The sequence below is a fragment of the Poecile atricapillus genome, chromosome Z (genome assembly GCF_030490865.1).
Source record: "Poecile atricapillus isolate bPoeAtr1 chromosome Z, bPoeAtr1.hap1, whole genome shotgun sequence".
In the NCBI taxonomy this organism is placed as follows: Eukaryota; Metazoa; Chordata; class Aves; order Passeriformes; family Paridae; genus Poecile; species Poecile atricapillus.
The window spans coordinates 52,581,694-52,870,051 of NC_081289.1; positions in this window are offsets into that span (position 1 = coordinate 52,581,694).

The following is a 288,358-nucleotide window of genomic DNA, read 5'->3' on the forward strand; positions in this document are numbered from 1 at the left end:
CTATATGAAAGAAGTAGATGGGATGCAAATAATGTTTAACCCACTGCACTTGTTATCGCCCTACATTACTTCCCACAATCACTTAGAATGAAAAAGACTTTTCTCAAAGGTTTATTTTTGCGTAAGAGAGAGGAAGAAAAAGAAGCAGTACAAAAATGTCAATATTAAAATAAGTTTTTAAACACTGCTTAGCTATTTTATTTACTGTAACAGGCAAGAAGCAGCCAGTTCACAGCAGGGAGTTGACTCTCTTTTACACATAAACAGAGCTTCTTCAACTACTTTGCTGTACTTCAGGAAAAGATGAATGCAGGTTCTATAAGGCAGAAACTCCAGGAAATTGGTAGTTACACATCTAGCAACTAGACTGGTGGAGCATTAATGATTAGTTACTTTTTAGTGTGTATTACTCTGACAAAAAAAAACATTTTCTCCAGGATTAGTGGGTAAGGTAAGCACATGCCTTTTTTTTTTTTTTTTTTTTCTTTTGAAAGTGTTATTGAAATAATAAAACTGAACTCCAGAAGAACTGCAAATTAAGTAGCTTTTTGCTGTTGTAATTACATGTTGCATTTCTCTAGCAAATGCTTGTAGATAATAGATGCATTTGTAATTTTACAGGTGTGCTGAAGATGAAATATAGAGTGCTATATCTGAAGAAGCTATAACAAAAGATGTGAGCAATAAATGTGTTTGCTTCCAGCATGCAAAAGGTAACATTTTTTCCAATGGCTTTGTTCGTTCAGCAGTTTTCCTGTGGACAAAAGACATTTTTACACAGCCAAAAGAATAGCCATCGATCAGTTAGATAAAGAGTCTGTGGTTATGTGCTATCATGACCCTTATCTCCAATAGAGTAGAAGTGTTCCTCTTATGTAGGAAAGAGGATTTTTTATTTTCTTATTTATTTTTGCACATTATATGTTGTAGTTTTTGAATCTCCAGTTCAGTGCCAGACTCCTGTTTGGGGAATGAGGGATGGCTTGCCATTTCTGCAGCTCCAACTTGCTTCCTCAGCAGATTCACAAGCATCCACCAGCAGAATCATATTACCAGAGGTCACTGAAGAGGCTGCTCCTGACAGTATGTATTATAACAGAGAGTCATCACTGTTGCAGCTGTAATTTTTATTAACATTACTCACAACCTGTAAATGCCAAGAGTAATTCAGGTCCAAAACCTTTTCTCACTACCTTCCCCACAACTGTTATCCTCATTTTCTGCCAGCTTGCTTATCTCTAGGGTTTCTTTGAAATACTGACCTACTAAATTAGAACAAACAAGTAGATTTATTTAACTTAGAAAGCCTTGTTGGCAGAGTCCTTTCATCTGTTGTGAAGTAATTACTTTTGCATTTGAAGAGCACCTTAATATAATACTATTCTATTTATCCCTTTTTATCAAAATTACAGTTTTCTTCTCTATAAGATGCAGAGCTTTATTTCATTAATTGCCATTGTGTTTAATTACAGCATAACAAATGTTTTTTGAAGAGTTCAGTGTGTTGCTGTGCCTGGTGCTCAAAATATATTCCTGTAAGCACACAAAAAAAAAGAAAAAAAAAGGTTTATTGTATGTTCGTATTTTCTTCCTAGTTGTATGAAAAGTCTTGCTTTGTTAAGTGTTTTTTCACTAGTCAGGAATGGTGAGGAGAAGGCTCTTACCTTTAAATAAAGGTAATCAAAGGTAATAAAGATAAAGCACTTTGACCCTTGTCAGCTGCTAGTTCTGGCACCCTACTCCCAGTTCATTGCTGTGTGATACTCCCAGTGGCCACTGGGCACATCTACATGGGTGCACTGTCTGCGCTTCCCCTCCAGAGCATCTCTGTCCTTCTGGAATCCAGGGCAGAAGGCAGGATGGCAGAGAAGAGTAGGGCTATGGAAGCACAGTGATAGAGAGTGTTTGTTTGCATAGGTAAAGAAAGGACAAACGCAAGGCACTGTATGAACTGTGAATTCACTGAAGAAAATTGGGGAAGACATGTAGGTGCACTAATGCAGACCCCTCTAAAGAATTCGGTAGCTTCATTGTGGTACTGTGAGAATGTTAATAAACTGGATAGTTTTGGTTCGATCAATGCAAGAGAAAGAGCAATCATACACATTTCTTCCTGCTGCCTATGTAGAAATACTGAATCACATTAGTGAGCTTTAAAGCAGTGACAGATTAAAGGTAAACCCCACAGGTGAGACAGCAAACTATTCAGGATTAGTGGGCACTCAATGCCTCTTACCAATGGTGAATGACCAAATCCTAATTCAAAATGGAAAGTGTAAATAGCTAATCCAAGTTAAAGAAAAAAAGTGCTGTCTGTTGGATACCAAAGTATCTTTTACTGATAACCTCTTAACTTTACATGACATGGTGTGAATTTCAGTATTTCCTTCATGACAGTAGATTTACATTACAGGAGCACTACAGCACTAGAAAACCCAACTCTTGAGACAAGAGCAGACTTCTGGACTCAGTTCTGATAGCTGGTTGCTAACTGAAAGCTTCTACTGTGAATGCTTTATATTTGAAAATGATGAGATTTTTCCTAATTCCTTTACTGCTACTCCTATGGACACCTTACTACTTGTTTTTGGACACAAATGATTCCAGCCTTCATGATGGCACAACTTCAGCCTTTTTCAAGTAAAATTAAGCTTTTGATGACAGGTTTTTGAAATTACAACAAAATGTCAATTTTGACAGAAACTAATTAAAGCCTGATGTTTTGACTGCATTAGAGCATTAAATTTCCTATGGCACAAAAATATTTATGGAAGGCATAAAAAACAAGAGTAAACATGCAGCCTTTTGTCATTATTATTTAACTACTCTAGTTACTGAACCTGTCTGGTTCAATATCTGTAAATACTACACTATATGACCTACCTTGACCAATACATTTTACAAGCTGGAGTCATCTATTAAACATGTGAAATGACTTTGCCAATACAGCTTGCACGAAAAGCCAATAAGTAAAAGAAGGGTTCTCCCATGGGCTGCCTTAGCATTTCTTGCCATGATTAATAAAAGCAGTTTTTCCAGTTTGAATCTTCAAGGAACTGCCAACTAAACAGAAATAATGATGCTAATTGAAGGCAAAGATAAACTTGTATTTTATGCTTTCTAGAATTTATATGCAAAATATGTTCAATATGTGCCAGATTGAGTCTGTTACTAAAAGACATAAGATGATGATGGGGATACAGATATTAATGAAACAACTGAAAATGCAAATATAGAATAATGTGGCATACTCTGTATGATACGGCAATAATGAATTTTCTTTGCCAAACAGGAAAAATTATGGTAGCCTCATCTTCTAAGTTTTCTATTTCAGCAGTTATGCCTCTACAGATGAGAAGTAGCTCAGACTAATAAAAAAAGCGTGTCTTCAGAATTAACTTAACCAATAAAATAGTTATTAATTATTCATAGCAAATCAATATAAATATCACAAAATTGTTTCCCTAAAATTGCCCAAGCAATTGTATTTTGTGTTACTCTCCATTTTGAGAAATCTCCCATTAGTCTTTTTCAGCCTCAAAACTTTTTGAAAGGAGACATTTCATTAGTATTCAGTTGATGCAGTATATGTAGGATACTGCTGGCCAGTATCTAGCTTCATTTAGACCTGTTGTAAGAGAAAGATTAGTTCTTTTTAAAAAATTGAGGATCATGGGGGAGAAAAGAAGTCTAATGTTTGGAACAGTCTCCTTCTAACCCAAAACATTCTATTATTCTATGATCATGCTTACTCTCTACTAAAAATGGTCTTTCTATTATTAAATATAAATTATTCTGTCCTAATCTAGAATTAATTTGTGCAATGTTTCCATTATTTATAATTTTCATCAGCTCCTCACCAGATTAACAAGACTTCTTTTCTTTCTGAGAGTAATTATAATGTGAGAACTTTTGTATTCATCAGAATTTTAAATGAGGTTATTAATACTTATATCTCATTACATCCGTTAATTATAATTTAATTTTTAGTTACTACACACATTTGTGCATTTTATATATTTGTATATGTAAATGCTGGTTATTGGAATTGTTTACATGACAGAGGTTAAGAATAATTCATTTTAGACAAGTAAGCAGTTATTTTGCCATTGTTTTCAGTAGAATTAATACACAGACATTCTAAACTTTTTTGCTGTTGATGAGAGAACTCTTTAATTGTTCTTTCCTAAATTTAATCTTTTAGAATTCAGTTCAAAACTTGTTGAAATCAATGGAGAAATTCTTACTGATTTAAAAGGCTGTTATAGCAGGTTCTTAACAAGTATTATTACTATATCTCTGTATTTCTTAGGAAATAGGAAATGCCTTTTAGCACTGTAGTAAATGAAGGATGAAAAGGAACAGGCGGTAAGAAAGATATATATCTGCTTCAAGTGAAATAGTCTCAGAAGATGCAGAATTTGGTTTTGGTAAAGAGAAATTAAATGTGAATTTATTTTTTTTTTTCTTTTATCCAAACCTAAAAGTCCATTCAGCAAGGCAGGGGCAAGGATAATGAAACTCAGGAAACCTGGAGAATGATTTGACCATGATTCAGCACATGTACTTACCTTAAAACATCTGAATAATCCTATCTGAGCCAATGGACTACTTCAGTCGAGATATTTGGCTGTTTTCTACCTGGGTGGATGAAGGCAGTAGGAATTTCATAGTGTGTTCATGATTACAGTCATGAGTAGAGCCAATCTCTGGTAACAGGTACAGCCTAAAAATTTCTAAATAATAATTTATAAATTCTACATTTTTACTTTCCAAATTTGAAGATTTTTTCTGACACTTCACTTCTTACAACAGTGTTGAGCTACTGAAATACCAAAACTGTGTGTTTTGAAACTGAAGAGATGACTTCAGTCTTCAGACTTCAGACGGGATTAATTTTCAGTAACATAAGCCTTCTGACATCTAGTCTAAGTTAGCAATGAAAGAGAAGCTTTACTGGGGGAATTAGTATCACCTATAATTATTTTACTTTTAATGGAATGAGTTATCCTTTCAGATTTACTAAATAATTTCAAATGTTATAAAGGGGACCTAGAGAACCAGCTTACTATGGTGTCATTGTTTTTTCAGTCTCTGAAATTAGTGCAGATGATAAAGCTGAACATAAATTTATATCTTTGATAATGGTTCCACTACCCCAGCTGATTCTGTAGTGAACTAAAAGTACATTAACCAATGAATTACCTTCTATGAGTATTTAATGAATCCCATTCATCCTTATTTACATGCATATAACCCCAAATGACTGTTTAATTAAGTGCCTACATTTGCATTACACGTACAGAATTCCTCTGTCTTCTCCTCACTAAACCCAAAAATCAATGAATTCATATATATCCAGTTAATCTATGTGCAATAATGGTATTCAGCTAATGTGTAAATTGATATTATTTAAAACATGGATCTAGATAATGAATCCATTCTTCAATTGCAGAAAAAACAAATTGAAGTTGATGATTATAGACCTGTGATAACAGAAATGACCATGAATGAACAGAGCCTGAAGGCAGACAAAATCTTTTTTTTTAAATCACTGCCATAAGAAAATATGAAGAACCAAAAGAATAAATGAGATAAAATAGAATAAAAATTCACCAGTTGTAAATTTTTGGTAAGTTCCTTGATAAATAATGGAATTATGCAATCATAGTGCCTCTATTCAAAATATTTAGTTTACAGTATATTCCAGATATCAAACTCAAATCATAAGTATTTGTAGTAATTTAATTAAAATACTATAAATTACAAAATTTTCTTTTTATAAACAGTTCCCTTGGTTTAAAATAGGTTATACACCTGTTTTTAAGGTTATGTTCTCTTACTCAGGTTTCTATCATAAATGAAATTATGATGAAATCAATAATGAGTCAGCTGTTTTGCCTGTGTTCTCTCCTAACCTCTTGCCCACCCACAGCCCACTCTGGTGGAGCAAAGTGAGAAACAAGAAAGATACTGATGTCATGCAAGCACTGTTCAGGCACAGATAGAATGCTGCTCTGTTGTCAACACCATTTTAGTCACACATTCAAAACACTGTATGGGCTGCTGTGAAGAAAATTCTTCCCAACCAGACCCAGAACAGTTTGCACCCTTAAAATAAAGTTGCTCTTGACAGGTGGGCGTCCTGTTTTTGTCCTGTTCTCTTGGTGAGTCTTATTAAAAGATAAAAAATAAACATTTAAAATTAGAAAAAAGAAAAAGAAAAATATTTACCAGGAGAGATAATCTCAGCTTCTAAGGAATTTCTAAAATTACAGTGTAGTAGGTTAGCTGTGTGAGAAGACAAACTCATAGAATCGAAGACAAACTCATAGAATCATAGACTCATAGAATGTTTTGGTTTGGAAGGCAGCTTAAAGGTCATCTGATTCCAACCATCCTCTGTTGTGGGCAGGGACACCTTCCACTAGACCAGGTTTCTCAGGGCCCCATCCTGGCCTTGAACACCTTAGGATGGAGAGTCCACAACATCAATCAATACTTACAACAGTACAGAAATAAGAAATTAAGTAAAAGGTGTGACATCTACAGCTGGTCTCTAAGCTGCACAGATAAAATTGGACATAACAGACTCCAAGTCAACTAGCTTAGTTTGTTAAAGAGTAGAAGTAAACAAGTGCCCAGGTAAGAGATTGATATTTTCGATTCAAACTCAAACAAACTCAATCCCATTCAAGACTAAAGGCAGGCACCTACTTGGCTGGGAGCTGGGTGGTGTTCAGACCTCAACCAATCAAATATTCAAATATTTGAAGCCCCTGTAAAAGAGGAGGTCAGTTAACAAGCTCTAGCTGTTGTTACATGAATTCGGTGTGTTCAGTTGTGTAACTGTCACCAAAACTGTGAAAAAAACCATAAAGCCCAGAGCTCCAGGCACACTGCATCTGCAAGAGGCCTGCCAAGGGGAACACAGGACTGCCACAACATGGCTCCCTTCAAACCTTTCTGCTTGGTTGTAGCCTCACTCCCATGCAGCTTAAAATGCTCTGTCTAGGGCTAGGGTTATGCCTAGGTTTAGGGTTACGCCTGTGGTTAGGGTTCTGAAAACCATAGAGCTCCAGGCACACTGCAGCTGCAAATGGAATGGCACCAGGAGCACAGGACTGCCACAACATGGCTCACTCATATCCTGGTTTTGCGTTAATTGATTTTTGGTGGGAATTGAATAAGGCAGCCAGGCAAGTGATTTTCTAAGCAAGGGTCCTGGGATCTTCTTGCAAGTCTGGCAAAACCAACTGCTGTCTGGCTCTGTAAATAGTCATTCTGATAAGCCTATTAAACTTAAAGGGTTGAACATGCCTCTGTCAGATTCACATTTTAAAACAATCAAGCCCTGGAAAAGCTCTCTTGCTTTCATTATTTTATGATAATATTGATAATAAAACCAAAATAAAATTTCGCTTCCTTGGGAAAGTTTAAAAAAAACGGATTTTGAAGAAAATGAGGTAACAAATATGGTGTTCAGGATGTTTAGCTAATACTTTCCCACTGATAACTCAACTCAGACTTCAGCTGCCTATGGGGTCTTGATCCTCTCACATCCTTGCTTGAGCACCTTTTTTCCTAAAACTGAGCTTGCTAGTGACAGCCATCCTTCTCCAAGCAAAGTTTGTTATACCTTTCCTGCTACATTTATGTGAAATACTCTTCTAGGCACTGAAATACAGGTCCTTGATAGACTGACAAAATATATCCAATTGACCTCTGGCATGGCTTGCACTGTTGCTTTGCCCCGTGTCTTCCCTTGAAACACTAGAACTACTTCTGGAAGAAGTTAAAATCATTTGTTTTGATAATTTGACATTATCTTCTGCCTGCAAGGACTGTGTTCTGATAAGTCATAGCTTAAGTACGTTGAGTCATACATATCATATAAAACTTACTAGTCCCACTCACATGCTACTCAGCCACACAAAAAAGATTAATGCCTTTGGTTCATTAGTGATTCTTGTATCAAATGTGAACCCTTATCTAGTCTCTGATTGTTGCCATGAAACTAATCTTCAATGCAAGTTACTTAAATTCACACATTCTGAATTAAACCCTCCAGACAGAGATTGCTATCAGGTAGGCCAGAGCTAACTCAAATAAACTTACTGTGTAAGTTACCCTACTCACATTTTTATCACATTTTCTGAATCTCTATCCTACTTGTAAACAAAGCTCCCTACATGACTGGGAGAGTGGAAATATGCTCTCTCTGTTGTGGTTTAAAATCCTTCATGCCCTCTGACACTTTCACTCTGGCTAATATAGTCCACATTTTGCCTAGAAGTAGTCTTTTAAAAAATCAGATCAATACATTGATTTCCTAGACCTGACCTCTACTCTATTAAAATTTGACAAATATTTCAGTCAGCAGCTGCAGTCAGCAAAGTGCACTGAAATTAATACCTGAAAATATCTGGAAATATGTATAACAAATTGTTATAAAAAAATTGTATTCATGAGAAAGGTGATACATCTTCCTTTTGGCATCTGTAATTATTGTGTGGTGCATTTCAGCATATTTCAAGAAAGAATCTTTTTATAACCACATATTAATTCTGAAGTTTCCTTCTTTGTGGGACCATACTGATACTTACCTTATGTTATCAAGTATAAGACATTTGTTTGTGCTATTTGAAAAAAAACCAATCAAATATCTGCCTTTAAAACATCTGTGGACAAACTAATCTTTGTATATAACAATTTCCTGCTTCAGGACTTGGGTATCAAAAAGTAACAACGTCAGTTTCTCAGTCCATATTTTTAGTTACTCACCTTAGCCCTTACACAAAGTGGACATCATTGTAGACATGTGCTTTAACCATAATTCATTACAAACACTGAGTACAAATTTAATTTTTTTAATCTTCCTGCTGACAAATATATTTTCCCTTTCTTGCCTGTTAAGTTACTGCAGTGCATGTGAGGGAAATGCACTTGCAAATCTTGTCTCCTGCTCCAGTGACACCATTTTCATTCTGTGGATACTACCTATAGCAGCTCATCTTTAACCAAACATTTGTGGTTCAGTCTATTCCTTGTGGTTTTATGGTCATGCTTATCTACTTTTCTCTGGAATAAAAGCTAATTTATGTAAACCGGTTGTACTTTGATCCCTAAAATTACTTAGATTTTTCTAAAACACAAAGTGAACACAGCTAAAACGACAGTTTAAGGAAAACTCTTGAAGTATAAATGTTTATAAATGTGTAAATCTGTCTATCATATCATTGCTCATTAAAAACCCCAAAATTATTTGGCATCAAAAATGTCTCACAGTATTTCCCCCACTGAGGTTAATAAATATATTTTTATATAGTCATGTGCATTGCCTTGAGTAAAATATAAGCGAATGGTTTCTCTTTTTTTTTTTTCTTTTTTTCTAAAGTGACCAAACCCAAGAATGTTGTAATATAACTCTCATAGTCATAACTCCTTTAATTTCTCCCTTAGACTAAGTGAAGACTGTTTCAAGTCATAGATAATGGGATGAACTGGGTCTTCAGTTCTCCCTCATTGCTAAGATAAGTGTCTCTTAAAAAGCACTGTCTGGCTTTTCCTCAGCTCATGACTCCTTTTTCTTCACTTTCATGACCTATGTGCCTATTCTTAGTGCTTGCTGCAATATCCATGTACCAGTTTCCATATTAAAATAATGACTATCCAATTTTCCCAGAGGTGAACAGACCATTCATCTTCACAAAGATTATATAATGGGTTTCATCAAAGCTATCAACAAGCTCCTGTCTATGCTATGTGTACTTTCTGATGCTTGCAATTTTGACCAGCATGTGTCAGATCAGGTCCTCTCATGTTTTCCCAGGAACTTCAGGTTGTGCTCTGTTTTAAAATGGATGGTGGCTGTGTATTATGCTTGTTAGAATTTGCTGAGCACCAACAATTATACAGGCCTGGTTCAAATCTTCTGCCCAAGTTTTAATTTCCAGTCTAAGGTTTTGTTCCTAGTATGGGTCCAGATTTATTAAAATCCTGCAGTGACAAGTCTCTAAAATGTTAGATTTATTTGTATTCTGTTATTAAAAATATGTAACCTGGAAGTCTCATACGTAACTGGAGTGCATCACTGTTCACATTTAAATAACAAAAATCTAATTTAAGTCAAGCAGAGAAATGTAAGAGCAAGAAAAAAAATAATTTGAAAAAGCAGTTTTTAAGGATGTTATGAAACATGAAACCACCTTCAAATTATCTGTTAGTCTACTCACATAAATGGCTCCTTGAAATTCTTCTGCTTATCTTTCTTATTTCCAGGAATTTTATCTTTGATGAAGCCAGGACTGATCAAACATCTTCTTTGTTCATGTTAATTTATACATACTCATAGTAGCTTGTACTACTCCAGAGTTATTCTGGTCATAAATTTATTGTAAATAAATTCTTCACTGCAAGCAGTATAAATTAGAACAGCATAAGCAAACCTGGGTTTCTCTAGTTGGAGTGGCAACCACAAAAGCTATTTTGATTTGTTGATGTATTGTAACTGCAAAATACTGTTGAATAAAAAGGAAAATGAAAGTAGAGGGAGTAATTCTGTCAAGTGATTGATGTTTCTTCTTTTACTATAAGTCACGGAGAGTAGTTACTAACATCATCCATAGAGCTGCTTTTAAAATTAAAATCTCCTGTCTCAGTCAGTATTATCCTTTCCACCCAACCATGGATTTTATCAGCATGTCCTTGTCTCATACAGAACTTTGCTAAGAAAACAGTTTTCTTTATCCTCTACTCAAGGTAGTACTAAGAAGATGTAATGATTTCAGGTTACTTAGCAACGTAGGCAATAAACATCTCTCTATAAAGATGACAGTCCCCCTTCCTAACATCCTATCTCAGTTTACTGCACTGAGGCTTGAGGGCCTGGATTCTCTTCTGTAAGACAGCATCCAACAGTAAGTGACCCTACTTTAGATATTGAATTTATCATAGGAGAAGAAAAAATAAAACTGTAGAAAGCAAAATGCCTTAATAACTTTCATTCCAGAGAGGCATTTCTCTAGCTTTTCCATATTACTATTGAGAAGCTGATAGAATGGTGTTTGAGGAAGCAGGCAAATGAATGTCAGCTTTCAGGGGAGCTATACTGTGAGCTAGTGCTGTCAGCTGTTCCATGGCAGCGCTCAGAGTGGTGTCTCCTGAGGATGCCATCCCACAAAATAGCTCTGCTAGATCCATGACCCAGCACTACAATGAGCATGAAGCAACTAACCTGCTTGATATCAAACTACCTCAGTGTTTCTCTGCTGGAAAAACTTGCAAATACTGTGTCATTGCTAATGCATTATGAACCCACAACACACAACCTGAACTCACAACATGTGACTTCCTAGTAACTTGTTCTACAGCCTTGGCCACAGCTTTTTTATTTACTTATCTTGTATAAACTGTGTTCACATAAATGAACTTGAGCACTAGTTGTCAGAAAAATATTGAACAAGAAGTTAAACTAGAACAGTATCTGTTCAGTTCTAACATCATCTGTGACTGAAAATATTCCTGTTTAGCTCCAAATATATGTCATAAAATATTACAGGGGCAGTCGCAGTTTTGGATCAGATATTTATACCATTTGATCCAAATTTACTTTGGTTTCTTGGAGCCAAATTAATTTTAATCTGGGACATAGTATTTAGAAATAAGAGAAAGCAAAAAATTAGAGAAAGATACGTAAAAGGAAAACATGTCACTCTTGAGGGGAAAAAAAAGAGAAACTATACTCACATGTGCAGTCTCCACAATAGTCATCAAGAGAAAACTGGAAAATTGCTCTAAAGCCCTTTTTGTCTTTGCTGTGATTCAGCTTTGGAATTAATTATGACAAGTTTTATGACTACAATATTTTAAGGCTAAAGATAGAATGGGAGATTGTTCTATCATTTGTATTGCTGAATTCTTTGGTGCCTTATTAATGAAATACTGCTAAAACAAAAGTTCTAGTAACTCTAGTAACTTCAGGACATAATTAAATATCTACTTTTTCCCTCCTATGTCATGACACTGCAAAAAGAATATGAGTCTGGTTTTGTAAATTTTGATTGGTTTAACTTGATTTTTTTATTTTTTCTTTAATTATAGTGGCTGCAAACAAGTCAACAACAGTATAAACTCAACCATTAGGATTTCCATGGTCAATGTCAGAAGTGATGTTATTCTGGAAATAATCCTAGCAAAATTGCACTATATATTTTTCACACTTCAGCAGCATGGCTTATCTACAGATAGTCATTCCTACTGATCAAGGATCCCATGCAGCAGCATCAGTGCTGGGCACATATGGAGAAGAAAGAATGCAATTTAACATTCACATTGGCACTCTCAGTAGGATTGCTCTGACTTGCAAAGGAGGCAGAAAAGAAATGCAGCCATTAATAAAGATGACTCACTATGGAAGATGATCTTTGAAGCCTATACTTCTTATCGGATCTTCTTATATCTCTAAATTCTGCAACTATTTTTAAAAATTTGTGGCAAGTAAGTAAGCTATTTAGATGTAATAATAATGGAATAACTCAAATACAATTACACCCCAAAACCTAGATATATTCCCTTGATTTGCAGAAAGCTTCCAATAGAAAAAATATTGATGTGATTTAGATTTAGATTTGTTTAGGTAACATCCAGCTCCTTGGATTTCTAGTTGAGGATTCTGCTGCTCTGTTGGATCAGCTTTCACAGGATGAGGTTAAAGACACAAATTACTTCTTTAAATTACCAATATTCCCAGAAAATTCCCAGAAGGAAATGGTTTGGGGTTTATTTTTATGAAAATGTTTAGATCTCTCATCAAAAATAAAGTTTACGAAATACTGAAATTATGGTGTTAAAGAGAACTTCAATGGCCTTTGAATAGGTAGAAGTAAAATGGACCTGAGGAACATCAAAACAGTTTTCTTGCTATATGTTAATCACAGTACTTAGTGTGATATTCAGTTGATAAATGACTAAGAGATCTGTGCAAAGAAGAATACTGAAGAATTAACATTGTTCAGCAGACTAAATGGAGATAAGGTTTCCCAGATCCATGCTATCTGGGAAAAATACAACTCAGCACTTTTTTTTTTTTTTTTTCTTCAGATCAATATTCAAAACTCCTTAGTACTCTAGTTTCATCTACCCTAACAATTAAGTTGTGGCTGATCAATAAATCTCCCAACATAGTTTGAATCAGAGTCCAGCCCACTGGTAGCAACTAAGGTGTACACTAGTCACAAATTTGTGGAAAAACAATGCAGAATTTATGCTGTTCAGTAAAGCCCCAAGATAATTTTTCTATGATCTGTGTTCATGTTTTGCACATTATCTGCTCTCAGTCCTCATCATAGGCAAGATGCAAGGCCTTTGGATTGTGCAGATCTGGCCAATCTTACCTTAGCTTGCAACTAGAGGTAATTGCAGTTCCACTGAGGCTGTTGACATGGCACTTGCAAGATACTTAGCATAAGAATAAGAGAAAAAAAAGTTCTTTTGGCTATGGAGTATTTTTTCATTGTTTTTAAGAAAGTTTCCATGAACCAGATCAGCAGCCAACACAAAAATCTGAAATATTTTTTTGTGTGCTGAAAAAAAAATAATTTATTCACCCACTTTGTACACTTTTTAAATTTTAGGAAATTTTAAAAAATTTTGTATGAGGAAAAAATGGTGAATGTTATTGCACATTCCGCAACGAGACCCGAGAGAGCGACCAGCATTCTCAGGGCCCGGAGCACTCCGTGGAAAAGACTGACAATTTAAGATGAAGGGTTCTCGTTTGGCAATCCAACAGCTGATTTATTTAATCAGCCTAGAATAGGTGCAGACATGAGAACCAAGGGTTGGGCTCAGGGCACAGGGTTAAATGAAGGGTAAAAGAAAGGATCTGAGGGTTGAGATCCAACAGGGACAAGGAAAAGTGGTGCTGGGGAGTGGCTGAAGATCAAGAGAACCAAGGGGATAAGAGGGGTAGAACAGTGTGACAAAACAGAGCCAATAGGGGTTAAGGGAAGGAAAAACATTCTAGGAAGGGCACATGAATGGTAAATGGGGGCTGAATAAAGGTGACATCAAACCACACTATCATAACACTAGAACCCAAAGGGCACCAACATGTGGCTGCAAAAGGCCCAGGGGAGGGAGGCCTTTTCTTACTCTTTTCTTGAGGGGCATCTCTCTCCTTTTGCCTCTGCCCCTCCATTGACATTGACTCATTGACATTTTGGTAACAGACCCCTGGGCCTCCACAGGTGAAGTATCTTTCTGAAAATCTGCACTGATTTTCATTACTTCCTGAATAGTTTAAATTAATCCCACTTGTGAACAAACCATTTTTCTGGTATTCCTGCTGCATGCTGTATGCCAGCACAGTCAAATACTAACAAGTGTGTGGTCATGTCCTTTCTGAACAGAGCACCACAGACACCTGCCATCAAAGAGCAGACATTCATCTCTGCTTGCTAAGGATTTATTTAGCTTTCAGTTCCATGTACGGGTGAACAAGAAAGAATAACCCTCTCGATGGCTTTAGGTCACCTACCCTATTGGATCATATTTAAATTTTGAACTTTTATATATCTTTTAATATCTCTAACCAAAACCCCACTTCCCCTCCCTACTTTTTCTCATTTTTGTTTATCATTTTGCCTTTATCTTCTCTCCCAGTTTCTCATGACTCATGTAATTTTCATTATGTTACCATTTCTGAAAACGGTGAGAAATCTGTCAAGAATAGATGTAAATGAGATATGATAGAAGAACATTTGGGATTTATTTCAGTAATCTGTGTGATATTAAAGAGATAAGGAGGAAAGAGAATGCTTTTTTAATGTATGGTAAAGACAATGCTAGACAAAGTGGAGAACAGTATATAGACTATTCATTCCTTCTGAACATGGTCTGCTCAGATTAGCATGTTCAATCAAAACTTTACTACCTATAACATAGTGCCAGCTATAACATTTTAAAAAATGGTAAGGCAGGATTTGTTCATGAAAATCTTCTGCAGTTATTGACATTATTATTTATTCTGAAAAATTTATATGCTTGGTTCTTTATTAAAGAAAGTAAAAAGCACAAATCTTGGCTTGAAGATTTTGTGATGATGATGAGCCTCTCTGCAGTAAATCAACTCGATAGACTTCTGCTGATGTTGTGTCTCCGCATGAGGCCAAGAATCTGCTACTTTTGCTACATAGGCAACTTGCAAGGTCAGGTCTTTCTTAAAAATCCAAAATAATAAATGAAATAACCATCACATTTGTTTCAGAAGAATAAAAATGAACACAGGTCCTCACACATATATTTTGACATCTCTTCATTTTAACATACATTATTTTTAAGAAACATTTCATATGGGAGTGAATATGCTTTTCACTTCTTTCTAATTCAGTAGTGATGTTTCCACTCTTTGGCAGATTCTCATAACCCAGGAGTTTGACAGAGGCCAGTTTCTTTCATGTGAGAATTCAAACTCCTCACAACCGTGTAACAGTCACCAAAGCACAGCCCCAGCCAGAGCCTAGCAGACTTCCCCTCAGCAGGAAATGATGCAGGAAAGATGCAAAAGTCTGGAGAAATTCTAGGTGGATTTCTAGAACAAGAAGGAGCATAGGACCTGAACTACAGCAAGCGTACAACTAAATGTGGAATGATTTGGCAGCAAAGAATCAGATGAATCAGATGGCAGGTCCATTACCAAAACAGACAATGTAGGAACAAATTAATCATTAAGAAGCATGTGAAATGTATGGGATTGAAAAGCAAAATTTGGCTATGAAGAATGTTTTGGAGTTACAAAGCTGTGTATGTTCAGCGGAATAAGGTTTGAGCATGAGTGAAAACAATTCCTTTCAAAGTCTTCACTATTATGAAAAGGCTACAGCTCTTAAATAATATTTCTTTATTAAAGCAAAAATCCCCATCATTTATCAACACCTCTAACTAAATGATGTGTTTTTGTTCCTGTTAATATTGCAAATGTGGTAATATTTCATTGAATTAGGCTGAAGATCCACAGAAGAAGGAAAAATCAGTGTCAGGAAACAGAGAACTAAGAGATAATACCAGAAGAATAACATTTATTTTATGGGAGAAAAGCAAAGAGCCAAAATACCTCCTGAATCCAACAGAAGTAGAGTAGATTTAAAGCATTCTACTGATAACTTTTCTTCAATCCTGCTGTAAATTATGTATTGCTATATGCATAGAATAGAGAAGTTGTTATATACATATGAAATATGAATAGTTGCTTTTTGCTTCCAGTTTGGCTTTACAGTAAAAAGAAATTCAAATTACTAGATCTGTGTCACACTGACTCAGCAATGAGCCAATATTAGAAATGCTGTTAATATTTTATTATAAAACAATTCTATCAGACTCCTCTCTTTGTTTTATATTGCATGCCTTTTTGATTTTTCACATTGTATTGTATACTGACAAAGAAGCTCCTGAACAAATCACAGAATCATCAGACTCTAAGCTACTAGTAACTCCCTCTCACCATGGTAAAGGTAGTTTTCTGTCTCCCTATTATTTATCTGCCATAGCTTTCCTGTTAAAGAAAATTATCAGGAATTCAGAGCCCTTTATACCTTCAATGTGTAACTTAGTCATAAAAAAATATTTGCAAACTGCCTGTTTGAAGGTTCTGTGTTAGAGATCACAACTACTTTGCTATAGGGAGTCTGGATGTGGAAGCCCACAGTAACAGCAATTCTACATTTCTCAAATCTCTATGCTTTGTTGCCACAACAGCTGTGTCAGCCACCTCTCATTTGCAGTTGAATACAGCCTAAGTCACTATCATTCACCACGTATGACATGATACCTCACTCAGCTTGTCCTGGGAGAGTTAGGTATCTTGTTCAAGCAGCTATCCCTACCAATACAGAGAAATAAGCAGAATGGGTGCAACTATTTTCAGCAACAGTTTTAGTAACATGAACTGTCATCTGATAGCCCTTATCTTTCTCCAATAGTTGCACTGGAAGCTGAAGAAACTAAGTTCAACTTGACACCCAATAACTGTTAATTAAAATTAATGAAAATAAGATCCACTACTATTAACAGAAACTGAAAGCAAACTGAAATATCTATGATTTCCCCCTTATCAAGCTACTCAAAAGCAGTTCTCTTTTAATACCCCTACTCAAAAGAATTTTTTAAAATTAAAGAAAACCATCCATTTTAATATTGCATGTTTCTTTTGTATGGATTGTTAGTGAAGAGATTGTCTTTGGGAATAAAGTGATTAAAATAAATATACCACAAATATTTGTAGCTGAAATCTTACCAACACTATTTTGATGGCTTTTAAGGGGAATAGACTGAAAGACTGAAAGTGCACAGGCATGGTCTGATACTGTCCATACCACAAAAATCAAGCCTATATTACAAATGACACTGTATAGGCAGTTACATCCACTTAGTTTCAGTTTTAGAGCAACAACAACAAAAGTATGTTAAAAGTTACTTTCTCTAGCTCCACATTTTAAAATATATTTATAATTTTTCTAACACTTAAATTTTCAGCTTCATAATGGTTCTTTATCTTAAATATTAATAATGTTAATATTAACATTAAATATTAATATTTAATATTTTTAAACAGTAGTGCAGTTCCTCAGGTGGAGAAAACTTCTTATAAAATTGGGGTAAATTTTTCACTTCTACCTATCATGTCATAGCATACCATACAGTTCCAATCATAATAGAGCCCTCAATCCTGTGTTGAATCTTTTTCATGTGATAGGCCAAATATGGAATGTTCAATGATTTTCTTTGAACTCTCCGTGCTAAACAATATTCATACACAGTAGAGCTAATTGCTATCCTTCGTCAAAGCATTTGCATTTTACCCTCTAGAGCTTTAATTTCAGTTAGCTGGTAAAGCTAACTATTTGAGATTTGCAAACATCCCCACTAAGCTTAACCCATCATTTTCTCAGGGGACAGTAAAAAAATGTATTGCTGTACACATACATATTCCAATTTATTATATCTATTTCCAATCTGTACTCAAATTCTTTTTTCCCTTCACAAGATATTCTTAATATCAAAAAGGAATTTGTGCAGCAGAATAGTTAAATCAATGAGAGAATTTTGATAAACTAAAGGTAGGATTACTTTGAATAACTCCCAGAATTACTCCAAGAGATATATAGAAAGTTCCTCTTCACAAAGCATAAAAGCATCTCAAAAGAGTATTACCCTAAGAATACTTGATATGTAGGAAGTGGATATAAAGCAAAAAATCAGTAGACACTATGTACTAGCATAAAATAGTTGCTTTTGGGTGCTGTAAGGAATGAGTATTTTTTGTTTCAAGTAAAGTTTCTCTTATCAGATAATTCAAGAGACATGTAAGTAATCTGTGGACATATAGAAGTTCTTGCAGCCAAAGAGTATAATCATCTTCACAATTACTCTATGATTCACATTAGCTTCAGCGTATCTGAGCTTGACTTTCTCATGGATATACTTTCATCTTATTTCTGTCAGCTGAGTCCATTTTTGGCTGTCATTAACAAGACAGGTCAAGAAAGCAGTTGTCAAGTTTATGTTTCCTGACAATTTTCATTTCTCACCTCATTGACAGACAGGTTTTCCTGCTTAGACAAACACAGTTCTGTATTTTCTATCAAGGTCTTTTGTACTTGAGATGTTTAGTTTAAAATTAAAATATTCAATATTTGACAGTCTTATCAGAAACCTTCTCAAGCCCTTTGTTAACCCAAGATGTAAATCAAGGTGGTTTTGAGTTTAAATCAATTTCAGGCTTTTAACTGGTACTATATTTTACAGTAATTTTTCATCATTCAGGAAGCATCACATCTGCCACTCTGATAGAAATGTTTTCTTGGTGCATTTCCCCCTCCTTCACCTTTTAAATATAGTCACACCTGGCCACTGGCCATAAGATTTTACAGACAATCCATAACTTACCTCATATGAAGGAAGCGAAAATAAATGAAGCTACTCGATTTGCTGTGTGTTATTAAAAATAATTCTAGTAATTACATTCAGGGGAGGAACTAAAAACCTTTATTGTCCTTTTAAGAACTAGCTGGCAGTCTGCTCTCTACAAAAATCATCCCTTAAAAAACCAACCAAACAAACCCTTATAACTAAATGAGATTTCCAACTAAAGTGAGATTTCAAAATCAATATTTTTATGGAAGGAGAATTTAATGTGGAAAAAGGACAGAGAAGTAAACTCTGCACAAAGATGTCTCCCACACAGTGCAGTTAAGCATATTTTTCCCAGTGCAGAACATTTGAACTAATATATGGCCATGGCTTTTTTCTTTCTGACAATTAGTAGAATCAGTGGTGGACACATGTATGCAAATAGCTATTCCAGGATTGCAAGCTTTTCTGAGGTTATTGATAACATAGCCAGAAAAACCAGTCAGAACATGATATACTATTAATGACCTTTTGATAAGCTTCAAGCTTCAAAGTTATACCAAATGTGATAACACTGCACTGCAGAACTGCATCTGCTCTTAGAGTACTCTCTATCAGAGCTGGAATCCATTGCTTCAGTATCCATCCCTACACAGGAGTGACAGCAGGTGTGAACTTGGATATCATGGTTTGCCACAGGACACAAAAATGTCCAACAGTATATTTACACTAATTTCTATGAGGATAGAACTGGTTGGGGCTGATGATGAACTGGCCTTGGGCATCAACTTAAGACCATGGGAATTTGGCCTGTAGGCAGGAAGATGAATACATTAGCAGCCCTGTTCAGATAAGGTTATGCTTCCAGAATGTTCTAGTTCTCTCCCCTGATTGGTTGTCATTTGCCACATTATTTTTCATATCCTAATCCCAGTTTGTGATTGGATCCCCGCCTTCAGACCAACCCCCAGATCTTCCATATATATACTGTTGTACCCACCCATTTTTCGCCTTTTGTGGTTGACCTTGTGCTGTGTGTTCACCTTTTGCTGTTTGTTATTTTGCCATTAAATGGATTTTACTTTTGGGGTAACCCAGTCATGCCCATTCCTTTTATTTGCCACACTGCTCCTGGCTGGCTTGGGTCTGAAGTTGCGGAAGCTGAAACATGACAAATTTCATCTTGTTTTTGTTGGAATGCAATAAAGAAAGACTTAAGTTTCAGCCTTGAAACTGCCCACACGAAGGAGGAGGAATTGCTTTCTTTCACTTAAATAGATTTATTTTGCTGGGAATCTTTAATAGCTCTAGAGGATTGATTTAGCAGGTCATAATTGCTATCCTTTGTATAATCCTATTGGATATCCTTAAGCTTCCTTCTCAGAAAATAAAGATGCATTATAGCTTTGCTGGAAAATGCAAGCATCTATTCTGTTCTTTTGCTTGAAAAACAGATTCATTTTATTGCTACATTACTGACTAGCAGCTAAATATTAAATGGAAATACAGCTTTGTAAATACATACCTAAGTATCCTCTAGGGTTAATAAAAGACATTCTTTTATACACTACAAGCAATGACTTAAATTGTTTCTCTCTCTGTGAAAATTAGTTACCACTTTTTTTTAAAAGTCAGTCATGTACTATCAAAGGGAGCGTAAATTATACTATGAAATTTTACAAGTAATCAACAGTAATTTTTTGTAATTCTTATATATGCACTTTCCCACTTTAATGTATCATGATGGGAAGATCTGTGTTTTTGGTCTAAATCAGATGTAACTTAGTTGGTGTGGGGGTGGCAATGCTCACTGTACTTGGCACTGACTGATGCCACACCTCAAATGTTGTGTCCAGTTTTGGCTCCTCAGTACAAGAAAGACATTGAGGTGCTGGAACAAGTCAGGAGAAGTACAGTAAAGCTGACAAGTCTAGAAAGTGAGATATATGAGAAGAGGTTGAGGGAGTTGTCATCATTCAGTCTGAAGAAAGGGAGGCTCAGGGGACCTTATCACTCTCCACAATCACCTGAAAGAAGGCTATGGTGGAGCTGGCCTTTTCTCCTGGGCAACCAGTGATAGGACAAGAAGAAATGGTCTCAAGCTGCACCAGGGGAGGTTCAGGTTGGACATTAGGAAGGTTTCTTCACTGAAAGGGTGGTCAGGCATTGGAATGGACTGCCCAGGGAAGTGGAGTCACCAGCCCTGGAGGTGTTCAAGAAACGACTGGACATGGCACTTAGTGCTGTGGTTTAGTTGACATGGTGGTATTTTTTACGTGCGGTCGTAGGTTGGAGACAGATTCACGACTCGAGTTCAGTGATCATGAGACAAACAGGAACGGTTTATTATGGCAACCTCCTTTTATAGCAGAATTCAAAATTCCCATACCTGGACAAGTGATTGGCTGGGGTCTCAGTACTGCTCAGCCCCCTGGCCAGTGATATGTCTGCATTCAGGATTACATGGCACTGGCTGGAATTCCAGTTGGAGTTCAAATCTATGCCATCATTGCTTTACCCGGGGACTTGTTTATTTCTCTATCAAACTAGGCTAGCCAAATTGGATTTCTGTTATGGACAGAATTATTTGCCCAGCTACAGTCCAGCTGTGCTGTGACAGTATGTAATCAAACGTTGAACTCAATGATCATGGTAACTTTTATAATACAGTACCCCAGTATCCCAGTGTCAAACAATTCTAATTTAATGCCCTTACCAAATCCTCACTATTGCTACCACTAAGGGAATGAACAATAAAAGTCACTGAAACAATATTACTTTCATCCCCACATCAGTGCTACCTTGTGCACCCAGAACATCTGGCATTTATGACATACAAATAGAAAGAGGTGCAGAAATCCATAATGTATTTTAAAAGGAAACATAGCTACAGCATTAACTATGGAAGGATACATACTCTATTTCTTCAAAGAGTCAATCAAGTATTAATTAATTCTCGGGATCCTGGAAGACAATCAAATAATCCAGTTGTTTTGCACAGAAAATTTGCTGAAAAGTAGTAACCTATGCTGTATTTTTCAATATTTTGTCTTGGACTTTATACTCAGGACATAAAATATTATAGTAGGACCCTAAATGGCTGTCTTTGATTTTGAAAAACATACATTATAGAAATGTGCTGGTCTCATGTTAGGAACTGTCCTATTTTTCATGTTTGGTCCTTCCCAATTTGAGCAATAATGTCTTAATGGATTAAATACAGGAGTAGGAATTATAAGACCTATGTTTGACAATTAGCTTAGTGTTAACATGAAAATTCAGTTTCCTAAAACAGCTTTTCTGTTGAGAAAACAGGAATAACAGTTTGTCACTGCTTTCACCTTCACAGGTTTCAAGCCTCAAACAATGATTATTAGATAATATGAAAACCTCAGATAAAATAATACAAAAAAATTCAGATTATCTATGTTATGCAACTAGAAGATAATACTCAGACTACTGTTCAGAAGAAGGCCTGTCTTTAGGTTTTGCTTAGTCCTTTCTGAGGACTATCAGTGGCTGATCATATCTTTCTGCCTTTAATCAGTATTCCTGTAACTTTCCTTCATTAAATACATACCTAAAGATATAGACCTGGGAATATCATACTTAACCTCAGAGTTGATTTGTTTCTGAGTATACACAAATATGAAATATGTTTCTGAGTATACACAAAGAACTTTACACTGATATTGATCTCTTGCCAGAGCCGCAGGGCTGAGTGACAACTCAAAAGTCAAAAGTAGGCCTCTTCAGCAGTGAAGATCACTAAATTTGCTGGCTCTTAATGCACTATAAAATTCAATGTTCTGAAATATTAGCAGCAGTTTGGATGAGAATCAGCCTTTCCACTTTTAGTTGTGTGAAAGACATCTACATACATCCAAGATAGTGGTCTGAGGTGCAGCTCTTAAGTTCTCTACAAACTTATCCTACACGAGGAGTAACCCTTGAAAATGGTGCCTGGAAACCACCTTTCTTGTGTTCCAGTGGTTATGACTGATAGACCCTAAACTAGAAAATTGTCAGAAAAAATGGACTAGAATGAAGAAGTTTCTTGTACCCTCTGCTGCTTAGTACATACTGTTCTTCAGAATTTGTGTTAAACCTCTCCAAAAATATCTCACAGAACAAATGATCCTTCTCTCCCCGTAAATGTTCTTTTCTCTAGAAGCTAAAGACACTATTGGTCAAAGTTGATGGAGAAAGGCAGCTAATCTAAGATGACTCAGAGGATAATTCAAAATCAAGCCTTTTTGGACAAATTTGCAAAATAAAACAAAGCCAAAGCCAGCCATTATGGGGATAATGCTTATTCAATTTCACAGCCTAATAAGAAAAAAAGATGCTCTATAAAGCAAGAAAAGTCCTTTTAATTACCTTCCATCTGGGGAAAAAGAAAGAAAAAAGAAAGCAACTTTGCATCACTGTTGTTTTACAGAGTTTATGATCCACTTTGATTTTACGTTACTCTCTCTTTACTGGAGAAATGAAGTTGTTTGTTTGTAAACATGTAGAATACAATGCAGAAAAGATGGGAGATCTTTATGCACAGCTGGACAAATACTAAAATTCTTTGTAAATATGTCTAAATATCTGTAAATAAGAGTCACACAATTTTCTCCACCTGGTTTATCTTTAAATTAATTAAAAAGTGCTAACAAGGGAAAAGAAGCTATTCTGGCCAGAGAACATGTCTTGTCACTTTTCTTTAATATTTTTTTTTTCCCTGTCTCTTGAATGATATTGCAAGCTAAGAAATAGTATGTTAATAACAACTGAAAAAGAAATCTAAATCTAAAAAGCTGCTATAAGCCAATCTTTTTATCACTATATGTTCGGTACTGGAAAATATTCTCTTTGAGAATGGGATACAAATTTTTCCATAAGACCGCACACAATGAAGGAATGACTTATATTTAGGGGAAAATATCTGCACACAATCAAGTCTTAGAGCAAAAATGTGAGATTTTAATCCTCAAAGTCTTAAGCTTACAAATGTGAAATGTATAATGTAATTTTGAGGTGGTGTCCATGGTGTTTCAACATATTGTTTCAGGCTCAGCAACAGTAATACCATTCACTCATGTTGGAGTGAAAAATGAGACTCATATTCAGGTGTGTGCAAAACCCCATGTAGACAGACTCAACAATGTTTCTCAATCCTTGTCTCTCGTTAGGTTGACTGGTAGAGAGACTGTATATTTTTTTCCCATATGAAGTTAAAAAGCTCTGTATTGCAGGTAAAAAAATGCCTCCCTGTCAATTAATTGAAAAAATACATAGCTCACATTGACTGAACTTTTATTTCTGTGTCAGAAAAACATGCAGAGAAGCTCTCTAACAAGGCAGTTTGATAAGAATAAATGAGACTATTCTTGAATGTGACTTGCAAGATCACCTTTATTCTAGAACTACAAAAGGGGAGAAAACTCCTATATCTTATTTATTCCTGTCAATTGATGTTTTGTTTCCATACTAAAATACTGAAGAAGCCACCAACCTTCTCTTAAAAGTATATCACCCAACCAGACATTCACATAAGCAGAGTCAATTGCACAAATTCACCGCTAAGCCAATTGCGCAATTATAACTGGCAAGTTTAATTTTTGTCATGCAGCTGGGAAAGGCAGAAATTGTTTAGAGAAATTATAGGATTGCAGAATCACTATTCCTAGTAAATGTTGGGAGAGTTTTGGAGTCGCTAGATACCATAAATAAATAAGCAACTTTGGATCAGGAAGGTTTGAATAGCATTAAACATATTCAAGGGCTTAGGGCTGGAACCTGACTCCTGTTTGCTTGTGTTGTGAGGTAGGTTGGTTGTGACTTTTACTCTGCTTGTTAATTTAATTTAATTTTTCATAAAATTATAATTTAAAAACCACATCAATCATGTTAAAGCATATTATTGTTTAAAAGCTTAACTGAAAATTATTTGATCTAGATACTAGATCAAATTTACCAGATAAATTATTTGTGACTTTACTTTGCATTTGCTGTAAGGCAACATTTTACTTCAGAGTAAACTGCATAGGAGACTGTCTAACTTGAGCTGACAATACCTACGCTTTCATTGTATGAGATTACTTACAAGACACTCCACTGATCAAAATATTTATTTTCTGGTTACAATTGCTCTACTAGAATATTTGCACTGTTCTTTTTTGATATTTCTTGTTCATAGGCCTTCCTTTTTTTGCAGTTTTGGAGACAGTTGCACGACTCAACACACCGACTTCATGCGGCAACAGCCAGAGCTTATTGATGGACACCTGCTTTTATAGGGACTTCAAAATTCCCATGCTTGAACATTTGATTGGTTGAGGTCTTAGCACCACTCAGCTCCCTGGCCAATTAGATGTCTGCCTTCAGTCTTGAATTTCATATTGAATCTAACCTATCATTGTCTTACCCTGGGACTTGTTTACTTCTACTCTTAAACAAACTAGGCTAGTCAACCTGGAATCTATTATGGCCAATTTTATCTGTGCAGCTCACAGACCAGATGTAGATGTCATATGGTTTTCTGAACCCCAACCCAAGGCATAACCCCAACCCTAGGTGAAGCGCTAAAACACGCTGGTGAGGCTGGTACCAAGCAGAAAGGAGTGGAGATTTCCTGGGGTGACTTTATGATGCTTGTATCCCCAGTCATCTTTCTGTTTATGCTGGATACCAAGTTCTTCACCTTTAAGACTGGTTCTGAGAGTGAAGGTGGATAGAAGAAGTGCGGAGCTTGTTTTCAGAAACTGCACTTGCTCCCCTGTATTCGTTCTCATGGACTGTGTTGTTGGTAGCATGGACAGACAGCAATAGAAAGCTCTTTTTGCTTTCTAGCTCTTTTTGCTAGTTTTTAGCTAGCTGGGGCAGAGAAGTTTCCTGGCCTGTGGTTTATTGTTTTCTTGGATCTGTTCAAACCTGCTCTGGACTGAAAACCCAGAAAACACCAGGAGCTCAGGCCTGTGGCCCATCAGGACCTGGGCTTGGCACTTTCCAGTGCTGGAAGGACTGATAAGAGACTGAGCAAGCCAAGATACAACCCATGGCAAGGACTTTCTGAATTTGCCATCTCTTCAGAACAGAGAGAGGTTTTGTTGTTTAATATTAATTTTTTATGTGTGTGAATACTTTGCTTGTTAAATAAAGAGTTTTTTTCCCACTTTTCTCCAAGGAAATATTTTCCTGAACTAGCTGGGGGAGGGGCCGCTTGAATTTGCTTTCTGTAGGGACCCCATTCAGTGGTTTCTTCCCAAATTTACCTTACAGATGTCATTTTGTTTAATTCTTTAAGTCTAATTTTGTAACACATTGTGTAAAATGCTCTACCGAACTGAAGTTATCTCATTTAGTTCCCTTTGTTAACTGAAAATGTAATCTTATGCAAAGTAATTTAAATTTACTTTCCATTTTTATACTTCAAACATTTGTGCTGGCTATTATTCCTGACTTTTTTTTTAACCTTTGAATGGTCATAGATCTTAATTTCTAATATTTGTTTCAGTATTTTGTTAGGAAGATAATTTCTCAATCTCTTCCTTGTCCTATTTGCTCTCTGCCTGATGCTTTTTTTCTCCCATAGTGAGTGTTTAATTCTTTTTTTTTTCTGTAGTGAATTCTGCCTGGAGACATAGGAACCAAACCTCAGAGCAGACTTTGCACATCTTCACAGGATTCAGCAAAAAAGTGGTGACAAAAACTCCATCATGTGAAGTTCTGGAATAAAGAGTCTCAAAAGAGTATACTGCAAACCAGCCTGATTTGGGACTGGGTAATCAGTATCTCTACAGTTTGATCAGCACAGAGGAGTATGTCCAAGTTGACAGAAGGACAGCCTGAGAATGGGCCTCATACAGTGTGGTGGAGAAGGGATATTTCAGTCTCTTCCAGACACACAGTTTTGCTGTCAGTTCACTGAAGGTGCAATTCAGCATCCTCTCCATGGAAATATGGTAGGAACATCACAGTCTTTTTTATAAGTATTATGCAAATACAGTTCTCAAATTCACCTTGATTTATTGGGCATTGTGCTGAATGGCAAAGTAAACCCAGTCTTGTTTTCATACTTGTGTTCACTTCAAAGTTCCTCTTCTAGCTCTGTTCCTGAGTCTAGAACATTGTGTTCTCGGACTATTTAGATCATGATGGAGACAAGAATTGCATTGCCTGCTGCTGTTTTAAATATTCAATATTCCTAAAAAGTTATTAGATGCTTCTAAGAGTTGATGGGTATGTGATTGCATTGTTGTGTCCTTCAAAAACCTTGAGAAACTACTGAGAATAGGGAGATTAACAGTTTCAATTTTGTTTTAATGAGATACTGAAGTCTTGAGAAACTGTGGAGATAAGGAGAGAAATAACTACATGATAAATGAGAAAACGCAGAGATGTAACAGAGAACGAGGAGATACAAGACTCTTTATAAATGAAAGGGTTGAGGAATATGCTGTTGGAAATAAAATAAGGAACTGTGAAAAGGAAAGATCTCATCTTTATATTGTGCATTTCTATTTTTGTAAATCAGTGATAGTCATAAGAAAACTGCATTGAGATCACCATCTGGTTCTGAGATCAGGTTATGGTAATGCAAAGTGGATTGCTGTTCAAGACTGGATGAATTACTTGAAAATATGCTGAGCTGCTGCTCCATGACTTTTCAAAGTCAAAGTCATACTATTAGAGGTAGAAAGGAGACTGTGCAAGAGTTGGTTCTCTCAGGCTTACTGTGAGCAGGTTCCACAAGATTTTGTCACTAGTTTGTGATAAACCTGGTATTCTTGTTTTCAAAATACATAATAGAGGAATGAGTTTAATTTTTTTCCCAACAGTTTAAAATAAAGAGCAGCATGACAAGAATACTAAATTTGAATTTTGGGATTGTTGGGATTGTCTGCCCAAAACTGCACTTTTTAAAAATTGTGATCTTATTCTGAGATTGACATATTTATATCTCTACCTAACACTGCTTCTCAGGAAACTAATACTGCAAAACTTTTGAGCACCTCATTTAAGAGTGCTACAATTCCATAGTAAACTTAGGAGAAAAGAAAAGTAAGTATTAAAGAAGTATTAAAATAACTGAAATTCATTTTCATAGACCTAACAATCTCAGGATGATTTCTGAGTTTATGTTCCTCAGGAAGCAAGCATAACTATGGTATAAGGTAAAATGTTTACACCAATTCTTGGCACAGAAAACTGTTTTCCTGCAAAATTATTTATGCTAATAAGAAAAATTTTCAACAGAATTAAATAATTTTAGATTGTTAATGCAAAATCTTTTTTCTGTAGGTGCAAAACTGTGACAATTTACCTTTACCCTGGGCAGACTCCTGCTTCCTCCAAGGAGACTGTATTTTCTCAAAAGTGAAGTTCTCTTTTGTAAGTGTTTTATTTTTAATACAGATTATTTTCTTTAACAAAGGAAAGTTTCAAACAAAATAATTTTATATTATCAAATAACAAACCCAAAATAATTTGCTAATGAGAGTAATGTCCAGCCCTTGAGGGTGGAAGACTTTACTCCCCACAAGAAATTATGTCAAAAATATCCACTATTTTCCTGTTCCAGAGGCAAAATATTTGGTTTTATGCCTGCTGAGTCAAATCTGCTAAAGGTGATTTAATAGAACCAAATAGATAGCAAAAGGGAAACTGCATTAACTGCATTTTTGTTTTGATTGCAGTATGGTAGCAAAGGGCCGTCCAGCTCACATTGTTTTGTGTCTCTAGGCAAGTGCAGCTGTGACCAGAGCTCCCAGATCCAACTGGAACTGAGATGTGAATGGGAAACAAAGGTAAGAGTTAGTTTGCCTTGCCTTGGCTTTCTGATCTGCAGTTTCTGCTGCCTGAATTCCCCTTTCTTAGGAGGTGCTCTGTGACACTGCCAGCCTTCCTAGGAACTTTAAAAGCTGCTCTCCAGCTGTGTGCTTCTGTATTACAATGACCTCAAGTCTGCCAAAAAAAATTTACTGATTCATAATCTGGTGTTTTTTGTGATGTATGGGGGTAATGGCTCCCATTTTAGGTTTGTCGATGGTATTTTTTTGTCCAATACAAGTTGTGCTAAATGGTTTAATTTTGTTAAGGAGTTACCTTAAGTAAATCACCCGAGTGTTTTTTACAGAAGGTATAAATAATGTCAACTTATTAACTGCCCACCTGGAAAGGTGCAATATAAGGTACTTTGACAGTAAAAAACCCCAGCCATTATTGGAATTTCGGAAGAAAATAGATTTAAACATGCTAGAATGAAAAGTAAAGAATTAATACAGAGTAAAAATGAAATAACTAATAGAAATATATGGTTATAGCTGAGTGAAATAATTTCAACAAACAGGAAATTTACTTCAAATATACAGAACTGAGATCCAGAAATCCATGAAGTTTTATTCATAAAAGAGTCAGGGAGATACATGAACTACTAGTTTCAAAATTGGTCAAAAATGCAAAAATGTAAAAAAGATATTAGGAAATAATGCACATAGAAAGTTTTGTGTTTAACAAGAAGATGAATAAGAGTTTTTGGAAATTCAAAATGAGGATAGATGTTGGGGCTTTTGTTGGCTTATTTTTTTGTGAAAAAAATTAAGCATAATTTTTCAGGAACACCAGAAAAAGATTATTTCCCCTAGTTTTAAGTTGAACAACCTACCTGAAAGTCTATTCTACTTGTCACTCTTGTTGCTTTCAAAAGCACGTTTCTGCCATGAAATCATGTTCTGCTATTCTTTTCTCTGTTTCATCTTCCTTTATCTTTCTGAATGCCTTCCACTGAGTTCCACCTTGTCTGATATCCCCCTTAGTAAACTCCTTCAGTGATCAAAGTCTTCCATCTGGTGATCTTTTTCTTACTTATATCTTCCTAAAATAAAAAAAAAAATAGAAGATCCTGCCTTACCTTGGCAGATCTACCATTCAAGGCTGCTCCATTTGAGTAGATGAGATTAAAGATTACTAATCCTCACTCTGCAGCATTTCCACTGAATTAGAGGTATTATCGCCTCCTCTGGAATTATCCCTTTATGGAAACAAAAGTTAAAATAGGATGTGATTAAATTATACATTAAAAATATTTATCTTTCTCACATTTACAAAGTAAAGTTTTAAATTAAATGAGAAGAATAATTTTTACATTTATAATCTCTATAAATTTTCATATAAATTTATTTCCAGAGCCCTTCTATACAAGAATTAAGACACTTCACATCTTTTTCCCCATGTTTTTATTTCCAGTCTAAACAAATTTGCTATTTAATACAGGTTTTAGAAACACAGAATTTTTGAATTCTTAACAATAGGGAAAGTCTTTTGTATAATGTAGAAACATTTTTCTATAGTTTAGTTTTGCTTTTTTTCTTTAATCCTTTTTGTCTGCATGCAGGATTTAACACTTTGGATTATTCAGTGTATTCACAAAGTATGCTTTGATGGTTAAGTGTGTCTTTCCATATCTAGCACAGATGACAGCAAAATCACTGCAGATCCTTTATGGCATTGTTCTCAAAGGAAAACAAAATGACATTTCTAATAGACTATTCTATCCCCACAGTAATAAATTAAAAAGAAAAATATTTTACAATTCCAGTACTTGAAAAAGCTTTTTCTTCTTTAATCTATTCCTTGCATATTTTTTTGGTAGATGATACTGATATTGTGGTATTTTTATTCTTCACAGATGGTTCCTTGTATCAACATTGGCTTCTCAGTGTCTCTCTGAATTGGTAATCCATTGCTTCAGGTGTCACTCTTTCCACAAGAGATTTCCAGGGGAGGAGCTGGAGCTGTATATATACCTCACTGCAATTTTATTTGCCTCTCAGCAGTATTGGGCAGTTGGTGGATCAAGTGAAATGTATGTGTACTGTGGGAGAAGTAAGTGAAGAAAGTGCACTTGAAGGTAGTCTCATATCTACCCTTGCAATATTTTATTAGTTTAAATACAGTATTACTCAAATTAACTCACTTGCCCAGGAAAAGGGAAATGCATTCTTTGCACTGGCATAGCAAGAGGTAATCAAGAATTCAACTCATGAACACCTGTTGGAAATAAAAGTGATCCTTAAACTTGAAAATTTTGTTCTGGCTCAGCCTCAAAATTGCAGAGCTAAAGATACTCGAGCATCTCAGTAGGGCTAATACAGGTCCATTAATTTGCCTTTAATTTGTTGACTTCAGATCAGAAAAAAATGGCAGAGATCTGTAATGAATGCCCAGGAAAAGCTGTGCTGGGTTTGTGCAGACTAACTATACAGCACTTGGCAGTCATTTTCCTTTTTTAAAACAATGTGCATGACAGAGCGGTGTAATGGAAATCTTATGCCAGCTTTTGCTCATGGAGATTATTTTCATTCCATACCTTTGACCATATCTTTCACTCACCACTGTTTTTATCTTTAATGGATCTTTTTATTGTCACTGTTGATATTTTTGATCAACCTTACTGGATGTACATGATTCACTACAGTAGAATTCTCAGAGAAAACTATTTCAGCATTGAGATCTGATTAAGTGTGCTTTTTGATCAGATCAAAATGGCTGATCAAGAGTTGGTCTAAACTGTACCAAACAACTCCCATCACATCTTTGTTAAGCACTTTTCATGCAAAAAAGAAAAAGTTCTCTGATATATTTTTATTTCCTGAGAGCAGCAATCCTTGGTCTTGTATTTATCCTAATTAAGCAGAGTTGCACAGAGCCAGTAGAAGCATCTTTATAAGCCACCTGAAATCACAATCAGGACTTCACTACTGGAAGTCATGGGCATTTCTTTAGGTCAGTGATGTATCTTTGAGGAGCCTAGTCATGCTGGATTTGGCTAATTGTGAAGATCTACTCAGGTGATTCCAGAGAGCTGTATGCTCTCATATTAACTAATTGACTATAAAAATTACTGTTCATTTTTATTTAAACAAAACCCTTTTCAGATTTCCAGGAGAAGACATCCATTCAGTTATGTAATTAGAAATATTTCTTCGGCTTCTTGCCACTAGATTTCAAAAGATTTTCTAGGAATAATTACATGGTTTCTATAACACTTAATGTATAATTTTGAATACAAAATTCTTTAGTAAGTTTAAAAATTAACATAATACTGAGTCAAATAAATAACCTTTCCTGCTTCATTTTCTGCCATGCTGCAATCTGCTAGTTCCTAAAAAACTGTGATTCCTAGCTCATCATTGAACAGGATACCACCATGTTAGGGAAATGGTTTAGTCCTGGACTTAGCAGTGCTAGATTAATGATTGGACTTGATGACCTCAGGGATCTTTTCCAACCCAAACAATTCTGTATCAATATCTCCATCTATTAAGGTAGGCAGAAAATATATAAAAATATATATAAATATAAATAAAGCCAAGAAAACAATATTGTGCTAAGAATTACAACTTTTATACAGCTAATAGAAAACCCAATGAAAATTCTTATGTTTTAATTGAGATTGTGTTTTTAAAGATGGAATGAATCATCTTCATTAGTTATTTGCTATGTTTCATTCAAATAAAAGGTAATATTTTAATTTATACCAAATATCTAACTTGTAGATCGCTAAAGGTATATTAAGTGAGTCCTACCAAAACATTTCTGCCTTTGCTAAAAGACAAGGAATCAAACTTCAGACATTGATTCTCATAGTACTTTATTTAGCTTTATTTTTAGTCTTGCAACATTCTTCTAGTTGTTTTTAGCTTAAATTTCATACCTTGCTGTAGATTAGATCACAATCACACTAGACAATAATAGTGAAATATGGGGGAAAGCATGCTCTCAAGTGGCTTGGCTATTTGGAGACTATGATAAATTTGGTTTACAAATGAAAACACTTTAAAGCTGAAGAAGTTATCTTCGCTGGTGCTAGTGCTTAAAGAAAGCAATGGAATTTGTACACTGACTTGATTACAGAAAATAAATTTTGTCCCAGTAAGTATGCCAGGACCCAAACAAAGAAATATAAAGAGATTTACACCATGTTAATGAAAGCATGGTCCATAAAACCACCTAAGTGCTATTCTTGCCTTGTTATGGTACAGAAAACTGTAAATATTATAAAGTACCACCCTTGATGGTTTCTGCCATGCAATATTTCCAGCATACAGCAGAAGTTTAGAAAATAGATATTTTGTTTGGATTGCAGAAGAGCACATGCCTGGATAGCTCTGCTTTCTATAAATCATGTAGGTTCATGATAATGAATCTGTAATTTCAAGTCTTTACAAAAATGACAAAGTTGATGTTCATGCTAGGATTTATTCTCAGTAAAGGATATAATACTGTACAATTTTGCATAAAAACTATGTACCTGCAAAACACAAAACCATATCAACTGATTGTTTTCTACATATTTTTGCCTAATAGATATGTAGTAAATGCGTTTATAAGAAAATTACTGACTCTTGAGGGATGGCAAGACCTAGATTATTTGGAGCATTGGTCAATGATTGATTGGATGCAATTTGGTAAGCCTGATTGTCAGATTGTGCACCTGGGATGGAGCAATGCCAGGCACAAGTATAAACTGGGAGAGGAGTGGCTGCAGAGCAGCCCTGCAGAGAGGGATCTGAGGGGGCTGCCTGACAGCAGGATCCGTGTGAGTCGGCTGCGTGTGCCCGGGCAGCCAAGAGGGCAAACCCCAGCCTGGGCTGATCAAACACAGCATCATCAGCAGCTGGGCAAAGGGGTGATTATCCCACTCTATTCAGCTTTGGAGCAGCCTCACCGCAAGTTCTGTGTGCACTTCTGGGCTCTGCAGTTTAAGAAGGATGTGATGGTGAGTGAATGCATCCAGAGGAGGGCAAGGAAGCTGGGGAAACTGCTGAAAGGAATATCCTACAATGAGTGGACAGGAACTTGGGCATGTCCAGTTTGGAGAGGAGGCTGAGGGGAAATTGACCTCTTATCCTCGAGATCCAGTTAGAGGATACACAGGAATGGTTCAAAGCTGCACTGGGGGAGGATCAGACTGGACATTAGAAAGCATTTCTTTACTAAGATGGTGGTCAAACACTGGAACAGGCTTCCTAGAAAGGTGATTGATGCCTGGTAGTGTCTGGGAGTCATTTGGACAATGCCCTTAATAATACACCTCGACTTTTGGTCTGCCCCAAAGTAGTCAAACAGCTGGACTAGATGATTAATATAGACCCCATACAACTGAAATATTCTGTTCTAGATATAAGTACAAATTAACACAGCGATATTAACAGAATATCAAAAAATCAAGAAAACAGATTATTTCCCATTTGTGGACTACTAAATAGTCATTGCTGGATTCATTGTAATAAATATACCAAACAAGATTCTGCTGTATGGCTTGAATTGATTTCTTAAAGCATGGTTTCAGCCATTTTAATGGGACCAATGCAGAAATATTTTGCAAAATGCAGTATGTGCTGTGGTTCACAGGGTCAGATTCAATATTCATCACAATTTTGTCTGACCTTACAAATATCAAACATTAATTCTGTGAATAGCTTTATTTTGATAGTAGTAGACAGTTATCATTATACACTCTGTACAATCTTGTACGTCTGTCTTCATTTACTCCCCAAAAAGACAAGCTAAAACAAAAGCTTAAACACCTCCACACTAGAAGAGCAATATAGTAATTTAAAATAGCTTTCTTTCTTTTCACATTTGAAGAATTCTAAAAGGCTAGTTTTGATACACATCAAAACTATAAAAAAACCACTAGCATCCCTTTGGAGAGCTGTAATTTATTGTGTCACACAATAAATACAGTATGTGTGAAAGAGCTTAGCTTTATGTGCTATTAAGTATGTTAGACTATCGTGTTTTTGTTTTTATACCACTTCTAATTTATCTGAACAGCTTCAAAATTTTGAGGTAGTGAAGTGACTTAACTCATGGAATTTAGCAATGGCCTGAGTGGCTCACTCAATCTTGTAGTATTCTGAATTTTGTTGAAGGTACTGACTGCTGTCATTATGCCAACATAGTATATTATTTTTTGCTGTTTGTCTTTGAGATCATAAGCAAGTGAATGGCATGTCAAATTAAGACTGCTTTTATATAATGCTCTCAATTTATCAAATAATCAAAATCTGGTACAAGTCTCTTGTTCTGCATAAGAACCATTCTGCTGCCTCTGATCTATATTTTTCCTGTTTTCAGGCCTGCTACTGGTATTTCAGTATTTTTCTTAGTTAATGAAACCCTTTCCTGTTCTGAGAATATATAAAGTGTTTATGTAAATATCTTATGAACAATGAACTACAAAGCATCTTGGGAAATATTTGACTATTGGCTCAGTGAGTTCATAGAAAATAATAGGAAATAATTAGCCCGCATGTTTAAAATGGGTATGTGTTTAAGTTTGTTTGTTTTTGTCAGACCATTTCTAGAACTCTTTCACAAAATTTACAAACTCAGTTTTCAAATACAGGTTTCTACAATCTTTTCAGTAAGGCTGCTTATTCAAATAATGTAGATGTTTAGTCTGCTAATCTCTGTGCATATCTGAAATAAACTGTGATTATAGATTAAAATCAATAATTTTTCCCTAAGGTGTTTCCGCTTTAAATATGCATACATAGATAAAACCTCACAGACTGACACAGACAAATTATTTCTAATCTCAAAGTAGCATGAATATATATATATATATATAAATCTATGCTGCTTTGTTTGTTTCATGAGGAATTTCTGCAAGGATAATAATAATAGTTCAGGTGTAATACATATTTGACATAGTTGATATGTATTGAAGTTGTTGGTTTTATTTCACATGTCCTGAAGGTTTAAAACGCTGCTTAGTTAGAATAGATGGAGTATGTGGTGTTTCTATTAAAACCACAAAAACCATAAAAATTTTGTAGGTGCTGGTTAAGCATATACTGCTTTCATACAGCCTAACATATATCTATATAGTGCCATTAAGCTTTAATGAGATGACCCAAAGCAATCTGGCTGGGGCAGCTCAGACATGACAAAAGGCTAATTTACTCTGTTGAGAATAAGAGACAGAAGAGAGACTCAGGGAAAGAAACAGGGAAGTAATGTAAGATCAGCTGCCTAAGGTTTTTTCAGGAAGATTTACAAAAGGGCAGATTTACCATGAGACAAGATGTTTGTGCTGGGATTTTACCAAGTGAAAAGGCACACAGAAGATGTCTAAGGCTTGTTGGAGACTGGAGTCACTGAGAATAGTAGGGATTTAGCCAGCCAACTGATGATAGTTGATATGAGATGCTAAAGAAACTTGGCCTTTTTAGTCTACTTAAGGGAAAATTAAGGGATAGATGGAAGAAAAATTGATATTTAAAGATGAACTTAGTGAGAAAGGTATAGAAAAACTCAGTGCCTTGAAGCTGAAATCATACACGTTCAGACTAGAGATGAGGTATATTTTTAATTGTGAGAAGAATCAACAACTTCCAATTTATTGTAGACTCTGTCAGTGATTGAAAAGCAGGTAAGAGTTTATTATGTAGGTGAAAACCTGCTCTTTCCACCTGTATCTAGAAGCTGTAAGGTAGGTGGCTAATTCAGCAGAGAGACACAGTATGACATGTAGGTACAGACTGAGCTGGATGCAATGTAGACTAACTTGCTCTAGGAAAGTCCATTGCTCATTTTGGTGTAAGGTCACATTAATGTAGCTATAGAGCTTCAGGTTGAAAACTGGCTAGTATTTAATACTTTGAGAAAATAATAGAATGCATATCTAAGTCACTATGTACATCTTTGTGTACACCACACATCCTTGGGGAAATGATGTAATGAAAAGGCAGATGTCAACAATCACTACCTAGAATGAGAGAGTAAGTGGATGAAGTTCCTTGAGTTGTGCTATTTAGTAGATAAGCCCACATCAACATACATCCCTCTGACCACTAAAATCTATTACTCTAGGTGAAAGCAAATGAAAATAAGAGTGATTGAGTAATGAGGAATAAATGCAATGTTATTATTTGAATGGCTACATCTGCTGTTTGTTACTATATTTAAAATTATTTCCACCAGCAGAATGATCACTGTGCCTTGCCTCAGCTGGTTGCTTGTTTCAGTCTTGTCATATTTTCATTTGCGTTTGCATGGAAATAAGCAAATCTGTTATTGTCACAGTCTGACAGTGTGTGACAAAATGAAATGGCATAAATTATTTATCCCTTATTCATTATTCTTAGATCCATCATGTTTATGAACATTTCTCTCTATAAATTTTAATTCATTTATTCATTTAAATGTGTCCCTCAGGAATTTTTTTACAAATGAAAGAATTAAGATTATGTAAAGCTGAAGTAGTTCTCTCTGCTAGAAGTAGGAGAAGTTGGACAAATGGTCAGATGGTATTATAAAAAAAATTAGCATTAAGCATAATATTTCACAGAACCTATTGATATTTTTAAATACAATTCATACTTCAATTTTCTGTATTAATCCATCTTTGATGCAATAAATCAATCCTTACCTTACTTGAAACAGTATGGATATACTTCTTTTAAAATAGCTTAAACAAGGTTTTGTGTCTTTATTTTAATGATACTAGATAGAAAATGCCATGTATGATAACAAATAATTATTCAAGAACTGTGACACTCTGTTATAATCTAGTTGCTGGAAAGCATTTTAGAGGTGTTATTTGCATAGATTTTCATTTGCTTTTGTGGGTATTCTGAGATCTAAGCAGACTTAAGGAAAACTGCTTTGAGCACAAATTGCTGTTTATGTTGGTTTGAGAATTCTTTTCTTTCCCTACCACTACACAGTCAACACTGTAGAAAACCTGCAAATTCAAAGTTACTGGACAACATCTCACTGTGCTCTATATGTCAGCCTGTTTATTTTCTTTTGCTTTGCCTCCCACCTACCATGAATACTTAACTAGGTCATGGGAAGTAGAGCAACTTGAGGAGCAGAGTTTAACATCCGCCCACCACTAGACATTTTTGACCACTTTGGTGACTTACTTTCTTATAAAGAAATTAATTTATGAAGGTAAAAAGTTCCTAAGTTGTGTTTTGTGAGGAATTAACTGCTTCTAATCTTTCCCATGACATTTTTCTTACTAAGGATCTGGTATGAAGCATACTACTTCTTTTATTTGAATCAGGACCTAAGGTGACTTATGGCAGCTTTGCTGATATTAATAACTTACTATTAGGCCGGATTTATTAGCATTAGAGAATACATAGCTAGTCAGTGTGCCAAAGGGGAAAAAATCCCAATATTTAGTCAGCATGGTGCTTTCAGCTGAAGGAACAAAGGAGAATTGTGCTGCTTTTTTAATGGGCAAGTAATTAATGAATACTTGGTTTTCAAGAACCACAAGAGTTACCTTTTCCTAATATTTCTCTGTACTGGATCTGGTTTTGATGCGGTTAATTTTCTTCATAGCAACCCATTCTGTGTTTTGGATTTGTGGCTAAAACAGTGTTGATAACCTAATACTTTGCCTGTGGCTCAATAGTCCTTGCACAGGTTCAAATCTTTATCTTTCTTCCACTTTACCCATCCTCACCTTCCAAGGAGGCGGAAGGTGGTGAAGTTGGGAAGCAGCACTGCTGGGACTGTTGAATCAGCCAAAGGGATATTCCTGCCATATAATGTCATGGTCAGCAATAGACCTGTATTCTGCATCCAATTAGAACTGTAGAGGAAGAAGGGGATGAGGTGGTTTCTTACTTCCAAGGTAGCTATTGCCCAAAAAACATGGGGTCCATCTACTGGTGGGAGGTGGTGTGTGATTTCTTTCTAAAAGGAGCATTATCTCCCCTTGATACTGCTATGCTCTGTTAAGAAGACACCAGGGAGTTAGCAGGGCTGGGAACTGGTAGTTCTAGTCAGCATGTATGAAGTCATTCTGTTTGGAGGGCTTTTTTATTATTTTAGTCCAGCTTATGGGTGCAAGCTATACTACTGGCACAGATATATTCCTTTTGATGCTTTGCTTTTCCCTGTGTGGCCCAATGAATATTTAAATGGACTGAAAAAAAGAACTTATTCAAGGTGTTTGTCTCTCACAGTGTAATGATTCGGTTCCTGATTTCTACAGTTAACCTGAAAAATAAGACATTAAGGCTTGAATACCTTAAAGTAGGAAAAATTGTATTCACTTCTTATACAAATTGTAGAGCAGCTTTCTGTGATGAAAAGTGGTAGAGAGAAATGAAAAAAAAAAAAAAAAGTGAAGGGATATAAATATCATCTAAGACTTCTAAAATAAGAGAATGAAAGACAGAAGGACCAATTTCCAAAACTTGATTGTGAATTCTCATGGAAAGAGACATTTCCAGTGATAACTAATAAGCTATCTTAAGTGTAAGTTCAGGCTTTTTTCTCTGAATTCTCCTTTGCTTACTGAAGGTAGAGTGCCAATCAATAATCATAATTGGTAGTTATCAGGAAATTTATGAGGTCACTTAATTTCCTCATAGGTAGTCTAGATGCTTAGCTTAAGGCTATATTTTATTGCATTGAACCCAAGCCTTGACTCATCCTACCACTGAACTTCACAAATGCAACTGAAACATTTAAGTGGTAGCTTTACTAACCTCCCTTCAAAATGACTAGAGAGGACACAGGCTCACTGGGAGAAGGACTGTGCATGTGAGATCTGAATCACTCTGGATACTCATACATCTTTTGACTGATTTTGGAAGGAACCGTGTTTTTTTGTTTCTATGATAGAAATATCTCTGCTTGAAAGAAGTCTCTGGGCCCAGAGACAAAAGCCATTCTGTGAATAAAGATCCTTGACTTTGTTTTTTTAGAAGGGGATCACCTGATACGGAGGATCCTAATGCACAGTTCTTGTAGAAAAAGTGAGTGCAGGATTAATCACGCACATTTAATGTGTGTAAAAACTGTGAAACAAGTTATTTGTAACCTAAATAGCTCTTTTCCTTCTTAATTTTTAAACCTTAATCCTTATCCCACTGAAAAATAGAACAGTTCACCAGTAACATTTTTGTTACACTAATTCACAAATGTACTTAGTGAAAACAGTTTCCCAAAGGTATGAATCAGCAATATTTCCTTCTTTTGTTTGTAGGAGTAGGAAAATCATCCTTCATTCCTCAATTTACCCAGCTCCTGCAATGAAAAATGTAATTATGCTTTGTTGAGAAACTGTCTTCCTTGTAACAGTTTTCATTCTTTAAATGAAAATAAAAGCAAACGTAGTTCAGATGCCAGTAATTTCCCTTGATTTCTTTCCCAGTGTTAGACACTGTCAAGTGCTGTAGCAATGTGTGATACTTCCCTGCTGTTGTTTTTCTGTAGGACCAAAAGTCTTCCATAATTCATCCACTTACACTATTTTTGAGGTTAATTTGATGTTCACTGATTTATTTACTTTTTTTTTATTATTTTTTTTTGAGTATGCATGAAATACACTTAGGAATAATCCCTAAAACTGGATTATATGGGAAAATGTGTTTTAAGTCTTGCATCTTAAGTCTATTTTCTTTTTCCTTGGTCTTCTTTTTAAGTGTTGCTTCATATTACCTCAGAATCATATTTAACATTCAGAAGTGTAATTCACCTGCATCACATCCCGTAAGCAATTTTTTCCTTCTCTCAGCTTTCAGGCCCTTATGACCAGTCTCTCTGATACATCACAAAAGGATCTTCTGCACCACTAAATTCTCACATTTGGCCTCTTAATATCTCTCATCTTGCAATAATAGGAACTGTTAGAGTCTTATTTGGTGCATGAAAGCAAGCTGGTAATTTATGTGCAGATGGCGAAGTAAAGCAGTGTCACTTGCATCTTGATCCTGAAAATCAGTACCTTTTCCCCCATGGGAATGAGGTGTGGCTGACAGCTTTACTCAGACACAGAGATGGTGCACGGGCATTGCCCATGTGCAGGGCAGAAATTGCCCTATCATTCATCAGACTTCCAGGGACTGCAGATTAGTGAGATGAGGAAAAAAGGACAGTTCACTCTCATATTTACGTGAAAATAAAAATAACTGAGGGAACTCTAGAAGAGGTCTTCACTGAAGCAGAACTGAAGCAGTGACTGTGGCAAATGATGGCATTGCCATATTTGAATATAACCCTGAGTATTATTTATACCCTATTTACTCCTGCCTTCAAATGCACTCTTCAGAGTGAATAAAGACTAACTATTCCACTACATGTATTTTTCAGAAATGGTGCCTGACATGTTACCTAGGTTTTGTATTTCATTATACAGTCATTTTTAATACATTTATCTAATGACTAAAGACAAAAAGTGCAGTCATTTTTATCCTCACTGTTCCATTGGTATGTTTGTTTTTTTCACACCCAAGAAAAATAATTTTAGAAAACTTATTCCAAATATTCTCAAAGTGTTTCTTGTTTCAAATTCTCAAAATTCAATTTCCATAATAACACTTGTATTTAGTGTGGAAATCCAGTCTGATATCGTCCTGTGAGACAGACAGGTTCATTTGCTGCAGTGTTTGTTTCAATTCCATTATCTGCAGAACCCCAGGCAAATAGTTTACAGAGTGGATAGTATCTCAGAGCCAAGCAAGGGCTGTCATGTCTGGTGATGTTTGACAGTTTGCAGAGATTGCTCAGTGGGCAGGATCTTCTTCTTATAACTAATAAGGCCAGCATGTTCTCAGATTATCAGGTTCACACTTTATAATGATTTCTTCTCAGTTTTGCTATACCACGATGGCAGGCTGGAAAGTTGTTTGAGGAGCACCAGCTAAACATATGCAGGCACAGCCATTTCTGATGCATGCAATTTTAATACATGCTGGCCACTGAGACTGACATAATCCAAAAAAGGCATCTATTTGGGGACTTCATATTTTGACTTTCAGTCAAGTGTGAAATGGAAGTTCTTCTATGTGATGAAATATTGTTGTCTAGCACTGACATGGAGAGCCAAAGTGTCCTTGTTGTCAGTTCACCACATTTCTTAGCAGTCCTCTGCACTGAATTTCTGTGGAAACACATACCAGAAATGCACTGCTAACTCTATGTGGCATTTGCTTTCTGCTGCTAGGCCACAACTAATATTCTGAACTTGCCAAACCAGTGGTAAACAGCTTTTCTGTTACTTCCTCTTTACTTACCAGTGTTACAAATAGCCTTTCATTTTCACTGTGTCAATCCTGGTAATCCCAGTGGTCCAGATGATCAATTAGTGACATGGTATCAAAGGCACTTCAGCTGTTTTGGTTCAGAGCTGAGCTTAGCATATATCTAGGCTTGTTAGCAGCCTCATAATTAGATTTCTTACTAAACTTATACTGGAGTCTATAAAAGATCCCAGAAGCTTAAGACCAAGCAATCATTCTGCTAGAATTGCAGCCATATCCTTAACCCTGCATGGATTTTATTGCCATATTTTTATTTTTTTTTTTTTAATTTTTTTTTTCTGTGCTGCTTCCTTGTCTTTGCTTTCATTCATGGAGTTCTTGAGACTCAGGGCTGTGCTTTAGCTCAGATCATGCATTGGTTTCCACCATTTTGATGCACTCTGCCTTCCTATGCAGTAAAGATTGATAATCATTTTTATTCCTCATGGGATGCCAGGGAAAGGAAACAGGCTGAGTGCAGCAGACTGTGATTTAAGGAGAAAAGGAGAGTGTTGTTCAGTTGAAATGGTTTTCTCCCTTCCTTGTCTCATCAGCAATTCTTCAGCATGCAGGTGATGTGCAGTTTCCTCCAGTCAGTGTGTCCAGAGCCAGCTGTGCAACAATTCCCAATAAATGGCTGCTGTGTGGTTATGGAGATGTTTCCACAAGGAATTAGCGCAATATGAGGCAGGAACTCTGCCATTGGTGACAGCAACTCATGTCACAGCATTCAAAAGGAGATGTGCTCTCAACACAGGATACTGGTGAAGTGCTGAGGCATTACACTTTGTCGCCTGTGCAAGGACTCGTCAGCCCTCAGTTTGACCTCTTTCACCCATGCTAAAAGCACATTATGTAACAGCTGTGCTGTGGCTACTGCAGCCTCAGGACTGAAGCAACTTCCATCATGCTCTTTCTTCCAGCTTGTGAGGGCTCATGGACTGAATCTATTGCCCTCCTGCAAAAAAGTGATATTAATTTCTATGCATGCACGTCATGTTCTCTAGAAATGCAGACATAAATGTGCATAAGAACCTCTGTCTACAAAATTTTACCTTTGGGAATGTAAAGTCATATATTTATAAAAGTCTAAGTAATCTTTAAATAATCCCCATTCACTAGACAAAATAAAGCAAGGAAGGCAGCAATAAAATGTAAATAATATGTATTTTGAAATACATAGTTATTGTATCTGGCTATGAAGAACAACAAATCACAATAAACTTCATGTTTGAATCACAATAATAAACCCAAGCAAATAGTTTCTACCTCAGAAGTTTTGCAAGACAGAGATGGAGATGTGGGGACCTTTAAGTAATTTCTTTCTAATTTTATTTAATAATGTTGTTTCCCAAAAATAGTGTTTGATTAAACAAAAGCTTATCCTAAACTTTGAAATAAAATAGAATAAACCCTCTAAAATTTTCTAATTTTCCAACTAGTTCTAATTTTCCAACTGGTATTATGCAGCCTGAAACTTCTCTTAATTTGCTTTATAAAATTTACTATTTATCTGCCAGGAAAAAAAAAAAAAGTCTGTGCAATTCTTCCTAAATGAACAAATTTTATTTTTCCTGGATTGTGGCTCCTGAAGGCAACTCCCTGTCCTGCAGAACTAAAGTTGATGAGCAATTTCTAATCAGTGCAGAGCCAGCCTTAATTTATTTTACATCAAACATGGCTCCTTCCTTCTGCTTGGAGCTTCTCCAACTTAGGCCATTCATTATTCTTGTTCTCACCGCTCATAAATGTGGGTATGGACAACTCAAGTGCTAAAATTCCCAACTCCCCAACTTATTTTGAAATCCTGAGCAGGATTTCACACAGAGAAACTACAGCAGAACTGATATGTGTAAACACAGAAGCAAACACTGAGGCAACATAGAGACACTCAGCAGTCCTACAGAGCTATTTATAGCATAACATTCTACCACTGTGTATACTCAGGGAGCTGCACACTGACTGACAAAGTAGGAGTGTGTCTCCATTGACAGTTCCAAGTCTACTCCACTTATTGCTAAACTATAATAAAACTAATGAAGAAGAAAACAGTGCTGCTTTCTTCAAACTCTGGCTTTGGAAATTGTCCCTTATGCCTCCTTTCTTCCACAAGGATCTTCATAATATTATTTCTGGTTGCATTCCATCTTCATTAGAAAAATTTCTTACTTCTCTCCTGTCTAATGTTAAACCTGCAGCATGGCCTGTAATGTGGCCACCAGAAGGGGACAATTATGCAGATTAGATCTATCCAGAAAACATACACTGGCAAGATTTTTTAATCAACTTTCTTACAGATATTTGCATATGGAAGGCTTTTGGTAAACATCTTATCTGATATTCTGAATGGAGAGATAATATTTAATTTAATGTTTAAATATATATTTTAATATATACATATTCAATTTTCAATCTTATAATATTTATTTTATAATAATATAATATTAAATACTAATAAACACATATTTTCATATTTAATATAGAAATATTTTTGTAATCAGTTTAATTAACTATGCTTAGGGTCGTGAATTTCCAACACCAAGTTCCTGGTTCTCAGCGTGACTGATTCCCATCCTCAGTTCTTGAGTATTTATTTTATTGCACTTGTGAAATTGTCTCCTGTTTACCAAATAATTAGTCTGCTCTTTATTTCCTGTTAGTTTAGCTCTTTATTCACCTTTGAATGTAAGTTTTATGAACAAATATTTGATAGACTTTTTTCCCAATTTTTTATTTTTCACTGGATCATTGATATTGACTTCAAAGAAAACACACAGAAACCTGCACATATATCAGGATAAGAGGCTAATCTCTTATGTCTTTTGTATAATACATATCTCCCATTGTCATGAGACTAAAGGAGACTTGCTAGATGAGAGTATTTAATAGTCTGTTTTTACAACTCTTTTGAAAATATTTGACTGCATATTTTCAAGATAAAACCTAAATTTTAGAATAATAATGAATATGGAGATGAGTATGCATATACTTGTGCATTTATTTGCTGTATAGGAACACTGTAATTACTAAAGGGCTTTTTTAAAATGCTGAATCACACCAACAGAATTTATGAGTTTTTATTAGAGATTGAAGGACCTACCTTTACAGTATGGTTTTATAAACTGAAATCTGAGTTTCTGAAATATTTCACAGTGCCATTTGAAACCATCTAACCTCTTTCATCTTAGAATACAAGAAGAGCTCTTATGTGCAATTGAAAAATTATTTTCAAAGTGCAGTTAATAAGGTAGACTGTCCTGACCAGGAGTTATTAAGTGTTGTACAACCCTACTCAGAGGTTGCACATCAATTCATGATAGAATATGAATGTGTAATAAAGTCTATCAGATGTGATGCTAAAAAATTAATTAAAATTTTTGTAAAAATGAATAATTTTACATAGATACCAGTTATTAGTTGATTTTAAGAAGATATCACGTGATGCTGAAGTGGTACCTGAACTGAATGTTGCATTTTTAGTAGAATTAATAAAAACAATTCAAGGCTATACTCGAAACATTGTGACTAGGTTGTAAGCAGCTTGTTGCTGTTGTATTTGTATAAAATATCATATGTGCCTATGAACGAATAATAAAATGTTTTTATGTACAATTTGACAAACACAACATAGATTGCAAACAGTACCAGAGGAACTATTTTACCATCTTATATCAGTGTCATGGGGTTAGTTTACCTTTAAGGAAGTTAAAGTTGCTGGGGACTCCTGGGAGTCTTTTCTCCTGACCAATTATCGGTCATTGCTGAGAATTGACAGCAGATTTAGCCATTGAAAAGTAAAATCAACTTGTGAACCCCACCTTAAAGTGTACAACCAGAAGTCTGTGGTGTTTCTTTGTTTCCTGACTGTGAAGGGTGGCGGAGCTCCGGCTGGCCTCCGGTTCCCTGCCCAAGCCATGCGGCCGGGCGGGGGCCGGGCCGGGCCCGCCGCGTCTCTCGTCTCCCGGCCGGGAGATGAGGCTTGCCCCGGGCCAGGTCGGGCTGGGCCGGGCCCGGCCCGATCTCTGGTTCAGCTGGAGGTTTTGCTGTAACTACATTCACTAGAAAACTGCCAAGTAAAGAAGGAGAGGAGCTCTGAGCCTGCTGCAAGCAGAGACGGAGACCACGCTCTAAAGCAGCTATGAAGAACTTTCCATCGCAGACAGCTCCAGCTCCTGTTCAGCAGAGATCACCGAACCATCTACAAAAGCTTGGGCAAGATTTTAACTCTTTCTTATCCAGATGAGACTTGCGGATTAATCTTTTCATCCAGAGAGAGAAAAGGAGAGTGATCAACATGAAAAGAGACTTTATAAACTACTAGTGGCAAGAAAGAAAAGAAACTTCAAGAAAGGTAGAGAATTAAGGAGATGCTTTAATTAAGCTGAAATATCTTTCTGTTAAAACTATGGAGATGGACAATGAAGTCCTGAAAAGAACTCCTTTAATTCATAATAGAGTATAGGGAGGAATAGAGTGTTCAAAGTGTAAATTTGAGTAAAAAGTGGAGTAATTGTGGTATAGTGAAGTGCTGGGAGATTTGGAGCCTTGAGAGGCAATGAGAAAACTGTTTTCTAGTGAAGCGTACCGAAACAGATGAAAAATACTTTTTTGCCTTTGACTAACTTATCCTTAAAAATGCTATCCTCAAACTCATGGCCCATAACACATTTCAGAGTGATGTGGAATGGGAGGGGTAGGCTTTGATAACAGTAGCTCTGAGCAGCTGATATCAGAGAAACGAGAAACTATAACAAAAATAGTTTTCTTGTGACAAACTCCATAAATTAACAGAAAGGAACTTCTGTTTCTTTACAGAAACTGATGGAAAGACTGTAAAGAGAATTGAGATTATTTAAACCATCAAAATTATAAAGTTTTTGTCTCTGTTGTCATGTGAACAAAAGAATGGTGAACAGTGAGAAATGAAAAGGTTTTTTCTAAAGGTTTATTCTGGTGTTCTTATAGTTTGTCAATAAACTTTCCTTACTCCTTTTAAGTTTTATGCCTGGTTTGCTCTCATTTTAATCCATATCTCACAGCAAGAGAGAAATAATTATTTTTTTCCCCTTTTTATTAATTACTGGTTCAAAACCACGACAATCAGTTTCTCAAAACTGATGAGATAGCAATACTGAGAATGCTAACTTCCAACTCAAAAGCATTGGGGAGACTTCCACCAGTCTGACTCTGGGCTGGGGAACTTTTGTTAGAGGGCTGTTTATCTGCAAAAGGGGTTTTTCCCAAATAATTCCTCTTCAGCTGCTGGTGTTCTCTGTAAAAGTATTACAGTGAAGAAGGAAATGCATACTTTGCCCAAAATTCAGTTTAATTTACTTCTTGTTTTTTGTAGTTTCAGTTTTGAGACAAGCAACAAGCATGGGAAGGTTCAAGTTAGAAAACATAATTCAGATCTAAAATATGAATGTTGAAGCCAATATCACAAGGCAATTGGCCTGCCTTGGGTGGACTTCCAGTCCAGTGTTCAGGTGTCATGCATTGCCGCGGCGGCGGAAAGCCCGGAGCACCGCGACTTCTCCAGAAGCAGCCTTGAGAAAGGCTGGCCCGAAGCGCATGTGAGCAGCTTCGAGCAGTCGAGTGATTCCAGCTCAGCTCAGTAATAGTATAGTGATTTCCGCTCAGCTCAGCTCAGCTCGGCAGCGGCGGCGGCAGGCAACACAGGAAGCAGGGACGAGACAGCTGATCCAGCGTTCCACCGAGGCACAAGCCTTTATTCAGGCAAAGCTTTGGCAAAGGGTGCCGGTAACAGCGAATCTCCCGAACAGAGGAAAACCCGGGATATTTATGGGGAAGGAGAGGGGCGGGGGGAAGCCTGAGATACCTGTATCGGGGTGGGACAGCAGGGGGGAACACCAATGAAACACAACAGTTTAACATAACTAACTCAAAGACCCCTGGGAGCGACATTGTGTCGCTCTTACAGAGAAGTATCTCCTCTCCAGGGGAGGGCCAGTATCTCAGGCCCAGCAGGCTCCTCCGTACCCACAGTGCATACCTTCAGACTGGTTGTTATTTATTCATACATGATATCTCAACTTTTGTCAGCTGTTCTGTGATGTTAATGGAAATTTTCACATAAACTGAGCAAACTGAACATGTGAAATCCAGGATTTTAGATATACACCACACTTAAAACAGAAATGTCTTCTCTCCAATTAGACCAAGTCTGCCCAGTAGACACCATGGGAATGGGGGGATGTCTGAGCTAACTTTAAATTAAAGTACTATCTCCATGATAGCATGAATTTCTACACAGACTAATTTTTCTTCTCCTTGTGTGAGCAAATTAGCTTGAGTGTGCTCAGTACATGAGCTAAATAGTTTAAAGCTTGTCTGTTTTTGCCATCATTGAACTGTGGTCTTGAATACAGCTACTTTCCAATTAGAGAGGTAAAATCGTATTTTGGTTATGAAAAATGTTCCAGAAGCCTGAATGTTTTACAATTTCTGTACCACGTAAACCTGACTTCCATTTAAAATACTGTTGATCAGACATGATGGTAGCTCTATAAATTTGAATACAGCTATTGACCAAAGAACTGGAAACAAATCATCCAGCTCAAACAGGATTTATGTAGTATCTTATACTGGTTAGTTACTTCTCTATAAGTAATTTTTCATGGGAACATTTCTGTATAGAAAACGTAACCAGTGAAGCAGTGAAAATCATCAGGAAAGGTTTTAATTTATAGCTTCCATACTGTTACTGAGGTTGAGAAACTTTTATTATTACAAGAAAAGATGGCTTTTTAAAAGCCTTAAAGTCCCTTAGCTTGTTTGGGTTGCTATGAAATTATAGAGGTGGGGTGAAGTAGATATTTCAGTGTGGGATTATCAGAAAAAAAAAAGCTGTGAACCTTCATTTCTCAACAAGCACACACATTCCCACCTGCCATCAAATCTCTTCTAGTTTATTCATCCCGACTTCTTTTGTGCAATTTGACCTTCTCTGGGATTATTCGTTCCCTCTGACTAATCTTAGTCACTCAGCATTTATCCCAGTTGATCTCAGTTCTTTTGGAAAAAGGGTATTGGAAACATTATGAAGGGAAGAGGCCAGCTCCATAAATCACCATTGCTGGAAATACATCCTTGAAAACAGGGACTAGTTCATAAGTTGTGTGGTGCTGAAGAGAAAAAATGCTTGATTAATATGGTCCAAGACCAGAATTAAAAAGAAGTAATTCCACATGCTTAACCAGCAATCAGAGGGCTATGCATCCAGGATCAATATCAGCATTACAACTGAAAAAAAAAAAAAAAAGCACTAGTGGATACTTAAAAAAATTATCAAACACCTAACATTTTCTAAACACTCTTCTATAATCACTATTCCTATGAAGTTCTAACCTCACCACCATCTTATACATGTTACATCACCATATGTCTTTTGTGCCACACATCTGGGCATCTGGAAGTGTGTATACCTTCCCAGGGAATATCCATTCCCCTATATAAACAACTGTGTTCAAAATATGAGTCCTTTATTGTTATGTGTAACTGTTCCCTCTGTTAATGCAGGTCATGGAGGTCACATAAGGGCACCCCACATGTGGGTCTCTGCATGTTCCCCCCATGTTTATCCTCTGGCTGGATGGATACAAGCTCCTTATGGTGTCTGATGGGTGGCCTCCCTCTGACCAGAGTTTTATGTCAGAATTTTTTATGCACCTTGGATGCTTCTTTTAAACTTCTTGTTTTCCCAAGAGTTTCTCTGCCATGCAGTGCTTTAAAGATGGCTGTCTTAAAAAAATTTCTTAAACTGCATTATTGAGAATTTCCTTGTGGTGTTACCAGTTTTGGGTTGTGGTTTTTTTTGGTTTTTTTTTTTGCAAATATTGTCTCAGTGGGCAGTTTGGGACAATCTATTCAGACAGTCCATTTATAATCACATTCTTGCCATTGTCTGTTCTGACGCCAAGAAGACACCAATGTCACCAAGAAGAGGCCATGTGGATTCACTCCCTTGGAGTGTGGGGAAGAAGAAAAGGGATTTCATTCCTTAGTGAATGGATAGAGATGTGCAAATGAGAGACACAAACTGGCACTTATTGAAAGAGGATGATGAGTAGATTTTGAAGTGCTGTTTCCCCCTTTCCTTAGAAAGGTGGGCTCATTTTCTACATTGTGGAAAGAGACTTAGGTCTTGGGTGAGGACAGAAGCCTCATCTTTAACTTTTCCCCCTCTGTTTTCCCACTATATCAGATATTAAACATCAACGTATGAAGAACAACTGCAAAAGATTTTTTTCCCTAGTGATCAGGTACTTGGCACAATCTTCATTAGGTATGAGATTATTTCTCAGTCTCCCTCCCTTGAGATATAAGCAGACCAGCCTGGCTAAAGCCCAAAGAAGGTAGAAGGATGTCCTTATTCATAGCTTTACTAAGAGATGCATACCTGAACTAGAGGAACCTTCATTTAGTCCTAGTATATCTGGGTCATGAGTACCATATAAGTCAAATTTAGCCTAATTTTTGTTATATTTCTCTTATAAGTCATTTTTGTTAGTGTAGTGGTTTAAATTTGCCAATTTCGTTTCCCGGCCAACGCACCAAATAAATGTCGTGGGTGTAAAGCAGCAATTAAAAAAATTACTAGAAAACTTATTTCTTGCTATGAGATATGGATTAGAACAAGAGCAAAACAGACTTAAAACTTAAAAGGAATAAAGAAAGTTTATTAACAAAACTACAAGAATAAGAAAACCAGAATAAAACCTCCAGAAAACCCTTTTATCCTCCACTACCCAACCATTCCCTTGTTTACATGACAACATAGAGACAAGAAGCTTTGGAACTTTGGTGTTAAAAACAGTCCCAATTCCTGCTAGAGTCTTTTCATCAGCCTTTGTAGAGAAACAGAAGTCTTCTTCTGCTAATCTATGGAGTTTCTCACAAGAAAACTATTTTGTTATAACTTTCTATTTCTCTGATGCCAGCTGCCCGGAAATCCTGTCATCAGTTCACTCCTCCCATTTCACATCACTCTGAGGTGTGTATGGGTCAATGAGTCTAGGGATATCATTTTTAAGGATGAGTTATTCAAAGGCAAAAGTTCTCTTCAATCTGTCTCTGTGAGCCTCCCTGGAAACAGAAGCTTTCTCTTTGCCTCAAATGGCCCCAAATCTTCAACTATTACTTCTCCCCCTCTGTTCCAGCACCTCACTGTATCACAACTACTCCAGCTTTTGCTCAAAATCCACACTTTGAACACTCCATTCCTCCCAATATACTCTGTCATGAATTAAAGGAGTTTTTTTCAGAACACTATTGTCCATCTCCATAGCTTTAACAGGAAAATATTTCAGTTTATTAAAGCATCTCCTTTTTCTCTCTTCCCCATTTAAAACTTAATTCTTTTCTTCACTGTCTTTGATGGTTTTATGGTATCTTCTTCATGTTGATTATCACTCACTCTCTCTCTCTCTTCCCCTCTCTCTGGGAAAAAAGGAGTAATCTGTAAATCTCATCCAGGTAGTAAAAGAGTTAAAGTCTTAGAAAGCTGCAGGTGTTCATGGTGTCAGGTTTCAGTTCAGCAGCAGAAACTGCAAACCCAGTCAGGCCGGCTGACTCAGTTTCTCCCCCCCCCCGCCCTCTGCGGCCTTGTCCGGCTTGGGGGGGGGCGGGGGCGAGACAGAGCCTTGTTACCTCTTCAGAAGCCGAAAACCAAAGAGAGAGAGAAATTCCGGGTCTTGAGTCTTTAGGTAGGTATTCACAAGCTGATCTCACTTTTCAATGGTCAGAATCACTCTCAGTTCTCAGAAATGGCTAGTAATTGGTCAGGAGAAAAAAACTCCCATCAGCCTCCAGCAACTACCCCAGCTCCCAAAGCTATCTTAGAGGTAAAGGCACCCCAGGACAGTTAGTAAACACATTTGTAAAATAAAATTTTCTTCATACTGAGATTGAGAAATACTTCAGTATCTTACTAAAATTGAGGGGCCCTTGATCTTACCTGTATCAAATACAATAATTTTGCTTAACCACATAAACAATCATATTGTTTGAGGACAAGAAATATTCTCCCAGGGGTGACATTGCCACAACCAAATCTCTGTAATGAGGGACCTACAGATCCTTTCATTGTAGAGCTATAGCTTAATAAATGTATCTGATAAAGGCAGAGATCTTTTGTCAATATCCCATCTCAAAATGAACATATTATATAAATATGCCTCAGTATGGTCTTCTTTTTATCTTCAGTATATCTTGCTGAGGCAAAAAAATAATGCAAATTTATTAGCAAATTTTAAGTGAGTTTTCACCACTTGATGACAGATCATTAGCTGGCAGAGAGTCATTCTAACTTTTAGGAAGTACTTAGCCAATTTTTCCTTGCACCAATTAAATATATCATTATACAATTTCAGTACTATTACAGGAATGTATTTCTTCCTAAAAAATAAAAGGTCTGGCCTCTAAGGCAAGAGAAGGTATTGTTTTCAACATTTACAGTTTTGTAAGTAAGAGTTTGTAAGACCTGTGAATTTGTAAGACCTGCAGCTCAGTATTTTGGAATGCAGATTACATTAATATCTCAAATTAAAATCTCCTTAACTAATTATATGCATTACTAGTAGAACTGCAATAGAAGACATCAGAAAGAAAACAATGCAAGTTATGTTTTGACACGATTGCTCTAATTAAATGCATTTTCAAGTGTGACTCCAGCATATTCTGTGTTTACCTTTTTATGGTTAAGTAGGAATAGCAGATGAATTCTAGGAGAAAAAACAACAGAAAATCACTGATGTTCTGTTGATTTATATCCCTGCCACTTTCCCTTCTGTGACAGATAAAATAGCTTTTGATTTGATCTACATAAAATATTGTTAAGCATGCTAAATGTTCAGCTTTAACACTGAGCAATAATTTAAAATTATTTTACTTAAAACAATTGCAGAAATAACACTTTTTAAAATATCATTTAGGGATGAAGATGGCATATCTTGGTTTGGAAGACAGGTGTCTGGTAGGGAGGACAGGGGCTTCCCTTGGAATGAAAATGTAGACCCCCTCCTTCTGAATTACTGTAATTTTGAAATTAAGGGGCTCTCAGGCAGAGATCTGGGGATAGGAATAACAGTTCTTTACTAATATTTATGAGAAGGCAAACAAACAACAACTACAGCATTAACAAGAAAACAGAAGCAGGGACCCTGTGACAGCTTTCTCGGCTGAGACGGGATGGAGGAGAGGCTTTGTTTTCACAAACCCCTCGGGCGGGCTCCGAGGAACAGTCGGCTGGAACAGCAGGGATGAGCTGAGATCCTGGGCCGGTGGATGAGGTGGATCAGCAGCTCCACAGTGGTGGCTGGCACTGGCACATCCTGCAGGACAGGGATGTAAGGCCCACCAACGAAGAAGGAAGAAGAAGAAGCAGCAGCTCCATCTGGGTTTTGATGAATTCCTTTCCACAAACCACAACAGCTCTGAGAGTGTGTCCTTCCCTCCAGCCCAAGAAACCAGCCAGCCCCCAGCTTCCCCTGCCCTCCCTTTTAACGTGCCTTCCTTACCCCCTGGCCCCAGCCAAACTCCCTGTGCTTCTCAGGCACCCCACAAGTACCAGCAGTCAGATTTCCCCACAACAAATGGGCAAAAAATTCCATAGGTGAGACAGAACACAAGGAAGGACACCGAACCCCCAATATAGCAATATATGAAAAATTACACTCCGCTAAACTTGTGGAAGAAAGAAATTGACCTGTTAGAAAATGTGTGAAATAAATGGTCCGCTGCACTAAACTTAAGGTAAGACATGAGTTACAAAACAAAAACAATATCCCACAGCACCAAATATTAATGATGTGCTAGCATTTTTTATATTGAATATATCCAGGCTTTTATAAGAAAGAGTGTGAACAAATTGTCAGCCTTCCACAGCAGATGGGGGTACTCACAGAGATATTTCTGAAATAAAATTCTAGTAGGCTCTGAGTAAGTGATTGATAAAGTAAATTTAAGGAAAGATCTTTAATTGATGACTTTAATTCCTCAGGTTGTTAGATAAAGCACCCATTGCCATGGACTGAGTCACATATAGAATAGTCAAGAACAACCTCAACCTGCTGTCAGAGATTATATTATCTCAAGAAAAGGCAGATCAGCACATTCTTTGATTTTTTTTCCTTTATTGGTGAAGCAATCTGCGGGGAATCTTTTTTCTGACGCACTTTTTTTGTAACAGGTCAGAGGAGTTAGATTAGTTTGAAACAGATACACAGAAAGTATGAGACCAAACAGATTTTTGTGTGAGATCTTAGAAAATCAGTAGAACTGGATAATATTCAGCAAGATGGTGTTCATATGTAAAATTACAGAGCAGTTGGCCAAGAGTGTAACCTGTCATCATGAGCAGCAACTGTGTCAGCATATTGGTGAGCTGCCAGTATAACTCCCAGGCACAGAAAGTACTCTAGAGGAAATCTTAAACACTACATCGTGGTAAGTCTGACTTCTGTCTCTGGTTAGATGTTCTATTATAAAGATTATGGCAGCAGTGTGCATGAATAAAATTGTGTCTGGGAAAAGGGGCATCACAGCTGAGTTAACAGAAAAAAATCCTGCCTCACTGATCTACTGGAGGTCTTCAAAAGTGTTGCAGAATGTGAACAAAGAAGAACCACATAGGCAATATATATGAATTTTCAAAAAGTCTTTGACAATTTTATAGGCTAAAGGTTATTAAAGACTCCAGGGAGAACATTCAGAAATGGAATTCAAGAATCCACACGCAGTGGTTCACAAGATTTATGCGTTAATCCATTCCTTGGTACTCTACATGTTCCAGCTAGCTCTCACCAAGACAAGACTGCTGTAGTAGATATTAGATCTAAGTATTTTAAGTCATGTCATGTTGCTTGGCTTCAGGATACAGCTCAATCCTCCTTCTTTATTAGTAGAAGAGGTATATTCCATGTTTTTATAGGATTTGAAGGTATTTTTAAAGGGATTATGCTGGAAATAGGATCAAAATTTTACAAGGCACACATAGATAAAGCTTGATAAAGTACTTTTTCTTGAGGCAGAAACACATTTTTGGAGTAACTTCTAAGTGGTAAGTGCCACAATCTACACTTTTTGAGTGTGTCAGAAAGTGCAGGTAAAGCCTGGCTTTTAATGGGATGTACAGAACAAACACTGAAGAGAGCTATCCAGACCTAATCTGGCAAAAGATGACACTTGGCTTAAATCACAGAGATCCCAGATTCCGTATTAATGTCAGGAAACATGACCTCTGCCCCATTTTTTACTGCAAGGGGATGATATTGCTATGGCTTTTGAAGTAAATGGGACCGATGGTTCAGGATTTAGACACATGGCTACTATGCCAGAACATTAATGATCCATAGCAAAACTCTCTTTAGAGGAATGATATTGTACATTCTTTCAGAAATCCTCCTCATCCTACAGTGTATGGTATTTTTAAATACCAGTGTGACCTTAGTGTCCTGTGTCCATTCATTACTGCTTAGTAGACTGCTGCATGCAAGGTAGGTAAGTTGGACATTTTTTTCCTCAGACCTTGACTGAGGTGGCTAGCAAGTGTGTACAAATCATGACTACATAGCATAGGTTCATTAGTTTCTTAAACTCCTCACAACTTTTATTTCAGTAGTTATTTAATACAAACATAAAACGTTCAGTAAATTACCATTAAGACATGGCTATAATCACTACTGTCAATCATAAAAAAAATTGCACAAACCAGCTAAAAATCCTGAAGATGAATTACTTGATAGCTGATTAGCTGAATCTGTTATGACTGAAAAAATAAATCTGTCATTTCTTTTGTTACCTGTGAATAATCAAAAAACAGAGTAAGATGATGCTGTCTTTAGGACACTGTGACCATGTGAGTGACAAATGCTCCGTTCAGCACACACATGCAGGGCCTGACATTTCCCCAGCACCAGTAATTGTCTACCATTTTTCTTTTATGCTTTCACAGCTCCTTAAATATGTCAGGACTAGACATGCTTACCCTGAGCGAACATTTCTCTGAATTGATGGATGTAAAACATGTGCAACACACTGACACTCAAAACTTTGCAGATTTCCTAAAGCAACAAAGCTGTTAAAGGTAGGGCAAAGTTGATTAAGTGCGGAAGCATTAAACTTTTAATGATGTCTCATTGATACCCCGCATAATTGTTGCTATGTTCAGTGGCTGTCTTTGTAAGTGCTCCTTCATTATTCAACAGGCCAAGGCACTTTGTGAATGCCATCAAAATCAATTACAGTTTGGGTACTTTGGGGGGGCCAATGATGCAAAGAATTAACCTCCAACTAATTTCCAAAGTCATTTACTTACTGGTAGCTTAGCACATTTACTAGCACAGGCACTGTATGTTGCAGAGCATTTACAAAAAATAGAGTTTGATATAAGGTATGGGAAGAAAATGATCTGAAGAGTAATAGGGAATGTTGGGGTAATTTTTAATATGTGAACATTCCAAATAAATGTTGCAGGTTTAAGATTTTAGGGCAAGAGTTTATACATGAGAATTAATCCACTAGACACCTTTTCATTCACTTTTTAAAAGTCAGCACTCTGGGTGTCTTAGCTGAAAACATTCATAATTACTTATAAGACATGGTCATCCAGTTATCTAATTGAATCCATTACTGTTGAATATTGTAACGGGACTAATTAAAGTTACAGTATGGAAGGAGAGAGATTGTGAATTAGAGACTTGCTTAGAAGCTTCTTGCTTCTACCAAGCTTCAAAGGACTTTCTTAGGCAATCATTTAATTCGTCTTAATGTGAGAATCTTAGAGAAAGGGCAAAATGATAATCTGAAAAGGCAATCCTTTTCCTCCCTGAAGAAGCTGACTATACAATCTGTGGAACATCTATGACATTTAGACAAATGACTGTAATACTCTTAGGAAACATTTTTTTCATTAAGTTCTTCTATTAAAAACACACCTGAACTCAGGGTCCTATTCCTTTTCTGAGAGAATAAAAGTATGGAACAAGTGCTTAGGTTTAGGGTTTGCAGACTGACTTTATACACTAAACAAATTCAGTGTAAATACATTGTATATGTGACGTATACTTTCAAAGAAATGCAAGTTATTTCTGCTAATACACAGACACATTTCTACATTGACCCTGGCAATAACATCAGTGAAGACTGTATGCCAGCAGTAGTACCAAAACTATGAAAATAGGAATTAGCCTTCTCCACATGAAGTGAAAAAAATAACAGGGTGGTGTCCTGGGTTGATTATGATGTTAAATTGTATCCCCATTCGTCCACCTAACCCAGACACAGATTTTGTATTCTTAAAATTTCATCTAAGAGTAAAAGTGAGTGGAAAAGAAAGCACCGAGTCTGTTATCAGAGACTGTACTTGTTCCCCCCGCATCGGGAGTTTTGACTACAGCACAGACAGACAACAAGAGACAGATCGCCTTGGCTTTCCAACTAGCTGGAGCAGAGAGGTCTTCCTGGACTGTTTTCTTTCCCTTTTCTGAAACAAATCGAACCTGCTCTGGACTGGGGACTCGGGGGAGCACCGGGAGCTTGCACCCGTGGACTACTGGGAGCCCAGCCTGGGCAGCGGCATTTTCCAGCGCCAGAGGGACTGATAACAGAGCAAACACCCACAGGAGAGAGACCCTCTGAAGTTTGTCATCTCTTCGAACGGCGAGAGGTTTTGTAATTTCATATTGTTCATTCTTGTGCTGGGTAGTGCTGTGCCTGTGAAATAAACAGGTTTTTTTCCACTTCTCTCAGAGAAATCTCTTCCCGAACCGGTTGGGGGGTGAGAGAAAAGGCCCACATGGGTTTGCTTCCCAGGGAGGGCGGGGGGGAGCCCATTGGAGGTTTTCTCCCAAATTTGCCCTAAACCAGGACAGGTGGGAACAATTATCTGTGCAGTAAAAAATGCATCTGCTGTTTTGTGGTCAGTGGTGACTGAATGAAAACGTTTTTCATACATGATTTTTCATACTGTGGACAATGTTGCCACAGCAACTAGCCTGAGACCCCTTCTCAGTAGCAACTCTTGACACCATGAAAAAAAACCTAAAAAGATCCTATAGTCTGTAATCACTCTCAGAACCACTGTACCAAGGCTCTCTTCTGCTCCCATTATGATCTTTCTGGTGGAACCATCCTGACTGTCAAACACAACAGGTCATATATGAGTTTCAGTGCAAATTTTTCTTGAAACCAAAGGGATGGCATCTCAAGCATTTCTGGGTACAGAAGTAGATGAAGGCTAGCTGTTTCAGACTGAACACAGCTATGCCATATTTCAGCACACACAAATCCTTTATAATCCACTATGTACATATTTCCATGCAGTCAGGTTCCCACAAACCAGCCACCCCTTGCAACCCTTAAAAAGCACAGTGATCTTCAGAAACAATGACTTGCCCAAATGTTCCAGTGCTTCTGATGCACATATCAAAGTGTAGTCCACTGGATAGGGCTTAGGAATATTACAGTCAGAGAAAATGTGATTCCATAATACTACAAGATCTCATCCATCACCATGGAATCTTCATGAACACTAGTCAGTCTGACTATGTGTGATGCCTGCATGTTTTAGAATGACAGTAATTTCCCCTTTGAACAATCTGCCACTTATGTTCAACTTCATGATACAAACATCAGCAACACACTGTTATCTTCCATTGTCTCCTTGCTGTGGTAACTTACGCAGTACAGAGCCTCTGAACATATTCTTCACTCCTGCTAGCCCCCCCTGGCTTTACTTCCACATTGTGAAACATCAGATTTTCTTATCATCAGCTATAATCTTAATGGAAGAGTGGCATCAACTACACAATTATAAATGCACCACTGTTACAATATCCAGAGATGATAAAACAAATAAAAATGCTTATTACAAACAGTGAATAAAAATCAGTTGGGTTGTAGAAAAACAAACTTTTTTGATAAAGAAACATTTCATATTTGTTTTCTTTGAAAACAAGCAAAATACATCTATATTTATTTGCATGGTCAGCAGTGGCATTATGTGGATAGCAAGTGTGTATACAAATAAATGACTAGAGAAAAACTTGGTCTAATAGATTTTCTAACCATAGTACAAAGCTTTGATTTTAAATATCATAGGACTTACAGAACTGGAAGCTTATAACTGGAACCAAATAATTCCACCACTTAGTCTTGAATTATTTGTGTTTACTTCATACCATTGTGACAGAAGTTTTGATAGTGCTTTTAACAGGATTTAAACATCTTTTGGCCTTCAGAGGGTTTGAAGGGGATGACATATATGTTGTACAAAGTTTGTATGGAGAAACATAAACTTTAAAATAAGGAAACAGAGTTTTTAACATCAGTTAAAAACATCAGTTTCAACTAGGTGAGCAACACTGATTAGCATTACACTTACCTAAAGGTGAAAGTACTCACAGCTTACATTGATGAACATAAATTCAACACCACAAGAAAATAAATGACAGATGCTGGAAAAATGCCTGGCTTAAAGCACATGGCCAAAATCCACAGAAGCATTTGATGTAGTTAAAGTAAGACGCAATGCAGTGGAATTTGCAGTGAGATTTCTATATTTATAGCTAATAAATTATAATTTATAATTATACAATTATATAATTCAATTTTCTAATAGTATGTGTATGTATATATGTAGTCAATAGGAAAATACATGATCAGAGAAGGAAAAAGGCTTTGTAATCCCTTAACATGGGCAGTTACCTCTGAAAGGACTCCCTGCTTCTGGGCCTGCTAAGGCATTTTGTACTAAACCTGTAATGAACAACTTTCATAAACAAGGCATTGATTGCTCTTTGCTAGATGAGTGGCTTCATCAGTCATGAACATACTCAATTTAATTTTTTTTTTTCGATCTCTGTGAAGTTTGAATATTTAGATTCATCCTCTTTGGAGTAGAATGGATGTTATCTTTTTCTCTAGTGTAGTAGATTAGATCTCTCTTTTATTTTTTTCTTCCTTTTCTTTTTGGAAGTGAGAATTTATTTTTGTATACTTCTAAGTGGATGACTTGTATGTCTAAATCAAGAAGAGGCTACAGGCTAAGAATCCAAGTCTCCAATAAGTTTGCAAATCTGCTGGAAGCCAACTTGTAGAAATGTTCTTCTCTATTCTCTCTCTCCCTACTCAGACTGCTTGTGTCTTTGAGCTCCACTCCTACATGTCCAGCTCTCTCACTGAATAGCAGTATTCAGATTTCAGAAGTCCAACTTGCAATGTCAAACAAATTCTGCTCCTGAAGATGACTGAATAAAGTTATCTTTGGGAACAACCAGCTTTAGCACACTCAAATGCTTTTGTGGACCTGAGGAAAGAAAAAAGACATTTTATATCTGTTTCTGCCAGACATTAGTAAGTGAAACAAAATCACATGCAACTGTACAGAAAGCTTTGGAAAAAAAATCTGGTGAATTAATGTGGCTTATTTCATGAAACCTTTCCAAAGAGTACCACTGCTCCTTTTCCCTGAAGGCAGGATGGAGGTTTGTTAATTGAACTCAATCTGTTTAGTTTATCTATGAGAAGGTTAAAAGGTGACTTGATTATGCTATTTAAGTAACTGTACAGAAAAGACATTTCTGGTGGTAGATGCCTTTTTAATCTAATAGGGAAAGGTGTAATGAGATCCAGTGGTTAGTAGATGAGGCTAGACAAATTTGAACTAGAAATAAATCAGAAATTTTAATAGTGAGAGTAATTAATCACTGGGAAAACTCAGCAAGGGATGAGATGAGTTATTCATCATGTGATGAGTAAGATTGGATAACTTTCTTAAAAATATGGTGAAAGTTAAACAGAGATTATTAATATAGAAATTTCCCACTGAAACTCCTTGCCCTGCATCATTTAAGAGGTCAGATTAGATCATCATTATGATGCCTTTTATACTTAAAATACGTGAATCAATAGATCACACAAGTTATCTCTTATATCTGTTACTTCAGACCTCTTACTCCATACATTTGCTATTTACATGTTCTGAAGAGAGCAGCAAGGACAGAAACTACTGCCCAAACTGAAAAGATGATAACTCACAGAGCAGGAGGCTTTGTAGGAGTTCAGATGTAAGGGTTCTGAACCTTGTCCATCCACAGGTTCTGACAATATCTTGACAGGTACTTAAAATCTCTGGATCTTCCAATTCAGGCAAAAATATTAAGGCTTACATTGTTTTAAATTTAGGCTGAAATATCTGCCAGCTGCAATCTTTTCCCCCAAATCTAAGGAGACAAAATATACAGGGAATGATGACAACCCATGTGTGGGCTAGAACAAATGCACAGGCTGCTTTATCAGTACATCTCCAGAAATGCAGAGAATACTCTATCAGCACATCTTCATTTAGACAATCTACAGGGAGACTGAAAATATCCTGACCTCTGCAGAAGACATAGCAATTGCTGTATTAAACAGAAAGGGATATTACTGACAAGATACATTAATACGAGGTGGTATGATATGGCTTCTGGAAATAACCATTTCTTATTTCATTTGTCCAAAAAAGCCAGATTAATTATTTCAGCCACTCTTCAAACCTGTTAAAAAGAATATATTTAAAATATGATAATCTTTTTTCCATTTTCAAATACTGAATCCAAGGATTTATGTGAAAAGAAATTTTAGGGGATAAAGAATAGATGAATAAAGGGAAACAATAATATTGGATAAAGGTAATTTCTACATTAGCAATGTACTTAACATAAGATCCTGCTAGGTTTCTTGGTAAGGGTCTAACCTTAGTTATCCTTCTTTTCCATACCTATTTAAATTGTTCAATCTGTGGTACCTTCTTTTCTTTTTAGCTCATATTAATTTTCTCAGCTGAGCCATCCCTTAGAGTTATGTTGTTCCAGGAGCAAGAAGAGATGAGAATTGCACATATGGAGCGCTAGCATTTCATGTCTCCACCAATGATGCAATTTTTTTTGTTCAAACAGCCCACCTGCCTCCATACCATTAATCCCTGCTCATTGTCTTCTTGCTGCTGGCACTTTCAGAAAGAGAACAGCACTATGTAAGATGTACAACAGGGAATGAATGTGCTGCTCAGGACAACAGAAAAAATGTTATCACCTAACAGAGCTACAAGTTATGGTGTTACTAAAATGCCCAATGTGACTCTCAGTGCTCTGCTTTTCACCAGCATGAGAGCAGTTCAGTCAATTATGGCACCTGGCCGTTTGGGGTTCTCATGCTGCTCAGAACTAATCCCACCAATTTGTTCATGGGGATAGGTTGTTTGAGAGTTTTTCTAGGCTAAAGAGCTTACAGTCAATGTGTTATTTCATTAAAAGGGATACAGAATTGCAGAACTGTACATTGCAGTGTATCACTCAACAGCTTTACAGTGTTACGTTGGCAAGAGGTATGTAAGTAAGGTGCTCTACTACTACAAGAAAAATCATGATATTCTTAATGTCTGTACAGTTCTAAATTGTAATTTAACTTGGTCTGTAGAAGCGTCATATCCACATGATTATGCTTCCCATGTATTTACAGTCCAGGTTTTTACCCTGCTGACAAGCATTGTAGCTCTGCTGGCTTTTGATAGGAAAATAATGATGATGTGAAATAGATTTCATTCCTTGTGAATTATCTATGCAACAATTATTTATTAAAATCTATTTAAAGAAGGTATCATTAGTAGCAGCGCCCATTTAGAACTTGATTTTTAAATTCTCAGGTGAGTGACACGACTAATTATTTAACAAACATGTACACCTCTTCTGGTTTTCATTTTTACAAAGTTTATGTGTTATGGAATGGAGGTGCATCAGTGAAACACAAAAATCCCACAGAATCCCACAAGGCTGCTTTGATAGAGCAAGTCTTTAATATAACAAACTGCAGAGACATCAATTTGATTATGTGAAAACTCCCTGCTACATCTCAAATTTCTGATTTGAGGGATACCAGGATTTGAAGCCTGTCATCAACCATTTTCTACACCTGAGAGGCTTTTCTTGGATAGTAGATGCACATCAAAAATGAGTAGACAGCCTTGTGTGCCTTGAATACAGTCATTGATGATGATGAACTTCTGCTGTGTCAGAGCTTTTTAGGGGACTGATTGGACCATTTTTCTGCAACAATCCTTTATATAAGATAATCTGAGAAATTACCTTTTTTTTTGCTTCAAGAACTAATGGTAGCTATTTCACACCTAAAAATTGAAGAAGTTTTTTTCCATCATCCGTGAATGTTACTGATTGCTGCCTTATGTGAGGCAGACACCCTGGTTCAGGAGCAGCACGGTGGCCAAGCTCAGGCCACTCAGTCCATTCGCACACAACATCAATGTGATGGATGGCAGAAATGGCGTTTATTGCTGGAAAATTTGACACTTTATAACCTAGGTTCACAGTGTCACTCCCATCTGCTTTCATCACAGCTAGGTGCTATTGGCTAATTACGGGGCAATTACCATACTCTATGGAGGAGAGGGGTGACTCTATCTTTCCATTACATTCTGATATCTTCTGACCTCTGGGCCCTAGCTGCCCACAACTGATGAAAAGTTTTATTTGCTGCTAGGTGATGTTGAATGTATGCATTCATCATTCCTAAAATTTTATCAGATTAATAGTGGAAAAAATGAAGAACAGGATCTAATATTAATTATCCTTTCAATGCTTTCTAGTTGCTTCTTACTTCTTTCTCAATTAAAACCAATCACAATTTAAAAGTTTAATTCATGATTTAGTTAAAGCACCTCACAGTGATATTTTCAGCACAGGAACAGGAACACAGGTTTTTGAAACTTGTTAAAATGAGTAAATAGCTTTCACTGCATAAGGGTAAGTAAAAGGACATTACAATATTTATACAGCTATCAGGAAACATGTTATGGAAAGTAAGTCAAAGCTCAGAACATTTGTACTATAATAAAGCAGTAACTTCTAGATGTATATATGATTTCTTAAGATAAACTTACAGTGTTCAGATTCTCACCTTAAAATGTTGTTTTTTTACTTTTAAGACAATCTCTCAAGTGTTGGTGTAATTTTATTAGCCATCATTTGGAGCATGGCAGACAGCCAGAGAAGCACTCAGTAGTATTTCCTGTTCACCTGACCATTCCTTTGCAAAATGAAGAGCTGATATACATAAAACTAGAAAATTCATCATTCATAGAATCTGTTTGCTCTGAATTTGCATGTTACTCTATGCCTCGAAATGGTAAACAAAAATATCTTTGGATCTGTTGTGTTTTGGACACTGTGTACCTCTATCTTTGAAACTGGCAATTTCTCTCTCTTCTGCCTTTGCATTAATTTCATTTTTAAGGCATTAACTTTCCTTCTTAAGGATAATTTACTTCACAACAATCTTCTATTCTGAGCAACCCAATATTCTTACCCTAATTAGTACCATTTCAGAATACTATTATTTCAAAAACATCACTTGTAAAGCCTGTAGTTGTATGTGAATTTTAGTAATAAAACTGCAAGCACTGATACATAATGTCTTCTGGATCGTTAAAACTACAAAATGATAAATATTCATTGCTGTAGGTATTTATTAAAGTAATATGTATAATACTGCCTTCAAACAAAACTTGATTTCCAGTGAACATCAAAAATTCTTCAGGAAAGGATTTATGTCAGTGACTTTCTGGATTAAACTACTTACTATTTGAAGTAACCATCTCATTTTTCTTCTAGTTTTTCTTTTTGAACGTATTAATGTTTCATATACAGCTGATAAAAACTTCATTTTTTACACTATCACTGTTTGGCTAGCAAAACGTTTTATTCTAACAACACATTCATGGATCATCTTTAAGTGTGCAGTCAGCTGACTGTGCTTCATCATTGCAGAGATGTCATACTGACGCGCTCCTCAGGGACAAGCTGTCCTCTGTATAGGATTCCTGCAGGCCTTGACCAAGGCACTTAATTTCTCAGTTTTCTTTTCTGTAAAACTCTCATAGTAATGCTGCTTTTTCTTAGTCTGCTGGAGTGAAAACGTTTGCATTCACAGTATTTACTGCTGTAAATATCATGTCCAGTATGAGAGGAGGTTTTGACTGGGGCTTCAAAGGGTTTCTGCAATAAATGAACAAGAATAATCCTACATGTAGATACATGTAGACAGATAGACTAAAGTCACATAGCTACTCAATTGTAAAATGCATTCTGTATGAATACAAGACATCATTACAGAAAATTTCTACTCATGGTTTTGGGTTCCTACCTCTTTGCTCTACCTTTTGAAATTCACCATTACCCATGGTCAGTGAGGAGAAACACCTCCATATCCTGCAATATTTACTGCACAGATCCTGTCTTCTGTCCTCAGCAGACTCTGTGCCAAAACAACCATACAACAATACATGAAAGAAAGTGCTTGCATTAGAAGAAAGGGATAGTGTTTAGAAGAGAAAGAAACCATCCATGCACCTGAAAAGAGATATTTCATGCAGATTACACACAGGTAAGGCAGGAGGAAGGTTTAAATTAATTTCTTCCACTGGGAAGGTTTTGGGACTGGTTCTTAATTTTTGTTTCATCCACTTGAGGCTTATGTCTTGCAGAAAGGTAGATGCACTCTGCCCTGTATTGTGGAGGATGAACAAACTTTTGTTTGAGACTACAGTTAAACCTTTCATTTTGTTCTGCAAAATTTCTAATTTCATCTGTTTTCGAGGCAGGCGATGATACCGGTGAGGATTGAATTAAAGATATGATTCCTATTTACAGCATGCTCCCTCTGGACATTGGCTTGATAATTTACATCACTGTCAAATTTTGTGCATGCACTCCAATTCCCAGAATATATAATTCTCTCCCTTGAATAATAATAACATTGCCTGAATATAAGCTGGCTGCTTTAGCTAAAAGTTATCACTACTATAAATGTATCTAGGAGTGTTTTTCATAAAAGATTGCAGGGAAAGGTGTCCATTTACATTTTTTGTATCCCTTATTATTAATTTATTTTAATTTTACTTCATTCATTTGCGTAGTAAAGCACAATGTATGGTAATTCATCATCTAATTTTTTGTAATTAAAAATTCTAGATATATTTAGGGTGTAATTTTGTAATTTTTGTATTTTTCAAGATGTGGTACAATTTTTGATAGGAAGAAGTGGTATATAAAGTTTCAAGACCAAGTCCCAATGCTTTTTGCTTTTCAGGCAAATATGCCTTTTCTAAAAACAATTCTCTGATTGTGATTAGTGTTTTTTCTTTTTTGCAAACCTTGAAGACAATACAAAAGGAAATGCTCATAAATTTCTATAGTAACATAAGTATAGCTGGCATTTTAAATACCATCTATAAAGTGTCCCTGTAAGTCATAAAGAAAATCAAACAAAACGCTGTTCTATTTAACATTCCAGGCACTACAGTTCATGAATAAGGTCAAGTTGCTACCTCTTCATAAGAATTGTGCCTTATGAAACTACATTTTTATATAAAACCTTCTCTAAACATAAAATTAAAGCTCTTTAACTAGCATTCTGGTAGTTCTGAGGGACAAGGAACATTTTGCAGTAAGTCAATGCACTCACACTGAACATTTAAGACAGTGACAGGCTGTAAGAGTTTATAGCTTCCTGCAGATATTGTGGTTCATGTTCCACTTAAATTAAAAAATTATTCAAAATGGTAGATATATGAACAAGTCCAAGGCATCGTTTCTTTCCAGAACAGGAAGAAAGAGGGAAGGAAGAAAAATGTGTAAGTAAACATTAATCTAACTGAAAAACCAAAATCATTTGGATGAAAATTATTTGGGGTGACCATCAATTCAGCATATAATTAATGTGTCATCAAAGTTCAAGGCTTTTCCTCAATTGCCCTAAAAAAAAAGAACAAATGCTTTCACCTGTATGCATCAAGTTGTCATAGGAGGGCCTACAGAGTCATAGATATATTAATAAATTACTGTAATATTTTGCTATTTTTCTCAGTCCATTTTAGTGTACCACAAGAGCAGATGTGTCATTATGAAGGCACAGATATCGATTATGTCTTTATGGCATGTGCCTGCTTCCCCAGAGTGCCACCTATCCGCTGAGTACCGCTGAGATGTGTGTGAGAAGCTGAGGTCTTGCACAGCCTCTTCTACTTTGGGAAAATAAGGAAGTCATCCAAACAGTTGAATAGAATGAGTGCTGAGGTGGGATATTAAGGAAGATTAGGTCTGTTGAGCTTTCTGAATGCCTACATTGATACAATTTCCTGCATGCAAATGTGCTCATCTGAAGCTGCTGGTCTAAAATTTGGCACCTAGTCTAAGGTGATCCTGCAGAAGACAGAGGATGTATCTGTTCTTGTATAACCTACACTTATCCCAAGCTCAAATTCATTTTAAGCATGCAATTAAGTCCCCTTCAAGAGATTATTTCCATGTGTGTGAAATGCTGCATATCCCTTGTTTAGGTCAGTTTGCACCAGTGCCACTGCTGACTAATATTAGGATCTATTTGAGTCCTTTATTTTTTCATTTCTAAAGTATGAGCTGGCAGGCTCTTTAGAAGCTGATTTTTGGGAAAACACAAACTTTTAGTGAAAATACCAGAGCGATGCACTGGTTCTGTCCAGGTCAGAGTTAATTTATTTTTCAGTGGTGGGGAGGGGGCATGGGTTGAGGGGCGTGGCTCTGATATAGCTCTATCCCACTTCACATCATTGCCAGGGGCTGGAGTAAGGGGCTCACACTTCCCAGGAGGAGAGCGTTTCTTCTGGTTGGGAGAAAATGTAGAAATGTAGTGGGGAAGAGCCAATCAACTATTGTCGCAGGCTTTCCATGTAACTTCTTTCATCTTACGCCTTTTGTTATTAATTTATTGCTATTAGTGTTCATCTTTTTATTTTTTTTCAGTAAGTTGTTCTTATCTCAACCCATGATCTTTGCCTTTTGTGCTTCCAGCTGGAGAAGGAATGAGTGGTAGTGTGGTTTTAGTGGGACTACTACATTGAATACCATTTGTAAACAACGGCAAGCAGATATAATAACATGCAACCAAAATCTATAAGAACAAACCTTTTCATTTTTTTTAGAGGCAAAGTGAGCTTATTCCTAGCCTCATTGAGTAACTTCCTTATTCATTTAATGACAAACTTATAAATTGTGTTAGACGCCCATTCAAAAGTTTCTTATGCAATTCAAATTTAAATGTAGGAGAATAAATAATAATATAAATAAATAGATAAATAAATAAATAAATATTAAAAATAATATAGTAATAATAATTATGAGTGCTAAATAATAAATCATGAAGACTAGGAAGAAGGAAGGAGGTTATTGTGACTGGAGATGGCTGTGAGTACATCTGGGAGCTGTTCAAGCACGTTGTTACAGCTGACGTCACTAGATGGCAATGTTACATATGTTACATACATAACGCTTTCTATTAAAATGCAGGTAAGTGTTCAGTCTGAAGAAACGCTATATGGTTGCTACTGTTGTTGTGCTACTTGTTTTTGAAAAGTACCCAAGTCTACTTTTTTCCGACTTTAATTTCTGAATTTGGTAATGAGAAACTGACATGATTTGTCAGCTCATATTTCTGGAGAAATGCAGGTTTGACTACTTTTTAGGGTTGGTTTCATTCCATACATGTGGAGGGCATGAGGGAAGCAGACCCAGGCAAATTTCTGCTAAGCTGGATAAACTGGCTTATGAGAATTCTGCTACCACATTGCAGGGGACCAGTGAGGATGTCAGAAGCGAGGTACTCTTTTGAAAACAACAGCATGACTTATCTCTGTATCTCTCAACCTGTCATTTACTGAGGAATGAGACCAGATTTCTCCCAGCTGGCCAAGGCATTGCCAGAAACACTATTACTGCACAATCACTCCTACCATTCTCACTGTGGTAAACAGAAAATTAGGTACCTCCAGAGAGTGAATCACACCATTGATGGGCTCTCAAAGTGGCTTTTTAGCTCTTTGGCTACACAAGGATTTTCTGAAGAGACCGATCCTAGTTGAAACATTTCACAGAGGTGCCAAGGGCAATTCTGAGCTATAATAACTACATTTGTGCAGAAGTGTATACATTTAAAATTTATTTCATATTCAATTCTGATTACCTGACAGACTTTTTAGGGATAAATAGAATAAAGACTGGGAGATTATGGGGACAAGAAGGACTGCAACACTACAGAAAAAAAAAAAATGAGAAGATCAGTGAGAAAACAAAAAGCTGAAGTAACCTGAAGTCTGTGAATAAATACAAGAAACAAGACAAACCACTGCAGCGAGTCTGGCAATGTTCTGTGCTTGAGCTCTTCCTTTGCTCTGAGTAGTAATGGTTATTTCTTTACTTTAGTCTGAATTTTTCAAAAGCCACCAAAAAACAGACAGGAAAAAAAAATAGTAAACAGAAAAAGTATATGCATGTGAGCTTATGAGGAAGGAGAGATCGCTGAAGCACTAGTGTCAAAGTTACTACATTCTGAATATCAAGAAGGAATAAATAGAAGCAAATACATTCCATAATAGAATAACTGGACTCAACTTCCTCCTAGAGGAATGATGAATGGTTGTGTCTCTTGGCTGAGCTAACTACAAGTCTTGTGCAGCCACTACAAATTCAGGGTCATGCTGGACAGGTGTTGGCACCTTTGAGAACACATTTACATGTATTAGACAGCTATAGCTTGCAGATTGGATCTGGGTCCTGTGACAGCAGAAGCCAGACTATTGCAAATCCTGAGAGAATTTTAAATCCTTAGAAATGAAAAGGCAGAGAATATTGTTATCTAGATAGATGTAGTATCATGAGCAAAGCAACAATGACATCTGAATCTCATTCCTTCTTCTTTGATTATGTGGATGAATCACCTTCCGTGATGGGCAATATTCAGATCCCAGGACGTCAGTGGCCTTACACAATCAAACTGTAAGTTATTGTTCATCTTCTGACTGAGTGTCCACTTAGTGATACGTTAAAGAAGTAGATTAAGTATTTCCATAATGGACTGCAAATCAGACATAAGAAAATGCCCATTCGGAACAACTTAATATTATACTTAGTTTCTGTAGACCAACACAGTGACTTCACTAGCACATTATTTTCAAGCTGTGTTTCTGTCACTATAATGAAATGAGGTTAGGAAATGAATAGAGATGTTTAAAGGACCGATGTAAGATTGTAGCCTAATGGCATTCAAGTGCTGGTAATATTTGCATCATGTCTTAAACCTCATGTATTTCTATATAATGTCTGAAAAAGAAGCTTTAAAAAATCCACATTTCCAAGTGATGGCAAGACAAGAAACCCATTTTAGTTTTTGTCAGATTATGGCTAAGTAAAAATGGAGGTAAACAAATTACAAACACTGGAGTCTATGACAACTTCATAAATAAGTCTAAAATTTTAATCAAATGACTACTGCATTTTGCCTTCATACATGAATTTAAGGTATATGATAGGTTGTACATAAGTAACCTTGTAAAAAAAGAGCTCTGCCTATACGCAAAATTAATAAGAAAACACTGCAGCATTTCTATTTAATGCTTTAATTTAGTAGGTGCTTGAAATTATTTCAACTGAATTGTGAAAACATGGTTTCATATCTGGAATGATTTAATGGCCTCATGATATAAATTAACCTAGAGGATTCCTAAAAACTACTGAATTTTTTGTTGTGGTTTTGCATTTTAGATTTCCACTTAATGATTGAAATGAGCTTGTTAGAGTGTTAAATAAGCAATGAAGTTCAGAATCAGTTGGAACTTCCATTTGTTCTCGGACTGCTATTGCTCTAGCATTCTGAAAATCTCACTGTAACTACTGAAGCTTTGCATATTTGGTTTTTTTTCTCCTCTGTCCTACATTTGGAAGTTTATAGAAAAAAAAAAGTTTAAAAGAAGAAGATGGTGACGTTTAAAATTTTAAAAGTTGAAACACACGGAGACTAAAAAATGTCAAAGATTCACTGCAAACATTTCAGTTATTTCAGAAAAACTATGGGTGATATCTATGCGTCTGAACACATGGATAAATACCAATACAATAATTTACTGTACGCATGTTATTCTAAAAGTCTACTTTTTTACAGATTACAATGATCTTTGTGATTCTGAGTAACTGCTTTGGAATGTTAAGAGCAGGAAGCTTGACATTGGCAGCTGCCTAGATGAGCATAATACCTCTATTTCTGTGTACCCACAGCTAATTACACTTCAACTGCAAATTGGTACAGAGATATATTATTTTAGCAGCAAATCCTACTTTTCAGGTGTTCCACCTGTCCTCTCAGAGACTTTTAGGCTCCAGCCCTGCTGTACAGTCCCACTGCGTATGTCTGGCTTGCTTCCAAACACAAATAGTTCTGAGTACAAGAGCAGAAACTTAAACTACAGGACTAAATTCTTCTTTGGCTCATGCTGCAAATATGCTTAGCTACATATATTGTCATACCTCTCTTTGTCATGTGAAAGGGGAGATTTCCTCAAACATTTTGTGTTTGATTGTTCTGTCAGTGCCCCAGGAAAGCCAAGAACTAGTCTGTCAACGCCCTGGTATGGAGACTCTCCACTGAGAAATCTGCTGGATCAGAGGGCAGTTTGATTGACTTATTAAGGGACACAAACCAAAAGAGTAGGAGATACCCCTTCCTGGCTCTCCACACTTTTATTTGAGTATGTTAGCTGTTGACAGCAACTGCCAGTGCCCTTGAAGGACTCACATTAATAACTTACAGAGTAAATTATTTTTATTAATAAAACTATTTATTAATAACACTGTGACAGGTTGAGGCTTGAAGATCGCTGGTGATAGTATCTCATTGCAGAAACATATTCAAAGCAATAAACAGACATGCTCTAATCACTAATCATTTATGATACATGATTATGGGTCCTACCCAATAGGTGTCCCTATGGTGGAGAAGTGGTTCAGCCTGGTCATCAGTTCCAGAAGTTACAATAAACTGCTGTAACTTTTCCCCATTCTTAACTTTTTTTTTTACCACGTTTTTAGGTGGATCTTGAGTGGTTCTAGTCATGCACCATATTCAGTGAGGGGTAAATGTACCTTGCAGGTGGGTAACTTTGGGATGGAGATGTGTATCCATCTTACATCTGAGGAGATTACTTGCAACAGCAAGACATCTCCTATATCCCTTGGTGCAGAGCTGTTACAATTTATATGATGAAAGTTTGTACCTATTTTGACCTTATTCAAAGAGCCTTAAGCGTGTTTAATAAGAAGATTTTTTTCCATTTTTAACTAATGTTTCTCTGCTTTGTTTCTAACCAAAAGTCAAAGATTGCTTTAGATTGACAGATACTTAGGTCTGCTTAGGTTTCCCTATATGTACTACTGTATAAATAATCAGTAACAGTCTGAGGTAAATCTTTTCATGCCAAGGACTTGTAATTTGAGAGTGAGAAACCTGGTACTATATGCTGAAATGTTTTGTGTTCTTTTGCTTTGTTTGTTTTCTTTTTTAATAATTTAATTATTAAAACAGACAGTAAGCTGATTCAGTACTATGGGAAAGATTTGCTGAGACAAGTCTTGCTTATGGAGGAAACTGTTGAGCCCAAATCTTCCTTTTCATGGGAAAATTACTGGGGAAAGAAAATTTAATGTTGGTCCCCAAGTACATGTGTGTTAAAGGAGGCCTCGTGGGTTAGGTCAGATTTGAGCAGCTGTAACACCATTATTGTGTGCAATGGGAACTTTAGTGAAATGTGGTGTGTTCTTGTGATATCCATTGCAATAAACAAAGTGGTAGTTCAGGATCTGAATGTAGTATGCTAAAATTGATCTTTTTACGCTTTTCTTCATCATTCAGAGAATGGACAGCTTGAAGTCTGGATACAATGAAATGACATTTGGTCTCTCTACTTTTCAGCTGTCAACTGCACTGCAGGGATGGAGATCACATTGAGATCTTCTCAGCCTTGGGATCACACTGAAAGAGGTGCATATAACCAGCAATGTACTTGAATCAAACTGCATCTATGGGGAAGTAAACAATCTAAATAAAAAAGTAGAATAAAAATGTTACGGAGGATGTTACAAAAGAGATATTTTTCTAGGATAACTGGGAAATTTTATTGAAAATTCAAGTTCAGACATAATGAAAATTTTGTATACATTTCTGGACAAAGACCACAAACATACTGGGTACTATCTTTTCTTCAGTTTCATGAAGTTCACAGGATGAGCCCAAGGAGATACATTTTATTGATGGTTTCCAGGGCATATTTCAATGTTCCCACAGTTGATAGAATCTTGTAGTCCTGAAAACGGAAAAGAAAGTGTTCTGTCTTACAAATCAGTGAAAAACTCTGCCCTGCCCCAAGAAACTGGAGGCTATATGGGCAAGTAAGCAAAGGATCAAGTTCTTCAAGTGAATGCTTCAGAATTAGAATGCAAAGTTCATTTTTTACAGACAACTATAACTAAATATCTTCCTCTTCAGGGTTTCCTGCTTAAAGCCAAGGTGATGTATATTACTTGTTACTGTTCCTTCAGCATTTAATTTTTATATTTTTGTGTGTAGTGATTTTCAGGAATATGGTCTGTACTAATTATTGCCATCTGATTTGACATTTCTTACAATGTCAGTTAGATAATATTATTGTGAAACTTGGAATGGAAATGACTTGGATGACTGGAAGCTACATTAAATTCAATTGGAGTTAAATAGGCTATTAATCAACACTTGGTGACTACTCAGCCTGAAGTTCTCCTTAGTGAATAGTTTTGAAAAATGTTATGGTGATACAAATAGAAGAGATTTCACTTTTGAACTAACCTTGATAATATTGGTGCGACTTTGTTACTGCTATTATTTTTCCAATATTAGTTCAAGGGTCTTTCTAAGCAAGTCATCATATAAGGATATTTCATTTATGGTTCTGAGACAGAGTTTGTATTTTGATTTTTATAAGGGCTGCCACTACAGGTTTACTTACCTGTAGTTTATAGAAGAGTGTAGGCTTTTATGGGGTGTGTGTTTATATTTTCTAATTTGTCATCTTATGTATCTTATGTATCCAGAGACAGCCAATATGGAAAACTGCAGTTAGAGCCTCAGTGAGTTTGAATTTATAAAGACTTACTTCCCGCATCTTTACTGAAGTGAGAATGTTTAAAGATCATTTTAAAATAATTTTGTTGTCTTCAGAAGTTTTACTAGCAATCAAGATATTGATTAGATTTGTTTCTCTAACACATTTTCAGTTATATTTAATGATCACACAACAGAATCCTCGAGTGTCTACAGAAGCAATGTGACCCTTTGTCTGTATGGTGTAGCAAAAGTCACTAAGTCACTAGTTCATTACATAGTCTTGCAACACTTAATTTCTTTCATATTTTAGGGATTAAATTAAATTTACATTTCACTTCTGCAAATAGATAATTTAAAAGTAGAAGCTAATAAAAAACCAAAAAAATTATTGTTGACTATGGCTTCTAAGTGTCTAACATGCAGATTATATTTCACAGGACTGAGCTCAGCCCTTTCTTGATGTGCAGTCAGCTAATGTCTCAGATTAGCCATTTGGATTCTAGAACACAAATCTCTTTTGATATTTTAGAAAATGTAGTTCTGAGATTTTAAAAAATGGCATTTTTTTTGTGTACTAATTTCTATAGAATGACGTCTGTGTTGAGAATTTAATAAAAATGCTCTGCATTAATAGTGAAAGTGACTTCTCTGCTACCTAGTGAGGCGTTCAACTGAGTGACAGCTGGGGTTTAAAATATTTCTTACAAATATAAGTATATTAAGGAATGTGTATCCAAATACATTGGAAATCTTACCTACATGAGAACTGATAACAACTAATATTATTCCTTTCAAAACAAGTTAGTGAATAACTTGTTAAAAAAAAATTCTAATTGCAATATATCTTCACAGTGCTTGAGATAACATGCTCTTAGACAAGGACTTATATATTCCAATTAGGGATCTAAGATGATAGGAAACTTAAAGTGGGAAGAAACTTATGAATGATAAATTCTAAAAGTCTGGTTCAGCAAATCTTAGTAAAATATAGTCAATTTAGAATGATAGTCTACTTGGTTTTAGTAGAAGATTTGAAAAATCTGATTTCTCTTTTAAAAAGCTTCTGCTAGGCATATATGTATATATATAATGATCTTTCCCTGAATTTTAGAAAAACTCCAAAGTATTAAACTGTGGCTATTCTGACTTCTGTAGTAAGATCTCCTAAGTATGATAAAAAATATAGCTGTACTATTGGCTTTTGGACACTAAATTTTCTAAGGAGAAAATTTGTCATTATATGTCTTCTCAGTGGGGCCTTGGTTCCTCATTTTAAAGCTCTATCTGTAAATGAATTAAAAGTATTAAATAATATATGTTCCTATAATGTCTTTTCACAGTTTCATAAACAAAAATGTGAAATGGTAAAAAAAGTCTATTAATCTTGGAATGCTGTTCAACTAAAACTGTTTTTTTAAAATTAAAAGTTAACTACAGTATCATCTATTTAGCATTTTTTCTTATTGTCTTCCTTATTGTCTTATTGTGATATATGTTGAGGAAATTAAAAGTCAACTGGAATCACAGTGTTTTTAAAAGCTGCCTGGTATTTTACATTATTATTTCTATGACTATTACCCCTCCCAGCAAAGAATACAAAGTTGAATGCTCAAAGCCTATTAAATTTATTACCTTCTTACTGAAAACCCATCTTTTAAAGATTTATTTTGCTTGCAGACTTTTCATTTAGGATATGGAAAATTGTGGTTGGTGCAAAAATGTCAAAGTTTTATTAATTGGTAGTGGGATTTAACTTATATATTAACACCTATAGAAGTGTATGTTTGCTTATAAATGTCTAAATTAAAGATATATGTCTTATATACTCCTTTTGCTTTGCTCCTATATGCAATTGGTTTTAATTTGGAGATTGGCTTGCTGGTCAGGTGAAACTGCTGCTGGTGTTGGCATAATGGAGACTTGTAGAAAAGAAGGGAATGTTTAGCTAAAAAATAAATATTTGATAAATTTATGAAACTCAGTGATAAGCAGAAATTGAATATTTAGAAGTATCTGAATCATAATTTAGTGGTGAATCTTTAAAACTATAACTACTGTCTGATTTTGATTTTTTTCTTTTGATTTTGTTCCTACAGAAGACTATTACTTTTTCAGGAATTATTCTTAGAAAACACATTGAAATTTTATTAAACATGATTCTAAATATTTTAGACCACTGCATGATGCTTTCTTTCAGGAGCTATTTATATTTTTCATCAGATTTTATTTCTCTGTTGCTGTTAGTACATACACTGAAAATGTGACACTGAGAGAACACAACAACTATTCTAGTTGATCATATCAAGTCCTCTCCAAGCAAAGCACTATTTGATGCTTTGTTAAAAACAAAGGAAACAAAGAAACAAATCTCCCAAACCCATGAGAAACTGCTTAAATACTAATAACTCTTTTTTATAAACTTCTATTTTCTGGCAATCAGGAAGTTAAGGATTTCTGAAGACAGATTTTCTTCTCCAGGAATGTGTTAAATATGCTTTGGTGCTTCTATTAGGAGCCTAACATTAATGCAGAAAAAATATTGCACTCTGTTCTTCTAGAAGGTATCTCAGGATGTGAACTTCAGTCAGACTTGACAAATTAATTGAGAAAAATCCATAGCATTTATTTGCATTCAGTTCTGAAAGTGTTAGATATTCCTGCAAGTTTCTTGGTTTTACTGAAACCAAGGAAATGAAGGTAAGCAGCTTTCAGAATAAAACAATCAGTCTAATTTCATTTGAGTAAAGTGTCTAAAGGCAAACAGCTGTCATTCAATGGTAAAGCACAAAAAGCTAAGAGAACCACTTAACAAGAAAGGATGTCATATTTTGTGAGATCCAATCTAAGGAGAGATGGCACTCTAAAGATTGCTTAGCTACTCCTCTTTTATTTCTTGCCAAAGCGCAAAGCAACAATGTTTCTCTGCTTCTCTTTTGTATTTCTGCTTTTTATTAAGATTATTGTGTTATCAACTTGTAAGCAACACTGAGAAAAGATAAATTGAAGAAAATATATTTGCTAATTAAGAAAATTACTCTGTAGAAGCAGTATGAAAATGATTGTGAAAAGTCATGTGTATGTGTTTTTTGTGGATACTAATCTTCATTAAATAATAATTTCCACTTTTCATTTTGTACTAAAAAGGCAATTTATTTATGATATCTAAATGGGAAAATGACATTCACATGAATAAAGTATTTTATTGTTTTTCTCTTTGACTTGCAAGGGAAAATAATGGTAAAAAGATGATTGCCATGAATTGCCAATTCTTATAGATGAAACTGGTGATTGCAGGTTGCAAATGCTTTGAGTAAAAAGTAAATAGGATATTGGCTTTTTATCACTGGTTGGGTGACAGGTGCCTTGCATATTGAAAGACAGTTATGCTTTTCTAACTGAAAAATTCCCCCTTTCAGCTCAGCAGCTTGCAATCTTTTATTACTGAAATATGATAAAACATATATGTTTTATTTCAGAACTGTTTTCTACAATTCTCAAGGTCTCCTGAGCAATCTCTGGCTAAGATTATGTAAACCAGTATCATACAACTGGGTATCACTATTTCATTGACAGTGAATGACAGTGTTAAATATTATGTGTTAAAATCCCGCATTTTTGTCATTTGTGTCATCTGTATTTGCAACACAGTCTGATCTATCAGTCTGCATGCAGGTAAGCATTCCACTCAATTATATGTAGGAATAAACATTAATATTATACCAACAATCTGGCATTGTGTCAACCTAGAGTTTGTGAGCAAATATATTCTGTCATGAATGGCAGGTATAGCAGAGAAATTGGTTGTGCTTTACAGTGGAATAACTTTCAGAGTAGAACAAGAGGGAAAAAAAATCTCATCTGAATTCAGTAGATTTCTCATCGTCAAATAAGTCTAAATTATCTTCACATGGGCAGGAGGATTATGGCAATTTCACAAAGAAATAAATTCATAAAGTGGCTTGGGTTAGGGTGACCTCTGGACAGGCCCTGGTAAAATATTCTCTCTTCTTCTTAGAAGCTCCCTTTGTATATTGTAAAGCTGATCTAAGGTCCCCCTGGCACCCTGTCTTCTCTAGGTTTAACAACCTCAACTCAGCCTTTCTTCCTAGGAGAGTTGCTCCAGCCTTCTGACCATTTTTGTGGCCCTTCTCTGGATCCGCTCTAACAGGTCCATTCACACCTTCAGGTGCTGTGGATCCCAGAGCTGGATGCTGTACTCCAGGTTAGGTCTTGCAAGAGTGGAGTAGAGTGGGGAAATCACACAGCTGGACACAGGTCTGATGCAGCTGTCTTTCTGTGCTGAAGGTGCCCATTGCCAGCTCATGCCCAAATTTTCTTCCACCAGTATGCCCAAATCCTTCTCCTCAGGGTTGTTCTCAACCTACTCATCACCCAGTTTGTAATGACCTTGGGGATTGCCCTGGACTCCACTGCAGGACCTTGCACTAGGCCTTGTTGAATTTCATGAGGTTCATATGTGCCCACTCCTCAAGGGTGCCAAGGTCCTCCTGGATGACAACCCTCCCCTCAAGAATACCATCTACAGCTTTCAGTTTTGTGTCATCTGTAAACTTACTGACTCAGTCTCATTACCTATGTTACAGATTAAGATATTCAATCGTATTGATCCCAGTATGAACCCTTGAGCAACACCACTCATTACTGATTTCAACTTGGACATTGAGCCATTTGGGCAGAGCCATCCAGTTGATTCCTTATTCATCCCACAGACCATGCCTCAAACCCTTATCAACTTAGCAGTTGGGATGCTGCCAGACATTGTATTAAAGAATTTGCAGAAATGCAGTGGATGACATCTGTAGTTCTTCCTTTTTCCACTGATGCAGCCACTTTGTTGTAGAAGGCCCCTGGGTTAGTCGGATATGATTTGCCCTTGGCTCTCTAATCACCTCCCTGTCTCTCATGCGTTTCAGTGTAAGAAATCTGATGCATGATCTTACCAAGCAAGGAGCTGAGGCTGATGACAGTGTCATGTCCATGGCAGTAAAACATGGATATGCAATTTTTGATATCACTAAAATATGAGCTGGTTGGCTTAAACAAACAGTAAGTGGGAGGAAACATGAGTGATTGTTAAAATGCAGGTTTACTTTAAATCTGTTTATAAATGTTCTGCCTTTCTAGCTTCAAGGAAAAAAGCCAGTGAGACAGAGAAATTAAGTGACTTGAATAGCAGGTACTAATTAATTAGAGAGCTGGTCTTGAACATACGGGGCTTGTTTGTGTTTCTGAGCATGTGAAAAAGTATTTTATGGTGCTGCATAAGTAAATGGGGAGCAAAATGCTAAGGACATTGTGATGAATTTGGAAGACAAGATGCAGTCTTTGTCTTACCCTGTTGTTTTGTTGTTACCATATTGCTATACTTCACTTAAGCTACCACTTAATAAATTGAACAGTCACATGGTAATTGTTTGGTAGGTTGATATCAGGCCAATGCCTTGAGAATATGAAACATCCTAGTTCTCAGGGTATTTTACTATGAGACAGGTAATATAAAGGTCCTAGAAATGTTGAAGAATAGGCTCCTCACTTTTATTGCCAAACAAAGCATGGAAAGATCCACTTTGGGTCACATTTGTGTTTATTAAATATGTTTTAAGTCTGTGGCATCTAAAAGTAATATTTGAACATCTAAAATTATTTGCAATGTATTCTGCCAGCCCAAATAGTTGGGTTTTTTTTAAATTTGTTTAGTTTATCTCTGCAATTAAGAGTTGATGATGCTAACACTGTTATTACTTTTAATACTACAATTAGTAAACTATGATGTTTTGCCCATAGTTTACTAATTGAGAAGAGAAAGATTAAGAGGTTCTCAGTTTAAAAATAGCTAGCAACGCTTGCCTCCAGCTTGTTAGTAGATGTGCCTAAATGCTAGTGATAACATTTTATTTGTCACAGGATTCAGAATCTAAACCTGTCAGGGCTAATCACCATTCAGTCATTAACTATGAATTACTTAGATGTGAAAGAGATTAGCAGAACCAAATCAACATGGACAGCACATGAAAGGGCATCTTATTGATTTCAAACTGCAGGATCAATTATTCACATCTTGCTCTCATGAAAATCAATGATGGGCTTTTTTTTCTGACTGTAGATGGAAATTGATGTCCATATTGTACCAATTCCATGTTTCTGTAGATTTGCTTTTGTGGATGTCACAGTTTTGTTATTGCAGAATTCAGTGTTCCATATTTTTTTATTATACATTAATTATTAATTTTCAGCTCTCAGAAGGGCATAACAAAACTAATTGTGGCATTATAAACTAGATAAAGAAGGACAGCTATTGCAAGTGTGTCTTCTTTATTACCAGAAAGTTATTGTGAGCCATTTGGGACAGAGTCCAGAATTTCTTATTCTCAATTATAATGAAAATTTATACAGTATGTTACACCTCATATTTATGGTAATCTTTATCATGAGAATAAGGGAGTGAAATTTTAGTGTTAGAGAATACAAAAAACAGTAGTCTAATATCTCTATTAGTGGGTTTAGCTGTTCACACATATAATAGTTTGGTATTCCATAGCCATCAACAGGTGAACTTAGTTTGAAAATTTCATGAGATATTGATTTTATTTATTTGACAAAAGATGTAATGAGAGCACAGCATGTCACAAGAGGAATCTGTCCTTGTGGTAGTGATTGCAACAAGAATAGAAATCTAAATTTGCAGTCCAACCATTTTCTAAAGACAAGAATATTCTGGTTTCACTACTTTTTGTTCTTTAGTTTCCTCTTTTATTTAAAATCTTGTGTTGCAGCAAGCCAATTTTGGTCTTCAGTCATCTAGATGAGTCATTTTCAGATAGGGGGAATCCAAATGTGGTAAGAGATGATCTAACCCTATTTTTCTTATTGAATATGTCAAATAGATTACTTTGTCTCTCTAATTCTTCCCTTGTTCCATTTCTCCAGTAAAGCGTAATCGTAACTACCATAATGAATCAGCATTAGACTGCATATCAATGGATATAGTTAGTATTAGTATGTAGTATGTATAAGCATACACATGTATATATAAATATATATGTATTATTTATTCTTCTGTTTTATCTTCCATATACTGTGTATTTTCTCTATTAAGATAAAATTATTATATTTATTTATATGAATTATTTATTTATTAGTTTATTTATTAATTATATTATTTCTATTTATTTCTATTTATTATTATTACTATAAGCATATGGTACCCTATGAGAGATAGCACGCTTCAGATAGGCAATGATAATAACTGCTTTAAAAGTGCAGACATTCAGTTCTTTGGAGTTTTTAAATTTATATCCAAAAGATGTGTATTTTCTTATTTTCAGATTTCGATGTACATTGACTCTTACAGAGGTGAGGATATGGTATCTATTCTGGATCTGTTGAAATAATGGAATTGATGGTTTAAAAATGATTTTTTTTCCCAGATGTTTCCCTTAGTATACTTTGATGTATGAGATGTTCATGGCTTCTTTTTTCAGCAGTGCTTTTGGCTGATTGTCCTTTTCTCTTTCTTTCCACATTACCATCTCCTTCTACACACCTTTGATTCCTTTTGGCCACTCATGAATTCAACTATGATTTTTCTGTCAAGCATTCTTTTACTTTGTGCTTCTGCCTTTTCTTTACGCATCCTGGGCTGCATCATCTTCCCTCTGTAGTTGCAGAGGTATATTGTACAGCTTATTTTACACAAGGTCAAAACTAAATGTTTTCCAAAACCCTTCCTAATTTTTACCACATTATTATCTTTGACATTTGTTGCCAAGCTGACTAATTTTTTCTACCTTGCATATCTCCAAATTTATGTTCTGTTATCTATTTGCTAAAAACTGAGGTACACATTCCAGTCACACATTGACTTTGTTTAATATTTTAATTGATATTCTCACCATTTCAGATAAAGGGCCATAGACTAATTACTATCTCTTCTAGTAGTCCTGTTTACTAATCTGAGAATTTTGAAGGTTTAGTGGAAAAACAGTCTTCTTCATCTAATCTCTAATCTAATTGATGTTGGTTGGCTTTTGGATGAAAAAATGAAAGGATGATTTGCACAATTGTTTTCAGAGATACTGCAGAATTCCAAAAGATCAAAGTTTAGCTATAGATTTTGTGATGATTTATTTAATTTTTCTTTATTTTCAGCATCCATTTGCCACAAAGTTTGGTAAAAGAAATATTTGTATATTTGTCAAACACAGACTCATGAAATATAAACAATATGCCCAGCTCAAGTTACAGCTGAACAAGAAGCAGGATTATTGTCAAATTTTCAGTGATTATATGACAAAAATATTTGCTTAGTAGCTACTCTGTATCAAGTAAAAAAGACAGATCAAGTGTTATGAAACTCTAATGATAAACCCATAAACAAACTCTGCAATCAAAAGAAGACATGGATGAGTAAGGAACACCGCAAGGAAAACACTGCAATCAGTCTTTGTGATACTTCATATTAAGTAGGTTGATAATTTGCTATGACTTCTCACAGCTGCCTATTACACAAAGCTTGTGCTGTCAATATTCTATTTACATTGCTTTGGTTACTAAGCTCTGGGGGAAAACCCTCAGCCCAGGAGACCACATTGACTTTTCCTTGAGTATTAAACTATTTGTATCCTTGTAATGTTTGATTCAGCTGTTGCTGTAATTAAAACATTTAGGGTCAAGGAGCTTTCCAGAGAAATTTTGTTCAAATAGGAAAATAAAATCCTGCCATTTTAGAAAGGAAGTTTAAGAGTAGCCTGATTTAAAAAAAAAATAAAGTATTTTCTCATTCCTTTTTAGAAAAATATTTCACATGAGGAGGCAATAGCTGGAGTTCTGTGTCCAGTCTGATGCTCCCTAGTATGACAGGGACATGAATATGCTGGAACTCAGCACAGGGCCATGAAGACTGATCAGCTTGCAGCATTTGAGCTGTGTAGAGAAGATGAGGGAGTTGGGACTATTCAACCTGGAGAAGAGAATGCTCAGGGGGATCTCTGATGGTCTCAAGAAAGGAGCAAAGAAGATAAAGAAAGCCTCTTAGTGGAGCCTTGTGAAATACCAAGAAGCAGTGCCAAACTGAAATTCAGGAAATTTCACTTACATAAAAAGTAAAAGTTTTTTTATTGTGAAGATTATCATACACAGAACATATTGTACAGAGAAGCTACATAGTCTCCATCCTTAAAGATAGTGAATTATATCCTTTATGGACATGGACCTGAGTACCCTGCTGTGGTGATGATACTTCAGAGTGATATTGGACTAGATGATCTGCTGAGGTTCTTTCCAAAAGGTCAGTCATTCTGCAGTTATGCTGAAGTACTTCTAAATTTTTTTTCTGCAGATTAAGTAAGGACAATTAATAAATTTAAAGCATTCCACTTTGTTATATTGATTGCCTTTCTTATTTTCATTAAATGTTATGTATAACCTTCCCAAACTTTTTTGAAAAGTACAGTAGATCATTCAGCAATTTTTTGAAGGAAAGTTAAGAAACACAATGAAAATGCTTTCATATAGCCCATGAATCTTACCAATAATGACTAATGGTATAGTAACACATATTACATAATATAATTTTTATCATGCTCATTTTGCAAATAATTTGAATTTGATAGACTTAATTTTTAAATGAGTTAGTGTGATATTAATTTGTCATGTATTCACCCTACTACTCACAAGAGAAAATCAAGAAAATCTGTTTGATTTACTAATCCATGTGAAAAACAAGCCTATGGCCCTTAATTTACATTCCATTCTCAAATATACAGTTATTGTTTCAGTTTTAATTGGTGCTAATTATCTTCCTAGAGCATTTAGTCCTTCTAAAGGCTGTAATTTTCAATAGGATTTTCAGATTTCATTTAGATATTGGACACCTAAGTCATTTAAGTACTGAGAAAATACAGTCTTTTGTTTCTTTCTACATTATACAAAAACTATTTGATGTTAAAAAAGCTTTTTATTTCCTACTAAATAATCTTACTTCAAATGTCAAGCTCCCAATGTGAATTAAGTCTATTAATTCAGGATGGAGTAGAATAGTGAGTTGAAATAATGAGATTAAAGAAAATGACTAAAGTATATTCTGCTGCAACAAACCCTTATTTATTAGTGTTTATCACACCTACAAAATACATAGGTTCAGGAAATGGACTTCTAAGTTTGGAACATGTTGTCACCTTTTAAGGGAAGATTAAAATATAAATTGTATGCAGGAATGAAATATTTACCTCTGTTATACGTGAATACATAATTTTATAACCAAGTGCTGGTGGAACTTTCAGAAGGATTAAATATGTAGGAAAAAAAGGCAAAAGAAGTGGGAAGAGCTGGGAAGAAAACTGGGAAGTTTGTTTAACACTCTTTTTAAAATGTGAGTGTCAATCACATTTCTGTCACAAGAAGACATTTGGGGAATGATGTTGCAACATCCAAAGAGAAGAATCGTCTGACTATAGAGGAGGATTTTACAAATTTATATATTACTATGGTCAATGTCTTATAATGTATTCATTCTTAATAGTCCTTTAGGAAGGACAGTTAATACACAATTTTTACTTTATTTTTAAAATGTGTGAGTTAACCCAATTTTCTGGTTGTTCCAGTTATTCCAACTTATTCAAGGCTGTGTTATGCTAGTAAGGTGCAATTCTCAATAAAAAAGGAAAAAAAAAAAACAAAAAAGGACTTAAAATCAGTTTTAAACTGAATATTTGTATTGTTCTGGTCTGTTTCTTACAATTTCCAGATTTAGAAAACAAGCAGACAAACATCTAGAATATTGATTTTGGCTTTTCAAGGTGCAACAGGAAGTGGTGATGCTGGAAGAAAGGCCATGTCATACATGTTATCCTTTTACAGTTGTAATCAGAATGCACATACAGAGGAATTGTGGGATTAAACTAAGCATTGGACTTGTCATTTTTGTCAGTACTCTAAACAGGAATTGGTCACATCAATAAATAATAAATCTTCAGTGAAGAAGGTGCTGTCACCAAGTAATAATAAATACTGCATTAGCATCTTACACTGGAGCCTCCTATTTGGAGTGTGAAAGAGGTCAAATATACCAATTTACATCATATGATTATGCATAATAGTGAATAAGTATTTGGATGTTATATAGCAATTTGGAGCAATTTGTTGTCAATTATGAAAATAAAAGGAAATGAATACATTGCATTTTCCTTGGTTAAACTATTAATGCTACTTGCTCAGGCCTTTCCTTCAGGTCACAGTCAGTATTTTTATAGTGATAAGTAGGTATCCTTTTTATTCTATTTCAATTATATTTGATTAATATATTTATTGAGGATTAACCTTTCTGAGCATTAAAATTCAGAGTCTGGATGTAGCTGTTGCCTGCTTAGTTCAGTTATGCTCAGTTCAGGAATGCTGGAATTTCCTATTAATGTAAGGACCTTAGGCACCCAGTGTGGCTTAAATATAACAGCACTTCTGAAGTGTAAGACCGAAATTCTCTAAAATAACTCTAACCTCTCATGTGTGTGGAGAACCATAGGCTCTTTCTGCATATGAATGTGACTGTGCTACTAAATGGTACTAAATTGTGCTAAATGGTGCTAAAATGCTGGCATTTAGATGCTGTGCATCCCAGCTGAGCTGGCTTTCATAGCAACTTAGAAAGACCTGAATTGATTTGAAATTTAAAAATAAAGATTGTTGTGACTGTGAAATCAGAGTCCTCATTCAGGGAGCTTATTTGAGTCTACCTAAACTACTGGGTTCCATGCAAAGAAGAGTGTGCATATGCTTCCTGGGTTTTTGGTTCATGTTAAAATAATGATTATTATTTTGCATTCATTATTTATACTTGTGAAAAATACATGACCATTAGAATAGTTTCCAGATCCCAGAATGATCCCTCACAATTTGTGTTGAGGTCTTTCATTTTCTGTTTATTCCCAAGTTCTTGAAATCTTGTATTTTTGGCTGATGGCTCTTTCATAGGAAATGCACTAAAATTGAAGCCTCTGTAAGGTGCTCGGGATATTCTGCTGAGAAGGAAGCTTTTGAAACCATTTCGACTTAGAAAAAAATAAATCCATTCAAATTTTTCATTTCTGAGAGGGAATAAGCACTTGCATATCCTATAAATGTCATCACTTACAAGCTGGATAAATATTTTTTATAAAGGCTCTGCTTTGAAACACAATGTTTGAGTGAGTGAAGGCTATTCCATATCAGTTGAGTGATGTAAGTAAAAAACCCTAAAATTTTAACACAACCCTCTTCTAATCTCTTCTCATGCATTCTTGTTCTCTTTTCTTTTTGTTTCTTTTTCTCTCTTTTTTTTTTTTTTTTTTGTTTTCTTTTTCTTTTGTTTAGGCATGTTCATCATCCATGCATCATTTTTCTAGGCATCTTTACTGTGGAAGGAATATGAGTATCTCAGGACCAAACTGGAGTCTGAAACCATAAAATGACATTTTCTGTTGTTTCATGGATCCTAAAAGCTCAATGTAATTTGAACTTACAGGCTGACCCAAAATGTTTGTCGTGTCCACAAGCTAAGAAAAATAAACATATTCATATTGACAATATCAAACTCAATCTATTTGCCCAATGTCTAGATATGTTTCTAAAATAAAACAACAGCATTAGAATGGCAGAGGAAAACAGTGGTGGTTTCTCACAGATTTTTATTTTCCACTTTAAGGCACGGACTTGTTCCTTTTGCTGTCAGTGGAAGCACTGACTCTACCACTGCAGAAGTGAATGTCTCAACCATACAGTTGTAAACCAAATGGGAACTGTTTTGATATCCTATTTGAGTCAGGCTTGAATGTAGGCATTTAAATAAGAAGGAGTGGAATAAAATTTTTTGTTGAAGCTTTTTGTATCAGTTCTGGAATTCATAGGCTCAATAGCAGGGAAAGCTAAGGCCAAGAAAATATTGACCTCAGGGTGTTCCGTGCAGTCTTTGGTTCCTCTGCATTTAGATGACTGCAACACAGATATCAGCGATGCTACTAATTTGATAGTGCTTTGGGGCCAAGTGGCATGCTGCCCCATTTATGCATTTAATTTTCTTTCCCTCACCTCCTAAAAGATGGACCTTGGCAAAATACTCCTTGGAAATACTTCCTGACATTTACAGCTAGAGCACTATATGAGGTTCTTAGCTCCTAGCAATTAAACATTGTCTGTAATTTCCGACTAGTTTTTGATCTCCTTCCCTGGCTTTGCTATATTTGTGGGTAGATCTAATAGTTGCATATAGATACTGTCTGCTACAGTAGCCTATCCCCAAATGGTACAAAAAATACCTAAAAATTCTGAACTTCTTTTTCAGAGTTCACAGTATTCCTATAGCTATAGACTGTGAAGAATCTTTCAACAGCCCTGTTCATCATTTGTACATTTTCACAGGAGAAATTTTACTGTGTGCAAGAGGAAGATTTTTTATGAGTTTCTATTTATTTAGATGTTCCCATCAAATAATAGTATCAGAATGTTTAGAAATGTATAAACTGCATTCAGTATATTTGTCATAGGTGGCTCGTTCCTCTCTTGAAATAAAGGAAGTTATATTTTGTGTAGCAGTGACTTGAAAGGTCTTCTAAAATGTCTTAATATTTTTGCATGCATCTGTGTTCCAATATGTACATGTTTAATCAAAATTTTCCCTAAGAATTACAAAAATATGGTAAAATTTGCTAATGATTTTGGTAGGAGTTTATTTCAGACCTATATTTAGAAAAAGATGTCCTTCTATCACAGATGAAAATTTCCTTTTGGGAAAATGATTGTGTTGTGCCTTAAACACTTCAGCCTTAAGATCTAGTAATCTTTCAGCTACCTCTGGCACAGCCATTCTAAGTATATACTATTGAAAAAATACAAGTTAAAGTTTATAGAAAAATGAGTAAAGGAAAGCTGTCATAATTTCCTTCCTAGTCTGAAATATCAGCATCATAATTATATTAATGAATAGCAGTGTGAAGGTAAAATTTTAGGTCACTAAAGACCTTAATTGCTCTTTTACACATATATAAAAAAGAGCAGTTTCAAATGTCAGAGTGAGAGTTGGAGTTCCATACTGCATTGCAAAGTTTGTTTTCTGTCTTTAGCATTAATTCAAGAGTTGAAGAGATAAATTTGAAATGTCTACTGATGTGCTCATTATTTAACATATTTCATATTTAACATATCTCAACCTGCCATAAGAAATTGCCTTAACCTGCCATTGCTTCACCTGAATAGCACATTTATCACAATGGTATTTTCAGAAATTAATACATAGCTTTTTCAGAACATGCTTCAATGAATCTCCTGGTGGCACATATTCCATGGCATTATTTGACTGTTAGAAACACCCCAAAACTAATCAATGCACTCTGAAACTTTTAAATTAGAAATCAGATAAAATTGTTGTGATAAACAGTTCTATGTTAATTTTCTTTTTTTTTTTTTAGATAGTAAATAATTGTCCTTTGGCACAATTTTATGCTTTTATTGTTTTTTTTCCAACCTATTAATTAAACTCTAGAAATAATTGTGAAGATAGAAGAGAGGCAAAAAATGAAACAAGCACTTTGAAAGAAAGGAAATGTCGCAGAGTTTCCAAAGTATCTCCAGAATTGTTCATCGGGTGTTTCTTTCCTACAATGTCCAGCAGTAATAAACTTGTGGTTTACTGTGGCAGAATAAAACAGAGGTGTGGAGCCCTCTGCAGTCCAATAAGCTGCTGAAAATGCTATTTAGGGCATGACATGGATGAGAGCCTAGAAATAGCATCTGGCCAGGATGAATTATGATAAATCATTCGAAGTTAATAGAATTATGACATTTTGCATCAGCTGAGAGATTGTCTTCTGACATTGATAGTAACAGGATCAGAATGAGGAGTTCTAGGAGCACATAATCAAGAATATAACAGGTAATTTTTCATATTTAGAAATATAATACATACATTGTCTTTAAAGACAAAATATTTATATGCTAAATAAAATATTTCTAAAATATTAGAAGAGAAAATATTAACAAGTGAGTCAGAAAATTCTTGAATTTGGTGCCATCTGGCAAAATACAAATGTGTATAGTGTTATGAAATGAATGGATAAGAAATCAGTGCACAGATGAGGTACTACTACTGCATGTGTGGGTACAATTTTTGGTGAAAATGTCTCGAGGTATTTTTAAAGCACTTGCTATTTTTAACATTTTAGTCTCTGTACTTTAAAGTCTCTGTGGCCGTAATGGGTTATGTGCACAAATCATAGCTCAGTACCTGAAATCCACTCTGTTTTCATATTAAGTACCTAGATGTTCAAGGGGGAAAAGGTAAAAATAGAGACCAGATTTAGCACTCTCCAGGACTTGGGCTCAAAAACTACATTATTCATACCACTATTGTAATTGGTTCAAATTTAATGTCACTTCTGCAGGCTAAATAGATATTACACAAGCAGATGCATATTCAAGTTCATAAGTAGAGTTGTGGTAATATTTTTAAAAAGAAATATTAATAGAAATTTCTCATGAGCATTTAAAAAAAAGGGCAGGATGAAAGGTATGCCTACTCTTATGTAACAGTAAAAGGAGGAGACTTAAATCAGATGTGTGGGAATTTACGAGAATTTTTATCCTCAAACATTTCCATATACACACAAAGCAAAAAATAGTGATCAACTTGTGAAAAGTAATTAGTGAATTCACTTTTGTTCAGTTCACCATTCTGATGAAATGGAAGCTCGATTCTGTTCTTACTTTGCAACCAGACTGAAATTACTGATACAATGTCATTAAGTTTTGCAGTGAGTTTTATTATTGTGCAAAGTTTTGATATGGAAAGTTTCTGTAAAATTAATCTTGCAGTGTTATGAATGGTACAACTCTGGCTTAATTTTATGTATAATTCAGACATTACCACAGTTGAGGAAACAGGTCCCATCATTAATGTGTTTGCAGAATCCTCATGGACTTCATTGTTTTTGGGAAATACAAAGAGTAGAAACTACATTTAGGTGTTAGCTCAGTGGAAAGAGGATCTTATAGGAAACTGGAAATTAAATAAAACAATCATTCTAAGTGAAATCATCTCAGTAATTCCAATATGTAGTCTCTTTTGACAGGCATTGTATTGTTATTATATTTTATGTCACTAGACATTTTCCATTATAAAGCTATGCTTTCAACCACTTTGAAATTTTCCAAACTGTTATCTTATTAAATTAAAACTTGATTTTAAACTTTCAGCAGACTAAGGTTACTGGAAAATAAGTTTATTTTATTGTGTTTCCCCTTGATTGCTTTTCATAACATTTCTAGATTTTGAAGTAGACGTATTTTTTTTGTGATGACAGAAGTAAAACTTTTGTAGAATAAAAGAAATTGATGGAAATTCACAGAAGCTCTTAAGAATTCTTTTTAAGAATTTTTATCCTCTTATGCTCACTTCTTATTTGGTTAGTCTGCATGTTGAAAGACACATGTGAGGAAAATATTCTCAGATATTTCTGTCTTGAACAGTCACCTTTTACTGCTCATGAAGAATGATGTACAAAATTGTCAGGAATTAAAAAATGCAAAAAATTGTCTCAAACACTGAAAGAAGGAAGTTCCCAGAGGATAAGCTACCATAGCTGGCACACATGGCAAACAGAGAGGTGTTAATTTCAGGCCTACGCGGAGGTGAAAGGTTTGGAATTAGCACACTGGACAAGACTCTACTGTGCAAACTGTGGGAAAAGTACGTATGCAACAACAGGAAGATGCCAGGCCTGGGGAAACAGATCTGCATAACCTATGTGGACAAAAATTACCACCATGACAAACTGTGGGAAAGGAAGTAACTGCTTGGACACATGCCGTCCCAAAATGTGTGGGGCAATACCTGATTTAAGTAATTGAGAGAGATTGAGATGTCACCTGAATCAAAAGGAGAAAGTGGATTTGGGAACTGAGAATAATTGGGGGAACAAAAATGAAATTTGAAATGGGACATCTCAGGAAAAAGGCATCGAGCAAAACTGTGCCCGAGAAATCTGTGAGGGTAGCAACCATGGCAAAAAAAAAAGGAAGAAGTCACTCAGTAGTACAGTTCAGAATAATTTCAGATGAGGATTCAGAATTATCACATCTTTCAGAAAGACAACAAACATGGGTAAGTAAATCTACTGGTAAAGCAGATATCTCATTTTCCTGTAAAATGTTCCCTGGAAGGTGACAATGTCACTGAAGGTGTTATAAAGTTTAATCAAATAAGAAGGACCTATAGTCTAAAGATTTTCAGCTTACTAAAAAGAAGAGTTCATACAATATTTGTGATGAAAGCCCTTTTTTCACCTTATCCTTAAATCTAATCTTAAATCTTAAAACCTAGAAAATTTCTTGAAAAATACTTAAAATACATATTAATATGTACTAAAAAAATTACAAAAAGTTGTAAAGAAAAACCTCTGAAAATATAGCAAATTCTAGCATTAAGGTTGCCCCTGAATATATAAACAATTATAGTGAACAATTTGCAATGAATGATTGGAGGTGCTTTGTGTTAGATGAGCAAGAGCTAGCTTGAATATTAGAGATAGACTGGTACAAATGAGTCACTTGGGCAAATTACTGAAATTGAATAATTCCTAGAGGGAAAGAATATGGCTTATTTTTGTACAATTTTTCTTTGCTTATATTACAAAAGAAAATCTATAGCAATTATAGATATGTCAGGAATACATGATGTATCTGAGCTTATTTAGGTATCTCAAAAACCCTTGGGCTGCTTCCTTTTACTCCTTTGACTTTATTTTCCATGTTACTCTTAGTCTTTATTGTATCCACCTCTATCACATGTGCTATGTTGATAAATTCATTAAAAATGATGAGTTGTTTTGATAACAATTATACATAGTGCCGTGGCTTGATGCTGGCCCAATGCCAGGTAGCCGTGAATGTTGCTCACTCATCCTGCCCTACCATAGCTGGGCACAGGAGACAGAAAAAAAATTAGCAAAGGGTTCATGAGTTGAGATAAGACCAGGAGAAAACACTCCAAGGGCAAAACAGGCTCAGCTTAAAGTTGCAAAATGAATTTATTACTAACAGAGTCAGAGGAGGATAATGAGAAGTAAAATAAGCTCTTAAAGAACACCTTTTCCTCCCCCAGGCCCTTCCTCCTTTCCACTGCCAGCACAGGGAGACAGGGGGTCTCCCAAGGAAACAACCCAAGGTTTTCTTCCACTGCTCCAGAAGAGTCCTTCCCCTGTGAGACCCTGGGCTCCCTCCCAAGGGAGACAGTTCTCTGTGAACTTCTCCAGCGCGTCTCCAAATCTCAAACAAGCAGCAGTCCTGACAAAACTGCTGCAATGTGAGTCCCTCCCACAGGCACACAGTCCTCCCAAAACTGCTGCAGTGTGGGTCACTCTTCCCCTGGAAGCAGGGCCCCCTCTCTCCACCAGGTCTCCCACTGGATCACAGCCCCGTCCAGGATCCACCTGCTCCAGCATGGGCACCTCCCCATGGGCTGTGGGTGGATCTCTGCATTCCCCGTGGATCCCCATGGGCTGTGGATGGATCTCTGCATTCCCCGTGGATCCCCATGGGCTGTGGGTGGATCTCTGCTTCCCCCAGGGATCCCCATGGGCTGTGGGTGGATCTCTGCATCCCCAGTGGATCCCCAGGCACTGTGGGTGAATCTCTGCATCCCCCATGGATCCCTACGGACTGTGGGTGGATCTCTGCATCCCCCATGGATCCCCAGGGGCTGTGGGTGGATCTTTGCATCCCCCATGGATCCCTATGGGCTGTGGTGGATCTCTGCATTCCCCGTGGATCCCCATGGGCTGTGGGTGGATCTCTGCACCTCCTGTGGATCCCCAGGCACTGTGGGTGAATCTCTGCATTCCCCATGGATCCCTACGGACTGTGGGTGGATCTCTGCATCCCCTGTGGATCTCCAGGGACTGCAGGGGCGCAGCTGCCTCACCGTGGTCTCACCACAGCCTGCAGAGGAATCTCAGCTCTGGCAGCTGGTGCACCTTCTCCCCCTCCTTCTCCAATGACCTCGGTGTCTCCATGTTATTTCCCTCACATCTTCTCACCTTCTCTTTTTCTCTGACCAGAAAAAACTGCGTGCGCCCATTTTGTTTTGATTTTCTTTTTAAATGTGCCATCACAGAGGTGGTACTAGCCTCTCTAATTGGCTGAGTTTTGACCAGCAGCACCTCCATCTTCAGAGCCATCAGGGTTTGTCTCTGTCAGCCACAGTGGAAGCTTCCAGCAGCTTCTCAGAGAAGCCACCTCCATGGCCCCCCCACTACCGAAAACCAGGCCATTCAAAGCCAACACACCTAGTAATACCTGCTTCATGTAGACTGATTTATCCTGGTCTTTGGGCTTTACCTTGTCCTAGTTTTAAGATTGGTCTGATTTCTTCCCCTGATAACTTTTGAGTGTGTTTCCTCTCTTACTTAAAAACTGAAGCATTTGAAAGTGACTGAGGTTTCCATATTCACAGTGATGCCCATCAAGCTGAATAGTAGGAAGTCATTTCAGAAGTATGTTTAAAAATCTTCCCCTACATGCTACAAGAATTGACAACATAGTACTTCAGAAACCCTTGGAAAGTGCATAAGAAAGGAAAATAAACATGTGAAAACTCCTTCAAGTAAGGAAACTAACATAGTAAAACTTCACAAATGTGAACTAAAAAAAGGATAGAATAAACAGCCTCTGTAATGCTAATTTTGTAGAAAATCTTTTTTGATACAAAGACACAGGCATCTATTCAGATACCTTCCTTATGCTCTCAGCATCGGACCATAGTACATGGCACCTCTTCTTTATCTAAACAGAACATGGATTAATGTAACAGATAATTATAAAATAATGAGCCTATATATCTCGTGTTCATGTTGATTGAAATAATTTTTATTCTGTTCCTTTGGCTAGTTCAGTCATTTTAATCTGAGGATCAGAAAATGGGAGACAGGTTGGTGGATGTTTAAGTACAGTCACCTTCATGTCACTTTTTCTTATCAAAGATTGTCTGTCAGACTGCTCTTTTCCAATCACCTTACAGATCTCTCCCCATTTATTTGCAGCTAGGCCATGGAAATTTAGACAAAAGAAGGGCAGTATTCTAGGATTTAAGGTTATTGTATTGAAATAATTCCTTCCAACTGCCATTCTTGTAATGTCTTGTCATGAGCCACAACTCCCTTTTGCATATTTGACTATGTCTTCATTTTTGCTCTCTTTTCATGCCCGTTCTCAAAAGTATATTTTAAGAATCCATTCCAAAGAAGAGTAAAATAGACTTTTGCCTCATTCTGTTCCCAATTTAGTTAGCTTCATTATGTTGTACCTTCTATATGCTCTAGACATGAGTGTGTTACTAATGGGATTCCAGATGATCTTTAATGTTAATGAGAAAATTGTCACTCTAGGGGATTCATTTTTGGTTCTACTTGCTAAGCAAGATTGACACTCCCTGAGTCACCGCTTTCTGAACAGATATTTCATTGAAAGGTGTAGCAGCCAGCTTATCTCTCACTACCCACCCAATTCTTAAAGTCTTTGGAAGAATTAGTGGCACATACCTTTCTTAAAGACTATACTGTTGCTTGTCACTTAGGAACCACTGCTCTAGATTTACTTCTTGGTGCTAATATAATACAGCAGTTGAAAAGAAAGTGTTATTTAGCCTGCACACTGCGGAGATCAAATTTTCTTTCCTGGACCTTGATGCTGAGTGTGTGTGTGTGTGTGTCTGTATATATAAATAAAAGAATGTATTTCTAGAACTTGGACAATAGTGGCAAAAGATTTAGCCTTTCTAGCAGATGCATGTTACTTCAATAGGAAAAAGCAGCATCAGCAGTATGATTCTTCAATTCTCAGCATAAGTTGCTCACTGGCAAAAATGGAAGTTCTAATTAAAGATTGGAGCCATGGAAGAGATTTTTTGTTGTTTTATATTTTGCCTTATTGCTGGAAGGCACAAGAGAAGTGTGACATAATTGAGAGTAGGCTCTCGGCCAGGTGCTAGAAGTAGGACACAGTGATTATGTGGATGATTATGATTAGCATTATTGCTAATACAACTTAAATAACAACTCTACTGTCTATTATAATGGATATAATAATTATTATTATATTATTATATAATATAATACAGTCATGGTCTTTTGTGTTGAGTCTTGTGTTTCAGTGAGACCCTGTTGCTTTCTAAACTTCTCAGAGAGTTCTAGGCGTGTCTAGGTCCACTTAGTCTCAGATTTGGTCAAATGTCTACATCTAAAGGGCAATAAAATGAGCAAAGTTTTCTAGAAACATACAGACTTAGTCTATGGCCTTGCATAATTCACAATTACAAAGCAACAAAACACCCATGTAGCTACTTCAGAACTCTATTTCTGTATCTTAGATACAGATCTTAGAACTTTTACACATTTACCCAGAAGAAAGTGTTCCTTGTCTTCATGCTGTGTGTGTGTGAGTGTGCAGAGTGCGTGTGGTGGATGTTGGTCCACACAAAGCTCCCTGCAACCTCCAGACACAAGTTGGCCCAGCTGGTCCAGACTGCAGCAGTATTTTATATCCTTATGCATGTGCACCAAAGTCAGTCAAAACCAACTCAACTCCCCCATCTCGGGAATACATTAATTATATAAACATCCAGACAGTTCCTCCTGCAATACGCACTGGTATTATCTTAGGTATTAGCTTATTGTTCAGCAGAGGGGATACAGAGGAAGAGTGTATAACATGGACACACCTATGAAGACTCAACTATCTTTTGTCACTGTTACAAGAAGAAAAGATATACAGGGTGCAGCCTCTGACCTCCTAAAATATACTTTTTTTCACCTCTTAAAGTTGCAACAAATAAAATCCTGGTGCCACTTTTTTCTCCAGCATGTTATCCCTTCAAAGTTTTGTTTTCCTTTATATCTGTCTCCTTTTGTAGTTATGTCTCACTTTCATATAAAGTACATTTTTATGCTATAATATAATATAGTGTCTAATGTAATTAAACTTCTTTATAGAACATATTATTCCCTGGAAATCTTCCATAGGATAATTCAATTAATCCTTTTTTATTTTCTTTTCTGTCATTTCTGAAATCCTAATATTTTTTCCCACTCTTTCTTACCCAGACACACCAAACCTCTTCATCCTGCTCTCCGTGATACCACCGCACATATTGGTCAAATTCTTAGTTGTCTTACACTGTTCTCAGTTTTTGTATTTTAAGCATGAATTTAAATGTAAAAGATGACATGGAGACACCATGTAATAGATTTATTATGCCAATATCTATAATGAATATGAAAAACCATTCAGCAGGTTAGTGTATTTGACTCTTGACATTGGGAAAAATAATAGATGAAGGGTGAGCATACGCTGGCAGCTGATTCCAGGATCATTTTGATTATCGAGGAATGCTGGCTTCTTCTGTAATCAATTGGGAAACATGGGCACTGCCAGAGGGATATTCAGCTGTCTGAAATAGAAGAAGTCTTTTTCCATGACTAGAATCTTAGATTAATCTTTCAGAATTTGAAGTGTAAAAGTAGGTTGAATTAATCATATACTCTAAAGGGAGGTGTAAATTTGAAGTAGGAAGGCATGAAGAACCAGAAGAGGCTTTGTTCTTGTGTATTTGCTAAATTGATCATGAAAAGGCGAGCACAGTGTTGGTCTAGGAGTTCAATATCAGCCTGGTACTCCTGTGGATGAATGAACAAAGGGAAAAAAGGAAGTTATGTATAATGCCTTCCTTTCTGCTGCAGATAAGGAAAGCCAAGAATAATCTATCTCAGGGTGTCATGCGTTGTGAATATATGTGATGGAGAACATAGCATTTTAAATAGCCACTCAAAACCTAAAGCAAAAGTTGTTATACTGCCTTGTGCAAATTGTTCTGGGAGAGACTCAAGGAGAAGCTTTAATTTTAAGACAGAACTTAAAGTGCTAAAAAATGGGAAATATTATTGTAACAGTGGCATATCATTCTGCATGTAGAGTATTCAACAGTGAGTTACATGGGAGTATCTAACCACCAGCAGAGAACTAGAAAGTCTGGGCATGGAACAATGGAGTCCAGGCTGAAATCTTCATTGTGACAGCTAGAAAATATCTGTTATACTTGGCAGTTTGTGACTGATCCCACTGAAGTGAATAAAAAATCTTTCTTTAACTGTAGTGACCTTTTAGATCGGGCCTGCTGTTCCCAGATACTGATGGCAGGACTGTCTGATAGATGGCTGTCTTCCATAAGGCTATTTCTCCTATCCATGGAGTAACATAATTCTTTGCACTGTAACTCTAGCCAGTCTCTCATGTATATTCAAAATATTCTTGTTATTCAGTGTGATGCAGTAGGATTGTTTGATATCAAAAACCCAAAAAGACCAACAAAAACATTCCCCATGAATCAGAAAAATAAAATGCAAAACTTCCTAGTACAACTTCTTAATATAGTGCAGAGAAATAATGACTAAAATAAAGAACAGTTCAGAAAAAGTAAAACCAAACCAACTTGAAAAAAACACAAGTGAACTTCCCCCCGAAACAAGGTTTGAAAATGCTCAATCCTTTATAAAATAAGGAAACTGGAAACAATGAAATTGAAAATTCTTGAAACTATAATTTAGCAAGAAATATTGCTATATACTCATGTTGCAATAGCAGAGGAACCTATTGAGGCACTTAAGTGAGTTGACAAATCTTGAGACAGCTTATGTTAAATTAGTTAAAAGAATGGGTGATTTTCACATCATACACGGCCTAATCTTTGTGAAAGAAGTAATGATGAAAAAAAATCTTAATTCTAATATATAATCTAGAAATTTAAAGTTGTTAAAGTGACTATTAATTATGTTCTTCCTTGAGGTAAAATTTGGTTTATATAAACTATCCATTTCTCCATGGATATTTATTAAATGGCTTCTGATCACTTGACCATTTTCATTAAAATCTTTGGTTGAAAATTAAATATTATGGTGAAGAGTCACAGACATTCATTGGTATATCAAATATAGAAAGATCTTAATCTTGGGGAATCTGAGTTTTAGGAAATCTATATTTTAAAACAGGGGATGAACAATGAAAATACAATGCTGGAAAAAACTAATAATTCTGTATCCTGTGTTTATTTTGTTATAGCTGTTAACAAATGCCTGTGCAAATTCCATCTACACAAATGTGAGAACAGATTGAAATCTGTTTTGTTCGCCATCTGAATTCTGTTTTTTCAGCAATTCACAGGAGGAAGTCTCTGAATAACAGATAACCTGTCTTACAAACATGGTTGTCCAAGGGATCATTTCCCCTCCAAAACTGCACCAATCTGTAGCACAGCTTTCTCTTTCTGTCATCCCTAACCTGACTTCATCCAGAATAGAGCATTTTGTTATATTGTCCCATAGGATCTTCTTTCCTGCTCTGGTTACTCCAGCTGAAGTTCTAGTCTTCCTCATTTCTCAGTTCTATCATTAATCTTGAAATTCTGCTTGCTCTCTGAATAAAATAAGCCCAGCTATAGCAGGGGTGCTGCCAGAAAGCTAGGGCAGCCAAAGTAACCCTTACATCAAGAAATTCATGGATATAAGATTTTTAGGATTGCCTGTAGTGTGAATATCAGGGTTTAGTTTAAATTAGGAAAAGGAGAAATCCAGGAGCTCAACTGGGGACTGATTTGAAAAGTCAGTGCTGAAAGAGTTCTGTCCAAGGAATCTGCAGTCTGGGAAAAGTCTAAGGTGTCTAGGAAGAAGCCCAGAGCTTTGGTGGGAGTAGAACTGAAAAATGAGTCCCAAAATAACATGAGGAATAATAAATTCTTATTTTTTTCCTAGGGAAAATTTCATGATTGAAATGTGCAGGCCTAGAGATCAGCCATAGGTTAGTGTTTTAATTAAAGCTAGGATTATAGCTAGGATTCAGATTGTGGGAAAAAAAAAAAAAAAAAAGAAAGCCAAAAACTACAGTTGTATTTGATCTGGAACCAGATGCCAAATGAAACTGCTGGCTACAAAAACATTACCCTCAAGAATTCTTCATCTGTGAGAATTCAGCAGTGGCTGCCCATGGTGTTAAATGTAGAATTACAACTGGGAGGAAGAGCAAGCCCTGAGTTCCCATTGCTGTAGTGCTGGAAGATTTCTACCAAAGGTGAAATAGGACTGCCAATTATATGAGAACTACTTTATTTTAATTTTTTATATGCTTTGCTTTATCTGCTTATTGTATTATACTGTTAACAATTTCTAATGACCTCAATTTTGCTCCCCAATAATATTGACTTCTTTGCAATTGAAATTCAACTGTCTAATTTCTCCTATCCAATTTAAATAAAAATGTGCGAACTGCAAGGAAATTAGATTTTTTTAAAAGCAAGATGCAATTTAGGTAATTACCTTCATTTTATTGTGTGTATATTTATGTATGTTTACAGTAATATATCTGTGGAGTGATAGTGAATTGCTTAACCGAGGTATAACTTCTTGTTGAAGTTTTACTTATAAAAATGAGAATCTAATAGAGATTTGTTTTTACCACAGGCTAATAGTAGCTGATCAATCCTGTGTATGCTTCAGTGACAGCTGTGTCCTCTTCATGGATATTTTTGGAACATCCAGTATCAGAGTGTTTCTTTAGTCTCAGTAGCAATCACTGCTCATGTAAAGGAATCAGAGGGAAATCTGATTTGTCAGGATTTGTCTTCGAGGTTTCATGGAATACAAATCCCAAGTAGCCAGGCTCTCAATGTTTTCGTTAATATAAATAAGGCTGGACCCTGAATTCTTTATTTATTGTGTTTTCATGAAATTCTGTAAAAGGACATTTTTCTTCTAGTTTCATGAAACTTATTTTCTGATGCGAGATAGACAAAAATATAAAATGGAATTATCTGAGGTGTCTTCTGAAAGAGCCTCAACTTCTTTATGGACTGCATGAAGGATTGCAGTATGATCCAGATTGGAATGGATCCCAGGAGGACTCGACATCAGCATCCTTCACAAAAGGAGGTTTGCCTTGAGGTCAGACCAGGCTGTTCAGGGCTTTAGCTAGTCTGCCTTTCATAGCCTCAAAGGATGTAATCTTCACAACTCAGCAACCTGTCCCACTGCTTGGCCATCATCACAGTGAAAATTCTTCTTCCCACACCCCTTCAGAACCTTCTCTGTTGGTGCCCCCTGCTTTTCATATTCCCACCATGCACTCCTGCAAAATGCCTGGCTTTGTCTTCCTCAGAATCACCACGATTATTGAAAGGCTACTGTTAATTTCCCCTTAAGCTACCTCTTCTCAAGGCTGAATAAATAGAGTTTCCTCAGTCTTTCATCACAGAGCAAGTGCTCCTGCCTCTGACCAGCCTTGTGATCTGGTTGATTAGCTGTGAGGCCAACCTGGACACTAAACGTGTGCTGTAGGTGTGGTTTCATGAGCGTTGTGTTGAAGGGGAAAATCACTTCCCTTATCTATTAGCTGTTTGGCAGCACAGAAATCTGCTGATACTTTCTGGAGCTCTCTTGATATTCTCTCTCCAGTTCAGGTCAGGAGATATGGATTGTAACTCAGATTGCTAAGGTATCAGGTATAATTTGCAAGCCCTTGCTAAAGGATTCCCAAAGGATAGACTGCTATTTGCTGGTTTTAATGCACTGTGTTGTTTCTGTTTGTTGCCTTCTAAATCCATCTTAGGCTGGAACACTGAAATTGGCATAATACCTTTTGAGTGGGCAGTATGCCATGCTAACAGATGGCCATGCTAGTGGACAAGTTATGTGCATCAATTTTGATTAGGATGGGCAGGAATCCTGAAACAGCCATCACAGTAGAGCTTCTGAGCCTGTTATAGACATAAGTCATCACTGCTGCTGCTCAGAAATGCAGCTCTGAATATCCCAGAATAGCTTGTGTCTCCATGTAAAGTGTTTCTGCTTCAGTGGATCAGATTAATTTTGAGATAGAGTAATAATATTTAAGAAATCTAAGTTAACTTCCCTCAGATTATCATGGCTACCAGAAAAAATATTTCCTCTGACTTGTACCTCCTGTCTCACACAAATTTTTATTGTTCCTCTTTTTCAGAAAATCAGCCTTGTCCTTACTTCAGCAGTATTTCTAACAGGCAAATTTGCCTAAGTAGATAGGTGCATATGTCGTTAAATACATTGATCCTTCTGTTTGAAAATCTGAGAGCACAGCTCTTTGTAGGAGCTGCTTAAAACTTTTGGTATGCTTTCCTAAAGTAGTTTTGGTACTTTGAATCCTAAATTGAACCTTCTCTTACTATTTTAATGACAACCAATTTTTTTTTAATCAAAATTTGCTACACTAAATCTATTTTTCCTCACAATTCTGGATGAGGAAATTATTGTCTATGGTGATTATGTCTCTATTCATAGATTTATACTTCATGTGGGGACAATGTCTTCTGAATTATTTTAAAACAGGAAAGCTAAGCTTACCCTGTCAAAATAGACTACTTTTTGAAAAAACAGTGTTATGAAGGTGTACCTTCATACCTGTATCACCTTGATAGTGATCTTTACTTTGTGGTTTTAGAGGTTTTTTCCCCTCTAATTGTAATCTATACCAGATACTTTATTTTTATAAATCTAAAATTAAATTAAAAATAATTTGGAATATCTTCTACAATGATTTGATGAAAATGTAGTGAAACCAGATTTTGCATCTGATAGCAAGGGATAAGAATTATGTTCTTATTGATTGCATTATCTTAATCTCTACATCCACTGTCATTCTTAGATAATTTGGTATGAATAAGTCTACTATCCTGATAGAGTAGAAAAGTGTGGGACAGTACAGTGCTCTTTATTACTGCTGTATTTCACAGTTTTTATCCAACTATGGAAGCTAGACAGTAAGCAGAGAGGAAGGATCATCTTTTGGAAGCTGATTACTGCTACATTGTCAATATGCAGCAAAGTGGCATATATCACTGTCAATGATATTGGACTGAAAATGGTCGGAACTCCATGAAAATTTACCTATGAAAAAGGATTTGAGCTTTTTAGTCAAGAAAAAAGAAGGCTGAGAGGACATATAGAAGCCATTCTTATATAGAAAAAAAGTGTCAGGAAGAAAAGGAATAATCCATCCTTCTTATTCTCTGCAGATATAGTGATGAGTAACAGGCTTTCATGGAAGGAAGGAGGAGGTAGGGGAGACATCAGGTAGAAGTATTTTAAAGTGAGAATGGTTGAGCACAGGAATAGATTATCTGAGTAAGTAGTGCACCATCTGTAACTGACAGGTTCTGAGAACTGGTTACCTTAATAAAATAGAAGGCATGCTGAGTCCTCAGTTGGGGATGGATTACTTTATCTGTCAAGATTTCTTCCAACCTGTTTATTCTATTTTTTATTAAATGCCTTGTCATCACAGAGAGTTCCATGCTTTTCTTATTTAGCTTGCAATGTTATCCTTTATTGAGTGAGAATCTCTAATTAAAAGAAAAGCTATTCTACACTGGTCAAAATATATGTAAACACTTGAAGCATTTAAATACAAAAAACTCTTCAAGAGCACCCTAGTTTTGCTCGCAGGTGCTGAGAAAGGGCAGACCCTAGAGCCTTGTGGGTATAGCTTGGTTGCTGTTCTATGCCAAACATCATTACTGGCCAGTCCTGGCTTCAGGGGAAAGAAAAAGGCGAATGTACACCAGAAGTGGGCCATTTTATTCCATTTCTTCCTCGAGGACCAGCACTGCATACTCTGTCCCTTTCTGCTGTTGCCTATCCCTTCCCACTCCTCAGGAGAATGCAATTCCAAGCAGAGAACCCAGCCTAGATGTGGGTACTGACCTGAAAGGATCTGAATTGAGTCATGCCCAGCCAAACCCAGCTGAATACTGTGGACCATAGCCAAGCCCAGTGGAATGAGTGCCCCAGGGGCAGGCAGCATGGTGCAGTGGAGACAATCCGGGTTTTGGGGGGATTTGTCCATCACTGCTATTTTGTTGCCTTGGGAGGCCATGTGGTGTTGGTGTGAAATATCTGTATCTTGTCTTTGCCTTGGGAAAAGCCTTGTGTCACTGCTGGAACGTGGAAACATCCGCAATCTTGTCTTTGTCTCAGTGGCCATGCCAAACTGAGCCAAGGTGGTGAGCACATTTTGTGTGCAAATCACCCTCTCTTTTGCATACTTTTGTTACAAATATTGTTGCTCTTATACTAATTTCTTATTCCACTGCCATTTGTTTTCAGTAAATTGTTATCTCTACCTATAGTTTCTGCCACTGGGGAAGTGGGGGAAAGGGGAACCATTTTCTTGGAGTTTAATTTCCAGCTGGTTTTAAACAACCATGTGCAAATTAAAGACTGAAAGAATAATTTTTCATTTTGCTTTTCCACACACAAAATCATAAGGATATTTTTAAATGTCATAGTGAACTCACTGTGCTGAATTCAAGGTAATGATTGGAAAAAATTAATTAATAGATTTCTAACACTGCAAAAAAATTATTGAAGTTAGGTTACATTTTTCAGGAGGAGTCATGACCTTAAAACATTTTCTTCCTGGCATGCATGGGACTGCAAATGGTTGAAGTCCTTATTTCCCTGAAGGAAATCAGCAATAACAGAATCAAAAATTATTATTTCTTCCATTAAAGCTAATGCAGTTAAAGTAAATTTCAGTTAAAAAATTTAATACATTTGTGGACTATTCATGTTGTCCCAGCAAACATTTTTCTAAAGAATTAGCTTCCTAATGATAAGCAAAAGGAAAATTGAATGTATAGAATATAGTATATATATTATAGTATAGTATTTCTTACCATTATAATATGTAGCAAGTGTCAAACAATCCATGTAATTAGATACATATTATAGGCTTCTTGCATCAAGACTTTCTCAGTCTTACTGTCAGCTGTTACTTCACTATAAAAAAGCTCCTGTACTGTCTCTGGAAGAAGCAGAGTTGGCTCTGAATGGGTTTAATTATCCTTTCTCAGACTAGTAGGATTTAGGAGTTGTTACTAAAGATTGTCAGAGGTATGCTGGCAAGCCGCATTGTGTAATGAGATCTGTCAGAGCATTTCCTCCACAACCTTTTTCAGGCTCTTGGAAATCCGGTAAAGGAAATTGTGGTGGAAAGCATCAAGTGAGCATCTGACAGTGAAAACTAGACTGAGTGGTAACTGTGGGATTCAGCCTATAATAAACATGCCGTAAGTATGTACATCCATACTCCCTGGTTAAATATGAGCCACAAACAGGACCCTGGCTGTAGACTATGAAAACCAAAAGCAGAGAAGAAGCAGCCTGCAACCATATCCAAACTGCTTTCTGGAGCATATTTTCTTATTCTTTTCCTAGTCAGTTAAGATTTCTTTTCAGAAAGACTATTCAGGCCTACAGTTGTCATTTATCCCTGTCTCTGTAAAGCTTTTGATATGTGTCGTGGTTTCAAACCAGTAATTAACAAAAAGGGGAAAAAAGGAATTATTTATTTCTTGCTGTGAGATATGGATTAAAATAAGAGCAAACCAGGCATAAAACTTAAAAGGAATAAAGAAGAGTTTATTGACAAACTACAAGAATAAGAACACCAGAATAAACTTTTAGAAAAACCTTTTCATTTCTCACTGCTCACTATTCTTTTGTTTACATGACAACAGAGACAAAAACTGTATAATTTTGATGGTTTAAACAGTTCTAATTCTTTCTATAGTCTTTTCCTCAGTTTCTGTAGAGAAACAGAAGTTCCTTTCTGTTAATTTATGGAGTTTGTCACAAGAAAACTATTTTTGTTATAGTTTCTCGTTTCTCTGATATCAGCTGCTCAGAGCTACTGTTATTAAAGCCCACCCCTCCCATTCTACATCACTGAAAATGTGTTATGGGTCATGAGTTTAAAGATAGCATTTTTAAGGATAAGTTAGTCAAAGGCAAAAAAAGTATTCTTCATCTGCTTCTGTGAGCTTCACTAAGAAACAGTTTTTCTCATTGCCTCTCAAGGCTTCAAATTTCTCAGCACTTCACTATACTACAATTACTTCACTTATTACTTAAATTTACACTTTGAACACCTTATTCCTCTCCATACTCTATTATGAATTAAAGGGGTTTTTCTCAAGACTTCATTGTCCATTTCCATAGTTTTAACAGAAAGATATTTCAGCTTAATTAAAGCATCTCCTTAATTCTCTACCTTTCTTGAAGTCTCTTTTCTTTCTTGCCACTAGTAGTTTATAAAGTCTCTTTTCATGTTGATCACTCTCTTTTTCTCTCTCTGGATGAAAAGATTAATCCGCAAGTCTCATCTGGATAAGAAAGAGTTAAAATCTTGCCCAAGCTTTTGTAGATGGTTCGGTGATCTCTGCTGAACAGGAGCTAGAGCCGTCTGCGCTGGAAAGTTCTTCATAGCTGCTTTTAGAGAGCGTGGTCTCTGTCTTTGCTTGCTGCAGGCTCAGAGTTCCTTTCTTCTTTCACTCAGCAGTTTTCTAGTGAATGTAGTTACAGCAAAACCTCCAGCTGAACCAGAGATCGGGCCGAGCCCGGCCCAGCCCGACCTAGCTCGGGGCAAGCCTCATCTCCCGGCCGGGAGACGAGAGACGCGGCGGGCCCGGCTCGGCCCCGGCCCGGCCCCTGCCCGGCCACATGGCTTGGGCAGGGAACCGGAGGCCAGCTGGAGCTCCGCCACGCTTCACAGTCAGGAAAACAAAAGAGCACCACAGACTTCTGGGTGTACACTTTAAGGTGGGGTTCACAAGTTGATTCTACTTTTCAATGGCTAAAACTGCTGTCAATTCTCAGCAATGACCGATAATTGGTCAAGAGAAAAGACTCCCAGGAGACCCCAGCAACTTTAACTTTCTTAAAGGTAAAGGAACTTTATGACAATATGATACCTACCCCATGACATTCTTCTCTCTAAACTGGAGAGAAATGAATCGGTTAGTTAGCTGGATAAGAAGTTGGTTGGACAGTCACATCTGGTGGTCAATGACTCAGATTGTGATGGATATCAGGAACAATTGGTGTCACAAGTGGTTAGGGAAGGGCATTCTGCCCCACTGCTCCACTCTGGTGAGACCCCACCTGGAGTGCTGTAGCCATCTCTGGAACCCCATCTGAGGAAGGACATCAATTAGTTTGAGTGAATCTAGGGGAGGACACTACCATGGTTAGAGAGTTGGAGCACCTCTCCAATGGGGAAAGACTGTGAGAATTGTAACTGTTTAGCCTGGAAGAGAAAAGGCTTTGGGGTCATTCTAATTGTGGCCTTCCAGTATCTGATAGGAGCCTATAAGAAGGATGAATCCTGTCATTTTACAAGAGCATGTAGTGACAGGACAAAGGGGAATGACTTCAAACATAAAGAGAGTAGGTTTAGATTATATATTAGAAAGGAATTCTTTACTGTGTGCATAGGGAGGCATTGGAAGAGGTTACCCAGAGAAATTCTGAATGCCCCATCCCAGAAAGTATTCAAGGCCAGGCTGGATGGAATTCCAAGCAACCTGGTCTAGTGGAAGGTGTTCTTGTCCATGGCAGGAGTGTTGGAATCAGATGATCTTTAAGGTCCCTTCCAAGACAAGCCATTCTATGATTTTATCATTCTAAGCCTGAAATTCATGGTTTTATTATATTGAATTTCACAAAGAACAAGACTGACAGCTACTCTGGGCTATTTTTGGTCACAAATGCACTAATCTAGCTAAGATGCCAGGTTGCAGTCATACCTGACAGATAAAAGAATGAAATTATACCATTCTAAAGAGTTTCTCAGGAGGGTGTTACCAAGATAATAATCAAATTTAATTATATTGGCTGATGCACTTACATTCCTAAAACCTGCCAACATCTTTGTGTCTGCTCTGTTTGAAGTGCTGTTTTCTACACTCCAAAATGATCAGCTTTTGAAATTTGCTGATTTGATAATAGAAAAACCAGATTTTCAGTGATAGTATGGAACAGATTTGGATCTAAGAGTGTATACATCAGTAATGACTCCACACTTGTACAAACATGTTGTAAATTGTCAGCTTCTCAAATCATCCATTTTGACAGATATGTTCAGTAGAGTAAAATTTTTCATTGGTATTTCATTTTGGGAAGAGGGATATATTGGAAGTTATTATGATCTTCACAATGTTACAGAGCATTTTGAATTTTGTAGGTTACATATTTTTTTTTAAGTCTTTTAGAAAGTACTTCTACTTTCAAGTTTCAGTTCAATGTTTTTAATGCTAACAAATCCTCCCTGTATTACTGTGAAAGCACTGAGATCAGTGCTAACTATTATTCTTGTCAAAGAACTGGATTCCATTTTAAATTAAATTTTATATATTTTTTATAATTTTCCCCCTTTGGAATACTGAAGTATTTGAAATGGGACCGTAATAATAACACAGAAAATTATGCATAATATGTAGTGAATAATCCTGTTAACACATCTTTTTCAAAAGCAGTCATTCCTGAGCATATCAAAACATGCTCAGGAAGAATTTTAATCATAGCATTGATAATTTGGAAGAGAGGCAAGAAATACTTAAAATAAAGAAACTTAATTTCTCCCCTCTATGTTTTTAATCATTGAGTCATGTAGTAGAAACAAAGCTGGTAAATTAGTTAACTGCTGAGAACAGAAAATAAATAATAAAAAAAAATTTCCATCTTTATTATTCTTTTACTTCCTCAAACAGACCCAATATTTTTCAATCAATTGTTTCTAAAATTTAATAAGTTGTCTTTGTAAAGTCTATATGGACATAACTACATTTGGCTAAAAATCTAGGTGTATTTCCATCTAAGTGAGAAATGTAAGTAGTTGTCTCTGAACAGAGATTTTTTTTCCCATGAGACTATTCAGTGATGATTTCTGACATTTGATCATGCATAATTTTGGTTTACATGGATGTGCTCTGAGACATATACATAACTATGAAGGAAAATGCTACTTCTCAGAGCTGAAGACTGGAAGAGACTGATAAGACTAGAGTCCTTAAACAACAGAGCTTCAACATACATCCTACGTAATACCACATGTCATGGACCTCCAAACTGTTTCTAATACCTTCCAATAAACTTTGAAACACTAACACAATATATGCAAGGACTGGGCAGAAGCAACACTGCTGTAATTAATGGAAAATACAAGTGTGAAAGTTGCTGTTCCAGAGATTTAGCTTAAAACAAAAAAGACTTAAAAGCAGTGTTCTGGAGAAATAGGAAAAATAAGGCAGTAGAAAGTTCTCTTTTAAAGCTGTGCAAAAAAACTCCCAAACCAAACAAGTGACTGCTCTAAATACAGTTTAAAGGGAAATAATATTCAACCTATTTTCATTTCACTGATTTCTCACCAGTAAAAGACTCCTCTGAACATTTCATATGCTGCCTGAATCTTATCAGCTGCAGAGTTAGGTATTGATCAGCCTTTGCAAAAGTCAGCTGTGCTGAGAAATGGTCTTTCAAGAAATGTCTGGATTAGAATTCCCTAGGCGGAGAAATAGAGAATATCTCTTCAAAAAGAACAGACAGTCTCACCTGAATCTCCAGACATTCTGTATTGTTTAGCCAAAAATTAAATGGAGAAGTTTACTTTTGAGAAAGACATTAACTCTGTGTCTATGCACTTGTTTTCCACTCAGTTGGACAAATTCAGCCAATTCACAAAAAAACCCCAAAGCTTCTGCTAGAAGGGAAAAAGTCATTCATTTTCTATACCCTACGAAAGGTTAAACTTAAATTTGAATATCTTACTAAACACATCCATCTGTCTTCTACCACATATTGAATGACTTGAGTGCGCACAAAGAAGCATAAAAACTCTGTTAGACAGGCTACAGCCCCTTTGTTTAAGGCAAAAGAAAACAAACCAAATTATTTGTTTTTCCACTTGAATATATATTCATAAAAATGTCCTGATGATGTTTTCACTAAAGCATTGTATATATGTTGTATTATTGTATATATGCTGTAACACTATAGGCTTGGCTATATTTGATTGTGAAGTAGAAAATTACCTCAGTCACTTTTCAAAGATAAATACTTCTTGAGCAAGGAATAAACTAGGAATAAATTACAGAACTGGCTTCTGGGAGAGTAGACATGTCAAATTGAGATGATAAGACCATACTCAATAAGTACACCAATAAACAAGAGATGGTGAATTCAACAGCAGAAAGGGTATGAACTCTAGATTTGAAAGGGACAAAAAGGCATATTTCACTTGAAGATTTTTATTCCTCCAGAGTCTCTGAAAATACTAATAGTTTTATTACACTGAAAGATGATGCTGCTTTTTGAATCTGTGTTATGTGTTCCACTTTAGAAAAGGGAACTTAGCTGTCTGGGCTACAAAAATGATATTAAATACACACCTGCTGTGTTTATCAGCAAAGCTGTTGACTTTCAACCCCCTGCTTGCCCCCATTTCCTTACCTAGATGATGTTGTTCAGGAAAGCAATTACAAATAAATACAGGCAGATGTGAGCAGCCTAGAAACTTTGAATGCGACTCAGGAATCCACAATAATCCTGGACTGTGTGATTGTGAATACCAGAGAGAATATATCCACTGTAGAAATGTTCTTTATTACCTGCCCAGTTTTACCCTGGCACAAGGGTTATTTCCTCATAAAGTGTGTAACAGGGATAACAGCATCAGCATTGATGACAAAATGAAGGTAGGGTGGTAAGTGAATCAAGCCATACTGCTTGAGCTCAGAGTATATTTTGACACAATCTCTAAATGTACATTTGTTGAGGACCATACCGTATTTTATGCTTTTTCTAGTCTGTGCTTGAGCTAGCTAATAAAAGTCCTGTTCCCCTATTTCTTGAATTAACATTTTTCATTTCTGTCTTCAGAATTATTTTTAGTTTTCCTACAGAGCTTTAATAAGAATTGAGGACATATCGAAACCACAGTTCCAAACTAGGTTTTTGCCTATGTTATTAGCAGAAAAAATTGCAGCAGAAAGTTCAGAACCACTATTCACAGTGCAGAATTTAGTGTATTCTGCATACATCCACCAGGGAGAAATACTTGGCATTTTCTAAATCTCGTAATTTCTGGACAAAACAAATGGGCAGAATTTATGACAACAACACTATAAAATTCTAAAAACAGGACCCTGAAAAACCAATTATTTCATTCTGAACATAGATTCTACCTCAAGTAAGTGTGGGTTTTTGATGGTTACCTTTCTTATTCTGAACCTAATATATACTGCAGAATCCTGATTTCAGTTGGGGTAGAGTTAATTTTTTACCTAGTAGGTGGTACAGTGTTGTGTTTTGGATTTGTATTTTCCCTTTGTTTTCTGTCCTGTTAAACTCTCTTGATTTCAACCCATGAGGTTTACTTTTTATGCAGCTCCTTTCCCTTATCCTGTTGGGGAAGAGTGAGCTTTGTGGTGTTTAGCAGGTTAAACCATAACACACAGACAGTCAATATATAAACACGAATTCAAGAAAGAAATTTCTATGATTGCCTGACCCCTGTAAAAAGGATAGATCCTTTGTTTCCCTGTCCATCCCTACTCCAACTGAAAGTTCAGATGCTGAACTTTCAATGTAGACTGTAAAGTTAATTCTGTCTTGCCCTACACAGGTCCAGATATGCAGACTGAATGGTAGTTTCTTTATTGCTTTCACTGTTGATGTAAGTGGTCCAGATGGTCATTCACAATATGCTCAACTTTGAGTTCTATTTATGATACTTTTGGTGTAAAGCAAAATTTGGATAGCAGCTTCATATTTTGTATTAGCCTGTCACAAACACGTTCATTTGGAGATTTAGTCCACCTTAACATTGCTAAGGCTACTACTTGACCATCAAATTGTAACTGTAACCTGCAAGGCAGCGCAGTTATCTTTCGATATTTTTAAATGAAACGGCACTCTTAAGGTAATTCAGAGGAAGGACTATGAAATTAATTTTTCCAAGAAATTAATGGAATCGATGTCTGCTTTCAAGTTTGGACTTTGACCTACTGTGTAACCAGTCACCTTATTTAGCAATGCTTTATAATATCTGTGCACACTAAATGCATTCATTACTGTATCAGCAATAAGGGGACTACAGATAGATGCTTTACGTCTATCAAAGATCCTATTTTGGCCTATTGAAAGTTTATTCTTTGTAAAAAAAGGTAGGAGGTGATAGCCTTAAATAACTTTAAAGCAGTAAGAGGAGTTACCACATATATGAAGGGAGTTCAATTACAATATAGTATCTGGCCATTCTGGAGTAGAAAGCATCTTCAGATATCTGCTTCTTGCTTTCAGAATAACTGAAATATTAAGTATACCAGGAATGCATCTGACTGTGCACGTTTCTCTCTCAAACATGCACACTGTACTAAGAAAAAATAAAAATAAAAATTAAAAAATGCAAAAAAAAAATAAAAAAAAACCCAAAAAATAAGAAAAAAGAGACAAGCATGTTGTCTGTTCTGAATAATGGAATTGTTTTCAGATACTGCAGCATATGAAATGGAGAATGAGACTGACACAAGTTGCTCTTTGAATACTGTGAAACTTTTAAATCACAATTTTGATTTGCCTGAAGTATATTAGGACTTCTTAAAACAGATCAAATGCCACTGAAAAACCCACTGAAAGTTTACTTGAATGAAGATATGCTGATTTTTGAAGTAAAAGATATCAGCATTTGCCATTTCATTGCTAAAGTACAACTAAATCTGTTATCCTGCCAGCAGCTGTTTGCAATTACACAGATGCACCTATTGGGTAAACAATATAAAGAAATAAGAAAGCAGAGATATGACAAAGGTTAGGCCTTAACCCCTTCATGACTGCCTTTAGTATTCAATCTTTTTCTTTCCTACCATGCACAGTCTATTATTAAGCATTTATTTTGAATTTACATGTCATTGTTTATAACCAACGTCCATAATTAGAATTTAATATTTGTTTTAAATATCATCTATATTTTTTAAATCTTTATCTCCCTAAACACTATTTTATCTTGCTCTGTCTCATAATTAAATGATACCAAATATTCTTGCAAAAGACCCCAAAACCCAACCCAAACCAAAACACAAAACTCAATTAAAAGCTATTAGAAAAATATTTAAATATATCTACTGTTAAGTTAGTGTTTACATTATGCAGAAAGTATAAATGCTGCATTTGCACAAAACAACTTGTTATTTATGTTTTAGGGATCACGCCCTTAGGCAACTTTTCCTTATGAAGACTGAAGTGAAAAAAGGTCTTTGAAAAATCAAATGATTGCTGATACTGGCATTATTTACAGGGAAACTTCAACAGGCAAAGCTAACTTCCTCACATGCTGAACACACAAAAATAAAATATTGTCCAATTCTGCACAAACCCCTCCCAGATAAAAAAAAAAAAAAAGCAAACAACCCTCTGTAAATGTGTTTGTGCTGTTTCTTCCCTCACCAAATGTATGTAGCAAGCATTTTTTGGCACAGCATTTATCTGTATTTTACTGTATTATTCTATATTTGATGTAATTTAATCATACCTAAATGTTTCTAAAAATATTTTTAAAGCCATAATAAGTTGAATTAAATGCAGAGATTATATCTGCTTGCTCATATAATTATTTTGCGATCTTTCATCCAAATAATTAATTGTTTGAACTGCAGAAGTACTTGGTGATTTTCAGATTTCTGCTGGCATTCTATAATGAAGTATTCCTTGGCAACATCCATATATTGTGTGACATTGCTCCCTTTGCAAGTGGACCAAATGCTCTGTTCTATGGCTGTGCCAGTTACAGCAGAAGCTACTGTATGGTGAGGGAACACTGTCATTTGTGTGATGTATGCATACCTCGAAGCAACTCCTTGGGTCCCTCCACAGAACAAGAACAGATTGTGAATTCTACTGATCAGTTCATAATCCATAGAGAGCTGGCTGTTTGGCTTAGAAACACCAGAGGTTTTTTCCAAAAAACCCCTTTTGATTATAAAGGCAAAGGAAGAATAATTCTGACAAAGACACAGTGAGAAAAACAGTAAAGCATTCCACTTAAACTGAAGGTTAAGGCTACTGGATATTTTCAGCAGATATCTCAGAATGAATACATTGAGTTTTTCCTCTCACAATTTTCTTTTCTCCATCTCACTTTCACTTTCCAAATTCCACAGAAGGCTCCTGCCTTTTCTCCTTCTGTGAATGTCTTGCAAAAAAAAAAAAATTCAGTTTTCTCTTTTAGACATTATTTGAATCCAAGAGTCTGTAATATTTACAAAACTCATTGATTTTACTTACCTGAGAACTTCCTACTCTCTCTGACCACCACATAAGGTTACCTTCTATGCACTTGAACACAGAATATTTCCAAGCTCTATCCCACAGAAACATTATTTTGCCTTTTCTAAAAGTTTCTTTGTCAGGCATGTTACTCCTCTCAATAATGTTTCCATGTTGTGGTCAATGAAAGATTTGGCTTGGAAGATGGGTTCATGGGTTCACAAACGATTCACCACTGCTCAGTCAGCTACAGATTGGCAAGGAAGAAGTTTTGAGGAGTGGTCATGAAAAATAATCAAGAAATAGCTGTCTGTTTCCAGATTTGAAGTAGCTGACAGCAGTTCCCTGCTCACTAAGGAGGTGGCTACCAGGTGCTGGACAATTAACTGCAATTGACTGCAGCAACAATGACAAAGACAGCACTTCCTTGGGCCAGGAGAGAACAACTTACATTGCCTTGTTTCAAACTTCCAAAAAGGTTAATATATGCACTTCAAACAGCATTGCAAAGGTAAATGTTTTCCTTCAGCACAGTGGAATAAGGCTATACTTCAGCAAAATTGATGCCAGGAAAATGAGATTTTCAGCAGCATGTCCTCTTTTGTCTTTTAACCTTTGCCTGTTTGCTTGTTTGGTTTGTGACTTTTCAGTGCTTATTTATAGGGCAAAGCCTCTTTGATGTTGGGCTGTTAGATTAAGTGAAATAATAAATTCCTTATATGCTAATACTAAATCCCTAGTCAACAAGGATGCCTTTTGTCAGGAAGGTAGATAATTAAATTACCCATTCCCCAAATAAGCAAACTTTTTGATCAAGTAAGGTTTCTTAATAGCTTTTGAAATTAGTGGTGCATTGTCTCCTACTAAGTTGTCACTGTCTAATGAATTCCCATTCTGAAGTGACTTTCTGATGTAGTTAATTTAACTTACTACTTAGTATGGATTTATGAAGAATTGTTAAGAGAAGACAGGAGAGTTTATCGTAGTAGTTTGACTCAGCATTAGTTGTTTGTTTTTGTTTGTTTTTTTTTTTAATTTTAGATTATTTAATATTAATTAGGAATGACAGATTAGAATATATAATTGAAGTCTTCTGTTAAAAGAATGGTAACAAAGGACCTCATTGCTTTCCTCATTCTTGGCCAAAACAGAGCTGGAAGATATCTAGGGACAAAATGTTAGATGACAATCCAACCTAGTTTACTCCAGCACATTCTGATGAGCAGGGTGAAGAAATGTTCTATTTCCAAAGTGTTCTTTTAAAGTGAATATAGTATATAGGGATGTAATTGAGCGATTGATTTTTTAGAAGGCCAAATATTGATAATATATCTTGAAAAGCGATACATCAAAAAGAGTGTGTAAGGTGCTGAGTCAGAGTAAAGAAGATTATCCTCAAGAAGATTATCCTGGAAAGTACTGAAAAACAAATGAAGGACAATTCAGTCACTGGTCACAGCTGTCATGGCTTTGTAAGAGGAAAGTTCTGTTTTTCAAATTTGATTTCCTTTTATGATAAGGTAACCCACCCAGTTGATCAAGGGAAGCCAGCTGATGTAATATTTTTAGCTTTCAATAAGGCTTTAGATGCTGTATCTATAGTATCCTTCTGTCCAGCACTCAACTGGATAAACACATCCTACATGTGAGCAATTGACTCACGGGTCAGGCACAAGGGGTTGTAGTGAATGAGGTGACAGCAGACTGGTGACCTGTCACTAGTTGTGAAACTCCCTCACCCTGGGAAGGCCACATACACATAGGACATTCACATGAGATGCAAATGAGGAGGTGTCATAAACCATCAAAGACCCCCAACGTGCCCCCCAGACTCATTCCTGAAGCCTTGCTCCAGAGCCCTGCAGGTGATGCAAGAGGTCCAGAGTCTGTTACAAAAGACAGCATAAAACTGTTCCTCTCTCCAGGGGAAGTACCTTGGCATTCCTACTTGGCCCAAATGTATCCATTGAACTCTATATTTTGTGTGACCTTCACCACCAAAACCAGAAGAAGAGGATCAACTGGATGCCATAGGAATCCATAGAGTGGTCATATTTTCTGCTCTGTCGACTGTGACTCCTTCTCTCTTCCCTCACCCTTTCTATTTATTTTTTATCTATCTCTGCCTACTTCATATTAACTATTAAATAAAATCCATACTATTGATTTCAACATATGGTCTCATTTGCACCTTAATTTGGGCAGAGGTATCTCTCTAACAACTTTAATAACCACATCGTAACAGGTACCCTGTATCAAGGGACAGTGCATGCATAAAACTGTGTGTAGGTTGAAGGGAAGATTGGCAAAGTACCTGAAAGAAGATTATACTGAGAGTCACAGAGTAGGCAAATCACAAATATCAGGCAAATCACATGGCTGAGCAAAGTCCCTGACTGAAATACCAGAAAATTATAGGGGAAGTACACCAGGGAAATATCATATCAGCTTGTACTGGTTTTGTTCTTTTCCAGAAGTCCATTTATGTCTACTGGGTTGAATCTGGACTGGACTCACTGAAGGCTAAATAATATGCCACATGGACCCATGATCTGGTTTCTCATGGGTGGCATTCTCTTTTTGTGTATTTTGATGAACTTTAAATGCTCAGCTTTACGGGGTATATGCTATGGTATAGTTAGTCTATTTTACCAATATGTTCAATTGCAAATAGATATGTCTCAAATGTCAGAAGGAAAAAAAAAAGTTTTACTGAAATTCTAGGCAGTGTTATGTATATTTCCTGAGAATCATAGTAAACATAGGAGTTTTTAATATATTGCTGTGTTTGGTTCAAGTGGCAAGGTTTTGGTCTTGAGGGGCTTCAGTAGTGGCTTTTGTGAGAAGACACCAGGAGTTGTCTGTGTGTTGGACAGAGCCATTTCCAGATGGCTCCAAGATAGACTTACCACTGGCCAAAGCTGAGCATATCAGTGACATAGGTAGGACTTCTGTAATAACATATTTAAGAATGTTAAAATAACACTGCAGAACAGAAAGGACTGAGAATATGTGAGAGAAACAGCTCTGACACCATCAAGGCCAGAGAAGAAGTGGGTAGGAGGTGCTCAAGGAACTGGAGAAGAGTTTGTCACCTGAGCCTGTGGTGAAGACTGCAGTGACACACATTGTCCCCCTGCAGCCCATGGAGGTCCACAGTGGAACAGATAGCCACACTATGGTCTATGGAAGCCTTCATGCCAGAGCAGCCCTGACAGAAAGCTGCAGCTCAGGGGAAGCCCACACTGGACTATGATACTGAGAGGATCTGTGGCCCATGGAGAAAGGCACCCATGCAGAAACAGTTTTCTTTAAGGACCTGCAACCCTATGGAGTACCCACATATGAACATTCCATTCCTGAAAGTTTGTATCCCATAAAAGGACCCATGCTGTACCAGTTCATGAAGAAAGGCAGCCTGTGGAAATTACCTTTGTTGGAAGTCATGAATGACTGTATTCCATGGGAGGAATCCCAAGCTGGAGCAGGGAAAAAGTATGAGGAGGAAGGAGTGTCAGAGTGAAGGTATATGGTCTGACCACACTCTCATTCCCCATCTCACTGCACTGTTCATGTGGAAGATGGTATTAGAAAAGCTGAGTGAAGATGTGCCTGGGAAAAAGGGAGACATGGGTTTAAGGAGTTTTTAGATTTGTTCTTATTATGCTACTCTACTTAATTGACAATAAATTAAATTAATTTTCCTTAAGTTGGGTCTGATTTGCCTGTGTTGGTAATTGGTATGCAGTCTCCTTGTCTTGAACCCAACCAATAACATTGTTGTTTTTTTATCTCCCCATTGTCTTGTTGGTGGAGGGGAAGTGATAAAACAGCTTGGTGGGCACTTGGTCACCAGTCAAATTCAACTCACAATGACAGATAATCATGATGGCAAACAGGAACATAAAAACAAACGTAACAAAAAGCACCCTGCTCAACAGATGCAGAATTTTCCATAAATGATTGTCAAAAGATGTAACTGAAAAAATATTTTTTTTTGTTTGGACTGTTAACTGGACCTGCACATTACTTTTTTATTGTTTTTTTCTTTTTTTCATGACTCCCATTTTAAGGGCAAAGTAATTTTATGTGCTAGATTATTTACAGATACCCAAAAATCTCACTTGTACATGTTGGTGGTCTTGAGGTACAGTGTACTCTCAAATCTCAGCAGAAGGTACCATAAGATTGATGATGAAGGAAATAAGAAAACGAGCAGATGAGAAAAAAAATGGACTGATTTCATTCAGTTGAGTTGCTCCACAATATTTTGTTAATTCATATAAGCAACTACAGCCCTGTCAAGCTTGATTGTCAGGGGACACTTAGACAAGTTTGATTTAGGAAATACAACATTCACAGCAGTGAATTTTACAAAATTAAATAAATTTGTAGGGAAAAAAAGTGGGCAAATGTTGGACATAGAAGGAATCTAAGAAAAAAGTTTGTGCAAATCGTAAGGAAAAGGACTGAAAACAATATCAAATCTGAAGAGCAAAAAAAGAAAGTCAGAAGGAGTTGGACATGTCTTTGCAGGATATACGGAATTTTAAATCTCTTGCTAGGTTTGGTTTTTTTTCAAAATTTTCCCTAAATGGAGGTAAGAAATTGTCTAGCTTCTGGCTCTCCTTCCTTTGCTCTCAGGATTTCCAGTTACACAACTCTCTTTCCACAAAAACACTAAGAAAGAATATCCCCTGAAAGCCCCTATTTTATTGTCTGCTTTTACAAAGGTAAAGAGCCAAGTTAAGCATAGACTTTAGACTTAGTAGTTTTTCTATGTATCATTAATCTGGAGTTTGATATGCATTGTATTTTGAATGACCAAACTAAATCAATAATGACGATCTTTTATTACTTACCAATAAAACAATAGCATTCTGGTTGTTTTTCAGAGTTCTTAATATGGAACTTACAGGTGGTCATACAGGCAAGATTTGAGAAGAGCTCAGAAAGGGTTTTCTTAGTCATCTTGACAACTTCCTTCCTATTCTCACACAAGCATGTCTTATGTACTTGTCCTGTCTCACTTTTAAACCAGTAAGATTTGTTCTTCCAGACCCTCACTCTTCCTTCTAATCTCCAGCCTGTTTTTCCATTTATACCCATTTGTTCTTGTGTCAACCTTGTCTTTTAGTTTAAATAGCTTTCTCCTTCTTTAGCATTTATCTACCTCAGAAGTATTTATAGAGAGCAATGATATACCCTATCAGACTCCATTAAGTTATTTTAGTCTACTCTTACAAGATAAGCTCTTTTTTCCCTGATCATCTTAGCAGTCTTTCTCTGCAACTATTGCAGTATAATTAATCTTTCTTAAACATGGGCTATCAGAATAGTGTGTGCATTATTGCAGAGGAAGTCTTACCAGTGCCTCGTCTAATTGCACTAACACTTCCTTATCTCTACTTCCCTTCATACATTCTAGGATTTCATTTGCTTTATCATGATCACATGCTATGTTTTATATCCATATTCTGACTGATTAACCTACAGCTGAAAATTACAGATCTAATTATTTGTTCTGTGTATTTCCACCTCCGTATTAAACACATGCAAATTTAACTTAACAGCAGGACAATAAAATGTAAACATTTTATGGAGAAATGTCCATATTGCACAGTTAAGTGCTCTGTCTACCCTGTATGTGCTGCAATTTTAGAAAAAGATTATTTTTTGATTCCACTTCCCACAACAAAAGGTCAGCAAAATAGTCAAGTAATTATATTGCTTCAGTCCTGACTTACAAATTAATATGAAAGGAATAATTTTTAAAATGGCTCTTCAGGGCAGTTTTTGTCATGGGGTTTTTATCGGTCAGCTGTAATATTCAGCTTCTTCTATAGTCATGGCTTAATGGTAAACTGTACATGCCAAGAAATCTTTACTGTGTAAATCTGTGTTTCTGAGAAGTATTGTTGACACAAGCCATTACTTCTAATTACACTGAGACTCAATTACTAGCTATCATGACAGATATGAAATTAACCCCTGTCAGAAATTTGTGATGTCAGAAGTGCACGAGCTGCCTATGGTCTCAATCATACTATTAAAGTACCACTATTAAAATTACCACAAAGAAATTAGCTTCCTGTGTCCTGATCCCATGGTTTCTATGAACTTTACATTTTTCTCCATAGATGTTAAATAGTTGGAGCTGGATGTTAAATAGCTGTCTTACTTAAATCTGCTAACAGAATGGACTCACAAATTGGACTATTCACACAAACAAGTAAAGAACTATTTTATTTAATACCACTAGAATAGTACTAAAATTTGGACAGAGAAAAAATTTGGTATCTGCAGTTTTAGGACTGCAATAGCCCTTTGTGAAATCCCTAAGTTGCATCACATTTAACTTGTGGGCTTTCTTGTGTCTGATGATTTGTCTAACAGCCTTCAATGTGCTCCAGTATTACAGCTGACATTTGGACAATTCTTATCAATTACATGAGTAGTCATTAATAGCAGCACAAAGATATGCTTATACTTTTGGAGACAAAAAGAAGACATGTAGAAAAATATTTAGCTAAGCCAATCTAAGACATTCCAACTAGAAGCACCAGTTGAAATACTTCCAATTAAACCCAGCAAAAACACGCTATAGATATAATCTTAAAATTGCTATTGTGAGAATTTCAGCAAAATAGAAACGCACACTTTTATGTCTTTTGTTGAAAAAAATTTACATGGAGGAGGAAAGAGAAGAGTTATATTTAACCCCGAGAGGCAAACCTATAGGAGCTTTTTCAATGGAGTCTGAATAGAGATTTGGCAGATTACTCTGAGTATACAAAAAAAAATGAACTAAGTTCTCTCTTTGTTCACTGGGAAGAGAGCATGTAGTAAAAAGACTTAAAGAGCAGTTGGAAACATTTGATTTACACAAGCAAAGCTTTGCAACAGAAAGGACAGAGAAGCATGTAACTAACTTGACTGGGAGTCTCAGTCTCAGGATGCATTTAAGAAGAGCTGAGCCAAGTGATGTTAGTGAGGACTAAGTGGCCTTTTTTTATCCTTGAAAGAGAGAATAAACTAGAACTTCTAAGGGTCTGTGTAGGAGATCACAGAACTGTGTAGGAGACCACAAAATTAATAATGAAAGCACTCCTTCTCTTGTTTGTTCACAATAAAGTGTTTACTTAAGTTTCTACATTGGTAAATTGTAAATTTTAAAATAGTTTCAAAATCATGGTGATGTGATTGACATTTTTTATGCTTTGGAGATAGCTAATGGTATTTATTATGAAACCTAGACTTTGCTTTGTCTTCATTGTAAGAACCCCATTACATGCTCCAATGTATGGGAAATTGAACTGAGCCTTTCACTGGTATCAAATTGTTCAACTGCAGCTTCCAAAGCGGCATCAAAAGGATTGAAAGTTATTACCATTTTTTGCAAAACATCAAGTCAGGCCAAACTGGCTATTAAAGAGAAACCACCTATAGAAAACAGAAGAATTTTCTCCTTCAAATAGAGAAGAGGGGATAAGTTCACTACAGCTAAGAGGAGTTCTTTTGCTCTTTTGCACATACATCTGGAGAAAAAAAATGTTCTAAAGCTCTGGGGTAGAAATTGGACTAATACTAGAAGTGCCACATTTCTTATGCAGAGGTTATGTGTCATTTCTAGCTCTGAATTGGGTCTTGGAGAAACACTGACTGGATTGATTTCTGGAAGGAAATGACAGAAGGACTCGTTTCTTTGGGTTTTTTTTCTATCCTTTCATTTTAAGAAAACATAGATTTTCTGAAAGGGAAAAAAGGGTTGAAGAAACACTAACTGGAGGATCAGCTGGAAACAGCTGAGACTAAATATGTCCATTCCTAAGAGACAGCAACTGAACTCTGCTCTCATCCAATTCAAAAAAAGGAACCTAATGTGCCATGGTGGGGAAAGCCCAATTGAAGCTAAGTGTAATGTTGAAAGCTGTTATTTGAAGCAATTATTTTGTTCAATTGCATGTATGTGTTAATAAGCCTAAAGGGCGAAAATTTTGACAGCTAATGTCTTTTTTTAAAACTGCTTGGGATGAAATAAAGAATTCCATTTTATAAATGTAGTCATCCCAATAGTATTTATTTCAGAATAGGATTAAACAAAATAAAACAGTACTCTGTGCTTCTTTCCTTTGGTCTACACAGTGCCATTCATCCTGATTCACAGAACCCTCAAGATGATCAGGTGGGTGCCTGAGCCCAATTACTTCCATGCATTTTAAACTTCTGGTGTTGACTCAATGCTTGCATCAAAGTAGAAGAAATATGAATATATATCTCAAGATACTGTGTCAAGTAAAATGTCTCCTACTTGAAAAGAAGCATTCAGGGATACTAGGAAAGAGTTAAGATGACGACAAATGCTTTTCTTCCTAGTTTTTTTTTCTGCTTCAAGCTCTAAACATTGCAATACCTCCATCCATTGAAATATTTTCCTATATATTTAACACATAAAAGTGAGTTTTCAAATAAATTGTAAGTAACAAAAAATTGTTTTATTTTAGTTTTTGACTTGAGTAAAGAACAGCTACTAGTATATTCTTTTTATGAAAAAAGCTTAGTTAAAGGCTTAGTAAAAACTGAATGAAATCTGCAAAATAATAAGGAAACAAAATGTAGAGTTTTGTCTATGCTCTGCCTAGACAAGCCAGTAACAACCAAATTCCCAACCATTACTGAATACTGATATGTTTTGGGAAGACCATTCTAACTTTAAATGGGGAGACACAATTGTACACTTTCTGTTACTGTGAGCAAATCAAAACTCCTATCAAAGCACTAATCAGACAGCAGGCATCCATGTGGCCAGATGGACAGGCAATCTCTGTGAAGAGTAATATAAGCCTGTTTTTTGCTGAATAGCAGCCAATAATAATTCACTGCTTTTATGTAGAAAAGAAGTTTAGTTTGTTTCTAATTCCTGATTAATGTTCTGTGAATGGTTCTTTGGCCAGTGTGCTTTGAATCACACATGGCCATGAGGCTACAACCCTTTGAATAACTTGCATATGTATCTCATTAGGAAATAGGAAAAGACATTATTTACAAAATGCACAAAGAAATAAACTGGCCAAAAATTAAAAAAAATTGTCCTCTGACAGCAGAGACAAAAATTAGGAAGCAGATTCCACGCTGAGCAGGTAGTCAGCTGCTGAGCTTTCCTCTTACTCCAGCAAAATACTTGATTAGTGACAAAAATTGGATCATTGGGTATGTAGACACAGCCCATCACTTAAAAAAAAATATTTCATGCCTTGACATATGGATCATGTAACTGCCAAGAACACCTCCTGTCTGGCTTTGGTGCAAGAATTCTGATGACGGGGACAGGGAGCCTGCTGAAGAACACCAGAAAAAGGAAAAGGCAGTACAGTTGTTAAGAAAATTGCACTCCAGTACTGCAACACAGTAATTGTGTTGACCTTTAAGAGAAATAAAGAATTTATTTTTTATTTTATTTATATTTCTATTAATAGAAATATAATTTAATTTTTTTTGTATTTGTAGTGTCTTTATGTGAAATTTAGGTGGAAGCTCTGTCTATTTTTGCTAAAGAATCTCAAGCACATATTTAAGTATTTTGAAGAAAAGAGTAATGGATTCTTCAGATGATAGCAAAATCCTACCTTTCTGAAGACTGAAAATGTTTTAATTATGAGATTTATCCTTTTCATAGAAACTATAACCAGAATGGAAAATGGATATTATTGTGCCTAACTCAGTACAACTAAATAATGTGGGCCTTTTTTGCAGAGAGAATAAATTGTAAATAAAGAATGAAATCTGTTAATAAATATAGTAATTTTTAATTTTTATGTAATATTATATAAACTAATAAATTATAAACTATAATTTAATATTAAATTTAATTTTAAATTTTTAAATTCAAGAGCTATTGTTTTATTATTTTTTCATTTGTATACATCTTTTTTATGGTATTTATAGGCTTTTTGGCAGAGCATGATCATCTTGAATTAGAGTCATGCACTCTGAAGTGCCAGAAGGAGACTCATCTTAGTGGTCTATATTTACTGAGTGCTAATGAGAATTTTGCTTTGGATTTCATAAATCAGCTGACTAATTGAAGTTACTGGTTACATTTGCAGAAGCTGAATAAATTGTAGTCATTGCAATTGCCAGTGAAAAAGAAGTTGACACATAAAGAGCCAGTACATGCAGTTTGGACATTAAGATAAATATCCTGTATCCACTGCTCCTGTTGAATGAGGTTGCCTCATATCTTGCAGAAGAAATTAAATACCTCTGGCAGGTCTCCTCAGTGTCGAGTTGGGTCACACAACAAAAATACCTACTCTCCATTTTGAGCATGGATTCATGCCTTCATCCACACTCAGGCTCATTTCTTACCCTTGGATCAAGATCAGAGACAGGTTTGAAAAGACTCTCAGGGAATTTTGGGGGACAAAAATTGGACCTCGATTCTAGTCAGAGTGTGGATCCAGTCTGTCTGTAGGGTGTATAGTCCAGCCAAACCACAGTGTATCCCATCTGTTTTGGTACAGATGTCAGGTGAGGACGCATGTTCAAAAGATTGGCAGATGGATGATGTAGGTAGCTTGAAATGTATCCGTGTTCTTGTTTACAGGCCACAGCATCTGAAATGGAAATGGAAACACCTTACAGGCAGTCAGATGTGAATGCACTCAGAGAGGTCAGGAAGCCCAGTTTGTTGTTTGTCCAAGGCTACTAAGCACAATGCACACCCAATCCAATTATCCAAAAATTAAGTAATCCTTTGTGCATCAAACTGCTGTCTATAAAAGCCTAGTTTAAATTATGAAAGAGGACTTTTGGAATTAGATAATTTGTCACATCTCTGCAATTGATGTCAAGAAGCACTATGGACTCAGCCTTTGAACTGGTTTCTCTGAAAAACCTCTAGAAGTTACTTCTAAGACATTTTTAAAAATTGCTAGAGAATTGTAGTATTTGGCCCAGTAACAAAGATTCCAAGAATCTTACGTCAGAAATTAATTATTTTAGTTCTTGGCATTTTTTCCTACTTTTGCTAGAATGTAAGTAGTCACAGTTTATTTAGAAAGAACAAGAGAAGGAGCAGATGGCAGAATTATTTATTTCTGCCATCATAGTTTTTTGACACAAATAATTTTTTTAAATCAATATGGTATTAGTGTATACATCTGATGCATACATATATTTATGTATATAATAAATCCTGTGTGTGTGCAAATGTGTGCACATCTGTATTTATGATTTATTCACAAGATGTTATTTCATGTATGATTTATTCCCAGAATGTTGCTTCAGAATGTCTGCAGGTTGAAAGTTTATTAATATTAATATATTCAAATTGCTTTGGATTATTCTGTTTATTGAACAATAAGAAACAATAATATTAATAAATTCCAAGGAAACAAACAAAATGCCTATTGCTGTTTTAAATGAAAACCGTCAAAATGTCTTATGGGAACTGTTTTGCACAGAGAAGAAAACATAGATCTTTACTATTTCATGACAAGCAACAACCTTGTCACTAACTTTAAACATGACAGTTTTGCCTAGGACCAAAAAAGATAGACTTAGATACACAAATAAAGAGGACTTTAAGAGTGATATTATGCATTTTCTATGTCTTCTTATCTTAATGATACAAAATTATTTAAATGCATTATGCGTTTTCTATGTCTTCTTATCTTAATGATACAAAATTATTTAAAACTCCATACATGACATAAATAAGAAATTGTTAAGGGAAAGGTAAGACCATTTGAAAACCTAGTAACCTCTGAATTTCTTACAACTATGTATTGAATTTAGCCTTTTATTTGTTTAAAAATTTATCCTACTTAATGGGACTAGATGAATTCTCTGGTGAGGCCATGCCTGAAGTTCTGTGTCCAGTTCTGGACCCCTCACTACAAGGAAGACATAGAGGGGCTGGAGCATGTCCAGAGAAGGGCAACAGAGGCTGATGAAGTGTCTAGAGTGAGTCATATGGGGAGTGCCTGGGTCACTTGGGTTGTTTAGTGGGAGACATCCTCTAAAGAGGCAGACACCCTCTGCAATCCTGTAAAAGGAGGTTGTAGCCAGGTGGGGGCTGGCTTCTTCTGCCAGGCAACCAGTGACAGGACAAGAGGAAATGGCCTCAAGCTGCTCCAGGAGTGCTTCAGTTTGGATATCAGAAAGAATTTCTTCATGAAAAATGTTGTTAAACATTGGAACGGGCTACCCACAGTGGAGTCACCATCCCTGGAGGAGGTTCAAGAAATGACTGAATGACAGTTAGTGCTATGGTCTAGTTGACAAGGTGGTAATTTGCCTTGGAGATCTTTTCCAACCTAAATATTTCTGTGATTCTGTGAATTATTATTTTACTGTGTATTGATCTGTTGTGCATTTTCTATGTTACATGTATATAAAGAAGTATTAAATCATTGATGTTAGTGTAATAAATACAGCCTTCAAGGAAATTAAGAACTGGCACAAGTAGTTCTCTAACATTTCTATGTGACATGTATGTAGAAATTGTATTGAAATATAATTTTAGCTAACTGAATTCTTTTAAATGCATCATAAAGTAGTTTTATGTGAGTAGATAAAGTTGCTGAAACTTTAGTCCACAATTTTCAAACTCCCACTTAACATACCTTGAACTGTTGCTTAGTTCTGTGGAGGGAAGCCCTGTGACCAAAGCAACTGGAAGATATGAAGGACGCCACAGTTGGCAGAAGCTGAAACCTGTCCAGATAAGCAACATATAATGGCCTGCCAGGAGACAGAGAAAGAATCCAGTCAGGAACCAAAAAATATTCCTGAACAAAAATCAACATTGGATTGACAGTGCAAGGTGCATGAAGAGATTGTGAGGATTGGAAGATCAGATGTAGGGCTGTAAAGGCCCAGGGATTTCATTTTTCTGGGTCACTACTCAGAGGCTGACAGATCTTTTTCTACCACTGAACCTCCAAAATTATTTGGAATTAAATGAAAGCTGAGATTCAGCTACAGGGTATCTAGGTAGCTGATCTTCTCTGTATTCAGAGCTACACCAAAAGCTCATTGATACTCTTCTGGATCCCTAGGTACCCTCTCCTGAAGTAGTCCATTTCAAGGATACAAGGGGCCCCTGGACCAGTCACAGCAGGCTGCTTTTGCCTCTTGTTAAAACTCACCTCAGCCTCTAATACAGAGACCTCTTGGCATCTCCCTGTGCCTCCAGAGAGCCAGAAGGATTCTGCACCCCTGTGTCTTGATGGCATCATTGTGCACTTTGTGGTACATTGTGTACCAGTATCTACTAAAGCTTTATACTTCTGTGGATCTGATGTGCTAGGCCATCAAATCCACACAGTCCAGCATGCCCGGTCACCCCTTTCCTCCCCCTGGCCAAAGGCAGGCATCCTCTATTCCTGTTCCTGGTCAGGGTATTCACTGTCTGATCTTTTTGATACCAGATCAGAAGTCCCCTCACCAGGATCAAGGGAGGTGATTTTTGTTCTCTGTCTGGGAAAACACTGACTGATTATGCTTTTGTGTTTCTGTGGCAGCTACACTGACAGTCCTCTTGGGTGACCCCTTAACAGCTCTCTTCCCTCTGAGTTCATGTACATGGGCTTCCAGCTTAAAGGTAAGTTCTCCATACCACTTCCTCATGTCTTCCCCCGATCACACAGAAAGAACCAAAGTCTGCTGCATGACCTTTGCTTGGGGCTTCTTTTCCCTCTGACTGGGGCAGGAGAGAACTGGTCTCTTGGGCTGCCTCTGAGAGCTGAGGTGCTGGACCAGAGAAATGTGGAAGTACACAGTGTTTCTTCTCTGTTTTGGAGCCAGGAGGATGCCATGTTTACAGCTGGTGTACCTATTTCCAGGTAAAACATTTGCTACCAACCTGCTGGATTGTGATGCAGTGGCATTTTGAATCACCTTCCTCCACGTGGCCATTGAGCAACAGACATCCTCTGGATCTTTAGTGGAGTCATCACTTTCTAGTTTACTACAGACGACTTTCAGTGCTGCTAAAACACTCAACTAGTGGATACCTTTATTTGTAATGGTCCACTTGCCTAGGAAGTTCACAAAACGGATATCTTGCCCTCACTCTTGAGAGGAGCTGTCTCCAAAACCTACAAATTGTTTCTTCTTTTGCAATTCCTCTTCTTCTTGATTTCTAGCAAGGGATCCCAGCTGTTTGGCTTCATGACCTTCTAATTGTTCACTGTCAGTGCCATTATCCAGCACTGAAGCAGCCAGGCACAAATCCCCTTAGCTGGCTGGAGGCCATAATCTTTTAGAAAGTCTCAAAGTTCTGATGAGGTCAGGGACTGCGTAACTTTGGTGTTCTGTTTGATTTGTCTCACTCCTTTCAATTTATTTGTTGGAAGACCAACTCTGACCTCTCCTATCCTGATTCTCCTGCTTCTTCCACCCTTTCTAATCGATGATGTAGACCTGTAGCTTGCCTTATCCATTTTTCCTTTACCACTGCTGGGGAAATTACTGCAGTTGTTTGAGTACCTATCTCAGCCATAGTGTCCTCAAATACAGTTCAGATTTCTAATTCAACTACAGTCGTCTGAGAGTACTGAATTGTGGCTTAATAGGCACAGGGAGAAAAGTTGCTGGTTTGCACTGGGATTGGCAAGGTGTCCTTCTGTCAGGTGATGCCTCAGTTTTTCAGGATTGATTACCTATTCAGGTATAAAGTCCCAGCAATGGGTGATGACTGCCCTAAGAATCTACCAAATCTTATCACATACCCTGCCACCCAAGAACTGGACACCTCAGGGACCGTTTCAATATCGCCACACCTAAAGTTTGTTTTCTGTTACACCAGGATGACACCAGATTCCACAAGCCCCATAGTATGACAACAGTATTAGTTAATATTATTACCAGTACTAAGCACCTTAAGGATGAGCTATGACCATGGGAGCCTGCATTATAAAACCATTTACATCAGTCTCAGGTAGGGAGAGGGAACTGTATTCCATCACTGCCCACAGAAAATAACTCCCCCAGCACAACAAGGTCTTTGGTCCAAGGGAAAAGCACAGAGCCATTGTTTTTATTAGTATCTTCCAAACTAAGCAAAATAAAGAGGTAAGTGGTGCAGCTGACAAACTCTGTGTCCCACAGAGGACCTTGCTATTCAATAACTATATATATTTATGTACATACTTATATATATACACACACACATATATGTATGTATATGTATATATGTGTATATATAGTTAGATATAATGTAGTTTGACTTTAAGTCCCTACTATGATACCGATAAATATGATATGTCTCTCCAACATAGTTCAGGTTGTCTGTTGGTGCACAGGATAGGACCAAATAAGAATTAATGAAAAAATTTAATTCTTTGTGCAGTCATCTATTGTGATAGTTAACATAGCTGTCCAGAGGAAGAAAATAATTTGTTAAAAGAATTAATAAACAAAAAAGCTACCTTGTAAATGATGTCATGTGTCTTTTACCTTCATATTTGTCTGCTGCTGAGGTGCCTGGAAACTTTCTTTTGCTCCTCTCATTTTTGTACTTCCTTCCATATTCATATATGGTAAGAAGTGACTTCCGTCTATGCCAAAACTCTATTTTCTGTTCATTCAAATTCTTCTAAAAATGCATTTCTCTCAATGAACCACTAAACTAAAGCCTCCTCTATCGGATTGATATGCTGGATCTGAATTTATTTAAGAATAAATTATAGTCAGAAAGCCTAAATTTCTTCCTCCCTCTGGTCCTTGCAGTACGTTTTCAACATTTCAACTTCTTGTTTTTTCCCATAATTTCAAACAGATATCACAAAAACAATTATGAAATTAAAATCGCTAGAGCTCTGGCATCACTGGCATTTGAGGTATCTTACATTCTTTGAAGATGTAAATCTGCTTTCATTTTCCCTTTTCATGCTCCTTTAAAAGGCTGAAGCATTTTGAAGGGGCATGTAAGATCATGCATCAAGCCAAGATGCAATTCAATTCTGAATGCTTGCCCCATAATCCTCTCCAGTAAATGCCTGCTTGAAAGACCATGCTGAGCAGGAGAGGGACACGCCAAGGACGCATGTGGAGGCCTGGCACTTTTATGGGCTTCAGGATAGGCTGACCAACAGCTCTCAGCTACACCTCCATGGAGATGGTTATGTTACAGGACAGACAATTTTCTTGAAAAAATTAAGCAGTTAGTATTACTTACAGTGTTATTTTTCTGTTAGCCTTCTCTGATGTTGGGCAATACAGTTATACAGTACAGTTATGCTGCAAAAAAAATAAAGAAGAAAGTCCCTCCAACACCTTTTCACTATTTTTAAATGCCACAGACTTCAGGCTGCTTATGTAAAACTCTTATTATAACAGCAAAAATGGTATTTTCTTTCGGCTACCTAAAGATGAGTGACTTAATTACAAGACTTTGAATTCTGTTTTATTCATCTTTCCTCTGGTTCTCCTATCTCAGGTCTAAAATGTATTATGTAGTAGAATGTTTTACATTCAGGAGATCTCCTGCCTGAATATTTTTATTTGTGATTGCGATGACAGGCTGGTGCAGCACCATGCAACTCGTGAACATACACTGTGCAGGAAACACAATGGCTTAGCCTTATTGAAGGGAATTATACCAAAGGGCAAATTTCCAAATATTAGTAACTTGACATTTAAATTCTTCAATGTGTTAACAATGCCAGGAATTGTTACTGCAATGCAACATACTATATCTATATGCTATACTTGGATTACAAAAAGGTGGTGTTAAAATAACAGTCTTCATTTGTCATTATCCTGAGGCCTAATGATATTTGCTGCTTTTGTCATTTTGGTTAAAATGTGGTTCTGGTATAACTGGATTGGTACAAAAAGCTTACTTCAGGTGACAAATCCAAATGTAATTTCTGTAAGATATATGTTTTTGAAGCAAGTTTTGCAAAATAAAAATAAATTATAAAATAATCACTGTGGGAGAACTGCTATTTAAATAATCCAGACAGTTAAATAATTCAGACAAGCTTTTTTATTTTCTTAGTATCTAGAAGTTCTTAGCAGAGAATTCTGAAGACTCAGGTGAACTCCAATAATATTTTTTTTAAGTCCTAGATTTTGAAGTTCCTAATTCTCTTTTAACAAGTTTGCTTTCACTACTGTCACACAACTATGTGTCTGAACCAGACTTTTGAAAAGTTCCTTTTTTAGGTTGTATTTGAAAAGTTTTTGATCAAATACTGTATTATGATCACAGCTGTCATTTACATATGAGTGTTTTTAGTCTTGCAAATAACAGTTCTAATTTTTTAATTTCTTTCAAGAAAAACAACTTGGGACCTGCTTGAAATTTAAGTTGCTGTTATCAACTCCTATGCAGTATTTTAAATACAAACTAATTATCTTAAGAATGTTGTTCCTATCAAATATTAAGTAAAATTCCAGATAGCTTATTAAAAGTATTTATCTTCATTTTGACAATACCTATAATTATAATGATCCTAAGTGCAATAATTTAAAATTATATTTTATTCTTTCTGATATTGCACCATAAAACATACCTAACACTGAAACTTCAGCTGCATTTTACTGTCTTACTCTCCCTGTTCCTGCTATTTCTGCCTGAAAAAAAACCCAAACAAGCAATCAAAAAACTTCAGAAAGTGAAAATCAAGATTAGACATATTAGGACATTGTTGTAAGTTGTTAGTTGCTAACAGTAGGGCAGTGTATATTAACAGCATATTCACAGCCTCTTGTCCACTCTGGTTTTAATGCTTCATTGACTATCTTTAAGGTCCCCTGAAATCCATTCAATGATTCTATGTTTATTATCAAATTCCACAGTAAAAAAATTAATCAAAAAAATCCATGAAGACTTTTCCAGACCTTTTCAGGAAACAGGAGTCATTGACCAATTCAAGGGGAATTGTTAGAATCACTTGAGTGCAACAAAACCTAGATCCTCCAATATTAATGTTGATCAACAGTGCTTCCACAGCATCAACATCTCTCTTCTAGACTTTGTCCCCATAACAAGTAGGCTAGGAACAGGCAAGATGTTGGAAGGGGCACAGCTGGGACAGTTGTTCCTATTTGACCAAAGAGATATTCAGTGCTCTGTAATGTCATGATCAGCAATAAAAAAATTGGAGAGGTGATGGTGCACTTTTTCCATAGTATCTGTTTCTTGGAGACTGACTGTGCACTGATCTGCGGACTAGGAGTAGGTGAGTGCTTTTGCATCACTCTCTTGGTTGGTTGGTTTTGTTTGGGTTTATTTGTTGCTTTGTTTTGTTGGTGGCTTTGGGATTTTTCTCTGTTTCTTTTGCTTGTTTACCCATCTTTATCTTGATCTATAATTTTTTTTCAATTTTGCTCTTCTAATCTTTTCCTGTATCCTGCTGGTAGCAGTGAAGATAGAAATGAGCAAGTGCTTAATAATTAAGTGATGGTGCTTAATTGCAGGCTGGAGTTAACACCATCACAGAGACACAAAGCTATTTTGACATATGTCTAAGAAATTATATTGACGATAGTGATGAATAAGGAAAAAAAGAGGAAGAAATAAAACTGCAAATAAAAGCAATCCCCATTAATTAAATCTGTACAAGGGAGCTTTTCCTGATTGCTTCAATCCATACCTCTTCCTAGTAATGGAGTAATGGTACAACCACTGCTCCATAACAGCATGACATGAGCTGAGGCCCACATCTCCAAAGGTGTTAATAGATGTGTGTGGGTAACTTTTTAAAAGTAGCCTCGATGGCATGTTTGAGACTTCAAAAAGGTGATTCACTCACTCACTCACTCACTCACTCACTCACTCACTCACTCACTCACTCACTCACTAACTCACTCACACTATTTAGCTCTTGGGGAAATGGTGCTCAAGGCTATTTTAAGGACAAATAAGCAAACACAGTTACTGGAAAGATAGTACATGGTTTTCCTATAGAAAAAAAAAAACAGAATAAAACCTTAGAAAGCTGTAAGGATGCTAAGAGAGAAGGACAATCCCATGGCTTCTGTCTTCTTTTACAGGCAGTGTGCTGGGGTCTTAATGGCGCACCATCTTTGGCTGCATCTGTGACAGCACAAACCAAAGTACGAGGGATTCTTTGATGGCACTGTACTTGGCTATACTACAGAATATGTATAGGTTGTTTTCAGGCCCCAGATGTTCTGATTTTAGGCAGATTGCAGTGCCTAAATAATCTTGAAAAGCTAAGTATAAGAGAGGTGAACTCTCTTGAAGATATCCTAACTATATTGATATTTTGATTTAGATCAGAAAATGAGCACAAACTTTTCTCCTATTTATTTTCTGTATCCTCCAGGAGGCAATTTTTTGTGGCTGTCTCTAAAACAGGACACATTTTGGAGATGTAAAAGCAAAAATAACAAGGATGATTAATCCAACACTGATGGGGTTTATTACTTTTTCAGGTAGGGCGCTTGGTTTTACCACTAACACAGCTTACTCCTTTTCTTTATCCGTACCTGTTGGTTTTATTCAAGTTACTTGATCTCTACTCATTTGATCTCTTGGAATAATCACAGCACTGCATTCTGGTATACTGGCTATTTCAAACATCTTTTAGATGACATTTTTTTTTTTCTGTCAGAAAGAAACGACAGATCAGCTTTGATAGACAAGAATGTAAATAATTTCTTAGAAGTATGTCAGAAAAATTTGTATCTTTTGTAAGTTTATGAATACATTAAAGATCCAAAAAATGTGACAACAAAATTAGTTTCGGTCTACAGACCAGAATCAGTATGATACATTTCACTGAGATGAGAAGGAATTTATTTTTCATTGTTCTTAGGTTACTTGTAGGATTTGATTTAATCACTTTCAGAGAATGTTACTTTTATAAAACAAGAAACATCCAGTTTTTGTGAAAGAAAGTCTAAAGTGAGGTGAGCTCAAATGGTCAAAGGTTCGTGTTAAGTGGACGGACCCCTGTTTCAAGGATGCCAAACAAACTGATTAAATGACATGTACTTCTTAGATAAACTGGATGCCCTCAGGAATTTTGCATTGGATATTGAAGCTTAATTTTTAGCTAAGGGCTGTTAAGAGCTGTATTTAATTTATAAATGAAATCACTTTGTGAGCAACTTAAGCCCTCCCAGTAGAAAATTTGACTTAAAAAAGTAAAATACAGCCCATCTATTTCATTACGCTGCTGACATTCTGTGTTAGGGGAGTTGTCCTGAGTAGGATAAAATTGTCCTTCAATTGAATTTTTAATTGCAACTTCCCAAAAATCAAATTAATTATAGAACACATTAGAAAATTTTTTATTTTTCTAACTGGGGTAGATAAAGTCCAAATGTACATGAACAAGGCAAATCTTAGTAGAAAATATACTCTCAACAAAGAAATGTTCAGAGTTCAAAATTTTACTGCCATTTGTAAGCAGACCTCCTACACTGGATTTTTGAACTAAGGAACACTTTTTGAGCTAAGGAAAAGCTTGAAAATTATATTGTGGGTCTGCCTGAAAACACTGTGTAGCAACTTATGTAGTTGAAGTAATGCCAGAAGTAAACGAAATCATACTAAAAATCTCTGTGCTCAGTGTTAGAATTTTGAACACTGAGAGGGGAAGTGTTGCAACTTCATTGAAACAGAAAATATTAACCTAGACAATGCTTTTAATTACATTTGAGAGCACAGATCTCAAGTGGAAGGAGATTTCTTCCCTTACACCCAAGTTAGATGGTTGAGTTCAGGAAAGTGGAAATACTCTCATTCTTAGACATTTGCGGCTGGTTTGTTCAAGCACCAACTTCTCTGCCCTATCTTTTGTGGTTGTACCCTCACCCCACACACACATTACAAATTCATTTTAGCTTGCAAGTCTACTTTCATGGCCTCTTAGGAATTCTAGGCAATTTAACCTCTGGTCTGCACTGTTGGGACCTAGAAGTTACTCAGCTTTGTTATCCCTGCTCTTCCTCAAGCTCTTAATTGGATCCAGTTTTTTATCTCTCTTTTCTTTCATGTTATTTCTGATGCATAATGTTTATTCAATTGCTATTTAATTCAGAAGGCATCATATATGGTTTTTCACAAGGAAGCCTCATACTTTTAGGAGAAATTTGAATTTTTCTTTGTATGTGTACACCACATTGACTGCTGCTATACAAAGCCATTTGCTGTCTCTAAATCTAAAATGAGAAGAGAAATCAGGGTCATAGATTTACAAGAAGCACTGCATTTCCTTTGCCTAAGAAATTTTGAAAATAGAAAATTTTTATTTTTGGGAAAACTGGTTATGTTATATTGCTTTTTGGGTTGATTCATCTTTCTGCACCTGGGGAGAAACCCAGTAAATTTTAAAAGAGAAAAACCCAGTTAGCTTGCTTTGCTGGGGGCTAAACAAGAGAACAAAGAAAAAATAAGTTTAACAAGAGCTCTCTTCAAAGAAGATAAATAGCTCTGAGAATTATTTTAAAGTTGCACCATCTAATGTAGACAGTTACACTTCTTTAAAAAGAAATGCCTCTGTTAACTACTGAGACATTACAAAAATAGTTACTTTAAAAAGATGAGGAAAAATTCCAGCAACAACCAAGTACAAACCTGCTGTTCAAGCTCTCACTTACTTAAGTAGATAATCTGGACAGAAGAGGTTAATAAACCCAAGTACAATCAGATTATTTCATTTCAAGGGCATTATTCAAGTAAATTGAGTTCAAATGACATAATGAAATAGGTAAAATTCAGTGAGAAATAAAATGTACAAACAGAAAAAGGTCTTGGCTATAGGAGTACTGGATGTGCTGTATAATAAAGACAACCATAAAGAATTAATTATGTGAAAAGTTCCTCAGAAGCCATTTTTGCAACATTTGGAGGATGGCAGCAAGGAAAGGAAGAGTAACAGTGTATTATTAAAGTAATACTGTATGAGGATAGGGTTGGCTAGGGAAAATGGTTCTGCATTATATCCTTTTTACATTTAAACTCTTTTTTTATCCTACAGTTTCATTCTAACTCTTAGGATTATTTTAAGGACTGACCTATACATTTCAAATGGGATGGAAGAGAACACTAGAAATGAAAGAAGATGAAAGAACCATTGAGGAAAATAATGGCACCCTTATTTTCCTGCAAACTGAGTGATACCATCTAAGCAGTATAAATACAAGCAATTGCTGTCATCTTTGGTATGTTCTGCTGCTGTCTTCTTGAAAAGTTTATAAATTAATAAAATAGCTAGGGGGACCTGAACTAGTTTATATTAGAATAATAAACTCGATTAAATGAACTATGTATGAAAATATCTTGGGGGCACAAAATGACTCTAAGCTCTAAATTACATTCCACCAAACTTAGACCAACATTTACACTGAAGGAAAAAGTGCAAGTGTGCATGAAATTATCAGCTGGAAACATATCCAGAATGACATTAATTATAAATTACCTGTATCAAGAGAATGGTTTACTTATTTTAGGGAACATCTCTTAATTTTTGTGGAAATTCTCAGCCAGTTCTGAGAAATCTGCACTAAAATTATCTCAAAATGAAACTTAGTGCTTTTAAATGTAGACCACTGAGTAGCAATAGAGGGCTGGGCCAGCTCAGCCCATCCAGATATTTCTGTCAGCAGATTTGGAAACCATAGACTACTGCACAGTAATGTTGGTAAACTGTGAATCTTTATTGGGTCAGAAGGAAGTGCAAGATTAGTTGGGGGAACAACAGTGTAAGGAGGTTGTGGAATAAATTTCCATTTCAGCCTACACCCGCTGATAAGGCTGTAAAATCCATGCAGTGGGAGGGACTCCTTCTCAATTTTAGCATTGTGTAAGGAATATGGGTAATCTACGTTCATCCACCGCTATAAGCCTTGTAGGGCTGGAAGAAATTATTTGTGATTTTCTTCCCCAGGATAGCAGCTCTCCTGTTGCATTTATTCTTGTGCCTGACAGCAAACATACATCTTCTGGAAAACTGTTAATGGTGAAGAATCTGTCAAAAGTGAGGTAATTTTGTAAGCTATTGTGGAAAGGTGTTAAGAAAGGTCTCAGTTACTGAAAAAGTAATTATAGAATTGCTTCTAATTAGATCACACAGTTCTCTGGGGAAACACAAAGATGTTGAGGTTTGACATTTTGGCCCCACACACAGATGCAAGCACATCTAGCAAAAGCAAAGGTTTCGCCAGGGTGAGCAAGATGTATCTCAGGAATATAGTGCATTGCTGACAGAATTGTGGATTAGACTTCAGTAAAGATTTTTAACTGGAAGATGTGGCTCAGATGACTTCTAATTTCCATAAAATAAGCTTATTATTTAATCTGAAAAGAAGTGTTGAAATAGTAGGGGTTTATTTTCTAATGAAAAAAATTAAATGAAAAATGGTTATATTTTTTAGTTCTCAGTTATTGTTGATATAGTGCTCTTTTGATTATTTTTATGCTTTTGATATTCCCTAAGTAATTTGTGTGTTTTGCAGTGTATTTAATAAGAAATATGGTGCTGTTAGTTTTATTTTTCATGACTTTTGTTTATTTAACAAATGGGGCAGACACTTGCAATGATTAATCAGTGACAATTTGTAGAATTATTTTGGCTAGTTCTGCAACCTGATTGTGTGGATTTATCCAGAAATATTCCCAAAGAAAACAGTGGTAGAATGTTGGCATTTCTAAAGTGTTAGTTTTAAACAGAACTGCTTCCACTGAATTGAGAAAACAATGTTATCAATAGGAAGGTAAAGTCAATTACCTTACCATCCATTGATTTAACTAAAATAACTTACCTTTGGAAAAGACTGCCCTGGATATTTAAAGAATTATCTGATGAATATGGAAATTTTACAATGGAATTCTGGAATTTGCCAGATTTAGACCTTTGCAAGTTTCACTCTGTGAATCATTCCTTTAAGGACTTCATAAAAATACTTAAACTGGTGCCTTCAGTGGCAACAGCAATCAGCTCCTTGATCATAAGTTGGGTTACCAGGATGAAAAAGTTCCATTTTCCTTTGACTTTATATCAGCATTTATAACAGCTCTATTAATAAAAGGGAGTAGAATGTTACTGAGTAGTAGCAGCACCACACTGATTTGTCTGAATCTGGGAAAATATTGGTGTGCTAGACAGATTCTGCTCCAAGCTGCTTAAGAATCAGATTAAACAGACTAGGAAAATAAGTCAAAGGAAACAGAAATCTCATTTATAGAACAGGACCTTGGTAAAAAAAGAAGTTTTCAAATACAGAGAACACTCCTGTTAATTCTGTTTTATGGCCAAAGTAAAAATCATAGAACAACTTCTAGCTCTAAATATAGATAGCTGACTAGAAATGATGGAGAAAACTGCAAAATCAATCTTGACCTCTTCTCAATAAAAGGGGAAATTCTTCATTTCCATGGAGACATAATTTTCCCTTTGATATTTTTCCATAGGTGTTTCAAATTGGCTAATTTGAACTTGTTTTTTTTTTCTTCTTTCTTTCATTATACATTTTATTTAAATAGAAAAAAATACTCTGGCAAAAAAAGGTGTGCAAAAAGATTGTTGCTGGTCAGCAGGAAAAAAAAGAAAAGTAAAAATTGTTTTCATACCCATGCAAGCACATCAGATACACACCAACCAGCTCTGTGAATTCCCCATTCAAAGCTACCCACTTAAGTATCTACTCATTGCTTTGTTAAAAGTCTTTTATCTGCAGTTCATATTTTAACATACAGTTTATAGTTGAGGCTTTTGAATACATCATTTATTAGGTATCAGGGTCTTAGAGTCTATGGACACAAAGTAACATTGAAGAGTGAAAAAAAACTCCAGCAACTCTAAACCTAAAACAAACAAACCAATCATCAAATGATCTACAACTCCATAGAGTATACAGAAATCAAAGATATATCCCACTAGACCAAATTTTGCACTCTAGTTTCTGTAATTTACAAAATCGATTGTTTATGACAGAGTTTAGGAGAATGTGTTTTTTATTTAAACTCACCAAAAATTATTGGAGATTTCCATTACCTTGAATGTCACTGGAACAGATTTGTGAACATGTAGAGACTTTTCAAATTCCATCAGAGTAATGGAAGGGATGTAGTCTTCAGTTATAAATCTAAGAGTTTTTCCAGTGAATCTTGATTTTGGAATGGCTTAAAAGAGCAATATATGGGTAGAAATGTGCACTGATGCCATTAACTAATCACTGAATTTTTACCAGTTATTGAAGCCTTATGTTTTTGAAAATGAATCTACATACAGCTTAGGCATTTTTCATTTTATTACCAACTTCATCAAGTAAATAATTACATGTTTGCATGTCTTCATTAAGATATTCTTTGTTTAAGATGAGTCAAATAGGTGTCTGAAGATGATACTTGATCAGATAGTTGTTAAGAGACTGATAAATAATCACACTGAGCCTTTGGGTGTGATGGTTCAAGACTAAGAAGCTTCACTTGTTGTCTGAAGAAGTAATTTAAAAAGACCCAGAAAGAAAATAAGTTGAGCTACTGGTTTCATTGTTAAAAACAGAATTGAGAAATTTAAGTATCTCATATGGCAACACAGAGATTTCTGAAAAAGGAAGTAGCTTAAGTAGGAAATTACTAATGAAAATTTCATTATTTTGTCTGTGTCATTTTAGTTTCTTCTATCTGCAAAAATCTGGTTATATTTACTTCTACTATCAGAAAATACTGATGCGAAAAATATAATTTAATCTTTGGAAACCTGGGAAATAGCATGTTCATAGCATGACACTGTAGGCACTACATTTAGGGTCTCCCATTGCATGTCAGTCATCTGTCACAGTCCTGCTGTTCAAACTCACTGTTGTTAAAATTCAAGAAGAGAATACTCTGGGTAAGCCACTCCCTTGACTGTAAGCAGGTCTACATTCAGCTTCTTTAAAAAAAGAAATTAAATTAACTTCGTGGGAACCATGTACTATATCTGTAGTAAGAAATAAGACAAGGCCAGTAGACACGGGAAAATACTTTTTTTTGCAATATTGAGCTCATTTACTGTGATACTGGCAAAGATCTTTGGCATGCGTTAGCTCCTATGTCTGGGGATTGCATGTAAAAGTACAAAGTGTTAGAGATGTTAACTTTACAAGGGATTGTTCTATTTAACTATACAGATCAGTGTTTCTCAGCTTCTGAGTGTTCTCATGCAGTGGCTAGTTTACTCGTATAGGCACTGCCAGAACATGAATAGAATAATAATTAATATATTTGATATAGAATATAATAATTTATATACAGATGTTTATACACTCCCAACATAAATGCCTAAAGACACATATAAAATAAGATTTTTTTTTTCCTCTTGACAAGAGAAGAATTCTAGAAGAGATGTCTTATGACAAATATATTTCTGTGCTGGATGTGCTAGCAGAGTGGTGTGGCAGGTGACCTTAGAAGATGAGAATACAAAATTCAACATCCATGTAAGGAATCACTGCTTGTGCAAACTGTCAGCTGAGATACAGACAAGAGACAAGGTGTTATATTGAAAAACATAGATTTCTGTTAGGATGCAAGATATTAAGCTGGACCTACTTCCTTTTCCAATGTGTCGGAAAAGGACAGAAGGACCCCGTAGAGCACCTAACACATTTCAGAAAGAGACACAGCTGCCAGACTAAATCTATATGAGCTGAAATTTAATTTTCAAGCAATGGACATAAAATGCATACAAAAGAGAAAAAAAGCATGAAGTTTAGAAGATCACTCTAGTCATCACTACAGGACTCTTCTAAGTTGGTGTGGAAGGTTCCTCCTCTAAAGGGAGATTCACAGTCAAAAATCATCATGTGCACACTGCATGTCTACTGGTCGCCCCCAGGCTGCTCCACCCATGCTTGAGCAATTCCATTCATCCTCCAGGGCTCTTCTGTGGCAAAGCCATTAGGCTCTGCCTGGCTCTCTGCCCCAGTCTTACCCCACAATATCACACAAGATGTGATTATGTGTCCTGCTTTCTTTGGTCCTTCAGTTTCCTGTTTCCCCAGATGGTATTTGCTGCAACAAAAGACCAGTGATGCATTAGTCACTTTTGCCCTCAGAGAATGCAAAAAGAGTATTAAATTTCATTAAGGTTATTTGTATTCCTAGGTAATTGACAGTTGTATGTGCTTGTTTTCTCAGCTTTAAAAAGGTGATATAAAAGCTGTTGGTAATCCATTGTGTGTGATTTGACCACCTCTAGAATTCAGCTTGATCCTTTTCTATTGAAAATTGCTGCAGATGGGTTAAACTTTCACCACTGAAAGGCTCTGTCGAAGAAGGGAAATAGAAAAGATTTGGAATCCTTCAAGTACACATTTTTAAAATGTGAAGTGGAAGTCTGTTTTGAGATTTACTGTAAATCTATACAGGCATGAAAGTAGTTATTCTGCTTTGCATAATGGTCTCTGGCTGCTTGGGTGACACTTGTCCACAGCAGTTAGACTATCTAGGATTGAATAACTGAAAGGTGTAGCTCTTGTTATGTGAAGCTTTATCTTTCGTAACATTGAAGTGTTTCTGGAAAGTTAATAATGGCTCAGAAATCAATCCCAAGTACACAGTCTAGACTTCTCCCTCTTCACAGTTTGTGAAGATTTGCAGGCTGTAATTAAACCCTGCACTTTCTTTTAGTCTCCCGCTAGAGCACCTCGTCATTCACTGTACAGTTTTGACACAATTACCATTTCTGCTGGCCTGCCAATATCACCCTGTCCCTCAGGAAGTGGTCTGTGTAGAAAGGCATAAGCTTCAAAGAACAAACTAGATCTGGAAACATCACCACAATCACTGCTCGATATTACTCCAGAGTCCCACAGAATACTAATACTGGTTCAGTAACATAATGAATAATTAAACACAGCTGGCATTGTTTTAAACATTCATCCAATGTCTTCAAATCACAACAGAAAGGCAAGTATTTCAGAAACATGGATCTTTGAAGGACCTGTTTCATGATGAACATTAGTGGAAAATTGCATACTAAAAATATGATATCAGAAAAGTATAGGTTTATAGGATAGAGTTAATCTGCATATATTGTTAAATTTAATATGTATTTTAGTTTCTTCTAGTAACATTCTTGTATTTTAGCTTGTTGCTTGGCAACACTATTTTTAGATATTCAAGTAATGTGTATCTTTGCAAATTAATCTCTGAAACGTGGTTGCTGAATCCTTTCTAAATAGATGTTTTCAGGATGCCGAAATACAAATCAATATAATAGCCATCTCTCCAGCATTTAAAAATGATGAGTAGAATGAAAAAAATTCCAACAACAAAAACACACATTTTATAAATCTGCTCTGGGGCATCATTATCTGTATGTCACAACACATGAAAATTTAGAACCACGGAACTGTGAAACTAGTTTAAGGGTCACTATTAAGACTTCTCAATGTGCTGAACAGTTGCTGACAATTCTCACATAAATTAACAAATGAAATTTTTGCCTATAGCTGTTGATGGAAAACTTTTCATAGTTTGAATTTCATTAGCACTGGTAAAAATGCATGACTATAGAAAAATTTTTAAACTATTATATCGCAGAAGTATATTTTTAAACTTGTCATGATTTTGTTTTGTTTGGATTATTTTTGGTGGAACAAAATACAAGCTAAGACAAAACAATTGCTGAGTTGGAAAGATTTAATGTAAAAGAAGAAATTGAAAGGGAATATAAAAAAAGAAACAATCCAGAGTTTTTTTTATTCAAGATAAATCTGTTTATATTTTTTCACTTTTTAAAAAATTTCAGATGCATATTCATGCAGTTATTACCATGCAGCATTTTAGTGCTGCTATTGCAATATTTTATATTATCTTTTTTTCCTTTTTTTTTCTTAAGTGAAATGTTTCATAATTACATATGACCATGTAGCACAGATCCCATGGAAAAGGAGGTATTTTTTATCTATTTTTCTCAGAGTTACTTCAAGCTGTAATCATTGTTCAAGAAGATGGAAGATCCATGAGGAATTCATTACCTATTGGATTGTGCAGGGTGGCAGTTTTTCTCACTCAGAAATCACAGCTCTGTGTCTGTGAGACTTTATTTATTAAAGTGTATAAAAAAGCAAAGTCTTTTATTTAGAGTGGTCATTCTTTTCTTAAGTATAAGCTGAATAATACAGTCATTAATTAAATACTGTCATTAATTTACTGTGGAATATAAAGAGCAGCAAGTCCTGACATTGCTAATATAATTTTTCTGGCATTAAAAAACATTGCAATATCTACAACTCTGTTAAAAAATTATCATCTTCTATTATCTGCATATGGATGTTGTTAGCCCTAGGTACTAATTTATCTACAACAGTTTCTGTTGTATCAATTCCCTTGTAAAAAACATGTGAAACACACAAAATTTTTGGGGTTTTTGTTACTTTTTTTTTAAGGTTTTGATATTCAGGATGACACATCTTATCAAATGCATAGTGACCTCCATGTTCTTACAACAATAAATACTCAAACATGGTGTTTGTATTTTTTTCTAATACTGTGAAATATTTGTACTCAAGAGTACCCCAAAACAACAGGAACACAATTTAAGAGAGTCTTTTACATCATTTGTGACCTTGAAAATTGCCTAGAAAATATGATGGGTTTCTCCTGTTTAAATTCTTATTCTTCTTACCTTGATACATCTTTCAATACTCTGAGTAAAATTTAAGTGGAGGGCCTACTAGCCCTTAGTATGGAGAAGAATATTTTTCTTGTGATCTAAGCTGGAATGAGAAATTGAACCAGAAATTGATACCACAGATGAATAATAAATATGGCACAACAAGGAGTGAATCTCGAAAGAGATGAAACCTAAACTCCAGGACCAAATAAAATCATAAATATTACTGTGATAAAGATGCCCTCTTTGATATCTACTGGGTTTTGCATAAAATGTTTCACCTTGCATATAAATATAAGCAGGACTGTAAAGAATGTTTATTTTTCAGTTTTACAAGTATGGGTTTATCTCAGATGACAATAACTCAAATCCTTGTAAGCGAAACAAGAAGAATAAGAGCACAGTAGTGTGATAAAAGGCCTTCAGTGCACTGTCCTAATAATGGCATCAAATACAGTATACAATTTTTTTTTAAAAAAAGAACACTAGGATATTTCCTTTTATTCAACATGGCAGCAAATACAACTAGAGGAAACACCTAACTTTATTTTTTGCATTGAACTAAACAATTTTACTTTTCAATTAAAATGGTTACTTGTGAAATTTTAAATTCCAGATTAATCCACTATGAGAAAGAAACAGTGAAAGCTTGTCTCTCAGAAAGGATCTGTCCTATACCTCCTGCATGAACTTCTCTCTCAAAACAGTCATATGCTCAATCAAAACAAAGCAGTAATGATAAGAGGTAAACAGTTATTAACTTGTCAGTGACTTTATTGATCACTCACTATAAGAAGATGAAACTCAAATGGCATTCCATAAAGACAATCAATTGCATAATAGCCAGCAACAAATGTTGATGAACTGTTAAGATGCATATATCATATATGATTAAGGAATAAATGATGAGTAACAAAATTTGTCTAGCCAAACAAATTTCAGTACACGTAGCCTAAGCTGCATGTGCCATGGTTTAACCCTAGCTAGCAATGAAACCCCCACACAGCTGCTCACATGCCAATGGTATCAGGTAGAGACTTGGAAGGGGAAAAAATAGAGAACTCATGGGCTTAGATAAAAAGTTTCATAGGGAAAGCAAAAGCTGTGCACACAAGCAAAAAAAACCATATAATTAATGCACTGATTCCCAAGGGCAGGCAGGGGCTGAGCCATCTCCAGGAGAACAGAGCCCATCACATGTAACAATGACTTGGGAAGTCAACACCATTACTCCAAACATCCCCCCTCTTCCTCTTTCTTTCTCACGCTTTATATATTGACCATGACGTCATATGGTATGACCTTTAACCACTTGGGGTCACCTGTCCTGGCTGTGCTCCCTCTCAACCTCACATGCACGCTCCACTTCCCGGTCAGTGTGGCAGCATAAAAAGCAGAAAAGGCTTTGGCTCTGTGCAAATCCTGCTCAGCAGTAACAAAAACATCCCTGTGTTATCAATTCTGTGTTCAGCACAAATCCAAAGCACAGCCTCATACTAGCTGAGGAAAATAATCTAACTCATCCAAAACTGGACCAGTATTTCACATAATTTATTCTGAAATAAGACAAGACAGAATTTTTGAGCAAAATGTCATTTGACTTATGCATCAGCCTCAAGGGACAACACTGGCATGAGATTCCTCAGTTGAAACCAGAGTCCTGTCATGGGAACACCAGGATGAGAGAGCCTTCTCAGACTTAAAATCCGTTTTCTGTGTTTTTCTATGAAAATAGGAACGCTCTTTTCCCTCCTCTTGAAACTTGCTTACATTTCAACCAAGAACGTAACAGTCATGGCATCAGCCGGTGCACAGGCAAGAGGAAATTCCTGGAGTATCCCTGCTGAACATGGAGTCAATTACAAGTCACTGACTTATTTAATAAGGAAAACATTCTGTCTGTTTTGGTACAGGAATAAATAGGAATTTGTGCTTGAAATTGTTTTTCATAAGCAATGATCTGATAAATACAGGTTGTAGAGGTTCATAATTCCATATCTTGCAGGTAAAACCATTAATTAACATTGAAGAAGGCATTTAGTGCAGGTAGCTCTGTGTACGACTACAGTGTGAGGTTGAGCTCTGAGGGGCAGGAGCCTGAGGCAAGAGGCCCTGAACTGGTGCACAACACTGCACAACAGAGGGCACAGTTGATGCTGTGGCATCAGCCAGGTGACTGGACACTCAAGAGACACAGGAGGAGACAAGGACTCAGCAGGAAGATCCCATATTAGATTAGCAGTGCATAAGCTGCAGACTGTAAATGCCCAGGGAGTCTTTTGTTCAGGGATCCTCCTTGCAGGCACAAGCTCAAGCATAAGCTGCACCAAGATTAAACAATTTTAAGGATCCAGAGATCTGAGATGCCATTAAGGGAAACTGCGAGTGAAGGCATTAAGGAGACCCTGTCCAGCTGTGTGGGTGTGGTGTCTGTGAGGAGTCAAACAGGGCATTCCCTGGAGCTCACTGGAGCTGCCCAGTGCAAAGGGGCTTCACTCCCAGCACTGAAAGTCTCTGGTGATGCAAGTGTGACTGCCAGAGCATCTCCTGAATGGTCAGACATGAAAATTTCCTTAAGATTTGAATAAACAGCATGACAACAATTGTACTTAGCACTGAAGGTCAATAATATTCTTACCTAAATATTGAAGAATGCAAGGCAGAAAGCCCACCCTACAAAAATTGTTAACAGCTTGATCCTTTTTGAGTCTATCAATGGAGAAAAAAAATATAAGCATTCAAAAAATTCTATAAATATAAGATGCTGTGAAATTCTATTATATGTTGGGGTTTTTTGGGTGAAAATAAATTTTGCTGGTACTTTAAAGTCTGGTTATGGTTTACTTATATTTGCTTTTCTAATGAGCTGCATTGGAATAGTTTACACAGAAAGATGAATTTATGCTCAGAGTAAAACTTCATGACAAATTAATTTGGGTAGACTCTGATAGAGCTAGTTATTGAATAAAAAGTTTTTTCAGAAAGAAAAACTTTTGCAGTATTCACTGAAGTCATATGTCTTAAGAGATTAATTAAAATCCTCTACTGGAAAGTTTAATGTTCTTTTTAGCATAAGTTTAGACCTTTGTCTTGGCCTTTGTTAGACCAATGGGGAAAAAAATATCATCATGTTTTCTTCTTGCTGCTTTCCCAAGGAAGAATGTAAAGAAATTTTTATTAAACACTTATGTAAAAATTATGTACATTATGCAATGAGTTAAAGTTTGTTTGATCAGTACAATTCATTTTCATGATTTCTAAACCAATAGTTCGAGAATGTTAAAATTCTACAATTGGTATCTAAACACTATACTCAGTGTTTATGCTGTATATTTTATTGAAGACACAGTTACTGATTTTTTTTAAGCATTCAATAATAGTAAAGAGGTCATTTACAAGCTTCATAATGGAAGTGTGCTCTTCTGATCCACTGTTGTACAAATAAGTGAAGTTTTCCACAGGCTAAAAGAATCCAGCATATTACTGACTGCCCCAATTATTTCAAAATAATCAAACCCCATAAATCTTTAAACTTGGGGTGTGTGTGTGTGTGTGTTTGTTTACTGTGGGATTTTTGTTTTGTGCGTTTTTTGTTGTTTTTTTTTTCTTGTTTTGGTGTCCTGGTTCCAGCCAGGAGAGAGTTCATTTTTGCAACAGCCAGGAGGAGCAGGGCAAGGACCCTGAGGTTATTTCATACCACCCCACACCATACACAGTAGGGTCACTTATTTCTGTGTTTTGCTGACTGTGTGGTCAGGTAATCATGCATGAATCATTTCGCCTCTCTTATACACTCTACTAATAGTATTGTTACTTTTCGTTTTCTTATTTAATTGCTGCTTCCAGCAAATTGGTCTTATCTCCAGCCACAATCTTTATCTTTTCTGTGCCTTCCATTCACTTCTGCATCCCACCATAGGAGCAGGAGGAGGGAAGTGAGGAAGCAGCTCGTGGTCTGGGGTGTTTTCAGGAGGAAGAAAAAACTGGGGAATGTGCTCCCTAAACCACTATATCTGGGTTTTTTGGTTTGGTTTGGTTTTTTTTTAATTACTGTGTGAAAATATGAGGGCAGATTATTTGTTGTTGTGTTTTGGGTTTGTATAACACACTTGGGGCAGTTTTCAAGCTTTCTTTTAGTGTCTTGAGAAGTAGAAGTAATAAAATGTATGCCAGACTGTTATTTCAAGTAGTATGAGTCCATAAGGTAATGCTTCTGATCAGAATTAATGAAGGTTGAACTCTTTGATCATCGGATTTTCCAGACTACAAGATGCTGAAAGTTTTTTCATTATCTTTTTACAATATTGGGGTATTCACTTGAACCATTTGGTACAAATCTCAGGGAAATACAGCACTAAGCTCTTTTCTGTACCAATGACATTACCTAGAGAAATCTGAGTAAAACAAAAGTGCAGCCAGCTGTCTATTTTTCACAAAATATGTAGATAGTTGATATCCTTGAAGCCTCTACTTTTCTGCCAGATTTTATTTAAGAAAACAATCTTTCAAAGTTATCTAAAAAGGGCGCATGGATGAACCCAGATGGACCCAACCAGGAAACCAAGCTAATTACCCCTGATGTGGCAGTGCTCTCCAATGCTGAACAGTTTTCAAAAAAATGTACATAAAAACCCATGAAGGGAGGATGAATGAAAATCTCTATTTCAGATAAATTGCCAGCAGGAAAAAGAGATTGCTAGCTATTTTTCAGGAAGCACCTATTGCTCAGCTGGTTCAATAGCAAAGGATGTTCAATTGCAGCACTGCTGTTTTGCTCCAGACCATCCAGCTCTACCTGCTATACAGCTGATGATGTGTGACTGAGTATAGTTCCACCACAGTGGAACTTAAAGGCTTACCCTGGCATATTGCCCTTATTATTGTACAAATAGAGGTAAACTCTGTGTCCACAAAATAGCTGTTATGTGAATGAAAGAAAAGTTTTACTATTGAGTAAAGCACATCTCCCCATACCCATCTATCTTTGCGAGGTTAAAGAAAGATCCTGAGCTGTTGCTCAATATCATTACTATTCTGGTCAGGTCTGAATTCAGCCTTGATTAAAGCACACTGATCTCAAGCCATGGATCTTTTGCTGTTCTCTCTGTTATTCTGAAGCATTGCACAGGAAGCTCAGCAGAGAACAAATAACCTGCCTTTGAAATGCAGGTGTTGGTGATGTTCCTGAACTGGTACAGCATTTCATTTAAGTTGACAAAAATCTATTGAATCATCAGATCAACCCTTCTGAATCAGCAGTATATTTCTCCGAAATAAAGGCTTTATCTTCTTCTGAAGCTTTAGCTTCTGTTTAATAGCACTACTCCAAGAGCAGAATCATTAGGAAGCTGTGTCTAATGAGTCCATTCATATTCCCAGTGGAAGGAATCCATCTAGTTAAAAGAGCAACCGATCTTTTCTTAGTCTGGTTAATGAACTAAGGGGTCCAGTCAAACATCAATTAATTATCTTTAATTTAAATTCATCTGCTCAAAAAGATGAGTGGTAGCTTCAAAGAAGTAGATGTGCTTGTCAACTTGTTAATGTAGCCTACAGGATGGTCCATATTCACAGGGAAATACAAAAGCACTTCTGTTTTGCTCCCAATAGGGACACCATCCTTTGATAAAGGACTTTGCAGTGAGCTGAGCACTCTCTAGCCAGAAAAATTGTGACTTCTGATGATAGCCAGGCATGGCTTTCTGCTTTGTGGTATCTTCTGTCTTCATAGCACAACACAAGCTTTCAAAATGTATCTAAAAGTACAAAAAATATTAAAGAAGAGTTTTCATTGCTCTTTTCTCTGATGGTTTTATGCTTCCCTCTTGCTACCTCTTCCCCTAATATTTTCAAAAGGTTTGTCATTCTGGGCACTAAGGCTATCACTTCAGGACATCAATAGAAACAACAAAGTCACAGTGAAGTAGTGATTCACTTGGAAATATCTACTTTATGGACTAGATTCCCTTGATGTATTAGTTGGTGTATTTCTTTCCAAATTTTAAGTTAGTTTTAGTGCTTTGAGTGTATTTATATAATTTTAGGTTATAGAGTGAATGAGTAGAGTTACAGAGTAGATGGAATTGCTTACTGTGCTTTTATACAGTACAAAATATAATTGAAAGGCCCTGAAAGAATCAGGCAGATCCTGCATTCTTCTCTTTTTTTTTTTTTTTTTTTTGCTCCTGGGTATCTGAATGGCCTGAATAAAGTATGTCATCCTTAGCTATATTACTAAGGATTGGCTATATTACTTAAGATTGATTGCAAATATTTATTGATTCAATATGTACCACTTTGATTAAAGTAATGGTTTCCTCAGATGTGTTACTGCACTTGGAACACCCATTAACTAAACACTTAGCCTTAATTTTGACCTGTTATTAGACGAGTGTTGCCACAGGAAGAAAAATATTTGGAAGCTATTTCTACTCCTCAGTGCTGATACTTGCATGCTTTATTCATATATAAGATACAGCCATAGCCCTTACAATCTTTACTGCAGAGATTGGAGCCCTGAACTGGTCTGATAAGTTGGGAGAATCAGCCATTTTTCTGGAGTGGCTATTAAACAAGTGGCAGTACATTCTTAGTCTGGAGAAAGGGAGGAAGAAACAAAGAGTAAACAGACAGCTGATTATGCTAATATTGATAGTTTAACTGAGATGATGAGGTCAAAAGTTTACACAGTGTTATCGTAACTGGAAAAAGCATCAGCTCTTATTTCAACACTGTGTACACAAAGTGTGATGTGTGATGCCTTAAAGTGAGGCTCATCTATTAATTACTCATTTTTATATAATATATACCCTGAATTTTATATCTCTCATTCTCTTTTTCCTCAGTATAAAAACCCCACATATCCTCAAGCTTAAACAAATATGATTTACAGAGAAAAAAAAAAATCCTCCAGAAAATTAGTGAAGCAGATTGATTTATTGTTATACAATTATTGAGAGAAGCCTTTGCCTAAATTCAGGTGCAAATGAGACCATATGCTGATGTCAATAATATAGATATTATTTAACAGTACACGTGAGGTAGAGAGATAGAAAGAAACAGAAAAGTGAGGAAAGGGAGAGAAAGAGACAGATTTAGAAGATACTACTCTGGATTCTGTGGTATCCTGTTGGTCCTTCTTCACTCTGGGCAACTCATTGGTGGAGGGGTCTCAACATAAGTTAAACCTTTTCAGTATTCATACATTGTAGGAAATGAATTAATACTGATTTGCTACACAATTCTCTTATTCTATTGATTAAATGATTTGCTTGGTTGTAATGCTAGTTAGTTGGCATGCTCAATCTTTCTCTTCTTTTGAGTTAGTCTGCTGTGAGTTGTTGGTCATGATGTCCCCCTGACAGAATCACCTTTTACCCAGTCCAAGCCGATCTCAGCACAGTTGCAGTGTGGGGTTTCCTTGTGGCACATAAATTCTGCATTCTTTATGTCTATTATCAGTGATACATCCTTCTCCTCCAGTTTTGATAACTTCATCCTTTGTCTGAGATAATACCCGGACAACAATACCACCTTTATATTACCTCTAGTTCCCGTCATGGTGACTTAACTTACAGCCCAACTTCTGGGTATCCACAGAGGCATATCTGAGGGAGGGGTATGTATGTACTTTGGTGGTCACACATGCCATCTGTCCCATAACTTGGGGTGATCTTTATTTAACTGTGATATGTGCACAAACATCTGTTTCTTTACATATTTTGCCATAAAGGGAAATTTTGCCTGGATGTGTTACCCAGGATGTGCTACCCAGATCTCTCCTCTGCCAGGCCTGGAGTTATTGCCATCCTGTCACTCCATTCTGTGCTTATTTTATGGCAAAGTCCTTTTGTGACCTTAACAGTGTTTGACACTGCAACTGTGATCTTTAGGTTTTTACACTTTTAAAGCCCCAAGTCTCAGTATTTGAGCCAGTCCTGTTTAATATCTTTATAGATCATCTGGACAAGGAGATTGAGTGGATCCTCAGTCAGTTTGCAGATAACACTAAATTGGGTGGGAGTGTTGGTCTGCTGGAGGGTAGAAAGTCTCTGCAGAGAGATCTGGACAGTCTGGATGGATGGGCTGGGGCCAGTGGTATGAATTTCAACGAGATGAAGTGTGAGATCCTGCCCTTGGGTCACAAAAACCCCATGCAAAGATACAGGCTTGGGGCAGAGTGTCTGGAAATCTGCCCAGTGCAAAAGAACCTAGGGATGCTGGTGAATGACTGTCTGAACATGAGCCACCAGTGTGCCCATGTGGCCAAGAAGGCCAATGGCATCCCGATCTGTATCAGAAATAGTGCGGCCAGCAGGCCTACAGAAAGTGATTGTCCCTTTGTACTGGCACTGGTGAGACCTTGAATCCTGTGTCCAGTTTTGGGTTTCTCCCCTCTCCCTCTCCCTCTCCCTCTCCCTCTCCCTCTCCCTCTCCCTCTCCCTCTCCCTCTCCCTCTCCCTCTCCCTCTCCCTCTCCCTCTCCCTCTCCCTCTCCCTCTCCCTCTCCCTCTCCCTCTCCCTCTCCCTCTCCCTCTCCCTCTCCCTCTCCCTCTCCCTCTCCCTCTTCCTCTTCCTCCTTTCAGCAACCAGCAAAAGCACAAGAGGAAATGGCCTCAAGCTGCACCAGGGGAGGTTCAGGTTGAACATCAGGAAGAATTTCTACACTGAAAGGGTGGTCAAGTATCAGAAAGGCTGCCCAACATCCCTGGAAGTGTTCATGAAACAACTGGACATGGCACTTACTGCTGTAGTTTAGTTGACATGGTGCTGATTGGTCAAAGGTTGGCCTCAATGATCCTGGAGTTCTTTTCCCAACCTTAATGATTCCATAATAATATTATTCTTTAGTATATCATTTCCATGGTGGTATATAATTATTTCTTTAATTACCATAGAGTTTTTGCCTCAACAATCTTGCCTGGGAGGCTTGTGCTACACTTTATTAATTCTCCTTATGAAAAAAAAACCCATTTCTTGACATGTGTTTTAGTGTTATTTGTCTTTATATTCCCTTTAATCTCTTTGTCCTATTAGTAATCACATTAGCTGGAAAAAAACCCCGAAATAACTAATATCAGGATACAGTTCCTGATTGCTACAGAGAGCTTTAATACAATTCCCTTTATCTGTATTATGCAGTTTCAAAATAAGCAAAGATTAATAGTACTTTGTTTTGTACAAGCCTGGGTTAATCTTATAATTCTCATTTCTCCACAGTGTTAGCTATATATGTGATCTTTTCATTTAAATTAGCAAGGAAGAAATATCAAAGGAAAATAACAATAAAAACAAACATAAAATCCAACCAAAAAAACAGTCCTCAAATTCTTCTTCTAAAGAGTGTGTGGTTTTTTGAAATTCACTTGCATTTAATTTCTACTTAAACTCTGGGGGTTTTTTTATGAGACTGTACTTTTTTGATATTTTGATATTAAATTTGTTGTAGGACCGAACGGTTTAATATTCACCTATGTGTCAGTCTTTGAAAGACACAGACTCCCCCCAAAAAAAGTCACGCACAATGGAGAAGACAGGCATAGCTAAAGGAAGTTAATGCAATTATGGGAAGTAATAAGAGCATCTGCCTTGGCACATGTGAGGATATAAAAATTCAGTATCAAATTCTGCACTAAACACATGACCTCATCAATTACAGAATGTTTCAGTCCTGGGATTGGAGAAAACATGCAAAGAGTATGAAGTAGCTCTATTGTCTTCCATTACATGAAAGTTACTGCCGTGCAATGTTTACTATACTTCCTGTATCTTGTAATTGTCATTCTGATTTTTACAGCCTCATGTTCTAGTTCAAAAGATGGTACCAGTCCTTCTTGTCCCAAGATGAATGAGCATTACCCTGAAACAAAAAAAATTTTTCCTTTGAATCGCCCTTTTTTTGGTGCCATTGTGCAATCCCAGATCAGAACCTTTGTGTATCAGTGAGAGAGTATCCAAACAAACACTGTTCTATTAATTTACTAATAAAACTATTTCAAATTTGTATTTAGAGCAACTATCCAACTCTTTATTACACAACCTGTATTATTTTAGATTTTTGTCTAATTATTCACTCTGCATAAATGTGGAATCTAATATAAAAATATTCAAGATGTGTTGGGATACAATCCTGTGCAATGTGCTCCAGGATGACTCTTGAGTCAGGAGGTTGGACCAGACGACCTACTGTGGCCCATTCCAATCTTCTCCATTTTCTGATTCTGTGATTCTGCGAGTCTATGAATATAGCTTATTTATTCTTGGAAGATTTAAGATTTTTTGTTCATATAAGCCACAAAATTGTTTACAGTCACTTACACTTGTAATATTAAAGGCTTGCAACTACCCTGCCCTAAAAGGCCTAGCAACCACATGATATATACACACAACTAAAACTTTTTCACAGTCTGGTAGCTGCAGATGAAAGGATAAGCAGTAATTGAAAATAGTAGGCATAAAGCATAACCAGTGCAGAATGAAAGGTTTGCATTTACTTTGCATAGCTGTAACTAGGACCACTAGTTACAAGCAAAGAAGAATCACACCCAGAAACTGCTGATACCAATCCCTGACATAATATAAATTTTCCCAGCTCCATTGATTTCAATAGAGGTAGAAAATTTACAGCAGTGAAAGCTGTAGGCCATTTTATTGCTCTGATTCTGTTCTTTCCAGTGTGCAGCAAGGATGGATATCATAAAACCTGGTTTATCTCTCACCCTGTGGAAAATGAATTTGTTCCTGGATAGTTTTAATGTGCTTCACTCATGAAGCAGCAGTAGGACTGGTGAAGAAGAGGAACACTTCATTCATTGCAAATTCTGTGTATTCTCACTTCATCTGTATATGTGGCTACTGGTGAGGGAGAGCAGTATATAAGCAGAGACATGAGCAGCAAATACTTCTGGAAGAGATCATCTGCATGGCCTCTGGAGGTCTAAGAAATTATGAAAATCCAGCCTCTCTCTACTCGCTATTACATAGTTTTAATTGATGGAATTCAAAAGCAGTTTGAAAGTCTCAGGGCACTATTCTGCATAGGTTTTCATGTCATATCACATTTTCTCATAATTTATTAATTTTAATTCATAATTTAAATGAGAACATTGTAAAACATGGCTCTAGCTGAAGTTGTTGAAAATCAGTATTCTCTACCTTCCTCCTTTGTTCAGTTTTCTGCACCATAAATCTGACATAAAGGTAGAGAAAACTTAAAGGAAGTTTTTTGGCAGAAAAAAAAAAGGTATAGCCAAACAAAATAACATGAGTATCTAGGAGTCATATTCTTTAAAAACAATTTAAGAGTTTTTATTTGCAAAAATTTGCTGGTAACCAAAGAAAGGGGACAGAATCATAGCAATCAGAGAAATGTGTGACAAGCTCACCTATGCATCAGCTCAACAGCCCTTGGCAATACAATTTGAATTGATGGTGAGATGCCAGGTGGGCAACTGCAATGAAGCTGAAGATACAGAAATATTTAGGAATAACTTTGAAGACAATTTCACATATATTGTCGTACTGTGTGTGACAATGCAGGAAACAGTTAATGGAACAGAAAAGACACTTCATGATCTCCTCTTGACCTCTTATTACACAAACACAAAGGATACTGTGTAAGACTAAATGATGGGAGATTTCAAAACTATTTTCTACAACATATAATCAGCCAGCAATAGTCATCATCCTAAATATCAGGAGAAGTAAAGGTAATAGTTAATAAAGCAGTCAGGTGCTTGCACCAACATTGATTCCAACAGGATTTGCTGTTGCCGCTGAAGATGAATAGATCACACGGACACAGGTCGAGGTGTGGTGAAGGAAAGAGAGAGTTTATTTTTCCTCCCAGGATTTATAGGCTTCTGACCACAGCCGGGGATTGGATGGTCAGGATAACACTTTCTTACTGCACTGGCCATGAGAGATGCCCATCACAAGACGTGTAACAGAAAGAATGTACACATATCTATGTTTATAGTTACTGTCCTGGGAAAGTCTTTAGAAAACCATGTCAGCAAGCTCAGAAGCTGAGTTTTCAGGGCAACAATTTGCTAGAGAAACACCAAGATATTGTAATAAATCCCTACTGATTTAGTTTACAATCCTCTGAAAACCTGATCTGGAAAAACCTTTTTATACAGATGGTTATGCTACTTTACAAAGACACAGAAAATACACAGGTTGCCTGTGAGACATCCCAGGGAATCAATATGCAAGAATCCCAGGGGTGCTCTGGCACAGGGGATCCCATCCTGTTTTTTTCAAGGTGTTTGCTGGTCAACAGGAGCACCCAACTTGAATACTCTATCAGCATCCATGGAGGTGGGGTCTATGAGCTACATCAAACAGTGCCTTTTGAGCATGTCAGCAGGTATTAGATATCTTTAATTTACAGCATTTTATAGCTTTTGTGAATTTAGATACCATGACCACAGGAGGATTTGAAAAACGGACCTTTTTTTTAAGAGAGATATTAAACTGAAATATCTGTACCAAAAGACAACAAAAAAAACCACAACCCAAACCACTTTGGAAGCAGCAGAAATCCTTTTGACTTAAAACATGAGCCATTTTCTATTATTGGATTGTTTTCTGCACATGGTTCAGGATAGCAGGTACTGCTAGTGCCATAGACAAGGTTGATCTGAATGCTGGTAGCCACGCTTTTGCTCATATGAGCAAAATCCAGGGTCTGCTAGTTAGCTCAATTAGCCACGTCTTTTTTTCTGATGAGGGCCTCTACATCTGTCAAACCTGTACAAAACACTGTACTTGGTCACATTTTCTTTTGTTTAATTTTAAACCTCTCTCATCATCTTCACTTTCTCATTTAATTTTTTAATCTGTCTGAAAGCATACACAAGAGAAAGGACTTTAAAGAAATTTTTTTTAAGAAATATTTTATGTAGGTGGTGCATAAGGGCAGACAGAATTCAATTTGGGTAAATGTTAGCTAACACACACTTGCAAGAAAAATTGTCTGAATTTCTTGTGCATTCTAAAAGGCTTTGGTCCTGGTTCAATAAGTATTTGAGTGTTCCTGAGAGGATAAAGTCCTTCATTTCCTTGTCAGGAGTCAAGGATTCGCTTTCTACTTAATCAGCAATGCAAAGAACTTAACATGGAGCTCTGACCCCTCTTAAAAGAAGAATGTGAGTGACTGTTCAATGAAGACCATTTCTCGGTGTATTGTTGCAAACAGGTTGCTTGGACAAATTATAGGCATTGAAGAATGGCATATAAATACCATAATCCTGTTATACAAAGCAATATTACAAGCTGGGTAGGCGCTGAGTCCCACATTCATAGGACCACTTCAAAAGATTTAATACTAGAATTTCAGAGAAGGTTAATGAAAGCAATAAATGATATGCTAGATTTGCAGGAAACAAGGCAGTGCAAGAGCAGGGCATTCCACTCCATCCTCACTGTGCCTTTTTTATGATGGCAGCAAAATAGTCAGGCTGACCATTCCCCTAGACAGAAGGGATTTAAAGTCACTATAGGTGATTTTATTACATTGCCCTCTGCAATCTTCAGGATTGCACTCCTGGAAACTGGCCTGGGGAAGGAAGGCAAGATTTCTATGCTGGATACTTCATCTAGACCAGGAGCCCAGTGGGGTTTGTAAACAATCACTCTCAGCAAAACCCTACTGAGCAGAATATAGGCAAGAGCTGCTCTCTCTTAGTGCTGAAAAAAGCCTGTTTACATTTTCCCCACCTTTTTGGCAAGTATGGATTACTGAAATAGTAAGAGAAAGGCTGGATATTGAGTTTGGCCAAAATTTGGCTGTCTTATAAAGTTCTTCAGTTTCTTACATATTTCAGCATAGAATGAAGCATTGGAATTCCTTTCAGCCTTTACACACTATTTTTATTAGCTGCAGATATTTCTGCAAAATACCCCTCTCTGACTAAACATGGCAAATGAGGTTTCATCATTTCCAGACATATATATTCACATTATGAGTGGAAAGTTGTATCTACACATTTTCTTCAGTATGTGTAGTTTATTTCATAGTTCTGAGTGTGCAGAAAAAAACCCTAGTAATTACCATGCTAGAAGATGTGCCAGAGATTCAAAACTTTTTACTGGGATTTCAATTGAATTTAGCTTCTTAATGCTTATAAGGAGGTTGTTATGGTATTAAGTGAGATTTGTTGCTAATGAAAATTGTTCCAGTAATTGTAATATAGATCTGTAATATAGATGGGCCTATTAAAGATGCTTCAAAATTTATAGCATATTATATTTAATTAATATATTCAAATATGAGAAATCATTAATAATTTGAAATACAAAACAATATTTTTATATATGTATGTTTTATATTAGAAACAACATATGCAATTTCCTTAATAGTGTTGTAATGGTCAATTAGTCAAAAATGGTATATTGAGTACTGCATTTCTTGACATCTGTATGTCACAAATTTAATCTGGATTAGATAGGAAAGAATTATTGTGGAAGATTCAAAAGAGCCCTTTGCTGGGATGTGAAAACCAAGGTTTATTAACAGGGTTGTGGCTGGGTAGTCATTGCAGTGTTTATAGTTCACTCACCTCCAGGTGCAATTACCATATCTAAACTCACACATATTAATTGGTTTTATTACAAATTACTTTTCCTCTCCTAACAAATAAATTTATTATATTTCCTTCAGCATAATTATCTTTTTAAAATGTTATAATGGAATATAGAGAAGTCTAGAGTGGTCCTTAATGTGATTTTTTCAAAGCTCCTTGAGGTAACCAGATAAGTGAAACTGAGAAAGTACAAAAATAAAACAAAAAACAACAACAACAACAAAACAAAACCAAAACCAATAATAATAATAATAATAATAATAATAATAATAATAATAATAATAATAATAATAAATATTGTTATTATTACATGGAAAGTATTGGCTAGACTGAGTACAGTAGGTCTTTACATATATGACTATATATGTCTATATATTTGCACTTGAATTGCATTTCAGGATTATTTCATGTGAAAAATTAAAGTTGGAGTACTTCAGTGAGTTTAACTGGGAAAAATTATGCAGGAAAATTCCATAGGGTTTCCATTGTTAACATCTCTCAAAAATCTCCAGTACTGCATAAAGGATATTTTTCTCAGAGACTCGGTAGTGGTAGCCACCCATTTCAGACTGGAAGATCTCTGTAGGTTTAAAGTAATCTCCACCTTAAACTCTATTCAAGATGATCCAGGACTAAAATGACAGAGTCTCTGTTTTAATCACTTCCTCTGCAGTGATGCCATGCTAATTAGAGAATTCCTGTTCTAAGGTATTCTCTGAACTCCTTAAGAGAGTTATTTTTTATCAGCATGAAAATTATATAACTCTTGACTCTCTCAAACTCAGCAGAATGCATTTAAAAGACATGTGAAGATCTGTAAATCTATACGAGTGTAAAAATCTAATCTTAAATAATTTCTGCAATGGCTGCAGTTTGAACAGGACTACATTTAAAGCAGACATTTCCAGCCACGTAGCATGGCAGAACAGTGCAGCAGCTGACCTAATCCAGAAAGATTTTACAGCTGGTGTTGAATGCCTTGTCAGAGCTGCTTTGCTGAATTGTTAAAACCAGTGTGAACATCTTTACAGTGGCAGCAGTACCATTGTGTGTAACCACAGAGTGTGTACACAGAGATTGATCTGATCCAGCTGCAGATGGACAAGTTAAACATGCACCTCTAAGCTAATTACTGTTATCAATGGAGAAAAGTAGACACATGGAGAGATTAATTAATTTGACTGAACTGCTGACTAAAGGAAACTGGCCACAAGGGACAGGAGCCCACATACTTACCTTAAATCAAGACTTCTAAATTCCGGTGCTGCCTTAGAACAGAAAAATACTGTTCACACTGCTTAATGGATCAGAAGAAGATAAAGTAGGTTCCACTTAAGACTTCACTACTTAGAATTTCACACCAAACCAGAAGAAAAATGAGTCAGGGTGGAGGTCTTGAGACAGCAGATACTCCTGAGAATAGTAAAATATTTGAAATTATCCTATTGCAGGAAACATTCAGGCATGGAACAGGTTATATTGCTTTGTGCCTTACAAATTTCATAGAACAGGACAAATACCTGCCTGGAAAGAGTCCAGATAATCTTCATATACATCTCTAAGCATAAGAATAAAAATATGTTATTTTCCTTTCTATCCTCTAGGTCATTTAAAGGAAATTAAGTGTTCTGAATTGATGGTGATCTAAGAAGGGAACTAAATTTATCAGAACAGCAATAGACAGCCTGTGGCTGTCTGGAGAGGTGATAGTAAAATGTTACAGGGGGAAGAAGAGGGAGACACTATCTCAAGACTTCAGATATTTCTGTGTAGGAAAGCAGTCTATATCACAAAACAGAAGATGATGATGTTCTCAAAATCTGGTTAAATAAGATGAACAAGCTACTTCACAAACACCTATAATTGGAAGGCCCCATCATGCAGCATTAATTCAAAGGAAGTTTATCCATGAAATCTTATCTGAGTAGTTTTAAAATTTTCATTTAGAATGAAATCTTCTACTCTACAAATGATTAAACTAGTGAAGCGGGCTTATCTATTTCTGTGGAGCAAGTCTTCCAACCTTAGGACGGACCCATTGTATCACACACAAAAAGACAACCTTCACTTTAATGGAAGGAGAGGTAAGAGTTTTGAAGGCAGAACCTCCAGAACTCAGAGACCTCCCACCAAGACAAGTATGACAGCATGTGAACCTGAGAATATTCTTGAACAGTAAATTTTTTAAAATAACTGAATGAATTTATTTAAATGTTAGTTAGTTACTTATTTATTTATTAAAAGAATACCCTCCCAGGACACAACAAGCAAGTCATGTTCCAAAACTGCATTGGGAAGCAGGTGGCTGAACATGACTCCAGAAATTGATAGACAGAGCTCCATGCAGCAAGAAGATAACATTGCCTGCCCAAGTGCAGAATTTTATACGTAGAATATAACTACTAGCTGTTCATATATTTTATATTTAGTAAAGGCCTGTCTGCACAAACCAGTCTTTGAAATAAGTCGTGATATTAAAAGCTAAAGTCCTTGAAACCTTCCTGCAGAAGAGAGAGTAAAGCAAAACAATATCCTTGTGTATAAGAGAAAGAATGTAAACCTGTGTGTATTAGCCAATGGTAACTTGCTTAGCCCACAGACCCTGTAGAACCCTATAAAAGGTGTGCTAAAGATAGAAATAAACGGTGTTCACGTTTACTTCTGTGAAGAGTGGTGAATAGCTGGCAGTCTTTCAATAACTAGCTCTCAGTAGTAATCAATAACACTTTGAATTTATATGCCTGGGTATGTGATCTGAGTGTGTACACCCTCCTGGTTTGCCTGCCTGATTTCACAATAACATTTATAAATGTTTTGATTAACTTCAAGCAGCTTTGTCATAGAAACAGATATTTCAAAAGTAAATGTCTGAGGAAAATTCATGAGGCAGAAGAGAGACATCTGAATAATGTCTCTAGAAAAAAAAAACAGAGAGCATGGGGTTTAACTTAGGTAGAAAGATATTCAAGGATCAGGGATTTGGGTCTCTTACATATTCTCTGTGATTCTGAACAGCACTTTAAGGATTTTAGTATTCCGAAAATTCTATTAAGCTTACAGAAATTTAGGAGTACAAATGTTTTTGGCACTGTTCTTGTTATTAATCAATGTTGGGGTACTCAAAGAGCAAAACAATATATTCAGTAGCAGGTATCTTCTTATTGGCTAGATGTTGTGGGCTTATGGTCAATAATTATATGTTATTTAAAATTGTTTTCAGCAGTAATTTTACAGCAATCTCAGATTGTCTTGACAGAGAACATGTGTATTTTGTATGTCATACACACACTGCAATAATCCTGTGGCTTTGTGTACATTGTTCTGTCAAATTTCTCCAAAATTTTCACAACAAAACCAGTTGATAGACTTCCAACAGCGCATCACTGGAAAAATTTAGTGCACCTGCAGAGAACTGCCTTTTCACCCATATTATACCATACATTGACAAAGTCTTAGAATAGCTTGTCTCATAAGTCCTGCCAGCATTTTTTTCAGTACTTTCAAGTATTTTTCAAAGTCTTTTCAGTATTTTCAAGAACCCCATCCTTCACCCACTCATCATCTACACTGTGATTCATTCCTGCCTTTACACAACATTCACGTGTTCAAACAGTCCAGGTCCTGAATATAGGTCAGCACAACCTCTAAAAATCAGAAAAAAGAAAAATCCTAACCAAAGAATAATACCTCCACCACAATAGCACTACCCAAAGAAGTACTATAGGTTTCACAGAACTACTACAAGAAGGAGGTTATGGTACAATCCAAATGCTGTCACAGAAGCAGATCTCTTACCAAGCACCTGAGAAGTACTGAAGAAGGAGTACATGTTGCTCTCTAAAAGCTACATGTGCTTCTGTGAGTTACTGCTATGTTTAGAGTACCTCAAATATTTAGCAGTTAACTGTGTGAAGACCCTAGTAGTTAACTGTGTAAAGAAGGTACGGTGAGATACATGCTGAGGGGTACTGCTGGGTTGTGCTCAGCATCTTTGATTCTTGTGCATTGATTACAATCAATGAAATTAAAAAAAAAAGAAAAGGAAAGAAAGGAAAAACCTCCAAACTGATAGAGAAGGTAAATCCCAGACACTTGATTTTTAAATTGCCAAATCTCCAAATTATACACAATTTCTTAATGTAATATATGACATAATTCTTGTCAGCCCTTTGTTCTTGTTGATCTCTAGAGGACACAGGGTGCAATGGAAGCAGGGAAATATTTCTATGTCACTGCATCTTGATCTGAGAAAGTAGTGGGCTGATGGAGTAATTTTTTCTAAAATCTACATAGCTCTTTGAGTGCAGCCTCAGTTGCAAATTCCTGAAACATTCCACAACTGAACTCTTTTTTTTCTTATTCTGAAGCAGCTAGTGTTTTCCACTTCCAGAGGTCTGATACTGGATTTAGCAGACCGGGGAATTGCTTTAGGTTGTCACTTCCTCTGTTAGAAAATGTAAGTGCCAGGCTGCCTGCAGAAATTGTATTAATCATCCTGCCAATTCTCTTTAGGTAGAAAAGGTTGAAATAAAAGCATAATTGACTGAGAAAAGGAAAACAAAACAAACCAAAAACAACCCACATTTTCTGGTATCATAGCCTTGAGACTCTCATCATGCTTTTCCTATCCTTCTGTGAAAGTGATGGAATTTTTATTTCAGATCTGATTCTCATTACTGACATAATGCCAGGTGGCTAAAGGTAACAGCTGGGAGAAGAAAGACATCTATTAAATTTGCATTCAGACTATCATTAGGGTTGTAGAAATCTGTAGCACTTCAGGGCTAATTTCTGCTTCGATGTAAACTAAATAGAGAAGCAGATTTGTAAAACTTCCATGACAATTCTGTAGCAGTAAATGCTGCAAAAATTATAACAGCAAGAAACATAATCCATGTATTTTAAAACATTTTGTTATTATTTGGTTTTATATCCAAGTAATAAATTGCACAGCAAAAACTGGTTGGGCTAACCAGGAAACATAACAAATTTAATATTTGCTACGAAGACTCACAAAAGAAGAATTTTTTCCTGCTGGCACCATGACGTAATAAGTTATTTCCCACAATACAAGATAAACTTATTCTCTTCACTGCAGTCGTTGTTTTGTTCAGACATTATTCATATGTATGTCTATTCCATCATTTACTTAATAGGTACGTCACAAATCGCCAAAAGAATTTAATTGAAAATTATCCTGCCAGAAAATATAATTTGACAGAAATTAAAAATGGAAACAAAAATATTACCACAGTTTTAACAAAGTCCTTCAATGTTAACAAAATGAAAAAACACAGGAGAAAAACCTAAAATTCAGTTTTTGTGAATTCAACTGAATGCTTCAATTCAAGTGTTTCAATTGATGTGATATTGTTGTGTGTCAGGTTTGTGTTGTTTTTTCTACCTCACTAACAGGTAATATTAAATTATCAGCTGATAAAGTAAAAGCATTTCAAATGGAAACCTTAAAATATTTCTAGTAATTAATATTAGTATTTACTTTCAGGATGTCTGAATTACTCTTATTTGCTATATTTAGTCTGACATATACAAATGCTTTTTCCTTTGCCATGTAAAATCAAGTACTGAAAACATCTACATGAAAAATGCAATGTAAAAGGGAGATGTGGAACAGCTTTTGTTTTTCTCAGGTAGTCTGTGAAATAAAGGATGGACTGTCAAGGGTTTTTTCTCTGTCACTTTGTTTTACTGCTTGCACTGATACAGCTTATGCCTTCACAGAATCACAGGATGGGGAAAGTCCGAAGGGACCCCACAGAGTCATCAGGTCCAACCTCTCTGCTCAATCAGGGCCATCCCAGAGCACACAGGACAGGATTGTGTTCAGACAGCTCTTTAATATCTCCAGTGAAGGAGACTCTACAACCTCTCTGGGCAAATTGTTCCTGTGTGCAGTCACCTGCACAGTAACAAAGTTCTTCCTTATATTCAGTTGGAACTTCCTGTGCATCAGGTTCTGCCCATTGCTTCTTGTCCTATTGCTCAGCACCACTGAGAAAAGCTTTTCTTATATTTAATCAAATGGGAAAATAGTAAAAAGGCATCCAGAACTCCTGCAACAGGACTGACAAACAAAGAAGTAATACAGGTCAGATTGACTTTTCTTAAAACTGGAGGATGGAAGAATGCTCTCAGGCTTTGTATCACCCAAACCCAAATAAACCAGGTGACTGCAGAAATTACTGATTAACCTGGTGATTCTTTTTAATATATTGAATTTCTTGCTCAAGTCATATGTTCTTGTCTGTAAATAAATCTCCTCTTTGACAGACAACAGTCCTGTCTCTTTTGATATGGGAAAAATGACACCAAAACTCCAAACTGATCTTAACTGATGACAGTGAGTGTACATAAATTGCTGCAGCCTGAAATAAATGAAGTGTGTCAACATGTTCCAGAGAAGCAAATTTCTGCCTTTTGACAGGTGTATGTAGGTTCCTGACAGTAAACAGCAAGAGATTCAAGCAAATTGACTGACTACAAAGGAAATGGGATTAATTTTACTGCATGTCTATGATTATAGTGGTAACCACTCACTGAACATACAAATACATAGAACCAAAGGTAAGAAAAGTACACTTAATTGTCATTTGTGTATATGATAACTTTTTTTTCTACTTTCATGGTTCATCCATATTCATAAAATGATTTAGGCTAATTACTTTCCAAATAACCTCCAGTGAAGACATAGCTCAGACCTTTCGGAAACAAAATATACTGTGTCTGACAGTTCTTCCATGTTGCTGATGTGCTCAAAGATACAGAAAATTTGGTAAGTAGGATTTTCCTTTGAAAAATCTATCTTGTTCCTGCTACGTTTCTTATTGTTTCAAACCACTGGTTCTGGCTTTAAGCCAAACTCTGTGATAGTCTGATTTGTTTCTGATACCTTTTACAAATTAGATCCAGATTTACAATCCTCCAATTGTATCATTAATTACTTGTTTTTACTGAGGGAAGGCACACCTTTGGTAGTCATTCAACTATGCCACTTTACCAGTTCATCTAATTTCTCTGCTCCTCTTTTTAGGTTAAAAAATCTTAAAAATCTTGTATTGCTTTGCACCTGTAATTTAGTGGTAATGACCTTATGTTGATTATGAATAAATACTAGGCAAAATTAAAGACAGGCTCATGTTAATATATGTAAATTAGGAAAATAGACTTTGGAGATGTGATCAATAAAGGACTAAAGGACTCTTGCATTAGGGACAATATAAGCCATATTTAAGGTGGGTCATCTTCTGGCCCAGTGTTCTCTGCATATTGATTGGTTAAAGTTAGGCAGGATAGTACCTTTTATTTTAAAGTACTATTAGAAGCACAAAAATCATAGAAATTGTTGATAAATAGATAAAGCACATAATATATATAATTATTTTATAGTGTTTACAGAATCAAGTCTGTGATAACTCAGCATATCAAGAACCATTTTCATGCAGTTTGTATTGTATCTGTCTGTTACTTCCTGGGTGCAACACAGTCATTAATTACTTTCCACATTTCTTAAGTGAACTTGGTGTTTCTGAGCTGGGAAACACACCTGATCAAAATCCCCTAAAAAATAAACAATATACACAGCTAAGGGAGCCAATTTGCAAGCTTTCAGGCACTATTGACTTGAAAAGGAGACTGTCCTGGTTAACCCAAAAAATGTGTACTGTATTCCATATCTGTGCTACATCATATGCCTAAGATGCCAGGGGCCAGAAGCAGAACCGAACTGTCTGGCCCTGGGTTCAGGAAGGAGGAAGGTGCCAAGGTCACTTTAAGAATAAGAGGACATTCATGCAGAGCCTCTTTCTCTTTTGGTTCTTGCCAGATTGTTAAAAGAGTTGCTTTACCAAGACAAAACTGAAGCCTTCTTTTGTTTCTCTCTGGGCTCCTTGCTTGCCTCAGGTCTCCAGGAAAATGTATTTCTAAATCTTAAACTGTATCAGGGCAAATTCTGCTAATGGGAGCTGCTGGTTTCAGTGCCCAGCACATCTGCTTCTTTCCTTCCAAAATGGAAAATCAACTCAGAACTGGAGCGCCAACACCAATTGGGTCCAGCTGGCTGAAAAAAAGCAGAGAAATTGACACCACAGCTTTACCCCACCCAATTCCAGTCACTGCCCAAGTTCCAGCCAAGTTCCAGATGCAGCCCAAGTTCCAGCTCTGACCCAGTTCCATCTGCCATTGTTGATGGAGCTGCTTCCACCAGGAAAGAAGTCCTGTTGGATGGCATGGAGCAAATGGATCAAGGGGAATTTGACTGTTTAAAGACTCTTTTGGTTTCTTTTTGTTTTGTCCTTGTTCCCCGTTGGCTGTTGGGGGAAGAGGAGTCTGCCTTATAAATTGTCTTAAACCATAACAGAGGTAAATGAACCTATTTCCTCCCTTGTCACCCTTTCTAGAGAGCCACACAATAAAACTATTTATTATGAGGGTATTTTTAGTGTACTGAATATCTCTCTTCCAGGGCATATCCATAAAGCCACTTTGGATGTATCATTAAAATTCCATCAGAGTGTTAGAGTAAATAATTGTTTTGTCCTTGCTCTGTATTTAGAATTTTTATAGAGATACACATGGTCATGAAGAGTCTTTATTTGACTTTGTAACTTTGCTGATGACTTTTTGACTCATTGAGTACCTCAATTTACATTCATTCATGGATACAATCATCATGCAGAAATAAGACATCTTTTCACCTTAGTCCCCTAAAGGGGGTGCATTTGAAACACATCAAATTGAGTGCAATTAGACTTCACAGAAGATGCCACTATTTCTGCCTTTTCCTTAAAAGCAGATTTGGCAGTTATTTTCATGCAAGATCTTATTTGTTTACATACTAATTCAGGAAGTGAAATATTTATTTCTAGACTATTTCAACTTGAATTTACCTAAAACACGCTCTAGAACATAGCCTATTAAGCAGATGTGGCAATAGCCTCCATTGACCCTCTTAGAAATCTATTTTATGCCCCAAATTTTGATGAATAAGATACATGAAATGGATCCTAACCTACCATTTTACCTGTATAATAGTGGGAATAAATAATTTAGGCAACAAAGTATCTAAAACCTAGGGGAATGAATCTTGACTTTGGTCTAGATATTAATCTGTACAAATATGTATAAACTATAAATATGAGAACTGAGAAGACAACCAATTAAATCTCCACACCAAAAAGAGACATTTGTAGTATCTTTTTTCTGGAAAACTGAAAATCAGGGGTGCACCAAGATCACAAAAAATAAACAAACTGTGGAACCATCAAGCTTGGTGAAATAAATATAAACTGTTGTGGATATAATTTACTTGGCAGTTGCAGGTAATTTGAAAGAATATATAGCCTAAATGATTCATGTGTACTGAGCAAGCTGGTCTAACTCACTTCTGGAAAAGCTGTCTTTGTTGCAGTCATTAGGCCAGGCTGGCATCAGCTCTGAATGCCACTAGTACAGCTGTGTTCCTGCTGTGCTTCAAACTCTGTCCCAGTTTGAAGACTACTAAGACTATCTTCCCTGCCTGGAAAGACCATTTAGTACAAAAATTTGTACCAAATTTGCTTTGCTCGCCCAGAGCTTCCAGTCACAGACACAGCAGCTACTCAGGGATGCCTGATACCAGTGTATGGCATGTACACAGTGTCAGTCTACATTTTGCACACATCTTGTCTTGCTTTCCTGGCAGCAGGGTGGTACTTTCCTTCATGAAAATGTGTGAAGTAAACAAAAATTGAAACCATCTTTGTTCTGTGTGTCTGTGTTCTGCCTAATTGCTCTCTCCCTCTGCTGAAGAAGCAACAAAACCCATTCTTTAATCCTGCATGTTTTCAGCATTCTAGAAATTAAAAAAATAATACTGTATATAAATACAATCAGACTAAATTATGAGAATGGACCTCAATGCCAAAAAATTCAAGCTGCTAGAAGAAAGAAAATTATTTGCCGCAGCTGTTTTTTTCAGTTGTTGTGGCTATTTTCTTTAGTTGAACACGCTTATCCTTTCAGTCTTAAAGGAAGAGTTTAAAATATCAGTCTGGTAGTTTAGAATCCAGCCTGGACTGGATGTTTTATTTGGAAATTAGGACTGTCTGTTGAATCCTAAGAGATAGCTCGAACCATGTAATTCCTTGAAAGGGTTTCATGTTTTACAGGAGATTTCTGCTGAGAGTTCTTATGTTATTGCATTAAAGTTCTGATCACCAGCTTGCTCATGACACAGATTGGAGCTAATAGTGCAGTGATCAACAGTGGCAAAAAACACTCAGCAATGATCGTGTTTTTCTGCCTACCAGACTCACTGGTAAGGGAAATTTTGACGAACAAAGGTAGGTGATGGAGTTTCCATTTAGCACAAGACTGCAAGGATGAGACATGGTCTTTCACATCCTTTCCTCCCCCCCGCCCCCCGCCCCTTCATTCTCCATGAACAATTATCTATTCTTATAGCAGTTAAGCAAAGTGGCAGGTAATGCTCTGCAAGTCTGGATGAGAGGAAGCAGAACAATTCAAATATCTTTCATAATGTTCATTGCAATTGGGAGATTCTACTACCCATTGATAAAAATGGTAGTATTACTATCTATGCAAACAATAAAATTAATAATCAGAAAGGGAATATTTGAACCCTAAACCCCCTATTTTTTTTAAATGGATGAATTGCAAGTGTGATGACGTGTGGAAAGCTTTCTCTCCTACACAAGAAATTCTATATTTTCATGGGGTTTGCTGAAGAAAAGAACAGACGAACATATCCATATGAAACTTTCTACTTTGAAATACAGAAACCGTGGCTTATTTTGGTATGTCCTCATGTTAGCGTGGGATTTTGAGTTTCTAAAAGCCATAATAACTGTTATCTGTGGTTTGATGTAGATATGCATCGTTTTGGGTAATCTTTGTCAGTTAATTTAGTGCATTTAACAAAATGCTTTAGGAATGTCTAAAATTATAAATACATACACTTAATATTCAGCCTGAAAGAATGGTTGAAAGTTATAGTTATTTTCATTTTTTTCTTCATATATTGTTTGCTAACTTTTAATTTCTGCTTTGCTAAGAAGTTTTAACGTATAAAACATAAGTTGCAACGGTGGCCATGGATAAAGCCTGAAGGAGATCTTGCTCCCTAATTTGATCCTGTGCTTTAATGGAAAAGAAATGCCTGATAAATTGTAATAAAGAATATTAACTTATACATCAATTTCTGTTGTATGATGTAATAGTTTCAGTGTGGCTGACTAGAGACAAACAAAATGAAAGTGACAGATTCAATCAAACCTAAGTTGACTGCTAGCATGGAGGTAGTGGAGTGATGGCAGGTAATGGTATACAGTAAAAATGCAGAGAATTTTGAAGACTGCCAGGAATTATGGAATATCCTAAGCTGGAAGGGATGATCATAGAAGTCCAACTCCTGGCCCTGCAAGAGTCACACCATGAACCTGAAATCATTGCCCAAATTCTTCTTGAACTCTGTCAGGCTGGTGCTGTGACCACTTCCCTGGGGAGCCTGTTCCAGTGTCCAGCCATCTCTGGATAAAGAACCTCTTCATAATACTCTCTTCATAAACCTCCCTGACAGAAATTCAGGGAGGAAATTGATCACCAGAGAGAAGAGTTCAGTGCCTGCCCCTCCACTTCCCCTCATGAGGAAGCTGTAACTGCAATGAGTTCTCCCCTCAGCCTCCTCTTCTCCAGGCTGAACAGACCAAGTGACCTCAGCTGCTCAACAAATGCCTTCCCCTCAAGGCCCTTCACCATCTTCAGAGAACTCTTTTGGATGTTCTCTAATTGCTTTATGTATTTTTTATACTGTTGTGCCTAAAACTGCACACAGTACTTAAGGTGAGACCACACCACTGCAGAGCAGAGCAGACACAAGGCATGCATTTAATTCATGTTCTCATTGGACTGGAGACATACTTGAGATGAGTGTTTGACTGTGGTGTTGGATAAACTTCCATAAGAGATCATTAGCTTGATGTTCCTGCTGGAAGCAATGGATGGGTGTTCTTCAGAGCTGGGATGCTTTTTCAACTGAAGCACAGAACTTTTATCCAAAATACTATGGGACTGTACATGTTCTTGTCACATTGGTATTACTTTGGTTTTTTTGTCAAAATGTTTGATTCCTGTTGCCCAAAAGTTTCTTTCATATTGAGCGAGCTTCTTGATTATAAGTGAGAGGACTTCTAAGGATATACGGGGAAGAGTTTTCCAAAGTCTCTTGGTGGGATCTCAAACAAGTTTGGTTTATAATTTTTCAAATAAATCTAGATTTTTTTAGCTAGCTGCTCTTATCACCAACTTTGGCAGAAAAATTACCCTTTCACTGTGAAATGGAGCCATTGTGAAAATAATGAATTTCTAAGCTATTTTTGCTCAGTGTACTGCATCTAGTCTTTCCACTTGGCAGTGAAGGGGCTTTAACTTTTGAAAATGATATTTTGAAGTTATCAGAAATCACCTGTAAATGAATATAACATTTCAATTTAGTCAGGTTTATTCATGTTAAAGGTTTCATACACTAATATGGGACTATTTCTGCCAAATTCTGAGCTCTTCTTGAGCCCTTCTTGCTGAAACCCCAAGTTCCCCCTGAAACTCAATAAGCTGAAGACTCTTTCTGCAACATAAGATGCTTAGTTAATCTTGCAAGTTTAGATCCTATGGGAAGTGTTTTCTTACAAAGAAAGTATTATTCTTGGATGATCTTCCTTCTAATTCTAGTATTTCTAGCATTCTGGCACTGTATTTCTCACTTTTTCTATCTCAGTCACATTTATAATCCACTGGATCAATTAATGTTTTTCACTTCACTGTAGGTGGGGGAAAGTAATTAGACTACCATGGGGGGATACTAATTTCTTATTATCTTTTCCTTCAAACTTTAATCTCTAATTTTTAATGAGGATATGTTTAATCCCTTTTAAACCAGAATGTTATATTAAAGTTTTGCTTCTAATCTGTTTGGTCATTTGGTTATATTGCATGTGCTGTGACTTTATATCCACTTAAAATTATATAATAACAGGAAAAATACAAAGGGAAAACTGAAAAAAGAGATGACAAAATCCTATATGAGGCTATCATAGGGATACTACAATTCTTCTGTTGCACTGAATCTGGTGAGATTCAGACTTGTCAGGCCATTTTCATTCAGTGAAGCAAATCACGACAAGGCATATTTTTTCCTGCCCACTTGTTACACAGTGTTGAGTTTGTGTCACTTATTATGGCACTAATTAGGCTATCTCTAAATCTAATATCATCTGAAGAAATTTATTGATAAAAGCTGCCAGGATATAAATTCTGAACATGGAGGAAGTAGGAGGAAACAAGCTGAAATTAGGCCCTTTATTTATAGTTAGTGTTATGGAAGTCCAGAGGGAGATGCATCTATTTCTATCACGACTAAGCACAGATTGAAAAATGGATCCTAACAGTGATACTCTTTCAGTGTGGCTGTTGTGCACAAATGGCTCTACCATTCTTGCTGCAACTTGCTTATTCCAACTTGGTCTGACAAAAGCCAAAGAACACAACACTGTGTAGATGTTCAGATGACTAAAGAAAGAAAAAATTAAAAGAAAAACAGGCTCACAAGCCGTAAGCAGGCTTAGAAGGTATTTAATCAGGATCCTACAAAAGGAATGAAAGTAGAGAAAAAAGGAAAAAGGGCAAGAAAATAATTACCATTTGTAATGCTTGGTTGACATTCCTGGAAATGTTTGAACTTTGTTGCTGCTTCGGGCTATCTGTACAAATCATGTTAACAAAATATTTTCTATCTCTATTTTTTTTTTGTATATATATGTGTGTGTGTATGTGTTTATTAAATATAATTTCATAAGCACATAAAGTCTATAATTTAGTATTTGATTTACTGTAATTGGGACTTTAACTTATCATTTTTACAGATACTATCAAATAAAATGCCATCCTTAAATTTCTTAAAGATTTGCAAGTCCTTTGACAGGAGTTGCAAAAATGCTTCAGAATTTCAGAAGTACTCAATAAGTGGCAAGCTACTGGGTAGCTGCTGTGGCATTTAGACGATGGTAACATGGAGAAAACTGCTGGACCATAATCCTTTAAAAAAATATCCTTTGACTTTTTTGGAGTAGCCTTGTGAGGAAAATCTGTATTTTTTTGTATACAAAAATGTGTATTTCCAGATTAACTGAACCCTCAGATGAAATACTGACTTTACTTAGATTTGAGGCCATATAAATTAGACTTCTAAATTGTCAGAAACTGGAGAGTGAAGATGCACTGATGGAATTCCGCTCACTGAATGATTTCTTTCCGAAGGGTATCTAGGGTTAGCTGTCTGCTGGTTTGCCTCTTCAACCAGTGGCAAGAAATAGACATTTCCAAGGACAATTAATGCAATCTTCAGAGAAGTATCTTCCCTCAGGCAGCACTAACTGATACTTTTTCCCTGCCCTGAAGCTTATATTTAAAATTCCATGATATATTCTGAATTCTAATTCTTCACAATACCAAAAAAAAAACCAAAAACAACCATTTTCTGACCTGGATGCACACTGAAAAAAATTATATTTTGATAATGGAGGGAAAGCATGCCTAACACATTGGGTCTGTGTATTACTGATAAGCGATTTCTTTGCACTAAATAGACATACTTATATTTAGTTCCATGTATACAGTTATGAAGCAAAAACACGTTCAAGAAATACATTTAGCTTGTTTTGGTGTCTTAAAATTTGAAATTTAAATAGTGACAAAGAATAGGTAAAATATATGAATATCCTACACTGTTAGTTTGTGTTTTGCTGAAGAAATGAACTGTTATGCCACATTTTGTCATGAACACTAAACAGACTATTCAGTAGCATAGTTTACACTGTTGCCACTCAAAGTGTCTGGTGTAGTACATGTAGAGTGATATGATTAAATTTTTCCAATGTTATTCATATGATAAGTTAAGGGTCATACTGGCGCCAAAGAGGACATCGATTTTTATGAGACATACAAAGAATAGAAAAATCCCCTTGCTTATTTTAATGTGTTCTGAATGTAGAAGCAAAAGGAAATGCAGGATTTTTAAAAAATTCTATTCACAAAATACCTGCTTGTTCAGGCAGTGAGATAAAAAATAAAGTGTGTGTTACTATGAGATAACATTCACCTCTGGGGCTGTTGTAAAGAAAAAAAAAATACAAATTGCAATCTAAAGAGAGCTATTGCCTTTAAAGAACTGGAGAAAATTGGTATTACTGCTAAAAACACTCTAAAGTACCTAATGAGGATTTTGGAGATGGAATTAATGAACCTTTTTAAAGAAAAAGAATCTGCACTTGTTAGAGCAATGATATATATATATTTCTACTCATTCAAAAAAGAGTAGTGAAACTTAATGGCTAAATCCCTTTCTTTCATATGTGCTCTTAAGTACAACGTTTTAAATACACAAAAAGAACATCAAACTTTCAAGGAGGCAAATGGTCAAAAGTCAGGCTATTGGTGTAACTTTAATTTACCCCTTGTGCTCATGTCTTAGAATAACTGTCTCAGTTTAAGACCATTCCTTGTTTTATCTGTAATGGAACAGGTTTTTATTGTCTTTGCACTGATCTTGGATTCATCTGAAGACAGTTGTTCCCTTCAGTTAGCTCCTATTAACGCTTACTAAAATCAGTGAAATAATCTTTCCTCTCCACTCCTTTTATTTTTTAAACATTCTTACTGTTTAGCTCTTACTGTCTTGTACATTTATTTCTTTTTTAAAATAGGTGGTAGTACTCAGATCTGGAAAAAAAATGAACCAATGAATAAGCAGAGACCTATTGACACTGAAAAAAATGGACTCTGTTTACTTTAGATATTAACTCCTATTTACCCATTCTAGTACAATAATAGTTTCATTTCTGTTGGAAATCATATTGCATTGTTGTTTTGTACTCAGCATTACTCCTAGGGAATTCTCACATACACCTGTGCAAAATCCCTCTTCTGTGAAGAAACTATTCCCAACCCCCATATTTCTGCAGATGATTAATCAAATCCTAGTAGTTGCAATGTATATCCCTGACCAGAACTTTCTCCAGATGAGGAAAGTTCTATCCAGAATTCTAGCTGTGAAATACCATCTGTACTCATCACTTTGATTAAAGTCACATCTGACTTTAAATAATGCTCATTGAAGATTTAAAAGGTTTTTTTTTCTACCAAGTTATTAATAAAAATATAAGCTTTTTAAATTTGATTTTCTTTAAATTAACATAAGTACTGAGGTGAATACAGGAAGTTTCCAACTAGTGACACCCACATTTTCTTTGGTAAACTGCAGTTGTTCAGAAGTTCAGAGGTTCAGAAGTTATCCCATAGCACCTCTTGTGCTTGACAGCATAATGAATGTATTTCTCCCTGTACTCTTCCTGACTGATGGAAGAGCCAGAGCCATGACTGAGCTGTTGTGGTTCTAGCTCAGCTAGAAAGTAAGCACCCCTGTCGTGGTTTTGAACCAGTAATTAACAAAAAGGGGAAAAAAGAATTATTTATCTCTTGCTGTGAGATATGGATCAAAATAAGAGCAAACCAGGCACAAAACTTAAAAGGAATAAAGAAAAGTTTATTGACAAACTACAAGAATAAGAACACCAGAATAAACTTTTAGAAAAACCTTTTCATTTCTCACTGCTCACTATTTTTTCATTCACATGACAACAGAGACAAAAACTTTATAATTTTGATGGTTTAAACAGTTCTAATTCTTTTTATAGTCTTTTCCTCAGTTTCTGTAGAGAAACAGAAGTTCCTTTTTTGTTAATTTATGGAGTTTCTCACAAGAAAGCTATTTTGTTATAGTTTTCTGTCTTCTTGATATCAGCTGCTCAGAGCTGCTGCTATCAAAGTTCACTCCTCCCATTCCACATCACTCTGAAATGTGTTATGGGTCATGAGTTTGGGGATAGCATTTTTAAGGATAAGTTAGTCAAAGGCAAACAGTATTTTTAATCTGTTTCTATGCGCTTCACTAGAAAAGTTTTCTCATTGCCTCCCAAGGCTTCAAATCTCCCAGCACTTCACTATACCACAATTACTCTGCTTTTTACTCAAATTTACACTTTGAACACTCTATTCCTCCCCATACTCTATTATGAATTAAAGGAGTTCTTTTCAGGACTTCATTGTCCATCTCCATAGTTTTAACAGAAAGATATTTCAGCTTAATTAAAGCATCTTCTTAATTCTCTACCTTTCTTGAAGTCTCTTTTCTTTCTTGCCACTAGTAATTTATAAAGTCTCTTCTCATGTTGATCACTCTCCTTTTTTTCTCTCTGGATAAAAAGATTAATCCGCAAGTCTCATGTGGATAAGAAAGAGTTAAAATCTTGCCCAAGCTTTTGTAGATAGTTCGGTGATCTCTGCTGAACAGGAGCTGGAGCCGTCTGCGATGGAAAGTCCTTTATAGCTGCTTTAGAGAGCGTGGCCTCCGTCTCTGCTTGCTGCGGGCTCAGAGCTCTTTTCCTTCTTCACTCGGCAGTTTTCTAGTCAATGTAGTTACAGCAAAACCTCCAGCTGAACCAGAAATCGGGCCGGGCCCGGCCCAGCCCGACCTGGCCCGGGGCAAGCCTCATCTCCCGGCCGGGAGACGAGAGACGCGGCGGGCCCGGCCCGGCCCCCCCCCCGGCCGCATGGCCTGGGCAAGGAACCGGAGGCCAGCCGGAGCTCCGCCACCCTTCACAGTCAAGAAACAAAGAACCCCACAGACTTCTGGTTGTACACTTTAAGGTGGGGTTCACAAGTTGATTTTACTTTTCAATGGCTAAAACTGCTGTCAATTCTCAGCAATGACCGATAATTGGTCAGGAGAAAAGACTCCCAGGAGTCCCCAGCAACTTTAACTTCCTTAAAGGTAAACTAACCCCATGACAACCCCTCATCCACTCACTCAATCCTCTTCTCTTTTTCCCCCACCCTGGTGGAACAAGGGGGAGCATCAAAAGTAAAACTTGTAGACTGAGATAAGAATAGTTTTATAGTTGAAAAAATAATTTAAAAAATAAAGAAAAATAAGAAAAACCCCTCACAAACAAGTGATTCACAATGCAATTGCTCAGCACCTGCTGACCAATGCCAGACTCCCCTTCCTAAACCCAAACTGGCCATCCTTGAAGGTAACTCCCCCATTTCATGTACTGGGCATGACATTCTATGAGGTGGAATATCACCTGTCCCAGCTATGCTTCCTCCCAGTTCCTTTTTTGTACCTTCTCACTGGCAGAGTATAAGACAGACCAAAAAAGTAGTTCTTAATTTAGGACAAACATGACTTAAAAAACCCCAGAACATCAGTATGTTATCAACACTATTTGGAATCCTAAATACAGCACTGTAGCAGACACAGAGAAGAAATTAACTCTATCCCAGCTGAAACCAGGACACAAACTCATCAATGTTTTATACTAGTCAGCTGAGAAGTCTTAGGCAGATGTAGGTCACATCCAAAAAAATGGCTTTCCAAACAACAGTATCTTACTGGTTTTCGCCGTGTATCTAGATCTGTTGACACTTAGCTCTGGTAAGTGTGCCCATTGCAAAGATTCAAAGTACTAAAAGAAAAGGAAGAAATGATAAACAGTCTGAAGTCAGTCTGAAGAGAACATATGTTTTAGGAAGGCATGTCTCATCAGAGGCCCCCCAGTCTTTGCACATTTATCATTCAAGGAAAGACACCAACCAGCAACTTGAGCTTGGCTGAGACAAGTCACATTATTTAATGTGAATTAGAGACTGTGTCTTTACTTGCCTGTATTGCCAATAAAGCCAATAAAGCCATAAGGCTTGTCTTCAATTGTTTTGAGCAAATATTAGTCAAACCTGACAAGCAACAGGTGAACTACTAGAAATGCTTTATATTTTGGTTCCTTAACATATACTTACCTCATAAAAAGTTACTGCTTTGTTATCTACATTTCAGTGATGGTGAAAAAAAAAAAGCCTCAAAGCATATAAATAACTTACCTTATACATCAGTTATTATAACTCCAGTATATTCATGGCAGCATGGCAAATCAGTATGGATTTGTATATTTTAGTCTATAATTCATTAGCTTGGTATTCTAAAGTGTGCTGCTTTCTAGTTCACCAAGCACAAGATATAAAGTTTATAAACTTTATAAAGTGCAGGATTTGAGGCTGTACAAGTGTCCTCAGCTTCTTGGCAATGGGACAAGAGAAAGATATGTGTTTTTGTGTGGCTATTAACAATGCTGCCAGTTTCTGATGTAGTAACTGCTTATGGGAAGGTTTTATGGGATAAACTATGGGATTTAATTGTTGGTAATGAGTGCTACATAAAGAAATTGAAAACTTAGATGAGGAAACTTATTCAAAAGGAGTGTTTTTCATTAGTTAAATATACAGCAGGCAGGTGAGAGTTCCTTTTAAGAAATATAGACATCACAAAAGATAAATATACGGGTATCCTATGTAAGATATTGTTTTTTCCACAGAAGAAATCTTTTCCTGTCTCTAGCTCCTACTGAGTTGTCTGCTTAATCTTACAGATTTTGGAGAGAGGGGTTGGGAAAGTGGAGTTCTAGTTTTTAAAATCCTTCCAATCTGAGCAATGACTGTTTTTTCTATGACTTCTTGTCCTAGAATCCTGCCTTAGACTCTGGGGTTGGAATTTATTTCATATAACTTTAGACATATAAAATTTATGCATCCAAGTATGAGATAGTCACCTACGCTCCACTCACAGTCAAAGAAGAGGAACAAGAACCTCCGAAGAGGAAATTCATCTGAGCTGTCTTATATGGCTATAGCAGCACAAGACAAATGTCCCCCTGGTGCCTATTTCTCTTCACTGACTATAAAAAGAGACCCATGTGAGCACAACAGACAGCAGGTATAATTTTTAGATGCTTAAGCTAAGCATGTAGATAATGTATTCAACTCCAGATTCTTAATTAGTTCCTTTTTCTCTTTGTATTTATTTATTCAAAAGCAAATAGCTTCAGGACTATAAGGACTGAGAAAGACCCACCAAGGCACATCATACTAGATTTGTGGTCTTCTGGAAGGTGTGCACTGACATTCATGTCATTGAGAGAATAAGCTGAATTTGTGTCTCCTGACTTCTGGAGCAATTTCTGTCTGGTGGTTCACTGAATATAGAATTTTGTGTTATCTGGGGGACTCATCCCTGAATCTTATTTTGAGAGAGGGGTTGATGGCTATGGTTTAAAATACAGGAAGATCCAGCAAGGCAAGATGTGATAAGACAACATTTCCTATGAAGTTGTGGACTCTTACAGACCTAGTAGGGTCCTGGACATTCCTGAAGTTTACTACAATTCATTGAACATTGTAGTATAAAAAGTGATTTTGTGAATCTAGGTTTTTATGCATTAGCATCAAATGATTTCACTTGCAATCAAATGATTTACCTTGAAATGTATTACTGAAAACTCCTTGATAATTAGTCTCATTCTGAACTTCAAACTGATACTAGATATTAGGCATGAACTTCATGAGTACAAGTATCTATTACAATTTTTTCTGTTGTTAGATATTTAATTATGCTCCTGTATTAAAACAAAAATATTTTTTCCATAATAGCTATTCACTTGCTCATAAACTAGAAGAAATAGCATCATTACTAAATATAAAAAAACCCATGCATTTTTCAATAAAGCAGTTAGAATTGTCAGTCGCAGTTTAAAATGTTTCTTCTGATGACAAAAAGTCTTAATGACATAAATCAGTAGTCTGTCAGGAACACATAAGCTTTCCTTTTCTGATTCTTCAGTCTTCTTCTGTTCAGTATATAATTGATCACTCAAAATTTTGTCATCCCATTCCTTGAGTGATTTGACACCCTATAACCTTTGGAAAAATTCAGCTTTAACAGTTCATGGAATTAAACATGGTTAAGAGTGGAATATGGACCATTAGCAAGGTGAGCCTCTAATCAAATTTAAGTTTTAGCTGTATATGAACTTAACTTTCTTTCATTTAGCTGTGCATTCAATGAATACTGAGAATGAGTAATGATGTGTTCACTTTGTAAAATGCACTCATTATATTTCATGACCCATGATCAGTTTACAGCCACATAAAAGACAGATTTTATCACAGAGATGACACCTGGAGGAAGGGGAAAAAATATTGATTGTATTAGATGAGGCACTTTTAGAAATTGCAAGTGATTGACTATTAACACACTGTCATAAAATCCAGCCCTAACAAGTGAAGAATCCACTGTTTTAATCACAGGGGAAAAATCAAAGAATAAGGTTGTCAGTATCTACTGCAGCATAAATAAATTTTAAATAACAAATTAAGCAGAATTAATGGCTAATCTTTGTTCAAGCTGTTTTCATTGGTGATCTAAATTATTTTAGATATATTTTTAGGCATGTGTTTCTTCATACTGTAATTTTAGAATCTCATTCAACCTGCAGGAGGTTTTCCTCTCATTGAGGAAGTCACAGTTCAATACTCAGGGATGTTATTTAAGTCATCAGATGCCCTTTCATGAATGTTCTTTCCAGCCTCACAACAAAATTTGGCTGCCACTACTTCTTAGATAAATGATGCATGAGATGTGTGTCTGTGTTGCCACAGAATTACTGAGTAGACATTTGCAGAGGTCTGGCTGACCTGATTAAAGGATAGATGAAATAATTTTTAATGTATAACCTCTAATTGCTATCCTGAACCCTAAGAGTTTTCACTCTAAACAAATCCTCTTTCCTATATTCCAGTGTCTTTGAAACAATGCACTCACATAAAGCATATTCATACTATCTGCTTAAAAAGATATTGCATTCCTGAAGAAAGGAATTAAGTAATTAATGCCTACAAGAACCATGTCTTCTAATCATAATGAAATATTTTCTCTTTTGCCCACTGTGCCAAACACCTGCCAAGCACATGTTCAGACTTGGCTTGACAATTCACAGCGCAGCTGTGTGGCTCTGTTCAATTTTTAGTCATCACAGAACTGTGAGTTTGCCCTTGCTAGAACGAATAAAAAATCTATGTATAGATATCTATTGGTTGTTAAAGTTCAAATATTAGGGTCTCATATAGTTCCAGTGTTCCCACTTGTGCTGTTACATAAAAGATGTGTCTACAGAGGTAAGGTCCAAACTCAGGTTATGTGAAAAAGAAACCTAAATTAGAATTTAGTTAGTCTGTATCTCTTCTCAAATATTCTTGAATAATCTTTACTGTACATGTTGAAGTGGTTTAATTTCTTCAGGAGTATAAATAATTAGAAAAAACAAATATGTTTTTCTAAAAATAGTTTCTAAATTTATCAGATGCCTCTGTGTTTGCAGTACATCTTTAACAGGATATAACTCTTATGTAGTTTAAAGGAGAGATCAAAGAACTTTTATGAATCTTGTATCCTGTCTCTAGAATTCAATCTAAGCAGAGTACAAGGGTATACTGACTGAGATGAAATTCAAAGATTTTCAGGAATTTATAATGGAATTTGCCTTTGAAAGAAGTCATTGGTTTACAAATGAGATCCTACTTGATAAACTGGACTAAATATATCAAACCAAATAGATTTGTATTATAATTCAGTTCTTTTTTTCAATACAGTACTGTAAAGAGGGAAATGGTTTCCTCTCTGAGGGGGATTGCTCTACTCATTCATATAACCTAGGGGTAGGCATCTTGGTGCAAACTCAATTTTAGCTCAATGCATAGAAAATAAATAACATATTCCATATCCTTTAATTTCATTATAGATTAAGCATTTGAGAAAAAGAAATTATAGCGATTCAAAGGTAAGATACAAGATACGTAATGTTATACTTGATGTACTTCCTTTTTGTTCAGTTGCTGATAAAAACAACAGTAAAAAAGGTGTTAAAAATGGAAGGGTGATAGAATCATATGAGAGAGTGGACCTCTATGGGTCAATGACTCAAAACATTCCCCAGTTGTGAAGGCATCAGAGTGTTTTGTTAGAGCTTCATCTAGAGGCAGGAGTCTTTTGGGTGTGTAATGGTCAACCTCTAAGGCGGAGAGTGAATGATGAGCTATGAGTGAGATAAGAGAAGAAAACCCTGTGGAGAAAGGAAGGAGTATCTTGTCATGCTTACATAAACCCCTGGGTTGTAAAACTCCCCCTCCTCCCTTATCCCATTGAAGAACTCATGGAGGATCCTGGCTCACAAGCCTGAGAGGCAGCTGTCATTTCTTAGAAGGTGACATAAAACATCAAAAGTTCCCAAAGCACTCCCACACTCATTTCTGAGGCTTTCCATGAGAAGACTGAAAGCTCCTCCCTGCGGGGAGGTACCTGGGAATTCCCACCCAGCCTAAGTGTATTTTAGCCCAGAAGAGTTTGTGTTTCATAGGCTTTCCCCTCCACCCCACCCCGGATCTACCATCACTTCAACCAAGGGACATCTAAGCTGCAACAGTCAAGACTCATGGAAGGTTGACAGGGTGGTGAGATTTTGACACTCTTATTCTCTCTCTCTCTTTATCCTTACATGTGTCCTTGGGTGATATTTCTGTGCTTTCACATTGCAATGCTTTCATATTATTGCTATAGATCATAACAATCAAAACAGCTACATTCCTGCTTTCCTTTGCAACCAAATTGTTCCAAAATAAACCATAATACTTTTTTACATATGTGTGTGTATATATATATTTACAAACATTGATCATTCAGTGTCTTTTCACTCTAATCTACCTCAAGGACTCCATTAACAAGAACCTGGTTTGCTCTTGTCTCCTGGGACAGGTCATGACAAAGCACAAGTACATTGGCTTGCTATAATCTGTCTTTTAATTTTTAGCAAGACAGTGGAATAAAATTGACTATATAGGGTACATTTTACTTAGTAAAATTGAACAATCAGTTGAAAGAGCAGCTGGTGACATTGTAGTCAATGCTCTCCAAAGCTAATTGAGAATGATAAAAAAAAATCTGACGTAATATATAGCTGCACAGATTTCCTTCTCACCCCAAATACTCATTACACACATCTGTTCTTCATTCCCGATGAAAAACACAATTACTCTGAGTTTCTTCCAAAGAAACTCATCAACAACCCAGAAACAAAAACTGCACAAGTGAAACACATGTTGAATTCTATATACCCTGGATTAACAGTTGCTCTAACCTTTATCAACTTTCAATGCAATTTCAAGTATATAATCAATGCATATTTTGTTCATTAAATTTAAAAATATTAAGGCTTTTCTATTGTGGTACCCATAATATGAAAAATTACCTTCTTAAATACAGAGAAATTGTAGTGATGAAATAGTTTGTGGTCTAAAAGATGCAGCAAATAGCAATGTTGATTAAAATAAATGTTTTGAAAGAAGAAAATCCATTTTGATAAATTGGTGGGTTTCTAAATGCTGATGCCATTTTCCTGACTGTTTTCAGTTGTTTAAATATCCACAGAGTACTTTTTATTAGTTCAGATATTAAATCAAGCCATATGTAAAAAAAAATAAGAAAAAAATACTTTCCCTTATGTTTTCTCAAAGGTCTTAGACACTGAGTAATAATTTATCATCTGGTTGTTAATCTAGTAGACAGCTTTGAGGTTTCAGCAAGTTATGTTCTACTAATAACATCTTTTTCAATGAACCGTTAATTGTATTTTTTTGTCATCTGATGTGAAACATCAGCTTTTCTGCTAGACTCTAAAGCCATGGAGTCCTATCCCATTTGATTTGATAACATTTTTTGGATGCTGCGAATTTGGCCCAAAAGCAAAGAAAATTACATTAATTCTTCTTTTGATGGAAACACCACAGCTTTATTTCCTAGATTCATATCTCCTCATGACTAAGTATGTCAGCTAAAATGTAGTCCAGAAATTGAAGTGGTCTTGTCTCCAAATGCTCATCTCAACTATCAGGATGTCAGTAATTGGGATTAATTGTAATGGGACTGTGTTTCTGCTTGTGGTTTTTGGAGACACTAGAGTTCAGAGATACAGAGCTGTCCTATCTCTCATACTGAACCTGACCTAGAATTATTTCCAGTGTCTTACTCCTTCACAGCTGGGCCTGTACCATAATTATTTGTATTTCTGTACCATCTTCCTGAGATTCTGTAGCCTCATGTCTGACATGGCTAAATAGACCTATTCTGAAATTTACTATTAATTTGGGAATGTTGTTGGTCACAGATATGGAATGAAGACTTGCAGATGCAGGACAGAGGCTTAGAGTGCTGCATTGCAGATTTGAGTGTGCTTACTTCATGCCTTGAGAGGCTACCTAGAACAGAGGCTAGACAGTGTTAAAGGAATAAAGTAAAGGAAAAAGTTCCACATGAGCTGTTTTAATTCACACTTCTAGTTTCTTTTAGTGCCACAATCTCTTCATGGTCAAATGACCCAGTTCTTTTATTTTTTCTGTAAAAGACATAATGCATGGATTCTTCTCTTTTGGGAGGGAAGAAACTTGAGAAGTCATATACTGTATGACATTGACGAGACAGTACTTAAAATCCTTCAGGCATGTGTTAAGGAGCAAAGACCCACCACTGGGTATTTGCCATCATCACTGCATCACAATAAGAAACGCTGCTCTGAAAAGGAGGCCCAGAGGAGTAATCCCATGTCAAAAAGTGATAAGAACTCTTATTCCAAATACCAGAAACACCTCTGAGACTTCATTTTTCATCCAATGCAATGTAAGACACTAGTTAATATATTTACCATTACAACTATGTTTTTTATACTACCTAGCACAGAAAATCTTTTAACTCCTTGGAGGGATAAAAGTCACCAGAACTAGTAAATTATACATTGTTTCATTGGGAAATACATGTGTGAGCAGTGTTTCCAAAGTGCTCACACAGTGATACTGGTGTTTAATGCATGTTTTTTCTCTGCAATCATACAGATAAGATTTAAAGGCATAAACCAAACCCCTATGCTGTCCTAAGGATTTTCAGTCATTTAGAAATGAGTTAATCTTATCTAATGAGTTATCCTATCTAATTCAGTAGAACTCTAAAAGTCAGCACTTAAAGTGAATGCTCATTTACCAACGCTCATTTACCTAGACACTCTTCTAATCCAGTCTACTACTGATAATGATGTTGGACTCTAAAAATTGAAAAATGTTGTCTATTTTGTCCAGTAATATAGATTTCTAAAGAAGAGATGTAGAAGAATGTAGATTTCTAAAGGAAGGCAGCTTTGATACATCCTGGGATAGCTAGCATCATCAAGGAGCAGTTTCACCATGCCCCTGGAAAGGATAAAACTTAACACCTTCATTTGCAAGCAAGCTCTCATATTAATAACATTCTGTCATATTGCTAGGAATATTAAAAATGTTACCCCATTGTTTCCACTGTTTGACCTAGCTTCTTAGTTCTCTTGTGCCCTTCAACATATTCTCCTGAGAGGCAGACTGATAAAATATTAATGTGAAAATCACTTAATTGTACAAGGTTATAATTTTGTGTTTAAATCTCCTACTTCCTGTCATCAAATGAGAGCATTGTTTGATAATCTTGTTTTTTTCATTCTTTTTTCTTTATTTTTTAATTTCCATGTTACTTAAGAAATCTATTGGAAGACTTTTTTGGTAGTAGTAGTTCTTTAAAAATTGGTAATGATTTAGGTAGAACCACTGGACATCACTGAACAGAGGAGCTTTGGCTAGTATTTGGCTTCTACAGGTTTACAAACCCGTAGAAGTAACACGGCTGCCTCTGGCTGTGCCAGGCCAAATCAAGTTAGATTTATTATGTGACTAAGGAGCAAACCAGGGCCCTTCCTTACAGGCTCCCAAACCCAACAGCACAACAGCTGCTAAAGTTTGTACTATTGCTAAGAATCTGCTACTAAAACCTGCTGCATGTCTTGCAGGCAGCAGTCTGAGTGTATGGCGACGGGATTGGGAGCCTGCCAAAACTTAATTACAGCCTGGACCACAGGATCTCTGTAACAAATAAATTAACTAAGCTTCTTGCTGACTTTCTGTTCACTGGTCATCCATAATTTCTCTACAGCATATTATTAGAGTAATGGCTATAACATTGTTCTCAGTAGAGACATCCACAAGTGATTGCATTCCTTCAGATTTCTTGGTGGGAAGTCATCTAACTCTTGGGAAAGGATACAGTTCTGTTGTGTTTAGAGTCAACCTGTTCTTCAAATGGCCAATATACAGCAGAATATTAACTGATAAACTTTTAGGGTAAGATTCAGTTCTCAAAACATGCATTTATTAAATCAGTTCAGGTGCCTCAAGAATCTGCATGTGTCTGGAAAATAAATAAAAGGTCCTTTAGCAGAATCTTGATTTTCTGAAACAAAAGCTGCTGGCCAGATAATAAGTTGCAGAACAGCTCATTGTCACAATGCCAATATTCAGACAACTGTAAACCTGCCCTGATGTTTAATCCCTGCTTGTGAATCTATGGAAATTGATAAAAGGCAATCCTTCCTATACTCCCATTCAGATGCTGTCAGCAAAACATTTGCGCTAAAATCTACTTCCCTTTTTCCCTCTGCTATTTTTAGAGATAGCAGTTCCTCAGACAGATGGGAAACCTCTTGCTCTGGCTGAGCCTATTTTGGAAAAAAAATTCTGTGACTGTATCCAGTTGGGTCATAAAGATGTTTGAATAGTAAGCTTTCTGAAGGATTTTCCAATAAATTATCACAAGTTTCTGGCTTTTACTGCACTAATGTATGCATATTCTGTTTGAAAACCAACCAAGAGCTTAACTGACCAAATGGAAGGCTAATACTCTTTTGGAGACAGCTGTGAAAATTCCATTCTTCATTGATGTCATCCTCTACCCAGATTTTAGGGAAGACAATAATTATATGGGACAGTTTATCCATTTCTCAAGATCTTGCAAAGATTTATGCCTGATTTAATTGTGAATTCTCTTTGGACACTTTTCTTTGGACTTCCAGCTGCAATGTGAAAGTATAAGGAGGAGAAAGTCCTCTTACCTTTTTTTTTTTCCTGCCTAAGAAAAATAAAGTTTAATTATAAAAAACTAATTTAGAAAAAGTATCAAGATGGCACAACTGAAAATTCCCTTTCTTTTGCTTCCAAGATTTGCTACAGGATAGCATAGCCTTCGAAAGTCAGTGAATATAAGCCTTTGAATTCATCAGTCCTTCAGATTCCAACAAGCTACAGGACCAATGTGTATCTCCATAGGCTTATAAGATGCAAACCTACTTTAGGAAAGTTAGGATGATAAAATTTTGCTGTCCTCTTCAGATAAACTCTTGCAAGAACAGAACAGTGCTGTATCTTCCAACAGAAAAGTTCAGTCTGTTCTCTGTGGAAAAAAACCAAAAAAACAAACAAACAAACCCCCAAAAAAATCTCCCCCAAAACCCCTGGATTTGCCAGTTTGTGATCAACACATGAGCTGTGTAAAATTGCTTCTGGGCCTGACAGCACAGTGAAACACAAAGGTAGAAGGTTTTTTTACAACAGAAACATTTTCTGTAACTTTACAGAATCCACTTACCAAAGATGCACGTACTACTAAATTTCTGTTTAAAGTTTCCTCCCTTCTAAGAACAAGACTCAACTGGAAGAATTTCAGCTTGATATATCATATCTCTAGAGAGAAACCAGCAACAGAGACATAAGTTGAAAGGCTTCCTAGCCCTCCTTTAGAATAAGAAATATTAAAATAAATTGAAAATGTGTAACATCCTAGAAACAAAGACAATGCAACTTTTACATTTTGAAGTTTTGCCAAGCACAGTATGTTTTCGTAATATAAAAGAGATACCAGAGAACAGATGTGGGTGTGATCTTGCTTCTAAAACAGGTTAACTACTTATGGTCTTAACTTTTAATAGAATCTAATAAAAAATCTGTTCATTCTAATCAAGGACAAATGTCCTATTTGTTACTTAATTTCCATAAAATACCAGAGGGGCTGTAAGACAAAGAGAAGATTACCTTAAGATGATAAATTTATATTTATAGATCAGAAAATGCTGGCCCATTTTTTTCCTAAATTAGTATGTTGGAGCTTAAATGAAGTGAAAAAAAATTCATGTATTGAACAAATTCTCAGAACACTCGACAGTACAAATTTGATAGTTCTTGCAAAGCAGGTATATGGCTGTGAATGAGTAATTAGACATAATTAGCAAATTAATGAGCTGAAAAGTTTAAAATTAATGAAAAAAAAATTGCCTAAATGAATTACAAAGAAATACACAGATGACAAAATGAAGTATTCAATGCTCAATAATTTTTAAGTATTTTAAAACTCAATTACTCAAGTATTTTATACCTGTTGAATATTCTTTTATTTACTTAATAGGCAACATGATTTTTGATCTGCTTTTGTATTCTTTGCAATCTCCTAAACTGAAAGTAATAGTCTATCTCTTAGTGTGACATAAATGAAAACTGAAGGTTATTTCTTACATGTGCTACAGCATGAATGGCTTTGTATGGCTGTGTACATGTATTTACTCACATGTTAGAACTTGGTTTTCAGTTTCATCATCATCCAGCCCCCATAGATGCATTCCAAGTTCTGCCTTCCTAAATAATGTCTACATTGCTCTAACATAATTACTATGCATCCATTGCTGTTTTGCTTGCTCATATGTGTTGTATACTAATTCAGGAAAAATCTACCATTGGTGGTGAACAACTAATCTATTTCAAACTTTTTTTGCTTTCACTGTAAATGCAAAAAACATTTTACAAATATTTTCTGCTAGATAATAAGGCATTCTTTTTCTTCTCTCTTTTATTTTTTCTTTCTACATTACTTCAAATGCCAGTAGAGTGTTAATGCTCTTAGGTACCGCAAAATTTCCAGGAAGACAAATACTGTACCTTTCAAAACAGATAGTTTGTTAATAGAAAAGAAAAGAAAAAAATACTACTCAGTACTAAGATACAGGGAGATGTAGAGCATCCCAAATCAATGCATGCAGATAGGAGTTATGAGGCTGATCTAGGTCAAAACTGTCTTTTCAGTTGACTGAGCAGTACTAGTACTCTAGTCTAATGCCAGTTTCACAATATTACTTGGAAGTGCAGAATAAACATGGTACCCAAAAGGCACATTAATTCACACACAAATATATGTGTTCATACATGAGTAGACCAGGTTATCTTTTTTACTTTCATACTCCTTGGGTATCTTTCCACAGAGTTACTTTTTATAGTCTACCTCACAGGAGGTATTGTTATTTCTTGCAAGCTTCACCTCTGCGTCTCCTTCTAGATAATATTTTATTTGCCTGAATGCAGTTGCTTACTAGAGCCATGGTTGCTATTACTCCTGAACATGATGAAAAAAAAAGAGAGAAAATATATTCAGTTTGGACAATATCTCCACTGTATTAAATAACACCAGCTTAGGAGTCTCACCCTTTCTTTGAAAAGAAGTTTCTAAATTTTTGTAAGTGGGAGGGGAAGTCCTCTTATCTTAGCTTTTTATACTCTTACCTTTATTTGGTAGAAGTGTATTGCTTTTCCTACCATGAAATCTCTCTCCTTTTATTTTTCCACCTCACCAGTATGTAACTAGTTGCCATCTTAAAGCATAATAAATGAATCAGCATACCTCTTAGCTGTAATCTGCTGTAATGCAGTTGCCATGTTTATTTATTGCATCTTCTTTTCTTTCTTTGTGCAGACAGGAGTATTCAAATCTGAACAGTTTGCCCACAAGAGACCCGTCAGCTCACTGGTCATTAGGTGTGGAGGCAGATATAGGTTGGTGCTGTGTGTGCATCTGCATGTGGGGACCAAATACTTTCCTAGATGAATCTGTTAGCCAACGTTTTTGTAATTCTTCTCCTTGGATTGACCTTTTGTGGTCCTTTCTTCTTGAGCTAATAAGGGGGAAATGTTGCCTTGAGTAAAGGCTTCTAAAAAGTGAATTTATAGTTTGTGCTGTACAGCTGCATAAGGTGATTCACTAAATAAAGGTGTGTAAATCTGACAGTGTAGCTGATATGCCGTTGGTTTTGGGTTTGTGAAGTTAGAAAGGTCTAAAGCATTTATCTTGACACCATACTCACTCAAAACACCTCTTAATAATCACAACTGGAAAAAAATTATCCAAAATTATTAGCAGTTAAAGGAAAAAATGTGTAGAGAGTAATAAACCCATACAAGTTACAGAGGTATGTCTCAGTTTCTGGAAGGATATTTCAAAAAACAGGAGTCACTAGATCAGGTTGAATAGAAAGACACTTGATTTGGCATCTTTTGTCAGATAAAGCTCATCAGAATGTGCTGTGTAGGGAAGATGCACAAAGGCATCAGGCAGAAACTTCTATTCCCCATAGGCAAAGATTCCTAAAAATATCATCTGGGTGCACAATGGAAGCATGTCAGGCTCTGGTAGGTTTCTCTAAGTTACATTACATTATCTTCCTCCATTATAGTGTGTAAGTCCTATGGGTGAGATCTTTAGAGATTTGAAATATAAGAATGAAAAGTTTATGCTGGTAAAGCAAATGACTGGACATTTAGGTACTGACAATACTAGTCTACCACTTGGTATCCTTGAAAGCAGAACTATTACAAGATTGAATTATTGCACTAATGTTTGCAATTGATAAATAAAGCTTCTCTCCATATGTGAAAATAGTTTGACCTTATTACAGTATTCTGCCAAAATGGTCATTGTGAAAGATAAATTGTTCTTGAATTTTTCATGTGTGCCTAGCTGAATGGCAAGAATATTTTCCATTTATGTACCCTAAATGATTCCCATTCAGTATTTTCTTAAATGACTGCAACAAGTCCCTTCTGGGAGAATTTTCTTAAACATAATCCTGATGTATGAAAATGATATATGATTTGTATAGAGACATATAGGAAAGACTTAGCATAGTGTTCCAAAACCCTGGGTTCTGGGGCTATGTCTAGAATAGAAAGTCTACAGTTGTACTAATTTGGAAAGCAAAATAAATTAAAATATCACTATGCCTGTGGAGTGCATAATTGTTCCTCAAATAGGCAAGGAACATTAAGGATTTCAAAAGCATGACTATTTTTTTTCTCAAGGGAAAGATGATTAAATGATGCAAGACAGTCTTTCATAATCTATTATTCATTGGAACATATTTCTAGTTCCTATTATTGCCCTCAGATATTGAAAATGAATCAACATTTGTAGGAAATGATTTGCATTTTTTGTTAAGGTGCAATTACTGGACAGTATAATAGTAATATATGTACTATTTTGTAATACCTGCTAAATGGCTCACCTCAGCTTATTCTGCATTGATGGCCATTTTTCACTAATGCAGTGGGGCAAAACATTTAGACCCTAGTCTAAGAAAGCAATCAAGCTGGGGGCAGTTAAATGTTTAAATGCTCTCCATCACAAGTTTAAACTCTTCAAAGACATTTCACTAATTTGGAGACCTGTAGTAATGAAAGTACTCAACATTGCTTTTGGGCAATATTGCTCTATCAAAGCACAGCTCATTAATGACATGAGAAAAGACTACAAATCTGAGAGGATTTTTGCCATTGTTTTTTTGCTCTGGTAGCCAGACTGTAAATTTCTCTGTATGTTTTGATATCAGGTAACTCTAAAAACAGGATTACTACTAATTCTTCATCCAGCTAATCAGGAATTTACACCACATATCAGATAAGATGTATTTCAAAAGAGGACTCAAATTGGCATAACATCTCTTTTCCTTTTTTGGAGTCATCTGGGCTCTAAAATATTTCAATAGTGTTTCTAAAATAGTGACAGGACTCATTTTCAACATAGCTAAAATTTAAGGCTGGAAAATTATTCTTTGTAGGTGTTAAAAAGGTATCCCATCTTTGGGATATTTTTTTTTATTTCCTGCAGTACTGACTTTTTGGGGATGTCCATTGTGCATATCTGTGTTTGTAGACATTATGTTTCTGAATCTGCTTAAGTACAGTTTCTGAGTTCCAAAAACATGGAAAAATTCAATTAATTTAACAGACGGGAAATGTAATAAACTTATGCAAGAGGATGGAAAAGAGATTAAGAAAAAAACAATCTCTATAAGTTTAATGACAAATATTATACATGTATGTATATGAAATGTATTTAAACATCTTCAATTCATCCAGATGCAGCAAAACAGAATGCATGAACAACCCAATATCAGCAGGACTGAAGCAAATTAGATTTTCCTGTAGAAGTCCTAATTTTTCACTACAGTCAATGGAAAAGACAAGATTCTCCCAAGAGCAATTCACAGTGGAGGAACTTAAACTACTCTGAATCTGTTAGTATTTTTACTCTGACTGAAGGTGGAGTTGGTGCAAATACACTTTTAAGTGTTCAAGTTCAAATGCACCTAGTTGACCAGAATGAATTTAGAGTCATTATTTTAACTCCTAGAAGGAAGTCTTCTTAAAAAAAAAAAAAAATTAAAGATAATTTTATGTTTTTCATCAAAATATTTTTCTACATTAGAAAAAAGAATTATTTGTAACAATAAATTGAAACTAGTAAATTGGCAAATATCAAAGTGAAGAGATTAGCGTCATATACAGTAGCCATTTGAAAATCAAGAAAAAAGAAACTAATCAGATCCTGTTATATGATCCTAATATCCTTTGAAGTAATTTTAAGTGCTATTACTTAACTGACTGAAGTGAATGTTTTCAGCATTGTTTACTATATTTTAAACTGGCCTCTTTTCAAAATTATTGTGTTGTCCCAAAATACAGAGGAAATATTTGGGTTTTGTTGCACAATGGTTTGGAAGGTTCAGGAGAATGCCTCAATGAGAGGCAGAGATGGTGAAATATGAATAAAGGATCCTTTAAAAATACTCTGCCTCTTCCAGGTATTGTACTTTACAGGGGCAAAATGGAAAAACCAGACTTTAGTTGCTCCCACAAATCTGACTGTCAGCCTAAAAGGCTGCTTAATTTCTTTTCCTTTAACTCCCAGTAAAAGTTCAGCTAGGTGGTTTCGTTGGTACAGTACTATCTACAGATGTTATTGGGGCAATAAACAAATCTTCCTCGACTTTCTGGTTTGGTTTCACCATCCATTTTCCTGTTACACAGAATCACACTGAAGATGGCTGGTGAAATGAATGTAAGGATACATTACAAATGAAAACACTGGCATGAACATGTTAAATTTTGCATTAGTGATGCAGCAGGTAATCTAATCACCTTATTAATACATTTAATCATGTTAAACCATTCTGTACAAGTCCAAAGAGATTTTTGTGTTTTATTTGCATAATTTAAAAAAAAAAAAAATAGGAATTAGCCTACAGGCTGGACCAAGACCTGGTCAGCAGAACAGATGTGGTGATACTCAGCCTTCCTTCCTTCCAGCCTTCCTTTCAGTAACTTCCACATGACAACACACAATTGTATTTCTTGTCTGTAAAGAATTTAATATTTTATAACTCACATCTGCTTGCTAAAAGATGCAAAAAAATATGAATATAAAAGCACTCTAAACTACTGAGACATAATTCCCCTTCCCTTGTTTCTCAGTGAGTATCATAGGATGTAACGCTTGCAGACAAGAGCAATTGGATGTGAACAATAACACAGGAAGTCAGCTTGCACATCATCTCTAAATTAGGCCTTTATTGGTGAGTCTAAGGAAATTAAAATGAGAAAAGAAATACTAAATTAAATTAGATAGAGCTTAAGCAGTTATAACTTGTACAGTAAGTGGCATGTAAGAAACATGTAAATATACCAATTTATATTTTTCAGTAGTTTCACTAACAATTATTTGGATTAATTTATAACTTCATCTCTGAATTTGGTCACTGGCTCATGAATCAGTTTTCATTTCATCCTTCAAATTTTGCTTGTTTATAACAACTGATGTTAACAGAAGTGGGGTCATTTTTCTTTTTCTACAGAATAAAATGAGGGATGCAAGCTTTAATTTCAGAACATCTATAATGGGATAGCAGAGCAGATTAGCATATATATCAGTAAGGTAATTTGTCACAATGCTTTTGAATCAGTCTTTCATTTATTTGGGATTATATATCAACTGAGAAAACTTGAGGTCCTAACCTTCTATATTCTGATAAGAGATTAAACACTAATGGGGTCATTCTGATTGTGCCATGAATTAGGATCAGTTTAACATGTTATTGAATTCTTTAGTTTGAATAATAGCTTTCAGTTGTCAACAAATTTCTGAATAAAGCTAGCAGATTTTTAATGAATTGCTTCTTTCTGCTGGAGTGTTATGCCTGTCCATTTCTATAGGAACCATTCAGAAACTTTCTTAAACCATAGTAAAAAACGTTTAGATCACTCTTTCCTTCCTAAACATTATCCAATGTTTATGGATCTGTCTCCACCACCTGAGTTTATTGATGTTTTTATTCTTTGGCATAAATTAGCAAAATTTGATTTAATTTGCCAGCATTTTCATTTAAAACATTAAAGAGGCCAAATTAACAAAATATAGTTCAGTTAAGTAGTGAGATGCTTACAGAAGTTCAGTATTTAACTGTCCTGGGACACTGAATCTAATGATTTTATGAATCTCTGTGTCATTAGGTCTCCAAATATTTTAGGAAGAATAATGCTGAGATCTAATGGCACAAAAACTACATAATTACAAAAGAACTCTTAAGTCTAATTCTTAAACTGTAGTAATTGATCCTACAGTGAGATTTATTCAGTAATCATGGAAGGCAGCAGCATTTACAACTAGAATAATTAAAGTAAATGAAGAGGAAAATTGTATTCTGTATAACATTTAGTTCATTATAGGCTTAAACAACTATGCCAATCCATGTTCATCAATATAAGTTATGATGCTCACAGACATAATTAAATAAAAATGTTATCACTAAGAAACAATTCATGTAACACAAGCGTAGAAATTGCTACAATATAAGAGTTTTGTATTTTTTTAAGATTTATTGGCAGTGCTCAAGAATATGAGCAGCAGAAGATAATATAGAAATTTTTTTACTTCTTTTTTTCCCCCCACTAGTGTTCATAATATATAACATTACAGCCTTTTCTGCACTCTCTGCTGCTGGGTCTTACTCCCTCTGTGATGGTGCTTGATTCCATACCTCATTAAGTGCCTCTGTGGCTCTTTATTTGTTCAGTTAAGGTCTCACTGGAGTTCATTAAACCCCATTAAACATCACTGATGTTTCTGAGGGAATTGCAGCATAAGATGTACAAGAGCCTAAAAGAGGATTCTATAATTTTGCGTGGTACATATAAGCAAGGAGGTCCCTAAGGTGTGTGACAAAAATGTGCATCAGGTTGCCTATATATCAGGCTGTTCTATAATTTCTCAGGATCTTGAAACCAGAAAAGTATGTAGGCTTACATAGATATATGTATTTGAGATACCATAAATGATGGATTGAATTTTTCATTAACTGAAATTTCCAGATATAAAGATTTAATAGCTTTTTGATGTTTGCATATCCTGTCAAGAGGACTATGGCTCAAAGAAAATAATCATACAATTTAAATATTTTCCTGTACATAAGAAATGGATTCAGATGCTTTTCTAATAAACCTATTAGCATTGAAGATATGAGGCATTTTACAAGGTTCTGGTGAGGTACAGAAAAAAAAATCCATAGTTTGCTGCTGTCAACAGCTTTTGGCAGAACAAGAAGGAACAATTATTCATACCAACATTCTTTTCCAAATAAAGGAATAGTGAATGACAATAATTAACCATATATTTAACTGAAAAAATATTGCCTAGTCAGATGTTTCAAATATGACAGATGAGTTCAAAAGCTCCTCAGGTAGAGACAAGAATTTAAGTACAGTTCTATTTATCCTTGATAAATATCCCTAAACACTATTTCTGAATTAAAAAAATTTATTCATTTGGCTTTTTGGTGATGGTAGTGATTTCTTGAATTTGTTTCTTTCACAAATACCTGGTATGGTGGTATTGCTTCAGATCAAAAAGACTTGCTTTCTGTGGAAGTATATATTAATTATTTTACTTATTTACTTCTGGGGGGAAGAACAAAAGAAAAGCAATATGATATTTTTGTCAATTTTTTTGTAGCTTCCTTCTCCAGCTTTGGTTTCTTTTATTTTTAGTTTTTTTGTGTTTGTATGTTTGATGAGTTACAGCAAAAAATCATAGTTATAGCTTCATTAGAAATGTTATTGTGGAGGGTTGACCTTGGCTGGACACCAGGCCGTACTGCACAGCACTATCACTTGCCTTTCCAGCTGAACAAGGAGAGAAAATAACATGGAAAATTACTTTTAGGCTATAAAAAGTAAAATTTAAAAAAAACCAACCAAAACTAAAAGTTTACATGAACAAGCAAAGGAAATAAAATCTTATTCTCTACTTCCCATCAGCAAGCAATATTCAGGCACCTCCCCGGAAGCAGGGCTTCAGCACACATAGCTAAGCGCTCCAGAAGGCAAACATTGTAAATAAGCAATACCCACCATTCCTCCTCCTTTCCTTAGCTCTTATATCTGAGCTGATGTGAACTGGTGTGGCACATCCCTTTGCTCGATTTGGGTCAGCTGGCCTAGCTGTGCTCCCTGCCAGGACCCTTGATGGGGTGGGGAATGTTGAGAGCGAGCGCTGATGCTGTGCTGGTGCTTCTCAGCTGTAGCCAAAGCAGCGGTGTGTTATCAGCACCTTTCCAGCTACCAGGGCAAAGCACAGCACCGAGAGAGAGGGCTGCTATGGGACAATGAACTCCAGATCAGCCAGAAACAATACAGTCATGAATGACATCTAATTATTTACTTTACAGGGAACAGAAAAATTCACAGCAGTGCAGTACGACACTAAAGGTTTCATCAGTTTGTTAGTGCTGATGATAAATTAAATGAATTGTAACTCAGACAGGTTCTCCTATAGAAAAGACAAATAAAGTACTGTATGCCACCAGAGTTCTGTCACATGCTTCACAGACAAACATCAGAATTGCATGAGATAATTTTATCCATGCGAGTCCATCTGAAAGCAGCCTACAGAAGGATATAAAGATTTTCTGAGGTAAAGATTTTATACATTTTCTTTCAAATTTCTGTAGGATCTGACTTTCAGTTCTGATTCATTCTTTCTTTACGCATCATTAAGCATATATGGACATATATTTAGCTATATATACACATATTCTATGAGTCTGTGATTCTATAATACAAGTTAAATGCTTATAGGGTCAGCTGCAAATATACAGTTTTTTGACTATAGGCTCTTAAAAAGCAAACATTATAATAGAGATGTACTGAGTTGCAACAGTGTTAAAAACAAAGGTTGAAGAGGTTAAAGAGGACGTCAAATCTAATTGCATCACAAAGAATAAAGTTAGACAAATATATTAAGGATTAGATCACGGCTTAATCTCTGCTGAGTTTAAAAATGCATAATTAATTATTTTCTGTATCCATACTATACTAGTGTTTTCCTCTGAGCACATTATCTACCTTCCTACATTAATTCCAGCTACATATAGATTTACTCTTAAAAGTACAAACAGAAACAAATGAGCCTCAAAATACAAGTTCAGTCCACCCCCTTTTTTTTTTAAAGCACAAAAAATAGAGGCATATTCGGTGAAACTGGTTTTTTTTAAATCACTATTAGTATGAAGAACACACTGCAACAGGACTTTATAACTAAAATGAGTAATGAAAACATGTGCATTTATATTAGGATAAATAAACATACAGAAACCTTCATATTCAGGACAAAAATCAACTACTAACAAAATGAATTTTGAAAAAAAAAAAAGAAATCCCCTTTGGGGAAAGATCAATACATCTAATGAAACTCACATAACTATCCCCTGAAGTCAGCAAAACTGATGTCAAGAAACCCACCAGATCTTACCAAGTGCAACAGCTAGAGAGAGAAGAATTGTACTACCATGAGAAAGTAATTGAAAAAATGAAACCATGCATGGTAAGAGAGTTAATAGATGCCAAGTTCAGAGTTGGGCAAATAAATTTGGTCCCCTGAGGGAATCTGTGTAGACTAGATATTCACATCAAAGAAATTAATAAAAATACATATACAGAAGAAGAGGTCCAAGTCACCACCAGTTTCATTGATTTCATCAAGACATATTTGCTCAGGCATGCTACATGGTCCACACATCATCAGCCTGCTAAGTGAATGCCAGGCAGTATCCAGCCATGTGGACATCATCTATTACAGTGCTCAGGAGATACATACCAAAATTTAGACGGTGCTGGAATGTAGAATCTCCAGATTACACTCAATGTCTCTATAAATTTGAATTTCTGCATTCTGAATCTTGCCCATGAAATTACTGCAAATACAAAAATAGAACACATGTTTGGTTTATATATAGGAATAGTGGAGAAAGGTCTTACAGGCTTTTTGGGGGATGTGGGGTGCTTTTTTGTGGGCTGTTTTTTGTTTCTATTTTTTAAAATCAGATTTTAAACCCCAAATAATTTCAGGATAAAGAAACTGGACATAGCCTTATTCCTTACTTTTGTGAGAGTATGGGGGGATGGAGCTAAGACTTAACTTTATTTCTTTGCCCCATTCCTCTCATATTGGTTTCTGATTTTACTTTGTGGCAACTGATTGAGTTTTTTTATATAAATCAATATTATAGCATGACTTTAAATTAACCCACATAAGACAAGCAGTAGTTTTTTAAGCAGTGGTGTTCTCTTAAGTGTTTTGTATGTGATTCCCTAATCAAGGGGTCACTGCAAAAAGAAATTGATTTGAAGCAGTTGGGAGGGAGAGTGGAAGAAATAGGAAGCATAGCCTGGAGAATTTAATATGACCTAGAAAGAGTTTCTCCTTTTTCAAGTTATTTTAAACATACACATCTCAAAAACTCATATTGTCTGGTATCCACTTCATTTGCTCTGTTGTTACAGTCCTGACCCAGTGATCCAGTGCATTTTAGTTTGACTCTGCATGGAGTCACATATACTAAAATTATCAGAAAAATAATTCTTTCTGCAATTAATTCCCAGGTTTATAGTTTCATATTATAAAACAAAAATTGTATATTTCATGAGTATTCTATAGAAAGACATCACAACATTGGTAGCTGGTAACCAAAACAGGATGTTGAAGTTTTTCTTGTATTTGAAAAGAGGCAAAACTTGTCAAAGAGCATAAACTTTTAAAATAATGTTTAGCCTTTGTTCTTCTGTTTAAGCTTGAAGTCTAAATACATTTTTTTCACATTCTTATTTTAACCATGTGAGGTGTTTATAGCCTATCTGGAAAAAAAAATTATTCAAAATATGAAATGTACTATCTCCTCTTACTGTAAAATGAGAAAATTTTCTAGAAACAAGTAAAATGCCATGTAAATCTAAAACCAAATGAGCTAAAATTTTGATTGAGTTCAAGACTTTTATGTTGTAATTTGATTTTCAGTACTTTATGTATGAGATGAAATTTTATTTAAAAAAAATAGTAATATTAAAACATTGTAGTGTTTGGACTGATTTCTTTTCATTATGAAAAGGATATGGGTAGTATGATCTACTGAATATTGGGGTTTTGAGCTTCATTTAGGTGTCCCTCAAAACAACACCTTGAATAGTTTGAAAAATTTTGAAAACCATGTATTTTGACAAAAAATTGTGACCATCAACACATCTTTTTTTAAAAGGCACACTCAATTGATATTAAAAATTAAAAATCAAACTTAATGTATGGACTTCCTATTATATCAGTGCCACAAATCTACTTGCTTTGTAATTACATCTGCCAAAATATTCTCAGAGTGAATTAGCAACAATCCAAATAATATCTGGAAATTGAGAGAAAGTAGGAAAAATACGAAGAATTCTGATCAAATATATTTATTATGACTTCACTTATTTTGCAATGTTGCAAAATAAATGTTGCAACCTTACTAAGAACCTTAAGAAAACAAAAAAATATGACAATGAAATTAAGCTGGTGTTGATGTACATGTAGTAAAAGATAACTGTGATTATTGTGTCATCTCATCTGATCTCTTATATAAAATAGGCTAAAAGATTTCAGTCTTAATAGGCATAATTTCTATCTGAAACTTGTTTTTTCCCCCCAGAAATTTATTCCATTTTGATATAAGTACTTCAAGTGATTCAAAGTCCAGTGAGCCTGATTACCCAATAGCTCCAGTCATTATGATTAAAAAACCCCAAGAAAAAAACACAAAAAAATTACAATGCCATACTTTTTTTCTTAGCTAACCACCTAAAACTTCCTTCAGTGTCTTCCTCTACCACTTTCTTCCCATTTGAAAAACAGTGTCAGAAATCTCTTCCCAATGTACATATTAACAATATTACCTGCCCCCTAACCTTTACAGGAAAAATTACACAAGCTGAGCATAGTATTTTTAATACCCTTTTCTGAATTCATTCCAGTTTTTCAAAAATCTTATAATGCCTCCATTAAACTTACAAATATTGTTAATACTACCTCTGTGCTTATGAGTAGTCTGTAAATATTTACACATAAGGTCAGTGTTTATCCTTCAGTGTTAGGATACACCCACAGCATCTGTCACCTGCATCACCAAAGGCTGCAATGCCTTATGGGATCAAAAAGACTCTCCTTCCCTCCCCTCTCATAGGATTTTTGTATTTTCATAAATATGAAATGATTATTTTTTCTTTCAATAAATAAATAAATAAATAAATAAATAAATAAATAAATAATAATAATAATAATTCAATAATTCAATAATATTTTTTCTTTCATGTTATATATGTCCATTCACAGCACACACATCAGTTCTTTGGGTTTTTTTCTTATTTTTTTCAGTACCATATCTTACAGCAGTGGCTGCTTTAGTATTTGAAGAAAGGAATTTAGTCTTGGAAGAAATTCCACATAATATTTTTAAAAGCAAAAAGTTATATCCAGTGTAACACTTTTCAATCTATTTCACATATTGGTAAGGATGCTATAAAAACAATTTTTTATTCTCCTTTTTTTTGTGGCACTGAGTCACAAGTTTTCCTCAACAAGGAAAAGTTGGTTCTGGTGTGGGCTGTTTTTTTTTCATGACAGTGATTTGGAGATTTCAGTTACTAACTTTTCCTAGTTCTCCTTGCTGTATATTGTAATAAATTCTGGCTGATATTAAGATCACTTAGGGGGAATGATCTCTTCACTCCTCCCATTTCTGTTGTCTGAGACTTCCTCTCTAATGTTCACCTGTCTGTTACTTAACCATATGTAACTCATGTGGATGCCTAAATATTTAAAATTCCACTATAGATGGCTTTAGACATTGGCTTAATTATTTTTAAGGACATGCTATACAATAGATTAAGTGGACCCAGTGCTCTTTGTCCCTCCATTCTTATGATTTTATGTATTTTATTCTGAAAGTGACTTCTCAATTCTCTTCAAAAATACCAATTCAAAAAATTCCAGTGGAACTACTGCAGAATATGCAGTATGCTGTTTCATTATGGTGGTGTTAAGATATCATTCTTCAAGTTGCATGTGGATTCAATATTGAATTTCTATGGCTTGGCTGTAACAAGGATAATGTCTGTATTTCCTCAGCTCACTTCATATGACTGACTTTAGACTCCCAAAGTAGATAAGTACCATTTAAAGTAATATAATGTGCTTCCTATAAGTTTCAACACAATGAACTAATGAGAAAAGTCTATTTGGAAGCCTGAGAGATGTCACTCAGCCTTGGAGAGCATCATTACCACCCTGTTTGTGAATTTCTCATTCTTATTTGCTGTCTTCAAGTGACAAAATGTTGGATTTCAGGTTCAAGGTAAATTTAATGCTTGTGGCAATGATAAACCAAAGGGTAGGAAGTGCTATCTCTAGCTTCCACTGAATTTCTTGTTATTCTACCTTTTTACTTCTGGCCTCTTTTTAATTTTTGTCTTATACTCTCTTTTAAAACTTATATGTCCCTCACAAGCGAATCTCTGTATCTCAGTCTTTTACTTAGAGACTTAACATTTCTTCATTGCTCAGGTTGCTTTCATTTTCACTCCTGATTTTGACACTCACAAAATATATAGGAAGGAAAGAAGGATTACCATGAAAGAAATTGTGCAACTTAATGAAGAAAAGTAAGGACAGAGATAGGCTTCAGGATCCAGGAAGAATATGTCAGAAGGACATGGGACCAAGCTCATCACTACAGATGAGAAGCAAAATCTATAGACTTATTAAACACTGTATCAGTGTGGCTATGCTGTTGTGGAATCCCAAATTACCTACATTAACAGAAGCTGTCTTACCTCTAATAAGGTCCTAAAGATTCCAGATCCCATACAGAGATTGAATTCTTGTTCAGCTTTTCCCCTTCTGGTTCCTTCCATTATATCAAGTATTTTTGCATTTGGGTTTTTTTTCAAAACTCTATTACTTCTTACAGATCTTTTTTTTAGAACAGTGGTGCTGTTCTTCTTCTTGCTGTTTCTGCCACATCAGTTCATACAAGCTGAATGTAATGATACAGCCCTGAAGCTGTCAATTCTTAAACATTCTAGTAATTATTTGACTTAATTAGATGATTATCTTTTGTTTTTTTCTTTTTCACAGGTTAAAAAATACAGGTAAATGATAGATGATACAGGAATAGAAACTAGAGATTTTGGGAACAAGACTGGAGTGATTATATTTCAGAACAGTCAGACAGTGGATTATTTGAAGAGCAGTTATATTGGTTACAGAGAGCAAAAACTGTTTCTAGAAGACTCTAGGAGGACTCTACTTTGTTGTATTTACAGCTCTGCAAAATGGGAAATTTCATTAGGAATTTTTTTCTATTTCTTTTCTCTTTTAATGTTTCTTGTCTTACTTGCATGTTTCTTTCCATTTCAAAGAAACCTCCAAAAGGCTTTGAAGTCCAACTACATTCAAAGGTGGCTGAATCAGTTGAAATGTGGAAAAAGTTATTCCAAAACAATAGAGAACATTACAGCAAGTTCTCTGAAGGACATGCTGACCCTACTGTACCTGGCCTAATGTGTACTATAGCTCCATGATCAAGTGAACTTTACTTTTTTCAAGGTTCCAGCATTGGAATGTTGAAACATTTCTAATTAGAGAATTGATCTGTTTCTGTGGTGTCTGTGTAGTAAATGGCTCACACATAATGTGGTGTATGCATATTTGGAGTAGCTTCTTTTTAATGATGAATAAATCTGCTCCTTGAAGCCTTTCAGTACAGAAGAAGATGAGAAGTTCTCATTTGAAGGCTTATGGCTAGTTGCTTACAGTATCTTAAAGTGGTATCACAGGAATATGCAAGAATTTAGAATCTGTGAAAAGAAATTTCCTGTTTTGGATTTCAATGCCATATAATATGGCTTAATCAATTTGAGTAAGCCTTTTAGGAACAAAATGTTACCAGGCTGACCAGGTTGTAAATTGAGTTCCATTCAAGGGGGAATTAAATTCACCGAGTTATAAACTCCCGGAAAACAAGGATTGCAATAGAGCTGTTCTAGTAAGCACAGCTATAATTACTCTTTAAATAATGACAATGGAAAAGTAAAATGACAAGTGTAACACACTTCTCTAGTAAAAAGGGAAATCTGTCTTCTCTGTCTGTAGTGGTAATGAGTAACTTTAACAGGATCAAATGTCTTTTTTTTTTTTTTTTTTTTTTTTTACACCTAGATGTGGCAGCATCTAGATGATTATTCAGCACTTCCTTCCTGCTGTTTAGCTCACCATTTGAAAAAACAGCATTGTAATTGTAGCATTATGCAGTGCATAAAGGCTCTGGTAATTTTAAAGGTTCGTGTTTCACAGTTCCTAATTTCTTTTCTTGCTGTTATATACATTACATTTGTTCTTCATTGAGATGACCTGCGTAAGAAAGCTCACTGCAGTGCTAGTTAATATTTGATGCCATCCCGTTGTTTCTTTTAGTTCTTCAATAGATGTAGAAAAGCAATAATATCAATGTCAGAAAAGATATCAGATAAAGACATGACTGGTTAATGTTTTATGGAAAAGATACATTATTCATTACAGAAAAACAGCAGTCTTCACAGAATCACAGAATGGATGAGCTTGGAAGGGACCTCTGAAGGTCATCTGGTTCAACATCCTTGCTCATGCAGGGCCACTTGCAGCATGTTGCCAATACCGTGCCCAGATAACTCTGAATAGCTCTAAAGATGGAGACTCCACAATTTCCCTGGGTAATCTGTCCAGCATTTGGTCATCCTCACAGGAAACTTATTTTTTTTCCTCATATTCATAAGAATCCTCACATGTTTCAGCGTGTGCTTATTGTTTCTAGGCATATATTATCTCTAGGGTCTGGCTTTGTCCCCTTTTCACTCTCCCTTCAGATACTTGTACACATTGATGAGATCATCCCTAAACTTCCTTTTCTCCAGGCTGAACAGTCCTAGCTCACTCAGCTTTTCCTCATATGGAATATTCCAGTCCCTTAATCATTTTAGTGGCCCTTAGCTGAACCCTGTCTCCAGCAGCTCCACCTCTCTCTTGTATGAGGGAAGCCAGAAGTGGGCACAGTACTCCAGGTGTGGCCTCACCAGTGCTCAGTAGAATTGAAGAATCACCTCCCTTGATCTGCTGGCAACAGTCCACTTAAAGTAGCCCTGGAGATCATTCACCTTCTTTTCAGACAGAATCACAGAGTGGGTATGGTTGGAAGGGGCCACAGTGGGGTCATTTGGTCCAGCTTCCCAACCCTTCCACAAGTGCACACTGGGGGTACGTGTTCAGCTTGGTCCACCAAAACCCCATGGTCCCCTCTGTAGAGCTGCCTTTGCAAGCAGCTGGCTTCCAGCATATACTTGTGCATGGAGGCCTTTGCTGTGGGCAAGATTTTGCATTTAGCCTTGTGGAACTTCATGAGGTTCCCATCAGCCTGTATCTCCAGCCTGTCCATGTCCCTGTGGAAGACAGCACAAGCATCTGGCATATCAGCCACTACTTCCTGGTTGGTGTCAGCAGCAAACTTGCTGAGGGCATGGTCTTCCCTGTAATCCAGATAATTAATGAAGATTTCAGACAGAACTGAACCCCGTATTGGCCCTTGGGGTACACTGCTACTCACTGGCAACTGGACTACATGCCGCTGATCTCCACTCCTTGGGCTTGGCTGTTCTGTCAGTTTGCAATCCACTTCACTGCCTGCTTACACAGTCCAAACTCCCCCAGCTTCTCAAGGAGGATTTTATGCCCTATAGTGTTGAAATATCCACTGCTCTCCCCTTATCAACCAGCCTTCTACCCTCCGTTCAACCTCTTCAACAAGGGTAGAGCTTTAAAAGTATTGTTACACTTTCTCCTGGAAATGCAGCCTACAAATGTATTTCATTACTACTGTTTGATTATATCAAAAACAAATGAGTGTCTGACTAAGTGGAATTAGTTTTTTGCCTAGTTTAGGACTGAAAATGACCAAGAGAGTTGTCATGATTTTAAGCCCAGGTGGAGATGAAACATCACAGTCTCTCACTCACTCAACTCCCTCTCTCCCTGCTTCTCTGGTGGAATGGGGAGGAGAATCCTCTTATCTCAAGATAAAAGTAAAACTTGTGTGTTGAGATAAAAATAGTTTAATATTTGAAAATAAAGTAAAATAAATTAAAATGATAAATAATAATAATAATAATAATAATAATAATATAAAGGGAAAAAGACAAAGTGATATGATGCAATTGCTCACCACTCTTGACCAATGTCAGACCCCTCATCGCAATCTTAGATTGTCCATCCTTCTGGGTAACTCCCCCCAGTTTATATACTGGGCATGATGTTCTATGGGGTGGAGTATCTCTTTGGTCACTTTGGGTTACCTGTCCCAGCTATGCTCCCTCTCAGTTTCTTTTGCATAACCCCTCACTGGCAGAGTATGAGACAGGAAAAAAGAGTCCTTGACTTAGGAAAACCCAAAACATCAGTGTGCTATCAACACCATTTGTATTCTGAATCCAAAATACAGCACTGTAACTGTAACTGCTGAGAAGAAATTAACTCTTGCTGAAACCAGGAAAACAATACAGATATTTTACACCTGACATCAGCGTACTGAATATGGCTGAGAAAGGCAGGACATAACTTACCAATGTTAGCAGTAACACATTTTTCACTACTAAGAATTTGTCCTAAATGTAAAAGAAAGTCCACTTTTCTTGTTTTACAAGTGCTCTCTTAATTGGAAAAATGATACAATCCCCTTTTTCATACATACTTTTTCAAACAGTATTGAAAAACAGGTATTTTCAAAATACATATTAAGTTATTCTTACTGCAGAAATATGAAAAAGAAGGATTTGGTATTTGTAACACTGTTAAGATAAAAATGAATTGTAGTTATGCTGTCAACTGCTTTTCTATATAAGGTCAGTAAACATTTCAACATTTAAAAATAAATAGTTCCATACTTTAAGTTTTTCCCATCTTTTTCTTATGACTGGGTTCCATCATATCAGAATAGTCTGAATAGTTTAGCTGGTTGATTACTATGCATAGATCAAAGTTAAGTGAGGATATGGCTAGCTCTATGACTCTCAGCAGAACATCAAAGTTAATGTTCCCTTCCCATGCTAGGTTTGGCTCAATGAAATGTAATCAAATGATAATTAGAAACAATGTTTCCAAATGTTCAAAAATAAGTCAGTTGCAGTATTGGCAACTTTTTTCTGTCATATATATTTAAAATTACCAACTAATTTTGGATTTCCTTTAAGTGTAAAGTAGTATTAAATCCCGACAAAGCAGCCTCATTCAGAGGAATTGAATTTCCTTCAATTCCATGAGATTACTTAGTATATTAGAAATCACTTATCATGAATATAATGCTAAAATGAGAATTCAAGTCAGTACAAGTTTTAAAGGTTATGTCTAGCTCCATCTGGAGTTATACTTGACATATGCCATAGAATGCTAGGTGGTGGCTTTGGAAGAACAGCAGTTACTGCTCTTCTCTGTAAACAGTTAAAAGACTATTTTAGCAACTGAGATGCTAAATTAATTTCCATTATTCATCTTGCTGATGTTTGCCATATTTGGTGTTTGTCCCTTCTTCCGAGGGAATATTATGCACATGGTAGCAACATGGGAAAGATGGAAGCATGCTTGTGATGTCTCACTGTTATTCCTTATGGGCAAGTTTTAGTCTTGTGTTTCATTTATATGAAGACAGTCTGCATCTGACATTGCAGCAGCAAATGATGCCTATCACATCAAGCCACACAGCACGTAATACTTTGTTGGTTTGCGTACAGAAAGAGTGTCCCATACAGGGAGTTATTTCTGGAAAGGCATGGATTTTCTCCTTCTAAGATACAACCATAGGAAAATAAGGACAGAATCTTATTTAAACGAAGTATTTTAAATTTAACAATTTGGTTAAGTCAAACAGCTAAACTTTAAGGTTTATTTAGACCTTTGAACTGTTTAATCACAGTGTTTCTTAGTTCTGAGAAAGCAAAAAGGAAAATATACATATCTCTGTAAGGCTTACCCATGTGATGATAACTGATGGAGTTTGTGCTGAAAAGTGTCCATGTAATGTTTAACAAATAAAGCAAATTAACTCAGCTAAGTAACACTTGCTAAATCTGTATATAAACTCCCCAACGCTTTTATCTTTTTTTATCTCTACAAATGTCCACCAACTTCTTCATGTGGATTCATGAAGGAAGAAAAGATTTTTTTTTACTGCTCTGGCTATTTTAGCTATATTTATTTGGTGTAAGAAAAAGAATCTATTTTAAAGGCCAGGTTCATCTTTGTATTAAAACTGAGGGAAAGCCCTTTATTTTTGTTCTACCCTTTCTAAGGTCCTGAAAATATAATGTTATTACCAAAGCATGAGTTATTAATTTGGAAGAATTTGTAAGGCATTTGATTGGGCTGCCAAGGCTGAAAATTGATTGAATATTTCTATCAGTACACCATGCATATAACCTGTATATGATCCAACTTTGATTCAGGACAGATCTTTTGGGGAATTATTAACTAAAAGAAATTAGTATTTTATGATCTGCTTATTCAGTGAAGAAGTTCAGCAATGAAAATTGTGTTTTCCGCAATATAATGAAGTGAAGGTAGTTGCAGCAAGAGAAAGAACCTTTATACCAGAGCCAATTGTCAAGTACTATCAAAAGCCTCTGTCTTGTCTAAAACACCTGTTTCAGAAGGAAAACAACATTGCTGATCATTCTTAGGTATGTCTATAAAGAAAATCCTGAATTTGAAAGAGAACAATGCTCTTTTTTATATTGAATAGATTAGTGGGAGATGGAAAAATCTAGCAGAGAATATTTTTAACTTTAAATTCTATCTAATTATTTTATATTTAATGATAATTCTTATTTGGCAATTGAAGGAATATTAAACTCTTTTAGTTACATACTAGAAGGAACAAATACAGTAAGAGAACCCCTTTTAACAGAGGAAGTGAGTAGTCATGGAAGGTTGATTAATGCAGAATGCAAAGATACAGATTTCAGTTCCCTACAAGTATCATTGCTGAGAAACTGTCTTGGTCATAGTAAAACAGATCCTAAAATAAAGTGATAGTTTTAATGGCATTATCCCACAATGTGCCAAAAAGTTATCTTTATGTTAAATAGCCTTTCATTAAACCCTGGTGCATTTCTAACACAGACTATTCTTAGAATGTAGAATTTTACCACTGACAAAAGCATTTCATACAGCAGAAAATATACCCTACTAGAAATGGCCATACCATGAAGAAAACAAAGCTGGCATTTATTTTCATACTGTAGTTAAATCAGTTTAATCAAGATCAGACAAGTTATTTCCTAAATGAACACTTATAGATGTTACACTGTTAAATCCTTTAAATTATTTTATGGGAAAAATTCCCTTGGTTCCCAGTGATCATAATAGTCTCTAGCAGCTGGTGACAGCTGATCTGTGCATGAGTCATATTGGATATAAACCACTACTCATGTTAAAAATAAATTATGGAATTAGGCACGCCATGCTCCTTTTAAGAGTGAGCTGAATGAGTTTCAAGGTGACTTTTTTGGTCAAAGTTAACTCGAAGCACAGACAGCACAAATGACAGACATTCTTGAAAAGGAGGGTGTTTATTTAAATAGTGAAACATGATCTGAAGTTCAATTTTCATTGAAGTAGCCAGTTCCTGGAAGTAATGCTGGTACAGAAAGTCATAGGATTTGAGAAGTCATGAAAGAAATTACAGTTCTGTAAGATATAAGGTCCATAGCTATGGAGATGGAAACTGAATTTATAAATAAATTTCTATTTTATTTTCATTCTATTTGGCTTCAGAATATTGTTGTGTTACTGCAGTAGGTAACTTAATGAATAGTATTTGTGTATAATATATAAGCAATTATATACAATTTACATATAATGTAGATACAATGCATAAAATGATATAGATATCTACTATTTTGACACAAAAAAAACCCAAAGCAAGAGAAGAAAGGGAAAGCACAATACTCCTTTGGACATTGCAGTTGTAGAACAGGTTTTTCTTCAAGTTGTGTAGGAAAGTCTGCAGCATATAGACGATATGAATTGTTAAGGCAATCACAATCACTTTAAAAAAGTGATCCTGAGTTGGAAGAGACTCACAATAATCATCAAATCCAAGTCATGGCTCTGCACAAGGCAAGTCTAAAAATCACTCTTCCTGGTAGTGTTGTCCAAATTCTTTTTAAACTCTGGCAGCCTTGGTATCATGACCACTTCCCTGGGAAGCCTGTTACAGTGCCCAACACCTCTTAAGGTGAAGAGCATTTTTCCTTCTTTTCCTTCTCCCTTAAATCTCCCCTGACATCTTCATGCTGTTCCCTTGGGTCCTGTCACTGGTCACCTGCCCTTCCTTGTCCCTTTGTGATGAAGCTGTGCACCGCGATGTGTTCTGTCCTCAGTCTCCTCTTTTCCAGGCTGAACAAGTGACCTCGGGCTCTCATACGGTTTCTCTTTTAAAGCTTTCACCATCTTCATAGCCCTCCTGTGGATGGTCTCTTAATAGCTTTATATCTTTCTTGTGGCACCAAAACTGCACACCATATTTAAGATGAGGCCACCCCAGTGCAGAGCAGAGTGGGACAATTCCCTCCCTTGCCTGGCTGGCCATGCTGTGCCTGGTGCCTCCCAGGACAGAGTTCACCCTCCTGGCTGCGAGGGCACACTGCAAGGAGCTGCATTCAGCTCTGGGGTCCACAGTGTTGGAAGGACAAGGAGCCTGGAGAAGTCTTCAGGGTACAGCCCAGATCAGAGGAAGGTGGTGTGGCCAAGACATTTTGTTATTTGGTACCATTTCACACCATGGCCATGGCTGGGAGAAAGGGGCTCTCCCTCTCACTTCTGAGAAGAAGGGGCATGGTTTCTGGCCAGGGACAAGTGTGGTTGGGGTGGGGTGGTGCCAGCTCCTTTCACGTCAGGCCACATCAGGCCTTGGTGAGCATTTTGCCTGCAAATCACCTGCTTTTCACAAAATCTGAAATTTGTAGTAAAGGATAATTTCTCCCACATTCCTTGTGAGTAATGGACAAGTGAACCAGGACTCTTTGGGCTGAGAAAAAGACAACTGAACAACAGTATGATGAAAAGCAAGAATGACAGAAAGAATGTGAATAGAAAGCTATTGTTTGTGCTCTTCATCTAACAAAATATCTAGAGGTGATCATATAAAGTGGAAGCTGGCATTTAAAACAAGACAAAAAAGATGGTTCTTCACTCATTTATACTTGAGGACTCTGATAAAGGGACCAAATCATGGTTCCTTTATCATCCCTTTACGACATGGAAACACAGAAAGCCAACTGGACAAACAGGGATGGTGAAAATCACTGAGATTAATAAATTCCATCTCTGAAGCAGAAAGTTCTTGATATAGGAGTGTCAGGGATCTGGGAGAGGAAGTTGCAGAGTACCAAGAATTCCTGCTCACTCTGACCCAGCCTTCTTCCACAGGCCTTCTCTACTGCCTCCTTTTGGATGTGGCGTACTGGAGATTGTGATCTCTTGGTATGACATGAAATAACTGTTCTTTTTGAGCTCCAGAAGAATCCTGTTTTTCTTCAGCAAGATTCAACATTTCCCCTTTCATCTACTTTCTGAATGCTTGTATAATTCCATTTCTTCATTCATTTCAAATTGAATAACTGATTTCAAAATTATAAATCCAAAAAGCCTATTTCTGTCCTGGTCTTCCTTTATATATTTCCTTGTCTCTTTAATTACATTGCATGATTTATTGCAATTGAAGTTACATTAGGAACACCAAAAATTTCAAACTATTAAAATGATGTAATACTGTGTGGTTTATGTCATTATTTTTCACAGTACTTTTATGTTCCAATATTTTTATTTTTAACATCTTACAACTGTAATCAACATAAATTGAACCATGTGGAGATTTTGCTAAATGAACAACATATTCACTATGACAATTCAAACAACACTTAATGTAATTTTTTTCCCTCAAATTGAGAATGACATGCTTTGTAACCCCATTATTTCATTATGTACAGTACCCACAAATAGAATCCTGAATTGCTCTAAGTTATCTTAGCAAACTTCCTTCCCACTTCTGTAGGTATTGCACTGAGATGCACAAGCCATCAAGCAATTCTTTTAAAGTTTTTGATTTTACAGAGCAGTTTGTTTCTTGAAGGAAATAAATTTCTTGTATTCCTAGTGCCCAGAGAACAACACAAATTATTAAAAATTTCAATGATAACAAACAGAAAAAAATAGAAGTTCCATACTTGCAGTTCTGAAAATATACAACAGGAATATCAGAACGATATTTTTACCTTCTACCTGATTCACTGTGCTTATAGTCAGCATCATTCACAGCCACCTCATTTTAGTTTCTGCATTTATTTTTAAAGAAAAAATAAATGTGCTAGTGGATATCCTTGTATTAAAAGAAATGTAAAAACCTAAAGACATATGCAGTAGGAAAAAATGATCATAGTAATCTGACAGTTTGGAATAACTAATTCCTTTGATGGATTTAATCTTTTACTATGTTTGGGCATGGTTCTGGAAGATTTCACATTTTTCTGAATTTTTTTTTATCATTTGAAATTTCAGAGCCAGCATAATTGACATTTACTTGGGCTTCTGTTAAGTCAGGAACAATTTATTTTAAATATCTGACACTGCATGTAGGCACATTTACTAAACTCTCACACCTCAACATTTCTGAGACTAATGTAGGTCTTCCTGTGCTCATCAATCCTGTCATGATTTTTTCTCGGGCTGCTGTCCCTGAAATATGTGCACTTGAGATGGCTGCACAGCAAACTAGAAACTTTGCATTTGTTATTATTATTATTGATTTATTTATGCAGACACCATGCTGATTCTCCAGGATGACAGCCATTTATAGCATCTCTGTCTTTGATGAATCTTCCAAAGTGTGAATGTCTGATCTATAAAGCTCCTTGTGATCAGATATCCTACAGACAACTGAACCACAGAGCTGAGTCACACATGTAGACACTCTTGGACCGTAGCTGGGTAAGTGCAATCCATATGCATGAGTGTTTCAGAGGGACACATAGTGCAATGCTATAAGTAGATAATTTGCAGCAGCAAGCACTTCATTGACCCAAGCTAATCCTCTGCTTACTTCCATTCTTAGTTCAGATAGACTTCCTCATATGCAGGTGGAATTTGAGTGGTAAGTGAAGGGCATTTATTTTGTATTCCTGGAACTCTTACTGAAGTATTGAGATTAAACCTGGGTGTCACGATCTGCAAGGTGGTATTCGTGATGTGGTTCATTTAGTTGGTCTTAGAGTACAAAAGATTATCAGCAAACCAAGGACTTAAACAGCAAAACACACTTTATTGAGTGCTCATCAGCACTAATATGTGATAGAGAGAAAAGAGGAGAAAGCAAAGCATAAGGAAAAGAGAGTAAGGGGATTATAGCTACCAACGTCAAAGTCCACTCAGCCGTCCAACAATGCAGAGTCTTCTGTCCGTTGGGGAGATCTCAAAGGAAGGTAAGTTTGGGGTATTATTTTATAGTCTTTTGCAAAGCGAGGGGCGCAGGGCCAAAACCAGATGAGATTGATGATCATTGTGATGAATTCCATTGCACGGGAGCAGATGTAGGGTACAGAGTGATCCATGTCTTGCAAGTCTTTGCTCACCAGCAGGAACGAGGGCAATGTGTCGTGGAAAACCCATTGCGCAGGTTACCACGCACAAGCCTCTGCTCACCAGCAGGAAAGAGAGCAGACCGTGCAACCACCTGCAAACAATCACTTAGCAAACATCCATCTCCGCTAGGCCCAAACCCCCAAACCAAGTCCCTTGTGATATTCAGGGTCTCAGTCTCTGTCCTTGAGACGGTTGTGAGACAGATGAGGGAATCTTCGGACCGTCTCTTACACCTGGGATTGTAAGAGGAGGGATTCAGGACAAGCTGCCTTTTCCAGATGTGTCAGCCAGTCAGTTCCTAGCAAAGGCTGGAATAAATTACTGCTTCTACTGGCAGCCACAGAAAATGAGTTTCTCTTCAGGGGCAAAGAAGATATGAACCTCTTTATATGCAACCTGGATTCAAACCTGGATTTTGCCTTTTTTGCTTCATCCTTTCATTTCCTCTCTTCAGTTAGACTGAAAGTCCTCTTCTTTGCTTTTTTAGAATAATTGTTTGGATGCCTATAAATCCTCTCATCAAATGAATTATTAACAGGAGATTAATATGGCAGAATGGTTGTTTTTTTCTTCCTGACTCATCTACTCACACAGAGGTAAGAGTCCAGTATAATTGTGTTGTTTTTCAGTTTAACTCACCACTACTACACGATGATTTTATATATTGAATTAACATTGGCTCAAATTCTGCTTCAGATTTGTAGACATGATTCTTAGTGGGTTTAATAGGCAGTTTAGTTACATGTTTTTGCACAACATTTTGCTCTCAGTAATGAATGAGCCATTAAATATAAACACTGGAATAAAATAATGCTTAAATTTCATGCTTCTGTGTTGTAGGTATTTCTACATTCTAATAAATTGCAATTCTGAATAGGCCAGTACAAATCCTCTCAGTGTCAATCCTGTAAATAGGTAATGGACCTCAAGCCTTTTTAAATATTTGAAGAAAGTTTATGAATTTTAAGTAGGCCTGTACATGTCTAGACAGCTTTGCAATATAGAAACTCTTAAGATTTTTAAGGAATATTATTTGTAATGTTCAGTAAACCTCATACCACTGTTGCTCCTCCTAACTTTCTTTCTTTCAGAATTTTTTTGTCAAAGTTTTTGTCAAATTTTTTGAAAAAGATGGATTAGCAAAAGATTTTATCCATATCAAAAAGGTAATTATTGGAAGTTGTTACTGCATTGCTTATAGAAACTTATATGAAATGAAAACAGATGACAATTCCCTTCCAACATCACATATTATGTGATTCCATGATTCTCAGAAAGTACTGAAGTTCTAAAAGGGGTTCCAAATGCTGAGAAGCAAATCAAATGATAAAATATTGGCTTTATGTCTGTAACAATTTTGTGACTGCTGGTTATTCATTATAAGTAAATAAGCAGAATTACTATTTTCTTGTAAAATTAGCTATGTGGAAGAATTTCTTCTTATAAAAATATCAATTATTTTATCATTAGTTTATATATTTACAAACACTGAAATGTACTGTTTATAACAGTTCAGATAATTTCAGAAATTATGAAGCAAAGAATAATTTATAATAAATACTCTGTACTAATATGAATCAACTGCAGGGCAAAATCATCAACATGCCTTTTTCAGACCTTTGGACTAATACCCAGTCTTGTGAATCTAAACAGTCAAACAACTAGTTATACATGAACTTATAAATCATGGAGCTTGAATCTCAGAGTTCTAGAGCTCTTGTGAAAGCTCTCAGACAGCTTTTTCAGCTTTCATTCTTACTGTTGTACAAGAAGAGTGGCCACTGTGCAGAAACAGTGAGATTCACATTCCTTAAAGAACACAAAAAATATATTTGTATTTGTTCAGGTTTTTAAAATTATTTTCTAACTTTGTTTTTTTGTCTTTCATTACTATCTCCCTACTCTACTTTTGTTTTGGACGGTGTGATGGATTGATGCTGTCTGAATTCCAGACACCCACCAAAGCCTTTCTATCACTGCCCTCTGCAACTGGACAGGGGAGAGAAAATATAATTAAAGGTTCATGAGTTGAGACAAGGACAGGAAGAAGCCACTCACAAAATACCATCATGTAATTGTGAGAATTTAATTATTTCTCAGAAAATTGAAATTGAAATTTTTTTCTCCCTTCAGGCTGTGTCAAATATTTAATAACATCACTGCCTAATAAAAATAGGGGTGGATTTCTCCATGCTTCTTATTTAGAAAGTGGTTTGGCACAAAGGACAATTAATGGGTATCTTTATCAAGTGCTAAGTTTAGCTGTTGTTTTAGAATCCCAAAAGGAGAAATATTTGCTTTGTTCACATATTTTAATTTATTTCACTATATGCATTTTATGGAGGGGTTTGTTTAGTCACTGTTGCCTAGGTATTAACAAAACCTCAGGATTAGGTAGTACTATGATGGCAGTAGGTTTATTTTACAGCTCAGCTGTTGACCAGTCACAATAGAAGTCAAAGTCATTCCTTTCCATTCCAACTACATTATTCCAAGAAATCCATTCCTAAATCTGTTACTAGAAAGGCAAAATAATCGTAGGCTCCAGGCATCTCCACAGTCATCTTCATAAGTACTTTGAGATCCATGGATGTACTTTAGCACTGAAATCAGCTCTAAATCAACCACCTACTTAAAAATCTAGAACTGGCAAGTAAAGGAATATGAATCTTCAAATATGCGTGGAATAGCTCATGGCAGAAAAAGCACATTAGTAAATAAAGTTCCATTATCTTTCAATATCATATTACACCTATGTAATTAAAATACCAGTTGTGTTTGGCTTAATATCTTCATCCTTGATACATTGTCATCCCAGGAAATAAGCAATGAGGCTACAAAATCCTTCAGTTCAATCAGTTTTGGATAGGTTTAAATCATGTGTTAGACATTCAGAGAATTATCTGATCTCATTCTCTACTTTCAATCATGAACAGAACTGAAATTGGTGAATATAGTCAATGTTTTTATGCTGCTATGAAATTAATTTCTATCAGTTTTTTCCTTCATAATGAATTTTACATTCTGTTTAGATATCCTTAAATCATCTGTAGTCATGGAAGTAAACCTGTTGGAGTAGAAACAGTATATTTTGGAAGTTAGATATGGACTTAAGTTATCTTCTTGTTTTATTCTTCTCTGCTTCTAAATTGGTAACAGACAGTTGAAAAAAAAAAACCCAACAGATTGTTTTAAACTGTTGGAGTTACTTCAGACTGCATTGCTTAGATTCTATGATGTTGCTTATCACTATCACATGATGTAACATAATTTGTCAAAGTGACATATCAGTAACATGGCAGAAACACCAGATGTCATAGGAATGTAAGCACTGCCAGCCTAATTTAGTTAATTTGTCCTTTCCAGCCAATGTATCATTAATAGTGGCCAGAACCAGATGCCCCAGAAGAAGAAAAAAACCCTTGACAGTGAAAAATGTCTGAAAAATCAGTGTAGGATAATATGTTCTTTCTTTAATTCTAAAGCCTGCTTAGCAAACAATAGTGGCTTATTTCCTGCAATATTAAGATACAAATTTATGTGCTAAATCCTACACTCTCAAGTCTGACAGAAATCCTTTGTTTCTCCTAATTTTATGTTCTTCATTCTCACTTTCATGTCATTCTCAGATTCTTTATTCCATGTCTCAACTGGCTTACTAGATGTCATTTAGGATGTGATTCAGCAAACCAAACAGAAGAAATATTTGTGCTGGTAACCACACACACACACACACACTAAATGCATATATAAAGGGAAAAAAAAACAATATTATAATGATTTTCTGTCAAAAAAAGTATGTTTTTAGAAAGAATCTGAGAGAATCAAAATTATATTTTCTTTCTCATGCAGATTGCATTCATCTGGGGTGTCTCTTACATCATACCCCATATATGACAAGCAGTGAAGTGATATCCCAGCTTTTATTTTGTTGAAAGTTCAGATGACCTTTACATGAACAAGATTTTGACTACTTGAGACAAACAGAGGAAAGTAGTCAGTTTGTCTTTTCTGACAGAGTTAGAGAAACTTCAGGTATTTGTGTTAGTAAGAACATAGACTTCCTATCCTTTCTTATCTGAACCACTTTGCTAATTCATAGTCTAATAAGTAGACAGTCTGTATAGAAAACTGCAATTCTTCTGTGGGAAGTAATGATTTACTGACATTCTATTAAGTTAGATAGCAAAATTCAATTTTCTGACTTCTGGTAAGGAGTGAGCTTCATTTCACACCATGAGTTCTTGAGACAGTATCCATATAATTCAAGAAGCCTATCCCCCAGTTTGTGTTGCTCTCACAAAAACAGAACTCATGACTTTTTAAAAGCAGTTTTTTCCATTTTCAAAGCTTTTGAGCACTTTTAAGACTATAAGGGACTTGCTAGCACTGCTGCTTCAAATTCTGATGAGCTGCAGAAAAAATTGTTTATTTCTTGTGGGTGAATGCCACCTTGCAGTGACATGCCTAGATAAATGAGAAACAGTATATAGGGAAAGCACCATGGAGGAGTTGCATGGATGAAATATGTAAAAGGGAGGAGAATTTCACAGAGAATGTAGCTGGTTTGTATCCTCTTTCATCAAGAATTTAATTTGAAAGAACACATAAGATTAAAAAACAGATTTTTGTCCCCAGAACTTTTCTTGTAGGATGATGCTCAGAAAAAAACAACTTAGTGAGGCAGTACTGCTAGACAGGGAGTGATAGTCTGAGCAGCCAGCCTCCTCAGGGGCATCTGCACACTGCTTCCTAGCAATCCAAATCCCATAATGCATTTATAAGATATAAACTGTTTCCTTTGATACATTTTGTTAGGCTTCAGTCCTGGAACCTGAGACTATTTAGGGGGAAAAGAAGGGCAATATCATATGCTGCAGTTCAGTTCCACTTGATCACATCTTTCTGATAACTAGATGAAGCCTGACCTTGACTTGGATGCTTGTAAGATAAAGAAAAGGTACAGCACAAAGATGAGTAGAAGCAAACAGGTAGGAAAAAGCAGCAACATTTTTGTTTTTCTTTATTAATACAAATTATCTTATTTCAGGTTTTCACAATTCTCTTTCTCTTATTTCCTGTTCTGATATAGGGGGGGCCAGATTACTCCATAACGTCAAATCAAACAAACTGGCCTGAAAGCTAACACTGGCCTGCAGCACTTCTACTGCTAAATTTATAGAAAAAGGAATAATTTCTTTGTAGCACTAACAATTTTTCCTTATTAATGAATTTTTGATTCACTATTAGGCTATAAGCAGAGACACTGGATTTATACATTCATATATTCATCCCTTTCTGCTCCCCCTGAATTTATTTTAAGTCAATTTTTACTCAGCCTTTAGCTTCAGACTAAGCTGACATGTAAACTCCCATTTTTTCCTGGAAAGGTAAGTTTAAAGTCAGGTCCTTTCATTCTGGTACAGACTTCTGGCTGAAGAACAGAGCTCAGCTATTAAAATGAGATTGTCTGCCCACACATGGACTTGCAGATGCATTAGTGGGAAGCTGAAGGGACATAGAATATTTTGGTTTTGGTATGGTGGGTTGACCTAGGGCAGTAGTTTAAGTCCCTACACAGCTACTCTGTTACCCTGCCCTGCCCCAGAGGACTAGGAGGAGAAGAGGAAAAACAAGAAAACTCACGGGTTCAGAGAAAGACATTTTAATAAATAAAGGAGAGGAAAAAAAAAAACAAGCAACTTAAAGTTCCTGAAGGCTTTCTGATGAAACTCTAAAGCTGAATACCATTGATATAATGTGATGAACAAAAATAATTCTTATCAAACTGGCAGCCCCTACTTCCACTGTGTCATCACCCCTCAGACCCTACTGGTTTTGTCAGTCTAAGGTCTCTTATGCTCTCACAAGGCTTTTTTGCTGGCTTCATCCACAAAACTTCAGTTCCAGAAATACTGGATGTCAAGGGAATGTGTTCTTAGAAGACATCATAAACCCCCCTGAACTGGAGCCTATTTTTCTGAGTATCAGCACAGAGAATATGAAACCTTTTGACACTGTTTGCCCCACTACAGAGCCCCTGTTCTCTCAGAGGAAAAGCCTAAATTAAGTACTGTAGTTCTATTGCTCATAGATAATATCATTAGTAAGAGTCCTCAGGTTTCTTATTTCAAGATTTTTTGTAAAAGACTATATAGAATGCCTCAGACTTTCTTATAAAACTATTAAATTTGTTTTCCATTACAAAGATACTGTAAATTAAAAAACATGTCTCTGCATGATTTAAATTTTTGTGAATACAGGCATGGACAGGATTTTTGAAAATTTAGTACACCTTGACTTTCTTGGAAGAGTCATATCATGGCATATCATAATCACCTGTAAATAGAAAAGTTAAAAAAAATAATTCAGGTTTGTGTACTTTGTGGTTGTTTTTTCAGTAAGAAGACTATTAACCTACGAAAATGACCACTGGACAAGACATCTGGATAAACCTTAGGGAAAGCAAAAGATATAAAGAAAAAGGATTCTAGAAGAAACAGGGTTTAGTACTAGGCATGTATTTTTTTTTCTTGAAGTTTTTAAGTGCTTGTTTGAGTTCTGAGGTTATGAAGCCAAGATATGAATTACTGTATAGACAATTAAATAATCCTCCTGGGACTAAAAGAGGAACAATAGAAAGAAAGCCACTGTGAGACATTTTTCTAAGGAAATAAAAATGAATTAATGGATGTTTAACAGTTTAAAATTAAGCCCAAGTGAATTGCTATTGTTGGAGTGGGTATGATGAGTTATGTACTATTTTTTCATTTATTAGGATTAAATAAAAGATGCCAAGTCTTAATGAATTTAAATGCTGTTGTAATGAGGTTTCTGTGAGAAGAAAGGCACTCATTTAATAATTCTTTTATTTATCTTAGTTTAAATGTCTCACACCAAATTAGATGAAGAAAATGTCCATATGTCATTTACAAGGCTGTAATGGTGAAGATGGCACTGTAAAGTAACAAAATTTTGCTCTCCTTAAGAAAATGTATTAAAAAGCATAACAGTGGGTAAAATAAGGCAACACTAAATTTATAATAGATACAGTAGCATATTGACTTCTAAGCAATAATTGACAATTAATGCTGATTCATCAAAATGAAAATGGGCAATTATATTTTTTATATTAATGAATAAGTGTCATGTACTTGCACATTTATCCACTCCTGATTTTTATGGTATTGTTCTAGAAATAATAATCTCAGTCATTATTATCCTAACAAGTGAGTGATTATTACACCTATAAAGAGAGTCAGCTGTTTCTGTGAACTGAAAAAACAAGAGATATACTAGTTCCCTAGATCCTCTCATCCCTGATACCTCTACATGCCTTGTCCTTTCTTTAATCCACACATTAATTTCATGAGGTCAGAATGACAGCTGGTGATTGCTCTGCTGTGTGGAACCTCACCTGGAGGAGTCCAACTGACTGTCTAAGTAATACACCACTGCTGATGTTAATTTACAAAGGGAAAAGAAAAGGGAGAAGCTGGGTTCAACTCAGTGTTCTCCATTAAAAAAAATATCTTTTTTACCATGTTAAATGTCATATTAGAATTTCCACTATACAATCTGAAGATGAGACATTTGTCCAGTTTGGTGCTTACTTTACCTAGATTTTTGTCTTTTTTGCTCAGCCCCTTCTTTATTCACACTACAGAAGAGAATGTGTTTAGCTTAATCTCAGAAAGGTAAATTCTTATTGAGATGCATAGCTCTGATTCCCTTGTCTAATTTTTTATTTGGGTGATTTTCTTAAGACAGTAGGATTTTTTTCTTCTTAAGACAATAGGTTTCATGACTAAAAACAGAAAGAAGATCTTAAAATACACCTTCACATCTCCAGAGAAGAACAAATGCTGTAATGAGTTTACAATTTTCAGTGGGTGTTTTCTGTGGAGCTACAATATATTACCTGGAAACATATTTGTATTGTAGTCTTGTCAATAACCCATCAAGTATTCATCATCCCTTTCTCATGTTCCAACTTAGGCTAAGGAGAATTTCTAATTTTTGTTAAGAGAATCTGTGGAAAATGGTACTGTAAATCAATTACATCCACCTTCTTTTTCTTGTTTTAGTGTTTTGATTTTAGTTTGAGTTGCAAGTTACCATGAAGTTACAAACATGTTTTAATTCTTCCCATGTTGCTGTCTCATATTCTTGCAAGATGTATGAGAGCACTCTTTTATGCTTATCATTATTGATGAAAATCATGGATAAATTTATTACATTCATGACCAACAATGAGGACAATTTCAGACACTGAATATTAGAAAATCATTAAAGTATTAATTGGTGTCTTCATCTCCTCAGAAATTTAGAAATGGTATATGGCGATATATATACTCAGTGGCCAAGCTTCCTGTTGAAAAATTAAAGCTTACTCAGGTCTAACAAAAGAAGATATAGCACCAGTCTCATGTAGCTATATCTTGTAGCATATATTAATATGTTGTGAATCACAGAGTAACTTACAGTCTGCACTGGAGAATGTAATGAAGAATACAGAGTATTAAACCTCCATTTAAAGGCATGTTCACAAATGCTTAAAGAGCTTGCTCAATTATTTTAGGTTTACTAATTTAATTACTAATTACTATTTTAGGTTTACTAATGATGGGAAAACATTTTGTATTTATTGCAATTTAGTCAGGATGAACTCCTTTGTAGTTAAAAATTACATGGCTGCTGTCTGTTAGCACTGACAATTTAAAGTATTTTTCACGTCAAACATATCCATACATGCATGCCTTTCTTGTCCTTGCATGCATTTCTTCATTCTCTGCACATCTACCCCTCCATTAAATTAAATTAATTTTTGTGGAAAAGTTGCTTTGCTCTGTGGTTAACTGAACCCCATACCACCCTCAATGGATATAGGTGCAAGAGTATACTGTGTGAATCCTTATTTTTCTTTTCCTATGGCACTTAATGATAGTAGCAGCTGCATCAATGTTATTAAGCAATGTCATTCAGGAAGAGCAGAACCCTAAAGTGAAATGGTTGGTGCTGAGTGTTAAGATATGCAGCCCTGGCACGAAGTTTAGCTATCCAAACAGACTCTGAGAAGCTACAGAACGTGATGTGAGAAATTGCTGAACACCATAAATAACACAGTGAGAAGCTGGCAGAAATTACAGATAGTGCTGTGAGAAATGGCTGGATTGCACAGATGGCTAAGGAGGAGGCATGTGAGAAACAGCCAAGATTCACAGATAATTGTGAGTAGTATTGGAACCCTTAGGGGGAGGAACACCTAAGTAACCATATTGGTCACATGAGGTAAGGCTTCGATGACCAAGCATAAGTACTACCAAATTTGGATAAGGATGCAGCAGAACTGAGACCATCAGACAAAACACCTAATTACATATACACTCTTTATTTAGGAGCAGACAACGATGGAGAAGGAAGGATCAAAGTGGATAGGAGAGAAGTACAACTATGAAAAACAAGGAGCGGAGGAGGCTTTTATGCATGTGAGCAAATGGGTGGTCAGTACACTTGTAAGACTGAGCCTCACTACTTTTGTTTTGTAATTCCACTCTTTTGTATGTGTGCATGAGTTGGGAAGTCTAAGTGACAGCAGCTACAGACCGGGTTGTTTGTATATTTAGGTAGCGAACTTGAGTTCTCTGCATGTGTGTGTGTGTGCGCATGCATGTGGGAAATTCACACTCACTCCTGCTACTGGCTGGACCTGCAAATAGAATCAGCAGCTTTCCTAAATTTCAAATACACAAAATGCTGATAATCAGGGGCTTCACTTCAAAAGTACTTTCTAAATAGGAGCAAAGACAATAGTATAATCACATGCAATGCCATTACATATGTTCTCTTTTCCATTTTCATTTTTCTGAGGCTGATGGTCATGAAATTTTCCCTTCTTTCTCTACAGTTTTGGTCATCTATTTTCATCCTCTGTAAATTTTCTAGTTCTCTTTGGGATTTTTTGAGGGGAGTGACAAAGGAGGAGTTTTTGCTCAGCATATATCTGTGATGGAGAACTGATAGGTACCACTGTAATGCTCATGATTTCCATTTTGTGCTCAATTACTTATCCTTAAGATTATTTTTTTTTTTTATGCCAGTTTATGACTTTCAAAATAATCTTATAGTGTAAATAACTAAAGGCATTAAATCAACAGATATTGCCTGTTCCTGATTAGATACAAAACTGGAAGGTAGCAGAAAACACACCTGTTTTCTGAAGGGCAAACACAGAGTTGAGATCTGATCTGAGGTCAGCTTTTTAGGTGTTGCTTTAGGGCTGAAAGTTTCAGAAGCAGAAAACCTAGGCATAGAGAGATTTATGCAGACCTCGTTAAAGCTGAGATGTATCTTCAAACAGAAGACCCTGTATAACATTTCTATGATGGAAAAAAAACCCAACTGGGACAAAGGCTTCTACTGCATTTATTCAGATATCTGCTTTATTGCCCCAGGTGAATAATTTCAGAAAATCACATGCCCATGTTGGTAGCAACCATTGTGGCCGTACTAAGAAGGAAAGAACAGAAGGGCTGATACAGAACATTGGACAGCAAATACTATTCTAGTAATGAAATTATGTTAGGAATACTCTAACTTTCTCTAAGAGGAAGCTCTGCATCTTCTTGAGATTAATGAAGCTTTCTCATTCAACTGAAATGTGAAACAAACCAAAAAACTATCAAAGCAAGCAAACAAATAAATAATGACTTCAGAAATTCAAGAAAGTGAATTTCTTTAGAGAAGAGTAAAACTAATATTAGAATATCATCTGTGATCCCTTTCAGGTAAACTCAATCCTTTCATTTAACTGAGTTTTAATAATTTGGGATATATTCTGTTTAAATCTGTGCATACAACTGAAATAGAAATTTATCCTGGTGAAGATTTGATTACCTCTGAATATTTGTCAGTGAAAATAAAAACTGAAACACTGTTGAAAACTTTCTCTTGTGAAAGTCTACTTTATATTTTTATTTATTGACAATTATTAATATGAAAATATGATAGGAAAGGATCCTGTAGAACTATCTACTTTCTGTATATTTTCATTCTTCAGTGGTTATTGCTAATTTTTTAAGTCTGCATGTCAGAAGAAAATATTTTCGTCCCTTTCTTTTCCAGTTACCCAAAAACCCCCAAAACTACAAGCTTTTTCTCTTGGTTCATATATCAAACCACTTCTTACCAAGAAACTTGTTTCAGAATGCTAAACTCCATTTGCTATTTTACTGCATAAAGAAAGCTAAATTGACTGTAACTTGCTTTCATAGGCTATGCAGCAACAGCTGTGCAATGCTGGCAGTGATTAGCTTGTATCAGAAGTAGGCAAAATCCACGTTTGACCACTTATCTTCTGCAATACACTGGATCCAGTGCTGAACATGGAAGCAGAACCTACTCTTTTAGTGGACTGAAATAAAAGTCAATCTGGAAATTCTGTGAGAAATACCTATTGGTATGGTAATGTGTGCTCAGATTTTTTAATACCAATTGACATAGAGGTATAATAATGTGGAGAGGGTACTATTTTCACAGATTGCTTCATAAGACTGTCTCCTAGCTCCAGGGCTCAATTTCAGTTTCTTGCTGAGTCCAAAACACGTGCCAGGCTGAGATAGGCAATTTTTCCCCCAAGCTTTGGCTTACCTTGAGATGAAACAAGGCCTGCAGGAAAAAACTGAAGTCTGGCAGGAGGCTCTTGACTATAGATGAATTGGTAGGGCTGAAATGCCCCTCAGTGCAGAGGTTTCCATAGAGATCTTTTTCCTGGTCCCAAGTTCATTCTGCTTCAAAATTTGCTGACTAGAACTCACAAACTACAATGAAAAGTCTATAGTTTCCAATGTTTGGCCTGAAAATGATTATTTTTCTCAATAGTACAGATTCATGTCTATGTGTATATATATATCAGAAACACTGCTGGTAATTTCCTCATAAATAATTTTAAAATTGAAAATGTCCAATGTATATTTCTAGTACTTGACTATGAACTCGATCATGTAAATCCTTGTAAATAACAGAATCAAGTATTTTCTCCTTGAAGTGTTTCTTGCAAGATTCATTTTCCTAATGCTTTTACAAAGTGAAAGACCATTGTCTTAGACAGGAAAACTTCAACTTGCAGGATGCCCTTCCTCCCAACAGAAAATGCGGGACATTGTTCCAGTTCAGGCATTTTCCCAATTCATACATCTGCACTTAAGTTCACAGAGAGTACCCAAATGCATTTGTCATTTCAATGAAAATTGGTTTTCAAACTTTATAGATACGACCTCGCTGAAGTGATGACTACAAACACACATACATAGCCTTTCTGGAAATTCTCTCATTAATGAAGAAAACGCAATTTAGGAGAGGGGCAACATCATTCTCTAACCAAAGCAGCACTGACATAACTGACAGATGTTTGTTTGACACGGATGAATTGAGGTATGTTTTCATGAAGTTAAACCTGGGGAAATATAGTATCATTCAGATCCTACAGTTAGAAAATCTGACATCAAAGCCCCTACTTTCTTGCTGCAGTTTTTGCAGCTATGTAATAGACTGCCTTTTTGTACTAAATATGAGGAACACACATTTATATTCATTTTCCCTTCACAATATATATCTAATACTTTTGATAGTTGAGAAATCGTATTAGCTCAGTCAGCAACATATTAATCCTTTTTCTATTAGTTTCTACTGTTTGCTTATATGCAAGTCTTCCTCACAAATTATAATTTCTGCCTTTTGGAAACAGTTTCAAGACTGTTTTAAAGGTACAAAAATGCAACAGGATTCTTCTACTGAAAGATAAGGTACTATATAGAAGAAAAAAACAGTAGAGCATGTCAATGAAAAATATGAATGATTTATTTTCGTGAACATCTCTTATGTAATTCTAAATACCTAAAAAAAAAGATTTTGTAATATTATAATAGCTTTTTTTAAAGGCACCTTTTATTTTCCTCAGTAAGATACACCAAATTCCAAAATATTGCTTCAAGACAGCATAATGCAAGACAAGTTTTTTTTTTTAATTATTTATTTTATTATCCTAATACTTCTACAATGGTAAAGTCTTTATGACTCATTCTTAGAAGTCCAAGTATCTAATTCCAGAAGAGTTTTCTTTCAGCAAGTCTAGTCTCACAAACTGTTAGACTGTTTCCTACAAAAGAATGAGTGGCTGATTAATTATATCAGTAGTTCAGAATCTGTGGAAAACTATGTGCATACAAATTGCTATTGTTGTTATGAAGCACAGATAACAACTACACAAATATTTTATTCTCAGTGTTTCACGACACGATTTGTGCTGCAGTCTTTAATGGCAAGTATAAAGGCATTACCACCGATTCTTGAGATCCATTTGCAGCAACAAAGCAAAATCCTATAAATGTTTTTGGTAGGCCTGTAAGGAAGAGGTAAACAATGTTAGCTGACTGTTATTTCTTTTTGCATTATATTGAAGACAGTACTTCACGGTTTTCATCCAAAATTTTAGCTAAAGGCAGTAAACAATATGAGCCACAAAGCATTCTGTTCTAAATGAGCTAGCTAAGGAGATTTGCATTGACTAAAATACTATTTTTGAAATAATAACCAGTGACAATACAAACATATCTCAGCTATTCTTCCATAAAGGACCGTGTAAATCTTCAGATTCTGCTCCAGTTGTCAACTAACTGCTGTGTGGTAGCCCAGAACAGAAGCTTTTCTGTTTGACAAAAAATCACAACTAAGCTGGTATCAAGAGAAAGACAAAGGGAGATCTGACAATGAATGAAGTCTTTACTGCAAAGTTAATGTAGATTACCAGATTTAAGTTTCTGATGCTAATGTCAAACCCTTATCAAAAGAGTCTAGTGAGACTCCATTGTTTTTCTGCATGAGTTCTAAATTATAATGACAATAATCTGCTCTAGGCAATGCGCATTTCAGGGCCATTATTATACTTCACAGTAGACTAGAATCACTTGGGTCTTGAGTCTAATATTTTATTCCACTACCCAAGGTATACTAAAACTGGCCCAAAATACACTGCTTTTTACGTCTAATTGTTTAAGGAATTTGATTATTCCCAGTAGGTGCCATTCAAGTTGGTTTAAAATGTCAGATATATGCTTGTTGGAAATTTAGTGTACTTGTTTATTTACTACCTTATTATAGAAAAAAAATTACTTATGGAAAATAAAAGCCCATCTGGATATTCTCACTTGAGAATCTTCTAAATTAGAAATTCCATTAATTTTCAGATTTGGAAAATAGATTAAGAGTGTCTGACTAGATTTTAAAGAGTTTATTAATTGTTTTTGCAACAATTTAACATCCTGTTCTCCAAGTAGTTTTCTACTAGATGCCTTTCTTTATGTGCTACATATGAATAAGAGCTTAAAATACTTAGATAATGGTAATGGATGTTTTGTTTATTCTACTATTTTTAACTGAGCTAGAGAAGTCACAAAAACCTACCATGAACCTGGAGGTAAGTCAGTGGCATGCTTGTTTTTCTCTTGCTATACCTTTATTATAACTGGAGTAACAGGTAAATAACTTTTTAAACCAGATTGGGGATACAGTCCTGGTTGTCTTAATGTCACAGAACAAAAAGCAATATAATCCCAGATGTATCACTCAGTGGAGTTCTGTGCTCAGAAGTCTGTTTCTCCTTCCTTCCTCCCATTTTTCTATCTCCCCTATCTATAATTGTTCAGATTTTTTTTTTTAATTTTTTTTTTTTTTTTACTTGAAGAATCAAGAGATCTTTTTCATCAGTATTGTTGCAGTCAGACACTTCTCTAAAGCAACAAGCTTTAATTCCTTTGGGCCTTCCAAGTGGTGCATAAATCTGTATGACTGTTAGGTGAGCTATTCACAACAAGACAGGAGAGAAAATTTCTGGGTGCCCAGAAGGGCCTCACCTCTCCAGGCTTGGGCAAGCTGGTGTTGCCCAAGACCTTCTCCCCCATCCAAATTGAGACTGGTTCCCTTCTCATATTTGTACATGATGAAATGCATCAATCTCTGTGTTTTGGGTCTGGTTAAGCTGAATTGATGTGGGTGTCAGCATGTGTTTCCTAATGCTTTCTTATTCTTTGATGAAAGAGGCTTTTAGCATGCTTTTGAGAGTTCATTGTGGTTGGTGGTATAGTAGTGGATTAAATGTGCTTTGTGTTTAGAACATAGATATCCCAGTAACAAAATACTACCAGAGAAAGATGGTATATCAACAGTATCGTATTAGATGCCACTTCCTTCTTGTCATTTGATCTTGCAGATTGGTAGATTTATTAAGAACATAAAGCAAGCACACAATACTAGTTTTGTTAGCAGCTGAGTACTTCTTAAAAGTACTTCTCAAAATGCTGCAAGAGGTAAAATTATGTATAGTAGATTATAAAATTATATAACTAAGTAACAGATAATGTGCAATGTTTCTAGAATGGATAAAAAAAACAATGAATAATTAATTTTTGAGAGGTATTAAAGCATGGCAAATAATTTTGAGAACTATTTCAGACTTCCTGTAGTATAAAAATAATATATAATACATTTGGGATGCGAGTTTCAGATTTTCTATTTTTTCTAAAAAATTCCATAGCCTTTTAAAATTACATGTGTCTAAAACTAAAATTCAGCTGAAAACTGATATCTAATTCTATATCTAATGAGTCTAAGTATTTATAGTAAGTACACTAAAAGTCAACATCACAAAATTCTTAGCAAATCCAATACTTATATGAAAAGGGAGTTACTAATGTAAAGCAAAGGGCTGAGGTGCTAAACTTTCCACAAATTAGTTAATCTCTATAGTCATTATAGTCATGTTTTTTTGTAATGAGGGAATAAGCTGCATGACACAAACAGTTGGGTAGAGTTTGCTAGGTTGGCTTTAAATTTTGGTTAGATGGATGTTGAAGGGGTGTTACAAAGAACAGAATTTTTGTAGGATTTGCAGAGGAGACTGTCTTGTTTTTAGGTTTTTTTCTGTAAAGCTGAGCTAAAAGTTGATTGATAGCTAATAGATGATTAATAAACCCTGATTCTGCAGCTGGCTTAATGAGAATAAATTTTAATGGCATCATATACAGAAGTCAGAATTAAGATTCATCTTAGAATTCTAAGACATTTGTTTTTAGAGGTTATGGTTAAAAAATATAATGTGCAATCTAAATATATAATGATACACAAGTTACCTCTTTACCAAAAATTTAAGTGAATGTGTCACAGCCTTGGGAGACGAAAATATGTAAATATATTTTATTTGTTGTTATACTTTCTTACATCACTGATTGCAAATGTTATGAAAGAATAGGAATTATTTGAAAAATATTTCTGCTTCCACGAAAAATGTCAGAAATGTCTCTTATTTCAGACTTCAAAAACTTTTGTATCACTGAGCAATGATTTTATTGTGATCAGTGAGCAATATATTTTATATCTGGAGGAAACATAATAAATACTTTAATATACTTATTCTGATTTAACCCTGAACCTCGAAACATTATTCAAAACTGGAAAGCTTATGGAATTATTGAAAGATGGAGAAAGCAAACTGAGTTGTGATAAAGATAAAAATGTGTCATATACAGAAGATTTTGCAAGCTTCAACCAAAATGTAGCTTTTTTAGAACAAGAAAAATCTCTACAAATCTTTTCCCTATTCTGGCTGTTTTGTTTTTTTTCTTTGCATGTTGGCCAGTAGGACAGATACCACTGATAACTGGGCAAGAAGTGATGGTGCCCTGTCCCCGATGTCTGACAGACGTCCAACCCACGCCCGCCAAGCTCACAGGCCGTTTGCTGCAGCAGTGACTCCTTTTCCCTGCTCACATTGCCATGACTGCCTGAACCAGCCACCCCTGTTGCTTTACCTGGAACATCAGACCCTGGAGGCTCCTCTCCAACCTACACATGAGGACACCCTTGAGTTTTGGCCACCATTTTATGGCAGGGAGCTGCCATTCTGTTAAACCACATAACCCACATATTTTCACATGGGTCTGTGATTGATTGCCTGATGTCCATTTCTTAAATATATCATATAAAATGCATATATATCTCATATATTAGATATGTGTATTTATTAAATATGATGTATATAAATGAATATTTATATAACATTATATATGTGTGTAAAATATATATGTGTGTGTGTGTGTGTGTGTGTGTGTGTTTGTTTAAATATGGGGTCAGATAGTCCTGCCACACAACCACAGGAGTGCCTGAAGGTGTGTGTTTGGCAGCATTTAGGAAAGGCCATAAGGCTACAGTGTGTATGCATACATATAGATATGTGTATACATGAATTTAAACATTAGTATATCTAATTGGTGTTTTGAGAAGATATGTTTACACGGTAGCAAATATAAGCATTTAGGTGGAATGTGCAAGATCTTTCATAGGGTGAGCAAAGTATATGAAGAGAAAGACATGAAGGAATGGAGCAGGTGGAAATAATCACACCAAGTGGCATTAAAATGGCATTTGGTCTCTGATGAGACACATTCTTGACCTAAACTGCTGCAACTCAAACATACCGTATGAATTACACAACTAGACTGGAAGCAGTTCTTTTTTTTATTATTTTCTGCCTGTGTTCTATATTGAATAAATTTATTTTTATAGCTGAAACATGAACAAGTGACTTTTTTCAGAGGCCTGCAGTATGAATTTTGAAAGGTGGTTAATGGAGGTCTGGTGAAATTCTGTTGAAATAACTGCTCACAGGCACAAACTAGCATATGCATTCAACAGCTTTTCCTTTTTGTATTAGCTGAACCCATTTCAGAGCCTGCAGAACACTGTGAAAAGATTCAGTTGAAAAAGATGAACATTTTTGACAGATTGAGCATAAGGCAGTCATCTTGATTATTTCTCCATTCTCAAACCTCTGAAAGAAGCCTTCCATTCCAGAAAATCTAGCATTTACTGAGTTTAAAGACCGCTTTTCCCTTTCCTCAACTAGGAATTACAGAGATCTTTTTATCACCTGCCAACACAGAATGTTCGTCTGACCTTGAGGTCCAGGATTTGGTTTCTTTTCCTGTGGAGAAACTTTGGATTTCTTCTATTAGAACTTAAGAAATTAGTAATCATCGTCCTTCTCTAATATTCCAGGTGACTTTTGCAGGACAGGAACAAAGCATTCGGAAAAAAACTAGTAAAATAACTTGAGAAAAGTAACATTTTATCTTTGTAGTCTTTGCTTGATTTGTTAATAAGCAGAAGGTTATAGAATTTCTGGAGATTTTATCACATTTGAAAAGCACTATTTCCACATTCCTCAGAAATCTAACCTAGGAAACCAAAAAATGTTGAGTTGTTGTATTAACTTGGCCTAATGAAGCTGCAAATTTGCAAACTGCAGTGAAACAGGGTCTGTGAAAAGGACCATAGGCTACTGGCCGAAGACTTAAATTACATGTAAGGCAGGTAAGAAATGTGGCTGTTCTCATAGATGTATGTGATCATGTGTTTGTACGTGATCATGTGTTTTCTTTCACATGTGGTGCATAACAGAAGGGAACCTAATTAACAGGAGGATGTCTCCTTGCTGACAGAGGATGCAGCCTGAAGTAGGATATTAAATTCCTGTACTCAGATTGCATATTTCAATTTTAAAAACTTAACCATATCCTAAATATTGCGTATCTGAGCTCTCTAATATATTTCAGTTCCTACTGACTTCATTGGGATTTGTTAATACAAAGCAGTCTGCAAGATCAAGTGCTCTCAGCACTTCAAATCCATGAATACATATGACAGTAGGCTATTTTACACTGGAGTACATTACTTCTCCCCCACAAAGAAGGCTAGTTGTCCGAAAAGACAAATATTTCATATTTTACTCTGCCTGACAACTATTTCATCACTATCTAGATCAAACTTTCATAAAGCAAAGATATTTAACATTTTTAGGGCTGGAAAAGATTGGATGGAGAAGATGTGTGTATACATGGAAAAGCTGCCAGCTAAATAAACGTGTGCAAATATAATCCCGAGGTTAAACTGACTTGGATACTACTGCAACCCTGTCCTCCAAGCAAAATCAGCCTACAAAATATTAAACCAATATTTATTTGAGCAGGCAGGCAGTGAAATAAAAGCACTGTTAAGTAGCTGTAACTATGGTTTGGGTTTCACAGTTCATCACAGCTTGTCAAAGCTTGATGAATATTCCTTTTGTCCCTAATTTGTCCGTTCAGGTTACACATCTTCAAATGCCCTACTCCTTGATGCTTATGTTGGGAGAGCCAAAAGTTGTGTAAAAATTACAGTATGACCTTCAATGATATTAATATGTCAAAATATCCAAATCCATCTTTTGCAATTGACCAGAAAGTCTGGGTTTACCAGTCTGGTGACAATGATAGAGGACAGAGTTCTTAGCAAACACTTCTGATATTGGAAGATAGGTGAAACTATACATCCAAAGAGTTTCTCCATTTCCCTCCATATGTACAGTCTGCTGTGGCTCCCAGACTGTTTCAGCAGATTTCTGCACTGCTTATGCAGCAAACTGATGCATTACCTAGACAGATTTTATCTCCATTTAACAGGAGGAATTGATTGAGAGAAATCTTTTGGCTATTGGAATTCCACACAGAAAAAGTCAGTGATTAAGTCAGTGTCATACCCTTTTTGGGTTACTAAACATTGTCCTTCTTAATATACCCATTCTGCTCTAGACCCCTGGTAAAAATTATAGACTGTATGAATTAAGTGTGCACGCACTATATTTTTAAGTTGTAGTTCATAGGATATTAATTCACACGATGGAAGAAACCAAGAAGGTGCATGCTCTAGTTCTGTCATTTTCCTGCCCTTGTACACCTGTGATCACTGTGCTTCCAACTGTCTTAGGGAAGACATAAGGATTTTACCAGTTTTTGTGAAATGCCTGGAGTCATTAAGGTTAATGCAGGAAACTTCTAATGACAGAGCCGAGTAAAAGCCAAAGCATTTTTTTGTTACAGTGGGATAAGAGGGGCTTTCAAAAATATGGGATGTCAGTAGTCTGTCTTAACAGACTGGAAAATCAAGCAATGATTGACATGTACAAATATTTGTGTGGTAAATACATAGAAAACTCTATTGAACAGACTGTGATGATACACTCATGTTGACTGTCATCTGAATTACAGAGAAATTATGCGTTCTTACAGAATGGTGAACTCTACATGCTTGAAAGTTTGTTTTTTCTGTTAATTCAATGCACTATGTTTTTTCATTGTCCTACATATGGAGAAAAGAAAAGCAAATGTGAAAAAGAAATACTTAAGTTTGCAGCTCAAAATGTGAGAGTTGATTTTAAAATTCTGAGCTAGATTTTGAGCTATTTTAAAAGTTAGTGAATGGTATGTGAATATTAGAAAGGAAATCAAAGGAGATATGGAAAAGATGGAAATTCTGAATACTAGGAAGCTTATTTGGTAAAATAAACAATACATAAAGGAATTACTTCCTGAAACACTTGGGCATTAATCTAGGAGTTTTATCATTTTGTTTTGGGAAGAATCAGAAAGCCAACCAGGCCCAAGACAATCAGTCAGTATATTAGGTAATCTGGGTTGTAAAAGAAGAATGCTCATTGACTTTTATTGTAGACATCTGAGTAATAAATAGAAAAATAAGCAATCATTTATTTTGATAAGATTAAACAAATGAGTGATTTGGACTGCATTAAAGATGACATCACTAATGGGCTGTGCAAATGTGTTGGAAAAATAAACCCCACCCCTTCACCACGTGGGTATTTCTTGTTTGTGTGATAAACATGAATAGAGTTGATGCTTTAATTCAGAAGATTTGTTCTCTAAAATACTAGAAAATGAGTATATTTGTACTGTGCCATGTAGAGCTTCATCCAGAAATATCAGACACACAGAGCAGAGACATGGATTAGGAAGAGGTATGAGGAAGATTAGGAAAAAAAAGTCTGTCTTTAGGAAAGCTTAACATGGATTTTAGTGAAAGATTTATAGGAGAAGATATTTGAAAGAAAATAAAATTACAATTTGTAGGAATAAAGGGTCACTACCCTTCAAATAAGGCTAACATTTTATTTATATATAAGACAAAACCTATACTACTAGATTTATTGAACATATAACAGCAATTTCTACTCTTTTCTTGACATTACACAATCCCTTGATAACACAGATCATTTGACCACACTGATCATTTTATATGTTATTTAATATATTCTCCTATGAAAATCGAAGACTCATTGCAACTCATGAATTTCCAACCTACCTTAACAGTATGCTTTTTCCTAGCTCGATTCTAACAGGTATATGTTGTATATTTCTTTCCCCTAAAGATTATCACTTGTATTTTATTGCTTATTGCCACTGTTATTTCTAGTCTTCTATCATCTGTTCTTAGACCCTTCCCTCCTCCACCTATTTAATAGTGATTTCTGTGAGCTTGTGATTTCTTTTGCAGCAAAGGCAAGGGTAAGCTCTTCTTTGCTTAGAGTATGCAGGTGAACAGAAGATTGAGAACTGGATAGGAAAGATTTGTCTCTGTAACTTCTAGTATTGTTTATGAGATAATACGTATGGCTTACTAGGAATTTTCAACAGTAGGTGTTAGGAAGCTGAGCTTAGTTGCTTAGTTGTGACTGGCCACTACAGTCACACTGTATGGTGTCTGATCTCTAATTACAGAAGCATGACTATAACAGGAGAAACAAGTACTGTAAATCACTAAGGGTTTAAGTCTGCCACAGAGAAAAATTGACATAGGAAGTGATGGCAGACTGAAAATCTAGTGGGTCTTTACTACTACTAGATTTACGCAAAGCAACGTGCCTGAAATGATGGGATTTATTTTCTCTCCTCTCATTCATGAAGTGTAATTGCACTTACTTTCACCAGCCTGTCCATCTTGATTCATTCAAGCACTGCTGTGCTTGTATTGTATGGAAACACACACTCTGTTTTCTGAAGTGGTTTACTGCAGTATATAAATATACTCACATAAAAACTTGGAATATCCCCACATAAAATGTTCTTTCTGCAAATATCCATGCAATGCACACATACCTGTCTTGGAAACAACAACAAAAAAAAAACCACCAAAAAAAAAAAAAAACAACCATAAGAAAGAGTATAAGAAGAAAAGAAACTAATTCAAACTCAGGCAAACACTCATAGAAATTATTTTGTTGCATTCACCCAGCCTCTAGTGAGTGACACACAATGCATGCAGAATGAGATGGAAGTAGACACTGTGTCAGCCCTGTTTCACCTAAAGTTTCAAAGCAGGTGGCAGGCCTATTGGACAGCAAATGCAACTCTCAATAGCAATACTGAAAAACTTCCAGTAAAATACCATCTTTCTATTACTTTGTTTACTAATGTATATAATCTTTTTTATCCAGCAATTTTTTATCAAGAAGAGCAGTTCTTAATTTGTCAGCTAAGCCACTTGACATTCAGTTGTAAACAGAACAATTCTTTGCACAATGTCACGCAACTACAGGTATTTCAGTCCTTTACAGATTGGCAGGCATGCTAAAGTACCTACTTCTTGCAGTGCATAGCAAAGAAATTATTTTTGCAGCAAAGAATTGCTGTGGTGTTCTCAAATGATGAGAACAATTTGTCTCTACATATTAATGGCTAAGAATTTTACGTCATTACTCAAAATAAGTTATATTCTGCCATTAGGTTATTGAAATATGACATATTTGCATGGAGGAAAATATCTTACAGTGGCCCTTTCTCAGACATAATCTATAGGGCAAGCATTTGTGATTGCAAGCATGTCAGTAAATATAACTAAAATGATGCTGAAAGTAGAACTTGATTGAAGCTTAAAAACCAGAGTGAATGCTTTACAAAGCAGACTTTTTAACATCATAAAATCTGTGTAATTCTGAATTCAGTTCTCAAATTAAAATTTATTTCATTAGGACCCCAAATTGAACTGGAAAATTAATAAGCATCAAACATAGATTTTATTGATGCATGACTAATATGTTCTTTGCAAGCTGCTTAAAGTGTTATTTCCTTATTCAAGACTATATTTCTATCAAACATGCTGTGATCATTTGGAAACAAGCAGTATTTTTAGCATTTCTTCTCTAGACTATATAAAAATCAATTCTATTTTTGCCTGAAGAAACAAATATCAGAGGGATTTTTCTTCAAGACAGACTTTTTCTTGGATTCTGCAGAAGCTGTAATGGTCTGCAGTAATATTTTACAGTTTATAACCAGCATAACATTTGATACGTTTGTAATTTCTTTGAGTATTGCAGGATAATCAAGCAGCTAAAATGTAAAATTCATATTGTCTGTTATTGAGAAATAGATAATTTTATAATTTCTCATTACATGTCCCGGTAACCTCCTCCCTATCTTAGCAGTTTACCTGATGAATGAAATTTTTGGAGCCAGATGACCAGAGCTTTCCTTGCTTTAACTCCAGTACTATTAAAGTCAGGAAATTACTTGGTGGAAAACATTCTCACTAGAGGGGCAGAATAAGGGTGCTGCCCTCATTCCTCCATTCTAATTACAACCCCTGGGCCCTTACATGTCAGAAAACATGGAGGGGAATGGATTTTTCTGACAATGCTGGAGGGAAAGGAGGCTACCCACTGCAGTCAGTAGAATTTCTGACATCGACAGCTCCAGCATGGGACAAACTTACCATGCCTACCTGCTGGCAAATAGGATTAACCTGCATAAAGAGTTTTCCTGATAGTGTTGGAGAGCTTTTGACCGAGTCAGCTTTGTTTTCACCCTTAGTGCACATCCTCTAACTTTCCCGAATCTCTCCAGGGCTACACTGCTGTATGTTTATTTTGCAATTTCAGTATGAGTAAGTACATGCTATAGGGGTGGGGATTTGGTGGGCGGATAGGGGGGAATGCTTCATCCTGTTTAGTAGGACAGAGAGCATTCTCAGTGCCTAAGGGCAATGGATCCATAATTAAGTGATCTACCCCTCTGTTTAGCTCAGAGAAAGGATTTCTCTCTTCCCCCATCATCTTTCTCTATTTCTACTGCATTTAAAACAGCAGATAAATACTAGGGAAAAAAGTCAAAATTGTCAAGCTGAATACATTTTATGAAGAGAACAAAACAGTCTGAGAGTCCAAAGTTCTTCCAAAACTCCTCTTAATATGTTAGACTTCAAAGATAATATTGAACTGTATGATGGGGTTTCTTTTCTAAGAATGTATTTAATTTCTAGGACTCTAGGTAAGAGTGACTTGATCATAAATTCAAAGAGCATATATACATATATTCACATTGTATCTTAGCTGGTCCTCTTAACAGCAGCATAATTACCTATAAATGTAGTTTATACATATTCCATAGCAAACAGAAGTGAAGAGAGCTGAGCCTTTCTTCAGGCTCTTCTGGTGGGCAGCTTTAAATCTCTGGGGTAACTGTTAGATGTTACAGTGTGCTCTGTGGGATGATGGTTACACAGGATGGTTCTGTTTCCAGAGTCCAGGAAGCACTGTATATTTTCATAATTAGAACTATTCACTCCAAATATTCATTTTATCTCACTTAACAAAGAGATTGAAGTTTTGCTTGTGAACATACTAAAATGACCTCTTAATTATATACCGATAACAATACAGTTGGACATGCCTAACTCCTCAAATAATCCAGTAATGATTTCTGTTCTGTAATTGAAAAAAAAAAAAAGTGGGAGATGTACCCTCCATTCTATATAATATTGGAAAGAAGCACACAATTCACAACTAAACCTGAAAACCATTGCATAGTCTTGTCAAATGCAGGAAAAAATATGCAGGAAAAAAGAATACATTTTTAGAGATACAGAGCAGAAGGTTCTAGGAGAGAACCTGGACAAGAAATTAGTGAGCATAGTTTATTATTGTCCCAAATAAAAGCTTCTAGTGCTGTGTTGTGGCAAGAAGTCTACTGAGGTATTTGAAGATACAGAAAAGGAATATCCAGTAAAAATCAGGGAAGAACTTGCTACTTTGTATAGTAGGATTGTTGAATTTTGTGTCTTCATTTTATAAGACAGAGCAATTAATAAACCTAGTTTTCCATAGAAGGTTATGTTCTACAAAGCATATGTTCCGGACCTCAAAGGGTGAAAAGGTCAATATCTGAATCCAAACCATTGGGATGTTTCATCTCTTCTGGCTTGGTAATCTCTCCTGACTTGGCTGTAGTAGTTATGTTTCCCATACCTTTACTCATCTTTCCAAAACAGGAAAGAATTAATATAATTAGAGAACTCAAATAGCACAAAGCTGAAGAAAAAAATAAAATAGGAAGTAGAGAGAACACGAAAGAAAAATTTCGATTTTTCAGAATTATCATATTAGGAAAAAAAAGAAGAAAATAAAATACGTTTAACTTATACAAAGACTGGTGAAAAAAATGCTTTTTCCATTGGTAAATTCCTTTTTGTAAAGAACAACATTTTGGTGCTCTTTGAAAAGATTTTTTTGTAGTTGCAATGCAACTTTTGTTCCAAAAGCCAAGTTTACATCACTGTGCAGTCCACATTAGACAGTGCCACTAAGTAAATTAATTATCAAGAACCTAGTGTTTACTGTGGAGTCTCCAAAATGGTGACTGAAAGCACTGTGATCTGAGATTCTCATCCTCTCCAGACTCCTGGGGTTACTTTCATCCTTATTATCATCACATAACTGAGCCAGATCCAACCATCATACTCAACTACAACTGACTCAATTGACTCTGGGGGAAATGAGGTCTGTACTATACAATTACATTTACATTACTGTAATCCTACAGCAATGAACAAATGTTTGGCTTGAAGTAATTATACATTTATTATGTGTACAAAATTAAATCCATATTAACACAAATCACCTACTGTGGCAGTCATGCATGCACAAACTTTGGGGAAATCCTCACTACAGTTCAAATAGAAAATAATTCAGTAATAAATAAAATAAACTTTTACTCAGCTTTTGGCCCTCAACTGCTATCATATTTTTAAATTTTATACAGGAAACTATGATAGTCAGTTTTGGGCAACAGTTTATCTTTGTTTTAAATTTATGTATAACCTGTAATGTTCTGATGCTGTACTCTAAATCTCCTTAAGGATTTATATTTTCCAAATTTCTTACCTCCCATGACTTTCAGAAATATTCAACAATTGATTTTGAGTTGTGGAAGAATAAAGTGAAATAACATCTTAAAGGAAAAATGTGTTGGGTTTTTTGTTCTGGTTTTGGGTTTGTTTGGGTTTTTTTTCCTTAGTTGTATGTTTTGTTTTTTCTTGAGTAACTAAAAAACATCTAAAATGGAGTTAGCATTCCACAAGAACCCATCTGGCTAAGAATGCTTGTTCCTCTTGCATGCTCTTCCCTGCATCACAAGCAGCCTGGAGGAAAACAAACAAACAAACAAACAAACAAACAAAAAACAAACCTAAGATCAGGGATTAGGCCAAACAAATTCAAAAGAATTTTGATGTTGTGGCATTTTGTCGTCACTTAAATATTCATAACCTTTGCTGCAGATACTTAATAGCCATTGACTGGATTCATATGGGTACATTAAAAACAATAAAAATGAAGTTATTGGCAAGACCACGATGTGAGATGTTCTTGATTTAACAACTTTGTGTTTTTAGTCAAAAGAAGCAATGACTTGAATGTGTCTCTTCTCTATAATATGAACAGAGTCTCTAGTTACACATCTGAAACTGTGCCTTAGAGGTGGTGCTAGGCAGTAAAATGAAAGCAAAAGGATGCTAGCAGTTTTACATGTGAGTTTCTCTGCTACTGCATATTATGAAAGATACACTGCAGTTTTATGCAGCATGATGGATCTCAAAACTGGGCAGCTGAATGATGAGTACCTACTCATGGAAGCCAAGAAAAAAGATGGTGTAAGTTGTAATGGAAGTTTGAATTACTTTATGCTATCTTCTGCATCACTGAGCAAGATGTTCAGAATTCGTAGGATAGTGGAATCAAAAGAGAGCACATAACTCAGATAAATCTTTTGATCAGCTACAGCAAATGACTTGAGAGTTCTCTTTTGGGATTAAAATTCATCCCAGGGAAAGCTTGCTTTTTTAGTGGATTTATTAAGGAATTTGGGAAAATTGTTCATTCCCTCTGCACAATCTGTGTGGGGTTGCTGCTAATCTTGGCATGTTGTTGAGACAATTTGCATCTGAATTTGCATTTGAAGCACAAAGAAAAAATCCTTCAGAAAGCCTGTCTAAATTAATAATACAGGAGAAAAATAATGTTCTCAGAATAACTGAAGATGTCTAATTTTGACAAATCCTGAATCATGTAATATTTTTGCAAAACATTTAAAAGCATGCAAATATATATACTTATGCACATATATATGTATAGATTCTGTATTATGTTTCATTAAATACTTAAGTGTTTATATAAATGTACAATATGCACACAAACCATTATACATATTCTATTTGATTTTTTACTGCTGGTATTTCAATATTGTTCCAACATTTTTTTTGTTCCTGTGTGCAAGTTTTACATAATGTAACATCTCTCATGCCACGGTCTACCCTGCAAGATAAAGATACTACTTGCTACCTGACAGATGTGTTGGGGCACTTTCATAGTCGTATCAGTGCCAATGCTAAACTTACAGTGTTTCATGGGAACTGAATTTGTTATGAACTTTTAATAAGTGAGCCATAAAATTACTTGATACCTAAATCCTTTGAATGTGCTTTGTTCTATTTATTTATCTATTTGTTAAATCACAAATATCATAAAAGTGCAGATTAAATGGATTACTTTTCCTATGAGAAGCTTATCTCTTGGATTCTTGTGTTTCTCTAAATGCACAATTAGACTATTACAATCATGCAGGATTTTTCATCTGTGTTATTTATAAGAAACACATCTAAGCTATAAAATCTATGACCTATATTAAAAAAAACCCCAAACTGATATGCATTATAAGGAAAAGCAAATAGAATCATCTAGGAGAATGAGAGGGGTTTTTTTTTTGGATTTTTTTTCTCCAGCTTTTTCTTGTAATTTGATTTTAGGATAAAGTGATTTAGAAGCATTGTGGCAGAGTATTACAGTTAAAAGGCTGTAGAAATAATGCAGGAGACAGAATATAGGCAAACACAACATGATCACATAGCAACCGAGCCTGATTTGATTTCATAAAGCTGAACATAATACGAAGAGAGAATATATAAAACATATTATACAAAATACTGATGTTAGAGATAATTACAGAAGAAGCTAAAATAAGACACATCTTCAAAAGTTTTGGAGGGAAAAATTGCTGAACCCAGATGTCATAAAATTAATATAGAAAAGAGCAGAAGTAATGCTGGTCACAAGAAAATGAATCTTAATGTTTTTCTTCCCCATTCAAAATACAAAGTGGAAATGTCCTTAGCATTGCCAGTTAAAGCTGAAAGCATTTCTCATTCTGTGTGCCTGGAGAGCACATATGATTGGCTCTGTAATAACCAAAGAAAACTACCCTTATGCAAACAGTCAGACATGTTAGTTATTAGAAACAGGCAATGTGTGCATCCTTCCTGTCTCTGGCTCTCTGAGACTCCGGCATCCTTATTTAAAATACATTTGTCCTACATGATGCATTTTCGGCTGATGTACAATCCACATTAAATTAGTTTATAGATTGACTTGGTTATACTTTAGAGGAAGCTTGGTTTTGCACCATACATATTTGCAAGCTGATCATTACATCCTGACTGTCCTAGGACCTTCAGAATTAATGTTCTCTACAAAATAAGAAAGAAGCACACATAGCTCTAGATATGGATTCTACTCTTATTCATATATTCCTATTTGACCTGCTGCTTTTCAGTTTAATTCCCAGAACTACTGTGCCTGGATAGCAGTGATTCCCAGAAACATATTTCAAGACAAGGCAAATCAATGACTTGATGTCTGAAATCTAATTTCTAGTAGTTGAGTGTAGTATAGAGCCAGAGCCACACAGCTGAGAATGATAATGCAATATCAAAAAAATTAAGGGCTGGTGGTGGGGGAAACTATGTCTCCGACAATATGTGGTAGCATAAATAGCAAAATTAAACATGAATTTGTCTTTCCAGTTTAAAACTTCCATATTCTAGAGTCTGTGTTTTGGATAAGTGAAATCCCATTTATTCCAATAAAAAAATTCTAAATTTCTTTTACAGCTCTTATGCTCATGAGTTTCAATATTAAAACCTAGACAAATGTAATCTAAGTGTATGAGAACAACCTTAAAAATTTATATGTGCAATCATTCTGTACAATCATGTATCCTAAAAAACCCCTTTTATATTAACAGCATAGTACTTCCTACTACTTTTTTAACACTATGGCAGCTATTTATGTTCAATCAGAAAACTTATCTGTGACTAACATTTATAAATACATTTTTTTCCCCCCCAGAGAAACCCACAAACCTCTCTTTTCCATAAAATAATGTTATTCTGGGATGAAAGCAGATACTTCAACCATCCAATTTTTAGTATAATAAAATTCATTATCTTAAATCATTAAAACAGATGAACTGAGTAAACCTCAGTATTTGTCTTCAAATTGATCTGTGGATAGCTTGCACAGTACTGATTTTATAAAAAGGTGATATATATTGAAAAGCAATTGTAGAGATTCAGAACTTTTCTGGGATCAGTGTATTTTTTAAAAGGGATTAACTAGAATCTCGAAAAGCATTCAATAACTTTGGCATAATAAATATAATTACAATTTTATCTTTTTTCAGGTTTGTCACACTATATTTCACAGTAACTCTTGATCTCCTATCTTAACATCATACCATAGGTTTTATTTTGAAAATATGCTCATTGTCTTTATGAGAAAAAGCACCATAATGACATTATTAAAAACCAGCATTTTTATTACATTAAGTCATATTTTCAGTTTTTGAAATATAATTCATCTGTAGCATTAGGGGAATCACTTGTAGAGTATGTGTTTGTAAGCAAATTTTAAACTCTCTTTAGATATTTTTCTAGGGATATTTTTCAGTGTTGTGCAGTTTATGCCTTTTCTAGAGACTGATTTTTCTGCATTTGTCTTTATTTTGTCTTTATCTGCAAAATGTGCTAGTAGCAGAGCACTGCATAGTGATATAGCGGGTCTAGAAGTCGTACCAGTTCTGTTCAATAATAAGTCACTTCAGAAGACACCTGCTATAACACAATAGGTATACCTTGACTTTTCTAGGGAAATATTTGTGAAATATTTGCGTGATATGTGTATGTGAGGGGTGAAGAATTAGCTTTTACCTGTATTTTCACAGATGACGAGGAATGTGGCATTGCGGAGCTTTCCCTAAATGATAAGCGGAAACGCTTGAATTCCAGGTGCTAAACAGTGTGCAAGGAATTATTATTATTTGCTATTATACCAGAAAATGCCAATAGTACAAAAAATTCTGGAATGAAGTGAGAAGAATTTGGGAATGAGTCCCAGAAAAGCAGGTCAGGTTTTCAGGCATTCTATAGGAAATATGCCAGGTACTATTCTGACTGCTTTGTAGGAAGAAATAATCCCTTCCATTAAATCTGGGAGTAGTCAAAAATTAGATGACCAAAAAACCAAACATTTGAGCATTCAGAAAAGAAAATATTCTTCATGCAATAGTACCAAGGAATTTTTTTTTCCAGAAGATTTATCTCCTTGCCACCCTTACAAAGACCAACGTAGATGCTACTGAAACTATCCCTTAAGTAGTTATTACAAAGAAGACAAGAAGAAATTGGAATACCACATACGATTGCTACTCCTGCTAATAGTAACTATAATGATACTATTAGTGCTATAAAGGATGGCACTCAGAGAACTAAATATTAGGGCCAAGATGTTCTACAAAATGTCCAAAGATCTGTTCAAAACACATCCCATTGGTGTACAAAGCCAATCAAAGAGCAGAAGCAGCAAAGACCTGAAAGAAGTTAGTTTCTAGCATGACTCCATAAAAATAGGCTGTTCAGGGCTAGAAGATGGTCTTCATGAAGTTCTGCTTGGCCAGTAGTGCTGTGGTCACTCTGCTGCTCAAGTTTAGAGATACTATCTCTTAGTATAGTACTTTCTGTAGTAAGAGAACCATTTGGAGTCTTCCTAAAGCTTGTTATTATTTTACTGCTGAAAGCAGGAGTTGGGAGAAAAATGAGCAGTGGATCATAAATTGAGTAACTAAGATATTTGGATGATGACAGCAAGACTTTTTTGTGTTAGAATAGTTTTTTCATTATTTAAGAGCTAAAACAGCTGAAAAATATGGGTAAAGTAATGCTAAGATTATATTTTCTTTTAAACTTGGCTCTTTATATATTTTTTTATTTGGAAGGTATTTAAATGTCATGATTTTGAAGATGACATCATTTTGCAGGAATCTGGAAAAAATAATTTTATTAATATGACACATCATTATTAATTTATTTGTTTTCTCAAAAAGTTTTAATTAAACAAAAATTCATGGACACAATTTTCATCTTTCCTTTGGTACCTTTTTATTTATTCTGCATTTGTCTCAGAATACTGGACCATAACCTAGTGAATAATACAATAAAATTTTGCAAACACTATGATCTAACACCTCATTAGTAAATGATGCATTATTTTATCTTCTGAAAATTGCAAAGATTACCACAGGACACATTGTTAAAATGCTGGCATTTTCTTTAATAGAAATGTAATCAAATCTCATTCAAAATTTTTTGTATTATCAGCTTGTATGGGTCTCCCAATGTTGTTTTAATTTTACAATACTGACATAAATAATGATGTAAAAAAATAAGAAAAAGGAATACTAGTGGGTTTTATATTGACACTGTTGTAAGAGCTTCTATCCCATTATTACAAAAGTAACTTCATGGCAGTGATTTTGAATACTAACAATGCTGCACTGGATGATGCATATGCTGTCCAATTACCATCATTCATTAATGTGTTGATCTTACTCTAAGATACTGTATAGCAAGAACATTTTGTATTAATTCTGTACTTCTCCCTTCCCAGGTTTTTCACAGTCTATATATTAATATTTAAACAGTTTGATAAACACTGCACTTTTAGTATCCCACTGAATTTTTTTTATTAAAACCATGTCCTTATTACTGTATTGAACCATAAAATTTTAGTAGTCATATGACACTATTTATTTTGATTTGCTGTATTAAAAAAAAATAGGTACACCTGTGCAATGTTTTAGATATTTCAACATAATTAATTTATAGTATATTAAATTAGGACACATAAAATAATGATTTAAAATGATTATTTAATGCAACTGCAGTGCAACTGCATTGATTTTTGCAACTGCAACATTTCAGAAGCTCCTTTCCTGGCTCTCTAAATGAATGATAGTAAAAGCAAGTACTGACTTTTATGCCTGATAGATGTACAGACATGTTTCAACCTATTTACAATACATCAGTTTAACAAGAACTGTAGGAAGAATAAGAAATATTTTTCTCCACTTTGATTCACATAGAGCAGTTACTTTATTTGCATACACATAGGCTCAATTAATAATATTTTTAGGTAAAGTAATTGCCTTTGTAATTACTCTTTCTGGCCCAGAATTTTGTGGATAGTTATCTCAGTGCTTGTAAAAAAAAAAAACCCATAAAATCCAAGAAAAATTTAATAAAATTAAATTTTAATTTTTTTAAACTAAATTTAATTTTTATAACTTTAAACCTTACTCAGCATTAACCTAGAAAGATATTAATCTTTCTTCAAAATCCACATTTTAAATGTTCATGTGAAAAATACTGATTACTAATCATCACCATTGCTAACATGTTATCATCTTCCATTTCATTCAATGTTTTGAAAATATCACTGAACAGACTATATTATTTGAAATTTGAGGTCTTCAGAAACCCTCAGTAAAATGAACAGTTGTCAGTACTTAACCTGCTACCTGGATGACAGCATTTGCTTTAAAGGAATTAGTCCTTTATAGTATGAACCTGTTAGAAACAAAGAGTCTTCATCCAGAATAATTGTATAGTCAGAGCTTCCTCCTGGTATTTCTTGGATGAACTTCTTCTATCAGATAAATTGATGAGATGAAGACAAAGTAAAGTAATAATCAGTGACTTAGTACAGAAAAGTTAAAGAGATAATTTTCCTAGTGTCAGTGTGCCATCTTACACTTTGATCCGGTAAAGCTAATGTACTAGATCTCGGTATTTAATTCAGCTGCTCTTTGTCCTGCCACAACCTATTACCAACACCATTTGTACTGCAACCCCATAGAAATGTATTTGGTTCCCCTTGAGTAGCCATTCACAACCTTTGATTTCACACTCTATCAGCTTTAGATCAGATATATTTCCCTGAGTATGGGGCTGCCGTTTTGATAGATAACTCCTGCCTTGGAAAGTCTTCGTTCCTGAATCAAAGCCTGACAGCTGGGTTTGGGCCAGTTCTTTTTTTGCTGTATACATTACTGGAAGAAATTCAGGGTCACTTGTCAAACTACTGTTCCTGAGGGTAAAAAAAGTGGCTGGCCATCAGCTTTCTCCTGTAAATAGATTGTTTAAAGCCATTCAATAGTGATGTTAGCGAGCATGCACTGAACAGATGTTGGGCTGGGTGTTTGTTCCAGAGTAAAACTAAAGATAAAAGTAGGAGTTTCTTTCCAATAGAAAAATTACAACTATACATATGAACATTAACAAGAATGTCTGCCAAAGTACAGGTTCCCAGTGCTAAACTCCCATGTTTTAAGTTTCAGCTAATGAAAACAAATCTCATCATGTGACCTAGTATTTGTCTACTTGGAAAAATGATAAACAAGAGGAAAATGTAGCTCATAGCTTGAATCCAGTTTTGAGTCCCTAAATCCAAAAATATGTGGAGTGGCTGGAGAATATCTGGTGGAGAGTAAAAGGCTTCATCCAAGATCAAGGAGACATGAACTATAAGAGAAGAATAAACAGACTGTAATTGTTCTGAGAGAGAAAATGAAGAGACAACACGAGGCAACATGACTACAGCCCTCAAATGCATTAAAGTTTTCTGCAGAGGAAATAAACTGTGAAGCTGGTGAACAGATTGCTTGGGAAGTATCTTCTGATCTGAGGTGAAGGCACCATGTGTTGGAATGTAACAAGAAGCCCTACACAATGTTGAAAGGAAGAGCAAAGCATGTTGCTCAAGTCAAGTTCGAGGCCTTGCACTGTGGTGTACTGGTACCAGTTAGTGCAGTTCCTAACAGGAAGAGAGAAGTTCGTCTGATACACAGATGTATCATAAAGCACCAGCCTGTCATTTGTTTCCTGATGTCTCAGAAGGAAAAAATCCAGCAATTTCTGTCATGATGGGAAAGCATCCAAAAGAAATTGTATCCACCTTGCAGCAAGCCTAGGAAAAGGCAAGTAAAAGGGTTACAACTTTATAAACTTTACCCCTGGACCATTGCTAACAAAGTGCAAGCAAATATTTGTCATGATACATGTCAATATTTGAGTAGTGATCATGCTTTGAGCAGGGTGTTTTCATAAATAAATGAAATTTATTTGTGCCAAAATTGGGACATAGTGTTCATTAGGTCACACAAAAGAGAAGGTTCGTAAGCATGACTGATCTTTTTATGTGATGCATTAATCTGATAAAATGTGAATTGAGACTGTAAGGGATCAAAGTGATAAGTCTATGGATGCTGGAGATTCTTATATATGGTCCCTTAGACCCCTCCCCACAGCTGCCATCTGGAACAAAGCTCTCTCTGTAGAAGTTTTATTTATGATTTCTCAGTCCATACTTTACATTTTGACCCTTACAAAAGGGATGACAGCATGACCTGAAGCCCAGATGTTAATGCTCTTAGGAAGCTGATTAATCCTTTGTAGATGAGAATTGCACCTGTCAACATGACCTCTAAAACATCCATATGCTAAAGTCCTGCACAATTTTAACTATTATCTAGAAAGGAAGAAAAAAAATTTAAGCAGACACTCAATCGTATTGTTTGTTCATTTAATGACTTATGTTTTAACTTATATTTAAAATAGAAATCATGTTTTGACACCAAGATTTTACTTCCATATATTTCTAATGGTAAAAACTTCAATGGTAACCTGAACAGAGTTTGCATCAAATTAAGAATATATATTGAAGAGGACCATGACACTCTAGTTGTCTTACATATGATGTGTTGAATGCCTGAGGATAATATATCCTCAGCATTATGAAGATTTGTCAAAGTGCTAAAAAAAATTCACTAGTAGTGAGCAACACTGTCAACAGGTTCATATGCCAGGTTTAGAATGACTTCATTTCACCCAAGTTTTCTTCTTTTCTTTGGTCTAGTGTTAAGTTTTCCCACAGCAGACCTTGCAGTAATTTAATTTGTATCTTTAGCTAGAATGGTGTTGATAACACACCAATGTTTTGTCTACTACTGAGCAGAGCTCCCAAGCTTAGAGGATGTCTCTTCAAATTGCCTCCTCATCCCTACAAAACACAAGGCCGGTGGGGGACAAGAGTTTGGGATGGGCTATAGCAGACAGATGATCCAAGTTCACCAAAGGGATATTCCATACCATGTGACATTTTCTTAGCAATAAAACGGAGGAAAAAGAAGAAAGGGGGTATTTGTAACAGAGGTATTTATTTTCTGAAGAAACCACAATGTGTACTGAGGACCTACTTTCCAGAAAATGATTGGACCTCACCAGCTTATAGGAAGTGGGGTATAAACGTCTCTGTTTTCCTTTGCTTCCATGTGAGGCCTTTGCCTTGCTGAATTAATCTACATTTATCTCAGCCTGAGTTTTTCCATCTTATTTTTTTTCCCCTGTTGTGCTGAGGGAACAGAGAGTGGTTTGGTGAGGACCTGACAGCCAGGTGATCAACACACTACGGTCTTTTCTTGGCACCCAATATGGAGCTTTTGAGGAATTTGAGACAAGGACAGAAATTGAAAGGAGTAATGGGAAAAATACGGATTGAAGACTGTAGGGAATTTTTGTTGTTCTAATTGTAGTGAAGTGATGTTTGGGGCATAAATTACCCACCTTTTTTAGAGCTGTGTTGAAGTTATTTTGATTTTTGTGGGGGAATTTTTTTGTCGATTTAAGTGAAGTTTTTAAAGATTGTAGGTTGTGCTATGAATATATTTGAATGATAATTTGTAAATACATGATTCACAATGCTAAAGAATGGAATGGTTTTGGTATATGTGGAAAGGTTTTGGTAGTGGAAAGCACTACAGGGGTGGCTTCTCAAAGAAGACATCAGAAGCTGCTCCCAAGCTACACAAAGCCACTTCCAGCCAGCTCTGAGATTTCTCTGTAGGTTACTGCAATCAGCGTTTTGAACACATACTATTTGGGGTTGACTTTTCCATCCATTCAAGATATGGGAATTATATCACCCTGGTAAGAGAGAGACATGGATGGGCTGTTGTACTTTGGGAATGAAACTTCAGAAGTGACAGCTCTGCTTAGTGTCTCCAAAAAAACATACTGAAGATTTACTCCTTGAGCAATAAATGTTTTGTCTCAGGAATTCTTGACCCAAGAATTTCTGGAAGTAACACAGTAGGTTCTTCAGTTCATTTTTACTACATACTTTATTTGCAAGTATTGGATTCCAGATGCTGGTCAAGAAGAGTCTTTGATTCAACCTCTACAGTCATTCCTGTTAGGTCTGCTGCTGCTGGAGAATATCCTTTTATATCATCTCAGTCTTCAGAGAGGAAAATGTAAGCATCAGAGCCACATCACATTGCCAGTGAAAGGGAGAAATACAGAAGACAGCTCTCTCCTTACTCTGATTTTTTTTGGCCTTATCCAGGATTCTATTGGCACACATATTTAGATTGGAACAATAAAGCATTTTTGGTTCAGGCACATTCAGTGCCATTCTGTCGTCCATGTGTCCAAGATAAGAATGTTTTATTGCATTTGTGTTATTTGTGTTATCTTTTACTGAAAATTACACACAACTGAAATGTTACTGTGTGTGGTTTTCTACATGACTGAAAAATGCCAAAAGAGACACATAACACTAAAACATAATTTTAGTCTCTAATGAATATTTCAGATAATGGGAAATTCTATCTGATATTAAAGTAGACATACAGATATTAAAATAGATGTAAAAGAACATATTAAGAGGATCAATGCTCACCTGTTGGTCACATGAAATAACCACCATACTGGTAAATACAGACAGGTGCTCTACATAGGAGCTTTGGAATTTTTCTGAAGAGGACGCCTTCCAAGAAATTATGGACAGATTGTATGCAAATGATCTTGTGCTGAAAGATTAATTCAAACAATTTTTTAAAATTATTTTTTTAAAAATTAATTTCACATTACATAGCGTGAACCAGCCAACCTCACTTACTGTTCACCAAAAATTTTACAAATAGCTAGCCTGACATGAGAATTCATCTTAAAAATATTTTTCCCATGTCCATAATGAAAAAGTAGTAGAATTAATTTGATTCTGTATAGACTATCATGTTTCTTAAAACAAAGAAAAAATTGTTTCTGCATATTAATTTTCTTTAGTCTAATCCATATTTAAAAGTTCACATTGATTAAACTAGGTGTTTTTAAGTTTGTTTAACAAAAACATACTACCGTTCAAAATTAATATCCTTTTATTTTTGTAATACTAATGAAAAATAAACAGGAAGATCCCTAAAAGGGGTTTGTTTTACTTGACTTATCCCACTGTTTCAAAAAATCTGGTTTTTTTCACCTGCTGTGTGAAAAGAAACCCTCTGTAATGAATTATATACTGCAACAGAAAAAAAGTCAGACTATATATCTGTTTTTTTATTATACAGAGTCACTGTAATGTTAACAGTGTAATTCTGGTTTCAGATGGGGAAAAAATGTCTTTGAATAATGGATGATTTTCTGTTATTTTTAAAAAGTTTAGAATCTTATTTTTTTTCCTAAACATTGCAATATTACTCTCAGATCAATACTATACTTTTCTGTCTTTATCGGTGCTCTCACAAGATAAATAAACAGCAAAGATAACCCCATAATAGTTTTCATTTTCATATTTTCTGGTTGTAAATCCCTATGTCTATTTTTACAGCACTTTAGTATTTTTTTGAAATACTTTAATTTACTTTCTCTGACTATTCATAAAAATTTGAAAAAGTTTTACTCTTTAAGATTGCTTCTAAAATATCTGTTATTTAGATTGAAAGTTCTTTTCCATGAGAATGATTTTCACTACAGATACATATATGAATGCTGAAAAGTCCTTGAAAAAGAACAAAAGTCTCCCATTCATTTGCATTATCTTTGGATCAAAAATTCAAGTCTTTAGAGAGCAAAAGTGAGATTGGATATTTTGGTCTTTATCCTCACTTCAGTAAAATCAATATGTTTGTTAGGTGAAGGGCCAAACTAGTAGCATGAACTTTTAATCAACAAAGGGTATTCCAGCTTAGGTTTTAAAACCTATCTTGGAAAGCTGATCCTTTTTATTTTATCATCTTCTATTTGATCATCAGTTGAACAGCTTTGTGGAGGCTCTCTTGAGTCTTTGTCTTCTATGATAATTTTTCTTTACAGTTACTATTAGACCCTGATTTTTATTCACAAAATTTAATGAAATAGCAAAGATTGCTGACAAAATTACTGTTAATACACAACTTGATAGCTCTTATTATCCTATTTAAAATGCTTCAGCCATCAGTCGAAGAGCAGAAATACTGATGCAGGCTTTGCATGATGACATATAAGAAAATAGTCATTCATTGCCATCCTGTCACTGGAAACTATTTATTGAAGCTACTCAAAGAATAACTAAACCCAACAATTTGGAAGTGAACACTGGTGTCACTTTACAGTCAGTTTGGTAATAGAGAATGATTATGACAGATATTTATTAATTTTGACTAGCTCTGTTATCAAAATTTTATTAATCTCATCCACCATTTATTTTATTAAGTTAGAAAAAACAAAAGATATATGACATGAAATTTTCTTGAGTCAGCTGTAATAACTGTCCTATTTTTTCCAAAAGCACTAATAGCAAGTAGATAGCACGTTCTCATCTCACCTGCAGATTATTACTATAACAATTATGTCATTAATGAGCTTTTAAACATCTCCTTTTATCTCCTAAAAAAACTTCCTGCTAGTAGAACTTAATAATAGACACAAATACAAATTTCTTCTTCTAATGTCAAAACCTCAATTTTTGTAGAATCAAAGGACAAAAGCATTTTTTTAGGTTATGTGACAGATGAAATTAAAACCTAAAAATTATATTTAACCAAGAAATTAAACCTAGGATTTCTGGAACTTTTAGAGTTTTGAGTATTTTACGTATCTGTCCATATGCTCCTTCTAAGAATCAGTCCCAAACCCAAAAAACTTCAACATAAATGTGTATGCTTGAATCTTACATCTCCCTGTTGTGGAGAAGCAGTCTATGATAGGTTTCTAGTACATTTACAGATTATGGGGTTTGACCAACGCCATTAAGCTTCTAATATAATTTGCAGAACTTTTCTTAATAATGGTATAGAGAAAACTATTTGTCTCAGAGTGCAAGGCAAATTTGTGAAAGTGGTACTTACAGATTTTTTTATTTATGTATTTAAAATTGTCAGAGTACTCCAGGGAGTAGAAATTCTAGATATCACAGAGCTGAAGTTATGGAAGCTTGGCTTTTAGTATGAATCCTAATCTAAGTTAAAATCCTGTTATTAAAATTACTAGAGAGATAACTCTGCCCAAATTAAGGTGCAAATGAGATCATATGCCAAAGTCAATAGTATGGATTTTTATTTAACAGTAAACATGATGTAAAGAAGGAAAGATATAAATAGGAAAACAGAGCAATGGGGAGAGAAAGAGTGTCAGAGAGATAGATTAAGTCAATAAAATATCACCACTCAGTGAATCCCAACAGAATCTAAATAATCCTCTTCTTCTGGTCTTGTGAGGGTCCCATACTTGTCAAAGTGATGGCCACTATCTTGATCTGTTAGGAGTAAGAGAAGCCCACCAAACAGAGTGCATTGAGTTCACATCCTCTCAGGGTTCAGTTGGGAATACTGGAATGGTTTATGAGCTCTTTTAAGAGGTTACATTGACTCCTACATCAACAAAGTTGACTCAGTTATGGCCCATCAGCAGGGATGTGTACCTTTAGGCTAGGTGTGAATGTCCCAGTCCTTTGGAGTGGAGTTATCATGGCTGAGCTACTTGTGTGAGTGAGGACTTTGTCATGATAAAAAGCACTACCTCACCTCAAAGAATTTGCCTATTCCCTATCTTTTTCAAAACCCAGCTGTAGCCTCTGGTGATGGGTGTGCACATCCTCTGCACCTGGGTGGTTAAATGGTCACTTGAGTCACCAACTATTAACAGTCCAGTCTCTGACAATCCCCAAAAGCACTTTACTGTTCAGCTGTGGTAGAAATTGCTAATATAGTGGCCTCTTTGTTCTTTAGGTCATCTCCAGACCTATGATGCCAAGTCTCAAGGGGATGTCTGTCCATTTAGGAGACAAGTCTCCTTTCGTGTGGTCAAAGAGAGTTTTGTATTAAAAGGAAAATGAAAACATTGGTCAGGCAAAGCAGGTGTATCTGAGTTTCAGTGCTCTATCAGCATCCAGAAGTTATCTTTCCATGTGTGACCATTGATTATCCAACATAAAAACATTCCAGAAAGCAGAATGCAATATTTTTAACTAAAAACTTTTAGATGACAAAAATAGAATCCTTCAATTAGAAGAATGACTTAATGAGCTTATGAACTTTGCAAAGCTTCACCAGACAAAGGGTTGGTAACCACCAGCACTGCCTACCTCCCTTCCTTGCTACATATACCCAAATAGTTTTGTCAGGCCATAAATAATGAGGGATGGGATTACCTGTGCTATTAATTTGATTTATTGCTCAAATATATCAGATAAAGTATCAGTCTCAAAAGTGCGAGATTTTGAGGAGCAACAAGTCAGCCATAGCTCAAAGGTAGACATGAGTTTCTTTTTTACACAGCAATACATAACATTTTGGTCCAATAGACAGTTGACATGAAGTTTGTTTTTACTTAATTACCAATCACCTTTGCTAAGTTCTGCGGCACTGCATCTGTCTTTCAGCTAATAGATTGTTAGCTCACATACACCTTACCTAATACAGTTACTTAAGGCATATTCTTACTTGTAATTATAGGAACACACATTTATGATTTCTCTACTTGATGTCTGTGTACCTTTATCATTACATTAGCCCAACCTCCTTCCAAGGCTGTAGACTAAACCCTCCAGCATCTGCAGAAGTTTCTATTTTTCCATTTCCTGCAAGTTTCAATTTGTTAAGCGAATTCCAATTGCAAGGGTGTAGGTTTGAGTCTATCAAGTTGAGAAGATGACTTCCTACGCGATTATCATACTATAATGCAGTTTTATGGATGGTGTCTATGTTTTTACACAGTACTAATAACTTCATGCTCTAATTTATCTGAGCCCACCTCTTGCATAGGTCCTTTAAAGGACACAGATGCTGCTCTTCCTGGTATCTGATTGTAGCAGTGCATAGGCAGGATTTAGGTACGTACCTAATCACAAGAAAGTGATTCTGGGGAAACAATGCTGAAGATACCTAGAAATCCTTGCAATACATAATTGAGTGGAGAAACCCATTCAGAAGATCTTCTGTTCCCTATTGTATCTGATGCATTGTACAGATCTGTCTCTGGATACTTGAAAGTTTTGAGAGACAAAACATGTTAATCACCTTTTTGCCTTTTAATAGTCAATTACATAATGCATTAATTTAACACTTTCATCACTAATAAGGGCTGAGTTAACTGCTGATTTGAGGCTTACCTATAATTTTTTCAGAACTTGGACAGTCATATTTTCAGCCAAAATGAGAGGCTTCTGCAAGTCTGCTCACTGGAGGCTGCTTCTGACACTACAAACTGGCGTGCCTTGCCAAGCCAACTGTGATGTGAATGTGGGAGGAAATAAGGAAATTCACAGCAAGAGGGTTACTATTGCAGGGTAGGACAAGGATTCTGCATGCCAGAAGGATTCTGCTTTGTGCCCAGCTAAAATTGATCAGAGACTAGAGTTGCGTTAACCTTCTGATGAACTTGTTTTCTTCATACTAGAATAGCTGTTTGAAATACAAATGGTAGGAAAAAAAGATGGAGGGATCTGTATAAGGGTAAATAAAAGTCTGGATAAACATCCAAATGTAGAGTTTGGAATGGCAGTAAAAAACCTCTTAATTACACCAAGCAGATAGTCTGTAGTGAGTTTGTTAGATTAAAAGGAAATTACAGCTTTCACTTAACTGATTTTTTTTTCAGTGGATGAAGTGAATAAAATATCTGAAAATATTGAAGAAATGAGGAACTACTTACTCTGACATACCTTACCAGGAGAAGAGTGTCCTTGCTTAAATTAAAGTATTTACTAGAATCTAATAGAAGGATAAAGTCCTTCTATGTGCCAATGTCTGACAATAAGCTTAGGGGAGCTCTCCTCTTGTCCAAATGACAAGGCCCAGAAAGACTTATCTAAATTACTTCATAAAGCCTTTAATGTGTGAAACGCATTCTGACATACCTATATAGGCCAATGGTCTATTTTGAGGTTTGTTGGGGCTTTTTTTGTTTTGGTTTTTGTTTGTTTCTTTGTTTTATACAGAGGATAGGGAAAAAGGAAGAACAAAGGTAAACAAAACCTAGTAATAAATATTCTATAATTTATTGAATGTGTTACTGATGTTCTCTGAAAAATAAGATGGAATCCTCAAAAAGTTATGGCTCAGATGAATACAAAATTTTTTATCCAGTCAAATACATCTCTACACACAAGGAAGACAAGAAGGTGATCAGGAGTAATCAGCACTCATTCAGTAAAGGTAAGCTATGTTTGGCCAATCTGATTGTCTTCCATGATGAAACAACTACCTGGATGGATAAAGGGAGAGGAGTGAATATTATCTACCTTGACTTCAACAAGTCCTTCAATGCTGTCTCTCATGAAATCTTCATAGGCAAAAAAAATAGACAAGTGTAGGTTGGATGAGTAAAGAGTGGGATGGATGGAGACCTAGCTGAGTGCCACATCTCAGAGGGCTACGATCAGTGGTACAGAGTCTAGCTGAAGGCCTGTCACTCATGGGCTCTTCCCTTACTGGGCCCAGTGTTCAATTTGTTTATAAATAACTTGGATGAAGTCCAGAAATGTCAGAAAGTTTGCTGATTACACAAAACTGGGAGGAGCAGCCAATATGCTCAGAGGGTTGTATGGCCCTTCGGAAGGCCTTAATAAGTTGTAGAGATAGGAAGAGAAGAACCTTCTGAAATGTAACAAGGGAAAATGCGGGGTCCTGCACCTGGGAAAGATCTTCAACATGCACCAGCACAGGCTGGGGGCTGACCTGCTGGCAAGCAGCTCTGAAGAAAATCACCTGGGCTCCTGGTGGACAGAAAACTGTCCATGAGCCAGCAGTACCCTTTGTGGCCAAGAAGGCCCATGGAATCCTGGGGTGCATAATGAAGAGCTACAAAGATGGGCAAGGGTCTGGAAAATCTCTCTTATGATGAAAGACAAAGGGAGTTGGGCCTGTTCAGCCTCAAGAAGAGGCTACTGAAAGGGAGCCTCATCAATGAGTATAAATATCTAAAATCAATGAATAATTGATTGATACACCTAAAGTGTAGGTGTCAACAGGAGAGAACCAGGCTCAACTCGGTGGTGCCAACCCATAGAACAAGAAGCAACAGGCAGAAACTGATGCACAGGAAGTTCTACCTACATATGAGGAAGGTCTTTACTGTGTGGATGACCAAGCACTGGAAAAGTTTGCCCAGAGAGGCTGTGGAGTATCCCTCACTGGAAATATTCAAGAATCATCTGGATGCAATACTGTACCATGTGCTCTGGGATGACCCTCCCTCAAGCAGTGAGGTTGAAACAGAAAAACCACCCTTCAAACCTTACCCATTCTGTGATTCTGTGAAATTTCTGTGAAATTTCTGTGAATTTCTGGTATGAAAAAAATCAGTTGGAAAGCTCACACATAAAAGCTTTCTTAGAGGGTTTTGTAACAATTCTATTTATAGGCCCTGTTGCAAACAGAGTAGTGAAAGAATAAATCTCACAAGTGTCTATAACATTTTACTTCCCCAGCCACCTGAGGCACATAAAAATTTCATGAGCATAAGTAACATAATATAATTAGGAGTTTGTTTTCTTTCTTACTATGCATATCTCTGTAGTACAGGGCAAACAAGAAAAATTTCAGTTCACAGTGCTCTGTTTCTATCAACTTCCAAAAGAATTTGTAGAATTGATACAAAACAGTATTTAAACACTTCCAGGGTATGAAATATTAGCTTGTGTTAACTACTTGCCAATGTCTGAGAATAAAAAGATGGATATTTAGATGTTAGTCACATAATATAGTGTTGCTTAAACTGATAAAGAGTTGTTCTTAGATACAGAAAATAGAGTGCAGCTGATAAGTCCCTGGGGGCCTTGTGTCACTAGATTGCAAATGCCACATCACCCACAATTGTGTCAAGATAATCCCTTTAGATGTCTCACTCTGCCTTTTCATTTCTACCCTATTCCCATGTATAGGCAGTGCTTAAATTCCAAAACTTGGAACTACTGCCTTCAGTTTTAGTCATTGTCATGAATAAAATCTCTCAAGAAATCCACCCCAGTCAAAATATTGTGTTTAGTTTTGTACAGTTAATGTTCTTATCCCATTTGTAAACCTTGTGCCCCTTGTTTACTCTGATGGTTATTAGTAATGTTAATTACTTACCAGTTTCTGAAGTGTTTTAAAGGTTCTTATGAGACATTCCTGTACCCTTTCCCTTACTTCCCTGCTACTGTGTAACAGAGCTGCTCCCATGGGGGCTAAATCAAACTAACAAAAGCAACCCATTAGAAAGGTATGCCACAGAACAAGCAACTCCCATGGACACTGTGCCACACTAGAACAGAGAAACTCCCAGGAAGCTGTGCAACCAAGTAATATGCAAACTAAGGCATGCAAGACACCAAAACAATGAGCTAGCAGAGGAATAAAAGGACAAGGAAACATATTCTAGCAAGGTATGATGAAAGATCGTCTCCCTGCATCAGCTAAGCCTGCTTAGGAACCATCTTCTTGCATCACCATGACCTCAAGAGGACTGGAAAGGACTGACCCCCCCTAGACAGTGAACCAGAACACAAGGCCTTCTGGCTAATCTCATGAGGTCAGAAGCCCCAGCTCTGCAGTGTGTGCTGAAGAGTTGAATTGTGCCTTCTCCTTGGAGCTGCCAGTGTGGGAACGACTGTGGTGCAAGCAGTCTCTTGGGCCCCCCCACCCCAAGAGCTGAATCCTAGTAAAGGCATCAAACAGGAGTCTTGTCTCCTGGCCAATTTCTTTCAGTCATGAGAGGGTGAATACTGCAGGTCCCCAGAAGTACAGAGGCTGAGGTTTTATATGATTCAATAGCACTTAAATTCCCTTACCTGAGAAGGAGAGGCAGTGCCAAAAGTCTAGGTGTTAAAACTGCTCAGCTCCAAGAAGAGAGATTGGAAATTTATCTGAAAACAAAGTGTCATGAGAAAACCTTGTAGTCTCTGAGAAAATCTATGGTTTTGTCAGGTTTGTCTGACTTAGCAGTGAAAAAGTACCTCATTCAACTCTTCCAAAAGCCAAGTGCATGACAGAATAAATTATACTCGTGAATGCTCGGTGTGTGTCCAACAGTACTGTATCATTCAGAGCTGCATCAAAGGCAAGGAAATTCCTTGGAAGCACAGCTGTTGATAGCTCTCACTAGTAATATCTGGAGGTCCTCATATTTGAGCAGAGCTCAAGATATTTTACTGTGATGAATGATGTGTTTAAATAAGGCAATGTGATGACAAGGAAGAGTATTAAGAAAAAAGAAAAGATGCCACAGTTCTTCTGCTGATTGGATGTGTCTCCATTTCCCTCTTCCCATGCTTGTTCTAATGAAAAAACCAAAACATTGTAGTTATGATATGTATGACTGTGTTTTCCAGAAACTACATAATTTTAAATTAAGTGTAATCTAGACTTTTTCTCACAAAGTATTTTTGACAAATGATTTTGGTACAAAGGAAGGATGTTTAATATTTCAATTATCTTTCATCACTAATTTCATTCTGAAGAAAAGATGAGAAACAAAATTGTTTCCTTCACATTCACATTGTGTGGGTATAGACAGTGTTAAATAACCAGTATCTGAAATTGAATTAATCAACACATCTGATGAATTGACCTTTCATTTCTGTAACAGACACATAAACTTGGAATTTAACCTTAAAAATATTATCAGAGTAATCTGCGTTAATATTTTTTATCTTCATACAGTGGGACTGTAAAAATAAAAATACTCTTCTTAAAGAAAAAAAAAGTTAAAATCTTTTCCATTAGTTTATAAGAATAGCAGTTTCCCTTTCAATTATCTCATTCCTGAACAGCAAGAAACAACACAGAACCAGCAGGAGGGAGGGGATTAAAGTTAAGAGGATGGGAGATTAAAGATGAGAAAACTACTGGTTGTTTTGAAACAGAAACATTGAAGGAACTCAAATGCACAAAGATAGTAACAAAGAAAAAAAGAAAGAAAAACATAAAAGGAAAACAAAACAAAACTTGTGGCTAAATCAAAGGTTAAATTGGCAGATTAAGCATCACAAGGCTGTACCCAACAATAATTCAGAAGGACATGATATGTGAAGAGATATCTTTTGATCATCAAACTGAAAGCTGATGGATGATCTGCATTTAAAAGTGGCATGCTTGTGATTTTAATCACTGTGTCTGAACTGGCTTTATTCTAGGTGAGCACTCAGTGTAGATCTCTATAACTGATCTTCAACAATTTGCTGTAGGATTGCTTTTATACAGAATCTATTGAATATGAGAGATTTGCTTATCTATTTCTGTCTCTCCCTTTCATTTTTTCCCGCATATCTTTCCTATTTTTCTCATGAAAAACAGTTCTCCTTTCAAACTATCCAGTGTTTTCTATAAATTAATACTGCTGTTCTGCAGCCTATTTCCTGTAATGCACCTTTTCCCCCTGCTGCTTAGAATTCAATTTTAAAGTCTTTATTTTAAAATACAAAGGATATACAATTATATATGATATTAAGGGAAGTATTATGCATGCAGAAAATGAAAACTTCAATGATCAAGCTCTGCCTTTCACATCCAAGAGCAGAACACTCCCTGCAGTGCTTAATTCATCATGAATTCAAAGTAAATTCCAGATTTAGTACATAGTCTTTTTCTACTGTTCCTAAAAACAGTAGACAATTTTTAGGTGATGAAGCTCTTTCTGGTTTTGTTTTTTGGTTTTGTTTTTTTTTTTGGTAATTTTCTGATTTTCTACATGAGCTAAAATGCAGGAAGAGATTGGAAAAGATCAATGATAATTACTGCCATCAAGAGGGAACCAACACAGAAATTTAACAAGAGCGAGTGTGTGCAAATTGGCTGGCAGAGAGATCTCAGGGTTTGGGACAATTGGCAAGTTGAATATGAGTCAGCAGTGTGCCCTGATAACCAAAAGGGCCAGCCCTGTCCTTGGGTGCATCAGGCACAGCATCACCAGACAGTCAAGGGATGTGATTGTCCTGCTGTACTCTGTGCTAGTGTGATTCTGCCTTGGCACCCCCTGGAGAAGTTTTGGGCATCTCATTTTAGGAAGGTCATCAAATTTATTAGAGTTCCTTGAAGAGAGTGGCCAATATGGCAAAATGTCTTGAGGACAAGAAATAGGAGCAGCAGAGGTCACTCAGTTTGTTCAGCTTGGAGAAAAGAAGGCTGGGGATACCTCATCACTGTCTATGACTTCCTCAAGAAGTCAGCATTAGAACAAAAGTGAGAGGAATGGATCTGCATCAGGGAAGATTCAGACTGGACATTAGGAAAAGATTTTTCACTGGAAGTTAGTGACTGAACAGCCCCAAGCTTATAAGAGTTCAAGCAGTATTTGAATGATGCTCTTAATCTTTAGGTAGTCTTGCAAGGTGCAAGGAGTTGTACTTGATGATACTTATACTTCATACTTGAGATATGCCCTGATTCTATGATCTGCTTATCTGGACCTGGGCTTACCAGCCTGAGCAGACTGATATAGTAAATGAGGAAAGTTTTAAAATACCTGCATCACCTAACAAAATGCAGGGGGTTTTATTTTCATCTATATGTCATTGTTTAAGAGTTTTGGTGGCTGTTTGTGTCAGAGGTTACAACCATGACACTGTAGAAAGAGATCTTCCACTTGAATTATGTTATGCTTTCAAAATCCTGGATATAAACTTTTGATTAATTCAGTTTTATATTCTCATTGTGGTTTTGTTTATAGTTTCTTTGCTGTTTTAATTATTGTATATTTGCCACAAGTACTGTGGATTGTAGAATTCTTTTGTTAATAAAGTAAATTAGTGCACTTCTTTTATTTCTAATAAGAGTTTTAGTAAGTATTTTCTAACAGGTCCTCCAGTACAAAATGTTTAATTCTTGTGAAATTGATGAGTGTTAAACTTTTCAATCTCAATTTTATACATTTACTAAAAAGGATATAATAATTATTTGTTTTTTCTACTAAGTACAAAAATCTGAGCTTAAGTAAAAGTGTTTTTACTATACAGAGTGAAATTACAAACAAATAATTTATATATTTTAAGTGCTTCATTTGTCATAATTGAGGGGTTTTATTATAATTCTCCTAGTCAACAACTTTGAAAAGCACCTAAATTACCCTTAATTACATTTATTTTATAAAAATATGTTTAGCTTTTATTTCATCAGTTTTGTATTTACTCTCCAAGGCTACCTTTTTTCTTTGTAAAAAATTTAATTTCTTGGTAAGCTGCTTCCTACTTCAGCAGTGAGTGGTTTTTTATGTAATACTTCGTCACATCTTTAAACTCATATTTTATTCTTTGATAACATATGGCAAGTTCCCTAAATATTTACAGCTATTGAAATGTTTTTGTATGTTAACAAATAAGAAACCTTAATACTTCTCTTGATAACTATTGAATCAACATTTGCTGGATTTTGCTAGTCTCTTATTTTGGTAATGTAGTAGTTATTTTTAGTAGAATTTAGTAGTTTATTTTTAAGCTAAAGTTTAATTCAGAATTTATGAAAACAAAATCTTTGCAAAATGTTTCCAAATGCCTTGGAAGCATGAGGAAGCCTGCCTGAGTCCTATGGTAATGTGGAAATTTTGACTGAGCATATGGTCACATTGATTGCCTTGCAAGCCATTGAGGTACCTTTTTTGTTGGTTTATGAAGGCAGTCAATACCCCCCTAGAAAAAAGCAAGAAATAATTACATATTCAACCATTGCACTTTTAAATGTTTTTGGGTATAGCAAATGAGCAGTAAAGGTGTCTTACCATTTCAGTGGATCTCAGTGATCCAATGTTTTTAATGGCTTTTGCTGAACATTTTATTTTCTAGAGTTGTTAGAAAAATAAGGAATTGGTGAGAGGATAGAGGAAATATACAATCATAAAGGAATATTTGCTGTGGTACTGCTCAAAGAAACACATCTGGAAAATTTTCCAGAATCAGACAGTGAATTGCTGTATATCAGTCTTTATGGTGTTATAAATGAAATGATGGAAATTTTAAACAATAGGTTCTTAAGACTGATACTTATTTGGAATGGTATGTGTCTCTTTGAAGGCAAAGAAAAGAAATCATTATGTTCATAGAATAAAAATTTATTCAGGAGTAATGAATGCAATAAAAAATTTTAAAAGAAAGCATTCAATTAATTATTGTGGCAACTGAACACTGAGTAATGCATAAATTTATTTTTTTCTACAGGAAAGATATGGAATTTCAAAAATAGATATTTTGATATATTAATTAATTTTCTCATTAGAAAGTTTACAAACAAAAAGAATCTAGCTTTTTTTCCTTGTTCTGAAAAGAATTTTTTTTAAGATGAAGGAGGACATAAGGCTTAATTCAGATGTTTCCTCAGGTGAGTTCTGACTTGGTTTTAAATTTTTCTTCATTATTTCAGGTGCAGATCAAGAATAAACTGAGCCACCACCTTTCAGTGCCTATACATACAAATCAAATAATCCATATTCTGTAATTTTTTACAAGGTATTATGAAGAGTACTTACAGTGGAACTTTGTTCAAGATTATGTCAAACAAATGGAAGTCCATACCAAGATCAGCCACAACTTGTGCTATCACTGCTGTCCAGTTCCAAACCAAAGAATCTCCAAACCCAAAGCATCCTTAGCCAGTAGCAAATCAGTTTTATACATCCTGCCATTGCATTTGAGTACAGAAATGCAGCTATGGAAATACCTTTCTCTGAGCCAGGATCTTGGACTGGAAAGTCAAGGCATATTACAGATGATTACATTGGACGTACCTTTTTTGTTCCCTTAAATTAATGTAGTTTGGATGACCATTTATTAGATCATTCACTTCAAATTTCTTATGTATCTACCTTAAAAGTTTTGATATTGGGTACACTGTGTATAATTTTTGTTTCTGTTGCATGGATTTATGTTGCTATAAAGATTTTCTGTAAAGTAAAAACCATGAATTTGAGAGTATTATTTTATTTTCTTATATTTTTATTCTGTTTGTGGATGTGCCTTGGACAAACAGTACATGATTTAAAATAAAATTCTACTTCAAATGACAATTCCTTTCTCCCAGTCCAGTCATCGACCATATCTTTTGAGGGGAGGTATTATAAAAAGGGATCATGCAAAGTGAAGTTGCATGATCTCTAAAGAAAGAAATGAGATAAAATTTGCACTACATTTTTGTAGAAGTTATTTGAATAGCATTAATTTTGGAACATAGCTGAAGAAGGCCTCCAGTCTCACTCAGTTAGGCTTCATTTAGTCCTTAATATTTGGGCTGTTTGTTCCTCACATCTGGGATTATATATCTAGTCTTACCTTTTGGGGAGAGTCTCAAATCAAGGATATTTTTTATACCATTGACTTCAGCCATTTCATTGTTTTCTTTCTTTCCTTGGCAGACCAATGCACCAATAACTGCAACTTATTGTATGTTGTAGCCCAGCTTTTCAATTAAAGAATGAAAAGTTGCTAAAAAATTAGCAACTAAATTAGTAATCATAAAGATTTCTTGCAACAGGTCCTGTGACATTCATGTGGACTTTGTTACATGGTTGTCATGGTTAAATCCCATTCAGCAACCAAGCCCCACCTGGCCTCACTCACTTCCCCTTCATTGAGATGGGAGAGACAATCAGAAAGGCAAACCTGATAAAGCTTGTGATGAGGACAGATAATAACTAATATCATATCATATCATATCATATCATATCATATCATATCATATCATATCATATCATATCAGCAGAAACTGTGCATAAGCAAAGCAAAACAAGGAATCTTCACCATTTCCCATGAGCAGGCAGGTGTCCAGAAATCCCCACAAAAACAGAGATCCATAATGCATAGAGGTGTTTTGGGAAGACAGACACCGTAAATCCCAACATTTTTCTTTTCTTTTTCTCCTTCCCTCTCCTGGTTTTTGGCAGGACAGAGTTAAATTTTTTGCACACTTTTTGAATCTGGGGCACCCGCAGCAATGGGATGAGAGGAAGCTTTATGATGAATGGCTGAGGTCACTTGGCTTGTTCAGCTGAAAGAAGAGAACACTGAGCGAAAACTTCTTTGAGGTCTACAGCTTCCTCATGAGCAGAAAAAGAGGGGTGGGCATTGATCTCTTCTCTCTGGTGACCAGCATTAGGACACAAGGGAAACTCTATCAGGGAAAATTTAGGTTAGATATTAAGAAGAGGTTCTTCACCCAGAGGGTTCTCAGGCACTGGAACAGGCTTCTCAGGGAAGTGGTCACAGCACAATGCCTGACAGATCAAGTACTTGGATAATGCTTTCAAGAGCATGGTGATTCTTCATGTGATCCTCCTCAGGGCCAGGAACTGGACTTTTGATGATCCTTGTGGGTCCCTTCTAATTTAGGACATTACATGATTCTCTGTTTGCAACTCTCCAGAGATCTCAGTGATGTGCAATATGAATCAGAGGGGAAAAAGAAGCCAATACATCTAAACAGGAATAGTATCACAAGGGTTCCAAACCCTCAACTTTCAGTATAGACTCACTCCAATATCTTACATAAAAAGTCTGTAGAACAATATTTATATTTTGTTATTTTTCTTACGGTCTTTATTCCTGTTGCAAGTGTGTGAAGCCATTCCTTTGTTTTTATCTTTCTTCTTTCTCTTTGGGGCTTCAAATCTCTGTGATTGTGACACTTGGTTTCACACAGCCATCCCAGTTTTCAAATGTGTGTGTTTCCAATGGGGAGAGCAGCTTTCCCTGCACCACAATGCTGTATCACCCCTCATGCCAGATATAGGAATATTGACCATCTCTTCTTTCATGGGCAGCTGCATAAAGGAGGGAAGGAAATGTAGAAGCATTGATAAAAAAGTGTATTTATACCTTCATTTGACTTTTCCATTACTGGAAATCAGTAAGGAAGAGCAGGATTCAGCAATACACGATTAAGAAGCTACCATAAAAGTAGTTTGATTTAGACAACTAATGTGGTTATCCTTAAGTCCTGATAAGTCCTTGCTCTGCTGATTTCACATGTGAAAATAATGTTTTCGGTAACATCATTCAGCCTGTAATATCCAGTTCTCAATAAAATAAAGATTACTATTATTTGAATTAATGTTTGCAGGAGACAATGGTCCTATAAATATGTGAATGTGTTTGAACTGCTGCTTGAATCTAAATACATGGTCTTGGTAATTTCTTCTATCGGAATTCACTTAAACAATCTTTATTCCTATAATCCAAGAAATATGGTAACCCAGTAACATAGAACACAGATCATCAGTTACATCAATACTTCTATTTTATAATTGCTACAACAAATATTCATTGAGAAATTCAGTCATATCCAGAGTTTTTTTAGAACTCTTGAGAGACCCCAGCCTGAAATCAGCACATAAGTAAAAAGTTAAATCTGTCTTTGAATAACTCATTCATAGAAAAAAAGGATAAAAGTTAATTTGTAAGGTTTCCAAGAGGAATTATAATAGAAGAACACAAAATTCTGCCTGGATGTTTTCCTTAAAACCAGCTGCTAGGTTTCCAGTTATGGGGTATTTTTTTATGAAGATAAGTTAGACTACCAAGAAAGGAAAAATAGAGCTATCATCATTGAATGCTCAAAAATTAAAAAAAAATTGTTTCCATTTTTATGTATTATTTTTTGATCAAAATGTTTCCTACACAAATTGAGAGGTGAATTTTTAGTCAAACTATGCAGTTAATTAAAATTGAAAGGGAGATAAAGAAATAGGAACTGTTATTAATATTTTCATTTTCCTCTGGCTGTTTTTAGTTCATGTGCCCAGATTACTTTAAGCACTTGTACCTATCTTGTGCCTCAGTATAATCCTTCAGTGGATTACTGTGCAATGCTAAGAACAACCTCATTTTCACAGTTTCATAAATACATGCAAATACAAAAGGCACTTTTCATCTAAGTGGAATTTGTATTCCACTGGAAAGCATTATATATTTTCTATAACACACAAAACTGAGAGGCTGTATTACTCTTGAAATGGATGGCACCTTTACTGATAGATTTATTTGTCTTGTGAGGATATCCTAAAAGGTACGACATACTGAAACTTCTTGAAAATGTATTTCTACCCGTTAACTATTAAGTAATAAACAGGAGGTCCAGTCAGATCTGTATTGGACAGCTAGATCTATATAGGATAGTTATATAAAATACAGCTCTTTTTTTGCTTGCATCTATGCTAGGTATTTATAAACAGGAATAAAATTCTACTAAATTTAATAGAGGTATTTTAGATTCAGACATAGAGTTGAATTTGGCTTAGAGAAGGCATATATGCTTTGCACCAGTAGCATGGTCTTATAATGGAATGCTGATCAAGATCTGAGGCATTGATAATCTGTAATTTTGCAAAGGAATATTCATTAAAGGTGCTCCAGTGACATCATAATTCATTCATATCTTTGTTCCTCTTGTAGCTCACAATGCAACACAGCAACAGTTCCTTATTGAAGAAGGTCAAGGACAGGAACAAGACCAAATATCCATCAAGTATTCACGTTTAAAGTAACTGCTGGGATAAGTCAGTAGAGAAACCCTCACATTCTATTATGTGTGAGAATCTTTCAGAGACCATTTTTAGCATTACTAGCATCTGTCGTTGTTCACTGTCCTTCTAGTTTTCTTTTGCATGGTGTGTTACAGCACTATTCTGAAGGACAATATTAGAAACTCCAGACAAAGTTGATTGTTTTTTTTCACTTACTTGCCTTCACTGTGAAATAGGAGGAAGAAAATACATAGCCTTTGGGAGATATGGGGATACCATTGCCTACCTTGATGAGGGCTGGGTTATCAGACATCTCTAAAGAGGAAATGAGCCCATAATATCATAATATGATTAATCTCTGGAAAATCCTGTTGTGCCTTAGTCAGCATTCTTACTGCAAAATTTCTTATTCTTTTTAAAGTTCATGAGAGAATGTGTGACTATGTATTTGCAGGCAAACACTTTGTATTCGTAGGTACATTCCAGAATTTCTTTAGATTATTAAGACCTCTTGCCTTAGTATCTACATTGTGCAACTTTTTACTCTGGACCAAAACTGTGAATTCATTTACATCGTTCTACTAAAAAGTTCTTCAGAACTAATTGCAATATTGTATAAGATTTATTTATTTTTTTGTTCTGTATAATATTCTGTATAACTACAACTGAACTAATGTCTATGATTCCAGTATGTAAGTTGTAAATAGACCCCCTTGGAGACAAACACAGTGATATTTACACAGGCTTTCTGAATACTATAAGCAAATCTCCACATGTATGAGTGCCCTCAGTTTAATGATCACATAGGATACTGCTAAATAAATTTTAGTTTAAAAACTCAAACAAGCATTATAGATATATATATATATATAAATTCCATGGGAATAATTCTTAAAGAATATCTTCATTCATGATCAGTGTTATTAGTGAAAGTTGAACTTTAGTGTGAAGTTGTTTCTGAAGTTAGACACCTTTCAGAAACTTCTTTGAAGCATGATATTTGGTTGGATCTCAACCTACATCAGTTTCAGAAAGGTGCTCTCAAAATGTTCTGTAAGTACCTGAGGATGTACCAATGAGTTAGGATAATGTTAGCAAACAGTCAAACGCACATGAGAAAGAAATATGGAATTTTTATTGCAAGAGTGATCACAACCTCATAAGAGAAATTAATCTTCTCCTGTGACTAGACTTGCATAAGATAACTAAGGCTTCTGCTGTCAGTGCAATACCTAATTAAATGTATTTTGGAGCCCTTAACTTGAGGAATTACTGACTTAACTGATCATAACATAACAGAGCAGATCAAAGAATAAGTGCAGTTGAAACCAGTTAACTTTCATTCTTAAGTTATACACATTTTGAAATAATAGTTTTATGCGATCTTCATTCTACACTTGTCCAAATAGGATTTATACTGCATTTTCTATAAAAGACGGGACTAGGGGAAGAGATGACAAACTGTCAGTGAAACCAGCAGTTGTTTGCGTCTTGCACTTTTCCTCTATGTCACTATTGTGAGATAGCTAATTATAGTGAGGAATTGTGATCCAAATGACAAACGATGGCTGCATGAAAAATGGAATTTTCACTTGGGGAAATTATTTCTCTATTTATAAATATAACTAAGCATCTTTAGACACTAAAATTATTTCTTTTTTTTTGAAATATCTTGAATACTAGAAAACATTCAAATCTTTTATTGACAAAAAATCAAACTAGTCTATTTTAACTTTTTTCTTAAATAAACATGACAAATTGGCCTGACTGCCCAAGTCTCCATGTAGCATTCTAATTTTCAGGCACAAGAAATCTGAAAGTCCTTACAGCTCCCAAAACTCAGATCCATTTCTACTCCAAATGAATTCTGGCTTAAGACAAAGCTCCTTAGCTCCTAATACTTTTAACAATCAAGCAACTTTGTGGTAGATACAAATGGTTTTTTTGACATAACTTTAAAAATCTAAAATTTCTCGTGGTAGGAAACATGTCAAAAACTTCTTCTCTGCCTTTAGCAGTTAAGTTGATGCATTCTGTGTAACTGACTAATTTAAGAATTTATTTGAAATACAGGAAAAAAAAAAGTTCATTTCCTACAGATGTTGTTCTATGTTGGTTTGGGGCAATTATGCCCATTTATCATGTGACAGAAGACCAAAACAGTGATTTCCAAATCTCAGCTTCTACTGCTATTCTTGTAGACAAACACATTTCACATATTTTGTAGAAACTGAGAGAAATAAGAAGGATATGCAGTAAGAAATCTAAAGGTCAGCATCTTATATTATATATAAATAGAAATTCACAATGAAAAACCTGAAGATGTTATTCTAGTCACATTATAAATATGAAGTCATCTGATTTTCTTATTTCTTTATACTCTTGTCTTATGCAGTGAAAAATATATGTAAATATTTTCCAGTAGACAATGCCAGTTGCTGACACTACAGTGTACATATCATAACGTGGAAGTAATTATGGCTGAATATGTGGTTATCATTTTGCTGTCTCCTGGTCTGTCTCATTCCTGTGTTGTGTATCTCTCCTTACTCCTCTGATTTTACTTTGCTTTGCATGTGTATCTCTTCCCTCTCCAAACATTATATGAAAAATGTCATATTTTTCTCTCTTCCTGATGCACACTCTGCATTCTAAATGTCTGAGACTGCAAGTAGAGGCCTTGATTCTTTCACATGCGTTTTCTTTCTTCTCTTTTTTTTTCTGAATTTATGTTTCAATCTTGATAGAAAGTCTAAATAAAAGAAAATGTGAGGTCAAAGAAATTAAGACAATCATGGAATCAACAAAAATATCGACAGATGATAATTTCAACTGGTAATATAATAATGAGCTTGCAAGCAGAGAAAGACCTAATTATAGTACCAAAAAAAGCCTATAAGAAGATATAAATATTTTCATAAGAGATTGAAGTACAAAAAGATCTGGAAAATGAGAAGAGAAGCAATTTGTATTTTAAGGAGTTGGTGCTGGAAAGGCAAGGTAATGCTGACTGCATGCATCTGAATGCATGAAAGCATTTGCACTCAGCTAGAAAGCAAGAAGTGATATTGAGAGCTTTGAACTCTATTGCATCTCACAGTTTGTATGAATTCCTATGGTATACCAGACCTTTCATTTGGTTGCCTGAGAATCTTGTCTAAAAGTTGCCTGTAATTCCTCTTCTGAGAAAAGCATATGCACAGAATACACAGCAGACTATGCTACCTCAGTCTTAGGTCTTTTCTCAATTATCAGAGTTTTCTGTAAGTCCTGAAGCATAGGAGTTAAAATGCATTCTTAGGACAATGCAATTTATACTTTGAGTACCTCAAGATCTGTAGCAGTAAGTTTCAAAGCCAGACCACACAGTGTGTGTAAACAAGTTTGTCTACAGGTACAAATTTTAAAATATTTTTTAATGATCAATTTTTTTCCAATTTTGAAAAAGAAGAAGTAATTTATGATAACTGATATCCTTGATGTTCATGTTCTTTTCCCTAAATAATGTTGACTCCCTTTTTTCTGAACAAATATGTTAGTAAATGTTGCTTTCCTGCGGAACCTATATTTTGAGAAAGAGTTAAATTTTTCTTCTTGCATTCCTTTTCATTGGTCAAATAATGTCATTTCCCTGGTTTTTCTAAAGATGCTGCTGGTTTTTCAGGGTATACTGCTTCTGTGTAACTAAAATATTTTGCCACATCTTAGCCTGACTTCAGTGTCATCATATATTGAAATGTTTATGGAAACATAAGCTACCCTAGGGTTTTCATTATGCCGTAATAAAGAACTGAAACAAGAACTACACATAATAAAGAACTGAAACAAGAACTACAGGTAGAGTTAAAATCTGCTATATATTGAATGGGAAACATTGTGGCAGACAAGGCAGATCTGAAAAATCTGTATGGAGCATACATGCTTTTTTATTTTACTCTACTCTACTCTACTCTACTCTACTGAAATATGACACTGAACAACATCTTTGTATATCTGATTTTTCTCCTCCTCAGTTACAATGGTAGGTATAATAAAATATATTACTTTCTTCCTGAAAATCTTGACTTGATTCTGCCCCATAGAGATAGCACAGCATATACATACTTCTGCCTTTTCCATTGTCTCTCCTGGATTTCATGAGAAATTATGTACAAATTATTTACTGATGATGGATGTTTAAGTTCTTTATTACTTTTTGGACATTTTTAAAGAATCTTTTGGAAACATAAATACATCTCTATCTACTCCCATTTTTCTTTATCTACCATTTTTCTGTTAATTCATAATAAAGGCCTACATCTTTCCACTAGTCCTTGCCTACAAACACATACACAAACCCATTATTCCACTGAACATCAGGACCCATGCCATTAATTGCTTTTCAATTCAGATCTTCATCAGAAACTTAAGAGAAAAAAAAAAGTAGAAGAGTTTTGTCACTGGCCAAATATTTGCTTTAATTTATACTAAAGCTTTGTTGTATACTTTAAATTGCAACATATAATCAATGTAAGGTTCAAAAATTTATAAATTAACATTCTTTCCAAAGCTCTTGTAAGTTTTGGAGAATTAAATTTATGGTTCATGAGCTCTCTTTCCTAATTAATTTACTTTTTTTGGCAACCTCTGTGAAGTCTAGGCCTGCTGTCTCTCAGATTTATATATTCATCCCCTTCATACCCAGGCCCCTAAATATTTTGATGGTTTGATAGTTTATCTAGTTCACTACATTTCCTTTAACCTTAGAACTATTCTCTCTAAATATTTAAGCAGCAGTGTCTTAAAAAAAAGTAGACAAAAACTGAAAACACATTTATTTTCCAAATTCAGTATTCAAAGTCACTGCTTTCTTTGTCAGTTTTAAATTACATTAGAAGTAACAAGTTAAAATTTTTTGAATGATTCAATATACAATAAGAGCAATAAAATACAACCCAAAACCCCTTAAAAAACTTAAATATTATATTGTTTATCTAACTTTTCGCATATGTTCTCAGTCATTTTTATCTGGACTCTGAAGAAAATGCACAGGATTAAGTATACTGAAACAAAGGTACTTTGATGTGATAACACGCACCTCTATCTCCAGTAGATGAACCCTGTAATGAGTTTTAATGATATTATTTTTTAATAAACATTGAAAAGATATGTAGCACAGCTAACATCATATGAGAGTTAATTCTGAGATTTTAAGGAACTTTGTCCTACTCAAAACATGTTGCACAGTTTTGTACAGGTGATAGTCCTTAAAGTTATGTAGTTGATATTTTGCTCATTGTCAGTTATTCACACCAGACTATGTTAGTTCTAAGTCAAATGATGCTATGAGTAAATAACTCAGTGTAGTTGTATGCAATCCAGTGATATTCAGATTCTAAACCAACTGGTTGTAAGGAAAGTTTTCTATAGTCTCTCTTTGTATAGTCCTTCTGACCATGATTTTCTGGTTCTTATAGAGCTGTCAACTCTCTTGTTTTGAAATGTTAGGTCTTACCCATTTTTCACAAAATTATTGGTTCTGTTCCATTCCTATGAGTATATTTGATGCTCAGATCAGTTGTGAGGGACAATAATAATGATCTAAAGGTACAGTGGTACCAGCTGCTGGATATGTAGGGTCTAAAACATGGTACAGAAGCACATGCAGCAGGATAAGCTGTATAACCCCAAAGCTGTAGCTGAATGTGGCTGAATGTTCCTATTACATGTGGAGAGGCAAAACTTACGGAAGCTGGTCAAGGGCTGTCTGTCAGTCAGAACAATGCTAGTTATAGAGATCTAGATTTGCCTCTCAGGATATGCCTTCGAGACGCTATCACTGCAAGTTTTAGGTCAAACCTTGTTATTATTCATGTGCAAGGATGTAATATTTTATTGAGTGTCTCTAGCAAAGTTTTGTTTGTAAGGGGGCCTTAGGGGTGCCCTCTGACAGAAGTAGATAAGGATGCCTCATGTGGGAGACAACCATTTCCAGACAACTCCAACAGACCCACCACAGGCCAGAGCTGAGCCTCTTGGTCAAGGTAGTGGCACAGACATGAAAATATTTTTAAGAAAGGGCAAAACCACTGCAGAGTGTGAGAAGGAGAAGTGAGAAAATGTGAGAGGAACAATGCTGCAGACACCAAGGTAAGAGAAGAAGGAGGGGCAGGAGGTGTTCCATGCACTGGAGCAGAAATTCCTCTGCAGCCACTGGAGAAAATCATAGAGAAGCTCTTGTCCCCCTGCAACACATGAATGACCATTGTGGAGAAGATACCAACACAGCAGCCTTGGAGGATTCCACATTGGAGCAGGTGGAGATGCCCTGAATGAATTTGCAGCCCCTGAAGGGTGCATGCTGGAGCTGTGGCCTGCACAGAAGAACACATGCAGGAACTGGTTGTGGCAGGAACTTCAGCCTGTGAGGCACCAGCACTGGAGTGCTCTGTTCCTGAAGGACTACGTTCCCCAGAGAGGATCTGTGCTGGGGCAGCATGTGGAAGGTAAATGCGCTGGGAAAGACAAAGTGAAGTGAAGCCTTGGAAGAAGAAGTGGGCAGAGAAGTCATTTAGTTCAGTATTCATTACTATTCTAATATTTTTTTTCTTTCAATAAATTATATTAAATTAAATTTCCTCAATTAAATTTGTTTTCAATGATAGTAGGATATCTCTCTCATTATCTCTGTCCACAAACTTTTCTATTTTCTTTTCTCCTCCTGCTCTGCTGAAGAGGGTCAGTGAGAAGGCAGCTGGGCAAGCATCAGTCAACCAGCCAGCCAAGATCAGGCTACCATATAGCTGCAGCAGTATATCAGACTGGAGGTGTAGTTTAGAGCTCGTTCTTGAGTTTTGTTCAAATTTTACAGCAGGGTAGATATTTTCATTGGTGGGCTCATAATTCTCCAGTGTCTTTCTGTTTTTCCCCACATTAAAACGGAATAATTTCATCTTACAAATGGTGAAAAAGGGTAAGAAAGCATTGTGCTCCTTCTTGAATCAAAATTCATAGTATGTGGCAGTAATCAAATAAAAGGGATTACAAAACCCTCAAGGACTCAGAATGCATTTTTCTGTTAAGTCCAGTGAAGTTCACCTGGCCCAGATTCATACAGCTATTTACCTTCAGATTTCAGATATTTGAGTAAATTTTCAGTGTGAAAATATTGTCATTTTATATATACATATACATTTTCTCAAAAGCATACATAAGAAAAACAAGCATTAGAGCATCTTTCTTTTTCTCTCAGAAGTATTTTTGATGAAGTCTCAAAAGGCAAAAGGAGATAATAAAATTATCTGCTTCATCAGAATATGACCTTCAGCAAGAAGCTGTCAACAAGCTAGTGAGATAGTCAGAATTATTAACTGGACCCCAGAGAGCTCAACTGTAGGCAGTGTTGTGAGGTTTGGGAGATACAGTATACAAATCAGACAGTGAAACCTTTAACTTTGCTAATGATAACCATCCCTCTAGACTTCTAATCTTTGGGATAGTAGTTCAGCTGATTCATCTTTGTTCTGTGACAAAGGCATAGATTCTAGTGATTCATTACTTTTACATTCCCATTAGCAGAATATTCACTCACTCTAGGGGCTTGTGTAACAGAAAGCCATAGTGAGAAAACACTTCAGGTTGTGCCAGGTCTTTTCTGTAAAAAATTTAATTATTTTGACATCAGATAAATGCTAAAATTAAGGAACTCTTCCATGCTGGTTACTCTCTGAGACCTGAGACAACAGATAGAAACCATAACATGAAATACAAAGGCTGAGGAGTCACGCAGTAATGTAGACTATACGTGTCATACATGGCATTCTGAGGTCATGATTTACGGAGCAGAAAATTTTAGTCTCACAAGCACACAGCAGTCATTATCCTCTCATCAATAGTTTTCCTCAGTGTTAGTCAGTAAAATGCTTTCTCAAGAGATTGTTTCTTGACAGGAATATGGACTTTGCAGACACTGTTTTTCATTTCCTCTTTCACCGTGATAAATTGGGAGGATCTGGACTGACCAAACTTGGTACCTGCATCTGGTAGTTCTGCACTGTCACTATGAATCTGTTTGATAATAATGGTGCACTTTTAGAGGAAATGATGTATCTGACCCATTGAAATCATTCAATCATCTAGACTATATAGTCAATAGAGAATGTGGACACTTTCTGTCTTCCTAGGTCAAATTACTTATATTTTGAAACTCTTTACTTACTGCCTGTAAGAAAGATGGGGTTTATTAGTTCTGATTACTTGATTAATCCTATTCAGTTCAAAGATCTATTTTAGACCAGATGCAAGCCTTTGCTTTTACAAATTTAATTTGTAAAAGGAACCTTAATTAAATAGTTAAACTTAGTTAAAATGAATCCACACCTTCAGGGTACACACACATGAGCACATGCACACAGACACATGGTTCTTTTACCATAAAGAGCAATAATAACCCTGCAAGAATAATGAGATTTTAATATTAGCATTGCTACAAAGTATTCTTCCTGTCTAGACTCCAGACATGTGACAATAAATGGAAGCAATCCCTCTTTCACCCAAACAGTGTGATAGAAAAGGCCAATTTTTCAGTTTGTACATCACTTCCAACAGGCAGCTACACAAATTAAGATGAGATATAGTGACTCCAAATGATAGCAGTCAATGGAAAATCTATCTCTGTGAATGGCAGCAATAATAATTCAGAGAATATTGTTACCAAGCCTCACGTTACTGGTTTTCCTGCCAGCAGTTGAAGTACCACTTGCTAAAGAGTTCATAGCATTATGAATGCCTAGGTATACATCAGCAAGTCCTGTTTCAGTCTGAGCTTCCTTGAATACATTACATGCTGCAATAATTTTGTTTCCCCTCCTTATTCCATCAAACATAATTTTAGTAAAATGTACTTTTTTACTTTCCAAAGAGTTAGACTTTATTAACAAAGCTGCTATTGTTCCTACTATTAATACTCCAAAATTTTACAAGGAGAAGAAAGACAGAGTCCTTCCTGCAAAATTCAAAATTTATCACAAACACATCACAATTTTGTGTGTTTGTTGCATTCCAAGTAATGAGGAGTAGTAAATTCACTCTAAATTAAAAAATAGGAAGTAACATATATTTTTATTTACTTTATGACAGCGTTTACTGACACCCTACTTCCTACCCGGAAGCATTATCAAAGTCTTTCTAAATTAAAAAAACAAAAACACAGTCAACAGTGGGTGACTGTTTTTGTTACAAATATTGAGGACAAATGAGTCTGTTCTGGATCTGAAATGTTAATTTTAACTGCCTAATAATGTGTATAATTGCTGTGGCATTCTTGGAATCTCTCCTTTAGTATTGATCTGTCATGGCCTGTTTGAGTTGTTTTTACCATAATAGTTTATCATGATGTTGGGGAAAGTGGTATATATGGATCCTTTAATTATATTTCCCATTATCTAAAAAAGAATCAGAGGGTGTGATCTTGAGGTAGCATAAATATTCAAATCCATTAGTTTTAATAAAGCTGTAAACTTCCAGTCTGTACCATGGAGATACTTACCTTTGACATACAATAACCATTGAATTTGACAATATTTTGCACAAAATTATAAGGTTATAAACAGACCTATAAAAGAAGATAAATATTTCAATAATTAAACAAATAAATACTTAGACAGTTGAATAATTATTTGATCCTAAGCTAAGACAATCTCCTTGCTGAAGAAGCATTGCCCAGATTAGGAAATTTACATCTGTTAATCTCTGAAGGGTAAAAATTTTGTGCCAGCATTTTTTCCGTATAAATCAGGAATATTGAATCCAAATAAACTCTTCTGAGCATCTTAGCATCTTTATGCTGCAAAATGTATAAAACTGCAGAGAAAATATTAGATACTAAACCATCTCTCCAATCCAAATATTGATAGCAACAATTATGAAAGTTTGGGAGATAGTTATAAGCTATTTATGCTTAGTATTTTCAACTGCTTAGTTAGGTTTCCTGTATTTATTCATCTCCTCAAATATTCTGAAGCTGACTTAAAAGTAAATTATGTGATACATTTTCCATTTCATATTTTTTAACAGACAAGATTTAAATACAGAACAGTGGATAATATGGGGCAGTTAATTTTTTAAAAATAATATTAGTAATTTAGGCTTTTTTGTATGGAATCACACTAGAAAATTATTACAATTTTCAAATCAAAGTAAAAGAAAAAGCTGTTCATTTTCATCTGACAGTAATTAATAAGCTATATTTTATTAAGATATATTTTTTGTGGACTTTACTAAGGTTTGTATTCTTATACATTCCTCTTTTGTTTTAAGGAAAAAAGTTTTCTTATGTGAATATTCAGGTACATGTATTCATGCCAGAGCCTGTAAACATAGTAATCTAATCTTAGTTCTAGAAGTTTCTTACAAGGTATCTTAAAAGCTGATAAAATTATTTAGTCGGCAACATGAAAGTTTGTTATTAATTGCAGAATCTGAGGAATCATACAATTTATTCAGAAACTACCACATATGTTAGTAGGCTAGAGCATATATTATTGTTCTTAAGAACATTAACTTTCAGATGGCAACAGATTATTGGCATAATTTTTCACACCAGATGTTTCCTCCAAATTTGAAGCACTGAACACAAGTTAATAGAAAAATTTTCTCATTTCTTTTAGTTACAGTCACTTTCAGAAAAGAGGTGATCCATCCCAAAGCAGTGTTTAATCAATCACATTAAAATTTAGAAAATAGGTGAAGGTAAATTCAGTTTAATTCTGTGGTCTGAAATCTATTCTATATATTGAATGCACATAGTAATAGTGATGCCATGTATATTTGACCCAGTTTTATCCAACCTTTTTTTTTTTTTTTTTATTTAACTGGAAAGTGGACTCTTGCAATGACCTGGCAAAGAAGTAGAAAAAGAGGAAAATAAAAAGATCCTGAAATTTTAGTAATGTTGTGCTTAGTTGTAATACATCTGATCAGTATGGAAAGGTTTTCTATCTTTAGTTAGATTTTTGAAATTACTGGAATTTGACTAGGTTATCTTTTCTTCATATATTCAAACTTTATTATATAAAATACTGTCATATCTCGAATTATAATATATTATATTATTACTTGAGAATATGGTGGTCTTCTCCCTACTCAACCTCACTCTGAACAGTCAAGAGCCATGCTTAAAGTTTACACAGCAGAAGACAAAAAGAGAAAAAAAAATGTTTCTAATACATAAGCTAATAATTTGGTATAACGTTTGAGCACTTATAATTGCATCAGTTAATTGAGTAGAAAAGTTTTCATAGGTGAAATATTCAAACACATGTTCAGAATATATATTGGTTATATTCTTGCATGTATTGTAGGTTTTGTGTGACTTGAGGTGTCTTTTTTATTGTATATTAATTTAAACTTTTAGGCAGCAAGCTTTACATCATTGAATATGTATTAAAAAATATAAAAAGCGTGCTTGGTTTACTTTTCTGCTGTTTCAGTAATCTTTATGGGTAGCAAAAAACCAGATTTTTTAATTTTTTTTTCAGTTGTGCTTTCAGATCTCCTCCCCACAAGTCACTGAGACATATGATTTTTCTGTCATGTGGACCAGAGTAAACAACCACAGAAAGAATGAATGTTCCAGCAGTGCCCTCTCTATTTGTGTACTACTAGACCCTGAAAAACTTGATTAATTCACTTGGTCTGTAGCTTTCAGATCTATCTCTTGTGAAGTTTATCAGTGAATCTGTAATATTAGCTCTGCTATGAGGACCTTTGTGAAAGCAAAACAAATTTAGCATCTATTTTGCTCTTTTATCAAAAGCACTGTTGATGAAAAGGTCCCAAACACCGCAGTGTATTTGGGGTTTGGCCAGCTACACTCCTAGGCATGTTTATATGGCAAGTGAAAGGCTAAATATTATTGCACCAGTGCCAAAGCCGTTTCCTCTCCTTGGCGGCTGCTGACTAAAAGTCATCTTCCTGAGACTGGTAGGGTGGCTCTGTCCTGCTGTGCTATGACATTTCTGGGTACTGTCCTTTTGCAGCTAATATCATTAAGCATTTCCTTCATGCACTGAGGATGTTGACGAAATAAATCCAACTGAGAAGAAGCACCTGGTATTATAATTTTCCATGCCTCTACTGAAAATGTAAATCAAATTTAACCTCAGCAGTTTACTGTTTCCCTTAACGAAAAATGTATGGAAGCCAATAAGAGAAACATCAAGTCAATGTATTTTAATAACATGGTTTTTAATGTTGTGATATTGTGACAGGGTGGAATTCTAAAGATTCATGTGTACCAGTCTGAACAATTATTATTAAATTATATTCGGTGCGTTTTCAGTTATATATGGAGTACTATATATTTGGTTATTTCTACAGAGTATCTAGCTGCAAAAATACATTAAGAGGATTAAATATTTAGAAAGGTGCCTAGCTTTACAGACTCTGCTAAATTTATGTTGCAGCATACTGTCTGCATTATTTAGAAATTTTCTATGTCATAATCCTGACTGCAATTTCACACACCATCTTATAGTTATCTAAATTCTGAGTTCAGGCAACAGGTATCAGAGCTCCATGGAAAACTCATCTGAAGCAAAGGAACGTTATTGTGAGAAGTCAAGGGCAGAGGAGTACTTTACAATTGTGTCAGACCTCTGACAGAGTGGCTTGTCAGCTAAACGGCATTTTTCCTGACTTCCAACTGTTTTCATTTGTAAACAGAACAACAAAACAGTTGTAATGGAAAATGAGTGCTCTCACATCTAAGTGGAGGTAACAGATCAGGCTTTGGAGACAGACAGTCTCCAAATTTGTCTTGTTACAATTTCAGTGCAAACATGAGATCCAGACAAGTTCTATGTGTGGCATGACTTGAGTCTTTCACTATTATGACTTGCTGCATCATTTGTGTGGGACTGAGGAGGACCTAGGTCACTTTCTTTATATCAAGCAGGTGAATACTTCAGGCATTTTAAAACAGGAACTGTGACATTTCTGAAAATAACCTAAATACCAAGTTTCATTTTGTAAATCTGAGATCCTCAAGTCCTTCTCTGCTTCTTAAGATGTGGTGGTATACAAACTGTTTTATTGTCTTGGACTAAGTTCTGTCTTTTTTCTTGTCAGAAATAAAAGAAGTCATGTGAGCAGTGAAACACAGTGAGTGACAAACATGAACAAATGTTCAGGATCTGATTTAGTGAATTCTGAGCTGTGAATGTTTCCACTGAGGAATAGCACATTGCTGCCTGTTGCATCAGAATTTATACTCTCCTACAGTAGTGTGGATGGGAAAACATGGAAATACATTTCTAAGTAGCAGCATTCAGAGCTGTTGGATCTTAATTGTGGGATATTTCAGAGCCAGCAAATTTGTGAAACCTTTAAATGCTCTGAGTAGGTTAGTATTTGTACTGTCAGTAGATTTCACATTGCTTCTACAATATGTCTTTTATCTGAAAAGAATACAATAGAATCACTGAGGTTGAAAAAGACCACTGAAATTGAATCTAACCATTAACCTAACACTGTCAAGTCCACCACTAAACCAGGTCATAAAGTGTCAAACTTACATGCCTTTTATACATCTCCAGGGATGATAACCAATTCCCTAGGAAGCCTATTTCAATGCTTGAAAACCCTTTCAGTGAAGAAATTTTTCCTCAGATCCTATCTAAATCTCCCCTGGAATAGCTTGGGGCCAATAGGTTTTACCAGGTTGCTTGCTATGTGGGAGAAGACACCACTTTGATATCAGCACTCAACTCAAGCAGCTGTCAGGATTTACCAGATGTGACTTCTCTTTGTCCTAAAGGTTCCCTATGCATCTGTCTTTATATCCTCATGGGGAGACTTGAAGTCTGAGCCTCATTATGGAGGAGACTGACACATTACAGTCACCAACCAGATACCCCTCTATGGGACTGCCTGCAGGGATGACATATCCTGTCTGGAAGTTTGGTAAGTCCTCTGGAAAGTAGCAGGGTGCATCTGAAAAATATATTTCTGTCTGTCATTGGAAATGAACCTTAATTCCCTGCTTTTGGGAAGACTACTTTGATTCCAAAAGTGCTTCTTTTTTCAGAATAAGGGACTTAAGGTCACTTCTCTGGTTATAAAAAGAGCGTGCCTTGCTTGGTTAGGTGCCTACCCATCTCAGCTTTCAAATGATCCAAGAGCTTCAAGGTTCAAGTTCTGAGTCACTCATCAAAGCTGGTGGGAAGTTCTGGAGTTCTCAGTTGCCACTGTATTTTATGAGTGGCTTTCTGTCATCACACACAGATTTTGTGGATGACGTTTCTAAGGAACTTAACTTCTCTATCAAATTGATAGGGAATGAATGTGCATATTTGTGGTGCTGTGATTTATCCTGCTGGGCTGTATCTAATTCTGACACACTGTGAAACCACTTAAACTACATCAGTTCATGAACCAAAATGGAAGCAGAATTCATTCAGGTCAACAATGTCACATTGTTATATTTCAGTGCCATATCAAAACTGAAACATTAATTTACAGTATTAGATATGCTTGAGATATGTGGATGGAAGCACAAGCAAAATTCTCTAGGATGGTAAAGGATTTCCTCCCTTGAAATACACCTCCAGTGGAAACTCTGCTGTGGTAAAAGTCCTTGAAAGATTGAAATTGCCATAGATAATTGAGATAGCACTGACACAAGGGAGCATTGCATTTCAGTGAAGGAAAAAACCCAAGTGGAAAGGTACAGAATTCCAAAAATCAAAGTTGAAAAAGACATGTCAAGTTGATATAACACAAACAAATCCTGAAATAAGGTAAAATGACAGGTTTAATTCAATACTCAGAATGAGAATATGGTGAAATAACTCATTCACCATGTTTGCATGATAGAACGTCCAGTGATGGTGCTTTTTAGAACCTTTTTTATTTTCTATTAATCAGGAGTTGCTGTACTTAAATTTGAAAGGTTGGTTTTTCACACTCCTTTTGACAACAGAGTCAGGCTAATCTGCTAACTCCTAGGTAAGCAATGCCAGCTCTTAAATTTGCACCCTGGTGGGCAGGTGATGTATTTGAGATTATGATAAAGAGATCATATATCGACATTTCAAGCAACTCAGGAAGTGGAAACTAAAACTTTTAAAGTTATCTCTACTCCATTTTTCCTTCTAACATGCAAGTTCTCCTGAGTGGTTTTCATTTGCTCTTTTTTCAGGTCATTTAGTTTCTTATTTTAGCCATTATTCATTAAATATTAAATTTAAAGCATTTGATCAGGGTGCTCAGAGCTGGCAATGAGTCAGATCTAAACATTATATCTTACTGATTTGCTCTGTCATTGTAATTTCTCTAAATGCTAAATGAATTATAGGAGATCACTGTAATGCAGAAAAGACCTTCTCAAACTTACCCATGAAAATGTGACATAAATCAGTGGGAAAGATACAGCAACAACAAGTTTTTTATCTCCATTCTAAATCAGTAGGATAAAATGCACTTAAAGTCAAATAATATACACTGAAATAAGCTATTTTTGACAGAATTCAAAATCTCTTAAACACAAAATAGTGTGTCCTCGATTGATGCTCTTTTCATATTTTTTCCCATCATTTAAGGATACAAGACAAAGCAATGAAAATCTCTATCAAATGTGAAGAAAACATTCTGAAAACATCTCTAAGATGGTGAATTTCCTCTTTGAGGATCCAAACTACTGCTGGATACTATACCTGAGAAACTCTCAGTTTTCTTTTATCAGATTTTACTATAGCTATCATCTGACTACAAGCAAGTATTTGCTGTCTTGCCATCTTACTATAATCAACTTGAAGGTGACCTTTTGTCTCCAGCTTTCAACATATAAATGAGGTAAATGAGTTGCAATGCATATTTTCTGTGCAGCTTCAGGAAATAGCAAGGGGTCCCCTTGCAACCAGGATTTCTGGTAGTCTGGACTGACTAGGGATGCTGAACTGGGACAAAAGGATTTTGCTGCCCCAACACACAGCAGAGAGAGAAGGAGGTTTGGAACTAGACTAGACTTGAGAACACAGGCTTTTAGACATTGGGCAACTTAAACTGAACTGTAAAAAAAAATCCCATTGTGCCTCTCCTAAGAGTCAGTGCCATAAGATACTCACTGAAAAATGTGCTGCAATGAACCACAGCACTATGAGCTATAAACTTTTTGCCACTTGTATAATTTTTAAATTATTCACATTTGCTTCTCTCTGATGCCTTAAGTTTTAGCTTTCATATTTTTCATATTCTATGCTGTCTAGGAGTGTAGTTTTGAGCTTCATATGAAGTGTTAATGAGCTCTCTTCACAGGGTAGGCAGACAAAACAATTCTTTTTTTAGCTTGAGACCAAGGAAAATCGTTACAAGTTTCAGGCCCAAAAGCATAAACAACAATGGACTGAAGGGAGAAAACAAGAAAGATAGGATTTCATAATCTGAAGCTGCAATTAAACAATAAACCCCAATATGCAGATGGACCAAAACTTGTAAAAATGTGAGACCTCATGACCAGTGGTCCATTTTGTAACCATTTTTGGGTCCATCTTGGGTGTAGCCCTGGCCAGGCTCTTGTACTGCCCAAGGTGTATCCTTTATCGCCTTTCAATAAACACCTACTTTATTCTTAGCTCTGTCCAGCCTCTGTTCTAGGTCAGCTTTCTCAAGGCATCATCTCCATATCATTTCTCTGCATGTCCCAGCTTGAATTGTTAAGACTTCTTTGGCTCACAGTTAAATTCACCATTGACATAATTCAAACAGATTTTACTAGCTTTATCCAAGAGCAAATGATCAAAACCCAATTCCTATATTTAAAGATATTAATATATTTTAAAAATTCCATACATAAAAGGAAGCATGTTTCATTGAGATCTGCCTGTCTTTGCACAATGCACGAAGTCCAAGAAGTTAGAAAATTGCTTTCTTGTCTCCAGATTTTTTTACAGGGATGAATATAACAGAACTTTTTCTCTCTCAGTCACCCAGCTAGGCTAAAATGGTCACAGATTTTCACATTAAGGGCATAGTTAAAAAATCATAGGCATACTCCAGTGTTGCTTTCCAAATATAGATTACTTAGAACTTTTTCATTTGACTTTACTCTTTCCATCAGTTGATCTGAAGTAAGAAAGTGAAGTTGTGCATTTTAAACAGAAATAATTTTAGTAGTGTAAGCTAAGACAGGTTACTGAGGCTATTTCTAGTCAAATATAAAGATGTTAAAGCCATTAGATTCTAGATTAGCTCACTTGGTCAGAGCATGGTGCTGATAACACCAATGTTGTGGGTTTGATCCTTGTATGGCCTGTTCACTTAGGAGCTGGACTAGATGATCATTGTAGGTGATATTCTGTGAATCTGATACATTCAGACCACTTGCTGTGCAGGGATATAACCCTGGCCCAGTTTTAGGGTGTTTAATACCCTTACTTTAGAAGTTGTTTAATAGGTTCATGGTTCAGCAAATATTTCAGAAACAGACTGTCCATCAGTTAAACTTCCTGCAGCAAGCTGCAACGTATCAGCCCCTGCACTAACTAGATATTCCACCACAGTTTTAATGAATAATAAATGGTGAGACTGTTTTTTATTAATAAAACAAGAGGTCTATGTCTCAATATTGGTTCTAACTTATGAACAGATGACACTATCAGAATGTACAGGAAATAGGTTCAATTGCCTAATATTATTATAATTACTGTTATTCATCACCTATCAAATGAAAAATACTATCTCTGGATTGGTCTGCAAAAGTATCTTCTGTTGATACACCTCTACTGTAATATTAAGCAAAAACTCAGAGGAAAGACCCTCAGTGACAGTGTATGGAATGAAAAAAAAAGGCTTTTATGTACCTCAGTATGGAACAAAAACATGGAAAGCATTTTAACAGCTTGAGAGCTAAACAAATTGATCCTTATTGCATTTCCTTGTGCAAGTTATTTTTAAGTCATCTGTGCCTCTGAGTTCCTCCAGAGAAATAATTCCTCTTAAAGTCAGTAGGCTAACAAACCCTGGGACTAATAGAGCGGGAGTTTTTTAGAATTCTAGCTTGTTTGATTGACTTTTTAACTGATGTACACTGAAACGTTTTTAATATCTGCCATGCAACAATTACCTGCTCCAACACAACAATTTAATTGTGAAGTGTGAGCAGTAGGAATTAGCAGAGTAGCATTGAAAGCTATTCCTTTTCTGTCCTGTTGAACTACCTTTATCTTAATAGCTGAGTTTTATCTTCTTTCCAAATTCTCTTCCTCATCTTACTGGGGTGGAGTGAGCTGCATGCCTGCCCAGTTAAACCAAAACAGTTCTTTTGTCACAGCTGAGTTTACTGTCATGACTATTTGCTGGAGGAGTGCATTTTAAGCTGATACTGCAAGATATGAAAGGCAGATGATTTCTATGTCTCTAATCATTGCTATTAATACCGCAAATCCCCAATTCTTAGAGACAGTTAGAGAACTAGAAAAGACCCTGTTTCTGTGCATCCTTTCAAAACTTTTGGTATTTAAAAAAACCCAAACTTTAGAACAAACTGCTCTAATAATTTTCACAAATAATTCTAGGGAATATTTTTAGTATAATGAGGATGTTTGATGAGATTGTGGGGGGAGATTTATTTCTACATCGAAATGTAATAAAAATTATTTCTTAACTATGAAATATGATTATTTGATTCTTGGCTTTCCATACTAACTTGTGGTAATTTTCTGCCTCAAGCAAGCAGTAGTAAGCAGTAACTCATGTCAGAAGACACATTGGCTGAATCACTGATTTAGAGAATTTAAATTCTATATACAAGAGGACATATTAAAGGTAAGAACCAAAACTGCCATGTGCACCTTTGACTGTGAAGAGAAAGTAAATACCTACTTCACGTTTTAGGAGGTTTAAAATAAAGATTTTTGGCTTCTCTCAGCCTGATTAATTGAAGGGGAAAAAGCAAAAAAGGAGAAATCAAGTGAAGTAGAGCCTTTTACTATCAGTAAACATTTGTTTTCTTAAAAGCAGTTTCTTTTTTTCTGCTTGATCAAAATTGTGTGAGCTATAGTCAAAGAGATCCAATCATGAATCATCTCTTTAAAACAGTGGATTATCAAGCTTCAAAACAGGGCATAACAAAACAATGTAAAACAGATACAGGCAGCCAAGCTGGCATTATGAAAACCAGTTCAATTCTGAAGAATTTATTAGAACAGGCACAATCCTCAAGCTAAGAATCGAAGCTAAAGCAAAATAGCTATATTACCATGACCTTGATCCTAAGCTAATAAACACTGTCAAACTTGATTTGTCACCAGAGTAAAACAGCTCAGATATCTTGGCACAATCAGTTCTGGGAAGACTCATTTGTTCAGGCAGACCATCACATGGTCACTGCGGTTTTCATCTATCCAATATCATGGTACTCTGTCAGTTCTCATAACTTCAAGAACCAGATGCGTTGGGGAGTGAATTGCAAACTTCTCAGCCTGGCTCCATTGGCACTAGATCAGATCCACCCCCCGGAATACATCAGGCCCATATGGCTTGGGGTGAAGGGGACCAAATGGTACACATGCAAGCATCAGTTTTCTTATTTGCAAAATCTTTACCAGTAAAGGCAAAACTCAAAGGCTTGAAAATCATCTGGTACTCACCTTTTCTTGCAAAAAATATAGTATTGAATTACTGTGCTGTTATCCTTAATAGAGGGTCTGGAAATATATATGGGTATCAAAACATCAAAACATGAAAGTTGAAGGGAGAGAAATCTTTAATCCTACCAAGAGTGGTAGGAGAGGTGCCATAGGGAAGCCTCTTTAAACAATTCTGCATTTGAGTTTTAATGCAGCTAAATAAACACATACCTGACAGGCCACCTGATCGTGGAAAGCCATTGTTGGAGCAGGGAAGAAGTGTGAGGAGGAAGGAGCAGCAGACAGCTGTTATAACCTGGCTGCCCCTTCCCATCCTTGCTCCCTTATACTGTTAGGGGCTAGAATGGAAGGTGGTAGAGACAGTGGGAGTTCTATCAGTTGAGACTGATTAAAAGAGGCCTGGGTGTGTGTAACGTGTTTTCATTTTTTCTGAATCAGTTATGACTGTGAGAGTAATTGACAAATTATTTCCTTGCCTTTATCTCAGCCCATGAGCTCTTTTGTCTTATTTTCTTCCTCTGCCGTGTTCAGGAGGGGGACTCAGAGAGAAGCTGGGTGGATGTCAGGTAGCTGGCCAAGGTTAACCCACCTCAAGAATATTCATTACTGTTTTAGGAATCTCAGGAAAATAATGTAAATATGTCAATGTGGAGTATGGCACAAAAGACAGAGGAAGAGTGTTTGAGCTACAGAGTACTACTGAAATGAAAGAACATATACCTTCATGTTGACCATGAATTTATTTTGGAAATTAAACAATATATATTACTGTGAGAAGAGATATGTCAGAATCTTTCCACAAGGAAATACACATACAAAAGAAAGAAGGGGATTAAGTTCATGCTGGATCTTGCTGAGATCCATGAATTGCAGGTGATGATTCAGATATTTCTGTGCTACTTCTCGTCTTCATTACTTAGTAATTTTGCCTTTCTGAACACAATTTATTTACTGCAACACCACTTACTGCAACACCACCTTGATTTCTACGTATTGGCTGATTTTATGTTAAGATAGAAGACTGTCAATTCTCATCTGAAACACTACTCAGTGAGATTCTGATATACTTTAAGTAATAATAAAAGCAATGTAGGCAATGACACAGTCAATTGCAGAGCTCACTTATGCACTTCAGATTTCCTTGGATGCAAATCATGGTTTCAGGCAGTTAGCCAACACCAGGATGGGCCATATTTTCTGCAGGGATATTTTCTTTACTTCTTTATAGTATATTTCATAGATAACATATTAATGTGCATAAAGTTTAATTTAATTTAATTTAATTTTCGACACTTAACAATTTTAATGACTCTTTTATATTAATTGTTCATTCCCTCTTAAAATAACACTACATTTTTTCCATTTGTGCATGTATGATAAAATAATTGTTATTAGTTTTGATTTTTACACTGCCAGATAGAGAAATTTCCAGTTTCTCACAATATTTTCCTTCTTTTCTGGTAGAAAAACAATATTTATAATTTCCAAAATTCTTGAAATTTTTTTTCTCTTCTGTCTTTCACCTTTGCTTTTTGATGTGTTCTGTTATTTGGACATAAAAAAAAATAAATTCTACTTTCTCATTTTGGATTGGATCTAAAGAAATCTCCATTCCCTTTTAAATGTGTTCCCCTGAGATGCTGTTTACATGTCTCAGCTCCTTACAGTGTTTCAAATACAGATTTAAAGTTAGAAGTTCCTTGGAGTTACAGGGTTTTGATAATATAAAGTTTAATTATGTCACAGAAAATTACTAGTGAACTAATTCTTCACATCCACTGGCAGAGCTCTCTGTGGAGTCTATAGGAGTTTCACTTGCAAAAGAAGTGCATATTTCCTCCTCAGATACAAGATAGAAATGCCACAAAATTGCTAAAGATGTTCCTGTAAAACTTATGTGACACTACACAAGACCTTAGATTTCTAGAAGTTCCTAGTTCCATCTGTACAAAATGGTTTAGAAGAAATGGAACCATTTTGTCTTTATGTTGCCCTAAACCTTGTAATGATGTTTGGACTGAAAGGAAATGCCTACAGTAGAAATTTAACCATACCATGAATCCTCTGGCCTTTAAGGTCATGTTAAATGATGTATCATCAGGCACTTTTTTCCCCTCAAAAGAGGGTGGCCAGATCCAAACTGAAAATGGTCCCTGACACATGCAGTTACCTTGAAAATGCAGCAATTTTCTGGGAAAATGTTTGGCACAAAACATGCCAGAGACTAACAAAAATGTGCTAAAATTTAAACAGTGTCTATAATCACAGGCTGTTACAAGCTCACATTCTGAATAATTTTATTTACTTGTATAGATATTACCCATGATATAGCATAAGTCATCCAGTTCCATCTCTCTCAGTCACAGATATCTTTTTCATTAATACTTATATAAGAAGGACTCATATATCTTCCAAAAAGGCTCCTCCACTCTCCAAAATACTGCAAGATGCAGAAATACACCTCAGATACCTCACAAAACTTTTTTGAGTTCTGAAGAGACCATGTAGGACTCATGTCACTAAAGAAGTAATTTCAAACAGGTTGTGAGTGTAAGAACATAAAAGTGTTGGTTGCTTTCCATTGGACATATGGAGGTAGATCCTATGATGACAGCAAGCACAGATGTCTCTCTGGCAGACATCTGAAACTTCATTAAATAAATGTCACACTGAACCCTTAATACCATGAACCTAACTTTTGTTTCTTCTTTAATGGAGCTCAAATCTCTTACACCATATAGTCTGTGTGGTACAGTTTAAAAGCACTAACTTGAATTCTGATGTAATGTTCTGAAAGCTGAAGTTCCACAAGAAAACATTTTACCATCAAAATTATAAATTTCAAGATTGTGTCAATATGATTGTTGTTACCATATCAGTTTTTATTCCAACTTAGGTTGTATTTGGATAAACAAAATGAGCTGTCTGAAGACAAAAAATGGGTAAGCTATTTCCTTTATGCATTAGACCCTAGTTAATAGAATTCTTGGGAAACTCAAAAAAAGTCCTTAAATGTTCAGCTATTTCACTCAATAATATTCCACTTAAAATACACTTTCTAAAGCTCAGCTTCTCTTCCTGAAACTCAGCACATTATAAAAAGGACAAAGAGCATTTTATCTCTGGGAACCGAGATTTGTCCTTCATATCTCTGCAGCC